The sequence below is a fragment of the Euprymna scolopes genome, chromosome 6 (genome assembly GCF_053919585.1).
Source record: "Euprymna scolopes isolate OS-2025 chromosome 6, ASM5391958v1, whole genome shotgun sequence".
NCBI lineage: Eukaryota > Metazoa > Mollusca > Cephalopoda > Sepiida > Sepiolidae > Euprymna > Euprymna scolopes.
In genome coordinates this window covers 141,207,127-141,495,484 of record NC_136487.1, presented here as the reverse complement: position 1 = coordinate 141,495,484, position 288,358 = coordinate 141,207,127, and the positions used below count along the sequence as shown (strand labels likewise).

General features: G+C 33.8%; 4 protein-coding genes across 12 annotated transcripts in view; 2 read left to right on the top strand and 2 right to left on the bottom strand.

The window, feature by feature from the left end:
- LOC145278009 (inositol 1,4,5-trisphosphate-gated calcium channel ITPR3-like) overlaps positions 1-63,025 on the top strand; it is a 704,464-nt gene extending 641,439 nt beyond the window's left edge. For all 3 annotated transcript variants that reach the window (XM_080130185.1, XM_080130184.1, XM_080130186.1), the window contains 10 exons: positions 5,093-5,242; positions 8,689-8,850; positions 15,432-15,537; positions 28,305-28,428; positions 29,309-29,484; positions 31,774-31,926; positions 41,767-41,844; positions 45,859-45,978; positions 51,019-51,156; positions 56,356-63,025. In XM_080130185.1, the coding sequence (XP_079986311.1) occupies positions 5,093-5,242; positions 8,689-8,850; positions 15,432-15,537; positions 28,305-28,428; positions 29,309-29,484; positions 31,774-31,926; positions 41,767-41,844; positions 45,859-45,978; positions 51,019-51,156; positions 56,356-56,958 (1,810 nt within the window). In that variant the 3' untranslated portion in view covers positions 56,959-63,025. The remainder of the gene's footprint in view (positions 1-5,092; positions 5,243-8,688; positions 8,851-15,431; positions 15,538-28,304; positions 28,429-29,308; positions 29,485-31,773; positions 31,927-41,766; positions 41,845-45,858; positions 45,979-51,018; positions 51,157-56,355) is intronic.
- Positions 63,026-71,649: 8,624 nt separating this feature from the next.
- On the bottom strand, positions 71,650-120,932 carry LOC145278010 (U3 small nucleolar RNA-interacting protein 2-like). 2 transcript variants are annotated; one of them, XM_080130189.1, is made up of 14 exons: positions 120,688-120,932; positions 110,500-110,543; positions 106,005-106,113; positions 103,008-103,076; positions 99,811-99,852; positions 98,616-98,742; positions 94,925-95,049; positions 93,506-93,598; positions 82,019-82,119; positions 79,972-80,106; positions 77,330-77,392; positions 76,723-76,871; positions 74,065-74,144; positions 71,650-71,848 (listed from the first exon to the last, which is right to left on the bottom strand). In XM_080130189.1, exons 1-14 carry the CDS (start codon positions 120,772-120,774, stop codon positions 71,705-71,707), a joined length of 1,368 nt encoding a protein of 455 aa, XP_079986315.1. In that variant the 5' UTR covers positions 120,775-120,932; the 3' UTR covers positions 71,650-71,704. The 2 variants fall into 2 exon arrangements, with proteins under 2 accessions (XP_079986315.1, XP_079986313.1); XM_080130187.1 differs by having other exon boundaries at positions 103,008-103,081; positions 106,004-106,113; positions 120,688-120,929.
- A 15,151-nt stretch (positions 120,933-136,083) lies between these two features.
- LOC145278005 (uncharacterized) lies at positions 136,084-226,074 on the bottom strand. Of its 3 annotated transcripts, none has more exons than XM_080130179.1 (7): positions 225,917-226,074; positions 164,663-164,776; positions 163,446-163,572; positions 150,038-150,219; positions 146,761-146,814; positions 141,816-141,873; positions 136,084-137,719 (listed from the first exon to the last, which is right to left on the bottom strand). In XM_080130179.1, exons 2-7 carry the CDS (start codon positions 164,744-164,746, stop codon positions 136,098-136,100), a joined length of 2,127 nt encoding a protein of 708 aa, XP_079986305.1. In that variant the 5' UTR covers positions 164,747-164,776; positions 225,917-226,074; the 3' UTR covers positions 136,084-136,097. The 3 variants fall into 3 exon arrangements, with proteins under 3 accessions (XP_079986305.1, XP_079986304.1, XP_079986306.1); XM_080130178.1 differs by lacking the exon at positions 225,917-226,074 and adding an exon at positions 172,033-172,431; XM_080130180.1 differs by lacking the exons at positions 150,038-150,219; positions 163,446-163,572; positions 164,663-164,776; positions 225,917-226,074 and adding an exon at positions 147,027-147,998.
- On the top strand, positions 194,880-256,404 carry LOC145278004 (uncharacterized). 4 transcript variants are annotated; one of them, XM_080130175.1, is made up of 3 exons: positions 194,880-195,322; positions 251,334-251,419; positions 251,888-256,404. In XM_080130175.1, the coding sequence occupies exon 3, from the start codon at positions 252,263-252,265 to the stop codon at positions 254,651-254,653; it is 2,391 nt and encodes a 796-aa protein (XP_079986301.1). In that variant the 5' UTR covers positions 194,880-195,322; positions 251,334-251,419; positions 251,888-252,262; the 3' UTR covers positions 254,654-256,404. The 4 variants fall into 4 exon arrangements, with proteins under 4 accessions (XP_079986301.1, XP_079986303.1, XP_079986300.1 ...); XM_080130174.1 differs by lacking the exon at positions 194,880-195,322 and adding an exon at positions 219,004-219,333; XM_080130177.1 differs by lacking the exon at positions 251,334-251,419.
- Positions 256,405-288,358: the final 31,954 nt, after the last annotated feature.

Sequence of the window (288,358 nt, the reverse complement as noted above, 5' to 3'; positions counted from 1 at the left end):
TTAATCGACTTAATTTTTAAAAATATGTTGTTGTTTTTTAATTAAAAAAAAGGAAAGACTTTTATTAAATATATCCAATCAATATGTGTGTTTAGTGATGTAAATATGTGGAACTGTCGGGTTAGGTTTACGGCTAGGGTTAGGATTAGGATTAAGATTCTAGTAGTAGTAGTAGTAGTTCCAATAACAACAACATTAGCAGCAGCAGACTCTGTATTGTCTCTGATTCGTTGCAGGAGGGTAATTGTTCCTTAGTTGGGTCCTAACAGAACCACTGGACCCCATCCGATATCCTTGCCTTTAACTCTGCCCTGATCCTATCAATCTTGAAGAAATGGAAAGCGATGCCAGATCTCCCGGTCATCTTTCTCTCATCACAACTATGACCCTAATTCCCAATCACTTTTTCTGTCTCGTTGCTCGACAGCAACTATAACATCATCAGTATCAGCAGCAGAGAAATTACTTCCCGAAATCAGACTCCAACCAGCTAGAAAGACTTGTTCTGGGAGTCCAGTACCTGCTAATATTACTACATAAGCAAGAACCCAAACGGTTACAAACTTGCAAAAATAACCCTTGTCAGTTACAACACTACTACGCAGATTTTTTGGCAGGCAAACTTAATCTAACTTTGGCCACTAGGCCACAAACATCTTAATGGAGGACGCACAACAATCATGGACTACTAAATATAACGACAGCTTATACACGTTTTACGACACTTTGAACGTTTTACTTTTGATTATTAAAAAAATATTGATGTAATTATGTATGAATATACTTTGTCATTCTTTTATCATAGTCTTTTGCTCTACAAACGCTATTCCAAACTGAAGCTGATAAAACAGTTGTTCGTCTCGCTGAAGTAGAGACGGTTTAAATTATAAACAAAAGATAAAACTGTCTTTTTGTATTCAGTTAAATAAAAAGATCGATGTAGCTAGATAATATAAATCTAACTTATAAAGTTGGCTTTTGGATTTCTCAAAATCAGACCCAAATAATATTTGTCAAATCGATATTTCATTCCCTCGAACCAGTGAATTACGAAATTTTATTAAGTTATCCAAATAATTAACAAGAAATCCCAATGTATTTCATTGAATACATATTCTATCCGGACTAATAATTATTTCATCAGCATAAATTGCATGATATGTAACGTTCATTTCCATTGGAAAAGTAATAGTTGATCATCATGGCGGTGTATATACGGTATAATCACGTTGACACACCGGTTTTCGTCAGATCACAGAAGTTAAGCAACGTTGAGCCTGGTTATTACTAAAATGGGTGACTAATTTGGGTATTCCAAGCGTTGTATGTAGGAGGACGTCGACACCTCCCTGCAAGAGTTGCAAAACCCTAACGTCGTCATCTCTTCTAACGGGGATATACATGCGACTGGGGACCGCTTGTGAATTTCATACTCCCATGAAACGTTCTCCTTTGGAGGAAGCCAGTTAAACCCGAATAGGGTTAGCGCCGACCGACACACATCGTGGTGGTGTATAAGTCATACAGGTGTTGATCTTTTCTTTTCTTTGGTGATTGCAATAATTGAAATACTTCAAAAAATTATTCCATTAATTGCTCAAATGTTGCACATTAATTGCACGTTAATGTGCAACCAGTATATCAAGATGAAATGCACCTCCTCTTTCCAACCCCAGTTGGATGGAAAACTCGAAACTCGCACCTGACCACTTCGACGTCAAAATATTCTTAACTATATACAATATTTATATTTATTTTTATATCTGAACAATCATTTTTAATAAATATATGTAATATTTATATGTATTATCCATTCAATAAATATCCTAATATCGATATTATATTATAACTCTTTCTTTATCTGTGCAGCGATTTTAATGATATCTTAATCTGCACACCTGGTTCTATTGTTAGGGAGAGGTGTCCGGGCGATCAAAGAACACAATAAGTTAATCCCAGGAAAGGTGACCTATAATAGTGTTACCGAGCTTTGTCCGGGCGATCAAAGAACACAATAAGTCAATCCCATCAAAGGTGATCTATAATAGTGTTACGAAGCTGTATCCGGGCAATGAAAAGAACACAATAGGAAATCCCGGGATTCAAAACGACCTATATCCATGACGTCAATCGACCAGGAAAGCTAACCGATATTAAATGGGTTAGACTAAAACCAGTAAAAAGTACAATAAACAAAAGAGAGTTGCAAAACAATAAACAAGCTGGTGAGAAAAGGTCAACAGGTCAAAGTGATATAAATAAAAGAGCAGAGAGAAAACAGGCGAGGAGACACAAAGCGAAAATACAGGTTGATACAGAGTTTTGCGGTCCACCCTCGTCCCTAACCTTCACCGCGCTATGATGATAGTTATCAGTTATTTTGAAGTGGAAAGTGGAAATAAACAATCTGTATTAAAAACATAAAAGTGTCTTGCATTCATTTTAACACGAAACAACTTTTCGTTTATACAAGCAAGACGATCATAGCCATTCATATATGTAACACTACCAGATCAGGCTGTCTGAATATATTGGCTTCCTGAGACGAAATGCACCTAACCTTGATGTTCTTTTTGTTGTTGTTGTTGTTGTTGTTGTTGTTTTACTTCCTTTTGCAAAACTTAATTATGTTCTGCAAAACCAAAAGCCAGAAACAACCCATATTTTTCCCTTTTCTTCTTCCCATTTGCTCTTCCTCTTTCTACCTCCCCCACTTCCTGACTGGTTTCCTAACTTAAAATATATCAAATATTAATACTGTAACTCTTTTTCCACTCTCATTGCAAAACTCATTCATGTTCTGCAGGACTGGGAACAAAAATGATAAAATCTACTATAAAACAACCAAACCAAACACTACAAACTAGCAATTAAAGATACAAAAAGCTTAAAGAATAAAAACAGTTTTCAAAATAACTGGATGCAACATGAATACTATTTCCAAATTAACTGAATTCGGCATTAAATAACCCGAAAAGAGTTGATATGCTAAAAAACAAAACAATCAAACCAAACTCTACAAATAAATATTTGAAGATATAAAGAACTTGAAGCATAAAAACTGTTTCCAAAATAACTGGATTCGGCATTAAATAACCCGAAAAGGGTTGATATGCCGTAAAACAACCAAACAAAACCAAACATCTGCGCACAATATAAAAGCTTTTCTTAATCTATACAATAAGCATAGGTCCTACCCCCGCCCCTGTAAAACATTTATAAGAACTCGTCTATGTGCATCCAAATAACTATCCTCTCTCTCTCTCTCTCTCTCTCTCTCTCTCTCTCTCTCTCTCTCTCTCTCTCTCTCTCTCTCTCTCTCTCTGCGTGTATGTTTATACCAACAATCAAATGAAACGTCCACAAATAACGTTCGTTTCCAACAACATCATTTGTGGAAAAGATAACACGAATCCACTTGCAAACCGACTACAAGATGATCGTCTTCAAGTCTAATGTAAACAAATACTTGTTGAGCCGTCCTCTTCGATAATCAGTTCTGTTGGTGTAATCTTTTATTCATATTCCACCTATCGCTTCCAATTCTCACGTGGTGGCGATCATCCTTCGACTAACCATCTCTTTAATCTTTATTCTCGAGTTGCCTCGGGTCGTTATCAGTAACAAAAGACAGCAATGATTCTCTAATTTGTTCGCAAGTAACACAGAATCAAAGATCTTTCATTTTAATGGACACACAATTTCTATATCTGCGCAATAAGCATTTTTGTGTCTTAGACATTCATAGTTATTTTATTTGTTCATAAATGACACGAAGCGGTTATCTTCTCTTGAAAGGCAATGCCATTACAATGCAATACTTGAATTACGTTCAAGAAAGCGTCGATTAAACTAAAAACACTGTATTTTCGTATTTAATACGATATAATAGCCTAATCAGTACTGGATGGTGATCATTTGGAAATAACAGATATTGTATGCGAAAATAACGGTGATATTTCATACAAAAACTACCATTATCAAAATTATCTCCCCCTGGTCACTATAGACATGCGATTAAGGCCGTTGGGACATAGAAGCATGAAATTGAAACGAATATTAGGATTCCCGTCTGCCTATCAAGCAACTCCTTAAAACCCTTTGTTATCTAATTTCTCTCTCGTTGACGGAATGGTAATTACACACCAGCTGTGGCACTTTTCACGAATCGTCTCCATTGAATCTAGTTCTGCGTCATTCTTAGCAACTCAATCATGCTAATGTCTGCGATGTCCTTTACGTTGTCTTACATTCTTGTTTTTGGTCTTTCACGTCCTCTTTTGCCAGGGGTTGTACCAAAGATCAGATGTTATCCAATGTTTGTTTTATTCTAGGACAATAATGGCTGAATGTTTCCAGTACAAAATCGAAAAAAATGTCATTAAAATTCAGTTGCACATTTTCATCGAATCTCTTTTATTCTGTTTCATTTAACACATCAATTTTTAAGCAACAACACATTTTCATCGATTTTTTGGTGTTGTTCCGTTTCGATAATCATTAAAACAACGTAAAATTGTATAACAACATATTTTCGTCAAATGTGTCCACAAAAATCATGATGATAATAATTGGAATACCTATGCACTTTTACATTCCTGACTCTCTGTAACATGGAAGGAACACACAAACATAAATAAACAAATCCGACTCGTTTTGTCTCTCTTTTTTTAACTCAAGTCAGTTATTACGGGTTTTTTTTCTCCTCGTTTCGACACCAGCTTAAAATTCTCTCTCTTCTGCTCCACTACACCTGGCACGCGTTTTTCTTTCTTCCGGCCGCATACTGGCCACAGCCAGCCCATTCTCGCCTTCACTACACACGTCCGTCTCTTTCGGCATCGATTACTCTCGACCACGTGGTCTTCCCTTTTTCTTTTTCTTGTCGTGTCAGCTCGCGCACAGTTCCTAATGTGCCTTTGTTCGGCTACTGCTGTTTTACAGCTGCTAATATTTTCCAACGCGCTCATACGCGCTCTGTTACATCTCTAAAAACCTTTGTTATTCAATGTTGATGTTCTGTTGTAGATGTTGAATACAATACTATTACAATAAATCATACTCGTTTCATTGCATGTTTTATCATCTGTAGGTTGCTTTGGAATCATGGGACGACGATTCTTAGTCTGGCTATTAACATCCTAATGCTGGTCACGTGGAATTCGAAAGCATCTATGGAAGATTACCAGAAGATCAGTGGGGATGCGGATGCGAAAAAACGTGTGCTGGACCTCATGCACGAGTGAGTAACAAAATGAAAGCTCTGAATTTTTTTAGATGAGGGTTGATTGATTATATTACTTGTGTTGATTGGACTATTGTTCTCATCTTGAGTGTTATTTGCGCAACGTTTCGGTCGGATTGACTTTCGATAGTCTTTCGACATGTTGAAGACGAAGACCAAACCGACCGAAACGTTGCACAAATAACACTCAATGTGAGAACAATAGTCCGATCCATACAAGTAATATAATGAAAGTTATTTTGTTTATTTATTTCATCGGTACTAAGTTTATTTTGTAATATAAAGTTTGATAAAAAAATATATATATATATATATCGACGTGAAATTATAAAGCAGATGTGAATTTTCATTAAATTTGTTGTCTCCTGCTTCTATTGTCACTTAATATTTTCTCCTATAAAACCTGGCGATAGGAATATTCCCAATTTTCCCCCGATTTCGATTCAAGTACCGATTCTGTCCTAAATTGCCGATTCCAATTCTGTTTCCGATTCCAATTTGAGTTATTTTAAAATCTCTAAATATTTAGCTATAAAAGTTTTTTTTTGTTTTTGTTTTTGTTCTTTTGTTTTGTTTTTGTTTTTGTTTTGTTTTTTGTTTTTGTTTGTTTTACTTATTGGATTACGGTTAAAGCCTATGTGATATGTGCATATATTTTCGCAAACGTAAAAGTGCACTTGGGTGGGGGGGGGCTGATCTATAGTTTTTAGTTTTACTAGTTTAAAATCAATCAATATTTATCATTTCATCATTAGTACTAGTAATCAAAAATTAAGTTTAAAAATTAAAAGAATCGTTTTTGGCATCAGAAAATATGCGCAATTATTTTTCCGATCCCAATACCGATTTTCATACCCCAAATAATTCCGATGCCTACGATTCAGGATTCCGATACCGATTAACCGTCCCAACACTAATAAAAACAACATAAAATTGTACAGCAACTCCATATTTTGAGTAAATTCGCTTTATTTTGCTTCTATCGATTTTCGCTAATAGGACCTGTAATTATTTACACCACAGAAGAGACGTTGCGAGTCTGTCCTGATCTTTTCTTTGTAAAAGAAAAAAAAGAAAAGAAAGAAAAAAGAAAAAAGAAAAAAGAAAATGTCATACAAGCAAAAATAAAACATTTATACATTGGAGGTTCGTCGGTTTCAAACACATACATGCATAAACACAATCCATATACACACGCACACACAAGTCATAATACACACAGATATTTCTTAACACTTCTTTTACATACATACGCACGGACGTAAGTTTAAAAACATTAATCTTGACAGTCAGTTTGTACTCTGCCATTGCAGATGTCAATTACAGCAATGCGAGGAATAGAGCGTTGGTGGTGAAAAAAGATAAGTTTAATTTTAGACGTATTAAACGTAACCAGATACTGTTTTCCCCCATTGAACAACGTGCTCCAGCTTGTAAGAGAGAGAGAATCGAAAAGTTCCTGAACATTAATGCTCTTCACAGTGTTGCCATAGGTGGTTGTGGTATCTGCATAAATATCAAGCTTTTTCAAATATCAAGCGTTTTTATAATTGATTTTGTATCATTTTTGTATGTGCGATCGAAAAGTATAATAAACTAGAATTTTGACGTTTCTGAATTTTTTTAGATGAGGATTGGTTATTCGTATTATTTGGAATATTCGGACTACTGTTCTCATCTTGAGTGTGATTTTCACAACGGTTTGATCTATGTAACCTCCGATTTTCTTCAGTTGTATCTTGTTAATCTCAGAAATATTTGCGAACTCTGGAATTTGGATATATGCGCTGCTTCTTTCAGCACATATTCTGGGGAATAACCAATTACTAAGTAGACCTAGTATAGAATTTAACACGATATGGGAAGCATTAAATATAAACAATAGATAAGATATACAAATAATAAGAAAAAACCTTAATCTATAGTAATAATTAGTAATAATTAGTAATAAATAGTAATATTTCCAAATGGAAATAAAATAGGTTTAAGGCTTCAAAAATTCGTACTAGAATTGTTCGTGGCGCAGTGGTTAGAGTACTTGGAAAAATCAATTGTAAAAAATGATATTCTCCTGAAGGTTGAAGGTTCAATCCCCAGTGTGGGCGACCGAGAAAATGATATTCTCCTGAAGGTTGAAGGTTCAAAACCCCAGTGTGGGCGACCGAGAAAATGATATTCTCCTGAAGGTTGAAGGTTCAATCCTCAGTGGGCGATCGAAAAATACAATTGCGAATTACTTAGGACCTCTATCATGGCTGACGAAACAAGGGCACGCTACCTCTCCCCGTGAAGTAAATAAAAGGTTCCGCTTGAAATTCAAATTCTCGAGTTCAACAGAAACATTCCCGAGTTTGGCAAGATACGCCTGAAGAAGGTCAGAGATTACATCGACCGAAACGTTGTGAAATTCACACGCAAGATAAGAACAGCAGTTCGATGAATGCAAATAATACAAACTAGAATTTTGTCCGTTTAAAACGGACAAAAGTTATAACCCGTTGGTTGGGTACTTTATGTTAAAATGATGATTGAATATTTGTGCTCATTTTTTGCATTAAATATTAATCCCTATTTACCCCTATTAATCTATAACTGACGGATACCATACTACTTGATTCGCTGCACGTTATCATAGTCAAGATAGATTTTTAAAAAAAATTCAGCCAGATCCACCAGTAGTTTCCGAGTAAAATTCTATAGTAAATGTGGTATTGTAGTGACTAATCCCTATTAATCCATAACTATGCAACGAACGGATACTATTATACTTAATTCGATGCACATTATAATATGAAAGGTCCATACAAATTTTAAGCCAAATCGGTCCCGTAGTTTTCGAAAAGAAAATTGCAAAGTAAATGTGGTATTATGGTTTATAATCTCTATTAATCTCTAACCGTGCAACGAATGGATAGCGTAATATTTAGTTCGCTGCATCTTATCAAAGTAAAGGCATATACAAAATTTCAGCCAGATCGATCCAATGGTTTCTATAAAACTTCTGGGGTAAAAGTGTTATTCTGGTGATTAATTCTTATGAATATCTATTAATCCCTAACCGTGCGTCGAACAGATACTATAGCATTTAGTTCGCTGTACCTTATTATAGAAAAGTTCCATAGAAAATTTCAATCAGATCGTCTCAGTAGTTTCCGCGAAAAGTGAAACGGGTAGACAGACAATCAGACTAGGAGAACGGTCATAGTTTCTATTATACTAGCTATCCCTATTCGTCATTACCCTTTCTCTTCATTTATTGTATGCTAATATTTACATTTACAAGACAATGAAAGAATATATGTTATTTAGTGAAGAGTTTTACGATAAAATTAATCGATTAAAGGAGTTTGTTACTTCTAACTAGAAAATATATACCACAAATTTTACACATCCTGGTTTCTCTTTAATAAACCTTTATTGTTTTGATTTTTATTTTACTTTAGTGCTGATCCTGTCATCAAAGAAATCAACAAGCCAGATTACGATCTGATTTTACTTGTACTGGGAATTGTACACAACGTATTTTCACTGTTTGTTTTCATCACCTACCTACTCTCAAACCATCCAAGGTTACCTCATTGGTCGGAGATTATGGAGCCTATCAGGTAAATTGCACGTTTTATTACTAATACCATTCATTTGATAGTAGGTCGCCTGGAAAATGATATACGATTTTACAAACAAACATTTATTCATTACGTTCTAGGTGACCTAGAAAGCATTTAAAATTACACATCCCATTCTTGGTAGTTATTTTTCATTATGTTTTTTATTTTTATTGCTGAACCATGACATTGTCATTATAACCTACTTTGTTATAGTTTCTTTTGAAAATTCATATGAAACCCATTCATCGGAATTTTTTTTTTCCAATGGTAAAGTAAATGATGGTTGAACACGGCTTATATTAATTTAAATACTAATACTGTCACTAAATCACATTCCAGCTATGGCAACATAATCGCATTAGCATTTAGAGGCGTGGCATAAGTAGGCGTGAATATAATTGGAAGGAGCCGGGGGGCAAAAATGAGGAGAAGAAAAAGAACAAAAAGGCGCGTGCCAGTTGGCTAGTAACGTTTGATGAACAGATCTCTCGATCTCGATCTCTCTCTCGCTCTCGCTCTCTCTCTCTCTCTCTCTCTCTCTCTCTCTCTCTCTCTCTCTCTCTCTTTTCCTCCCTTACAATATGTCTAACTTTGTCAAAATTGTTGCTGTGCCATTGTGATTTTTACGGCATGAGTTTTCTGGTGCGGTGTTCTGACAGACAGCCCATTGTTTGGACGCGTGCAAATGATCAAAATAAATAAGTTGTGCCCAAGTTCTCATTTTCTTTTGCTACTGTGTCTACGTACAGCATGTTAGGTCCGTTATAGAGAAATAGACAACTATATTATACTAGAATCAAAGTTTTGAACGAGCTGGGAAATTTTAAATAGGACTACCCCTTGAGTAAATGTGGTATTATGGTGATTGATGATTCTACACCAAAGTAAGATAAACATTTTCTAGCCATAGTGACAAAGAATAACCATCGATACTAATTTCCTAGACTTTTGGAATGACCTTGTGCCTAATTTGTTCAAATGTTAAAATATAAATTTTTATATTTTGTTCAAATAAATATTTCAAAGTGTAGTATCTGTCCTGTCCTCAATCAGTGAAATGAGAAATCAATCTGGACTGAGCCAATTTTTATTTTTGTCCCAACCCAAAATGCCTCTTTTGGAGTGGTCTGGATTTTCCGTACATTAAAAACAGACCTTGCGTCTATCTTCGCCCTCGCGGGGAGACAAATAACTAGAGACACTTCTGACGTGTATTTTGTTCAATAATTGCTTTCAAATGCTCATTATCGGCACTCCATAGCTGTCTTCAATCTTTTTCATTTTCAATACTATTATTACCATTACGAGATTTCTTAAAGTAGCTTCGTACTGTCCGATCACGCGTGTATTCTTCTCCCCCGTGACCTGTTATTAATGGTATCATTTCGAGTTTTAACCAATACAATCAAAATATACGCAATTCTTCTCCTTTCATGCTCGGTATTAACTCCGTATATGCTTCAAAATTGTATTCTGAAAGAAAGCATTATGGATCTATTAAAGCGTACACGTCAGTTATTAAGCAGGGATGAGAAAGGTATTAAAGACTCATTGTTATTTCCAGAGTAACATCAGTGAAGAGTTCTACTTTTAACATGATGACTTAAACTAGAATAGAAGAAAATATTCTTTTCATTATTTTGACTCTCGAGTTTATATCATATAAGATCTTATATGTTTTTATAAAGAGTGATATGGTCTTCGATTGATTAACTTTGTCTAACTGTGTCGTATATATAATTGAGAGTCAAAACAGTGATAAGAATATGTTGTTGTCATAGCCTTACTATAACTATTCATATTATTTTATGCTTACATGCTTCAAAGGTGTATTTTAAAATAAATTATCATAAATGTAATAAATCATACACATTAATTGTTAAGAAGGTATTTTTTTTCTAACCCTTATCCCCGAGTGTCTTCCGGGCATTGATAAGAGGTGACATCCACGTAAAAAAAAAAAAAAAAAAAAAAAAACACTGCGAAATTAACTTTTAAAAGTAGGCTGAAAAATCGTTGATTATTTTGAATGACCAAATAATAACGTATCTACTAATATATACAATTGTCTTGTTTAATTTTAAAAGTTGAACCTAGATAGCATTTAAGTTTATATACTAAATTCTTCTTAATTTGTCATCGTTGAATTGTGACATTGGCACTATGACCTACTTCTCTGCAACTTATTTATTCTCAGACAACTGGCAATATAAACAAAAAAAAATCAAAATCAGCAAGGGGAAATCATATTTTTTATATAAAAATATTAAAATTATCTCCCTTACATCTAACATTGTATTTTAGTTTCTGTAATAGTTAAAAAAATGTGTGAATGTATAAAAATTGAAAGCTAAACTGACTTCACTGAATCTCGGTCAACCGTGTGTCGCCATAATCATTACGGCTGCCTGGTCCTACCAGATCAAATTGTCTGGAAATACTAGCTTCCTGAGTTAAAATGCACCAAACATTGGTCATAGGTTTTTTTCCTTTCCCTTTGCAAAACTCAATCATGTTCTGCAAAGGAAAAACCAAAAAAAAACAGTTTTCCTCTACAAAAAAGAAAACAAGCACCGTGAATAAAAAGAGATGAATAACTTGAAGCATAAAAACATTTCCCGAATTATTGGATTCGGCATTAAATAACCCGAAAACACGTAAAACAAAAACAAAAACAAACACCATAAATAAAGATATAAAAAATTGAAGCATAAAAACTTTTTTTCCAAGCGTACTGGTTTCAGCATTAAATAACCGGAAATGGGCTGATATGCCGTAAAGCAAACAAAAAAAAACAATGTCATGACTATTTATTTGAAGATATAAAGATCTTTAAAAGCATAAAACATTTTTCCAAAATTACTGGATTCGGCATTAAATAACTCGAAAATGGTTGATATGCCGTAAAACAAGACAATTAAATCAAACTATTACTATTGCTACTCATAGGTGAGGATGGTGATCCTCTTCCGGTTTTGGTAGTACGTCTCCATTGGTTCGAAGGTGACTGATGAACCCAACCCTAGCTTTGCATATCCTTTTGGAATGAATGCTCCACTGCTCCAGTTAGTTCAGTTCTTCTAGTTGGAAGTTAAGCTCGAAGTCGTTCTTGTTCTCTGTTTTTCCTTCTGTTTTTTTTCTCTTCGAGCACCACACAGTGATTGCCTTCCAATGTTGAAAATGTTCCCTCGGCGAAGCGCTGCCTCCAAGATATCCCGTCCCAAACTTGAATCTCACACGTGTTCACAGTGATGTTGCATTTCTTCAGAAAATCTTTAAATTTATTCGTCTTGTCTTCTCAATTCTCTATTTCTTTTTTAAACTGACTATAGAAGATTTGCTTCGGCAATCGAAGAATCAATATCCTGCCGATATACATATATATATATATATATATATATATATATATATATATATATATATATATATATACATATATATATATATATATATATATTATATACATATATATATATATACATATATATATATATATATATATATATTATATACATATATATATATATATATATATATATATATATATATATTAGTCCTCGCGCGAAAGAGCAGGACACAAAATGTTTAAAATAATAATAATAGAATAACAATAACAAAGACTTTCGCTGGCGAGGACTACTATTGACCGTAACCAGTTATACAATCCTTTTGAAATTTTCATCTCTATTTTTCTCGTTATGTACTGAATATTTGTTAATGAAACCTATATGGAATATGTTCCTTATTAAATTTTAAAGATTTTCTATTCTGAAAGAAGTTTTAAAAATTTAATCTAAAAAAGTTATTTTAAAGGTTTTGTTAAAAAGAAATTCAGATTTTCTCATTACTCAGACATGTATTACAAAGAGAGGGTTGCAAAAAATTAGTTGTTGTGTGAGGAGAAATGCAAACTGAAACAGAGAGAATATGCAGACCTGTAATAATACAAAAAGAGATTTGCAAAAATTAGTTGTGGTGTGAGGAGAAATACGAATTGCAACAGAGAGAATATTCAGACCTGTAATAATACAAAGAGGGCGTTGCAAAAATGAGTTGTGGTGTGAGGAGAAATACAAACTGAAATAGAGAGAAGGAGAGTTTTAAAATATAATCTTAAAAAGATAAGATACAAGTTAGAAAAGCATTTCATCCAAAGCATGAAAATTGTTAAACAAAATGTTTTTACTATAGGCTTTAAAAATAAAGGTACAAGATTCAATTTGAAATTTATTTATCTTCAAAGTGCACTTTTATAAATTTTACAAAGTAAGGTATAAAAATGTAATTTAAATTGATTCAAAAAATTACCTTGGATTTATTTTATGTAATGTACATTCTGTTGCAATTTAAAAACATTATCTTTCATCTAACAATTAATGATATAGATATAAAATTTTCAATGATTTTTTAAAGTGCAACAGAATGTACATTACATAAAATAAATCCAAGGTAATTTTTTGATTGTGGTTGAATGAAATCAATACAACTTATCAGTAATTTTGGAAAAGCGAAACAACGCGAAAATAAACAGAGAAAAACACCGTGTCGTTGCTCGGAGTCCCTGTTGTAAAAATAGACCTTAGTAACCGACGCTAAGAGATTCTATTTACGGAAGGTAGGGGACACATGAAGGGTAATGTAGTGTGTGTGTGTGTGTGTGTGTGTGTGTGTGTGTGTGTGTGTGTAGCAGGGAATAGTTTGGAAAACGAACACAAAGTTTCACAATCGCTGATGAGTTGCATTGATTTCATTCAACCACAAATGGTTGATTCAATACAATGAAACTACTGGTCCGCCTTTAGAATATGTGTGTATATAGTTTTGAAATAAATATTTGCATTTTCAGCTCTCACATTCGCGATCAAGCATTTTATTTGATTTCTTTTTATCATCTCCTGACACGCTATATATATGTGTGTGTGCGCGCGCGCACGTGTGTGTGTGTGTGTGTGTCAAAATTTATGTATTTAAATTTGATAATTTGAAAACGTTAGTCTTCAAATATAGAATTCTTTATTGTTTGAAAATAAAGAATACAATTGAATAAATCTATTTCCTTAACCCATGAGTTTTCGATGCTTATTCATCTCCTCAGAGGAAAATATTAGCAAATGTTTTTATTGATTTGCACCTTATTTGCTAAAAGCAATAAACATAGAAATTAAAGTTTTTAAAACATTTTAGGTTCTTAGAATAAGGGAATTGGATATTGATTCAGAAAAAGGATATTGTACTTTAAATCCAAAATGAATGTTAAATCTTGAAATGGAAATTCCTGGTAGTAAGAAGGTAAAGAGATCCATTGTGTCTTGTAATCCTTCCAAGGTATCAGGTCACAATCACATGCAAACATATTAAATTACCTGTGGTGTTCTAAAAGATGCTGAAAGTGCTCCCCGTTGACATCTATGTATTTCTGCATGTTTAACAACGTTTGCAGATGCTGCCTGTAGATCTTCTCTAGTGATTCTCCTGATAAGGTCGGGTCCTGGATATGACCTAAAACTATATCCGATGGTGCGGCCCCACTTTGCGGGCCTTGGGGTGTGTAGAGCCACCCTTTTATTGCCATTGCTCCCAGGTCCACTCTGACCTGGAGTGGTAGTACCTGTTAGGGTCCCAACTATGAGTTAAATAGAATCTGACGTAAAAAAAAAAAATATACTCCATTAAAAATCGTTCCTAAAAATAACTAAATTCGGCATTAAATAACCTGAAAAAGGTTGATATGCCGTAAAACAAAAACAAACAACCAAATGTCGTTATTGTTATGAATAAAGTTTTTTGAAAACATGCTGTTTTAATTTCCATGATGACATTATATATGAGCAAAATCTTTTTCTTCAACCTGATATACTGAATTAATGACAATAAGAGTTATGTTTTAGCATTAAATAACACAAGAAGGTTGTTTTATATCCCTTTATTTTTTTTCTAGTGACGTCTCCGACTTTGGATGTTCATGGGTTCTGTGTGGTCACTTAGTGCCTACTCGCAATTTAACATAGCGCGGACGCGCGTGTGCAAATGCATGCGAAATGACGTCACCAGTAGGGAAAAATAGAGACTTTAAAAAGATCACATAAGAGATGTGGATAACGTTCGAGATCACGTTAGAGGCGTTAATAGCACTAAAGAAGATGATCACGAGAGACGCCACAGCGGTAACGAGAGAATGAGGAAATAAATGTCGTTTTACAACAAAAAAAAAGCGTGTTGAACTTCTTTTTATTCAGGTCTTCTTTGCGATAGAGGCTATAACGTTTTGGTACGCTTTTAACGCTACAGCAAAGAGGTTCCTGTTCCGATGACGCCTGGAGATTTCTAAGGGACCCATTCTGCCAGGTTACCATTTATTTAACTTTGTTAAAATCATGAGAGCAATTGTCCGGCTTTGTTCACCAGAATTGACCACAAAGGAGAAGAGGTCACTTTTAAGCACGAAAAAAATATATAACAATTCGACGGTTATTCTTTTTGTATTTAATTAATTATTCTAGGGAAACGTTACAATGTTGCGTTTGTGTATATAAAAAAAAAAAAGTCTGTGTATTTTAATTTTAACTTTTTTCTTGCAGACGTTTATTCGGAAAGGATAAATCGGAAGAGGAAGAGAAAGCCCAGTCGAAAGAGATTTCAAAGTTAGACGTGAAATTTTTCAGCTTTAGGACATTTTATTACATGGTAAGTAAAACGTAAATTAAGCTTGAAAAAAAAAAATAATTGTTTTACTAATGAAAATAAGAGAAAAATCCAAATTGTCCAAACACTTATTAAGTTCTGTAAAAATGTTATTAGTTTTGGGGTAGCTTGTTTTGATCTATGGCTTGTTGGCCCGTTTCACCGATCTCTGATAATGTTGATGTAACCTGTTTTATACATTAATTCGCCAGCAGTTGATTAGGCAACGATTGGTATGTAGTTTGTGTTGTATGATTTTAACAGCTGACTTAGCTATAAAGATCACATGATACTTGTGACGAGTTTGAGCAGCATCCTAACTAACTGGGGAAGAGCTGCTCAGAGGACTCTTTCCTGTCTTGACTAGGTTTCAAAACCGGCTTCGAAACCTAGTAGATAATTTCCTTTTCTCTTCTCTGCAATCTCTCGGAAGAGATGTTGCGAGGTGCCAGTCTAGCTTTGCTCTATCGTTATTTTTATGGCAAGTGGTTGACTGACCTTCGACTTATGCATCATCCCCCTACAAAACATTCACCACAAACCCTCGTCTAGCTACAACCACTGTCAACAATCTCTCTCTCTCTCTCTCTCTATCTCTCTATCTCTCTATCTATCTATCTATCTATCTATCCGTGCCAAAATCTAAACGCAAATTCCATGAACAAAGTTTCTTTCCTAGAACTGTCCGCCTGTGGAATTCTGTATTGCGGGTCTGCTTTTTAACTTACTACAATATGGTCGATTTCAAGTTCAATGTAAACAAATTTTAGTTAGGCCGTCCCCTTAAATAGTCAAATTCTACCTAATTTCCACCACTACTTATCATTACGCTGTTGTTTTACTAACCTCCTTACATGTATTAACCCTTATCCTCGAGTGGGCCCAGGCCTTAACAAATACTGAATCACTTGTAATAAAAAAACGTTTGACAGCCAAATCAATGGATCGACTCTGCTTTATAAACCTGTGAATCACGTGATCTGCTCAAAAACACATTTCTGCATATCTGCGATGTTGTTTTCTGATTGGTGCATAATTCAAATATTTGAATTTTAATTCTAATTGAACTATACCTAACCGTTTTAGTAGTTGTCTGTTATCTCCCTTTTGAGTCTTGCTTTTTTTATCGCAAGGAAAAGTACGTTAAGAAGAAAAGAAAGGAAATGATACAGTAAGAACAAAACAATTAAAGCAAGGCAGTAATCTTAACAAGGCAGTTGGTATCGAACCTCCGCGTATTCACTACATATTTAACTTTTGAATCCATATTGACATTTATTCAAATGGTCAATAAATTACAAAGTCTATTCTAGAATATTTTATCAACTTTATTTCGCTCGGCAAACAAAATAAAAGGACTAAGAAAAACTTTTTGTCAAATGTTAATAAAAGGTTCTATGTTACTGTGAGTTGGACGAAAGCACGCTTTAAATCCACCTTATATACGCTTGGGTTAACACCTGAAAATCCAATAGACTAAAAGCGAAAAAATGTATAAATAGTCCAACGGCGAAAGTGTATCTCATACAAAGAGTTTTCATTGGACAACGGACCAATCAGTCCGCCTAGAAAACATTAACTTATGTTACAATATTTTTTATTTATGGGGTAAATATTTATTTTCATTTAAAAAGTACAAATACAATTTAAAAGAAATATTTGGCACAAGGCCGGACATGGGGGGAGGAGGAGGGACGGTCTTTGCTGTCTAATGCTAACTAATCTAACCTAACTAGTTCCTACTTTCACTCTACTTTCACCACAATACCACATTTATACTATACATCCATCAGCGTATAAATCCTTCGTCAATCACCATAAGAACATCATACCATGGTGAACTAATTAAAACCCATAAGAAAGGGAGGGGTTGGAATATAAAAATTGTATTATACAAAATAAAGATGAAATATTTACAATGTTAGTAAGAAAAGACTCCCTGTTGCTAAACTGTGGCAGACGCGCTGATTCGCCAGTCGAAAGGGTGATGCGGGTCCGAACGCTTTATTTTAAACACCTCTTACGAAAATTTCGAAAGGGAACCCGCATCTCTGGCGAATCAAGCGATCTGTCACCTAATTGGGGAGGGGAATGGGGCTCACAAAAAAAATACGGGACAAGCTTAAAACGGGGCCTAATGATTACTATCACACACTAGCTAGATTATGAACACAAAAGCCTACAAAAACGTGTCCTACTCTCGTCTAAAGGCGTGACCTGCTCTTGACTTAAAACCGTGTCAAGGCTGACGTTCGTTTTTGGGTCCCAAAATTCTTTGCCTAAGGCAAATACCAGTCAATGCTTGCTCCTCTCACACTGCAGACACGTGCAACTAACACCCACCTTTCAACAAAGTCTAAAGAAGAGAGTCTAACTCTCTCGGCCTTGATACGACCCTTCAAATGATAACGGAATATTCGTATAAGGTCGGGGGGAGCGAAGTCCTCAGATCCGTAGACCACTCTCATGCGTGTGTTCTAGATAACACTGCTCATCACTACTAGCAAGATCAAACACAATTCTTTTCTAAGCCCATCCGTTGTCGGATCCCAATTGCTACATACATTGATAGGAATCAAAGTTAATGACGATGTGTTCAGTATGCGGATTATGAGATCTGTAACAGATTCAATCAGCGGCACCACGATGCGACAATAAACGAAGGCGTGACATAAAGTCTCGACCTCATCGCCACACCGTTTGCAAATAGGCGAAGTCGCCAAGCCAGCTGAGTGAAGTCTCTTACCGACCCAGATAGTATCCGAATTACCAGCCAGGTCAAGGATGCCTCATCGTTAGTGAGGCATCCCGGCCCAGGCGCCCAAGGCCAGATTGAGCGAAGCTGCTTCTTCGTCAAAGGGAGACCCTCGCCGATAAGGTCCCTTACGTATCCCCTCACTAAAACCCGATATAATGCCTTTCGGGACAACAGCAGAGCGTTAGAGAGGCTTTCCTTCACTCTTAAGAGGAACTTCAGCGCACGCCGGCAGTCGCGGTAGAAGGGGCATTCACCTCGGGGCAACCTGTGTGCCTCGCCCACGGACTTGTGCCCCCCTCTCTTAGACGGAAAGGCTTTCTTGGTGTCCTCCATCCAGAGGCCACCGTTTTCCCTATCTTGTGTGCACATTCGATCTAGGTAGTAGAGCCGTAGTGTGTGGAGCCGAATCTCCACGTTTTGCATACCTAGACCGCCTTCAGAAGGATGTAGATAGCAGACATCGCGACAGACCATATGGGCTTTTCCAAGCCATAAGAAGTTGAAAAGAGCCCTCTGCAAGTATAGCGGGATTGGAAGAACTGATAGGCGATAAATAAAGATTGGATAGATGTGGGTATTACACAACTCCGCTCTCCTCTTTAATGAAAGGTTTCTACTGATCCACAGCGCAGCTGCGGACCGAACCGCTTTCAGAACCTCCGACCAATTTTTCTCCAGCTGGAGGTCAGGACCAAACCAGACGCCGAGTATCTTGCAAGGCCCTTCGCTCCAACTAAAGTGTGCCTAAAGGGGCATACCCTTCCAAGCACCGATGCGCAAACCAAAAGAGTTGTCGTAGTTAATTTTTGCCCCTGTTACCGTTTCATGCAATCTGATTTCTACACAGACGACACTAATCTCAGCACTGCTCGTTACAAGCACAGTTACGACGTCGGCATAGGCGGAGTACTTTACCTGGCCATCCGTACCTGGCAAAGTGATTCCGCGTAGGACCGAATTGACCCTTAGCCTGCACAAAAATGGCTCAATCGCAAGCACATATAGCATGGGTGATAACGGGCACCCTTGACGAATTGATCGTGACAAACTGAAGGGTCTCGACCTCTTCCCATTCACTTCTACCATCACCGCAGGGTTAGCATAGAGAAGATGAACCCACGAGCGAAATTGCAGACTAAAACCGGCCGCCGACAAAACAGCCCCCAAGTGCCGATGGTCAACCCTACTGAAGGCTTTGGACTGATCTAAATTGATCAACGCGGCCTCAGTGTCGACTTTTTCTATCATCAGGCGTATCGTGTATCAGTTATCCTGGATTGGCCTGCCTTTCACGGCACACGTTTGCTCGGAGCTAATAAGCTGCAGACGATTTGCGACAATCTTAGCCAAAATCTTTAACTCGGCGTTAAGCATTGTTATGGGCCGGAAATTACCTAACCCATCCCTGCCATCTTTGCTTTTACGAACAAGCTATATCACACCCATGGTAAAGTACTAGGGAATTGAGCCGTTCCTAAACCATGAGTTAAACAAAACCGTCAGCAAGGGGACAAAGATGTGCGACAACCTCAAATACACATCGTAGGGCAGACCATCGACCCCGGTGACTTATTAAGGCCGACCCGCTTTAAGGCTTCAATGACTTCAATGACTTCATCCTCCGTTATGCCACCTTCGCACCTAGCCGCTTCGGTCGTCGAAAAACGAGAAAAGTCAGCACAATTGATGTCGAACTGTTCTAATGACAGACCGGGTTCCATGGAAAAAAGCTCCTGGAAATGAGATCTAAACGCCTCCAGCACACCTTGGTTTGTGGTCACGGTACGCCCGTCCGACAATGTGACACGAGCGATGTACCTATCGGCCGCTTGCCTAAACTCCTCTGCACGCAGTTCAGCGGCCATGTTTGTTGCTTCCTGAGGCATTCTTTTTAACCTATCCCTAATCACTAAAGCTTGGTGCTCCTTTTCAGTAAGGGAGGCAAGCTGAGCCTTAATTATATTAACGCTAGCACTATCCCCCACCTCTACTGCCCGATCTAATCTAGACTCTGGCGTCGCTTTGGCTTCCCTAGAATCTAGGTTGAGTCTTTTGCTAACGTTGGCAGCAAAGGACCTAATGGCTTCCTTAATTTTTACCCACTACATATTTCCAATGATTGCCCCCGTCAATTCCCGCTGTAGGGTTAGAAATAGCCCGTCACGGAAGCCCTCCACATCGAACAACGACGTGTTGAGCTTCCAGTAACCGGCTAATCTAGGCTTAGGTCTATCTAAGTTTACCCGTACATGGACAAGTCTATGATCTGAGTAAACTATATTGTGGAAACTTGAACAATTCGATACTCCTACATCGACTCGCCTAAGAACCGGTCGATATAGCTCGAGAGCTGTAACGGACTGGAGCCGCGTCTACCGGTTCAAGTCCACACTAAGTCACGAGGCTTTTCATTTCGGAATTTGTCGATAAGATCAAACTTATCCACAAATTCACGAAATAAAACAGCATCCCGATCTCTTTTAGTCCCCCTAGAAGGTAACCCAAATCGATCTAACTCGGGATCCAGGACCGTGTTCCAGTCTCCCGCTAAGATAACCGTTCGAGAAGTATCCATAAACTGCTCGAATCGCCGAAAAAAAGCAGCCAGCTCAACGTGGCTATTGGGTGCATAAACTCCAATAAGACGAAACGCCCTACCCTTTATGGTAACATCCAAAACCCATAGTCTATCCTCCGGATCCATGTAGCATGGGTCACACGACGCATCTAGGAACCTTTTAACTAGCCAGGAAACCCCTCTAGAGTAAGAATTAAAGTACGCTGAATAATCCCTAAAGGTCTTAGACAGCGCACGTAAATGGTCACCAAGAATAAAATGGGTTTCCTGCATACAACAAATATCCACTCCGAGGTGCTGCAGGTCCAAACTCAAGCGCCATTTTCGCGAGTCGGCCCTTAGCCCTCGGACATTCATACTAGCAAGCTTGAGATCCATGATTGTGCCTTAGGGTTGAGAGCCAGAAACGAACATCGTAGTCGTGAGCGTGCCGACGGCTCTCGTGAGGGAATAGGTACCCATCTGAGTATCGATGAGTCCGTCACGAGAGATACCGCCGATATGCAAAAGATGGATTAGTTTTGCTTTCCTATACAGGGAGGGGTGCATTTTTACCGGGACCCTCCCAACACAACATTTTTTTAGATTTTTGATGTCAGAATCTTTAAAAACAACTAGGGGGAGAAAGATTAAAGGCTTTGTTTTCCTCCTCTAGCATAGTCCATAAGTCCTTAGCTTCTTCCCTTTTGTGGATAACTGTGAGCACTCTTTTAGCGTTTGGGAAGTTAGTATGGATATCTATTAGCTTCCCCCCTACCTCCTTGAACTCAATTAATTTAGTAAAGTCAGCTCCCTTAAAATTTTTATGATTGTTTATAGCTGCCGTGTTAACGATACAAATTTTTTTGCTAGGGAGGTAGAGGGTTTTTTTGGGGGGGGGTTGTAAAGAGGGTTTTTCAATGCTCATATCAGTGTGTGAATCAGAAGGGGTCTTTGCGGGGGATGCAGGAGGAGTATTGTGAGGGGACGTAGAGGTGGATGGAACAGGAGAGGAGGGGTTTTGTTTTGTAAAAGGGCTTAGGGGTATTAATTTTGGCATTTTGTGGGGGCAGGACTTGTGACTGGAGGAGGCATTTTGAAAGGGAAGGGAGTTTTTGACTTTGTGGGGGACTGAGTGATAGGATTGGTGATGAGTTTGGGGTTTGGGGTTTGGTTTCGTAGAAGGTGACTTGCATGGGGATTTGGGTGTTGGCCGTTTTAAGTCCAATTTCTTTTTCAGGTTTACAATCTCGATGTACTTCTCTCTGCCGGGGTCGTTTTTAAGCATCGCTTCCTCTCTCATTTGGTCGAGTGTTAGGCGTCCAGGTTTTTTTTCCGGGGGCGATCTGCCAGATTCTCCTCTGAGGATCTCATCTGAGTTTGTGGTCGTTTCGTGGGTAGGATGGTTGGGAACACTTGGTGGTGTTTTGGTTCCCAGATGCTGACCAATTATTCTTTTAGAGTTTGGTGGAGGTTTTTTCAGGGGGCACTCAGACGTAAGGTGTCCAATCTCGCTGCAGTTCCAGCAGGTTGGTCGCTTGCCAGCTACTGTCATTGGTAGTTTTTCATCACTTACTTCCAGGAAAAAGGGATGTTCGTAAAGTTTTCCTTGTCTAAAAGAATGTCGAACGACCACACACCATGAAATTCGTCGACCTCTATATGAACCATTTCTCCAACTTTTAAGAAAAAAATGATGATGATGATGATGATGATGATGATGATGATGATGATGATGATGATGATGATGATATCCCAAAGAAATAGAAGGCAACCAGATTTTTTTGTGGTCGACAATATAAAAGATTATCAAATGGACTATTGCTATTCCATGGAAAATGCGCCAAAAAGCTTTAATGAAGCAATTAATACAGAACATTGTGATGAATGGAAAATTGTCGTGAAAAAAGAAATAGATGCTTTAACCGAAAATGATACCTATATGGTTGTGACTCTCCCAAAACATAAAAATGTTATTTCTACAAAATGGTTCTTTACAAAAAAAGACTACAGCATCAGGCGTAGAACAGTACAAAGCTTGATTTGTTGCTAAAGGATACTTTAAGATTTACGGTATAGAATATTTTTCTACGTTTTCACCGACCACAAATCTAACGACAATCAGAATTTTACTGCAAATCGCATTGCAATATGACCTAAACATCTATCAAATGGACGTAAAAAATGCTTATTTGAATGCCCCTAATAGACTGGCGCGCATAAATTGCAATTGACTTTTATTTTTTGTGCACATTAGTTTTCTTTCTTATTTATCAAAAATGTCCTATTTTTATGCATTGTTAAAAAAACATACATATTGCATGTATGTTTCTTTATATGTATATTTATTTATATGTATATATGTATGCATTTTTTAACAAAACTGCATAATCAAATTTAAAAAATGGTTTCTTTTTCACATACCCACCCCTTTTTAAAGTAAAAATATGTTCCATTACTTTTATTTTTCTTCTCTGTACACATATATCTGTTTTGACATTTGAGCACAATTAAAAATGACGTCTTTTTACATGCTAAAATTTAAAGATCCAAACGATTTCTAATTTTTGTTATATATAATTAAATATAAAAATATTTATTTTTTAGCAGAATGAACACAAGGGACTTCCTCATTATAAAAAAAATAGGGGGGATGTTACAATATTTTTTATTTATGGGGTATGATCTCGCACAGCCGAGAACTGTCTACAGCAAACCAATCACCTCTCAGGACTTGTGTACAATAACGAACCATCGGAAACTGTTCTGAAACTAAACATGGCTTAGACTTATATATATATATATATATATATATATATATATATATATATATATATATATATATATATATATATCACGGTTATCATATATGGGAAGGTTCTACTCTGTCATCTCTTGATAGATGACACAAAGCCGCTGTCGCTGAGTTAGCAAAAGCAGCCATATGCAAATGACCGAGCCAGCAGAGATAAAACTAAACATGGCTTAGACTTCTAGAAAATAGTCCATCGAAATGTAATTGCTACAAGCTTATAAAGCCTACACCGGTATTTAATGTCATCAACATTACCATCTGCCGTTTAACAGCGTTGGCGACCACGGCTTTCCAATACAGGGGGGGCTATCCATAGTCCGAAAAAACTCAACTTTTGACAATAATTCCGTCCAATCGATCAAGTCGTCCATCAATGTGCATCTTGGTCGACTTTGCTTTTTCGATCCTGGTATTCTACCAGTCAATATCAGATGTTCTATCCTATTAGTTTAATATATATATATATATATATATATATATATATATATATATATATATATATATATATATATATATATATATACTAGCATTTCAGCCCGAGTGTTTGGATGTGTATGTTGAGCAAAACAAAAAAGTGGCAGTAGGAAGGCAGGTTCGAACCCGTATCGCAAAGGAGGAAAAGAACGGGGTAAAACCTAACGTTTATGCTGTTACGACCACCTTCAAACCGGAAGCGGCATTTTTAAAATTAAGACTAGACAATCTAAAGGAGAGGATAACTTTAAAAAATATCGACGAAAAAAGTAACACCCACCTGTAGAAAAGTGCCTTGTTGAAGGGGAAGATATTAATGATTTTAGCCAATTTTTCGATATTTGTCGTATGAAAGGTCGAACTTTAAAACGATACTGATCTTGGTAAAATCCGTCGCCTCTATTGAAAGTTTAAGGTAGACATGCAAACAGACATACATACATACATACATACATTTATATATTGGAAACTAAAAATTTTCGAACCAAATTGATGAAAACACTTGCCCTATCTAATTGTCTGAGTAATCTGGAAGAAACCGCAGAGGTCAATTTTTTTTTTTTTAATTTGACCCCTATTATGACTCCTTAAAAGTTATTGTTTTGGGCTCAAATCAAGTTATAAAGTTAGATCCATGTCCAAGGAGCCTATATCTAAAATTTCAAGTGCGTAGACCCAAAATTGTCGGAGGAGTTTGGTAGAGTTCTCAAAGGTCAAATCGTTGAACTTTAACCCATTAATCGCCAAATTACTGGCCAAAACCCGATCACATCGATTTTCCCAAATCTCAGTACCATGTATATCAAATTTCGAGTCTGTAGACTAAAAATTGGAAGAGTTATTTCGTAGGGAAATGTACACAGAAACACACACACACACACAGACACGTTCGCTTTTATATATATATATATATATATATATATATATATATATATATATATATATGTGTGTGTGTGTGTGTGTGTGTGTGTGTGTGTATATATATATATATATATATATATATATATATATATATATATATATATAGAGAGAGAGAGAGAGAGAGAGATAATCTCCTTACATTTTCTTCCTTTGCTTCAACATCGCTTTTATACCCTATATATATTAAACAACGAGGTATAAAACATCTGCTTGATGAGCTTTTTTGTAATTTTTCGATTTTTCGTTCTTATTAATTGGTCGCATTTATGCAAGAAAGTTTCATCGTCTTCTCCGTCCATCTGTTTTTTCTTTTGGTTGTTTTTTGCAAGAACTTTCAACTGAGTTTCATCTGTCGTCTCTAGACAGTTTTGGATTACTGTTTCGTATAAAATCTGAATTTTTTATATGGTTCGGTTAAAATTATATTTAAATTTCTTGAACAAGTAAAGCGTCTCGTGTGTAAAAATGTAATTTTATTATTTTGCTAAAACATCGCTTTTACACCTCTCTCGCTCTCTCTCTCTCTCTCTCTCTCTCTCTCTCTCTCTCTCTCTCTCTTTCTATATATATATATATATATATATTAAGAGAGAGAGAGAGAGAGAGAGAGAGAGAGAGAGAGAGATTGCAACGTCCTCAGACACTGAGCCCAATATGACTTCAATCGCCGCAGAACCATTTTAATAGACAAATGCCTGAGGGAGTATCTATACACAAATGATGTTACAGAGTCTTAGCTTTGTACGGTTCAAAATGTTGAGATCCAGCAACAAGCAAGAGCAAGCCAACAACAAGTTAAACTGCAGACCAGCTTAATGCGGGTATTGGTCTCCCGCTTTATGTTTTTTTTTAATCAGAGATTTGCTTCTCCTAGGAAGGTTGCCTTAACCACAGCTTACGGGAGCCATCTCAACCCCCAACACACACACACACATACACACAAACACACGCGGTGCTAGTTAGCCGGTGACCCCGAAAAAGGGTTCATTCACCATTTGGAAGGTCTTGTTTTTAATCCTTCAGGGAGACTAGACACCCTCCTAACCAAACAAGCCTGGTGGGAGGGGGGAATCAGTTTAGTCGCCGGTGACCCGACTATGAGGCATATATATATATATATATATATATATATATATATATAAATCGTCAAACTTATATATATATATATATATATATATATATATATATATATAGAGAGAGAGAGAGAGGGATATATATATATATATATATATATATATATATACATATATATATATATATATATATATAAGTTCAACGATTTGAGAACTCTACCAAACTCCTCCGACAATTTTGGGTCTACGCACTTGAAATTTTAGATATAGGTTCCTTGGACATGGATCTAACTTAATAACTTGATTTGAGCCCAAAACAATAACTTTTAAGGGGTTATAATAGGGGTCAAAGTTTTTTAAAAAAATTGACCCCTGTGGTCTCTTCCAAATTACACAGACAATTTCTGGTCTAAATATTTGAAATTTTACATAAAGGGTATTCAGAGATAGGGCAAGTTTTTTCATCAGTTTGGGTCGAATATTTTATGACGTGACCCAGCGTCGTTTAACCCCTAAGAAAGATGAAGATCTACCAAAAATTTGTTCCAAAAACAATTTAATTAATTTTTTCGTCCTTTTGGTGTTTCTAATATAATACCCTCTCCCCCCTCCTAAAAATTTGAATTTGTCATATTTTGTGGTTTGTTTTATTTATGAAATTGCTAGGTGAAAGTACTGAAGGATCTCATAAAATTAATTAAATTTATCGTTATTTCATGTTTCAAATGTAATTCCTGCAACCCCCCCCCCCAAAAAAAAAACTCTCAAACTCAAAATATTTATCGATTACTTTATGGCTGTTTAAAAAATAATAAAAAGAAACAAATTAAATCTTTTCAATTTTTCGTGAGGGATTTTTTGTTTGTTCGAATATTTGAAAAAAAAACAAAAGCCAAACATTTTTTATCTACACAAAATTATTTTCCAGCTAGAAACTTATTGAGATTACCAAATTATTTTATTTTTCATGTTTATAAGTTTATAAGGGCAAATAACTCTAAAAAAAAAAGTTTTTAAAAAGGTCGATGTTGATAATAATAATTCCAAATAAATTAAATTAAATATATTATCAATATAATTATTGTTTAAAGTTTATTGAATAAAAATTTTAAATAAAATACTTTAAACAATTCTCTATCTAAAAAGATACCGCTATTTAGTAAAATCGATTTTTTAATGTAATATGCAAATAATGTTATCTCTTAATTGTATTTTTGCAGGAATCATATTATATATAGAAATAAATGAGAGATTAAAGTAAGGAACGTTTTGTATATATTTATCAAATTGTGAACAAACAAACAAACAGACAGGAATACAAATTTATATAGAGAGATATATATGGAGCATACATGCATAATAAAATGAAAATAAAATAAAACATTAAAATAATAGAAGGGGCACCAGGTAGTAAGTGCATATGCATATTAACAAATGAAAAATTGAAGAAATGCGAAATTTTATAACAAAACATTTTATACAAGATATAAGAATATAAAAGTTATTTTCAGTCATTAATATGAACACATGTTTGGTGAAGAAAGTTGTGCTATTAATCACAAGTCAAAATGTTCATATGTGTAAGTGCGTATTTCACAGCGTGGTATTGTGTATGTGTGTGCGTTTACCTTGTTCGTGTTCGTGCGTGTAAAGTTGTGTAGATACTGAAGCTGGATACGTAAGTTATTGAATGCTTTCGTCTTGGCACTCTAGACCCCAAAGGGCATACTGTGGTTGGCAACGAATGCGTTCTTGGAATCTTTCGTGCAGGTACGGCTGATAAAGTTTGTCTTTAAACTGATTTTCCAGATTAGGTCTTATAGAAATATCTAAGTTGGCACTGGCTTATTACTTTCACGTATACGTGTTACTTTCTGAAGCTTAGAAAAGATTTCCATTGCTTCAAAATTATTTGAGTTAACATCTTCATTTTAACACTTGGCAACTTTAGGAAGTGACAAAGGGAACGTTTCAAAACGATCCGAAGAAAGAAAGAGGGTTAGCAATTAGAACTAGTTACGTTTTAGCGTTCGTTCGAATCGCATACCACAAATGTTCCCATTTTTTTTTTATTCCTTAAAAGTATGGCTTCCAAAATTCGACTTATACTCGAATGCAAATTTTTTCTTTGTTTTAATATTATTAACAGTTCCGTGCCATCGTCTTTTACAGTTGTTCCTGGGAATGTCGATTGCTGGAACTTTTTCCAATGGCTACTTTTTTGCATTTCACCTTTTAAATGTTGTCAATAACAATCAACTTTTGGCTGGAGTCATCAAAGCAGTCACACAGAACGGTAAGTAATTTTTATAAGAAACGGATAAGCCGTATAAAACAGTAAAACGGATAAGCCGCATGCGGTACATGAAACAGTAACTATTTATATAATAATTACTTGTATATCCATCTGTCAAACCTAAACATAAATGCAGCTATAAGCACATATATACCCACAGACACACATACACACGTACATATACATATATACATACACATATACATATACATAGTATACACATACGCACAAACACTGATCCATATCATGCATACATAAATACAGACTTATATACACACGCATTCTTATACTAATGCACATGTATACTCAATTACATATATGCACATCATAACGCATACACGCAAGCACACATATTAGAAAAGGGAACTGCTTATACATCCGGGCGTGCATGCATGCAGTAATATCTATCAGGATTTTTCATCTGAATTCTATCAGTGTCTTATCTCGCTTATATATATATATATATATATATATATATATATATATATATATATATATATATATATATATGTGTGTGGGGGGGGTATAGATACATACATGGATGCATACATACGTCCATGCATTTAAACAGAAGGGTGAAATTAATATAATAGATGGAATCGCTCGATCGGCTCATGATGTGGATCAGAGGCTAAGTAATAAGGGAGGAGAGTTGTATGTTTTGGTTTCGATTCTAGATGATGGCACCGAAGTCATATATACGAGAGAATTGTCTCTATAATAATAAATACGTAATCTGCATGAATTAAAATATCATATTTAAGTGTATCTTGCGACCGGGTAACGCCAGACTGCCTGCTAGTGTATAAATAAATACATTTTTTATTTTATTGATGATATTCTGCAAGTTTACGCCTTTTGCTTTTCTTTTTGTTTCTAGGTTACTCTTTGTTGTGGGTCGGCATCCTTGGAATCATCGTTATCTACATTTACGCCCTTGTCGGATTTGCCTTATTTCGAACCTCTTTTAATCCCGACAACGATCTTTACTGCGCCTCTCTCTGGCAATGCACTGTCACTGTCATACGTTATGGATTGATTGGAGACATGTTCCAGGTAAGCATTTCATTTTTATCGAAATCTCTTGCTTTTCATTGTTGATTATCCTTCAAACCCGCAAAATTTATAAATCACTCTTTCAGGGGAGTATCTCTATGATAATATCGATGACCCCTAGGTGTTAGGAAGAAGAAGAAAAAAATGAGAAAGCTGTAACGACTGTATCAGCATGCATAAATTTAATGTAATGTGAACTAAAATCTCTCTGTACAATTCCCCACTTAGAATGCCCCAAACAATTTGATCCCTTATTCTTAGCAGCCTTTACGTCTCAGTGGCAATTTTCATTGTATGATGGCGAATGCAAGTCAAAAATTAAAACTACAAGGCTGGCGGAAAATAGAAATTTCGGCTGTTACATTACCACAACGTTCATTTTTACAACTAGCTGTCACTATCCAATGGGCCATCTACTCCGATAGAAACAGACAGTTGTTCAGGTCAATAAAGACGAATACATGGGAGCAGAAGAAATCACCACGTTGTGATCGAAGAAATCACCATACTATGATCTAAGAAATTGCAACACTATGATCGAAGAAATCGCTACACTATGGTTGAAGCAATTGCCACGTTATGATCCAAGGAATTGCCACACTATGATCGAAGAAATCGCCAGACTGTGATTGAAGCAATTGCAACACCATGATCGTAGAAATCGCTACCCTATGGTTGAAGCAATTGCCACGTTATGATCGAAGGAATCGCTACACTATGATAGAAGCAATTGCTATACTATGATTTGAGAATTTGTCACACTATGATTGAAGTAATTGCCACGTTATAAAGAAATCGCCACACTATGATCATAGAAATCGCCGCGTTATGATCATAGAAATCGCCGCGTTATGATCATAGAAATCGCCGCGTTATGATCATAGAAATCGCCACGTTATGATCATAGAAATCGCCACGTTATGATCATAGAAATCGCCGCGTTATGATCATAGAAATCGCCGCGTTATGATCATAGAAATCGCCACGTTATGATCATAGAAATCGCCACGTTATGATCATAGAAATCGCCACGTTATGATCATAGAAATCGCCACGCTATGATCATAGAAATCGCCACGCTATTATCATAGAAATCGCCACGTTATGATCATAGAAATCGCTATAGATTTTTCTTTTTACTCTGTTTAAGGGAGAGACTTTCAGTAAATGCACCAGCTAGTATGAGTAATTCTAGTATGGTAGAAAGAGAGACCACTTTCTTTGTAGCAGCCTTGGTAATGTCCTCAGTGTATTTGTTCCAATTCATGTTGCCTGCGCTTGTTAAGCCAGTAAGTTTGAATGGTGAGCTCCTATGTAGAATGTTGTTTGTCGTCACAATTGGTGGTTGATGATGAAGAGATGGATGTTATGAGCATACCGGTATGACTCCAATGGAAGGTTCGGTTTAAAATCTAATACTGGTTCTCGAGTTTCGTGTAAAGAATTTGGAAATATATTACCAGTCGAAAATATGTCATCAACGACAGAAGGTGGACAATTGTGGACAATTGGGGCATCTTTTGATCTTGTTCTGTTATGATGGGACATTTGTTCTGGCTTTATCTTCTCTCTTTTCGGAAGTGTTGGTTTATGGCAAATCGTCTGAGGCAGGCCTATCAGGTAATTCTGATTAATTTTGAAGAACTCGATAGAATTGTAGAACTCGGTACACCATGACTTTCCTTTAACCTGTTTTTATAAAAGTGAACTATTGCGGCATCTTCTGGCTTTGTTCTGTCGGGCTGTAATATTAGTTTTGGATAGTTCTAGGAGATCCACCCTGCCAGCCTTTATCGTCTCTCTTTTCGGAAATATTGGTTTATCGCCTGAGAGTACTATCAAAGAATTCTGAGGTCGCTACTCAGAGATTATATAAATATATATTAATTTTAAAGAATTCGATATAACTATGCATGATAACTTTCTTTTAATCTGTTTTTGACGAGACACAGACAACGTTTCCCTTCTAGCAATTTTCTTAGTCAGAATAAGCATTTCATTTAAAAAAACTGAAGCGAAATAAAAGATATTTTTATCATTAACATAGTAGAAGTAAAAAGCGAAAAAAATGGGCTAGTCCGAATAAAGTATCTATATTTCAGATTGATTGCTATTCGGGCCTGACTTTAAAAATCCGAAAAATCATTATATATGTTAAATTATATGAAATGATTTGATCGATTTCTTTTAAATTTTATCTTTTATTTACTATGCTTAATTCTAATATTTCTTACGTTTCTTTTGTTTTATTTTTTATGTTGTTTTTTTTTTTGTTTTTGTTTTTTTTAGGTTATAGTGCAGAGCTCGGACGAGAGCACTTTTTCCCATTTCTGGCCAATCGCATTGTATCACCTGTCATTCTTCATCTTCATCACCACAATTGGCCTTAACATCATCTTCGGTATCATCGTCGACACCTTTTCAGAACTGAGAGATCTTAAGGTAAGAATTGTTGTTATCAGGTCTGTGCAAATGTTTTTTTTTGTTTTTAGTTGTTGTTGTTGTTGTTGTTGTTTTTTTTTTTGTTTTTTGTTTTTTTCTTTATATTTAAAATTCCATCTTGAAAATAAAGAGCCTGTGTTGTTTTGAAAATATTTATTCATAGCAATAACGATCTTTACTCTTCATAACTTGATTCCCTCTGTGGTTGGTTGGTTGGTTGGTTGGTTGGTTGGTTGGTTTTGTTTTGTTTTACGGCATATCAACCCTTTTCAGGTTATTTAATGCCGAATCCAGTGATTTTGAAGAAAATGTTTTTAATAGAATATTTTTTTTTTCAAATCGGTTTCTATTTAACTCATAGTTGAGACCCTAACAGGTACTACTACTCCGGGTCAGAGTTGACCTGTGAGCAATGGCAATTAAAGGGTGGCTCCACACTCCCCAAAGCCCGCAAGCTGGGGCCTCACCATCGGATATAGTTTAAAGTCATATCCAGGACCGAGTCCATCTGTCAAAAAGCTTATAAATTCCTCGTTTGTAAAATTCTTTAAGTTTCCATGTGAAATATAAACCTAACCCATGTTCAATCTCCTCGCGTGATGTTAACTCAAGACCATATAAATGGTTTTGTAATCCTCGAAATAAGTGATAACCCGAAGGACTTAAGTCAGAAAAATATGCAGGATGGAGTAAGATTTCCTAATAAAATCTTCCTGTGATATTTTTAGTCAGTATTGCTATATGAGGACAAGCATTATCATGATGGAAGATCGCTTCCTTCTTGTTGTCGAAACAAAAGTTATTTTGGGTTTTCAGGTGGGAATATTGCAGAAACATTTAATAATCTGAAAGAAAAAATTATTAATTAATTAATCATGATATGTTAAAGTACAAGGGACGTTCCGAACGTAATGCCATCTATTTTATTCCGCCCGAATGGATCAGATAGGATTGCAAATTCCATTGTTATGATTATTAAACTTATGTATTCATAAGCTGAAAGTTCCATCTACCTCTTGCAGAGATTGACGATGTGAAACTCTAAGAAAGCAACTCCTGTCATGGATGTGCGTCAGAAGCAGAGTTGCGTCATTGTATTCCACTATGCAGAAAAATTTAATCAATCAACATTCACCGGCGCCTGTTGAACGTTTACGAAGCCAATGTAGTTGATGTCAGCACAGGAGATGGGTTTGTCGATTTCAGAGTGGCGACAGAGGTGTGAGTGAAAAAGCACGTTCCGGACTTTTATGGCTGAGGCATTAAAAAAAAGCTGGCACAATTGAGGATGATATGATGGTGACCATGTAGAAAAATAAATTCTGGATCACAAATGGTCGCTCATTTTAATGCTATCACTCCCGTCTTAACGTCTTCAACGTTTTAGTTCTTGAGTTAAAAATATATATTGTTTTGGATATGGAAGTGAATAACAATGCGATATTAGGCCGAAGGCCGTGTTTTGTTGGTAGAAAACATAAGACAATATTGACTAACGTACTGTATCGAATCAAGATAGTGCAGTGTCCAATGTTTATAATATTTCGAGGTGAAACCTTCTAAAAATATGACGTCGCCTGTTCTTGCGATCCCTCTGTTACTACTACTTTGCCAATACTAAAAAGACACCTTGCTCTTAAAGGTGAATATCTCTTGTGCTGATTGATATTGCGTCGCCCTGTTACATGATAAGGGCTGTCCCCTGTTCATGTAAGTATAAAAATAGAGAGATTAGTTAAAATGAAAATAAGAGAAAGCAGAAATCGAACCCTGGACATAAGTTTTAAAGAACAATAGGTTTAAATGGAATGTCCAGTAAATTGTTAATTCGGATGAAATAAATAATAAATAAACTATTCAATTGTTAAAAGAATGTGGATAATAAAATATGGGTTAAATAAATTAGATAAATTGAATTCCTTTGTGGAAACAACACAAGAAAAAAATAGGTTATTGGGAAATCAATGTCGGAAACGTGCAAAGTCGCGCATGTTGAAACACGTGGATTTTGTTCACGTGGCCGGGATGCATGGATTTCTCAATATAGGAAGTGAGAGTTAGTTGGTCGGGGAGACGGTCAGTGAGAAAACTCAGAGACAGGCAGACGTCTGAAGCGAGACGTCACTTCAGAAACTAAAATGTGAAACTTTGAATTCTTGATGAGGAAACCACGACCGGTCGTGAAGAAATAAATTCATGTGTTTTGTGATAAAGCTCATCTTTGTGTTTGTGATTTCTACAAAAAGGTAAATTGTATTGTTATTATATGTCTGTGTTATAAAATGTCATTACATATACGTCTCGACATCTCATATCCACAATGTGAATCTACATCATATCTACACTAAGACTGTCTGAACACTATCTCATCATTCTAAGAGCTTTCTCCTTCTTCCATCAGCAAGATCTAAGAAAGAACATTTATCTATCTAAGTCCCTTCTAAGCATCTCTCTCTAAGACTCATCTTTTAATAAAACTCTCAATGAAACCCCTATATAACAGCCCTTTTGGGCAGTGTTTTGGAGATGCTAGAGTTGGTGTAGCGTTGTCGTGGACTATGTTCGACTCTTTCCGCATTGTGTTGATTGATCTGAAGTCAGAGTCCAGTGTTGATCAGAGACATTGATTAAGGGATAAGGTGTACACATAGATTGACAAAATATTCTTCATATAAAAATAACAATATGTTTCAGTGAAACTCGTGTTTATAATGATAAAATTATTTCGTTAATTAAGGTTTACTCTTCATAACTAATGACAAATCATCACTAGGTGGTGATTTGTCATTTACTCTTCATAACTAATGACAAATCATCACTAGGTGGTGATTTGTCTCGTTAAGTTAAAAAAAATCTCAAAGCTCTCTGAAAAACTCGTTTTCAAACTGAATACGATCGAAATTGTCGCGTATTATACTTATTGCAATGTTATTTGACAATCTACGAACCAAGTTCAACATACTTTACTTAGAACCATTCCCATGTGTCCCTTTGGTTACCGAATATCCGCTCCCTGCTGGGGTTTTTTTCTGTCAACCATACCTCCTGTAAGCGTGGTCGTATCTTTATTAATGAGAGCCTAGGATGTAACTCTACAGTTTTCCAATAGCTTAAATACCTGCATTTTGTAAACGATTATATTTTTAGCTCACTTGATCTCGCCTGATCTCTCTTGATAACAGTTCGCAGCAGTTGACTTCTAATCCGAATGTCGTCTCTTGCGCTGAAGATTCAACACGGAAACAGGAAATAACCATTTTTGTTTTAAATTCTAAAACAATATTTTTCTATGCATTAAAAATTCCCGACTACAATTTTGTGTGTGTGTGTGTGTGTGTGTGTGTGTGTGTGTGTGTGTGTGTGTGTGTGTGTGTGTGTGATTCCTACAATATATACTGATGTCCCGATCTTCTTGTAATTTTTTCTCTTAATTTAGCTATTTTGTTGCATGTTTGTTGCGTGGAAATTACATGATAGTCACATTTTCCTACACACAGAGGTAACTCCAGTCGTTTGGTTTGATGGAACGTTATTAATTCTCTCCGAATAATTATGTGGACTTATATGGGACGTCACGCTGGAAAAAGAACAGTTTCTAATAAAGAGGCAAACAAGCATCTTAAATATATATGTGTGTGTGTGTGTGTGTGTGTGTAGGTATATATGTATATATATGTATATATATGTATATGTATAGATATGTATATATAAATATACATATACATATAAGTATATATATAATATAAATATGTATATATATGTATATATATAAATATGTATATATACATATGTATATATATGTATATATGTATGTATATATATATGTATGTGTGTATATATATATATATATAGAGAGAGAGAGAGAGAGAGAGAGGGAGGAGAGTTTATTCTGAAAAATATAAAACCTCGAAAAGTCAGTTAAGTTTGTTTGGCACGTAGATCCCTTATGAATAAGGAATTATCAGCTGTTGAATTCTGCCTTTCACTCTAGCAATTAACAGTAGAAAGAGGGGTAGTAAATATCTGCAAGAGAAGTATGAAACGTGAACACACATGTTGTAAAAGGGAGCTAAACATAAAAAACAGTTAATTTAACCAATACCTTCTCAAACGCACTCAACGACACTGTGTTATCAACTATCTGTCGATTCAATGCACAGATTTGATTGGCCACAGATTTGTTAATGGCTGTCGTATGGACATTTCAATGCGACAACATTCCTTTTGGCTAGGAACAAAGTGTAGTATCTGTTATGATACTACATTTCGTCCTTTCTGTCCTCGATGAGTGGGTGAGAAATCCTTCTAGATTGAGGAATTTTTTTTTCTTATCCAGAATGCCCCTTTAGGAGGAGCGGCATTTTTCCCACATTAAAAAATGACTATGTGTCTAACTCTGCCCTTGTGGAGAGGCAAGTTAATAGGAACACTATTGTCTTGATTTACTTGCCTCCCAACGAGAACAAGTCAGGTTCAAGGCTAGCCTTCAATGTGAAGAAATCCAGCTAAAAAAAAAAAAGGGTACTCATCCGCTTACCACATGTTTACATGTTCCTATTTACTATGCCTCCCCACGGGACAGAGTTAGACACAAGGGTCGTTTTTTTTACGTAGAGAAAAGGAACAAAAATAAAAAATTGTCTCAGTCGTGAAGGATTTCTCCTCCACTGATAGAGAACAAGAAATTGAAGTGCAGCATCTGAAGAACAGATGGTATTTATTTGCTCCCCCACCGAGCAAATTAGGCACAAGGCCGATTTTTAATGTGAGGAGTGAAGGGAGGGGGAAGGGGAAAAGGGGACCAGCTCCCGAGAGGTGGGAAATGGGAGCTGGTTAAAGGTCAGGCATGTGGGGTTGCCCCCACATCTGGTCTTTGCTAGTCATAGCTAGTCATAGCTAGTCATAGCTTGCAGTATCTGCCGGAACAGATGGTATTTATTTGCTCCCCCACCGAGCAAATTAGGCACAAGGCCAATTTTTAATGTGAGGAGTGAAGGGAGGGGGAAGGGAAAAAGGGGACCAGCTTCCGAGTGGTGGGAAATGGGAGCTGGTTAAAGGTCAGGCATGTGGGGTTGCCCCCACATCTGGTCTTTGCTAGTCATAGCTAGTCATAGCTTGCAGTATCTGCCGGAACAGATACTACACTTTGATCTTGTTTATATATTTTATTGAGAAAGAAAAAATTGAACATAAAAAACGTACAAAAAATTCAATTCAACAAAATTAGGCACAAGGCCCTACAAGAAATTGGGAGGGGGAGGGTACAGGGTCTTTTTGACTACGTAACAGATGAGACTTTGAAGTCTTACTCTTGACTGGCAACATTTACCAAAATACCTCAATCACTCTGTGGATCCTAATCTAACTAATAACCCCAGCGTTCAATGTAAAATTTAACTATGTACAATTTGTATATTCATTTCTGTATGTTGTGTGTGCATTTTTTTTTTTTTTTTTTTTTTTGTGTGTGTGTGTATGTGTGAGAAAATAAAGTTCGATTTCATTAGAAAGAGTTCTTGAATTAATTGGCATAAAATGTTCGTGGAGTGGGAAAAAACTAATGAAAATGTTCATTTCAAAAATAAGGAAAATCTACTAATGTGTTGTTAGTAAGACCCCCCCCCTGTACTATTCTATGTGGCTAGATCCCCCACTGTTTTCCGGGGAACCGAAAACAAGCAGAGCATCCCTAATGGGGTTTGGGGAAGTCGCCTTAATGGAGGTGGGAGAAAATAAAGCAACGGATGGAGGGGGTAGGAAGGTGACCTCTGAGTAGGGGGATGATCGGGGGCATCAGAAAATAAAGATGAGGAGCAGGGGGGGTTGGGCAGACTCAGAGGTTCTCTAATACCAAAAAATAAAATCAGGAACAGGATCTCATTTGTACCACCAGTCAAGAGTTACTTTACTGAACTTATAATGCTAACCTAGGCGGGATGGGTTCCGTAGGACCCAGCACCGCCCATGCCATGCCTAAGGAGGGAACACGTATTGAAACTTGGCTCCTCGACGGATGCACAAACTAGTGCTGTGCACCCACCTCTTGTCAAATTCCACTCTAGGCAACCTCTTCCAATCGCATCTGATCTTTACTTTAAGCAAATGTTTAAAGTAAACGATCAGATCCCGATCAGGAACAGATGTCCCTTCGTGGACCAACTTGAGGCGCGCGATCCAAATGGTCATGCGCGCTACTGCTAGGATCGCCAGGAAAACCAAACTTTCCTCCCTGGGGAACGGCGGCTCCATGTTGTACACAAAAGTTCCTACGTCGAGATCGAGCAGACACTCGGCATCGATGCGAGCTGTTACCCCCTCGACGTACCTTAATAGGGGCTGTATCCGGCTGCAACTAAAAAATGCGTGCTCGATTGTTTCGGGCTCGCGTTCGTCACAGCACGGACAGAAGCGGCTGGTATGTTCTTTATACCGGAAAAGTACGTCGAAGAGGGGCAGCGCATTTCGGACCAGTCGCCAAGTCAGGGAGAATTCCGAGTTATTCAGAATCTCCCGTCCCGGCGCCCAACGCCATTGAGAACGGACAACCTCCATCGACCATCCCATCCGCCTACAAAGTGGATCCTTCGCGGTCCCCTCCACTAAATCCCGATACAGTTTCTTCCTTGGCTGATCGAGGACATTGGTCCCCGGCAAAGCTCTAAGAGCGGTTCGGCATTCGGAGAAGAACTTGGACTCCCCCTTCGGTCTACGACGACCTTCTACCGAAGGGTTGGGTTTGAGGTTGGGAAACGAGTTCTCAACCACAGGGACCCAAGGAGCGTCTCCTTCAAGCGAACGACCCAGGAAAGCCAATCTCTCGGCGTTTCTATGACACAAGAGACTGGGCTGACCCAGGCCTCCCTCGCTCGGATTTTGAACACAGACCTCTCTGCAGACATAATGCTTACCCTCGTTCCACAAAAGTGAATCGAGGCGCCCTTGTAAGCGGGTTAGTCGTTCTGCAGGGAGAGGAAGTACAGACAAACGGTAAAGGATGAGCGGAAAGACGTATGTAGCACACGCCTCCGCCCGACCCTTCAAGGACAATTTCCTTCCAATCCAAGTCTTTACTGACGATTTGACCTTAGACTGTACTTCCGACCAATTCTTTTCCAGCTGAAGTCCCGGTCCAAACCAGACACCGAGAATGCGGACCGGTCCATCGGTCCAGCTGAAAATACCTGGAAGCGAGTTTACCCCGGTCCAGGCCCCCAACCGCAGGCCAACAGACTTGCTACGGTTGAAGATGGCCCCTGTTACTTCTTCGTATCGAGCGAGCGCCTCGACCACCGCTTGAACGTCCGTGAGGCAAGACACGAACACGGTGACGTCATCGGCGAACGCGGAAACCCTGGCTCGTGTGCCTCCAGGGAGAGCTATTCCGCGCAGGACTGGTGTAGCCGCCTCGTCCCTTAACTTGCGAAGGAGGGGTTCCAACGCCAGGACATACAACAGAGGCGACAGCGGACAACCCTGTCGCACCGACCGAGAGACAGCGAATGACTCCGACAGCTTACCGTTGATCTGCACCGCTACCGTCGGCCTGTCATACAGAACAAAGATCCACTTGCGGAAGTCCGGATTAAATCCGGCGGCCTCTAGCACAGATCCTAGGAACCGATGGTCGACCCTATCGAATGCCTTGGACTGATCCAAACTGATCAGCGCGGCTTCGGCGTCGTCTTCTGTCCCCTCTATGATCGAGCGTATCAAGTGCAAATTGTCTTGAATCGATCTCCCCTTCACAGCATAAGTCTGGTCCGGTTCGATCAAGTCAGTGATGACAACCTGCAAGCGATTCGCAAGAATCTTTGCCAAAATCTTTAACTCTGTGTTTAGCAGAGTCAAGGGCCTAAAATCATCAAAGTTTTCCCTCCCACCATGCCGTTGACCTTTCCTCAGCAATGTGATCACACCCTTGGTCACCTGTCCAGGGATGGAACCCTGGGCAAACCAATGGTTGAACATATCCTTCAGAATAGGGACCAACATGGGCGACAGCCTCAAGTAAAACTCGTAGGGTAGACCATCAAGCCCCGGGGATTTGTTATAGCCGACCTGCTTCAACGCAGTAATGACCTCATGTTCAGTAATAAGACCATCACAGCTAGCCGCCCGAGCCGCCGTGAGGCGGGGCGAGTCAGCCAAATAGCTGCCAAACTCATCAACCCTGAGTCCGGGTAGTTGGGTGAAGCGCACCGATAGATGCTCCCGAAACCCCTCGCAGATCTCCCGAGTCGATACTAAGGGGTGTCCTTCCAGGTTATGTACTTTACGAATGTACCCATCCGAACCGCGCCTTAAAGCAGCCTTACGCTCAACAGCGTCAACATTCACAGCCTCGTTAGAAACTTTGTTTAACCTAGCCCTAACTACTTGACCTTCATACCGCTCGCTAGCCAAGCGGTTGAGATCTTGTTTAGCTAGTGCTAACTCTAGGGGGTCCCCCCCTCCACCGCCCGGGTCAGCTTATCCTCTAAACGCTTCTTTGCCTTAGCCTTATCTATCGCGAGGCGTTGGCTATACTGGACAGAGAAGCGCCTAATTTTGGCCTTGAGACTAACCCACCACTTACTCCCTGTAACCGCCCCCACTAAAGCCCGCTGAATTAGCTCAGTGACCTTCAACCGGTAGTCCTCCAGCTCCAACAAGGTGCTGTTGAACTTCCAGTATCCGGCCAGTTTAGGCCTAGCGCTTAAGCTCAAACGGGCCATAACAAGTTTATGGTCCGAGTGTCCTAGCAAGTGGAACGTGGGGCAAGATAGGAAGTCTACATCGCCTCTTCTAACTAACATCCGATCCAAGTAAGTGCTTGGATGGGAAGGCACTACAGGATGCCACGTCCACATCTCCCGCCCCGGATGATCCAGACGAAATCTGTCGACGAGATCGCACGAGGCCATCAGGTCAGACAGACTGCTGTCACACCACGCCGACCCGCTAGTCCCCCCGACCTTATCTATTTTGGGATCAAGGATTGCATTCCAATCCCCCATTAAAACTAACCGTTCCGGATCCACTAAGAAGCCCTCCAACCGTCGAAAAAAGGTTGCCCTCTCTACAGCAGCATTGGGAGCATAAACAGCAACAATCCGAAAAACACTACAATTAACAGCAACATCAACAACAAGCGCCCGCCCGTCCTCGCCTGCGTGAACAACATTCACCGACGCTGACAGGGTGCGACTCACTAGCAAGGAGATTCCACGACTATAGGTATTGCCATATGCTGAGTAGACATCGTAATCGTTTACCAGCACCTGACAATCCGCGTCACAAACAAAGTGGGTCTCCTGGATAGCGGCAATATCTACCTTGAGGGACACCAAGTCTCTCACAACGCGCGAGGCCTTGCTTCGACACCTGATGCCCCTCACATTCAATGTAGCCAAGTTCAAAGACATGATCACTTACCTCAAGCACTGTCACAGACGGGAAACCCTCTATACTGGGACAATTATTATTTTTGGTAACCAGAGTGACCCCTTTTAGGGGAGCTGGTTTTTACCTCACATTAAAAACGGCCTTGTGCCTAATTTGCTCAGTGGGGGAGCAAATAAATACCATCTGTTCTTCAGATGCTGCACTTTCATTTCTTGTTCTCTATCGGTGGAGGAGAAGTCCTTCACGACTGAGACAATTTTTTATCTTTGTACCGTTTCCCCACGTTAAAAAACGACCCTGGAGTCTAACTCTGTCCCGTGGGGAGGCATAGTAAATAGGTACTACACCTTCTGGAGTTTGTAAATAAAATGTAAATAATTTAATTGTTGTTATTGTACAACGCTTGTATGTGAACGCTCGAAACTGAAATGAATCTGATTTCTTCTCTTTTACCAGTGGCGTGCTGAATCAGATATGAAAGACACGTGTTTCATCTGTTCCAGAAACAGCTACGATTTTGAGCACCATGGAAAGGTGAGTCTCGCTTGCCATATTATTTCTAATTTACTATCAGTCCGTGTATGGAGTACCATTATCATATTTGGGTTGGTGAATTTCTGTTCCATTTGAGGGATCTTGATAAGTTTCAGAAATGTTTCTGTAATTCGATTTGTCCCGTCTTTTCTTCTTCACTGCAGCCTTTCTCTCACAGACGTAATGTTGCTAATCTCAGTCATTTTTATAAATACTATTATGACATGTGTTCTCCACACTATTTGATTTTTCTCTGCTTCTTTTGTTCTAGCTCGTTTGAGTCGTTGGTCTACTTGTCTTCATCAATTCACTGTTTTAATACGTCATTGTAATACAGCTTCTTATTACAGTAGTTTCTTTCCAAAAACTATACTCTTGTGAAACTCTTCTCCTGTTGACTGTTTTCCTCCTGTCTACAACCTTGATCTTTTCAATTGGCATCTCTTGCATTTGTTATAGTCATATTTCGTTCTTGTTAGCTCCTTACATTAAGTGTCTTTACACCTTGTCTAGAGTGATTTACATTTTTTATTTTTTTAAAAAAATGGTAAAACGCTATCTGTAACGTTTATAAATTGAGCACAACTAAAAAAGAAAGGAATTAAATTATGCTATAGCAACATGCGCATGCGCAGTCGTGAAACAGTTGAAAAACAGATAAAAATCCGATAACCCCCACCCCAGTACCAATTTTTTTTAATTCTGACCTTTTAGCAGCCCTTTACTCCGAATGAAAACCGATTATAATGTTTCCACATGTGTGAATACCCTATATACTAAACTTTTAGCCTGTAGATCAAAAATTCGTAAAGTATATAGGTTGAAAATTGTCCTTACACACACACACACACATTCTCACTTGTATATATATATATATATATATATATATATATGTTTATTTTTATATAAATCTGTTTCTACAAGCAGCCACTTGTTTCAATCAAACAACAGATATCATCAGGGAGCGACTTGACTATTCAAATGTTCAATTGAACATTTGAATAGTCAAGTCGCTGCCTGATGATATCTGTTGTTTGATTGAAACAAGTGGCTGTTTGTAGCAGCGGGATGTAAACATGTTTATACAACAATAAACCAATATTATCAGCTCTTTTTATTGAGCACTATCTAACAACCTCGTTGAATTCGCTAGTCCATTACTTTTGAATAAAAAAACCCGAGTATATATATATATATATATATATATATATATATATATATATATATATATATATATATATATATAGAGAGAGAGAGAGAGAGAGAGAGAGAGAGAGAGAGAGAGATCAGTTCGACATAATCGTATTGAAACACTTATTCTCGTAAGGTCACTGAAGTTAAGTGATGTGGCGCCTGGCTAGAATCAGATGGGTGACCATTTAGGAATGCTAGGTGCTGTATGTTATCTTCCTGTATATGAGGCTGGGACCGTTTGTGAATTTCATATTGTCTAAACTTCTTCCTTCGGATGAAACCGACAAAACTCGCCCAGGTCCAAGATCAGATTAACTGTTACCTGTTTAGTTATTTATACAGCGTGAGGCAAAAGTAGGTGGATAGTAAAAGCATTTATTAAAAGACCACGTATACGTACAAGTATATGTAATATAGGTACGGGCAAAAATGGGCGGATAAAAATGGGGGACCTAGTTTTGAAAGCCGATTATTCATAATTTTTTGTAGGTTTCCGACTACTTTCTGATTGTATTTGAAAGATTAAAAACTAAACTTAATTTCCTAAAGGAAAAAATATTTGTACACATGAAAAAAAAAGCTATGAAAATGTTTTCACGGCGAGCTACCCAATTCAACTAAATTTTGAAGTTAAATGAATTCATTAAAAGATAAATATTAGTTTTCTGGGTCCATAATTAATAAAGTAAAGTCCTAAGATATTGAATTAAATTTTTAAAAAACGCCCTGTTTATACAAAACATAAATTAATTAGCCCAAAAAGCGAGTGATTCTGGCGTTCGCAAAACGCAACAAACTAAAATTTTGTAAACACGAAAAATACGGAGGCTCAAAATTTAAGGCAGTCGAAAGACTGTGAAAATGACGTCATGTGATTAAAAGGAAGTTCTTTTTTCCCAGTCGCGCATCCGTACATTCCTTTTATGAACATTTGTATTAATTTTTGCATTTTTTAATTTAATTATTTTTCTATGTTCCTATTTTTAAATTATTTTTTTCTTAATTATTGTTCTATATTATATAAAAAATATGTTACGCCGAAAGTTTCAATTCTTGCGAGCGAGGAAATTATTAAAATCTTGCATATAAAAATTATGCGAAACGTATTAATTTTTTTTAAAAAAAAAGTAGAACTATTTTTTGCAATTATAATATTTTTGTGTGAAAATATTAAATAAGCAATGGTAATGTCGGTAGTTCGAGAAATTCATTTTTCTTCGAGTTATATAGAATTCATTAATACGGATTAAGGGCTTTTTTCGTAATGCTCCTATAAAAATTATTTTATTTTATTTTTATTGTTACAAATTAAGATGCTTTATTTATATTATAAAAAAGCAAAAATAAAGTCTTGCATTTTTATTTACTACTGAAAATCATAACTTTAGTAAAGGTATTTTTTTGTTTAAACAAAATAATACATTTCCACTAAGATTTAAATAAAAATAATTCGTTCATTATATTCCGCGATCATTATTTGATAAATACTGAAAATTTCATTAAAAGTAGGTTGATTTTCTTATTTTTAGTGATTTTCTAAGTAAAGGGAGGGGTCAAAATGTTTATACATTTTCAGCATCAGCATTCATTTTGTCCATACCTAATGTAATAAGACAATTATATTAACTTGATATTGGCTAATGATAAATTATCTATTTGCAACAATTCTTCATTGGGTATTTTAGAATATTCCATTTTCATACTAAGGGAATTCAGTAAAATAACAGTTGGTGCGATTTAGAATATTCCATTTTTATTTTAAGGGATGTTCAGGATGATAACGGTCGAAGCGAATTAGCGAATTAGCTTATTAATATATAGATGAAAAATCTATTCAAAATATTGTCCACCTACTTTTGGTTCACCCTATATATCATTTCAACATTTAAAAAATTATTTCATTATTTTCTTTTCTGTGATATGTTTCTGCGTCATGTCAGCTTGGCCTTTTTTCTTCTTTTTTTTTTCAAAGAAAGATGTATCATCTGTTTTATGTTGCAGTCTTTTCTTTGTTTGGTCAGTGAAAGATAAGTCTTTAAAGACTGAGATAATTTTAATTTTTGTTTCAATCCAAAATGCCCTTTTTGAGGGGAGTTGGATACTCCCCACTTTACAAACCGATCTTGTGTCAAATTCTTCGTTTTTTCGCCTTCAAACAAGGCATATTGCCATTTGGAACGTAAGAGGCTACTATTTGAAATCATGTATAACACAGGACTGCGGGGAGTTGAGCAGCGAGATGTCTCACACTTAAACTTCTGCAATTTAGTACAGTCAGGAAAGTAAGAGACATGGGGGAAATTCCAAAGTTAGCAGTTCCAGGGAAGAAACTATTAAAATAGAGACTTCAATACTCAAGGAGTAAGATTTGGCTACTTGTCGGGTTAGTCAAGGGGGCAGACGCGCTATGAGTTCATCGGAGCACATTCCATTAAATTAATTGTAAAACAAGCACATAGATGTAACATTGCGGTGATGGGACAGAAGTTGGAGTTTGGCTGATAGTGTGGGACCTATTAGATTAGAGACGCTTTTGGGGCCCTGTCTAAGAGGGATAGACTAGTGGTAGATGCATTAGCACAGATGTAGCAACAATGATGAATTGTGTCTTTAAAGATATATAAGATACTCTGGTGTGAGTAATTTCCTAGCACAGTTAGGGGGGCCCACATTTTTGTAGTAGGCAATGTCTTCAATGTATTTGTTCACAATATCTCATCTGAGAGTTGCTCTCAAGAAAGGTCAAGTAAAAATATTGAACCCTTTTAACTTTTCTTATTTGTTTTTTTTGTTTTTGTTTTTGTTTGTTTGTTTTTGCAGGGTTTTGATGCCCACGTGAAATCCGAACATAACATGTGGGCGTACATTTTTTTCATCATTCATCTGGACACCGTGCAGAGCAGCGAATACACAGCATTAGAACTGTTCGTTCATAAACTGGTATGTCAAGAGATAGATGTTTTCTATCTGTTAAGAATAATAGATACGACCTATATTATTCTCTCTCTCTTCCTCTCTTCCTCTCTCTCTCTCTCTCTCTCTCTCTATATATATATATATATATATATATATATATATATATATATATATATATATATATATGCATTAGGTTGGCAACTATTCGTTCATAAACTGGTATGTCAAGAGATAGATGTTTTCCATCTGTTAAGAATAATAGATACGACCTATATTATTCTCTCTCTTCCTCTCCTCTCTCTCTCTCTCTCTCTCTCTCTCTCTCTCTCTCTATATATATATATATATATATATATATATATATATATATGCATGCATTAGGTTGGCAACTATGTTCTTGCCGTTTTTAAAATCTACATTTTTTCAAATAAAATAAGAACAAACAACTATTTAATCAATGATGTTCGTGTTCACAACTTTTTCCCAACGTTCAACAAGATTCTCAATAAATGTTTTAGTAGAAATCATTTGATTTTGACTCGAAAAATTCATCCAACCAAGACATCAATTCTGCATCGGCAAGAACTTAGTTGCCAACCCAATATATACCTATCTCTACCTTTCTCTATCTATCTATGTCTGTCCGTCTGTCTGTCTCTTTTTTTCTCTCTATCTATCTATATCTATCTATCTCGATAAATAAATACAAATAAAGAAAGAAAGGGATAGAGATAGATAGAGGTAGATAGACATAAATAGATAGATAAACAGAAAGAAAAAATATACATATGTGTATGAGTGTCTTTCTCTGTTTCTTTCCCTCTATCTACCCATCTCTATCTCTCTACCTATCTATCTATCTATCTATCTTTCTTCTCCTTTTTTACTAGGGTGTCACCACTTATCAAGACCCAAGAGTCAATCGATGATAAAGATTTATGAGTGTTTATTGATGTATAATTTTTTTTAATTTTTTTTTTTTTTTTGGCACTTCGTTGCAACTTCCTTCGTGTAAGAATATTCGTTTATGATATAAGACTTCATGCTTGCACAGCATCTTCAAGATGTGGTCGTACTAAACGTGGGTCCAATTAAAGTACAATTTTCTTGTCTTTATTTATTTTTATAAGGGTGTCAGCGCTTATCAAGAGTCATTCGAAGTTAAGGGTCCATGAGTGTCGGGTAGATTGTAAGACGACACTTTGTTGATCGATAATCGCGGAACTTGGGTAAGCTTTCATTATTTAAGAGGACAGCTCAACAAGAACTTATTTACATTAGATTTGAAAGCGACCATGTTATAGTCAGCTGGTAAGCAGCCCCGCGCTACTGTGTTGTACAGATGGACAGTTATAGGAAAAGGAGATTTGCTCCTGGATTTTTCTTTCATTTTTAGGCACTAAGAGAATAAACGAAATTAACAATTGTTGTAGCTAATTTTTTGCGATGGTTTGCAGAGAATGGGGTTCTCGCTCAGTTGCTCTAATTCTCACTTTCATTTTAACTCTCAACCAACCAACTCAACGTGCAACAAGCCATGTAAAAACATAAGATAGGTACATCTATAAGCAATTTGGATGTTTGTGCAAGGCGATTTTAAAACTGGATGTCGTAGGCATCATCTAGTGCAGAGGTTCTCAACCTTGCTTGGCCTATGCATCCCTTTCACCATTTGTAAGAATATTATCTCCCCCCCCCATTTCCCGTACTTTCCAAGAATCCTTGCCTCAAAAAGTGCACTCTTCTGCTATTTCAAGTGCTACGAACATAGGAAGTTTCGGTAATTTTTTGGTTTTCTTCTTTAAAATCTTCTGTTAAAAACAGCTTAATCTTTTTGAGAGCATCCTCATGGTGTTCAAAAAATGTTGTTCTTGTCTTTGTGATGAGAATGAACATTTTGCAAATGTTGCTTCATCTTTGCTGGTTTCATAGAATCATTTGTTAAAGCTTTACAGCCAATAACACACTGGGGTTATGTGAATTCCTATTCAATATATGAATGACCGTATTTTCCTTTTTTGATACTCATGATTGGCTCCGAATTCTGTAAATAAAACCAATAAAAAGTTAAAACTATAAATGGGTTTAAAATTTACCCCCCTGAAAACTCAAAATTCACCCTTGGGAGGGTGAATTTCACCCCTATTGAGAACCTATGATCTAGTGAATTGTTTCACAGAGAAGAGATGCGAACAAAAAATTCTTATCTTTCTTCAACTGAAACGAACGTGCCGATGATACATCTTTTTCGGAGTCTCGTGAAGACCGCAACTAAACACCGTTTATCGAAAGTTACATTTAAATCCTGGTTGATGATAAATCACATCTTCTACTGTTTGACTTTGTAATCAATGTAATAATCACCCCAAAATTAGCAGCCATGATGCATCTAGCAACGCCTTGAACTACTTGAACGTTTCCAGACTAACCACGGCTTGCGACAGCTTGGTCATTGTCGTCCTTGGAAGTGTTGCCATAAATGGCAGTGTCGCCTGCATAAAAGTCGACGAATTATCTAAGAATATCATTTGAGAGATCATTATTTCATTATTGGAATTCTTTGAGATGAATAATTTGTATATTTTATTTATTTATTCATTTGCGGATTGTTATTCTCATAGTTGTTATCTCACGACGTTTCAGCCAACTATTCCTCTGGCCTTCGTCAGGTGGTTTACCGCAACGAGATGGGAATGCTGAGTTTCTTTAACTGCATCCTAAGCAATTACTGCCTTCCATAGTTGTTGTCGTCTCACCACGTTTTTGGCCAGCTAATCCTCTTGCCGCCTCTATCCATTGATCTTTCGGGATCCGTGGCACAATGGATAGAGACGTTGAATCTCTTAATCACCTGACGAAAGCCAGATGGAATAGTTGACCGAAACGTCGTAAAATAACAACTATGAAGAGGAGAATAACAGCTAGACAACCGGTGGCGGAGAGAGAGAGAGAGAGAGAGAGAGAGGGGGGGGAAAGAGAGAGAAAGAAAGAATGAAAGAAAGAAAGAAATTTATAAAACACCGGGCCTGGATCAAAAGAGAAGCTTTCCAACGATTCTGCCGAAATCATTAGTTTCTCTGGATTTCAACAAAGTCCTCTCTGCAAAGCCTGTGTGAAGAATGGGTCACGAAGCACATTGTAGTGATCACACATTATGTTTAAGGCGATGATGGGGTTGCTACACAGCCTCCTACACTCTAGCGAAGAAATAATGAGTGACCTCTATGTAATACCAAACATTACCTTCCTTTCAGTGTTTGGGTACAGATAAAATTGGTTCAACCACTACCGATAAAAAAAAATCCGCATATAGTCTTCCTTTTTTGATTATTCATATTAAACATTATCTTCCTTCCAGTGTCTGTGTACATACGCAATTACTTAATCTCCCAATAAGAAATCCATCGTTTCTATGTAATATGTTTCTATGCATTGCTATGAGGCTGCTCTTTTGTAGTTATGAAATAATACAAATATTTGGGCGTTCATTATTAACAGAATACTTCAATTTGTATGAATACGAAGTAAAAACAGAATCTAATAAAAATATGTGCACAGAGTTCAAAAGCAGGAGCATAAGTTTCTTCGATTTACTGAGTCCGTTAGTTTTCAATGTAATAAAATTGAAACATATTTATCTTAATAAATCAATAGTGAATACATTAAATTGTAAAGTATTTATCCTGAGTTTGCGTATACTTCGACGATAATTGTTCACATTATTTCCGTTACATTATCTAATGTTAATAACTTATGTAACCTTCTTAATACTTACTCGTGCCGATTGAATTCATTACTGCACATAAAACAAGTGTTTCAAAGCTTTGACAAAATGGAATCTGTATTGAACCCAAGGACGTGATAAACAAAGCCAGCATCAATATATAACTTGTCGAGGTGTGTATAATATCTTATGAAATTTAAATGGTTTGTATAACATTCTGTGAGGAAGAAAGTGGAAGTGGTTCCGAATTTCTACGCGCACCTCTGTATGCGAAATCTCTGTATGCTCCCCGGAGGAAACTATAAGATCAGAAAACACCTTAAAACTTCAAATACGTGTATCTAATTTTATCTGTATGACATTAATTCAGAAAGTTTTCCCAAATTTTAAATAGAAACGGGGAGGAGGTAGTAAAAAAAGCAATATGACGTCATGACCACAGTGAAAAGGGGCATGGTCGTAATTGTGATTACACTTCGAGCAGCGTCGCGTTTTCTTGCCAATTCTTTATATATTTCCCATTACGCATTCTAATATTGAAAATTCGATTAATCGCAACCTAATCGTAATCGTAAACTGTGGTCGATGGAATTCATGACCACACATAAAGCAAGCGTTTTTGTTTGTTTGTTTGTTTTTTACAAAGGAATAACCACTTATCAAGGCCTAGAGGCCACTCGATGATAAGGGTTAAAGAGTGTACATTCGTCAAAAGGACGATATCATAGTAATTGTTAGACGTGTAATTTGGTAAATTAGTGTCAGAGTAGCAAGTGTTGTCAGCAGTGCGTCGTGTTCTAGAGTTGAGTTTTAATAGTAGAGCGTTAAGATTTGATGTTGAATTTTGATAGCAAAACGGCGAGATTTGGAGCAGCGAGTTTTTGGCAGCAGTGTGTCGAATTCAACATTTGACTGTTTTAATCACGGAATAAAAAGAAAATTACGCTTTTTTTCACAAAAGAGAACCAGTATTGAACCTAAGGTTTGTTTGTATGCTGAAGCCTAAATAATCTCTCTCTGTATTGATATCTCTCTCTCTCTCTCTCTCTCTCTCTCTCTCTCTCTCTCTCTCTCTCTCTCTCTCTCCCTTCTCACTAACGTTTTTCTCCCTTCCACTTTACTGCAAATCCCACTATAATAACACTTGTTAAAGTTAATTTTCATGAAAATAATTATTTAAACTGAATGACTTTTTGTTATTTGAATAAAAGTTCAATTTGATTCAGTTAATTCTCATAAAATTTAATTTTAATTAAAGAAGAACAAATATACAAATTAAAAACTAAATAAACGAATTATTTTCAATGAATGGTGTATCAATATATATTTTTCCATTGCAGAAAGAGAAAGAAAATTATGATTTCATTCCGCTGAACCGTGCCTTATGTCTTTCTACTTCCGACCTTGATTCAACCGAATCTAAAATCGATGAGCTTTTACACCACGTCACAGCCATCTCTCACAAACAGAGAGAAGACGTAAGTTCAGGCGCTCTTTACATCATATAAAATATATATATATATAATCAAGTTCAAGAATCGCGTTATGCTTTACAATATTTGATTATATATACTCTTTTTTTTTTTTTCATTTTTCTTAAACTTTTTCTTCTAGGGGATGGGACATCCAACCAGATGTCTGACATTTACCCCTATTTTAATGAGTCCAACCAAGAGATCTTTTCAGGATTCTAGCCGTCTCTTTCAGTGCAATCGTTTGTATTTCACTTACACTTGGTTCACCGGGTATGCTTGCTATGTACTTTTTAAAGTTCTTTTTCATAAGCCCAGTTGCTCCTATGATGACTGGTATAATTGAAACGTCTTTTAATTTCCAATTTCGTTTCATATCATACATAAGTCCTTGATACTTTGTTATCTTTTCCCTCTCAGCTCTGTTAAGCCCTGTATCATTGGGTACACTGACCTATACAATATGTGTGTTATGAAAGCGACTCCTTTATTCTAATAACGAAGAAGTACGGCTCGTACTAATTATTAAAGAAAACACAAATATAAAGTTTCGCATATATGAAGTTTATATATGAAGTTTCATGTCTAGACCAAAAACTCTAGGAGGAGTTTGGTAGACAAAATGTTTTAAACAAAAATATATGCGTATACGTAATATATATAGAAAGAGTTTTGTGTTTACTATAAACTTTTTACGCAGAAATTACCCTAGTATAAATCATGTAGAATATCTGCATTAATGTAATTACATATAATAGTTAACTAAAGATGATCATTCCATAAGAAATCCGAAAAAATTGATAGGGAATTAATTAAAATGAATGTTTAAACGAATATGCAAATTAGCTAGATCTTTTGCAGATGAATGCATTTCCACGACCCATACATAAGAAAGTTGTATTTTCTTTTTTAAATAAATAGGAAAAAGTTTTTTTAATATGAATATCAATACACAAAAAATTATAGGAGTATATTTTTTTTTCGGAGTATATATATTCTAAGTTTCAAGATGTTGACCATCTTACAATTTATTCCTTTAAGTACATTGACATGTACAATTCTTGACAGCACCTGTTTCGTAGCGCAAAATCATTCATTTATTTATTATATCAATCGTTGTAATTATGTCCATATGTATTTATATTTTTTTAATAAATTGGTAGATGCTTTTCTTCTGACAAGTTAAGGGCAGAATAAATTCATCGATTGATATAATAATTAAATAAATGATTTTGCGCTAGGAAACAAGTGCTCTCAAGAATTGTGCACGTACTTAAAGGAATAAATTGTAAGATGGTCAAGAGTTTGAAATTTGGAATATAGACTTTTGTCATTTATTTTTTATTTGCCCTGTAGTTACAACGAGCTTCATAAATTAAAGGATTGGTATAAATAAAAGATGAAATATAATTGAATAAACATATTTCCAGATAAATATATATCTTTTTCGATTTTCCGTATAATCTTTTTTATATCGAAATCCAAAATATTAATGAAAGTTCCATAGTTATCACGAGCGCTTTCGATTCGACCGCGAATCATCTTCAGTTGGAATTCATGGAGTTGATGAAGAGGTGAAGTTGAATATGATCGAAAATGGAAAGCAGAAAAATGAACATAAACAACACAATAAATTGTATCGATTGATGGGAAGTTAAAGTATATAAAAAGTCGGTTAAACACTAAGTCGATTAAAATTTTAAGTTTTAAAACCAACGCGCCCATGTTATTTACGCGCTGCAAACTCTAATACGTTGTTGCTTTTCTCGAATGCGATGTTATTAATCGTAAGGTGTTGGGTTCTAATGTAAGATGATTCGAGAATTTTTAACTTCTTTTAATTGTTTTCGTGTTGTACAATTTTTGTATTATCAACAAGGATTTGTCTAAGATTGGAGGAGGATAATTATATTTGTTTATAAAATGCTGGTATATAGCGCTGGTGCTGTTTAAATGTATAGTGAGTCGTCGTTGTATGTCCAATGCATGTATTATATTCTTATGTTTATTTTGGGAGTTGCATTCTCCTAGAAGGCATTTGAACTTATACAAAACATTGGTTTGCTCTAATTTTACTTTAATTTACATATATATATATATATATATATATATATATATATATATATATATATATATATATATATATATATAAATGTCAATGTTAAAAATACATACCAATTGTTGGTGACCTTTCTCATTTAAATATACATCTTTCTCTCGTTGGAATCTCTCAACCAATTATATATATATATATATATATATATATATATATATATATATATATATATATATATATATATGTATATATATATATATATGTATATATATATATATATATATATATATATATATATATATATATACACACAAGGTGGCCCATTTAAAAGTAGCCTAGAAAATGTAGTAGAGAGAAGGAACATTCTTTTATTGTTTAAATTACCTGTAGTGTAATAAAAGATGCTGGAAGTGACCCCGTTGACATCTATACATTTCTGGGCAAGTTTAACAACGTTTGCAGATAAATCTTCTCTGGTGATTCTCCTGACAGCGTTGTAATGTTCTCCTTAGAGAACATTACCAACATTGTTTAGATTGTGAGGATCATTTGCATAAAACTTTTTGTTTAAAAGTCCCCCCAAAGATAAAATGCACATGTTGACAAGTCCGGGGAACGTGGTGGTCATAACCCTTTGCTTATTGCTCTCTTCTCCATAAACATGCCATAAACTCGTATCAGTGATCTGTGAGACGTGTAGCATATTGCGTAATCTTGTTGAAAAAAGGAATTGCATTTTGTCTTCTGGTGTCAGTTGGTCGTTAAGAGAAAAAGAGAGATCGGACTACTTTTAGGTGGGACACTTAATCTGAAAATAATTGATTAGAGAAAAATTAGAGTTACCGGGTTACTTTTAAGTGGGTCACCATGTGTGTGTGTGTGTGTGTGTGTGTGTGTGTGTGTGTGTGTGTGTGTGTGTGTGTGTGTGTGTGTTATGAAAGCGGCTCCTTTATTCAAATAACGAAGAAGTACGGCTCGTAACAATTATTAAAGAATTAAATAAAAAAAAAGGTCCGTTGGGATTCGATATATAAGAAGAATACAAAGGTGAAAGATGAAAACTCTTCCGGGCCCATGAATTGTGAAGTAGACCGACGAAAGCACGGTGAAAAGGAAAACAGAAAAGCAAACACGAATTTGAAAATTTCGAAACAGACTTTATTTACAAACTAAGAGTAAAAGAAAAGAAAAAAATATCAGAGAAAAACAACTTATGGCAACGTGAAAAATTATCAGTATTTTAATATACAGAAAGAAGATGGTCAGTGGCCCCCAAAAACAAAAATAACAGTCCGTCGGTATATATATGTAAGACAGAGAAAGAGGAGAGAAAAAGGTAAGTAAGGGTAAACTCACAGTTCCTTTCATTTTATGTATTTTAACTGTTCGTTTTTTCTTCAGTTATATTTCATTCGTTCAATGTATTTCATATTTGTCATTCAACTTCACAGCAAAATTTGCGTTGATAAATTTCGCCTCTTCATTCGTATTCTTCTTGTTTGCCACAGTATTGGGACATACGAATTCGCTGTTCATCACTTAACATTGTCGCTGGCCAAAAATTACTTTTCGTTAATTTCTCCTTATTCTCTCTTCTTTCGTATCCTTCGTTCGTCTTGTTAGAGACATGGAAGAACCTTCGCGGCTTTTACCCCTATGTTGTCGTCTGTTAAACTCTTGCTCATTGCCTCTAGCAATCCTCGGTTCTTCTTCTTCTTCTTCTTCTTCTTCTGCTTCTGCTTCTCCTTCTTCTTGGCGCATAACTTCACGCGAGCGTGGTGCCTAACGTATTCCTCGTCTTCTTCTTGTGCCTCGGAGGAGGAACTAAATATATGGTAATATATCGAATTTTGGGATTATATGAGAGTATATATATATATATATATATATATATATATATATATATATATATATATATATATATATATTCTCACACAATCCCAAAATTCGATATATAAATGTGCATGTGTGTGCGTGCGTGTGTACATGTACACACACACACACCTATATATATATATATATATATATATATATATATATATATATATATATATATATATACTGTATGCAAATATATACACACATATATATATACACACATATCAACCAACTATGGGCTATTTAATTCCGAATCTAGTTGTCAAATAGTTGTCAACTATATTTCTATATACTTATAGAAATAGGATTTTTATAGAAATATATTTCCATAACTATATAAATATAATATACTAATTATAAGTAGGATTGTTATTTATATTCCTGAAATGCATTGCACTACTCTGTCAGAACATTGCTTTACTCTTTGAAAATGTTATTCGTTGAAAACATGACTCTTTAAAAAAATATCCTCTTAGAGAAGGAAATTTTACAGAGGATACCATCATTACTCATGAACGGGAAAATGAAGCATCCAAAAGAAGCAACCCCACCGGTGACGCTGTTCCCAGAGTGGCTCTTAGAAGACATCACTCTTTTATAGCATTCTTCTTTCTTTTTTAATGCTATTTGAAAAGATTATTTAAAAATATATTCTTTGGCATTTGTATCTTCTTTGTCCTCTACACGATTGATCCTCGGATACAGCAGTCTAGTATCTGTGACGTTGCCGTTACGCTTGAATCGTGATCGTTAGAGTGCAAACTTCTCTCAGGACCCCTCCCCTCCCATGCCATCCGGCACCGTCGAAAAGGAACAAACAAACGAACAAAAATAAATAAATTCGTGTCGGCATCTTTTCTTTTTTTAACAAAAGCATTTATTACGGTTACTCTCCAGTCTCTCGCCATCGTCTATCTCGTCCAGTATACATTTTTCTTTTTCCTCCGACCGCACGCCAGTCACAGCCGGCCCATTCTCATCCTCGACTTTACACGTCCATTTTCTTCGACGTTGACTTTCTTTATCTGCAACGAGATTTATGTTTTCATCTCTTTTACCTTTTCTTCCTAATTTGCATATGCGCGTTTTTCAGCTATTGCTGCTGCTGTTAATCTCTTCGCAAGCCAGCCATCCTTTGCTGATGTTGATATCTTCCCATGCGCTCATATGTACTATGTTAAATCTGTTTGGTACACTGTGCGTACACTTGCGAATGATATCTTCAACTTTCTTGTTACCGATTTCTAATTTTTCCCTTTTTCTGTTGACAGGAGTTTGAGAGGAAGCGCCAAGTTGAAAAGAAGCGTCAGCGGAAGTGGCAAGAAAAACACCGACGATTTTTCAGCGTTTTAGCTAGCAACGACAGCGACCGTGAGACCCTATTCGAATCGGCCAACCGAAAACTCTTAACCGACAACATCAGCAGCCAGCCATCGTTTGCGTCTAGAGAGGACGACCTCCCGCCGCAACCACCACCACTGCCTCCACCACCGCAACAGATATCGGACGACCTGTCATTTTCCATACCATTGCCGCAAACGTTCCAACAGGACCCACAAAGCACTATTTTGGCTGAACCGAATTTAGTTCCTCCTCCGAGACGCAACAAACTAACTCGAAGCAGCCATGACGTCTATGAATCCGACCACCTAGATGATTCCACGTCAGGTTCCGAGTCTGATGAGCCTGTAGAAGGAACGTATAGTATCCTCCGTGAAGAGGATTCTAGTTCACTGAAGGACATGAAGGACACGGAAACTACAAAAGTCGAACTTCCTTTAGACCTCATCGGTGTAACGGAAACACCGGAAGTTCAACGTGACGATTCGCCGGAAATCGATGATAAATCATTAACTGCTGCATCAAGACTATAATTCAATGATAATAAAATTGATATACATATATTTTGTTGGTATATAAAAGAAAAAGAAACGATTGTAACACGAAATAGTTCTTTTATACGACAAAGGCGCGTTTGAAAATCCATTTTTTTCCTTTCATCTAAAAAAAACACATGTGAATATAATACCGAGTGAACCGAAAAGAAATGCAACCCAGGGATTCGTTAATAAAATCCATGATCCTTCTTGGAATCCAACCATATTCAGTACGAATAAACTTCACTATTACTGACTTGTCCACCAAGATTCAAAAACATTAAAGTTTCTCTTTTTATTGCGCTAAATCTTAGACGTAGCCACATTTTTTGGCTCTTTGTTTTGGATGGCGGATTCTGTTGTTAAGGTTATTAGTAGGGTTAAGGGAATGTTTGTGGTGGGAGAGTATTATCGCCACTCGAACTTAGTGTTAGTAGAGGGATTAAGAGAACGCTTTTGGAGGGAGTGTTGCTACCCGAACCTAGGGTTAATGATAGGGGTAAGGGAAGGTTTTTGGAGGCGGATGTTGCCGATCGAACTTACATTTATTGGTAAGATGAAGGGAAGGTTTTTGGAAGAGGGTGTTGCTACTCAGACTTAGGGTTAGTGGTAGGATTATGATAAGGTTGGGGAGGATGGTGCCAGTAACATTTACGGTAAATGGTACGTTTAAAGAAATGTTGTTTTTTTTATTCTAGCTCCTCAAGAAATGCAAAATATTTATTCCTCTTAAAAGCACAGCTCAAAATTCTGGTTATATGCTCTTAAAACGCTGGGCCGGAAATGAATGAACATTTTACTTTAAATTTATATTTTAGATCCTTTTATTATTATTATTATTATTATTATTATTATTATTATTATTATTATTATTATTACAAAGGAGTCACCAATTGCCAAGGCCCGGAGGCCACTCGAGGATAAAGGTTAATAAGTGTACGGAAGTCAATGGGACAATATCATAGTAATCATTAGTAGCGGAAATTTGGTAAATTTGATTATTTAAAGGGACGGCTCATCAAGAAATTATTCACATTTGAAAACGGCCATATTGTAGTCAGCTGGAAAGCAGGCAAACGGAACAGAGTTCCACAGGCGTGCAGTTTGAAGAAAGAAGCTCTGTTCACGGAATCTACGTTTAGGTTTAGGCACAGCTAAAGAGTGGGGGAAATTATTGATAGTGGTTTTAGCTGGATGAGTGTTTTTCATGAAAGTTTGTCAAGTGGGAAGAGCCATAGCTTGGAGGTCAGACGAGCACTTGCCATAAAAATAACGATAGAGCAGAGACAGGCTCGCAACTCCCATTCTGAATTCTACAATAATCGTTTTTCACCCAGGTTTTTCGGATTGTTCACACGTGATTGTCTAAAAAGAGTAGGATATTGTCTGCTTTTAAATGTAATTTTCATAAATACCCAACGGTCTTTTTTTATTGCCATTCAATGATATAAGGGATCATTTTGATGATCGTCTCATCAGTCGGAAGCGTTAACCTAAACAGAGTTCAGACTGGATATTACCTCCCACCTCCAGTGTTCATCTGTTATGTCTATATATCTATAAAAGTGAGAATGTCTGTATGTGTGTGTGTGTGCGCGCGTGAGGACACCTTTCAACCCATATACTCAACGAATTTTTGATCTACAGACTTGAAGTTTGATATATAGGGTATTCAAACATGGGGAAAACTTTTAATCAGTTTCTATCTGGAAAAAAGGGGCTGCTAAGAGTTCAAAATTGAAAAATTGGTACGTGGGAGTCGTCGGATTTTTATTTGTTTTCTGTTTCATGGCTGCGTATGCGCGAATCGTTTACATCATGTTAAGAATAAGTAAATTTGAAAAAATTTTATAAAGATCGTATCAAGCTGGCCTAATGGTTATCTTACTTAACTCACTATCTTTAGGTTTCGGTTTCGATCTCAGCTCGAGTATTTTTTATTACTTATAAGAAGGAAAAAAAACATAATACTCGCATGATCATGTCTCTCTCTCTCTCTCTCTCTCTCTCTCTCTCTCTCTCTCTCTCTCTCTCTCTCTCTCTCATGGTTTTTAAGGAAGTTACGTTTAATACCGGGCAACGCCGGGTACATCTTCTAGTAATCTCAAAAGTAATGCCCATTAAAACAATCTTCGGACTATTCCTAGAACTAAGAGACTCATCACGGACAACTTTAGATTAGTGCCAAGAAAGTAGTACGTCAGGGTTATTTACAACTTTCCACGCCAGAGAAAACAAAGACTGTTGTATATTCATAACTGAGGGGGGAGGGCGCCCGGCGTCATCCGGTCGTTAAAAAAAAATGGGAAGGGGGTAGGTTGCCCGATCGTAAAATCCGCTTTTAATTTAAAAAAAAAAAAAAAAAAAAAAGTGATAACGGGGGCAGGACGTCATTTGAGTGCCATCAGTCAGAAGCGAAACCGAAAGCAAATTTTTGTAAGCAAAAAAAATTTTTTTTAATAAAAATAACATGGATATTGAGCAACCAAAGTTCCTATAAAAAATAAATACATGTGAGTAACCGTGCAAGAGTAAAAAAAAAATTAGTCGCAGTAGTCAGGCTCGAGCCGGTAACGCGAAGAGGGAAAGGTGGTGAAAAAAAGAATCTGCTTAGTCGTCTAGTCCACGCGATTTATGACGTCATAGGCGTTCGAAATTATTGATGTCGCGAGGTGTGAATGACTTTGCAAAAATGTCGACGAAAAAAAACGTCCCTTCTTATAGAAAAGGGCCCAGTTGACGATGTAAGAATGAATGTTTTCAGCTAATTTTTGGATCTTTGTCAGCTAAGATACTGGGCTTTCAAATTTAATTTCCTACAAAAATAAAATAAGCAAAAAAAAAATTTTTTTAAATAACATGGGTATTTAGCAACCAAAGTTTCTATAAAAAATAAATACCTGTGAGTAACCGTGCGAGCACAAAAAAAAAAAAATTAGCCACAGTAGTCAGGCTCGAACCGGTAACGCGAAGAGGGAAAGGAAGTGAAAAGAAAAAAACGTTTAGTCGTCTCGCCCACACGATTTGTGACGTCACGGACGTCCAAAATAACATGTTTTATGTGTACGTCGATGTCGCGAGGTGTGAATAACTTTGCAAAAGTGTCGACGAAAAAAAAAGAGTTCTCCTCTTGTAGAAAACGGTTCAGTTGACGGTGAAAGAATGAATATTTTTAACCAATTTTTGGATATTTGTCGGCCGAGATACTGAGCTTTCAAGCGATATCAAAATTGTCATTGTTGGTTGCGTGTGTCAACAGTTTTAGCGAGACATACAAACATACATACACACAAACCGATGACTGAGATTTATATTATAGATTGAAACTTGGTTAACAGTCACAAACTGAAATTTATTTGCAGCAAATATGGTTGGATTGTGGAAAGATTTTTTAAGGGGTAATTTTATACGTGACTTTTAACTTTACACTTTTATTCTCGCCAGAAATTATTTTCGGTGCTTGAGTAGATAAGTGATGTTTAATCCAACGCATTTCAGGTGTGCTATGTCGAAATCAGTATACATTCCAAAAATTATGAAAAATAATGACAAGTAAAAATAAAATTTATTGAGTTCATTGATTTTATAGAGTTTTATCGTATGTTTTAATGTTGAAGAGTTCTCAGGATCCAGGGGAGGTAACTGCACTCGATCATTTTGACTAAATAATTGCAATTTCGGCATTTTTAAAGCACAAAATGTCAGAATGTAATTATGGATGATTTTTTGTTAAAAAACACATCTAGCACATTTACTTCTGGATCGTTTTTCGTAATGTTTGGAATTTATACTAATTTCGACATGGCACGTAAGTACATAATAATATTTTCACCTGAAATGTGATAGTTTAAACATCGCTAATCTGCACACGTGCCTTATTTTTTTAATCAACAATTAAAAGGGTTTTAAAATCATTTTCAAATTTTGGACTTTCATGGTACAATAGACAAATCGGCTATTTTGATCCGTTTAGAACTCATTGGTGTGGCGGAAACATCGGAAGTTCAACATGACGTTTTTGTTGTAGAAAAGCTATCATTGAGTGATAATAAAATTTATATATATATATATATATATATATATATATATATATATATATATATATATATTTGTTTTTAGAAAGTTTAGATGAGACAAGTCATCGGTACCGTTGGTTTCAAACCCGATAATAAGGGACCGTTTTAGATATCCATATCAATCACTCTTCAGCCAACACTCATCTTTCATCAAAATTTCTGAAAACAAAATATAAATGATACGCTCTTATTTTCGGATTTTCCTTATAATTGAGCACTCTGCTGGATTTCTTCTTCCCCAAAAAAAGACACACACACACACACATATATATATATATATATATATATATATATATATATATATATATATATATATATATATATATATATAATTAGTGTTGGGACGATTAATTGGTATCGGGAATAAGTACTTTTTGCGGTATCGAAATCGGAAAATTTTGTGTCTTTTTCTCGATGCCAAAAACGATTCGTTTTTTGGGGGGTTTTTTTTAGTTTTTTTTTTTATTTACGTCTTTTTTTTTTAAGCAAAATCTAACACTGCTGGTAAGAATATTAAAATAATAAATATTTATTGATTTTAAACAGTCAGTAAAACTAAAATCTATAGATAACCCCCCCCATGTGTTTTTTTTTTTATTTGAGAAAATATGTACGCATTTAACATGTCTGTTTGCGGTAATTGGCAAAAAAATAGCAACTTTATAGTTAAATATTTAGAGATTTATAAAGAATCGGAATCGGTAATTTAATACGAAATCGGTAATTGTATCGGAATCGTCTCATCACTTATATATATATATATATATATATATATATATATATATATATATATATATATATATATATATATTATATATATATATTATATATATATATGTCGACATTAAAAAACATAATTGATAGATTTTTTTAATGACAAACATGTTCAACGCGCGAAAATAATCTCTGGCTTGAATTAATGTGGTGTAAATCCAGAATTCAACTTAATTACAAAAAAAAAGAATAAACATACAGTAAAATATTTATGATGTACGTACCCGTCACGGAATGAAAATGTCATATTCCAAAAATTACGTAAATTGATCCAGTATTATTTTTATATATAATAAATAATTTTTTACGATTTTTAGCGATTAATAGCAAATTCTAGCTATTATAAGGCTTATTTTGATCTCTATTTCTGGGGCGGTTGTTAAGGGGGAGGTACCCAGTGATGACTTTTAAATATGACGGAGTGAGACACAGCTCTTATGTCCTACGAAAACAAACTTCGACATCAATTTACATGATTTTTGAAATATGACATCTCTGTTTCGTGATGAGTACACACATCGTAAAAATTTTTGGAATTTTTTTTCTTAATAGTTTTCATTCTGTACTTGGCACCATTAATTTTATAGCAATGGTCCTGTATTACGTTTCATATATGTCTCTGAATTTAAAAAAAAAAAAAGAAAAAAAGTTGTTTTTTTGTTTTTTTCAAACGTGTCCCTATTTTATTAAATAATGAAATTGTTATTTTAATTTCTGGAGATTTCAATCTACTAACTGAATTAATTTGTGGAGTTGAATTCTCTTTTCTTTTTTTTTCTTTTCTTTTTTCTCTCAAACTAAGAAGAAAAGAAAATGGCTGCCGTATTGTGAAGCGAGAGACTTGTTTTTTTTTTCTGAAAAAAAAAATACTAATAATAATAATTTAAAACCTTTATTTTGCATTGGTATTCATTTGCAAACGATTTCAAGAATATGGAAGGGGAAAAGGCGAACTTTCATTTATTCTTTATGTTATGTCTGCTCAGAAGAAAAGGAAATTTTCCAAATGAATACACGAAGTGTGGAATCACCAAAACCTTTTCAAGACTTTCTGACCTTCGATGGAAAGTTTATTTGTAAAAAAAAAAATTAATTTAAAAAATGCTAACAAAAGATCAAAATCCTATTAACAAACTTATGTAGAAAACAAAATGGATCTTTTAAAAAAGCTGCTATTGGGTTCAATTGTAGAATAAATACTGTTGCAATATCAAGCCTATTTTATGTACATTTTGGATTAAACTGATTGTCGAACTTAAATTGTATTTTTACCCTAAAATAAAATTGTAATTTACTTTTTAAAGGCTACCAAAAAAATGTGAGTTATTGGGTCACCTTTTTAGTTGTTTGAATCAAGAAACCAGTCAGATATGAAAATATACCATATATCTATTTATATACCAATATATATATATATATATATATATATATATTAGTGTACCTCGCTCTTAACAAGATATATATATATATATATATATATATATATATATATATATATATATAGGCAAATCTTTTTCGCAAAATGTTTCTCATATATATTTTTTATATTTTCAAATTTATGTTAACCAGTGATGCAGTTTTTTTTTTTTTTTGGTAAATGTTTATCATCTGACGAAAAGATCATATTTCTAACATTAAGGATTTTCATGATTATAATTCCTTGTTTGAATTTGATGGATCAATAAATATTTTTATTTATTATATTTTTATTTTATCATCTATCTTTACTATTTCTTCAATCGCTCTATTACTAAATAGAGCAATTAAAGAAATAGTAAACATAGATGATGAAATAAAAATTTAATAAATTATAAGGCGGCAGCCATATTAAGCCTTTGCTATTTTGCTAGGTTCTAATTTTGAAGATTATATATATATATATATATATATATATATATATATATATATTATACACACACACACAGAAAAATCTTTAACCCCTAGATTTTCCAAGATAAACCCTTTTTATCAGAGGATAAAAAATACATCACTGATTAGCATAAATTTGAATATTATATATATATATATATATATATATATATATATATATATATATATACACACACACATCCTTTTCCTATCCAACTACGGGTTAGATAGTATTACTATCTGTATTGCCATTTCATTTTTTCGTTTAAAATGAACTATTCCAATCGTTCTATTTTTTCCTTTTTTATTGCCTTCAACTCTAAATAAAAAGATAGAGAAAGAGAGAGATATGGAAGCGAAAGTAATAGATGCCGTGTAAAGTAAGAAAAAGTAATAGATGCCGTGTAAAGTAAGAGTCACACGATATTCAGTGAGAGAAAGAGAGGGTGATAGAAAGGGAGTCAAGAGATGGGTACTTGATGAGTTATTTATAAATTACGGTTAAAGATTGATTGAGATTGTGAAACCCTTGCTTCGTAATTACACGTGCAAGCATTCTCGCAGTAGATATACATTGTCTGTCTAGACTGAATGGAAACCATGAAAGAATTTTTATTCAAAGTTTCTTCTTACGAAGGTTTTTTTTTTACAACTGCTCTTATTAAATTAACGACTAATATTTTAACCATTAAAGTTTGTTTATAAATTTGTTAAATTTCTTTTGAAATTGTTTTTTATTATTATTATTATTATTATTATTATTATTATTATTTTTATTTGACAAGAATATTACAATTTTTGTGTCAAACAATTTGTGTCTGTTTAGTGTAATCCAAGACAATGTCGTAAAATACTAGAAAACGATCTTTAGTCAATAGTGGACTAGGGCTATAAGTGAATGGTAACATTTAATGCTACTAAGACTAAGCTTCTTTCCTTTAACAACTATAAAAACAAAACAAAAAAAAACAACACAAAAAACAACAGATTGTCATGAGAAATAACACCGTACCTGAAAGCTCATCTTTCAAACTTCCCAGCTTGACATTCATAGGCCACATGATTTGGAATATCTATTGAGGGCATTACCAAATTTGCTGCAAAAAAGGTGGGCTCCCTCTACCATGCTAGAAAATTATTCACACTAGAGTCTATACAAAGCCAGAATTCGCACATGCATCTGGGCTGGTACATTCTCCGTTAGTCTTTCCTCCTGAGGCAGGATCCAAAAACGTCTCAAATCCAAATGGTTCTGCACTATCAACCAAGCTCCAACCTCTGTCGCATCACCGCAATGTTGCTTCCGTGTGTCCGTTATGCAACTATTTTAATGGAATGTGCTCTGATGAACTCATAGCACTTGTGTCCCTCCTTGTATAACCTAATAAGCAGCAAAATTCTACTCCTTCGCGGCACCAAATATGTTGAATCGGGGGTTCATATTAGAAGACAGAATATAGGAGAGGAGAGTTCATACCTTTCTTTATATAGGCCGGCGTCTTCTTCGGTATCGAAGCTGTTGAGTGTGAGATGAAATGTACATGCACGACAGTTTACAACATACAATGAAACATACTGAAACTGTGAAACCTGACATAGTTATATGGAATAAGTCAGAGAGAGTTGCAACCTTGATTGAAGTGTGTGTTCCTAATGATGGCGGTCTTAACAGAGCTAAAAGAGAGAAACAGACCAAATACCAAGGTCTCATGTATGATATGAAAAGAAACGGGAATCTTAAGGGGATATCGATCATACCAGTTATCATAGGTGCCACAGGACTTATGAAGAAGAACCTGAAATCCTACCTAACTAATATTCCTGGAGAACCAAGTGCAAAAGAGATTCAGGCAATTGCATTTAAGGGAACAGCGAGGATACTAAAAAGAGCTCTCGGTTGGTTTCAATAAAAAAGCGGGGCAATGTTGGCAGCTGGTTTGGCTGCCCCATACCCAGCATTACAATCTTCAAAGAAAGAAAGAAAAAAAAAAGAAAAAAAAAAAGAATCTTGAGTGTCTCTAAGGGATCACACGTACAACCGTTTATATTTTATATATATTTTTATTCCAGTTGTCTCATGTTTCCCCAAGAGCCTGCCTTATGTGTCTACATCTTCTGTCTTTCAGCCTCCGCTTCTAGGCTGAGTTGGAGCAGGCTCTTTCATGTCCCAATGGTTTGCTGAAAAATCCTAGACTATTCTAAAACTTCTTGTTTTCTCTTTTCCGGTGATGTAGCTGATTAAAGGACACATCTCCTTAACGTGACTTCCAGTCATCTATCTAAATGTGGTGTGATCAATGTTACTTATCAATTATTGTTTAGGATTTCTAAATGCTTATGTTTATAGCCAACTACAGCTAAATCTATAAACTTATTACTTAACTATTTATATAATTAACTTTCAGCTAAAGTTATCTTACCAAAACAATAGTTCTCTTCTTAGCCCAGCAAGTGCAACTGGTGTTGTCCGAAATCAATGTTTCCCAGGAAGCTCTATAAAACAGTCTCTAAATGCTAGAACGCCTTATTCTCTAATAGTTTCTTCCCCCAGTCTGCCAGACTTTGGAATTCTCTTCCCATAACCGTAACTGTACTAACATACTTTTAAATGTAATCAGATCAAACATCTCGCTGCTCAACTCCCCACAGTCCTGTTAGACATGATCCCAAATAGTGGCCCCTTACTTCCATCTTTTGCTGTAGACACAGAAAGAAATTGATAAATATACACGATGTTAAGTGGAGAGATAAGAAAATTGGCAACCTTCATGTGGTCCCTCTGGCAAATACCTGATGTCTTTCTAGAAATAATTGTGGCTAGAAAAATATCGGGGGAAACCAATGCCCATAATAGAATCTTTGGTTTCATAAGGTATGACGATGATAATGATTAGGGTAGTATCAGCAGTTCTGTTCACAAGGTACTTGGACATTCATGGAAGTTGATTTAGCTGAATCGTGGAAAGGGTATCAGTGTTCTCAAAGTATGGAAGTTATTCGTGTAATTTGTATCAGATTGTCACGAAAAACATCACCACACGCCAACTGAATCAACACCATATGTAGAATGTGCTACACTTCAGATTCACCAGTTAAGCATGAAAAAAAAGGAATGGGTTTTTTGAAAGAACGGCAAAGTTCATAGACATTCGCACGCTGTTGTTCAACTCAACTACTAATGGTGTCGCAAAAGATGATGTATGAGGTGCATTCAATAAATTTCCAGGCATTTTTAATGAACACTTTTGATGGTACACGCATGAAACTCTAGTCCCCATTTAAAGTAATCTTCTCCAGCTGCAATGCACTTATACTGTTCAAACAACGTCTGGAATGCCCCAGAAAAGTCCTCTTGTGTGAGTGTGTCAATGACCCTCGTCACAGCTGCTTTCATTTCTCATAATGGCAGCATCTAAGGCTTGAGCTTAAGAAATAAGCAAAAAACACAGCAGGGAAGCAAAGTTTGGACTACGGTGTGGGGGGGGGGAGTAACTGTCTTGATCTCCATGACAATTCCTTTCTTTCTGATCTTCTGAGTATCCTTCAGACAAACTTTGTGCAAATTTTTGTCATTTTCAGTTCCTCACAAATAATTGTGTGTACAGTTCCACCACTGACATCAAACTGTGCACTTATTGCCTCTATAGACACATGGTGGTCCTTATCCATGAAATTCTTTATTTGGCCAATCAACTCTGGTGTTCTGACTCCCTTACTCCTCCCACATCTCTTATCATCACTCACAAACTTCCTGCTTTTCTTGAATCTCTTATGTCACTCAAAAACAGATGCTCGATTCCTGCAAGATGGTCGAAAAGCAGTTTGAAGCATTCTAATCGTTTCTGTGGCATTTTTTCAAAGTTCAAGACAGAATTTTTTTGCATATCATTCTTCTAAAGTGTTCTCACGCCCAAATTGTATTTTTGAAATTCACCAGCTGTGACAATCAGGCTTTAGTAGGGTGTATTCCAATTCCTGCTATAGCTGCTCATTTGAACCTGAAATCATAAAAATTGGTCAGTCATCTCATAAGATGTACAGTAATAGTATGCTTCATTTTTGGCTTTAATTCTGGCTGATGATACCCAAGTTATACTTTTTTTTCAACTTTTGAAATCACTACTATATATTGGGTGCAATATGATGATGAATAGAGAATTGGTTCTATGATCTCTATTATTATATAAAAGTCACTGTGTGTGTGTGTGTGTGTGTGTGTGTGTGTGTGTGTGCGTTCCTTCCCCATAGGAGCCTATAAATTTCACACAAAGGTAATTTATATGTCTGGCAGTGTTCTTAGATATGTTTTTTTACAGAAATTCATCCAATAAGCATTAAAAAATTTGATCTTAAAAATCGGTTTTCTCTTATAGATAAAAAATAATTTTTACAGGAGAATATTTTATGTTATACTGGCCAAGGGAGATAATGAAATTCCAGCTAATCATTACTTCTTAAAAGGAGACAGATTTATTATAAGCTGGAGATATAGCTTAGTAGTAGAGCATTCAACTATAGATCGAGTGATCCCCTATCAACGCCTGGATGTACCTCACCATTTACATTTTTTCTTTTTAACGAGTTCAATTTACGATAAAAAAAATTTTTTTAAAAATAAAAATTTGCTGCAAATCATTTCTTCGTTTGTATATTTTAAAACTAAACATTTATCGGAAGTGACTTTTCCAGGGCATTCATCGCCAAGCCCAAAAATCAGCTGACGTGATATTGTAAACAAAACACAGATGCAATTTGATGAACGCTATTATCATTATCATTTTTTTTTTATTGTTTTTGTAAAGTAGTCCACCGGGGAAATTATTTCTCGTAAATAATCAATAGAGAATTGATTCTATAATAATCCAATCACAATTTGCATAAATTAACATATCATGTGCAAGCATATTGTATGACTGGGCAACGCCGGGCTGCCAGCTAGTAATTAATACAAAATCTGCAAAAATCAGTCTCATAATTAAGCATATTTTACGAACTGGCAACATCGGATCACCCTGCTAGTAGATAATAAAATAAAAAGAAATGAGATTGAACAAAAGCTCATAGAAGCATCTTTAAAAAATCTAATGAACAGCAATATGTCTGTCAGTCTCCATATTTTTCAAACTTTGTCTCCTTCGAACCTAAAAGTTGCAGAGCGGCACTAGGGGTCTCAAATGATTGAATTTTTTACGGACCGTTCTTTTATGGGTCTTTAGGAGGTTAAAATTGTTTTTAAGGGGTCAAAAATGAAAAATATAGTTGCACATTTTGTACATTTATGTTAGTTTATTTTTAATCGGTTTATATGTGTGTCATGTTGCTACAATGGTAACGTTACCAGCTTTGAATGCTGCAATTTCGGTTTCGATTCTAGCTCATGACACCTAAATACATTTTTTTTTTTTACTTATGAAATCACGATTCTATAATATATATATGAAATCTGGACAAATTAAAATATATTTAAACATATTTTACCCCCAGGCAAAGCCAGGCGCCACTTCCACCCCCGAAATAAACAAACTATTTGCCTTTGAATCCACATTTAAGATGCGGACATTTTATTAAAAATTATTACATTTTTTTTTTCTTTAAACTTCATTTTTTTTTTTCATAATTTTGGATAGCAAAATATCCATAAGAGAAAGCGTTTTTTTTCTTTTTTTTTTGTAATTAGAAATGTGCCGTTTCTAAAATCTGATTTTTAATAAAATATTAACATCTTAAAACATAGTTTCAAAGGGATTTTGTATGTTTATTCAAAATTCCATAATAAAAAAAAGCATTGCATTTCAGAAAATGTCAGTTCAAAATATTTAGGAAACCTCTACATGGAATACATGTTGCAAACTTACTTGATCGAGAGGACGTGATGCCATATTGCGACATATTGAATCACCAATGTGCACGTGTGTGGCTATGATCAGTCTTTTTTGTCAATTGAATCTTTTTATAGAAGCATTCCATTGTGTCTAATTTATTTTAGTTAAGTTAGAAATCTACAGGGTGGAATGATAAAATTGTCGCCCTAGAAAAGACATGATTCCATTTCCATTTGATGAAAACCAGTTTTTTTGTTTTTTTGTTGCAGACCAACAAGTTGGCCAATTGTGTACAAATCCCAAGAGCGATAGGAGCATTCTATCATGTTTGAAAGTGACACATTGTTCAATGATGCATCATTGGATTACCACGAATAACAGGGGTGATGAAAAAGTTTCCGGCCACAGTTATGGTCTTTGGTGTGGTTTCAAGTGAGGGCCACATCATGCCACCTCATATCTTCGAAGTCGGCTTGAAAGGCAACACCAAAGTGTACCTGGATGTGCTGAAGAGTGTGGTGACAGACCCTGGGTATGGCAGCAGGACTCGGCGCCGGCCCACAAGTCCAAAGAAACCCAGACTTGGTTTCAGGAGCGCTATGATTTTGTACCCTTCTGACTGCCCCCCTCCTCTCCCAACCTGAATCCGCTGGACTAATTACCTACATGAACTCCCAAAGCACCAAAGTCAGCTTGATCGCTATCATCTATCGAGTGGAAAATGCATACTCTTAGTTCCAAACCTGTATGGAGGCAGTGATTGAGGCTGAATGCGGCTACATTGAAAGGATGTCAGCTTTACTACACAATCAAGTTATCTGAATTAATTTTTTTCAATAAAAGTTTTAAAATAAAACTGTAGTGCCGTTTTCTTTAGAACGACAACTTTTATTGTTCTTAGTTTATCTGTTTCACTTACTCTCAGAAACTACTGGGCCAATCTGGTTGAAATTTTGTATGGACCTTTGTTATGATAAAATGCTGCAAACTAAGTATTATGGAATCGATTTGATGCACATTTAGGGATTAACAGGGATTAGTCAGCACAATACCATATTTATTCTAGAAGTTTGGCATAAAGCACTTCGAAATCAAGGGCAATAACTTTAGCCTGCTTTAACGGGCTAAAAAGTCTAGTATAGCTATTGTTAATATTTGAGTATTCAAATCAAATATACTCAAGTTTTGGAGGGGGGGTAGCAAAATGCACTGTTTATTCATCAAAAATTTTCGTATCAAACTATTTTGAGGGATTCTTAAGTATTAAAAGTGTTCCACAAAATTTTATATGCAAATTCATTTGGACTAATAAAAAGTTTTAGATTTCGTAGATATCATGATCAAAAAACAATTCCAGAATCTTAAAGGAGGCATAAATGAATTCAGTCTTAGTCGGCTGATAACTTTAAGACCAGGATAATCCACATAGCAAATTTACAGTGATTTGAAAAGCATATAAAAAGCTGGTTCTTTTTTGTTTTGTTTCAAGAAAATATTATAGTTTTGCATGTGGACCACAATGATTTAAGGGATATTTATTACTAAATGATTTTTTAGGCAAAATTTATGCAAAAATAAGCATGGGAGGGGTCAAATTGTAATAAAACTGTTTTTGAAATCCTTAAAACAGTATGAAAATTAATAAAATAGTTGTATCTAAGGTTGATACAATAAGACACAAAATCACAAACCACTTTAATACAATCTAAAAAGATTTTTATGGTCTTTTTGGAAAATATATGAATTTTTCCTGATTTTGAGAAAAGATTTTAGAAATTTTAGTCAATTTCTGTAATTTCAAATTGCCATAATTCTTCAATGCAAAAAAATATTTGATTAATTTTGAAAAATTCTGAGAATTTTATCTACTTTAGATTCATTCTTAATGAATTTTCCATTTGAATAACTTTATTTTTTGCCAAAATTATTCCGTCCATCCTAAATTAATTTATTCAGAAGATTAAATTCCATCATAATGCATTTTGATCTATTTATGCACCCGTAAATCATGTTTTTTTTAACTCACCTCTTTCTCTAAAACACACACACACACACACTGTGGCAAAGCAAACAAGTTAGATTCAATTCAATCTTCCTCTCCAATATAAGGACAGGTTAGGTTTTTTTTATAAAAACAAGACATTGCATTAATTTTCTAAAACAATGATTCCTTTTTTATTTACAATTTTATTTTAAATTGTTTCAAGATTTCCGCAACTTGATGATACAGACACTGTTTCGGGCTTCTTTTATTCTCCACCAACGTCCAAGTTTGTGTTCTTGACCAACGGCTGCCACAAGAAAGGAGCCATCTTTGGAAAATTTCAAACAATTCACAAAACCAACCTGAAAAGCAATTAAAAAATGTGACGAGTCAGCATTTAGTCAAAATAAAGTACACAATATTAGAATTACATTGCTATCACTTGGGATGATTCATCAGAATTGGAAAAATCATAAATTTTTTGGCTTATCCATTGGAAATCAGTATCCGAAAAATTTATATCTATTTTCTAATATCATATCTATTTTCTGATGCTAAAAACGATTGTTATTTTTTTGTTTGTTTAAAACAATATTTTCTTTGTTAGTACTAATAATAAAATAGGTATTTATTGATTTTAAACTACCAGTAAAACTTATGTCTATAGATCACCTCTGACAATTGTATTTTTGCATTTTCGAAAAAGATATGTACATATTAAGTGGGTGTTTAAGGTAATCTGAATATTTTTTTTTAAATAATAAAAAACACTATATATATATATAAAGGGCAAAATGTGTGTGGGTGTGTCTGTCTCGCAAAAACGTGACAAAACCGGTATAGTTTTAAACCTCGATCTTTGGACAACATATATCCAAAAAGTTGCCACAAACATTAACCCCTTCACCCTCAACTAGCCAGTTTTCTATGCTTTTTTCGCCAAGACTTTTGCAAGTCATCGTCTCCTTTCGATTGACTATAAGACATTACGTTTTTTTTTTCCCTTTTTTTTTCCCCCTTTGCGTTTCAGGTTCGAGCCTGCCTGCCTACTACCACTTTTTTTTTTGTAACACCTCTCTCCACCCAGGCTGCCTAGTGTTGTTTTGATTCCCCCCCCTCCACTACTACCACTGTTTTTTTTTTGGGGGGGGGTCCTTACTATACCACCTACACACACCCAGGCAACACTGGGGACCCCCCGCTAGTCTATTATATAAAAATATGCATGTTTGTATGTCTGCCAAAAACTTTCCACACAACACTGACAAAATTGGTATCGTTAGAAAGATAGATCTCGGATGACAAATATTCAAAAAAATTGGCCAAAAACATTCATTCTTTCACCGTCAACTAATTTTTTTTGCGTCAACATTTTTGCAAGTCATACACACCTAATGATCTCAACGTACGTTTCAAAGACGTTATTTCGAGGGCCCGTGATGTCAAAATTGCTGTAGGTGTTTTTTCACCTCCTTTTCCTCTTTTGAGTTACAGGTTCGAGTCTGACTACTACGACTGATTTTCTTTTCTTTTTTTTTTTTTTGGCATTCATACAAGTACTCACAAGTTTGTTTTTTTTTCTGGAGGTTGGGGTTGCTCAATAGCCTTACTATACCACCTCTCAACACCCGGGCAATGCCGGGTACCCCCTGCTAGTTATATTGGAATCTGAGAATCATCCCATCACTAATCTCTATATAAATTGAGGTATGTATATATGTTTAAATATATCTACAGGATTTACTTTTAAACTAATTAACCAATCATGGTTGAAGCAGTTTATGATTTCAATGCCTCCACCACCAGAAATATTTAAAGTAACAAAAAATTGTTGCCATCTAACAAAAAAAAATCATACTATACAATACTTTGTCCGTTTCCAGGACTGACGCCATATTCTCCATTAATACTTTTGACAGACTCCATAAGTACTGGAATCCTCTGGATACCCATTCAGCATTTCAAAAATATCCTCTGTTGTAAGTCTTTTCAGCCAAAATAAATGAATTAACCGAATCTATCCTTTACAGACCTCATATTTCAATCTTCAAACAAGTCAACCATTTTTTAGCCAGCTTTTCAACTGAAATATGCTTCCTTGTATTAGTAGATGGGGGTGGAGAGGAGGGAGTATTAATATCAGAATTTTCTACAGAAGGTTAGAGTAGGCAAATAGTAGAAATTTCAATTGGAAGTTAAAAAAATAAATGTTCAGGATGTTGCATAAGACAGGAAGTATCCAGTAGCAGATAAGCTGATAAAATTGTTTCTGAACTGTGATGAGCAGTTTTAAGATAATCCACGGTGATCAAAGAGGTGTGCTGTAGTGTGACATTTTTTTGTATTTATCACATATTTTCTTTTACACTTTGCATCATTTGCACAGCTCAGACATCAAAGATTTGGTAACAGAATTTGCTGCTATTAAAATAATTTTTGTTTTACTATAAGCAAATTTCTGTCCTTAATGAAATAATTTTGTGGAGGAAAATTGCAGACCAAGTCCAATCTCTTAATTGTTCAATTAAAAATAAAAAAAAAGGAAAAAAAAAAAACAATAAAAGAAAACAAAATTTACCATTCGAATTGAAAATAAAGGAGTTAGCGATTTAAAATTAGAACCGCACTTCCAGAGGCGAATACATCCATCTTTCGAACCTATTAAGAAAAGGAAAAAATATTACAATTATATCCAGGCGTAAGTAGTTCTCATGAACAAATTTTATACAAAGTTTGCATCAAAAATAATGTCACTTCAAAAACTAATTGCTACACATAGCACCATGGACATAGTTTGTGGCTACAAATTACATACATATATTTCTAATCAATGGAGATTTAGTATATGTTTGTTTGAAGCTGTAACTATACTATTACTATTTATTTTTAATGCTCAATTTTGTTTATTATACTATTTCAGACTCATGTGCTATTTGTATGTTCTGTTCTTATAAAACCATCCAAGTGCTTATGAAATCATGGCAAGTGCTTGACTGAACTCCAATCTATGGTTCTCCCTTGCCAAACTTTCAAGATAAACGATTTTTCTCAGTCTCTATTTATGCCTAAATCTAAACGCAGATTCTATGCCCACCAAGGAACGCTGTTCCGTTGTCCTGAATACAATATAGTCGCTGTCAAATCCAATGTAAACAAATTCTTGTTAAGCCATCCCCATAAATAATCAAATTCTACCCAATTTACACGATTAACAGTTACTACACTACCACCTTACATTCATTAACCCTTATCCTCGAGTGATCTTTGGACCTTGATAAGTAATAACTTCCAAGTAAAAAAAAAAATATATCCTCTCAGGCATTACCTCCTTCCTGGTGGAGTGTAAATATCATTCTTGCAGCTATTACTTTCTTCATTTGAATATGTTTATATTAATCATACAAGACACGTTCTGCCATGATGGATCCGAGGAGATTGCAAATTGCATTGTTATGCTGACTGAACTTATGCATTCACGACGTGAAAGTTTCATCTCTCCAGTGCAGATATTGATGGTGCGAGATTAAGAAAGCAACTTTGTCATGGACGTGTGTCAGAAGCAGAGATGTGTCATTGAATTTCTGGCAAAACTGTATTGAGAATGGTGGTGACTATGTAGAAAAATAAATTCTGGATCACAAAAGGTCACTCGTTTTAATGATACCACTCCTGTCTTTGTACCTATTTACAATGCCTCCCCACGGGACAGTTAGACACCAGGGTCGTTTTTTAACGTGGAGAAAAGGTACAAAAATAAAAAATTGTCTCAGTCGTGAAGGACTGTTCCTCCACCGAAAGAGAACAAAAAAATGGGCATACAGCATCTGAAGAACAGATATTACACTTTGATCTTGGCCAAAAGGTCAGTTTTGTAGCTTAGCTTTTTGAGGTGGAAAATTAAAACAAAAAAAATAGGAGGCTTCAATTTTGGAACGAAACTCACACAGACTATCAAAAATAAAAAGTAAAAGTAAAGCAGGTTTTTGCTAGCACAGAGAAGAGAGAATTTTATTTGCACAAGAATATCTTGTGAAAGAAAATTAAACTTCCGTTTTACTCTACATATTTTGGTACCAACTTGCATAAAAGTTTTACAATTAAATGCAATTTAAAAAAAGCCGTCTCGTTTAAATTATAACTATTATCGATACTTCAGTTGGCTGCATATTAGGGGTAATGAAGTGGGGTGGTAAACAAGCATAGTTTTTATTTTAAGAAATATTTACTTTTTTTCTCAATATTTATCTCTCACGCAGTCGGATAATGTGAGAAGAGTCAGAAAGTGAGATTTGAAAAGCCAGCATGATGAACTTTCTAGACTGCAAAGTCATACCTCAGCCAACAGAGAAAAAAAAAGGCCATTTCAACAATGGCCTAAACTCTTTGCTTTTTCTCTTTAAAATATTTATTACATAAAATATAAGTTTACATTTGAACAAAATAAAAGGAAATTCTTTCTTTCATATTATATCTGGATATTAAATTGACCTTTAAACTAGAATTTAAAAATAAGAAAAAAAAAAAAAACGTGTAGAAATTTTATCTGAAAAAATTTAAATTGGTCTTTTAAAATTTTTAGAAAATCGTTTTCATTTATTCTTTATGTTATGTTATGTTAACTGAAAGATAAGTCTTTAAAGTTTCGGTTTTGTTCTGTTATAATGGGATATTTGTTCTAGCTTTATCTTCTCCCTTTTCGAAAGTGTCGGTTTATGGCCAATCATCTTAGGCAGGCGTATCAGGTAATTCTGATTAATTTTGAAGAAATCGATAGAATTGTAGAACTCGGTACACTATGACTTTCCTTTAGCCTGTTTTGATGAGTAAGAGTGAACTATTGCGGAATCTTCTGGCTTTGTTTTTAAAAAATGGAAACAGAAATACAAAAATGAAATTACAACAAAACATTATATACTTCTTAATTTAGTTTTTCTATATCTATTAATACTAATGGAAGTTTTATATACGTTTGAAGCAAAATTTATATTTTAATCAATTTGGTTTAGTATTTTGGACTAACTCACTTTAAGGCAAGAGTAGTGTCTGTTCTGTTGTCTTGATAACATTTTTAAGGACATTAGTACCAATACTACACTACCTACCCCCATTAAAAGAAAGAGACATAGTGCAATATCATGAGGCCATCTAAATAGAGACCAGATAAAAGGTAAATAGTTTATTCAATATGAAACATTAAAGAAATTGAATTTTTAAATAAATGTCAACATGTGTTTACCTGAAGCAATTAAATCTGAATGTTGAAGGGAGGTAACTGAGGAAATCCAATTCTCTTCATGAGACAGATTACCGTTCATTTCTCCATTGTGTGCATTTTTGTAGGTTACTGATGGTTTCTTTTTCATAACACTCCACAAACATATCGAACTAAAAAAATAAAAATATTTCAAATTTTAATTAAGGCAATTTTACCTTATTTTTCATAGAAAGTATTTATATAAAAGGTTCATGACGGCAGCCAATAAATATTTGAAAAAGTCAACTTACCAATAACAATGAAACATTAAAAACTTATGAAATAAAGTTTAATATTAGGTTGTATAAATAAGAGATTCTCCAATTAGAAAAAAATCTCTGAAAAGTCTTCAGTACAATTTTTAGAGGGCAGAATTTTTTGTTAAAGTCAAAGAATTAAATTGAGGTTCATTTTCGGAAAAAAAAAAAAAAAAGAGGGAAAATGGGGCAGAAAAAGGGAAAAAGGAAAAAAAGAAAAAGCAAAAAACAAAGAGTACACACTTAGGATAGATATAGAATCATTCTAATCCAATTTAAAGTTTGTTAGCAGACAAACATACATCTTAATAATTAATATTAAATTTACTTACTTATCATCACCACCGGAAACAAAAGAGGATTCATTAATGAGAGATACACAATCAATGGAGCCACTGAAAGAGAAACAAATACAAAAACTAAAATACAAAAATTTCAATTTCTTTTAACACAAAAAGAAAAAATATTCACAAATCTTAGAATGCAAAGATTTTCAATTTCATATCACACTAACTGGCTTAGGTCACTAATCATTTTGTAAAGTTCATGATTTGAAATACTTGAAGATATTTCTCTTCCATAGTGAGAAATGAGACACAAGGGTCAGAAAGTGGGATTGAAAAATCATTGCTCCAGAGGAGCAATTACCATTAACAATATCTGCATGAATTAAAATATCATATTTTAGCATATTTTATGACCAGTACACATCGAAGGACCACCACTACTATATATTGGGTACAATATAATAATTAGCTCTGTAATAAAAATAAATATGAAATCTGCAGGAATAAAATATATTTAAGTGTATTTTACGATTGAGCAATGCCAGGTGACATGTTAATACGTGTATAAACAAACATAGATAAATATAGCACATAAGTAATAATAGTGATAATAACAATGAAAATGAGAAAATCATGTGAAAAGGAAATATAAATCGATAGATTAATTAAAATACACAGTGAAACGATAAAATGTCTCCCTAGAAAAAACATAAATCCATTTCTGTTTGATACAGACCATCTACTAATTGGCCAGTTGTGTACACCCCAAGAGCGATAGGAGCCTTACATCATGTCTGAAATTGACATAATGTTTAACGAGCGAGATCGGAGATGTGCCGCTGTACAACTCCTGCTCTCTACCGATTCAATTTATGCCAGAAGAATGCAATCCGGACGGTTCAACGCTTGAGGGCACAGTTTAAGTTTCCAGCCATGGTTATGGTCTTTGGTATGGTTTCAATTGAGAGCAACATCATGCCACCTAAAGTCAGCTTGAAAGTCAATACCAAAGTGTATCTGGATGTGCTGAAGGGTGTGATGATCTCATGGTGCAATCAGGTGGTGGCTGGCAGACCCTGGGTGTGGCAGCAGGATAGCGCCAGCCTACAAGTCCAAAGAGCTTTAGAAGGAATGCTACGAGTTTGTACCCTTCTCTCACTGCCCCACTCTTCCCCTGACCTGAACTCGTTTGTTCATACATTGAGAACATCACCAACATGACCTCCCACAACACCAAAGAAAGCCTGATCACCGCCATCTGCCGAGTATTTGCAAGCTCCCGCTGGCACTTGTGGAAAAAGCCTGCTCTCAGTTCCAAATCCATATCGAGGCAGTGATTGAGGCTGAAGGCAGCTATATTGAAAAGATGTCAGCTTTACTACATAATCAAGTTACTTAATTTTTTAAATACAAGTTTTAAAATAAAGGTGAATTATCCCGGAAAATCTGTTCTGGCAAAAATTTACTTTCACCATGACCAATGTTTGTGCAAAAATTTTTAAATCCAAGGTGTGGTTATTGAGATAAGTACGAACAAACAAACGGAAGTGAATTACTAGGTCCAATTCCTCCTTTGTCGGGGGACCAATAAAACAGTGGTTATTAAGACATTCGATTAGGATAGAAACAAGCTGGTTACTATTTTCCAAGGTCCACCATCAAGTGGAGGTGAGAATTATTGGATGTGAAAAGAACAGGGATTCATGGAAAAGGATGTACCTTTCAAAATAGTTGCCAGGACGAGGTGTGAAGAAAACAAATATATGGGTGGGAATCTCGAAGGTTCAATTTTTTTTTTAATGGACATTGAAATTTTACCAATACATATTCAAGATAAATTAAGTTTAAAAACTTAAATTTAGATATTTTCTACAATCAAAATCATGTAATAGATTTTTATTAAAACTGGAATAAGGATTCTAGACATTAGGTTCAGTGTTATTAAATATTGATTTTAATGTTTGTAAGGGGACATAAAAGTGTCACGAAATTGTCAAATATCACTGTTTGATGAACAAAAAAAGTCAAAATTTAAGAGAAAAACCAAGTGCTTATGTGTGGAGAAGCAGGCAGGAAGTCATTCTTTGATGAAACTAAAGTCTCACCTACTCCTCATCATTAATCTTAGTCTTAGCTTTTCTTCACTTTTCAGAGCTAATTGTCATGAGAGGACAAAGGCAAGAAAAGACTGAGAAGGAAGAAAAGAAAAAAAACAGGAAGAGAGAAAGACAGAAATTGGGAGACAAAAAGAAAGAGAAAAAAAATGAGAAAGAAAAAAGATAAAGTGAGGCAGAAGAAAAAAATAAAATCCAATAAAATAGTGACAAATGGTAAAACAGTAGCAGTTTGGCAGAAATTAGATTTTTTTTATTAAAATAAAAAAAAATAAATTTAATTAAGATTTTTACCAAAAAATTGGAGAACTCGGTTCTTTGCTATTTATAGAAATTCCGCTACATTAAAAAATTATATTTTAACTAAATTTATTAAAATATTTCATTTAATCTCTAAGATTATACTGTCAGATTTTTTAAGTCAGACTCCTCTAGCAGTTAAGCTGACAAATCAAACTTTATTTCTGACTAGCCATTTTATATTTGTTATTGTTATACCATGTTATTAGTAATATAATAATGTACTTGTAAAGAAATTAAAAAAAAAAAAAAAAAAAAAAAAGCACAACTCACGCATGTCCATGAAAGACCAACTGTGATTCCTCAACAATTTTCCAAATGCGTAACGATCCATCTCGGCCACCAGCTGTTAACGCCCGTTCTCGTGTCAAGCTGTCAATGGCAGTGATAGAATCTTGATGACCAAATCTGGGGATAAAGAGAAAGGAAGATGTTAAAAATTAATCAACAGAAAGAGAACAGTCATTTCTAATAAAGAAAAAGAAATTAATTTGCACAAAAAAAAAAAAAAAAAAAAATGATACTCAATTATTCTCAAGTCAAATTATTCTGAAAAAAGGATACAATTCATCTATATTCATTAACTTCTCTCCAAGAGTTGTTAGAACCATTTTGTGAAATTTGCTAAAATTCTATTTGTTCAATGAGGTACGAACTTAAAAATGAGTCTTGCAATACTAAGCCACTAACTTATTGCCTTAATTAACTCTTTATAACATCGTTGAATTAATTCGTTCAATCATAGATAAAATAATATAACGGCATAAATAAAGAGGGAATTGATTCAAGCATGCCTTGTACATATTAGTTCAGTATCTGGGTAGTTGCCAGATACCTTCAGATCACAACTATCCATTGCTTACATTCAGTATGCCACCATCTGTCTCAAAGAGTGGCGGATTTTGTTTGTCATAAACACTTTTTTCAAGCACTATGGATATTAATCCAAATAAGTTAATGAAATGCAAAAATTCTTTGTGGTAATTTAACAATTGAACTTCATAATTTTTTCAGTTTGAAGACAATCATAGTATCATTACCCTTTAAACTAACTAAAATTAATAAAATATTTTTTTAATCATCTACATCATAATTCTGATCATAAAGGGTTAAAATGTGACTGCGTTTGAATTGCTTGGCTATTTACCATCATGTGTAATTTTTACCTTAATTCTAAAATATACCACATGCACCCAATGTTCTAGTCATAAGGGAGTCAATATTTCGCTTTCTAAATAAAGTAAATAACTTTTCTTTTTCAATTTGTGTTTTCTAACCCATTTTTAGCCATTAGACAAAGTTTCAACTTAATTATAAAAACATGCAAGATATCCTGGTACTTAGTGGGTTAATAAAGTTCCATAACATTACCTATCCTTAATAATAAAGTTCCATAACATTACCTATCCTTAATAATAAAGTTCCATAACATTACCTATCCTTAATAATAAAGTTCCATAACATTACCTATCCTCATAAGTGTAACCAATTAATCTCTTGCAGGTTTACTCTTCTAGTAATGTTAAATGTTTCCATTACACATTTAAGGATTAGAAACTGCAGTAAAAAGTTAAGCTAAGTACAATTTAGTATCATTTATCATTGATAAAGTTCTGACTGATGAACTCCCATTTCGACATGGCTTTCACAACTTTGACCCAGTTCCCGTCAAAAACGTTCTCTATTCTAGTCGCAATCGAACAAACTTCCTTTCCCACGAAGGCATCAGTTTTTAATGTGGGGAAAATCTAGTTTCCAAAAAAAGGGGAGGGGGGGCTCTGGATTGTAAGAAAACTTAAATTCGCCGTAGTCTTAGGAAGGATTTAATGAAGACAAAAAGATGAAATGCAGTTTAGAAAGAACCCAAACACATGGTTGCTACAAAAACAGAAATAGGATACCATCAATCGGGATTACTTTAACATGGGGGGCTACCATGATAATTCTGTGCTATACTAGTATCTTTGTCAAAAATAAAACTTGAGATAAAATAGACTTTTCAACTTTATGCAGCAAGGGAGATACGTCAGCCTAAATTGGCTGCAATAGAAGTATAAGACTTATTTTTTCTCTTCTATCATTTTTCGCAAGTTTTAGGAGTTTTTTCTAATTTCGACATGACATGTAATTATGCAATAATGATTTTACTTGGACGGGAAGGGGTTCAGAGATCAAAGTCAATTTCTAAATCTACATGTTTGAAAAAAGCATTTGAGCAACATCAGGTATGATGTGCTAAATCCTTTCTTTTTAACTATTAGCATAATTAGACTGAAAAAAAAAAAAAAAAAAAAAAGCAATCCATTTTCAGAATACTTACAGTGTTTCAACATAACTCATTTGATCCAAATCCCAAACTTTGACTGATCTGTCATTTGAGCAGCTAAATAGTTGATGTGAATGTTTCCGGAATGCTAAACCCTAAAATAAAATAAGCAGTAAAGATTTTAAAAACATGTCTTCATTCAAATAGAATTTAGGCAGATGTGAAAATGTGTTCATCACAGTCAATGTTGATTATTGTTCGTAACAGAAATATTCAAAGTAAAAGCATTTGTAAAATCAGTTTATCAATATGCATTTAATCAAATTCATTCTTGCAAATTTAAATAAATTAGTCTACCCGTTGGCCCTTAAGGGGTAAGATGAAAAATGTTCAAAAAAAGTGATTTTGAGATTATATTGTCTTTTGTTGTCTTGAGAAAACATTTAAGTGAGGAGTGAAAAAAATAAAACCCAGAAAGCCTCCAGAGCACTACTGCAAGCACTAATTAAAACTAAGGAAGCACTACTAAAACCAAGTTTTTACCCCCCCCCTCTCCTTGAAGAGAAAATATTTTTTAAGTAAGACCCCCCCCTCAAAAAAAAAAAAAATGTCAGAATCCACAGGAGTGCTATATTTAAAATCAGATTTTTTTTTTTTTTTTTTTTTAACTCAACAAGGTTAAATTACATTTATTTGTAAGGTTAGGTTAGGTTAGGTTGGGTTTTACAGCATATTAACCTTTTTTTTTTTTTGGTTATTTAATGCCGAGGTCAGTCATATTTTTTTTTTTGTTAGATATTTTAACTTATTCAGTCAGCCTTTTTGGGTCATTAGGTGGTGGTGGTTTTTTTTTTTGTTGCTTTTTTTTTTTTTGATGGGGGTGAAGTTGGATCAGGTGAAATTATATTCTTTTGTATAAATTGGCTTTTTTTAGGAATGTTAGCATTTTGTAAGGATCGACTTTTTTAAATAGTTCTTTCAAATTGTTAACGTTGTAATAGTTCTGCCGGATAAGCTTGAAGTCATCACAATCCAAAAGAAAGTCTTACAGTAAAGGGTTCTTGGCATGCCACACATTCTGGAGGGTCTTCTTTTTTAGCAGAAAGGAGTGGGTTATGTGTGCATGTCCTATGCGAATGCGGGAAAAAACTACTTCCTCTCTACGCGATTTTCTGAAATTTGGTAAACATTTCTCCATTGTGGGTTTGATTTTGAAAAGTTTGTTGTTTTGACAATTATTCCATTTTTCTTGCCATTTCTTCATAATGAATCTATGTATTAGTTGTTTGTAGTCCGAGTGTGGAATTTTTAAATCGCTTACATCAAGATTTAGTGCCTTTTTTGCAGCTTTGTCGGCTTTTTCATTGCCTTGGATTCCAAAATGACTGAGTATCCAGCAGAACTTGATTTTTTTTTTTTTTTGAAAGAGTATGTATTTTTGTAATAGATTAATGAGTAGCGGGTTATTTAAATTTTGGTTCTTTAGAGATTCGAGTACTGATAGGTAGTCTGAAAAAATTATAAATTTGTTGTAACTGAGGTCAATAATGAGGTCTAGTGCCAGGTCTATAGCTGTGGCTTCAGTACTAAAAACTGAAGCATAGTCTGGTAGTCGCTTCTGCAAGGTAGTGCTATTGGATATTATTCCGCATCCAGTTCTGTTGCCGTCCTTAGAACCATCTGTATAGATATGTTGATGATTTGGGTATTTTTCCATAATGTTATATAGTTTTTCTTGATAGTTCAGTGGATGAGTTCAAACTTTTTGGGAGCTTGTTTAGTTCAAAGATAATTTCAGGTTGTTTTAGTAGCCAGGGTGGGAGGTTGTTTTAGTAGCCAGGGTGGGAGGTTGTTTTAGTAGCCAGGGTGGGAGGTTTAGTTGGTTGACCTCATGGATGTTCCTGATTGTGATACCTGCATCTTCCACTAATGGTTTCATACGAAGACCAAAAGGTTTTATAGCTTTTACCTTTTGGTCAAATAGGTTTTGGTAGTTGGGATTGAAGGCTGGATTTGATGGTTGTGATTTTTTCCTATCGTAGAGATTGTAATCTAGTGCGTTTGCAATACAATCGTAGGCAGGATTGTCTGGGCAAGAGAGAATTTTGGTCAAGTACTGTAAAGCTAATTTGTTGCGCCGAATTGATAATGGCAGTTCGTTGGCTCCTGTATAGAGACTACCGGTGGGAGAAGTTTGGAAAGCTCGCAGTACAAGCTTGAGGCCCTGATGTTGAACAGTGTCTAGTATCTTTATATATGATTTTCTGGTGGCGCCATAAATGAAGATGCCATAATCTAGTTTTCAGCGTACTAGTGATCTATATAGTTTCAGTAGGGTTTGTCTGTCCATTCCCCAGTCTGTGTGGGCAATGACTCGCATTAGCTGGAGAATTTTGTTGCATTTATTCTTTAAGTGTTTAATATGAGGGATGAATGCGAGTCTTTTGTCTAATATTAACCCTAAAAATTTATGTTCGTCGACAACAGGAATCTGGGTATCATCTAGTTTTAAGAGAGGATCTGGGTCCAGTTTTCTAAGCTGACAAAAGTGCATGCATTTAGTCTTATTAGTGGAAAACTTAAATCCATTTCTGGTTGTCCATTTTTTTAATTTGTCGATGCCTAGTTGGAGTTGATGCTCAATTATATGGATATGCCTTGAGCTATATGCAATTAAAAAATCATCTACATATAGTGAGCAATCCACACCTTGGTTTATGCATTTAACGATATTGTGAATCTTTAGATTAAACAATGTTACAGATAAAATGCTTCCCTGTGGTACTTCCGTTTCCTGTTCCTTAATATCAGAGAGGCATGTTCCTACACGGACATTAAATAATCTATTGTTGATAAAGTTGTTGATGAAGATGGGTAGTCTTCCTTTCAGTCCGGCTTCTTTGAGATCTTTCATGATACCATACCGCCATGTGGTATCGTAAGCTTTTTTCCAGATCAAAGAATATAGCAGTCATATGCTTTTTTTGTATAAATGCATTTCTGATAAAGGTTTCCAGTCTTATTAAGTGGTCTGTAGTGCTCCGTTGTTTTCGGAAACCGCATTGAAGGTTGGTTAATATTTGTTTCAAGAAACCACATTAGTCTGGTGTTTATCATTCTCTCCATCGTCTTGCACACACAGCTTGTTAGAGCTTTGGGGCGATAAAGGAAGGGTCAGATGCATCCTTCCCTGGTTTTGGTATGGGAATGACTGTGGCTTGTTTCCATATAGCTGGAAGGTTGCCATTGATCCAGATGTCATTAAGAATGGAAAGTAAGTACTTTAATGGTTGATCTGGTAGTTGGTTCAGAAATTCATATGTTATCTCATTTGGTCCTTCAGCTGTGTTATTGGCTTTTTTTAATGAATCCTTTAGTTCTTGAATGGTAAAAAGTTTATTATAAACTTTTTCATTATTACTTTTAAAGTGTAGGTTGTTTTTTTTGATTCATCTTTAATAGTCTGGAATTTTTTATTGTAATTTTTGGATGATGAATTATTTGCAAGTGTTTGCAAGCATGTTGGCTATGTCCTTTTTTTTCGGTTATTTTTTTATTGTTAATACAGAGGTGGTTGAGAGGGGAACTGGTGTTTTTTCCTGATATTTTCCATATGATTTTGTCTTTGGTGTTATTGTTGATTTTGGACACAAAGTGTTTCTATGATTCACATTTGGCTTCTTTTATTGTTCGCCGTGCTTTAGCTCTGCATATTTTGAAGTTGTTTAAATTCTGAGTAGTGGGTCGGTTGTTGAATGTTCTTAATGCAGCACGTCGTAACCTGATAGCCTTTTTACAATCACCATTAAACCGAGGCCGATTATACTTGGTTGATACCTTTGTTTTCGGTATGCATTCCTCAGCTATTGAGATGATCGTATCTGTAAAGTGAGTGATTGCGTCTTTCACATGTTTTCCAGGTAAGAGTTTATGTTCGCATAACGATTTGAATTTATTCCAGTTACCTTTTTTAAGGTTCCAACAAAGAATTTTTGAGTTTGTTTCAGGACCAAAGTGTTCTAATATTATTGGGAAGTGATCGTTCTCACAAGTGTCCAGTTGTAATCCATAAAGATACTAGGATCACTTATAGAGAGGTCAATTGCTGAGAATGAGTTTGTAGCAGAGTGAATAAAGGTTGGTTTTTTGTTATTATATATGCATAGGTTGTTGTTGATAATATTTTCTATAATGATTCCTTTTCTGTCTGAACATCCCTAACTAACATTATGACTGTTAAAGTCACCTAATAATATGAAGGAGCAAGGAAGTTGGTTGATACGTTTTTCAATCTCTGTTTCATCTATAGGGTCATTTAGGGGTAGATAGATGGAGCAGATTGTGACTGTTCTATGTAGGGTGGTTGTGGTGGCAATTGCCTGTAAATTAGTTTGTATATTTATTTGACTTTGTGCTGTTTTTGTTGATGAGAATGGATGTTCCTCCAGAAACTCTATTTGGATTATTTGTTGTGTGGTTATATTCAATAAAGTTATGGAGATTGATAGTTTCAGATGGTTTTAAAAAAGTTTCTTGTAGGCATATTATAGTAGGGCAGAGATTGGATATTAGTAGATTGTTGGCTTTTATACTTCTGCAATTCCATTGGATTATTTTGTTAGCCATAGTTTAGTTTTATGTTTTTGATTTCCTTTTATTTTATTAAGAATAACCGTGGTTGTTTTCTACTATTTGATTATGGGGGTTCGGAGGCTCTGTCGTTTGTTTCCATTATTTCCAAGGATTTAAATTTGTTCTGATCTGTAGTTCTGGTTTTTGACGTGGAGCAAGATCTGTCTTTTTGGGGTTTTTCAGTTATTTTCTGTTTGGTTGGTGTGAGATTTGATTTTTTTTCTTTGCGGAGGGTACTAGGCGATTGTTCTTTTGGCTTTGGGAGGTTTTCAGTTTGCGTGGGTTTTTTGTTAGGAGGATTGTGTTTGATTTTTGGGATCTGATAGGATTTTATTTTCAACTGTTTGGTAGTTATTTTCAAGTACAGCTTGAGTTGACAGCAGTTGCTGTAAGATGGCCCTCAATGCCTCAACTAATTCTTGAAGTGATTTTATGAGGGTAGAGATTTCCTTTAGTTCAATGTTTTCTATTGTTTTTAATTGATTTTTGGTTGCACCTGCATATGATCTAGTTGGTTCTGTTGTAGTGGCTGTTTCAATCATTTTTCTAGCTTCGGTAAAACTTATGTTTTTGGTATATTTTAGTTCGTTTATTTTTTTTTCTTTGATCCAGTTTTGGCAGAGCGATGAGTATGCTGGATGGTTCTCACCACAGTTTGAGCATTTTATATTTCCTTGGCATTCTGTTTCCTGGTGTTCATTACTGCTACATTTTGGGCTTACTGTTTTCCTGGTGCAGTATTCTTTGAAGTGGCCAAAATTTTGGCAGTTTAGGCAGCGAAGTGGTCTGGGGATATATGTTTCTACTTTAATGTTAATATATCCAATCTTGAGTTTAGTTGGTGGGGTGGGAGTACTGAAAGTTAATATGTATGTGTTGGTGTTAATTGTTTGTCCGTTTCTTTTTATTATAATTCTTTTAGTATCTATAACTTTTTGTTTTTTTAGGTTTGTTTTTATTTCTTCTAGAGAGCAGGTGTTTTGTTCTGGACATCTGATGACTCTCTTTGAGGTGTTGAGGGTTTTGTGAGGGTAGGCTTTGATGTTTATATCATGGAACTTTGTCCATGTTAAAATTTCTTTGGCACTACTTTTAGTAGATACTTGTATGAGTAAAATTCCATTTTTTAATTAGTTTTGTGTACAGATTTTTGTTGATAATTTTTTCGATTATGAATGGGGACATTTTAGTTATTTGTGTGTTATCTTGCAATTCCAAGATTATATACTCTTGAAAATTTGTGTTTTCATCTTCATCACTTTCTGGATGGGGTCTTTTAATTTTTTTGGAAGCCATAGAATTTTTTTTTTTTTTCTCCATCATCCTTGCTGTCCACCCTCCTCAGAGCCCTAAATTTGGAGATGGTTGGGAGATACTCATTCTCCCAAGCATCTCAGGGATACAATGATGATATACTCAAACAGTGAGTATAGCTGCTTATGACGATTTTTTTCATTTCCTCGGACCCAACAAGGTATAGAAAGGGTTAGTTGTCAATAGCATCACTTTTCACCATCTGATTGGCCCTTGCCATCGCCTTCTAATGATAGTATGTGTGTGTGTGTTTTTTTTTTAATAAGTATAATGTGTTTGTATTTCTCTTTTTGTGGGGGTTTACTATTATTAGGGACTGTCATGGCTAGCCGGTTGATCAGGTCGAGCCTGCCTGACTGCCCGTCTAGCCGAAGTAAGGGCCAAAGTGGAATGTTGCTAACTCATGGCCACTTGGTTCCGAGGTCATGAGGTGCTCAGCCACCAGGATCACGTTCTAAGGCATTATGGGCCGCTACCTATGGGCAACAGGTGGGCCCCATTGAGGGACTTTTACTCTCTGCAGGGGGGCAGTCGGTGTATTCTGATACTCTACCGACAGTCTAGGAGAGGGGGTGGAATAAAATGAGAGGGAGAGGGGCTGTTTTTGTTTTTGGTTTTGCAGAACAAAATTAAATTTTACAAAAGAGATCAGAAAACAAAAAACATTAATGTAGGTGCATTTCGTCTCAGGAAGCCAAAGGACAGCCTGATCTGGTAGCACAAGTATTTGTAAGGAAAATATGTTAAAATGAGTTAAAATAAAAAATATTGTTGATCTTGTGTATGCTTTGAATAGCAGCAGTGGATTTTAATATCAAACTTAAGACTAGGCGGCCATGAAATAGGTAAGCAGACAAATTTTTTTAAACCAGAAGTCAAATCGGAGAGACAGTTTAAACACTCGAGCAAGCAAACTGATCTGAGTTTTATAATTATATAAATTTAAATAAACTTCTCACGAGCACAGAAATGAGTCATTGCAGTCCTGTGATTGTTTTCCTCTATAAAAATCCTGGGTATATCAAGAATGTCATGAAAAAGAAATCAGTCTTAATATGTGAGAAACTATATTTTTTTTAAAGGGAAATAACTCCAGACAAAAAAACATGAAGCCACCTGATGTAAGAACATAAAAAAAAAAAAAAAGACATAGAAGGATAAGATCTCTAGCTATAGTATAGCTGGAAATGTCTTCTCAATTATTAAATCCTTTCTTTCTGATAGGTTCTTAAGAGTAGTTGAGGGGCAAAAATCAGAAGCTCACAGTATTAATGCTGGTGTCCCTCAGGGGTCTATCCTGGGCCCAACTCTTTTCCTGATCTACATTAATGATCTTCCAAATCACATCCTTACATCATTTGTAGACATTTATGCTGACGACACTACCATTTATGGTACCACATCTAAGACAGTAAACGACCAAGTTCTCTCCAATTCTCTCTCCTCTGATCTTGAGCACGTAGTACAATGGGGAAAGGAGTGGCTGGTTACTTTTAATGCATCTAAAACCAAGCTTCTCTCTTTACATCATCAACATTCTGATCCACATCTGGCATCAATTGAAATGAATGGCTCTCGTCTTCAGGAGGCCTCAAGTTTTGACAAGCTTCTGGGCTTGACCTTTACTCCTGATCTTAAATGGAACACGTACATCAAATCTGTTGCCAAGGCCGCTGGAAAAATGGTGGGATCTTTCTATCGATCCGGTAAATATCTCACTGCTGATGCTATTCTCTATCTATATAAGAGCCAGGTACGTCCAAGGATGGAATACCGTTGCCACATCTGGGCAGGAGCTGCTAGAAAGGACTTGTCCTGCCTTGATAGAGTTCAAAATAGACTTCGTAGCCTCGTAGGAGATATCCTTTTCTCTTCCTTGCAACCTCTATCTCACAGAAGAGATGTTGCGAGTTTGTCTCTGATGTATCGTTATTTTCATGGAAGGAGTTCAACTGAGCTTCAATCTATGGTCCCCCCTCGCCAAACTTTCGCAAGAAACACTCGTCTAGCTGTACACACTGTCAATAATTCCCCCCACTCTTTATCTGTGCCTAAACCTAAATGTAGATTCCATGAACAAAGCTTCTTTCTTAGAACTGCACGCCTGTGGAATTGTCTTCTGTTTTCCTGCTTTCTGGCTGACTACAATATGGTTGTGTTCAAGTCTAACGTAAATAAGTTCTTGATGAGCCGTTCCATATAAGTTATCAAATTTACCAAATTTTCATTACTAATGATTACTATATTGTCCAATGTCTACTGTACACTCTTTAACCCTTATCCTTGAGTGGCCTCTTGGCCTTGATAAGTGGTGATGCCTATGTAAAAAAAAAAAGGTAAAAAAGCTAGCATTAAATAAGTATTAAATAAATTCCGATCTGAAAACCAGCAATTCTCCTTTGTTAGAAACATCACTCATGTAATAAAACAAAGGACAAAATAAGGGAAGTGAGAGTTACGAGCTTGCTGAAAGTAAGGTCCACTTTCTATTCCCTCCAAAAATATTTCTCTTAAACTCAAACGTAAATAATATCAATCAACATAATATATTGGAAAGGATCGCATTGATCAAAATATCCATTATCTTTATATATATGTGTGCATCAGAGCATTCAACTTAGGTGAGTTGAACCAGCTTCCCCTGAAGGAGGAAGTTTCTAGAGAATATCAAATTCACAAGCAGTCTCCAGTCGCATGTATATCCCAATCAGAGGAGATGACAATGTCAGGATTTTTGCATAGAGGTGTCAACGTTCTACATACAGCACCTGGTGTTCACAAAGGGTCATCCGTCTGGTACTGACCAGACTCAATGTTGCTTAACTTTTGTGATCTAATGAGAACCAGTGTGTCAATGTAATTATGTGATGTATATATATGTCTGGGAAACATGGTAAAAATCACGCTGACATGCCAGTTTAATAAAAAAAAATTAAATTAATTTCCTATTTAGTGTTCACAAACTCTGAACACTAATCCAACATGTCATCTTTATATTAGAACAAGGGAGATAATTTTCTACAACTGCACTGGCTGGACACAGATGTCGCTTGGAGTTTGTTGACTTACAATAGTAAATTAATTTTATTTTTAATGAAAATTCTACTTGCTTATTTAAAAAAAAAAAAAATTTTAATGGAAATCGTTCTAAACAAGGCATGAAGCCACTTAATGTAAGGAGCTAAAAAAAATACTATTTCAAAGTCAAAAACTTGCCAACGATAAATGTTAGATGGAATAGATTCTGACCCAGAAAACAGCAATTCTTCCTTCTTTGTCAGAAAGATCGCTCCTGGAATGTGAGGACTAGAGGACAAAATGAGAAAAGCAAGAGTTACGTGGCTGCCAAAAGTAAACCAAAGATCAACTCTTCTTAAATTACAGCATGGTGTCAAGTTAGTAAGAAACCCTTGAGACTCAAACCAGAAATAAATATTTGCTGTAATATTTGCTGTAGCACAACTATTTTTCACTGATAAGTATATAAGTTTTCCTGTTATTTTATTTTGAATTACCATATTTTGCTTGTGTCTCGATAAAAATAAGCACCAACTATTTTTTTTTTTTTTTACAATCTACATAAAAACCACTTTCTGTGGTTAAAAATAAGTTTAAATTATTTTCCTCAGTTTGAAACTTACATATTTGTATTACAGGAATATTACGTATTTTAATATAACAAAACACATATGCAACTAAAGCAAAAATATATTTGCTAGTCAATATAAAAATGTAACTAGCAACAATACTTGAGCAAAAAAAAATAGGGATAGGCTGTAATGAGAGCTTATTTTCAAATTTAGGAGTGCAGTCTTTTTTTTATGCATTTTCGGATAAGAAACATGAATAAAAAATAATTTTTGAAAACTAACCATTTTTGCTGGTTAGTACACAAAATAACTGCTAAAATAGCCATTTTCAGTTAAAATCATAAAAAATTTTTACAAATTTGAGTCAAAATACCCTGAAAAACAAAACAATGCCCCCCCCCCATTTCATTTTTCAGCTAAATATCCCATGAATAATATTCATAAACACAATTCTAATATGAGAAATTCCAAGCACATAGAATATCATTTATCTACATAAATCAGTAATAGTTCCTCATTTTACCCCTTAAATCCCACATTTAGCTAGTTTTTTTTAGATGTTAACCGCAAACAATTGACTTTTTTCAAAAATTCCTTTTGAATCTTACTCAGGGTACTAATTGACACTAAAAAGGAGACTTGAATTTGAAGATAGACCCTATTTTTGACCTCATTCAGCCTATACCTAAAAAAAATAAAACAATGGAAAATGAAGATACCCAACTGACAAACATTTGTTTGCAAATTACACCGAAAGAAATATTCAAAGAAAACCATTATACATTTGCAACAAAGTGGCTTTGATAATGTGGTGATGCCTGTGTAAAACAAAAAAAAAAACTCTTTGCCTTCACTCACATATGCTGTTTTTTTTTGTTTTGTTTTTTTTAACTTAGTCAGCAATGAGATCTTCTTTCCAAAAGCCATGGAAGCTGTACAGTTTTCTGACTTTGTAGACATATTCACAAATATTAGATACATGAAGATCACAAAAGTACTCAGGAGTATTGTTGATGGAGATATAACATAATGCATATAAGCACATGGGAAAATAGTAGCAGCAAAGGATAGCTGGCTTGCAAGAAGATTAGCAGCAGCAATAGCCGAAAAATGCACATATGCAAATTAGGAAGTATGCACAAGAAGGAAAAAATGCACCATGAAGTTGAGACAAAGAAAGTCAATGTCAAAGGAAATGGACGTGTAAAGTTGAGGACGAGAATGGACCAGCTGCGGCCGGCATGCAGTCAGGAGGAGAAAAGTGTACGCTGGGCAAGATGAATGAAGACAAGAGACTTAAGTGGTGTTGAGACAGAGAAGTAGCTGTAATAAAAACTTCTGTTAGATAAAGAAAAAAAAAACGGCCCAGATTATTTTTTTTTTTTACTTTGTAATTGCATTACAGAGATGGTTAATAATTTGGGAGCATTTGCCAGATCAGTTGCCAGATGTCAGAACTTAAATGAATCCAAACTCGAAGGAGTAAGGTGTTTAGATATGGCAAATGTCTGATGAAGAGCATTCATTTGGTTGAACATCTCTTGAATGATTTCCAGATGGTCATTGTTCTAAGCAAGATAAAGATTCCAGATTGATAACATAAATTCTAAATACGGTCACACCATCTATTATAATAAAGCCATATTCTTGTCTGTCTGTTTGTTCTATTATTTGTTTGTTTACAGTATATGTCATACATGACATCATCTGCTATGACGTCATATGTGATGACTTCACATATGACATCATAGCAAAAGGAAACAGTTTCGGGGGGGGGGGTAAAAATGATAGTTAAGATTCCCAGGCAATGCCGAGTAGATTATCTTGGAGCTGTATAGTAGTTTTAAATTACACTGAAAGAAATATTCATAGGAAACTATTATACCAACCCACATACAATGTTGAGGGTCGCATAAAACTGACCTTGTGTCACATCCTTTCCCCTCTTCCTTCTAACTCACAGGAAAGGAAATCTATCCTGAAAGCAGAAAACCCTGGTACTTACCGTTACAGCATCTTTATGTCCTTTGAATGTGTGAACCAATTGAAAGGTGGCAGGGTCCCAGACATGGATCAGGCGTTTCTGTTCTCCAGACACCTTCAAAATAAAAAGTAAAAATATGTTGTCTTTAATAAAACTGACACAAGGTTTTTGAAATTTGAGAGATGAGTATTAATAATTTGTTTTATTCAGACAACTATTCTTATTCGTCTTAGTTGGATTCATCAAGGGGCCTTGCAAAAGCAATGCCTCCTGTTTTTGTTTTAATCCGTCTGAATGAATCAAAGGAGATTGCAAATTGTATTGTTATAATGACTGAACTTATGCATGCATGACCTAAAAGTTTCATCTCACTGTTGCAGATATCTAAGAAAGCAACCCCAGTCAATCAGGTCATCTATTCTTCAGTAAATATTTCACTTACACCATAAATAAAATCTGGGATAGTGGAAAATATTCAAGGAACAGCCATCTTGAGACGTTTCTTTTCTGAAAACAAAAAAACTGTTTTTGTTTTTAGAAGAGGAGAGTTCCTCTTTACTTTGCCTCCCTACGAGGGCAGAGTTAGACACCAAAGTCGTTTTTTAATGTGGAGAAAGGAACAAAAATTAAAATTGTCTCAGTCATGAAGGATTTCTTCACTAACTGAGAAGAAAAAAGTGAAGTATAGCTTCAGGACAGATACTACACTTTGATCTTGGCCTTTGGGCCAAGAAAGTTACTCTCAGATATTAAAATATTTCGCATTATCCTGGACTTTATTTATAGTTAGCAAAAAGATTTACTCAAAAATAAATGAATATAAATTTGAACAAAAAGTATCACATAATATCTTCAATTAATGGCTTTTAATCATTTCCTCTTTAACCATGCTGGTTTTCTCCGTATTGCTTACGGTTTTATTTAATATATAAGTGTTGGGATGATTAATATTATTATATATATATATATATATATATATATATATATATATATATAAAATAAAAATCTTGAAGTTGAAAAAATTTTTTCCAAATTTTTAAAAAACCTTTTAAACCTGTAAGGAAGGTATACAAAATTTTAATTGTTCGACAAAGAATACAAATAAAACTAGAAAAACCTTATTTCATGGAGTTTCGAAGGATGCACTTCTTTTCATCAGAAGGAAGAGGTTCGCAAAATATGCAATAAATTTTTGCAGGTTGCATTAGAAGAAACAAATCATATGAAGCTTATATTTGCATAAAAAGTCATTTAACAGTTTATATATATATATATATATACAAATAAATAAAATGAACAGTGATAAATATTTTTACAATATTATTTATTTTTACAGTTTCTAGAATTTAAGGTCACCATACACAAATATATCTCCATGTGAATCACAGTAAAACTACGGTAAAAATAAAATAAGAATATCATAAATGCATTAATACTTACAAGAAATTTGTTATCAGTTGATATGGCAAGTGCTAATATATGCGATGTGGGGCCAACTCGATCTGCCTTGTTTGATTTTTTCAAACCTGGAATCATACACACCTTTCGGCCTTCTTTAACATTCCCTATAAAATGTAAATACCATAAAAATTGAGAAAAACTTGAGCATTTTAGAATTGCATCTCACAATTTTCTAATTCCTAACAAAGATTTGTAACAATGGATTTAATTTTCAAAATAGGGAAAATTAAATCCAACACAAATTGCAAATGTTCCCATCTACTTGCCTCCCCACAAGGGGCAGAGTTAAATACAAAGTCAATTTTTAATGTGAGGAAACTCCAGATCCCTCAAAAAAGGGGTACTCTATATCGGTATGATACTATGTATTAGTGTCAAGTGCTCAGAAAATTCTAGGAAAATAAATGATCCGGAAGACAATAGAATGGCCTAGACAGGATGGCACTTAACAATTTGCTTTATAGTTTCTGAGTGGTCAGCAGAGAGAGCAAGTGAATGTCTTTTCTGGAGACCAGCATATAGTGACTGGAGGAAGAGTTTAAACATTTGGGGTTTTCAGCCAATGGTGAATATATTGAGAAGCCAAAGTTAAAGATTAGATCGGGAGTAAGCTCAAAGGTCAAGGAATTAGTCATAGTCGTTCAAGGCGGAGATCAGACTTGAGAAATCAGGAAGCGTTCAGCTTGGGGAAGATCACAGAGAGATCCTGAAATTCAATGTCTCCGCGTCAGACAAAGATTTTCACTGCGGCAGACAAGATCGGACTACTATCAACAGCATTTGGGGGTCCTTTTTCAAAATGGCAGTATCACACACACTGAGCAAAATGGTTTATACCAAAATGTCAGTTTGTATTTCTAACATTTTTTTTACAAGGGAGTTACCACTTATCCAAGCCCAAAGGCCACTCAAGGATAAGGATTAAGGAGTGTACGGTGGTCACCAAGATAACATCGTAACAATCGTTGGTAGAATTTGGGTAAGATTCCATTATTTAAGGCAGCAGCTCAGCAAGTACTTGCTTACATTAAACTTTGTATCTGCGTTCTTTTCGTATACAATTTGTAAATCAATGCATGTGTCCTAGGCGATCACCCATACGAGAGACGACATGTCCAAAACAAGAACAAGACAACAAAGAAAAAACTGCAACACAAACGTTGGTGGTCATCTAGGGGATAGCATATGGTCTTACATTGTAACAATAATAAAAATTGCCTCAATCTATAAAAAGTTCTCCTTCAAAATCGGAACAGATACAACACTTTTATCCTAATCAAAAGACAAAGTTCTTATAAAATAGCAATACCTACTGATCATTAAAAAGTTTTGGATAATTATATATTTCAAGGTAATTGTCATTTTAAAAATCATCAAAATAAAAATGCTTTGTTTGGAAATCAACATCTTTTCACATGCATTAATAAATAATAATTTACATGTTATATTTAAAGAGATTTTTTTTTTAGAAAATTAATGATAAAAAGTTAATGACATGAAATGCCTATTTTTCTTGAAATAAAAAAAAAATTTTTTTTTTAAAGTTTGTTATTATTTCTCTGTGAGAAATTTTATATTAAAATTTGGAAAGAGAAACATTACTGTCAATCTTTTTTGAGGGTCTGAAATAAACCGATTTTTTTTTTATATTATCTAAAAAATGGCATCAACATGATGAGCATTGTACATTTTTTGTAAAAATACTTTTCATACCCCAACTAGTAAATAAATCAATCTTTTTCTTCTCTTTTTATAAATTAAAATTATAATTGTACTAGCAGGCTGCCAGGCATTGCCCGGTCATAAAATATGCTTAAATATGATATTTTAATTGGCAGACCTGAACAAGAATCACCCCCACTTATTTTTTTAGTATGTTTTAGTATGTAGTATAAATATATTTTAATTCATGCAGATTACATATTTATTATTATATTGAACCTAATATATAGTAGTGAGATCAAAACTAAAAAATATATGACTTGGATGCCATCAGCTAAAATCGAAACTAAAACATACAACTCTCCACCCTCATTCCTTAGTCTCTGAGTCACGCCTATATATATATAAATTCACCTGTCATCACTTTTCTTAAAAGATGGAATCACCAATCATCGAAAACAAGATTTAAGCAAGCATACAAGGAAGGACAGTCCACAGAATTTTATAATTATATAGATGCTATTTTCTTTTTCTTTAATTACTCTATCCAAATATTATATTCAGTTTAGCAATAGTCAAGAAATTTGACTGTTTTGCAAAACTAAGAGCACTGCTATTTCTATTACCATCATCAGCAGCTGCTACTGCTGTTCATAAAACTAGTTATAAATACTTTGTTTACATGCTTAAAATAGAAAAAAAATTTAGAATTTGAAGTGGGGATTCAGTTTCACATAAATTTAACATAAAATGTTCCCTCATTTCTTGCCTTTTAGAGCAGTCAGTCCTCCAAATTCATGATATTTTTTTCAAGCTGAAAAGTTAGTATAAACAAGCCGAGTATGCAGGATCCCCTTCCAGGAGTGAAAAATTTACTTTCACTCTGACTAATGTTTGTGGCAAATGTTTTTTTTTTAAAAAAAGGCATGTTTCTTGAGAAAAGTGCGAACAAATGAACTGACGAACGATTTGGGGGTAATTTTACCCCCTGTAATGGCCCCTAGGAAAGCAACCAGAGTTATACCGGAAAATCTGTACTGACAAAATTTTACTTCCACCATGACTAATGTTTGTGCAAATTTTTTTTTAAAATTCCAAGGCGTGGTTATTAAGTGCAAATGGGGGACCAAAAATATATTCCACTATTAACCCTATGCTTGACTGACAAGCCCATCTATTAAAATTGCCTTTCCTTGTCATACCACCAACTCTTAATCAGAGTGAAGAGCACAAAAAGAAAAAGAACTCATTTAACTATACCTCTAATACAAAGTAGGAGTGGCAAGCCCCCCCTTCTTAAATTCTATGTTTAAGTTGCAAGCGCCATCCAACAAAAACACTTTAAAAACCACCCAGGCCCTTCTCCTTTAAAGAAAAATATACATGATTTATCTCCCCTAGAACAAACTGAGCATGCAAGGTCCCTCCCCACAAAGGAAAAATTTACTTTCACCACGACTAATAATTGTGCAACATTTTTTTTAAATCCAAGGCATGCTATTGAGAAAAGTGCAAACAAATGAACGGATGAACAATTTGAGGGCAATCTTACCCCTATAATGGCCCTAACACGAGTTATCGCGGAAAATCTGTTCTAGCAACAATTTACTTTCAAATGACTAACGTTTGTGAAAAATTTCAAAAAATCCAAAATGTGGTTATTGAGAAAAGTGCAAACAAACAGAAGTAAATTACGAGATCCAATCGTTCCTTTGTCAGAGGACCAATAAAACTGTTATTTTACATTAAATTTATCTGAAACTAATTCGCCACTATAATATACATGATGAACTGTGATATATCTATAAAGAAATTCTTTGATTTGGTGCCGACATCGAATTTCAAGTGAATACTCTTTAATATACTCAGGCATCATGCAGAAATCAGTATTTTCACTAAAAATTAAAACAAACAAATGACCAAAACTATTAAAAACCTTGGGATTAAAAAAAAAAAATAACCAAGTGAAAACAAAAAAAAAAAAATAAATAGAATAAAATAAAATTACATTTAATTATGGATGAATCTTTGGATGCACTGAAGATAAATTTTTCATCGGAAGAAATAACAACACAGGTCACGGGTAATTTATGACCTCTCAGGACAGTGATATCAGAAGTTTCGGGAGCAATATACTGGAAAAACAAGAAGAGGTAGAGAAAATAAAGATATTAATAAAAAAAAATAAATAAATAAAAATTTTAAAAAAAGGGCCAACTTTGCAAAGTTCACTACTTGAAATATTTCACAGCAAAATTTCAAATGTTTCATTCATAAATTTCTTGTAAACACAAAACAAAAACCTTCACATTTATTCATATGGATAAAAATATTAACATTGTGGTAATAATTATCTTGACACTTATACAGTATGGTGCACAGACGAGATTGCATTATAAGTCTTTGATATACTAGGTACCTTCAATAAGTTTCCAGACTTTTTTTGTACAGGAATTTGAAATTGTCATAGACTCTTGAAAATTCAATATGTTATTGCTATACATCTTATGACTGACCGATTTTTATGATTTCACGTTCAAATGAACAGCTAAAGCAATTGGAATACACCCTACTAAAGCCTGATTTTCACAGCTTGTGAATTACAAAAATGCAATCTAGACGTGATGACACTTTAGGAGAACTAAATGCCTGAAAAACGTATAGAATGCTTCAGACTGTTTTTAGACCATCTTGCATGATTCAAGCATCAGTTTTTGAGTGGCATAAGAGATTCAAGGAAGGCAGGGAATCTATGAGGTGTGAGAGGAGTAAGGAAATCAGAACACCAGAGTTGAGTAGCCAAATAAAGAATTTCATGGATAAGCACTGTCATGTGTCTATAGAGACAAGTGCGCAGTTTGATGTCAACGTGGGAACTGTATATACAATTATCCGAAGATGCAAAATATTTGTGCGAATGCACCAGTCCATAACTCCATCCTTGTCACAGACTATTTGACCAAGATGAGCATCAAGATATACTCCCTATAGTCCAGACCTTTGGTTATGGAAGCGAAAATTTTAATTAAGAAATGAAATAATTTATTTGAAAAAAAAAAAAAATCTTGCATAATGTTATCTAGTTTCTTAACAGATTTTCACATGTGATAATAATTTGAAAAGACATAACGAAAAATATTTAAATACTTGTAACCACTCTGATAGAAAATAATTTTGAAAACATTGTAAATAAATCAACATACCTGGTCTGCAACTTCATGGTGCAATTTACCTTTTTGCTCTAGCTAAAAAATATTTCAACAAAAAAAAAAAAAAATGTTAAAGACAATTCAAATTCAGAAAGAATTCAGGAATAGAAAAGACTTATAAAAATGTCAAATGGTTTAAATAACAGCAGAATTAATGAATATTCAAAAAGAAATATTTCTAAAATTAATAAAATTAGCTATTTGAAAATATTTCACAGCAAAAATAAATAAACCAGGAGTTGTCTTTCCTTGTGATCACCACTATAAACGATCAGAAATTTTATTGGATTTCAGGGGAAAACAATGTTATGTTGTGGCCATTTGGTTATGATCAATGCATAGTATCTGTGTTATGTTGTGGTAGGCAGTGCCAAAGGTGAGAACGATTATTATAAATTGTTAAATTATTTAGGTTTAAAAGATAGAAAAGGTTTTCAAAGAAAAGAATGTTATTTAAAATATTTATGTTAAATATTTAACTGGGGAATTTAGGTTCAAGAAAAATGCTATGAATAGAGGAAAAGCATAAATAAAACTAGTTTGGAATTTGGTTTAGTAAACAACGATGTGTCTTCCGTGACAAACAAGATTGTTCACTCTGGCTGACGTAAGAGACGTGCAAGAGAAATCAGAGTTAGGAGTGAGTAGCGGGAAGTCAAAGAGACAAGTTGGTTAATTAGCAGACAGAAGTTGTCTCTGTGGTCCAATGGAAGCATTTACGGACCAACTAAGAAAGATATAAGGGAGAAGATTAAGAGCTGCGAACTCTGAGACGTAGAACATTCGGAAGAATATGCCTTCGTTTTAGGTGCCTGTCTCCAGAGGAAAGGGAAACAATGAATCAGATATGTGACCTGTCAGGTGTCAAACAGACAAAGGTGTTATTCGTCATTGTTAAAGACTGTACGTTTATTGTCCCGTTTGTTATTGTCGTGAATATGTGAAAACACCCACATACACATAGAAAGACTATTAAATATACACGTAACAGATCAACATGTACAGACATCCCATATAGAAAGAAAAGTAACTGTCTTTATAATTCTAACCACTAGACGATACACGATTATCGATTACAGAAACGTATAACTTATATACACTAGACATACTTAGAACATTATATAAACCTGACTATATAAAATTAATGGTTCTACTTTTAGATATGTTTACATGTGGAGAAGAGCGAGTTGTTAATCTATAAGATTTTTGTCAGTTCTCTTAGTAGAGCAACATTGAGCCTATTTGGTACAAGATAGAGGACCATTTGGGAATACCAGGCTCGGTAATAGTTAGCTAACATATTTCCTAACTTCTGGTGTGTCTGCTACTAAAAGCAGTGACAAAGCAAATCAGTTCCTTCACTTTTTTTCTCTCATTCCTATATCTCCTCTGTGTATGTACTCTTTTTTTTTTTTTTGCTGTTTTTTCGATCATTCTTCTTTTATTTAATAATCATTAAAAAGTTTTTTGGTTTTATTTTAATTAAAAATTATTGAAAACACTTTTTGCACTCTTTAATAATAAAACACGTTGAAAAAGTTTTTATTAAAAATTATTGAAATTAGTTTTTTTCTTTAAAAGAATTATTAAAAACTCGTTTAAAAATCTTTTTAAGTAACGAACTATTTAATTTATGAAGCAATGCCAGCCATGGAATTGTGCATCACCAAAAATCTATTAGACGAAACCTCGAACACGTTTAGTACAATGCGATGTTTGGCAAAGCGTGGCTTAATAGCCAACAAATAAATCTGCGGAGAGTGTCCTGATCAAAGGAGAATGAATATTCAATGCAAAAAGGGCAAAAGATGTGTTGATAATTTCATAAACATATTTCTTATAGAATTTCAAATAAAATAAAAACTTATTTCTTAAATTTTATTAAGTGTAAATGAAGACTAATTGTGTTAATTTTATCTGCATAATTTTGTTAATTTTTTTATTTTTCAATAATGTCCTTTTCTTATATTTTATTTGAATAAATCACTTCACAATATAAGTCAATAGAAACTGATTCGCTCGTCACCGCTTCAAATAGCAGACACACCGGAAGTTAGGACGTACATTAGCTGACTATAATTTCAGGCCCTGTATTTCGGAATTTCAATTAAAAACAAAAAAAAAAAAAAAGTTGTCATCTTTCTTGTCCAGGATATACATGCAGCTGGAGACAACTTGTGAATTAAATATTCTCGAGCAACTTCCTCCTTAACAGGAAGCTGCTGCAACCTACTAAGGGTGAATCGGTGCAAAAGGAGGGGGGGGGGCAAAATTTTCCTAAGGTTACTAGTACTATTTTTTTATGCAAATCACTCCAGACTAGGCATGAATGAAGCAATTGATGCTAGAAGCTGAAAAAATAAAATTTAAATAAAAATACTACTTCAAGGTCAAAAACAGCCAATGATAAGTGTTAGATGGATAACTTCCAATCCAGAAAATAGCAATTCTTCCCCTTTTTCAGAAACATTGCTTATGGAATACGAGGACTAAGGGACAAAATAAGGGAAGCAACAGTTATGATATTGCCAAAAGTAAACCGAAGCTACACTTTCTATTTGCTTTATTTAATAAAACAATTTAAACTTTTGATGGATTTTGAATAATAACTAACAAAGAAATTTTTATTTGCAACAACTTAAAAAAAAAAAAAATCGTTAAATAGAAAAAATTTTTAATTTTAGCCGTAAAATTATGCAAAATTTGAATAAACTAATGAAACAATTTGGAGAAAATTAAAATAACAAAATCATGATTTTATTTATTTGCCATTGAATGCAATTACATACAAGGTCATATTTTAATATTGGGAAAATCCAACTCTCCAAAAAGGGGAACTGAATTGGGACAAAAACATGGCTTTCCCCAATGAACATCAGCAGCAGCTCCGACATTTAACAGCATTGACAACCATGACTTTCCAATATGGGCGGCTAGTCATAGCATGAAACAACTCAACTTTTGACAATAATCCCATCCAATCGATCAAGTTGTCCATGAAAGTGCATCCTGGTCAACCTTGCATTTTCGATCCTGGCATTCTACCAGATGTTCTATGCCTCTTTGACGGTAAATACGTCCTTACAAAATCATTTGTCTTTTTATGATAGTTTCCATCAGCATTCCTTTAACACATCCAGATCTAGTTCATATTTCCTCATTAGGATGAAAAGATAAAAATAAAAACTCACAAAATCTTGTTTTAAACGATCGGCAACAACATCCTTTTCTTCAGCCGCAGTTTCATCATCATCATCATCATCATCTAAAAGCAGAGAAGAAAATAAAGAATGTAAAACAATGCCCAAATATATATATATATATATATATATATATATATATATAAGGGTCAGTCATTCAAAAAGAAAAACCTTTTTAAAACTAAAAATGTGGAAGAGCTACAAAGACAGGTGTGGTACCATTAAAACAAGCAACCTTTTGTGCTCCAGAATTTATTTTTCTACATAGTCACTACCATTTTCAATGCACTTTTGCAAGGAATTTTCAATGACGAATCTGCTACTGAATCCTATCCATGTCTCACACTGTTAATATCTGCAACAAAGAGATGAAACTTTCAGGTTATGAATGCATAAGTTTAGTCATCATAACAATGCAATTTGCAATTCCTTTTGGTCCATTCAGATGGAATTTTTAAAAACAAGAGGTATTACTTTTTGAATGCCCTCTGTATATTTTGTTTCAAACATTGTATTTTTCTTTCTTGCTTCAAGATGAAGGAAATTATGATAAACTAGCACAGTTAGTCCATATCATGAACCGGAAAACAAACATGAAAAAGCGTATATAACTTGGATTTTCTTTTGAAAACTCCTTTCCCCTTCTCTACTTGCTCATCTTCAGTCATGTGACTTTTTGAACACATGTAACAGAGCGCGTATGAGCACATATGAAAATAGCAGCAGCCAACGGATGGATGGCAAGCGATTATATTATTATTATAAGGGCACAGCATTTTAAAGCATATGCAAATTAGGAAGTGTGTGTAAGATGATGTCTGAAAAAAAAAAAAAAAAAAAAAAAAAAAAAAAAAGGACACCACATGTTCGGCGAAGAAACAAAGTCGCCGCCAAAGGAGATGGACTTGTAAAGTGGAAGCAAGAATGGTCTGGCTGTAGCAAGCATGTGGTCAGAAGAAAGTGTGCAGTCGAAAAAGATGGACATATAAGAAATGACTCTACGACCAACGTGTAGTGGAGCAGAACCGAGAGACTTTTAAGCTGGCGTTAAGACGGGGAGAAAGAAAAACAATAATAAATGACTGGAGATAAAGAAAGAAAAGCCGAGCTGGATTTGTTTATTTTTATTTGTTGTTCCTTTCTGACAGTGCCGGGCAGCATGGACGTCAAAGAGAGGTTTGAACTGTAACGAACACTGTTTGAGCATAACGGCTACATTAGACACAACTGACTCATTATCATGGAAAAAAAGAATTAAAGAAAACTTGGCATTTATGTATTTTTGGTACCATGCTGAAAATTATTTATGAAAATTATAACATTTTGAAAGCCATTCTTAACATGGGGGAGGGTGTTTTGTAACTATTCTGTGCTTCCACCTAACAATTTAAAAAAAAAAAAAAGTTATTGTGTAATTTGAATTTAACCTGAAAAAACTATTTAAAAATAATGCAGTACAAAAAATACATAAGCACCAAATTCAAAATGTCCAGACAAGACACACTGGGATCAACATAGAAATATAAACCCAGATAAAACAGGAATTGTGGTAAGGCCAGGAAGATCACCCCACAGTACCTCATTCCTGCAAGCTTAGCCTCTCCAATCCAACATACAAAATGAGGTTGCTCAGTAATATGACGTTATGTAGCATGTCATATTTCAGGTTGAGGAAGTTTTTTGATAAAAGCAATAGAAGGTTACTAGTAAAACTGGGACGATGTTAAGAAATCCAAATCAATTGATTAAGCTGGCAAAACATGTATGACTCATCTTAAAAATGAATTTTTTAATATATTATTAACATCCGGCCAATGCTGGGTAAGTTAACTAGTAAAGTAAATGTCATGAGAATCATACAATGAATATGAAACAGTGGATGTGTGATGTAAGTCTAAAAGACAGATTTAGGTCGATAATCTGAAAGGAAGATTAAATTTGGAGAGTATAAGAAGCTGTGTGTAGAACAGGAGACTTTGTTGGTTTAGTCACACTGAAAGAATGGATGAGAGTTCTTGGGTTAGTAGATAGAAAACAGTTGAGGTACAGGAGAGGGCCAAAAAAAAAAAAAAAAAAAAAAAAAAAAAAAAAACTTGATCAGAAATAGGTTAATTTTGAAGTCAATTTCTAAGTCGTTCAACATATGCCAGTATGTAACACAGACGTTACATCAATCGTGATGATAATTATAAAGCCAGCAGCATTAACCCTAAACAGATTGAACCCAGGCTTCATACATATTTTTAATGTCCCTTTTCAAGGCTTTCTCCAGACAAAATTCAAGTTTTAAAAACAAAATTTGATATAATAAACCAAAAAACTATTAATATTTTAATAGTATTTACTTCGATTTTGAACTTCATTTCAGTTACATCTATAAAGTATATGGAAAACATCAGGTAGTTTTGTAATGAAGGGGCGTAACTCTTGTATGGCAATACCAGAAATAATGATGCAATTTCAGAATCTATTTCGATTTTATTTTTAATATTTAAAATATATTTTAATAGATTTTTAATTAATATTAAAAAAAAAAACATTTTAATAGTATTTGATTTTATTTTTAATATTCCGACAAATTTTTACTGAATATAAATATGATTTGCAAGACCTTTTCATGGTAATAATACAAATAAGGCTTTTCCAAAACAAAGCTCAAAATTCAAGGCCTTTTTAAGCCAAGCCAGTGTAAACCCTATGAACCGACTTCCCCTGAAGGAGGAAGTATCTAGAGAATATCAAGTTCACAAGCGATCCTCAGTTGTATGGTATACCCTATTTAGAGGAGATGACGTTTTGTCTTTTGCAGTTTTTGCAGGGAGGGGGTCAACATCCTCCTACATACAGCACCTGATATTCTCAAATGACCAGGCTCAACATTGCTTAGCTTCAATGATCTAACAAGAACTGGTGTGTCAATGTAATTATGCCATATATTATACTGATGAACCAAATATAAAAAAAAAGAAAAAAAAAAAAAAAAATACCTTCCTTGTCTTTTAATTCAGCCAAATATTTTTTGGCTAAACGAATTTTCTTTTCTTGTGCAGTCTCTTCATCAGAAGAATATTCAGGCAGATCTTTATCTTCAAGTTCACTGGGGAAAAAAAAAAAATTTTTTTAAATGACAGTTTCTTTCCAAAAATTTCCCAATTATGGAACAACATTACTGTGGAAATGTTTCCTTTTAGACTACAACAAATCCAAATTAATCAATCCACATTTAAAGAATTCAGCAACACAAAATCAAAAAAGATTTTCAAATGTTGATCATTTTGAAATCTCTTAACAAAAGCTTAAACTTTTTTTAATGTAACTTCAGATGTGTAAATTTTATTTTTACATTTTGAATTTTTTGGATGAGGATTGATAATGCATATTATTTGTCATCTTGAGCGTTATTTTCACAATATTTTAACGGATGTAATCTCAAACTTTCTTCAGGTGTATCTTTGAACTTTGAAATCTTTCTGATAAACTTTGGAATCTGAAACGACCCATGGCGTAACGGATACAGTACTTGGCAAAATTCAGTTGTAAGCAACACTTTTCTGGAGGTTGAAGATTCAATCCTCAGTGGGGGTGATACTCAGAATACAACTGCAAATTAGAACCTCTACCAGGTCATGACTAACAGAATAAGAACATGCTACCCCCATGGATTAAATAAAGAGTTCCATCTGAAATTCCATGTAGATCCCAAGTTCAACAAGATACACCTGAAAAAGGTCAGAGGTTACATGGCTAAAACATGAAAATAACACTTAATGAGAACAGTAGTCTGAATAATATGAATCACCAACAAATGCACATATTTATAACTAGCCAAGTGTTGCCCCAGGTGTTTGGAGGTGCGTTGAGCAAAAAGAAAAAAAAAGTGGGTAGGCAAGCTCGAACCGATACGGCGAAGGAGGAAAAGAATGTGAAAAAAAAAACAAAAAACAATGTGACATCTTTGCTGTTGCACCCACATCTCCAAACCGGAAGTGACATAGGTTTAAATTAAGCTTAGACAATTGAAAAGAGGAAACGAGGGGATGACTTTTGAAACTATTGGCAAAAAAAGCGACCCCTCCCTGTAGAAAAGTGCCCAGTGGAGGGTGAAGGAATTAATGTTTTTGGCCAATTTTTCGATATTTATCGTCCGAAGGGTTGAGCTTCAAACGATACTGATCTCGTGAAAATCCGTCGCTTTTATCAAAAGTTTTAGGCAGACATATAAACATACAGGTGAGATTTATATTATAGATAATTGAAAGTATTTTGAATCCTAATTTACACTTATCAAAAAGTCCAACAGTGTATCCATCCTTAATGGATCCACTTTGGAAGATATATGCCAATTCATAATAATAACATATTTCCTGACTCAAATGAAAGATAAAATATATTGAGCGCATGTAATTCAACCTCTACAAAAAGTTAAACTATTGAATTTAGTTGTCATTTCTCAGCTGTTTCACCAATTGAGGCAAAACTAGATAAACTGATATTAGAAGCCAGAAACTTACTCAGACATACACTCTATCATTTGTGCACTTAGTGATCTAGTGTAATTACTAGTTAAGAACGGCAGCAAATTATACCCTTTGCGATTAGAGTCACCTACCCCTCTATTATTTCCTTCTGTGACTGAAAACACTATACGACATACAAATATCTGTGCTTGATGTTGTCAGCTTATCAAAAAGATTCATTCCAATAAAGCAATCGGCCCTGATGGCATTCCAATTATAGTGCTTAAAAAACTCCAACCAGAACTAGCTCCTATACTTACAAAGCTGTTTAAGCATTGCTTTAAGTAGAAATGCTCTCCAACACCTTGGAAAACTTCATCAATGTCCCCATATTTAAAAGTTCTGGAGATTAGTCATCTGAGTACAGAGTACTGAGTGCCTCTCAGTACAGACCAATCAGTCTCCTGTGCATCATGAGTAAGTTGTTGGAATCTGTAATAGAGAAGTGGTCAACCACCCCAGTAAAAATAATCTACTCAGTGACATGCAATATGGTTTTCATTCTTTTAGATCTACAGCTGATGTGCTAACTGTAATATCACACAGGATTAGTGAATCTTTTCATGGAGGGTTTCGTTTCTAGAGCAATAGCTCTTAACAAATCAAAGGCTTTTGATAGGGAATGGTATAAAGGTCAACTTCACAAGATTGCCAGCTACAGACTTGCTGTAAATATCATCTCAATTATTAAATCTTCTCTCTAATAAGTTTATAAGAGTAGTTGTCAATGAACAGAAATCAGAAGCTTAACGCTGGCAACCCTCAGGATTCCATCCTGGGCCCAACTCTCTTCATGATCATGATTTCCCAAATCAGATTCTTAGATCATTTGTAGACATTTATGCAGATGACACTATCATCCATAGCAACACTTCAAAGGCTGGTAATGACCAAGATCTCTTTTCTGATCTTAAGCACATGGTGCAATGGGGAAAAAGGTGATTGGTTAATTTTAACACATCTAAAGCTAAGCTTCTCTCTTTCCATCATCAACGTTCTGAACCCCATCTAGCCTGAATTGAAATGAATGGCTCTCGTCTTGGGGAAGCACCATGTTTTGATAAGCTTCTAGAACTGACCTTCACTCCTGATCTGAAATGGAATGCATACATCAAATCAGTTGTCAAGATCGATGGAAAAATGCTTGGATCACCCTATCGTTCCAGTAAATATCTCATTGCTGATACAATCCTCAACTTATGCAAGAGCCAATTATGACCTAGGATGGAGTACTGTTGCCATATCTGGGTAGGAGTTGCTCAGAGCACCTATCCTGCCTTGACAGAGTTAAAAACCAGCTTCAAAATCTAGTAGATGATGCTCTTTTCTCTTCCCTGCAGTCTCTTTCTCACACAGGAAATATTGTGAGACTTTCTCTGCTCTATCATTATTTTCATGGTAGATGCTTATCTGAGCTACAATCTATGACCTCCCCCCCCCCGCCAAATTTTCACAAAAAAAAAACACTCAACTAGCTACAATCACTATCAACAATTTCACCCATTCTCTATCTGCGCCTTAATCTAAAAACAGATTTCATGCCCACCTGTGGAACTGTTCTGCTGGTCTGCTTTCCATCTGACTACAGCATAGTAACCAAGTCCACTGTAAACAAGTTCTTGTTGAGCCACCCCCTTAAATAATCAAATTATACCAAATTTTCACCACTAACTTTTATTACACTGTTGTCCCGGTGACCACTTTAACCCTTATCCTCAAGTGGCCTTCAGGCCTTGATAAGTGGTGACTCTCTTATCAAAAAAAAAAATTAAAAAATAAACAAGATCACTTAATCTGAAGACTGATGAAATTGTAAGTCAAAACATAAAAATATCAGGAAAGTTTTTTTTTTTTTTTAATCAGTTTGTTTATTTACATGTTTTTAATGACTGTTTACTCACAGAAAACTTTTTAGAGAAATAATTATTGCTGAAAGTATTGTTTTAAATAAAATAAATAAATGGAAAAGAAAATGAATGTAAAAAATATGAATTTTTAACATATAAGCAATTAAATAAAATAAACATAATGAAAAAACAATATGCATTTGTCCAAATATAATCTATATATCTATAAATCACTATATATCACTTTTATAAGTGAGAATGTATGTGTGTGTGTGTGTGTGTTTAAACCTATATACTCAACAAATTTTTGATCCACAGACTTGAAATTTGTTTATAGGATATTCAGACATGTGGAAATCTTTTTAATGGGTTTTTATATAGAATAACGAGCTGCTAAGAGATCAAAATTGAAAAATTGGTACGGGGGGGGGGGGTTACTGGATTTTATCTGTTAACTGTTTCACGAATGTGCATGTATGAATCATTCATATAACAGATTACTTATGTTAAAAATAAATAGGTTTGAAAACACTTTTTAAAGATCGTGTCATGCTGGCCTAATGGTTATCATGCTTGATTCACCATCTTTAGGTTTTGGTTTCGATCTCAGCTTGAGCATTATTTTTTTTACTTACAAGAAGTAAACCGTTTAGAAAAAACAAGACTCACATGCACGTCTCAGTTTCTATCCATTTTTTTATTATTATTTCATTTTTTTTTTTAAGGAATTTAACGTTATATTTAATACCTACAGTGTTTCTGTTTATAAACAATAAGAATTCTGCATTAATTAAAACGTAATATTTATGCATATTTTATAACCGAGCAACACCAGGTAGCCTGCTAGTTAAACTATATAATCAATATGGATCCAGTAGATGATATTGCCAAATAGATAAAGGAATGTAATATAGTGACGTCTTCAGATTAAATAACACCGTTTACTTCTGACGAGTTTCAAATCCGGATGTCGCTTGGATCAGTAAATATGCTAGAATTTTTTTTTTTTTTTATAAAAGGGTTACCACATATCAAGGCTCTGAGGTCACTCGAGGATAAGGGTTAATGTGTGTATTGTAATCATTAGGATCGCTGTGAAGTTTATAATATTTCACTTACCTGTCTGATTCTATTTCTTCATCTTTGACAGCAGGTTTTTTAATCTGAAATAAAAAAAAAAACAATTTAAAATTAACAAAGAATAAATTTTAAAATTGAGGCATTTTTAACAAGTGCCAACAAACAAACAAAAAAAAAAAGGTAAAAAAAAAAAAAGCATGCAAAAATGTAATGTCCTAACAGCAATTTGCTTTAATTTTGTTGTTTAATTTTTTAGCGATTATCAAGGTTTGTTATGTAATGTTATGACAAACATGATTGTTTTTCGTTCTAAATTATTCCAGTGGACACTAGGTTACTTTTTAACCAAAACACGCTTTTAAACGAACACAAAAAAGCCTATCCAGGTAGGCCAAAAATGTATCTTGTCTTTGATAACATTTATTTGTTGTATATCTATTTTTTTTCACCTCGTTTTTATTCTTTTAGTTGGTTAAAAATTCCCCAAAATTGTACAAAAAATCAAAATATCTCTTGTGGTTTGTCAATTTGACCACATTGGAAAATTCAAATTCAGAAAATATAGGGTGTTCAATAATAACCGTTACAAAAGGTTTTTACTTGTATTTAATAAATAAACAAAAAAAAAATATAATTACATTAATTGAAATGTATAAAATAATAATATGGTAAGGAAAATATAAACTTTTTACTCAATATAACCTCCATTAGCATCCACAACTTGCTGAAAACATTTGGAAAATACTCTGCACGAGTGACGAATGACTCATTTGGGTATTTTCTCCCATTCCTTGGTCAGTTTCTTTTTCAGAGCATCCAAACTGATGTGGTGTGTAGCTGAGACTTTGCTCTCCAAGATTGACCAAATTGCAAAGTCCAGTGGATTCAGGTCTGGAGATGATGGAGGCCATTCTTCCTTTGAGATGAAAGCAGGCACATTCTCTGTCAGCCATTCCTGCGTCTTTTTCGCTCCATGAGCAGGTGTAGAGTCTTGCTGGAATGACCAACGCCTGTTTTTGAAATGCTTTTGCACCCAGGGCAACAATGCAGACTCAAGAATGGATGTGCGATAATTTTCCTGGTTCAATTTGATGCCATCATCCACAAAAACGAGGGGACTTCTTCCCATCTCTGTTGCCGCTGCCCAGACCATCACTGAGGTGGCACCTTGCCTCCAAGTAACCACCCGAGACTCGACTTCACTTTTACGCGACCAAATCCGATCATTTTGGATGTTAACGTGCTGTTGGATGTCAAATTTCTTTTCGTCACTAAAAACCAAGTTAGGAAGCGTGCCAGAAATGATGCGAGATAAGATGAGCTCAGCTCTTTGCGCACGTTTCGATAGAACTTGCAAATAACAGTTGCTTCTTATGTTTGTACGCAGATGTTTGGAGATCAGTGTGGAGAATTGTAGACATCGTTCCGATTGACACTTTACCCTCTTTAGTGACATTTCTGAGGGATCTTCTTGGGTTCCTCCTAAACTTCTCTCTTGTGGATTTTACCAGTTTTGGGGTCCTGGCAGAACGAGGCCGACCTTGACCAAGTTGCTTAACAATGTCACCAGTCGATTTGAACCATTTAAGTGTCCGCCAGACCAACATTCTGTTGATATTTAAGGTCTTTGCTATGTCAGGTGCTGTTTTCCCAGATTTGAATAGCTCTACAATGGCGGTCCTTTTTTGTAAATCCTGTGGCATTCTGATCAAAACTAAAGTTTCAGTTATAGCTTAGATTTATACACCTGAAAAAACATAAAAAATAATTTGTTAAATATAGAAAATAAAAGAATCTCGTAACGGTAAATCTTGAACACCCTGTATATAAAACCAGTGGCGAGTTATCTCTTTGGTTCTCTACAGCACACTTCCCACAAAAAAAAAAATGTTGTTAATCTTGTTCTACTCTGTTGTAATTTTCATGGAAGGTACTTGACTGAACTCCAATGTTTAGATTCTTCTTGTAAATTATATTTAAAAAAAAAAAAAAATAAAAAAAAAAGGTGCTTGTTAAGATAGTTAACAGATCGATTTTTTTTTTTTAAATGTCGTTTTAACTAATATTATAATATTACATACTTAATTGTTATGTCGAACATAGTAATATACCAAAAAAATATGAAAATTCATTAAGTAGAAAGTTATTTATAGTTAAAAGAATTTATGGAAAATTGGGTAAAATTGCATTTTTCTTAGACATTATAAAGTAGATAGTAAGAGTCTACACACAGGGGGCATAACCAGAACGAATATTTTAAATTACTTGTTCATGGATGCAATATGTGCTGATAAATAGACTTTTTTAATAAAAACACAATAGCAGTTCTACTTGAATTTTCATAATTTTTGGATATATTACTATTTTCGACATAATTAAGAGCGTAATATTGTTTTTGCTTAAAACGACATATATAAATCAATTTGTCGACTATCTTAACAAGTACAAAAAAAAATTGTCTTACTAACACAACTGAAAAGAACAAATATCTTCCTCTGTATGCCTAACATCCAATTTAATTTCCATGAACAGAATTTCTTTTTAAGAACTTTACATTCGTGAAATACATTACCACAGGACTTCAAATCCAATATCAACAAAGTCATAAACCATCCTCATTTCATTCAAGTCATCATTTCCAATCCACTTATCAAATTCTTGAAGATTTGACTGGCAATCCATCCATTTCATTAATCCTTATGACTTTGGTGTTAATGAGTACTTTCAGCATCCTTTGGTGCAAACATTTCCTTGAAATATTCAGTTAATAACAATTACTAACATTAGTCAACAGAAAAAGACCAATTTTCCTCCACAACAATGCCCGACCACACATTGCTAAATCAACCATGCATAAGTTGAACGAATTAGGCTACAAAACTCTGCCTCATCTGCCATACTCTCCAAACTTCTCACCTACTGACTACCACTTTTTCAAGCATCTCGACAACTTTCTGCATAAGAAATGCTTCTTAAACCTGAACAATATCAAAATGTCTTCAGTAACTTCATCACCACAAGAATGCAAGACTTTTACATTACTGGCATAAATACACTTGTTTTGCGTTCGCAAAAGCATGTTGATTTTGATGCTGTTTATCTAGATCAATTTTTGTTTGAGCAGAGATCTGTCCATCTGAATTGAATTTGAAAACAAGGCTGATAGCCATTAGTTGCATGCTCTCGTGTAATGAATGAATGCGTGAATGTAGGATTGACATGAAATTCTTAAAGATAAACTAAAATGACCAAAAGTTGGGCTGAAATGACTTAAATAAAAAATGAATAACTTTAATGAACTTAAGGATGAATTGAATGACATTAAGAATGACTTGAATGCTTAAAAAATAACTGGAATCCTTCAAAAACAACTTGAATGATCTGGAGAATGACTTGAATGGCTTTAAGACTGACTGGTTGTAAAATAATACAGAAATACAGAAAAGTAATCCCCCACTTTATATCACAAAGTTACAAACATAAGTACAGCATGTAGTAAGAACAGATACTACACTTTGATCTTGGCCAAGAAAAGCTTGAAAAGCTAAGAACAGCATCTGTTAACAGACCTTTTATCTTAACCAAAAAAGCCAAGCACAAAAGTGTTACGGACAGACCGACAGATGGAGTGACTTATAGAGTCGCTTGCACGCATCTAAAAACCACAAGAACTTTGTCAATTTGATATTTTCTTGAAATAGTTAATTATTCACCTTTTCTTCCGTCAATTGAAAGGATGTTGCATCTGATTTGTAGCGATCTTGATTTTCGTATTATATTTCAATTAAACAGCAAAGTGTCAATTTTTAAGTTGTTTTGCGTTTGAGTCGTTCCATCTTGTGATTAAGTTGCACTTCTTTGTTTTCCTCAACTTTCTTAGCATTTCTTGATTTGTTGTATTGATTACTTTTCTGGGATTCCCCCCCCCCCGATACTGATTCTGAACTTCCTGAGGATTTGGATCTGTCACTTGAGCTTCTTTCTCACTTTCCTAAGATTGATTCTTCAGCTTTCTTGCATTTCATCAACATTATTTTCCACTTTCTTTTGTGGTGGAATTGTGTTTCGAACTATAATTTTTTTTGTTTTTGTATTCTTGTGTTGTTGCTTTTGTTTACTGAAATTGTTAACATTCAACCTTGAGATTTTATTTCAAAGTTTGTATCCATCCATGGTAAATAATAATCACTTTGTGGTTTGTATATTTAAAAAAAAAACCTATACAATCTAAAGTCAATAATCATGCATTTCACATTCGTCAAACTGATTATGTAAATCTATTTGATTTCTCCTAGCTGTTCAATCATGACTGATGGCATCAATGTGAAATTTTACCAATGTTCTTTGACAGAGTTTATATTGAAACTATGCGACTTTCACTGGTCACAGAGGTCAAGTAACGTTTCATCAAAAATTTTTTGTTGATTCTTTCCATACTGGCCTATGCAGTCATTGTTACTATGATCTAGAAGAGACTGTTGGAAGAGGCCAACACTCTTCAAATTGGGTCAGTGGCATTTCTACCAAGACAGTGCACCAGTCTACAACTCCATCCTTGTCACAGACAATTTGACCAAGATGAGTATCAAGACAGTTCCTCACCCTCCCTATAGTCCCGACCTTGCTCTCTTTGATTTTTATTTATTCCCTAAGCTCAAGGAAAACCTTAGAAGCTGTCATTATGAGACAATTGAGAAGATGAAAGAGGCTGCGACAAGGGTCATTGACACGTTCACACAAGAGGACTTCCAGAAGTTGTTGAAATGGTACAAGTGTGTTGCAACGAGAGAAGATTACTTCGCAGGAGACTAGTGTTTCATGTGTATATTATCAATAAAAGTGGCTATACAAAAAAAAAAAAAAGTCTGGAAACTTACTGAAGACACTTTGTACTTTGATATTAAAATCTCCAGTCATAGAAAGTAAATGTTTTTATATCTTGTCAACTGTAGCTTCAATTTGATTATACATTTTTCTCTCATATGCTTAGATTCTCTACCATTGGTGCATACACAGCAATAACATTGACTTTTTTTTTGTATTGTGGCAAGTGTAATATATTTGATTTCTTTGGGAGGTGATGGTAGTCAAGTGGTTAAGGATATGGACTGACAACCTGGGTGTCCAAAGTTTAAATCCACAAAAATCACTTTCACTTAGAATATTGACAACATTCTTGTAGTTCCTTCCATGAGTACCGGATGACTTTCTAGAAAGAATTCTGATTAGAATAGAATCTTCGGATTCATACAATATGATGACGGATTCATTTGAAATCTGGTTAGAGCTAACCAACACCATAATGGTGTTTTTTTATTTGCTCTAAACACTTTCTTACACCTGAGGCTATTCTCTATCTCTACAAATCTATTATCAGACCCTTGTGGAGTATTTGTTGTTATATTTGGGCTGGTGAATGTGTGTCTCATTTGAAGGTTCTCGATAAATTACAGAAACGTATCTGTAATTTGATTGACCTCACATTTCCTTCTTCACTCTAACCTCTCTCACAGACATGATATTGCTAGTCTCAGTCTTTTTTATAAATACTATTCTGGCATGTGTTCCTCAGAATAGTTTGAGCTATTCCCAGCTTCTTTTGTTCCAGCTCATTGTTGGTCTAGTGGTCTTCATCAATTCACTGTTTTAATACCTCATTGTAATACAACTTCCTATCCAAATAACTGCACTTCCTGCTGACTGTTTTCCTCCTACTTATAGCCTTGATCATTTCAACAATCATTTGTTTTTATTAGCTTCTACATGGTGTATGTATTCTTCAATATCTACTTTCTCCCTGTAAACCATTCACAGCAAAAACTCGTCTAGCTGCAATCACTGTAACAAATTTTCTTTTTATCATGTGTATTTAAAACTAAATGGAACTAGCATTAACAAAGTTTCTTTCCAAGAACTTCTGATCTATGGAATACAATATCACGGGACTGCTTCCCAGCCGACTACAAGTCATTGTAAAGTCAAATGTTAACCAATTCTTATAGAACTGAACACTTAATCAAATTTTGACCATTAAAGTCATAGTTTCCAGTCCTCTCAAAAAAAGTGTTCATCGTCAATTAACAATCTTATTAACTCGATCAACAGATTCATTAATATAAAAAAACATGAATTCTCTGCATTTTATTTTATAGAGAAAATCTTCATCTAAAATTTATGTTTCAGACAATGTTAGAATAGATGTCTGATGCTTTACAGTATCTTTGACGATGTCGAATTAATCTTTTGTTGCAGATTTCACCAAATTTCAAGGTAGCAATTTTCCCTATTTTTATCATTGCAACTACATAGTTACCAGAATGAGTAGAAAAGATCTTTATTTCTTTCCTAAAGACAGTGAAGAGTTTGGAAATCAATGATTCCATAAGCAACAAGCAGCAAAATCCCACCCCTACACTGTAGAGATCCTTAGATGCCATAAAGCCTTCAACTCTAACAGCTTTTTCCCTTGCTCTGCTGCACTTTGAAATTCCCTCTCGGGCCCCTGCTTTCCTGATTGTACTGACATGCAGAAATTCAAGTGTAATGTGAACTCCATAAATAGTATCTTTGCAAATCTGGTCCCAAATGACTAAGTGGTTCTGTTCCTTGTTTGGGGTGAAATGACAAAAAAAAAAAGAGAAAAAAAGAAAAAAAAAAAGAAAAAAAAAGTGTCATCATCTTAAGCCAAATGGTTTAGGCGACTCCAAATTCAAAAAAAGCTATCATAAAATTCTGCCAAAGTATTTACGTTAAGGGGGTACAAGGGCTTGTATTTCGTCAAAGCATCCACTATCAAAATACTTGTAAAAAGCAGAGGGATGCAACATTTTGTCGATCAAACAGAGGTTAAAGCTTAGATTACCGTTCAGGACCTGTCAGGTTGGCAACTCTTTTGAACCTTGTCCAGGAGTCCAGGACTAGTAGCAGATGCACCAGCACATATTGTGACAACAATACTCCATACTCACATTGACACACCAGTTCCCGTCAGATCACCGAAGTTAAGCAACATTGAGCCTGGTTATTACTAAAAATGGGTGACCAATTTGGGAATTCCAGATGCTGTATGTAGGAGGATGTCGACACCTCCTTCCAAGAATTACAAAAATCTAACGTCATCATCTACCCTAACGGGGATTTATGTGCAATTGGGTACTGCTTGTGAATTTCATACTCCCATCAAACTTCTTCCTTTGGAGGGAGCCAGTTAAACCCAAATAGGGTTAATGCCGACTGACACATACATGGGCAAATAGTGATCTTGTAGAGGTACAGGATACTTTCAGGCGTAAGTAACTTTCTAGCATAGTAGAGAGAGCCCATCTTCCTTGCAGCAGCCTTAGCAATCTTCAATGTAGCTGTTTCAACTCATGTTTCCTGTGAACGTTAAGCAGGGTTCTAAATTGTGAGTGAAACAGTCGCATTTGCGAGTAATTTTTCAAAGTGACGACTATAAAAAATGAAACGCTTATCTTTTGGTGATTGTATATCTTTCACTGATAATCTTCCAAACCTTACTACTGAGTGAAAAATATCTTTTCAACTTTTTGAATAAAACGAACAAAGTTAAATTATTTAAACAATAAAAGTTTAATAGAACAGTATACTCTTTTTTTAACGAAGGCTGTTTAAAAAAACATCTGAAGAAATTAGAATGTTTATACCTTCAAGTACCAACATAAAATTCGTTGTGTATTTAGAATTATACTTATTTAAAAAAATACAGAAAAAAAATTCATTATGTACATAATCGTCACAGAACGAAGATGCTATATTCAAAAAATCACCTTGGTTTGGCTAGTAACTTTTCTATTTGGCTAGAAAACGAATATATTTAGTTGTCAACAAAGGTCAACTAAAGATAAATTTGTCCATAGAGCCCTGTTAAGCCAAGGAGCTTGAACAAAATACTTTCAGGTAATGTATCTTTAGCCATAGCTATTGGTGGTTGAGAAGGTTTCTTTTAATTATTAAAGGAAACGAGCTTATTCTTGGCAGCATTGAACATTACAAATTAGTTCTCATTTTTGGGTGATGAACTGCATGGCCAAACCATTGAAGAAGCCATTGCAACAAGACAGACGGAAAGGACATTAGATTGTGTTGTTGGCAGAGAACAGCAGTTGGATCATGGTTTACTTACCAGCAATGCAAGATGTGGCGGAGTTAATCAATCATTGTCAAAACTTCTAATAATCCACTATTCTCATTGGGCGGATGACAGATTGGTTGATATAGACATTATTTCATGCAGCGTATCTTGGGCAAGAATAGCCTAGCAGCACCCATCCCATCCCTCTCCAGGCTCCAATCACATACAGCACCTGTCATGACTAAATGGTCATCCATTTTAGTATTGGTCAGGTTCAACGTCGCTTAACTTCGGTGATCTAACGGGACTGGTTTGTCAACATAATTATGCTGAATACGACGGTTTAGATAATTTGATATATATTATATACGGAATAATCACGTTGGTTGATATCCATCCATTCATCCAGCGTGGTTGCAGCCAAGATTGAAATCCCTACAGGAGTTTGTACTGCAATTCAAATCTTGTTAATAGCTGAATACTTGATGCTTCACCAGGACTATCAAAGGTATTTTTTATCGTGATGCCATCACTAGATGAGTGTGGCACAATCACGTTGACACACCGGTTATCGCCAGATCACCGAAGTTAAGTAAAGTTGAGTCTGGTCAGTGCCAGATGGGTGACCATTTTGGAAGGCTAGGCGCTGTATGTACCTTTTGGGAAGGTTGGGCGTGGGACCAGCAGCACCAGCACCCTCACCCTGTAAAAAGAACCCCTCACTACAAAAGCATCTACAAAAAAAAAGTTGTAGATGGCCTATGCCCCTCCAGGGGCTCAAGGGCTATGGATCATCACTAGATGGGTTGCCAAAACCACGGCTTAAGAGAGCACCAACCATCTACCCTCAAGAGAAGGATAGATCGCGCCAGTTTCTCAACCTGGTATTTTACATCGCGACGCGGCACATACAGCGCCTTGCCTTCCCAAATGGTCACCATCTGGTACAGTATTTTGTATAATTTTTTAGTTTGAACTCATTTTCCCAAACTTAACACATCCAACAGCGATCTAACCGCCATTTGTCTTTTTCAAGTTTACCGATAAACACGGCATGTTTTTCGAACCGATTAAACATTTTAAAACACTCAAAACTTATCCAGTTAGTTAAAAAAGAAATTACTTTTCTACCTAAGTTCAAAATTTACGGTTTTTATCAATTTTCATACTAAATGTATCCATTATACGTCTGATTTTGATTTCAATAGTTTGAATTGAGTTGTCGCTCTCATTTATTTAACATGACCGACTAAAATCCTGCGTTTCGCTTAGTCATAAAATTTGATTTAAGTTTTTTAAAAAAATATATCAATTTACATGATTTTTCGAATATGACATCTTCGTTCTGCGAGGAGGAGTGCGACAGAGAATATTTATGATGTACGCACTCTGTATTTTTGTTTTAAATAATTCTAAATAAACACCATATTTTTGTAATATTTCGTGAGTCAGTCATACTTTGGTAAGCCATGCATCACCAACGGCTTTCTTGAACTTTTCAGCTTTGAAGTGGTTGTTATTGAAAGAGCATTATGTTAAGCAAAATAATTTTAATTTTATAACAATTCAGCGTATTTTTACGACAATACCCTGCGTAGTATAAACACTCAGCCAACCTCCCCATGTTAAGAACGGCTTTCGAGGTTGGGAATGTTTATTCCGAAAGCCATTCTTGAGGTTAAGGAGGTATTATACTACGCTGGGTGATCTCGTAAAAAAAATAACCAATTTAGTTCTACAATGACGAAACAATATCGCAATAATCAAGTTATATTAGTCATTAAATTATTGGTGCTTGTGCACTTATTGAACCGCGCTATTTTTAAATAGTATTTACAAGTTAGGATATCTTTTTGTTAAATTGTTAGGTGAAAGTACAGAATAGTTACAAAACACCTTCCTCTCCCCATGTTAGGAATAGCTTTCTAAACAATAACGTTATTATTTCAACACGGTTCAATAAGTGTAACCAGTATGAAATTACTCTATTCTGAAAATAAAACAGTGAATTTCAAATTCAAGATGCAATCGTGTTAAAGTTAGTTCAGAACACGTGGGTACGCAGAAAAGATATTGGCTTAAAAACTACACATAAAAAATCAAAATTTAAGAATTCTCGTTTGTTAAACACTTACTTTTTTGGAAGGTTTTAATTTTCCACGTTGAGAACCATTAAATTTCCTTTTTTGTGGTTTATCGCTGCGAATGAAAAAAGACGACATTATTTACTCTAGAAATTCGCACGTTTGTTTTTTTAAGCGGAAGTGAAGGGCGTCGTGATTAAAGTGACTGCGCATGTGCAGGATTTTTACGACAGTTTTGTTCTACTTTTCGGCATTTGTTGTCATATCGTCTGCATTTCCTGTTGGGGTCGCTTATGAGATTATATTCTTGCTTGCGTCGTTACTCGTTAGCTAATTCACTTCAATATGAGATTCTATTTTTTTTTTTTTCAAGCAATTATATATAAACAGCCTGAAAAAATTATAGGTACTTATGCATTGTACGACATGCGAGTTCCACGAAATTACTCGGATTCGGCCAGCAACATAAAAGGTCTATCGCAATGTTAGGAACGCTTGTCGCTTAGCTAATAAAAGGAAAAATCGACAACAACACACACACACACACACACACACACACACACATTTTAATATATTAAAAAAAAAATTTTTTTAAATGCGCACACACACACACAGAAATTGTATATATATATCCTTTTTGTAAAAACGCTGGGGTTTTCATTAGTTAGCTTTAGATTCCACAGAGTGAATGAGGTATTGTGGTAAATGTTGCCAGTCAAGAGTAAAGTCGCCACAGACTCCATTTTTACTTTAGTTACAAAGACCCTGCAACGCAACACTCCCCTCCCCAGATCTTATAGGGCCTTGTGCCTGCATTTGTTTTGTCTTTTGGAGATTTTACTTTTTTAAATGTTTTAATTTCATATTGGAATTTTTTCTTTAAACGAAATAAATTAAATATAAACATCAAAGTGTAGTATTTGTTCTTCAGATGCTGCAGTTGCTGAATGCTGCACTTCTATTTCTTGTTCTCTTTCGGTGGAGGAGAAATCCTTCACGACTGAGACAATTTTTATTTTTGTACCCTTTTCTCCACGTTAAAAAACGACTCTGGTGTCTAACTCTGTCCCGTGGGGAGGCATAGTAAATAGGTACAAACGCGCTGTCAGGTTGAAAAAGAAAGTGTGAATTTATCGTCGCTGGAGAGAAGAATTCGGACGATGGTTGATATGTTAACGTTCGGCCAACAAATGAAGTTGATAGCAACTTATTTAGGGTTTGTATCCACAGAGGTATGAAAAAGTTGTCAAAAAATAAATTAATTAATTAATATATATATATATATATATATATATATATATATATATATATATATGACAAATAGGTATGCGCAAATATGGTGGAATAAAGATAGGGGGACATAGTTTTGAAAGCCGATTTATCATAATGTTTTTGCAAGTTTCATACTAATTTTTTATTGTATTTGAAAGATTAAAGACTAAAGTTAATTTCCAAATGGAAAAAAATATTTGTACACCTGTAGTGTGTCTGAATTTTATCTTGCTTCCAGATAAATTCGACGCTAAAGTAACTAACCTGAAAAAAAATGACAGCATGAAATAAAAGGGGGGGGGTAAAGTATAAAATATAAAGGTCTTGCTTTGAAACGAAGAAGAGATTTTATTCACAATAAAATTAGTTGCAAATTTTTCCCTTTGCAGGCATTAAATTTAAAAAACGCCAAGGTAACATGTAATGAAAAATATAACACTGCTTCTCATAATGAAGATGTCGTATCTATGAACGAATACAATAATAAGATTCAAAATAGTAGTTTCTAATCACACTCTCATATGTAGTAAATTTTAGGAGCGTACTCACAAATTGAAAGCCAGTCAGGCACGTGCCTTTTTCTTTTCTTTTTTTCTCGTTTAAAGTCCTTTTAGAATTTTCTCTCCTCCATTTGCGTGCAAACCGTAGACACGCAGACAGATTTCAGATGTATGGCCGTGTCACATATCCGGGGTATTCTTGCTGGGTTTTCTTCTTTGTAGGAGGTTCCAAAATTCCTTGTAACATAAAATAAGGTCTTTTTTTAAATAATTACACTCCTTCAAAAATATGTGCAAAACCGTAGTCACGTAGATAGTTTTCAAAAGTATGCCTCGTCGCATACCCGGGGTATTCTTGCCGGGTTTTCTTCTTTGAAGGAGGCTCGTCAAAATTCCATTTTCAGCGCCGGGCAATGAAACGAAGTCCAATCGCCACGTTGGCGGAATTTCAAAAGAGGCCAAAATCTGCGCTGAGCTCGTGACATCATCATGGAGCTAGCATTTCCCTTTTCTTCCAATTAAAGGGAGTTTCGTACAAACCCAAAATGTACGAAACTAAGAATCAAAAAAGATACAAAATACAAAAAATCAAATACAAGAACTAGATAAAAAATAATAAATGTAAACGGGGGGGGGGTGCACCATTATTGGTACAAAAAAAATTCCAACACTACTACTATGATGCTGTTATGGTATGCTTCCCTTATTTCTCTCTTTCTCCCTACTTTTCTACTTTTCCTTTCCTTTCTTCTCTCAACGTCACCAGAGGTTTCAGCCAATCGGAATAGAGGACTGTGTTGGAGGGAGATATAAAGAAGAAATCTCACTGAGACATGCAGAAACGATAGAAGCATCAACACGTGACGGACCAGTTTCCCTGGGTAAAGACTTTTATCAAAGAAATGTACCATCCTCTTTGTACCCTATATCTTGGAAACCTTTATAAAACATCATCAATCCTAAAGTCTCGTCACACTTAATTATAACCGATGTTTTCTTTTCCACAACCGTTCTTTTTCAGCACTCTTGTTCTCTCTCTAATGTCGGAGGTGCCCCAAAAAGGGGACCAACGGAAGAGTGAGATTTTTCAAACGTCGTTAAAATTTATGGTAACCACCATACATGTGAAAAAAAAAAAGTTATGAAAAATGTTTTCACGGCGAGCAAACAAATTCAGGTAAATTTTGAAGTTAGATAAATTCATTGTAAAAATCCTTTGAAAGATATTAGCTTTCTCACTTCTGTAGGTACCTCCAATACGTGCCACAGTTTTAACCCCCCCCCCATATGTAACACGATGTAACTGCAATTTAATATCTATCCTAACTTTTTTACCATTTAAAACAAGAAGCTATACACATAGATTTGAAAAAGTTGTCAAAAACAAATATATAACAAATAAATGTTATCAAAGGCAAGATAAGTTACTTTTCTTCCTAACTGGATAACTTTTTAGTGTTTTTATTTAATGTAACATGTTTATTCAGTTCGAAAAAAATACATTGTTTACCGATATGTATTGGAAAATTTAAAATGGCGCCGGACTCTTTGCTGAACACAGTATGTTTGGGAAAATGAGTTAAAAATAAAAAAAATTTCAGAATTTATTTTAAATAAAAAATAAACACTGGATTGTTGCATTTAGAATGCCCTCGAAGCATTAATTTGCAGTTTGCTTTTTTTATATATTGTAAGCGAACTTTGCTGGTTTTTTGGTAATACTTGAATATTTTGATATCTTCAGAATTTATTTGAAATAGATTATTTCATTTAAAAACAGAAGGGTTCAGCAAAAAAGAAAAGTTTGTAAAAGTTATTTTTAAACAGATTTAAGATTTTTTCAAGATGTGTGAATTTTGGGCGGTTTATTTGAATACTGCAGACGATTTTTTGGGCCTTCTCCTTGGTTGTTTTGGGTCATGTGATGTAAACAAAGAAAACTGAAGTTTTCTTGTTTAGTAAAATTAACAAATATAATCAGATTGGAAAATATTTCCAACCTGTTTAGTTCGGCCAAAAAAATGGTAAATTTGCGACGGGTTTGAATATCAGATTTCTTGTCAGTGACCCCAAAAACCTTTAGAAAATCAAGTTTTATTGGTCGGTATTCTGTTGTAGTTAAAGTAAACATTTTTACTGAACTCACTCAATATATGTTACCATGACATAGGTTGTCATATATTCGGTGGGTTTTTAACAGTATTTTGTATATTTTTTTATTTTTAACTCATTTTTCCAAACTTACCGTGTTCTATAGAGAGTCCGGCGCCATTTTAAATTTTCGGCTTTTGATAACATTTATTTGTTATATATTTGTTTTTTGACAACTTTTTCGAATCTATGTGTATAGTAAAACAAACCCAAACTGCTAATATGTTTTTTTTAATTTTTTTACAGCATACAAAAATACTGAAAATGCGAGACAAAAATCGTGTTTACATTATCAACAGTTTAAAACATCATTCCTATGTAGTGATGTTTTAAAAATCTAGCAAAAATCAAATAATATTCATATCTTCCTGAAATTTTCTATATTTATTCATTATTAAATAAATTTACTTAATAAAAGTAGGTTTCATTTAATATATTAGAGGAAATTTTTTTTAAGTGTTTTACTCCTCCTCCATATTCATGTTACGAAAACTAAACAAAATAAATGTAGGTCAATAAAAATGTCAACATTTTTTAAAGCTGAAAAGATCAAATAATTAAAAAGTAGTTATATATATATACAAATCCCGTTATTTATTTCACTTACCTTAAAGTTGTAAATAAAATTGAACATAAAATATAAAATCAATATTATGTTTAACAAAACAAACACTTTTTCTTGATAATTTTTTTTTCTCTGTAATATAATTATTTGAATTACAACAAACAAACATAATTCTAAAAAATAATTATTTTAAAAAACTTTAAATGATATTAAATTCAAATATTCTGCGATATGAAGTTCGAACAAAGATTTTTTTATAACAGGTTTCCAATATCAAAAAAATATATTCATATAATAGAATGACTCTTGAGATAATAAAAACTGCAAATACAAAATCGACCTTAAAAAGTTTGTTCTGATTTGATTATTTAAAGTGATAGAGGGTAATCTTTATTTTCTGACGCTTTTTTCCAAAAAAAGTATGGAGGCCTGTAAGCAACATTATCTTAAGATACATAAGTGTCAACAGAAGACGTTAAAATTAATGTTATTTTATTAACTCTTGTCTGTGTAGTTCGTTAAAAAAAATAGATTTGTTTTACAATGTAAATATGAAAATCCGATAGCAACAAAATGTTACTTCCATTAACACTTATAGTGGCAACGCCTATCTATAGAAATTGACTCAGAAAATAGTAAACACACAAAATGATGACGTTGCTTTTATTGTGTAAAACGTTGATGTTTTACACACAGTGTTGGTGGTGCCTACAGTTCTAGGTCTATTTCAAAGATAAGTAGTAAAATACAAAGATATTGAATTAAATTTAAAAAAAAACTTGTTTGTACAAAACAATATCTTAATTAGCCCCTCAAAGCAAGAGATTCTTGCTTTGTTCAACCACAACAAAACAAAGTCCTTGTTACATAGATTATATGGAAGCTCCAAATCTCAGACAGTCGAAAGGCTTTCTGAAAATGACGTCAGGTAGAAAAAGGGAGGTAGAGGGTGCTGGTTTTCTTTTTGTTCCTCAGCCGTGCATCCGTACGTTCCTATTGTGAACGTTTTTCATGTTTATTCGGTTCAAAAAACAAGTAATATTAAGCGCTACTAAAGAACAAGAAAAAATGTCCACAATGTCTTTGAAGTCTCGAAAAAAGACTTCAAAATAAGAAATAAAACAAAATGTTGGTAGAAACCCACCCAATAAATGTTATTGTGACACTTATTGGAAGGGTTCCTACCACCATTTTGTTTTATTTATTATTTTGAAGTGATTATCAAGACTTAAAAGATGTAAAGAGACACTGCAGCCATTTTTTTCTTGTTCTCCAGTTCGAGGGAAGAAACTATTAGAGTAGAAAGCCTTCTAGCATTTAGGGACCTCAACAGTGAAGGGGTATTATTTTGTTCCTAAGTGAGTTTGTTGGGGATATGTACATTGAGGGGGCATAAGTGCAAGGAGTTCATCAGAGCACATTCCATTAAAATATTTGTACAGGCCCAGATCCAACATTGCGATGATGGGACAGGGGTTGGAGCTTAGTTGACCAAATGGGACCTATTAGATCGAAGACTCTTTTTTAGGCCCTATACAAGTGAGACTAATGGTAGATGCACCAGCCCAGATGTGACAACAGTACTCCATGCATGAGCGAATGATGGCGTTGTAGAGGTGCAGGATACTCTCAGGTGTGAGTAGTCTTCTAGCATGATAGCGGGAACCCACCTTCTGTACAGTAGCCTTCGCAATGTTCTCAATGTATTTGTTCCAGTTCATATTGTCTGTAAATGTTAGGCCGAGAAGTTTGAAGGAAGAATTTTCAGATTGTTGATCCAGTGACGGGTGCCATGACAAATCATGTGGGGAAATATGTGGCAAAAAGTCAAGAGAAGAAACAAAACTGAGTTTGGGACTCACATGCAAATGGTGAAATTGTACTTAGCGGAGTTTATATGCGGCAGAAGTTCTTATCTAGAAAAACTGCTCAGTCTGATAAGAGAACAGTATCCTCTGTAAATAAAAACTCACACTGTTGATTACTTTAAATTTTATTTTGACAACTTAAATTCATTTATAGGAGCAAAGTGTAGTATCTGTTCCGGTACTGCACTTCACCTCGGTCAGTGAAGGAGAATTCCTTTATGACTGAGACAATTTTTATTTTTGTTCCTATCTGGAGTGCTCATTTTTGGGGAGCTGGATTTTTCCCCACAATAAAAACCAACTCTGCCCTTATGGGGAGGCAAGTGAATAGGAATAATAATCATATTAATAAAGGGTACTTCTGCAGTTTACAGACCGTGTTATTTTAAAAAAAATTTTTTTTTGATAGGATTTTTGAGTTAGATTCAATTTTTACAGTATCTTTTGTTTATTAAATTGTTAGGTGAAAGTACAAAATAGTTCATAACTCATCCCCCCTTTCTTTTATGTTAAGAATGAGTATCTAAATAATATTATTTCAACACGGTTCGTAAATTACATTCGTACCTAATAAAGACAATACAAAAGTGAAGTAACTCTTATTTTTTGTTCAGTTCAAATGAATCAGAGGGGATTGCAAATTGTTATGATGATTGAACTTATGCATTCATGAGCTGAAAGTTTCATCTCTCTGTTGCAGTGATTGACATTGTGAGAATCTAAGAAAGCAACCTCTTGTCATAGACGTGCGTGCGAAGCAGAAATGCATCATTGAATTCATGGCAAAATGCATTGAGAATGGTGGTGACTATGTAGAAAAAATAAATTTGTCTTTGAAGTTATTCAATATTTTGAGTTACGAAAATAGGAGGCTTTACTTTTAAAACAATCCTTGTATTATTTTTAGTTATTTAAGAATAATGTTTTAAAAGATATGTTGGTTTGTGATTCTTTTTAATAAAATCAGAATAAAACAAGTAATCGTAATCCTTGTGACCCAATGAGTCAGAGATACATCTAGTATTATTTTATTGAGGTCAAGTTAAAATTCTCTCTCTAGAAAAGACAACATGATTCCATTTCCATTCGATGAAAACCGTTTTTTTTTTTGTTGTTGCAGACTATCTACTAGTTGGCCAGTTACGTACAAATCCCAAGAGCAATAGGAACCTTCTATCATGCCTGAAAGTGTCACAATGATGTGCTGAAGAGTGTGGTAGACCCTGAGTGCGACAGCAGAACTCAGCGCCAGCCCACAAGTCCAAAGAGACCCAGGCTTGACTTAAGGAGTATTATGACATTGTACCCTTCTCTCACTGGCCCCCATTACTTTTTTTTTTTTACACAGTGATCACCACTTATCAAGGCCTGGAAGCCACTCAGGGAGAAGGGTTATTGCAAGTACATTACGTTAGTGTGGAGATTTGATGAAGTGTTTACTTAAGGGGGCGGTTCATTAGGAATTTGTTAACGTTGGACTTGAAGACATCCAAGTTGTAGACCTGGACCCACTGGACTACTTTTAGTCATATGTCAAGTACATCACCAACCTGACCTCCCACAACACTAAAGCCAGCCTGATCACCGCCATCTGACAAGTATTCGCTAACCTCCCGCTGGCGCTGGTTGAAAAGCTGAAGGCAGCTATATTGAATAGATGTTGGCTCTACTACATAATCGTTACCAGAATTTTTTTCAATAAAAGTTTCAAAATAAAGCTGGTGTTGTTTCACTCTGTAATTATCATAAATCGTTCTCATAAAATAATCAAATTTTGTTCGTTTTATTTATCATTTTCAATCCTCTTATCATGCATCTATCTCATTAACCCTTACTCTTGAGTGGCTTTTAGCCTTGATAAGAGTGGTGACTTATCTATATAAATAAAACAGTATATGTATGTGTGTGTGTAATTGTATGTTGTTAAATATTTTAACACAAACTCTTAAACTATTGGTGACATAACACTGAAATAACAGGAAATAGTAATCATACACCAACGATGGCTTATGACGAGTAAAATCTTTGTTTGGATGGATGAATAACGCATAGAAAAATATGTCAGCAAATTGAAATGCAAAATGTTCATTTCAACTTGTTGACATATTTCTATTACTTTTGTGCACGTGCAAATTAATTCGTAGCTTGAAGTGGTTTTATTTTTAAAATTTCTTATTTATCTGTGGATGGCTCAAATGGTAGGGAATGCCTCTGAAGCACTAATTGTTTTGGTTTCAATGCTAGCTGATGGCACTCAAGTCATTATTTTTAACTTTTGAAATCAGTACTATATATTAGGTACAATATAATATTCAGTGAAGAATTGGCTCAGTAATGATAAATACAAAATACCCCACTAGCTAGTGTTGAAATTTTTCATAAAGAAATAATTTTTATTTATTTTTTTATTTACATACATTCAACATCTCGGCATTTGGGGAAAGGAACGCACTCTTTTGACCGGCTGTTTGCAGGTCACCTTATCATCATCGTTATAATTGTCTTTCAGCAGTCCGCTACTCTCCTACTCTCTGGAGGGAGGAGGAGGAGGAAAGGGCTTTTGCCCATTTTCACCAGTTCGAATCTAGCCGGCCAAGAAGAAGGACGCTATTCGACTCCGTCAAAAACGGATTTATTAACGTTAAATTCTTACGGTTTTTTTTCTCTCCTCCTTTGGAGAAAGACGTTTGTTTAGAACTCCATTGGGAAATACTAAACTGTTAACGTTATTTTATTCTCAGTCATTATAAGACAACAAGGTCTTACAGCTGGAAAAGTAATACCAGTTATTAAAAGGCAAACAAGAGTCTTACAACTGGAAATTATTATTCTCAAAGGATTAACGAAGGAAACCACCGTGTGTTGAGGAGTTCTTTTCTGTAAAGAACAAAAATTAATTTCGCCAACGAGACGAGCAGAATATCGCCCCTAGAAAGAAAATCCCCTCTTTGTTCTAGAAACTTGAAAGATTATTCAACCGAAGTTTCCTTCAGAAAGCAAATCTTCCAGAATACAAGAATTTACCCCGTATTTGTACACATAAAGCCTACCAAAGCGGCTTTATGGTCTTCTCTCCCCTTTGAATTAAAAGGTACTTGAGCCTTCACAAAGGGAAAATTATTTTTAATTCTTTCTCCCATTTTAGGTCAAAGAAACTTTTTGTTTGTAATTCCTTTCGGAAAAGAAAAAAAACATTTTGTCAAAGAAAGACTGAATATTTTGTTAAAAGGACTGAGTTCAAAACAAGGACTGTTTTCCGGTTTTTATATGTTCTTTTCTTTCAGCATTTCTTGCAAGTAAGGATTGACATCTTTTTTGTATTTTTTTATATGTATTTTAAATGTTTCTTAAAGGGTTTTTTTTTAAACCCCAGCCTTAGGAAATAAAGGCAATTGATAACTTTTTGTTTTAATAAACTTGGATCATTTTAAACATATTCGGGTCTGTATTTCTTTTGCTCATTTCCATTAGTTACTCATTTCCGAGAAATTTGCTTTAAATGCTTCTTTTTTTTTTCCTTTTTTTCTTTCCTTTTTGTTACCATGAAAAACGGATTTTGGTGACGAACCCAAAATTCCGTCACTAGTTAAATAAACAAAGAAATGGAAGGGCTTTCTTGCAATAGCAGGCATACCTGGCGTTGCCCATGGCAAAAGTGAAACATATTTCTATTAAAACTTCTTTCTCTATATACTTCTCTCTCTCTCTCTCTCTCTTTCTGCTTCCTGTTTTCTCCTCCTTCACCCCACACCCATCTTTCTCCTCTGCCCAGCCCATTCCTCTCCAGCTGAACGTACTTATGCACATACAATTCTTGTTTATAATAAACTCCCCGTAGAATTAATTGTTATTTTCTTGCCAATATTTATTACATTTGTGCATGCGCAAATTCATTCATAGCTGGAATTGGTTTAATTTTAAATCTTTCTTATCTATCTGTCGCTAGCTCAAATCATAGGGAACGCAGCTGGAGCACTAAATGTTTTGGTTTCAATTCTAGCTGATAGCATCCAAGTTATTTTTTTAACCTTTAAAATCACTACTACATAGTAGGTACAATATAATATTCAATAGAGAATTGGCTCTGTAATAATAAATATGAAATCTGCATGAATTAAAATATATTTAATTGTATTTTACAACCCACCAGTATGTAATACAATAAAATTACAATCTATATCTATATATCTATAAAAGTCAAAAATGTATGTATGTGCGTGTGTCTGTACACTTCTCTACCAAATAACTCTGTCAATTTTTGGTCTAGAGACTCGAGATTTGACATAAGGGGTATTGAGATTTGGGAAAATCTTTTTAATTGGTTTTCAGCCAGAAATTTGGCTGTTAAGGAGCCAAAGTTCAACGATTTGACCTTTGAGAAATCTACCAAACTCCTCCGCCAATTTTGAGTCTAAACACTTGAAATTTTAGCTATAGGTTACTTGGACATGGATCTAACTTTATAATTTGATTTGAGCTAAAAGCAATAAATGTTAAGGAGTCATAATTGGGGTTAAAGTTTTTTTTTTAAATTGATCTCTGCGGTCTCTACCTAATTACTCAGCCAATTTTTGGTCTAAACATTTGAAATTTTACATGAAGTGTATTCAGACATAGGGCAGGGTTTTTAATCATATTTTTTGCTGAAAATTTGGCTTCCAAGGGGTTAAAGTTCAAAAGATTTTACCTTTGCTGTCTCTAGCAAACTATTAAGCCAATTTTGGGTTTAAGCATTTGAAATTTTACATAAAGGGATTCAGACATGCAGCAAGCTTGTTAATCGGTTTTTGGGCGAAAATTTGGCTGGCAAGAGGTCAAAGTTTACAGAGTTGACTTTTGCAGACTCCACCAAACTCCTCCACCAATTTTGGGTCTAAACACTTGAAATTTTGGATATAGATTATTTGGACATGGGTAAAACATTTCAAATTTAATTTGAGCCTAAAACAATAAATGTTATAAGGGATCAAAATTGGGGTCAAAGTTTAAAAAATTTGACGTCTGCGATCTCTACCAACTTTTCTCTATGCTAGTTAAGGAAGCCTATTACATAAAAAGGCATTTCCGTACATATTCAGACTTTTTAATATATACATATGTACATAAAGTTATAAACAGTACATAGCACCTGAGCAAAGCTGGGTGGAACTGCTAGTATCTATAAAAGTGAGAATGTGTGTATGTGTGTGAGGACAACTCTCAACCAATATACTGAACTAATTTTTTATCTACAGGTTTAAAATTTGGTATAGAGGGTATTCAGACATGTTGAAAACTTTATAATCAGTTTTCATCAGAAAAAAAGGGCTGCTAAGGGGTCAAAATTGAAAAATTAGTACTTGGGGTTCATAAGATTTTTATATGTTTGTCAACTGTTTCATAACTGTGCATGCGCAAATCGTTCACATGACAGCCTTCTTATGTTAAGAATAAGTAGGTTTGAAAACACTTTCTAAAGATTGTCGCAAGCTGGCCTAATGGTTATTATACTTGATTCACTGTCTTTAGGTTTTGGTTTCGATCTCAGCTCGAGTATTTTTTAATTTTACTTACAAGAAGTGAACTGTTTAAAAAACATAATACTTGTATGCACATGTCTCAGTTTCTTTCCATGTTTTTTTTTTTTTACTTCATTCCTTTTTTAAAAAGAGTTTAACGTTACGTTTAATACTGGGAAACACCAGGTACATCTGCCAGTATACTATAAAATTGATTTTTACTTGTTTTTCTATTATTTTTAAAAATTTTATTTTTATTTCTACTTAATCATTTTTTTTCTCATTTTTAGTGAGCATACTTATTTCCATATGAGATAGATATATATATATATACACACACACACACAGATTTGTTGTTGATTTTTTTTTTGTTTTTGTTTTTTTTAACGATAATACAATAAACTTAGTGTCTTCACATTGAAGCTCATGTTTCTTAGAAAATCACCCATATTTTTATTTGGATGTAAACAAATAATATTTTTTTATTATTTTTTTAAAAACAGTAATCTCCGGACATGCCTGTTTTGAAGCCCTACCCCTTTTTAGCATAGCTTGACTGCATCTAGGAATCAAAACCCGGACCTTATATATTACAGTCTGGTGTCTAATCCATTACTCTATGAAGCCATAGACAATTTTACTGTTTATTTTTATTGCTTATTAGATTTTTAGATTTGCTGTTGATTTTTTTTAATGATAATACAATTAACTTAATGTCTTAACATTGAAGCTCATGTTTCTGAGAAAATTGCCATATTTTTATTTGGACGTAAACAAATAATATTTTTTATTTTTTTTAATTAGTTTTTAAAAACAGTGTATATATATATATATTTTTTTTTTTAATTATTTTTTAAAAACAGTGTATACATATATATATCAAAATGTTTTTGTAGCAACTGAATCATGAAGTGATTCCTACAAACACTAAAAAAGCACGTAACTCTATTTGCTTACCCTCTTTCTTTCTCCGCTTCATTTGGATTCGATTTCTTCCTCACTTCCTAAAGCAAGTAAGTTTCATAGCAACATCTTGTCACTGTACACATGCAAGAAAGTCTAAAGCTAAAAGTACCGAGTGATGAGGTAAAGCTGTCAAAACTGATGTCGCCAGAAGTGAATAGATCAAGTAATAATTTTATATTTTTCTAACAAATGAATTTGTGTTGCGAGTTTGTTTTTCTCTGCTGACGAGAAACTGCTATTGTTCAACTGACTACATCACAGTGAGAACCCAAAATATTTTCCGACTAGTGAAAATCATTTCAAGCCTCAAAAAGTAATGAAAGTCTACGTGAAAATGGTAAGTGCAAAGTTAGAAACTCCTATAAAACAAACAGCCAAAAGCTAACAACACAGAAGACTGCACCAGCTGCACCTGCACAGAAGAACCCAAGAACGTCTGCTCACCTTCCATTGTGCCTTTAGCTGAGAGAGACAAAAAGAACAAATTCCTACACAATAACAAGAGTCAGGTGAACAAAAAAAAAATTACTACTCACTCACACACACTAACAAAAACAAGATAAACACATACACAATATCAAATAATCACATATGTATATTACTCACATATACATATTCAAACTATGAACATATTGACCTACACATTTTTAAGTTTTTTGACTAACTCATCTTTGTTACAATATTTTTGATGTATAATGAGGGTAGATATTCAAATGCCACCCACCAGATCATTATGTGACACAAAGTTGGAAGGTGGGATACAGGCAAGCTCCCCTAAAGGAGGGACACTCTTGCCTCGACAAAAATTTCCTGAGCGTCCCCATTGGCTGGATGGCAAGGCCTGGAAGGGTGGACCTCCTGGGTGGTACCGAGGTGGCATACCTCAGTCCAACAGATACTAGGCCGGTTCCCAGCCCCTGGCACCTGTCGGGCTGAGTGTCAAGAACGTATCCTTGATGAGTACTCTACCCAGTCTTCAAGCCGCCAAAGCCACAAGAAGAATTATCCCCATCATTAATAATGAGGGTATGATCACCGAAAGTTGGAAGGTTCTACTTATAGACATTGACGATAGGAAATGGCGAATCAAATGGAGCCAAACCAGAAACCAGAATTGCTCTATGAAAATATTGAATGTTTTTACATTCCAGCACACAATTTTTTCATGTCAACTCAAGAAAGATCTTTTGCTCTTTACCTGCAAAATTCTAAAGTCCAGGACCTATACAGAACAGCTCTCCATGCAAAATTCTCCATTTTCAGAACTTGTACAGAATAGTTACCCGTTGGAAACTCTTTTGAAATTAAATATGGCTTTCAATTCAAGAACTATAACACTAGCTTCACACGATGAACATTTTTCATTATTGAAAGTAACTTTTATATTCTTATCTCTAGTATAAAAATGTTTTGTCATAAAATTTCGTTTCTCTCCATTTTTCATTTACAAAACTGATTAAGTTTTAGGTAGCACTTGCAAACTGGTGACCCTTCTATTCTTTCAATGTTTCATTCATTTCCATTTTTATATGTATGCCTGTATATACATATATCTTTTAATTTCTTCCTTCACTAAAACAATAACTTTTATACTCAACTAGCGGGGGGGGGGGGGTAGATGGCTTTGCCTGGTCGTAAAATACGCTTAAATATATTTTAATTTGTCGAGATTTTGTATATATTATTATAGAGTCGTGATTTCAAAAGTAAAAAAGAAAGTATTTGGGTGCCATCAGTTAGAATCCAAACCAAAACTTTAGCATTCAAAGCTGGTGACGTTACCACTTTACCAATGTGACACGCATATGAACTGATTAAAAATTAAAGATTAAAAATAAACTAAGATGAATATACAAAATATATAACGATTATTTTCAATTTTGGCTAATTTTCGACCCCTTAAAAAAACTATTTTAACTTGCTAAAGACCCATAAAAGAATGGTCTGGAAAAAAATCCAAGCATTAAAGGCCCCTAGCACCGCTCTGCGACTTTTAGTTTTTGAAAATATGGAGACAGACAAACAGACATATATATATATATATACATATTTATATATTAGATTTCTTTCAAATGTTTGTGTGGATTTTTACTACAACCAAAAGATGTTATTTTCATCCAAAATGGCCTCTACTATGATCAAGAATTACACCATATTTTCAATTCAAATGCACTTTCCACTTGCGATCTATACTTTCTAAGAGGAGTAGGCCCGGAATCAGCTCAGCATCTTGTTTCACCATCTTGATTCAGGACTTCAGCTGTCTGCCATAACGCTTTTTCCAGTTTTGTGGTGGAGTCGGGTCAATGGTTTCATGGATAAAATCGTCTGGTTGTCAGTGAAGAGTGTGGCCAAACCACCATAGGCACTTTGTGAGGATAGATTGGTCTACATCACTGGAACCACAAATGGCTTATGTTCATGCCTACAACAATATTGCACCATTGGGCATGGTCAGCCTCAATTCGAGATACGGTCAACTCAGGGAATGAAGCTGGCTCAACCTATCCACAGTGATAACCGAACCAAATGCAAAGTAAGTAAACTTTCTAAGCACCTCTATTTTTAAATGACCAACGTGGAAATAACATCAAGAAACCATATAGAAATAAAAGGACAACACTGCGTTAAAATAAATAATTTAATTGCATTTTTCCTTAAGAATTTCTAGTAGCGTATTTTTTAATTCATCGTCTTTTTTTTCTTTCTCTTTCATCTCGTTCCGCTGTATGAAAATCAACGTGGCTAAGTGCTGGTTTGTCTCGCGTATAAGTCCAAGTACAGAATCGTGAAAATCTTTTGTCTGTTTTGCTTGCTTGGCAGCATGTTGTTTTTGCTCTTTCATAAACTCTTGAAACCACGTTGGAATATCTTCATTTTTATCTGTCAATCCTCCTAAATCGATCATATTTGATGAAATTGATATCGGACTCCGAGTGTTTCCTATATCGATAGTTTCAGCACGTTTCAATTTTTCTTCAACCATATTGGTTTTGCTGGTCTGTTGATGTATTAGGTTGGTGGTAGCTATAGAACAGTTATTCTTTGCACTATCATCTTTCGAAAAGGTTACTATATTATTATGGTCTTCCGAGAATGAGACAGAACTTATATCCGGTTCAGGGCTCAAATATGTTAGATCGACAGTGTTTAAATCCTGACTATTATTTTGTATATCTTCATTCAAAGAATTCCTTCCGGTGCAATTAGGTAACGCAATGTTTATACGATTATTATCCTGGTAATTCTCTGGTTCAGAAGCAACCAAATCTAAGCATAAAACATCCTCATCAGGAAATACGTCCGTTGTTCTGTTAGAATTAGATTTTGAATGAGACTGAATCTGCAAATGTTCATGATTTTCATCCGGTTCCGTTTTAAAAGTCATTACACCTTGCTGCTGCAGATGATTAGTATCAACGTAAAGGCTGTTTGCTTGCACCGATGTCGTCGGCACAGACGGGAATGAAATCGGCTCAACAAGACCGTCGCACTCTTGCTTGATCTCCTGTTGAAGCTCCGACGCCGTAATCACATCAACGGTGGCATTAAAATCAGCAGCAAGAGGCAAAATTAGACCAGACGTAGGATTATTTACATTCGTGTCCATCTCAAATGAGCCCTGAGTTACAGTCTGCAGCTGGTCAGCACCCCAATACTGTCGACTACTCGCCACTTTCAAAGTTGAATCGAAAAGATCAAAGTTATTTTTATGGTCTTTTCCAGACATTGGATTGCTTTCACAGATTTCTGTTAGTTCAAGATTTTGATCCATGTTAACTTGATCCACCTCAGTTTTAGGTACCAAAGTATTATTATAAAGATTCCGATACATACCTAGAGGGAAATTACTTTGATCAATCTGGCAATCGATTGCGAGGTTTGACTTACTTAAAACCTCCATGTCTACTTCATTTGACTCAAAGATAGAAGTAAATGGAAATTTCGGAGGCATATTCGTTTTATTTGTAAGCGTCTGGAAAGCATTGTGTACCATGTCTATGAGATTGTATAGTGACCAGGATTGAGACGGATTTTGGGAAAGTGTTCCAGTTTTGAAACGGAAGTACAATTTCTTCATCTCCTGCCACTTCAGCTTACATGTGATTGCCGAGACGCTGTTACCATGGAGATTAACATTGTTTGCAATTTCTGTCCACAGTTCGAGTTCGGTTTGGATATGGATGGATCTTCGACCAAAAATCTCAGCAACTGCTTGCAACAGGATTTTTGTACTTTCCTTGGACCAGGCACCATTGTTATCTGTATAAAAGAAAAAAAAAGAATTTGTTTAAATTAAAAATAAAAAAATTTATCATAAAAATATTATGTCACTGTCACATTATTGGAGCACAGGAAGGAGCTGGTATGTACACCGATTCCCACTGGATCACCGAAGTTAAGCAACATTGAGCCTGGTCAGTACTAAATGGGTGACCATTTACGACTTCCAGGTGCTGTATGTGCTCTCCACTTATCTCGGCATTGTTTCCAGTCGTGCTGGTCTTCTCCTTGCCAATGGACTCAAACAGTGCCGATTCAGGAGAGGTGTGGTTGGTGATTGCGCAACCTTTGCCTCACAATTACATGCGCAGATGCCCCTACAGGGGGTATCTTTTGTCTTTCAAGACTGAACAAAAGCATCTGAAGGAGCTGGTGCTAGTTTGATTGCAAGAGTTAGGAATGGATGAAGTACTTACTTGATTCTCTATGAGCACACAGTTAGATACAATATCATTTTTTTATATATATATATATATATATATGTATTGAGTAAAATTCAGCTTCTTAAAAAGAGGCACTCTGGATTGATACCAAAACAAAAACTGATCTCAGTTTTAAAGGATTTCTACTTCACTAACTGAGGACAAAAAAAAAAAAAAAGAAATGTAATATGAGGATAGATACTAGATTTTGTTCCTAGCCAAAGGGTTAAGTTCTCCCATTACTTAAATACCAGAGCATTATAAGTGAATAAAGTACTTGGTAAAATTCAGTTGTAGGTTACATTCTTCTGAAGGTCGAAGGTTCAATCCTCAGTGCAGGCGACCCAGTCATGGCTGACACAACAAGAGCAGGCCATTCCCATTGATTAAATAGAGTTCTATTGCAAAATTCTATACAGATTCCTGAATTTAACAAGATCCACCTGAATAAGGTCAAAGGTTACATCGACTGAAACGTGAAAATAACACTGAAGGTGAGAACAGTAGTCTGAAGAATAGAAATAATATGAGCATTACCACTGTCGACAAAGAGAAAAATGTATCGGGCATATATGTGCAGTGTGATAGTGATTAGAAGTGGAACCTGACCAAGAGTGAGAGTTGAAGACATGCGTTGCATGGATAAAAATGATATGAGAATGATACAAATGATATGTAATATGAGTCGTACAGACTGGTTTATATCTGATGAGTCCAGAGGAAGATTAAATCTGAACAGTATAGGGAGATGTGTGCAGAACAGGAAACTAATGAATCTTATATAATAGGTTGGGTGTTAAGACTCAACTCGTTTGACATATTTTGTAATTAATGAAAACTGTTGCCCGAAAGGAATGAAATGAAACCTTTTTTATAACAATGAATGGGTTTATTTAACTGCCTATACCATTTGGTGTAGATTGAAAGTTTGATAGTGTCTGAGAGAGGAAAGAAAAAAATGCTGACTGTCTGTAAGCAGTTATCTCCAGGCGATTATAGTTGGTGCTTGGCTGTCTAATGGATGATGACAGGAAAAAGAAAGGGACATCTTCCCTCATTGATTACAGTAATCTCTCTGTTGACCAAACAAGATTCACAAAGGGATTGAAATATTGCAAGCCGATTGGTCATTGTGTAACCAAATCACCTAGCAGGGACATTTCTAGGAGAGAGAAAATAAATTATTATTATTGCTGCATCGTTGTCTAAATACATTATCTAAAGCCATATGACAAGAGCATCAAGATGATGAAGGTCAATGGCGGTCATGCACTTTTCACAATGAACCTTAAACATTTGAAAGTGATGGCTGAAGGAAAAATGCCAAAGAAATGTGAAAGTAGGGTTTTAATGTTGTCCAACCATCGGAAGTTAATCTTGCTCATTCTAAAAAATCCTGAATGAGAACTTCACCTTTCTTTTTTCTTCATTTTATTAGTCCAGAGTAGAAGCTTCTTTCTTAGAACTGCACACCTGTGGAACTCTCTTCCGTTTTCCTGCTTTCCATCTGACTACAGTATGGTTGTCTTCAAGTACAACGTGAACAAATTCTTGATGAGTCGTTCCTCTTAAGTAATCCAATTTACCAAATTTCCACTACTAATGATTACAATGACATGTTCCCTTTGATCACTGTACACTCATTAACCCTTATCCTTGAGTGGCCTCCGGGTCTTGATAGGTGATAAAAACAAAAAAAGTTGTACATTGGTCATGACAGTATGAAGTTTTCTGCGAAATTCTATCATCTATGTTATCAGTGCTCGAGGTCATCTTTGATAGAGTCATTCAAAATCTTCAGCGTGTTTTTTCCTTGATTATGTTCCCTTGAGATGTTTTTTTTTGTTTTTGTTTTTTTTTTACATGGAGGTCACAACTTATCAAGGCCCGGAAGCCACTCGGGGATAAGGGTTATTGCGTGTGCAGTAATCAATGGGATAGTGCCATAGTAATCATTAGTATTGAAGATTTGATAAAGCGTCTTACATAAGGGGGCAGTTCATCAGGAATTTGTTTATGTTGGACTTGAAGACATCCAAGTTGTAGTCAGGAGGAAAACAGGCAAACAGAGGAGAGTTCCACAGGTATGCAGTTCTAAGAAAGAAGCTTTGTTCATGGAATCTACGTTTTGATTTAGGCACAGATAAATGTGTGTGCGCATCTGTTATTCAATTAAGGTTTTGTTCAATGTCGACATGAAACAGTTGATATTTTTCTGATTCCCAATTCTGATTAATCGTGCCAACACAAGTAAAAACACAGACCACAAATCCATCAAATTAAGGCCCTATCATTCTTCTGCATCCTCAGAACGACTGCATTAGTGGGAGACCAGCATTTACTCACAGACATAATTAATAATTGTTGAAAACTCGACCTCGAGTAACAAGCAAAATGAAAAGACAGATTAAAACTGGAAGATACACATGGAATTTCACCCATGCAATCCATACACGTGAGATCAAACTTAACTCATATCTCGCACCAGCACAGATGATACCTTCATGCAATAACTCTTGTGACATTTCTGAACTTTTGAGATGAGGGTGGTTATTTGTATTATTTGGATTCATCGAACTATTGTTCTCATCTTGAGTGTGATTTTCACAGCATTTTGGTCGATGTAACCTCTGACCTTCTCCAGGTATATTTTGTCGAACTCAGGAATGTTTCTGTCAAACTCGAGAATTTGGACGGAATTTCGAACAGAACCCTTTATTTACTTCATGGTGGTAGCATGCTCTTGTTCTGTCAGCTATGGCTAGATAAAGGTCCTAAGTAATTTGTAATTGTATTTTTTGGTCGCACACACTGAGAATTGAACTATCAATCGATGAGTTCCACAGAAACATTCCCAAGTTTGACAAGATACACCTGAAGAAAGTCGAAGGTTACCTCGACTGAAAGGTTGTAAAAAAAATCATACTAAAAATGAGAACAGTAGTTCAATGAATCCAAATAATACAAATAACTTTTGTATCATGATATCGTATGAGGAGTTGCATATTATACAGAACAATTTTGCACCACTTTTATGCCCTCTCTAACTGAGCTTAAAGTAAAGATATAATGATACTAAACCTTATGTCTAGAATCCTAATTTCAATTTGGATCCTGATCCATTTAAATGATTTTAATTCTAGAAAATGTCCAAAATTTAAGGATCAAACTTGTGAGGGTCTTCAAAAGAAACTGAAATTCAGGGAATTTTACTTTATTGGTGTCTAATGACTATGGATCCAATTTAATGCAAATCTGAAATATTGGAATTTCCGAACCGGAGGTTATGCCTATATTATATATCATCCTAAAACCTTTTAAAAAATTTTTAAAATACTCCAAAGAAATTGTAATTTGGCGAATATTTATTAATTGATGTCTAATACCTATTGTTCATATTCAAAAATACCTGAGTCATCCGAATTTCTACAAAGAGCTTCCACTCTCTTTTTTCTCCCTTTGCATGAAACTAAATTAAACCAAATATAGCTCACATTACAATCCCTTAAGTCTAGCAGCTATGTTGCAAACTTCATAATTAGTTTAGGAACAAATCCTGTAGACAGGAATAATAATAATAGGCATACCTAAACAGAGAATTACAAGAAAAGAAAGAAGCAGACTAATTTTAATAAATAAGAATTCAAACTAACCGTCCAAATTCGATGAAGTTGTGAATCCCCAGGATGAAGAGCTGTCTGGCTGGACCATCTTTAATAAATAAAAATAAGTATACATGTATGAATTAACAAACATATTATTAACTAGCCTGGGTGCCCGGCGTTGCCCAGGTGTTTGGAGGTGTGTGTTGAGCAAAAAAAAAAAAAAAAGTGGTAGGAGGAAAGAAGGCTCAAACCCGTACCATGAAGGAGGAAAAGAATGGGGAAAAAACGTGACGTCTTTGCTGTTACGACTACCGCCAAACCAGAAGGGACATAGGTTTAAATTATGGTTAGACAATCGAAAAGAAAGGATGACTTTCGAAAATATCGGTGAAAAAAGCGACCTCTCCCTGTAGAAAAGTGCCCAGTTGAGGGTGAAGAAATTAATGTTTTTAGCCAATTTTTCTGTATTTGTCATCTGAAGGGCCGAGCTTCAAAATGATACTGATCTTGTAAAAACCCGTCGCCTCTGTCGAAAGTTTTAGGCAGACATGCAAACATACATACATACATTTATATATTGGTAACTAAAAATGTTTGACCTAAACCGATTAAAAAGCTTGCCCTATCTCTGAATACCCTTTATGTGAAATTTCAAATGTTTAGACCAGAAATTGTCTGAGTAATTTGGTAGAGACCGTAGAGGTCAACTTTTTTTAAACTTTGACCCCTATTATGACCCCTTAACATTTATTGTTTTGGGCTCAAAGCAAGTTATTAAGTTAGATCAATGTCTAAGTAACCTATATCTAAAATTTCAAGTGTTTAGACCCAAAATTGGCGGAGGAGTTTGATCGAGTTCTCAAAGGTCAAATCGTTGAACTTTTACCCCTTAACAGCCAAATTTCTGGCTATAAACCAATTAAAAAGATTTTCCCAAATATCCATACCCTGTATACCAAATTTCGAGTCTGTAGACTGAAAATTGACAGAGTTATTGTATCGGGAAATGTAAACAGACAGACAGACACACACACACACACACACACTTTTATAGATATATAGATATTATTATTATTAGTAGTAGTAGTAGTAGTAGTAGTAGTAGTAACAATAAGTCATTAAAAATATTATTTAAATAAATGTAAAAAGGTCGGATCATTTTACTGTTCCAGAAAGTATTCGACTCTAGATGCAATTCTCATCTCTGCTATTATAAAAAAGAACTTCTGATTTTTTTTTAACCTGTCTAAGAGGGAGAGGTTAGTGCACCAGCCCAGATATGACAAGATATTTCCTATTATATAAAAGTCATTTTGTGTGTGTGTGAGAGAGAGAGAGAGAGAGAGAGAGAGTTCCTGATAGGTCCCAAAAACGACTGGAACTATCTTTTGTAACTTTCACACAAAGCCAATTTATATGTCTGGCAGTGTTCTTAGATATGTTTTATACAGAAATTCATCAGGCAAGTGTTGAAAATCAAAAATATCCAACCTTAAAAATAGCTTTTCTCTCTTATAGATAAAAATGAATAATTTTTACAGGAAAATATTTTACATTACATTGGCCAAGGGAAATAATAAAATCTCAGCAAGTCATTTCTTCTTAAAAAAACAAACAGATTTATTATAATCTGGAGATGTAGTTCAGTGTTAGAGCATTCAACTACAGATCGAATGATTTCTTGTTGAAGCTCAGGTGTACCTCACCATTTTATTTTAATTTTTTCTTATTAATGTGTTCAATTTATGATAAAAGAAGAGGTACCATTTAAAATCACCACAAATCATTTCTTCACTTGCATATTTTTAAACTAAACATTAATCAGAAGTGACTTTTCCAGGGCATTCATCATCAAGCCCAAATATCAGCTGACGTGATATTGTAAACAAACAGATGGAATTGTTTTATTTTTTTTGCGAATTAGTCTGTCAGGCAAATTATTCCTTGTAATATATAATCTATTATATAAATCTCACCTGTCTGTTTAAATGTATGTATGTATGTATGTATGTTGGTATGTCTGCCTAAAACTTTCGACAGAGGCGACAGAGGCGACAGATTTTCATGAGATTGCTATCGTTTTGAAGCTCAACCCTTCAGACGACAACTATCGAAAAATTGGCTAAAAACATTAATTCCTTCAACCCAACTGGGCACTTTTTTTACAAGGAGTGGTCTATTTTTTTGTTAACATTTTTGTAAGTCATTCAAACCTTGTGTCAACAACGTTGCATAAAAGATGTTATTTCGACCGCCCATCACAATCGCAGTGGGCGCATCGATAAGACTGTGTTTGTTTTTTCACCTCCTTTTCCTCTGGCATGTTACAAGTTCGAGCCTGCTTATCAAAGTGTAGTATCTGTTCTTCAGATGCTGCACTTCAATTCTTGTTCTGTCAGTGGAGGAGAGATCCTTCACGACTGACACAATTTTTATTTTTGTTCCTTTTCTCTACATTAAAAAACAACCCTGGTGTCTAACTCTGTCCCGTGGGGAGGCATTGTAAATAGGAACTCCTAATTTTTTTTTTTTTTTTTTTTTTTGCTCAAACAACACCCTTACACACACCTCCACTTTCTTTTCAGCCTTCGCGTCACGGGTTTGAACCTGTTTGCCTGCCTACTACAACTTTTTTATTTTTGCTCAACACACACCTCCAAACACCCGGGCAACGCCGAGTATGCAGGTAAGTAATCAATAAAGGATTGATTCTATAATAATACAGATGCAATCTGCATAAATTAAAATATGATGTTTAAGCATATTGTACAACTGGGCAATGCCCGGGCTGCCAGCTAGTAATTTTATAAGTAAGGAACTTGACCGAATGCAACTAAAACTGTATAACTTAACAAACTCTTACACACACAATGGACTTCAACGTATACTCCAACAAACTCTCGTATACATTCATGCACACATACACACAACGAATATTTATCTACATGCATGCTGGTTCATACACACACACACACACACACACACACACACACTCTAATGTTCATAACCTTTCTGTATAAATAAATATTCCTTGTATAAATGCTTCGATGTGCTTAATTCTGAATCTTCTTTCTTAATCATACTTGGTAAACTCGATCTTTATTCTTGCTCGTATTTCAATGTCTCCCCAACTGGGCTTGACCTATACTCCTGATCTTAAATGGAACACATACATCAAATCTGTTGCCAAGGCCGCTGGAAAAATGATGGGATCCTTCTATCAATCCAGTAGATATCTCACTGCTGATGCTATTCTCTATCTATATAAGAGCCAGGTACGTCCAAGGATGGAGTACTGTTGCCACATCTGAGCAGGAGCTGCTAGAAAAGACTTGTCCTGCCTTGATAGAGTTCAAAATAGACTTTGTAGCCTCGTAGGGGATGTCCTTTTCTCTTCTCTGCAACCTCTATCTCACAGAAGAGATGTTGTGAGTTTGTCTCTACTTTATCGTTATTTTCATGGCAAGTGCTCGACTGAGCTTCAATCTATGGTCCCCCTTCGCCAAACTTTCACAAGAAACACTCGTCTAGCTGAAACACTATCAATAATTCCCCCCACTCTTTATCTGTGCCTAAACCTAAACGTAGATTCTATGAACAAAGTTTCTTTCTTAGAACTGCAGGCCTGTGGCATTGTCTTCCGTTTTCCTGCTTTCCAGCTGACTACAATATGTTTGTCTTCAAGTCCAATGTAAACAAGTTCTTGATGAGCCGTTCCACTTAAGTTAACAAATTTACCGAATTTCCATTACTAACAATTACTATATTGTCCAATTGACTACTTAACCCTCATCCTCGAGTGGTTTCTGGGCCTTGATAAGTGGTTATGTCTATGTAAAAAAAAAAAAAAAACCCTTATGTCAGATCTCGAGTCGCTAGGCTGAAAATTGACAGAGTTATTTGATAGGGAAATGTACATGAACATTGACACACAATATAAACAGACTCACCTTCTCCCTCTCAATGGAACAGGAATATCTTAACGCTTTTATGATGAAAATGTCTTTCCATGACAATTTGCACAACATTTCAGCTGATGTAACCTCCAATCTTCTCCAAGTATATCTTGTCAAACTCTGAAATCTTTTGTCAAACTCAGGACTCTTGTAAAGACTTTCAAACAGAACTTTTTATTTTAATTCACACGAGTAGCATGCACTTGTTCCGTAGCTTTCTCTTCTGAACATATCCTATTACTCCAACTGTTCTAGATCTACTAACCTAAGAACTCTCATCCATTCTTTCAATGTGGCCATACCATCAATGTCTCCTTCCAACATATTTTTTTTTCCTTACAACATATTTTTTTTTTAACTATGACGTCGATAAGTCCTGCACTTCAGTACCGCTATGTACCTGTGGGGGAGATGTATATATTTTCGTATATATTCCACGTGTCTATATAATTTTAACATCACTGTGATCATTTGTGTATGTGGATGCCTCCTCGCGACAATTCATGCATGTTTCTAACACAACTTAATATTATTGTTCGGAGAAAGTCTTTATTTTGGATTTTCCCCCCATTTCCTGGGCAGCCTCTGCATCACCGAATTAACTCAGATTTCTTTTTTCTTTTTCCATTTCCTCATCTTGAATCACGATTTTCTCATTCTAAGTGTCTTCTGACTAACTGACTAGAAACGCATGTGCATCCCTGTTTATTTTAAGGTGTATGTGTAGGGTAGTAACACCCCATGAACTGGTTCACGCTCAAAATGCACTGACCTGCATCATGACCCCTACCATCATGAAGGTGCAACGCGTCTGTGAATCGAAGTCAACAAGTTTGAAACCTGTCAGTCTTAAACCTTTTGACCTCTCTGCTTTTAACTTGTTCAAGCTAGTACCATGTTAACCACATTATTGATACACAACAGTATCTACAGACGAGTGACTATCTTTTCAAATAAACCAGTATTATGGAAAATAAGTATAGCTATCAACATCCATTTAAGCAACAAAAAATAGTGAAAATAGTTTAAGCACTTACAATATTGTTTTTAATATGTGTTGACTGTTTTCCACAAACTTTACAATCAGAGACCTGTAATATAATAAGAAAATATTAATGTTAAAAATTCAATTTTCAATAAGTATAATTCTATGAGCATAGTTCTAAAAGTAAAGTCTCCTATTTTTTTAACTCTAAAAATTGAAGACCTACAAAGGCCTTTAAGTACCATTAAAACGAGTGACCTTTTGTTCTCCAGAATTTATTTTTCTACATAGTCACAACAATTCTCAATGCACTTTTACCAGGAATTCAATTACATATTTCTGCTTCTGATGCACATCCATGACAGGGATTGCTTTCTTAGAGTCTCACACTTTTGTCTTCCAATCTAATATCAATAAATAAAGCATCTTCATAAGTAAATTTTGTTCTTCCATTCATCATTTGCAATCTTTACACAATTCAAACAGACAATCCGCTCATCACATTAATTCACTTTCTCAGAAATACATAAGAGTACACTTATTTGTTTCACCAAGTTCAACAAAAGTCGTAATTAAGGCTTGCTTACATTATACAAGTAACAGTGATTGCAGGAGAAGGTAACCTATGCTTTACTTGTTTAAGTAGCAGTCACCTCAGGAGGAGATAACTCATGCTTTAGTTGTCCAAGCAGCAATGATTGCAGGAGAGATAGCTCGTGCTTTACTTGTTCGAGAAGCAGTAATCACAGGGGGAGATAACTCATGCTTTACTTATTCAACTAGTTGTGTAAAGAGAGAAAACTAATACTTTACTCATTGAAGCAATTTTAGTAAAATAAAAAAGAAAAGGTCTAACCAGACGCAAAGCACATTTCACGACACAGGCTCTATCAAAAAAGGTCTGATGAGACGCAGAGCACTGTTCATGGTACGCAGGTCTGAATGCTCTTCCAACTCCTCCCAGTGACCTGCTTTTATAGTGTCCGACCATGCCTCATTAGCAGGTGTGTCATGTAACCATGCAAGAACTGTGCAAGATCGAGGGCTTTAAAAGACCACAGATGCCATCTTGGATCACTCGATTTTTCTTTCTTCTCAGCCCGCAGGGGCGCAGGACAGAAGAACGTCTCCGATGTGAGTGTTGATTATTTATTTATCGTTTTACAGCCGCACAAAACACAAACGCGTGGCCGCTTGCTTGTTTGATGAACATCACAGTTCAAGTAGAAGTCACTGCAGGAGGAGATAACTCATGCTTTACATATTCAAATAGCAGTAATTGTAGGAGAGATAGTGCTTTACTTGTGCAAGAAGCAGTAATCACAGGGGGAGACAACTCATGCTTTACTTATTCAACTAGTTAGTAAGTAGCTAGTAATGCTTTACTCGTTCAAGCAATTGTGGTTACAAGGGGAGATAACTTGTGCTTTACTTGTTCAAGTAGTAGGAATCACAGGGGGGATAACTCAAGCTTTACTTTTTATTATTCTTATGCTTCACTACAAAATCTCCAAACTTTTAATAAAAAATTTTTTTTATGGAAATCGCTTCATACAAGGCATGAAGCCACTTTATGTAAGGAGCTAACAAGAATAAAAGATGACTATCGCATAGGAGATGCCTATTGACATTAATCTTTAAAAGACCAAGACTATAGGTAGGAGGAAAACGACTAACAGGAAGAGAGTTCCATAAGCCTGCAGTTCTTGGAAAGAAGCTACTGGAATAGGTAGCTGTATTACAATTAGGCATCAAAACAGCAAATTGGTGGAGACCACTAGACCAACGAGTCAAATGAGCTGGAACAAAGGAAGAAGGGAACAGATCAGACAATTCTGAAGACTACATGCCATAATAATATTTATGGAAAAGACTGAGCCTAGTGACATCCGGTCTGTGAGAGAGAGAGGTTGCAGAGAAGAGGAAAGGGTGGGGTGAATTAAATTACAGATATGTTATTTTTTTTTTTTGTTAAATTTTTGCTATGAATCTCAAGATTTGTTATGAATCTCAAGATTTTACCTTTTGCAATTTGCATAGTATATTTAAAATATATTGAAAATATAGAAAAATATATTCAAAATATAGAGAAATATAGAGAATATATTCAAAATATAGAAAAATATAGAGAAATATAGAAAAATATAGAAAAATATAGAGAAATATACCTAAAATATATTAAAAATATATTCAAAATATATTCAAAATATATCCAAAATATATTCAAAATATAGAAAAATATAGAAAATTATATTCAAAATATATCCAAAATATATTAAAAATATATCCAAAATATAGAAAAATATAGAAAAATATAGAGAAATATATTCAAAATATAGAAAAATATATTAAAAATATAGAAAAATATATTCAAAATATAGAAAAATATATTAAATATATAGAAAAATATATTCAAAATATAGAAAAATATATTCAAAATATAGAAAAATATATTCAAAATATAGAAAAATATACAGAAATATAGAAAAATATATTCAAAATATAGAAAAATATACAGAAATATAGAGAAATATATTCAAAATATAGAGAAATATATTCAAAATATAGAAAAATATAGAGAAATATATTCAAAATATAGAAAAATATAGAGAAATATAGAAAAATATATTCAAAATATAGAAAAATATAGAGAAATATAGAGAAATATAGAAAAATATAGAAAAATATAGAGAAATATAGAAAAATATATTCAAAATATAGAAAAATATAGATAAATATATTCAAAATATAGAAAAATATATTCAAAATATAGAAAAATATAGAAAAATATATTCAAAATATAGAAAAACAGAGAAATATAGAGAAATATAGAAAAATATAGAGAAATATAAAAAATATTAAAAAATATAGAGAAATATATTCAAAATATATTCAAAATATAGAAAAATATAGAGAAATATAGAAAAATATATTCAAAATATAGAAAAATATAGAGAAATATAGAAAAATATATTCAAAATATAGAAAAACAGAAATATAGAGAAATATAGAAAAATATAGAGAAATATAAAAAATATAAAAAAATATAGAGAAATATATTCAAAATATAGAGAAATATAGAGAAATATAGAAAAATATATTCAAAATATAGAAAAACAGAGAAATATAGAGAAATATAGAAAAATATAGAGAAATATAAAAAATATTTAAAAAAATAGAGAAATATATTCAAAATATAGAAAAACATTAAAAAAATATAGAAAAATATAAAATAATATAGAGAATATATTAAAAATATAGAAAAATATAAAAATATAGAGAAACAAGTGAAGGAAAAAAAAAAAAAAAGAAGCATATGAATTACGTACCCAGTTAGTCACATCTTCTCTCATTGTCGGCCACAAATATTGGAGAGATATTTTGCCTAACGTCTGCGCTGCTTCCAGATGGACACCACTAGGCAATATATGCGACATCTTGAAAACACTTATCCGTTGTGACAATTTGTCCAGAACAATTTTGTGCTTGCCTGTTTTTTCAGATGTACCACCTGAATAAAAAAGTGAATAAATCTATATCTCTATGAAAGACAAAAATCTAATTATTTGAACTATTCAGTCACAAAAAAAAAGAAAGCAGTGCAATTTACAGTCTATTTAAGGGACCATCAAAGTCAATTTCACTAAATAACTGTAAAGAGTAAGCCAGTTATTTGAATAAGAGAGCAAGAAGTATATTATAGTTGTCTACTGTTTTCCTCTTTCTGACACAATGGACGACTAATTAATATGCAAATAGTATCATGTTTCTGAATTTTTTAGATCAGGAGGAATAATTTGTATTATTTGGATTATTCAGACTACTGTTCTCATCTTGAATCATATGCTCACAACGTTTCGGCCAATGTAATCTCTGACTTTCTCCAGGTGTATCTTGCCAGATTCACAAATCTTTCTAGAATACAGGAATCCACACATGTAATAAAAGAGAGTAGGGGCAGTTACACATGATACTGCAACACGGGACCATAATTGTAATCCATCTGTGGTGAGTAGGTCATGCACAAAGACAAGAAGATGTGCACCAACCCTAAGTCCTAGTGGTTACACTTTTACTTTGTTTAACAATGGACTCCTCAAAATGTAACCAGACACTCACTGGTTATTTGTTTCCTACAAAACAAAATGTGACACAAGGTCAGTTTAATGTGGGAGATAAGCAGCTTCTCTCAAAAGGGGATTCTGCAAAAATAAAATTGCCTTGCTATAGAAGGGTTTTCCCTTACATTGACCGAGGACAATTAATTTGAGTGCAGCATCTGTGCAGACACTACACTTCAGTGACTAGCCCAGTAAAAGTACCGGGTGTCAACTGATTCACTGGTCACTGAAAATTACTGCTTTGATGCCCAAAGCGCACAAAACATGCACAACCCTAAGCTTGGGTAACAATAGTTTTTAACACATTGGCTGACCGCTTGTCAGGCATTGTGGTTGAATTCTTCCTTCGTAACATGTTTGGTTTTTGTTTGATATGCTGCCTCTCTCCACTGCAGGCATTGGTTGTCAGTGTCAGTGTTGACAGGCAATCAATAATGAACAAACATCGGGAATCATTTTCTTAATGAAAATTATTATTTGCATAAAATAATTTCAGATGCAGTTTGTGCAAAGAAAACTTAAACAATTCAGATTTTCGTTGTACTTAAGTAACAATGATAAAGTGCTCGTCTGAGCTCCAATCTATGGTCCCCCTTTGCCAAACTTTCATGAAAAACACTTGTCTAACTGAAACTAATATTAATAATTTACCCCACTCTTTATCTATGCCTAAACCTAAATGTAGATTCCATGGACAAAGCCTCTTTTTTAGAACTGCACATCTGTGAAACTCTGTTCCATTTGCCTGCTTTCCATCTGACTACAATATGTTCGTCTTAAAGTTCAACATGAACAAGTTCTTGATGAACCGTCCCCTTAAGTAATCCAATTTACCAAATTTCCACTACTAACGATTACTACGATATTATCCCATAGACTACCATACACTCATTAACCCTTATACTTGAGTGGCCTCCAGGTCTTGATAAGTGGTGAGTCCTTTGTAAAAAAAAAAAAAAAAAAACATTTTTTGGGTACAGGGTTTTCAATTAAAATCAAGTTCTTCAGATAGTTTTTCCACACTTTCAAAATTAACTCTCCATGTTCCTGTGTTCACAGAGAGGGGATGGGATTGCTTGCAACTCTCAAACGGCTAGAGAGACAAGGCTGCTGCATCCCTTAGCCGGCGAATGGGGAAAAGTTCCTCATTTTCCAGCCTCTAACTTTTATCAAAATCCCTAATCCCATTTTTCATCTCTTTGAGGTCCTGGATATATCCGATGGTGAGGCCCCAGTTTGCAGGCTTTGGGGGAGTGTGGAGCCACCCTTTAATTGCCATTGCTCCCAGGTCCACTCTGACCCGGAGTGGTAGTACTTGTTGGGGTCCCAACTATGGGTTAAATAGAAACCGATTTGAAAAAAAAAAAACAAATATATTCTATTAAAAAGATTTTCTTCAAAATAACTGGATTTGGCATTAAATAACCTGAAACTATGCTGTAAAACAAAAACATCCAACCATCTCTTTGAGATCATTCTTTTCTCCTCTCTTATCTCTTTTGCTTTCTTTTTTCATCTTTATTTCTTCAGAAATCCTTCTCTCTCTCTTTCTCTCTCTCCCCTCTTCTTCTGAAAGCTCTACTTGTTTTCTTTCTTTTCTTAACAAAGAAAATCGGTTATTAGCTAAACCATTTCTCTGAGCCTCAAAACTAATAGTTTTCTGCTTTCTTAAACCCCATTATCAAAACTAAACCAACAAAGAAAAACAAAGTCCATTCATAATTCTTTTCCGCCACAATACATGACTGATTGTCAAAATTTCCACGAATCTCAATCAGACTTTTTGCTGCCAACTGTCAGTTGTACTTTAATGAGAGATTTTTTTTTTCTGATATGCAGAATTTTGGAATTCTTAACTGTGTTTGCTAGCAAGGTAACTTGATGTCACCCAGGATTAGAAACAGTATTATACAGAATTTTGAACCAAATCCTTTATTTAATCGATATGGACACATGGCACAACAGATAAAGACGCTAAATAAGAATCAGTTCTAAGTGACTGTCAGCTTGGGGTTGAAGGTTCAATCCTCACTAGAGGTAATAGTAAGAATAAAATAACAATTAACTACTTAAAACTTCTATCTGATTATGGCTGACAGAAAGAGAACAATCTACCCAGTGGATTAAATAATGGTTTACTTTGAAATGTTGTATACATTCTCGAGGTTGTCATTCAGATTCTAGAGTTTGAAAAATGCACTCAGGTCAGAGGTTACATCAGTAGCATGCTCTGATTTCCGTCAGTCATGTAGAACTCTTACGTAATTCTAAATCATATTCTTAGTATTCTGCATTGAGGATTGAACCTTCAACCTTCAGAAGAGTGTCTCTTAGGAGAAAATGATATGATGTATGCGTAATGCGAGTCTGAAAGGCAAGCTTAGATCTGATGACTTAATTAAATCTGGATCAGAACAGGAAACGTCGTTGGTTTGGTCACGTTAAAAGAATGAGCGTGGTTAAGTTAGTAGATGTAGAACAGTTGAGGTAGCAGGATCAGTTTGCAGAAAAAGACCAAAGAAAACATGTGAGACAGTGATAAGGATGGATTTGAGGGATATAGAAATGTGTAAACATGTAAACAGATCTTAAACTAAATATTATGATGGCTATGATTATGATTTTTATGATTATGATTGTTATGATTATGATGATTATGATTATTATGGTGATAGTGATGGGATAATTTAATCTATATGATTATAAAATTCTGCAGATCTTGTCTTCAACGATTTGGCGATTCCATATTTAAAAAAGGGATGACGGGGATATATATATAATAAAAATTACAGTTAAATTTACCAAAATGATCCAAGATGGTAAAATTAAAGTATTTTATAAATATTAAAGAATTAATATTTATAAAGTTATCTCAACCAGATGTAAAAGCTCAATAAAACCAAATAGGAAATAGAGCTTATAATACGAGCAAACAGTTTCCTTTTCAGATTAAATATATTTTTAACTCATTTCAAAGTGTTTTTTAACATGTTTTATTAACTGTTTGCTCGTATATATATATATATATATATATATATATATATATATATATATATACACACACACACACACATATATTATATAGAAAAATGCGAGCATGAAAAGTAATATGGTTAAGATTTAAACATGGAAAAGTAAAAGGACTAGTTGTTAAAATAGAAAAGAAAAAGATAAGATATTCTTGTAAAAAATATAATAAATTTATAACTTAAAATATTGCAATATTAATTAAGAATTGATTATATAATGTTAAATTGAATTTCAAAAAAAATTTCTTTATGCTGCAATATTTTAAGTTATAAATTTATTATATTTTTTACTAGAATATCTTGTCTTTTTCTTTTCCAGTTTCAACAACTAGTCCTTTTACTTTTCCATGTTTAAGCTTAAACATATTACTTTTCATCCTCGCATTTTTCTATGTAATCCATGATTTTTCCAGGTTTTGCTTTGAAATAAAATTTTCTCTCTCTGTTTCACTTGTTACCTGCGAATTATTAGCGACAGTACATCTGAGCGACAGATCAAGACAGCGGTTGATTATCAGGGACAGTTTTTTTTTATATCCTGTTACATCATCTCCGCCATTCCCAGCTGATTTGAGGTAATGTAACAGATTTGGTTGCTATGGTAATCAACAGCCAGTAAAAAAAAAAAACGTCTCTCCGTTGTTTATAGATTCTGAGAATTTTTGAACACAGTAATTTTATTATAACTTTTGTCTTACTGAACGAAAATTGAAATATAACTAAGAAAGTGACCTATGAACTATAAAAATTGTTTGAAATTTGGTCGAAAATGAGTGAGCGGTAAAGCTTTAAAGCAGTTCTAAATGAGTAAAACTAAGATTTAAACACTACCGATATACGATATATATGAGAATACAAATTTAAGACTGTAAAAATATATTTTACATACATTTATTCTTCGACAGGATACTCAAATAAGATATATTGAAATTTCCTTAATCCACAAAGTTTCAAAGAAATGCGTTCTCATCAGAGGAAAGATATTAGCAAATGAATATTATAGTGAAGTTATGAATTTGCTGGTATTGGCATTAATTGAAAGCTTGTCATAAATGCAAAAAAAAAAACATAAAAAAAAACGTAAAGAGTTCATAAAATGAGGGAAAAAATTTTTTGAAATGAAAAGATCAATTAAGAAATATGGCGAAGTTAAGTATTATCAAGACGAAAAGATAATAGGAGACAATGTTCCCATAAGAATCCGGAATTATGCTGTTGACACGTAAACTCAAAATAAAATCCAAAATGTGTGCAGTAATCCAAAATGTTTGTAATAATACAAATATGTGTAATCCAGGTTTTTAGAAAAATCCGTTTGCAAGCAATCGAGAAAAAAAGATTATTTAAATTAATTTAATTTTTTTCTTATAAATATATATATATATATATATATATATATATATATAAAATAAGGAAAATAGAAGAAACAAAATGGAAAAAGTAGAGGAGATAGAAACAGTAAACAAGGAATACGGAAATATATATATTTCCGTAAACATCACCAACAATCACATCACCATATCTCCATTTTCCGAGCATGCATATGTGCGCACACAAATTCACAGGTGTATATATGGGTGCACTCAGTGGCGTAGCATCAGTTTTTGCCACCTGGGGCAGTCTTAAAATTTGTTCCCCCCCTCCGCTGGAATATAATTACCTGTTTTGCCCCCCCCGGCATATAATTACCTTTTTGCCCTCCCTCTGGCATATAATTACATGTTTTACCCCTCCCACGCCTCCCGCTGGCATATGATTACCTGTTTTGCTCCCCCCACTGGCATATGATTACCTGTTTTGCCACCCACCCCCCACTGCTGGTGCGATGTAGTTTTCTTTTCTTTTTCTTCATAATGTTATTATTAAGAGGTCGAGCCTCTCAAAGAGAAAAAAAATGTCTTGTATCTACGCTTTTTGAAATCCTTGTGTGTAATCGCTCAGTTTAAGCACAAAATTTAAGAAATGGAAAGTCACACATTTTAGAAAACATTTTTTTTATAAATTTAAATGAGAATATTTGAAAACATAAAAAGATTAAGAAATGATAAAATCATTTTTATTTACATTTTTTATTGTTGTTATTTCCGAATTTTCACTAAAACAAATATATAGCTGTATCAAGGAGAGAATAGTGCAATGTAGTTTTCTTTTCTTTTGCTTCATAATGTTATTATTAAGAGGTTGAGCCTCCCGAAGAGAAAAAATGTCTTGTATCTGCGCTTTTTGAAATCCTTGTGTGTAATCGCTCAGTTTAAGCACAAAATTTAAGAAATTTATTGTTGTTAATAACGTTTCAATTTATTAAAAAATACTTTTAACTTTTTTTTAAATAAATGTATTTATGAATTGAAAATAAGGCTAAAAATTTAGTTTTTGTGAGAGAACTCTCGCAAGGCACCAAGTCGATTGAAAATTTATAAACATACTTTTCGCGCTTTTTTTTCGGTAAAGTTATCAATAACTATCAAAATTCACTCTATCGACAATTTCTTTCTCTATGGAGAAGATTGCCAAGTTTGTAAGCCTTGTCTGGCTCATTTTTGATCGAAGGTAGTTTTTTATGAGTTTCAGTTTCGAGAAAGAGTGGTTACAGCCGACAACGCTAATAGCTCAGATAAGGAAAATGCACAGCAAGATCACAATATTAGGGACAAAATCCCCAAAGTGGTATCTCTGTATAAAGTTCAAAAGTTCAAGAGGTCCATTGATTCTGGCTTTTCCTGAAGCTTTCACAAAATACTGTAATCTCTTACTTTCGACAAAGAATTTATCTTTTTCTATATCTTCGTCAACTTCACCAAGTTGATAATCATAATTATCATCAAGCAGATTTGACAGTGTAAGAAAAGCATATTTACTTGCAAGATTGTGAACTTGTTGAAATCTGCAAGATATTTCTTCAGTCAATGTGTCTATGACAGACAGCATTTCCCGTCTCAACTCAGTATCAAACCCCAGTGCTGCATCAGTCAATCGTTCACCACCCATTTGTTTCTTTTTGCGGATACGATGCTCCATGCTTATACCCATTTCAGAGCAGAGTTTTTTTTGACTCGTCTATTGCAGTGTCCACCATCTTTTCTCCACTTTGAAGAAGGCAATCTCTCAACTCCATCAGCCTGACAGAACTTTGTTGCAGATCCATCCCCTTTTCTTGAAGATACTTCTGAGCATCATTGATTTCTAGGAGAATAGTTTTCCAAAGGCTCAGAAATAAAAGAATAAAAGAAACGGAACCAACAATACCGAGTTGACAATTAAAGATGCATCTGATCTTGTGGTTGCATTTTCTTCTTCTTCTGTGAGCTGTCCCAGGGCAATGATGACTTCCAATAATTTTTTTACCACAACATTTACAGCATCTGCTCGACTACTTCATCTAGTTTCCACAGTCCACTTGATACTTAGACCAGTCAACTGAATCAAGACATTCCAGCGATGTGTAGATGCAGAAAAGAACAAGAATAAACGCTTCAATATTAATTGGGCGCGAAATGATTTTTCATTTCAGAGATATTGTAGCATTTTAGAACACTAACCAAAAATTATTATTTTCCTCACGCTTTTTTTTCGGGGGGGGGGGGGGTCTAAGCAATTACGCATAGTTTTGCAACTTTGCCAGTCACATTTCAGGTTACTCTAACATTTCTACAACGTTAGAGTAGCCTAGAAATGATGATTATTCATCATTTTAGGTTAAATTAATGTACGAAAGTTTAAATGTAAAAGTAATTGTTTATGCTTTTTTTCCGGCAAGATTTCCAAGGTGTCCATATGCAATCGCATAAAACAAAATGAAAATCGAATAAAACAAAAGGAAAATATCATTTTCAGCCAAAGGTTTTAGTCTAAAATACGCATAATATTAGTAAAAAGTATTTCTATTATAATTATCTGTATCTTGTTTTTTGTTTTTTTGTTATTTTTTTTTTGCTGTTGTTTTTTTGTTTTTTGTTGTTATTTTTTTACATGAAAACAAATCAATCTACTACAGATCTATGACATCATCAGTTCTTTTGATTTATGTCCTTCCCACGTGCATTTTATGTTTGCGAAAATATATGCAGACATGAGAAGGTTTTAGAGTAATTCGGGGAAAAAAAAAGACAATATAAATTTAAAAGGAATCGAAATCGGGAATCAGATCAGATCGGGAATTTAAGACAGAATCGGTAATTGAATCAGAATCAGGAAAAAAATTTGGAATCGTCCCATCAATAGTATATACACATATATACATACATACATGTATACACATATGTATACATATATATATACATATACATGTATGCATATATACATATATACACCTAGAGGATCGGACAAAAGGACACCGAACAAAACCCACCAGCTAATTAAAGCAAAAACAGATAAAATCCCAAATGAATCAAAACCATTAAAAATCATTTTTTATATTTTTATTTTAATTTAATTAAATTTAGAAAAATTAGACACCGGGGAACTAATTTTGGCAAGGTATGAAAATAAAGCATCTACAGAATAAATGTCAATTGAAGATAGAGTTTAAGACCATTCTTAAAGACGATATAGTTTTAAACAGGATTCAAGTGCTTCTCACAGAAAAACACATATTTTTAAATATTTACTTTTGTTTAAAAGCAAGTAAGTCGATTTTTTAAGTTAGGTATGCCTTCTAAAAGATTTTCTTGTATTATCTTTTTCAGTTATTATATTAATAAAAAAAACAGTAAAAAATTAAAATCCTATTACCAGAATTAACTCATCATAATAAATTTTGGTTTAATCATAAAATTTTGTTAATAGTTTGAAAAAAATCAATTACACTCTCAAAATGCTGCCCCTGGCATGTGCCGCTCAGGGCGGACCGCCCCCACCCTTGCTATGCTGGGTGCGCGACCCATTGCCCCTCACAAACCCTATATATTATAGTACTCCTCTCTGAAAATATACAGGATTAAGTTTATTGTCATCATTATTGTTGTTGTTACTATTATTTAACTCCTTGTTTAAGCATTGTAATATATCTAACTTTCAGTTTTATTTCCAACATTAAATGTTATTAATCTCTCATTTCTCTAACCGGCATATTGAGCTTCCAATTTTTGTGATGACTTCTAATTAAAAAACAATGCTTTTCCCTTATATTTGTCATTTTATGTATGCATGGATGTATGCATGAGTATATATGTGTATATACGAGTGTGCATGTGTGTGGGAGAAGACAGGGAGAGACATATGGACACACAGACAGTCAATGATTCTCCCACTATCAAACAATCATGAGGTTGCTTGCACGGCAGCCAACAAGGCTAACCTGCTTGCCAGTCAGTTTGCCTCAAACTCCAGACTGGACCTGGCACACCACTCCCTCTCCGACTTTCCTTTGCGGACAGACGCAACACTAGACGATTTGAAAATCACCCCTCCTCAGTTACATGGTATCATAAAAAACCTAGACACCTCAAAAGCAAGTGGAGCTGATCTCATCCCAGCTGTGCTATTAAAAAAAATGCTCCGCTGAGGTTGCTCCAGTTCTCTCCAAACTTTACAATAAATGCCTTAACGAATCTTGCTTTCCCGACTGCTGGAAAACCGTTTCTGTGGTACCAGTCTTCAAGAATTCTGGTGAAAGAACTGACCGATTAAATTATCGCCCCATTAGCCTTCTCCCACTTTTCGCCAAAATATTTGAGTCCTTAATTAATCAAGTCCTAATCCAACACCTTACAGCTGCTAAACTCCTGACCGACAAACAATATGGATTTAGGCAAGCCCATTCAACAGCAGATATCTTAACTGTAATCTCTGAACGCATATACCGTTCACTAGACAAAACAGGGGAGGGTAGAGTGGTAGCTCTCGATATATCTAAGGCTTTTGACAGAGTATGGCACAATGGTCTTCTAAGGAAAATTAGATCATATGGTATCACTGAAAGAATACATAATGTAATTAAACCCTTCTTAAGTAAGAGAAAAATCCAAGTTGTCTTCGATGGTCGTACATCTAAACAATATGATATAAATGCGGGAATACCTCAGGGTTCTTTCCTAATATTCATAAATGACCTCCCTGATAAAATTGTTTCGAAGATGGGTATATTTGCTGATGACCCCACTCTCTCTAACAGGTATTAGGGGAAACAAATGAACACATATCTAAAGAAATGGCAGAAACACTAGAGGATGACCAATCTTTAGTGGAATGGGGACAAAAATATATGGTCACATTCAATGCTGCCAAGACTAAGCTTGTTTCCTTCAATAATTACAAGAAACCTTCCCTACCACCAATAGCAATGACCAAGAACATATTACCTGAAAGCACTTCCTTTAAACTCCTCGGCCTAAAATTTACAGGGAACATGCCTAACGTTTACAGGGCGCATTGCAAGGCTGTTACAAAGGAGGTGGGCTCTCTCTACCGTGCTAGAAAACTACTTACGCCTGAAAGTATCCTATACCTCTATAAGGCCACCATTCGCCCATGTATGGAGTACTGTTGTCACATTTGGGTTGGTGTATCTGTTGCTTGTCTCTCACTCCTGAACAGGGTTCAGAAGAGAGTCACCAACCTGATAGGTCCTGAACTGTCATCTAGGCTTCAGCCTCTGTCCCACTGATGAAATGTTGCATCCCTCTGCCTGTTCTACAAGTACTTTAATGGTAAATGCTCTGACGAACTACAAGCAATAGTACCCCCCCGATGTGACTACCCCCAACAAACCTGTCAAGCAGCTAAATCCCACCCCTTCACAGTAGAGATCTCGTAGGTGTAAGAAAGCCTTTTACTCCAATAGTTTCTTCCCTAGAACTGCTGGACTTTGGAACTCCCTTCCGGGATTCTGCTTTCCCAACTGTACTGACATGCAGAAGTTCAAACGTAATGTGAACAAACAACTTGCTACTCATCTCCATTCATAATGCCCTTGCAACTTATGTCCCTAATAGTAGCCCCCTACTACTTCAAAGTGGCACTGTGCCTTGTTTGGGGTGAAAATTGATTTTAAAAAATTAAAAAAAATAAATAAAATAAAAAAATTTTTAAAAAAATAGCCCGAAATCCAAGAGGTTTACACTGATATTTTAATATGTTTGAACAAAAATAGAAAGAAATTAAGTAAATAAAAATTAACATGAAGAATATTCTTCATTTATTTTTTTTAAACATTATATGTGTGTATATATATAAATTAATGAAAGAACCTAGAATCTACAGTAAGCGGTTAAAAAATAAATAAATGTGCATATGTGTGTATGTGTCTGTAGACAATACAGACAAGCAACTTTTCCTTTCACCTCATCTCATACCTAGAACCATAATAAATTTGATTCCAACCTTTCGCTGAGAAGTTTCCACTTATTTTATTGGCCTACATTAGTTTATCAGTCTTCAAGTGTGTGTGCGTATTCTCTGTGTGTACAGGTATAGTGTGCGGGTGTACATGCACATATGTTTACATATGCAAGTGTGTACATGGGGTGTGTGTATGCCAATTCAATGGTTTTGAATAGAGGCCACACAAGTTGCTGATCATTCCAAGTCAAAAATATTAGAAGGGTCATATTCAGATAGATCTTAAACTCATTGGGTATACCCATGCCCTCCTCCTGCTAACCCTGCCCACCCTGCTAATGTTTCCATCATTCATACTGAAGAAGACCAAAGGATCGGTCGAAAATTATGTGCTTTTGAAAGAAACATTTTCTGTTTTTTTTTTCAAAAGACTTTTTGTATTCCTACACATCAACACATAGGAAATAAATACAGAAAAGATATAAACATTTTTATATTTTTCGTATTGATTTTTTATACATACATACATATATATATATACATATATATATATATATATATATATATATATATCTGAAAGAATAAAAAAATGGGATTAGAAAATGTTAAAACAAATGTTCAAAATTTTCTCTTCTGGAAGAGGGTGTAAAAAATTTGCTTTCTTAGTACTCTGGAGATCTCCTTACTTTTATTTAATGCTTTCAGTAGTTTTCTGAAATCCTCCTGAGTTTTACTTTATTTCACTGCTCACTTAAAAAATATTTTCTCTTTTTGGGTAGGGAAGGCTTAGTAAATTGCTTTTAGTAGTGATCTTGAAGCCTCCTAAGTGTTTTTGTTTATTTTTTCACTGCTCACTTATGAAATTGTTTTGTTTTATTCATTATATTTTGCTTGGTTTAAAAAAAAGAAAAAAGAAATTTCAGGATAATGAGAGATAAATAAGTTTTTAAAGAAATATGTTCAGCACAGTTTTTTTTTTTTTTGATATGGCTTTATTATTTATGGCCCTGGTTAATAATCTGAAACAGATTCCGGAGCAATAAATTATTATTAATGGTGACCCTGACATGATCCATAATGAAGACAATGAAAAGGAAGTCTCATTTTAACATTTAATAAACAACTTTATTTGTATTAATTTATTTATTGCGGACTATTATTCTCATCTTTATTAGTTGTAATAAAGATGAGAATAATAGTCCGCAATAAATAAATTAATATAAATAATACTCATCTCAATAATGAATTCCAATTAAAATAATATATAACTTTATTTGTTATCTTCATTAGTTGAGTGTACATGCATACAAGAGAGAGAGAGAGAGAGAGAAAAGGGTTAGTAAGTTGAAGTGTTCTGTTCTTGTGTGAAAATAGAATTAATATCATGCCGGCTGGTTGAAGAAGAGAACAGTTCAGTTCCATTTACACATGTTTATAGCTAGTAGCCGCCGGAACAAAGGAAGCCGGTTAAAAGAGAAAGAAAGGGCTAAGACTTCAGCGTGTTTACGTGTTGTCATGGGTGAGTGTGAGTTGTATCAATATTCTTTAGCGTGATAATGTCGGCTGCCCGGAAGGGTCAGTTTGAAAAAGGGTAAATGGTTTCAGATTTCACCTTTTATATACTCTGTCACATGATAGAGAGCTGGCTTGTGATTGGACAAGTCAAGAGGAAATGAATTTCAAATCTCGAAGTTGTGAGATGTAGCTCTACTTGTTAGTAGCGGCTGTCGGCTGCTACAAGTTTTTACGATCGCGAAAATTGTATGTGTGTAAACCACGGATGTACGCAGAACCAAAATGTTGCTTGTACAATCACTTAATATTTGTAGCGAGTCACTACATATATATTAAATCAAATTGTGAACAAACAAACAAGCAAACAAACAGACAGGAATACGAATTTATATATAAATCTTGAGTCATGAGAAGTAGTTCCTGCCTGTATGTAGCGAGTGTCGGCTGTTACAATATTGTTGTTCTAAAGTGTTCTCATGTCCAAATTGCATTTTTGAAATTAACCAGCTGTGGCAATCAGGCTTTAGTAGGGTGTATTTCAATTCCTACTGTAGCTGTTTATTTGAACCCGAAATCATAAAAATTGGTTAGTCGGCTCAAAAGATGTATAGCAATATCATACTGAATTTTCAAGAGTCTACGACAATTTTAAATGCCTGTACAAAAAGGTCCGGAAACTTATTGAAGGCACCTCGTAAGTAATGACCAAAACATTCTATTAGTTTTGTTTAATAAAAGAAATGTAAAAATTACAAACAATATTGTATTCCCACTCATCAGAGTGGCTGACTTACCATCATTTGGAAGATTAGCCAGTCGGGTTTCTCTTGATTGAGAAGAATTTTTATCTAACAAGAACCTTTTTTGCCGATCAGTTTTCATGGCTTTCATCGGTGAATTTTTTACCATGCTGATAGCCAACTAAGAAAAAAGAAAAAGAAAAATCAATATTTAAAATTTAATGCTTTTGTAGAAAATATTGTTGGTTATGATGTATGTAATTATGCGTGTGCGTATTTATTTGCCTCCCCATGATGGAAAAGTTAGACACAATGTCAATGTTTAGACAAAGTCTCAAAGAGGACACTCTAGATCAGAACAAAAAATAAAAATGGCCTCAATCCAGAAGAATTTCTCCTTCACTGACCAAAGACATTGAATGTAGCATCTAAACAGATATTACAATTTTAATTTTTTTATTAGCAAAATATATATAAACTAGTGTTGGGACGATTAATTGGAATCGGAATCGGGAATCGGAAAAATTGGAAGATTTGGGGGTATCGGAATCTGTATTGGAATTGAAAAAATTGATGCCTATTTTCCAATGCCCAAACGATTCTTTTAATTGTCTTTTTATTTGATTTTGTTTAAAGCAAGATCTTCCATTGCTGGTGATGATATAAAATAATATATATTTATTCATTTTTAAACAACCAGTGAAGCTAAAATTGATGGATCATCCTGTATTTTTGGCGTTTAGGAAGATATCTGCATGTGTTTTTACGAAAATCAGGGAAAATAATAATCTTATATTAAATAAGATAGGTATTATATACGTTTAAAGCCATAACAACGCATTGTTACAAAATGAATAGATATTTATTTTGTTTGAAATTTATGTTAAAGTTCATAAATATATTTCGAAGGAAACCTTCATCTTCAGTATGTCTTTTTTTTTGGGGGGGGGGGCTTCAAACGTATATAATACATATCTTATTTAATTCAAATTCAACCAGCGCTTCTAAGGAACAAAATCTTAATGTAATAATCTTATAGTTAAATAATGAGAGATTTATTAAGAATCAGAATCAGTAATTTTATCGGAATCAGAAATTTAGCACGGAATCTGTAATTGTATCGGAATCGGGAAAAATATTAGAATCGTCCTATCACTAATAAAAATGCAATTAAAACTTAAAAAGCCATGGAATTGCAATTCTGAAGTTGGGGAACAAACAAACAGTAATTTAATAAGCAAAACAATAAATAATTTAAAATCATTTTTTACCTTCAGTCGCTGGCGAGCAACTTGTGATCTCACTCTTTGTTGCTCTAAGTAGCGTCGATACTTCTCTGGGTTTTTTTCTTTCATTTGGCGCCGCCATATTGTGCTTCGGTTTACCTGATAATTACAGAAAATATATAATAAAAAGAATATATACGTTATTTATACTGTTTGTATGAGATTTTAAAAGTAAACGAGTTTGCAAAAGGGTAGTACCTGTCCGATTTGATATCCATGGATCCCAGCACTATGTGAGGTGGAAAATATAGACTCTCCATATTTTTTTTCTTAATTAACTTCAGTAAATTTTCAGAAATCCAAGGGCCCCTTTCTGGGCTAATACTTTATTTCTATATCATATACATAGATATCCAGGTGTTCTGTTGATTCTTCTCTACTTCTCAAACGTAAACTGTATTTTGTTGGCTCTTATTTTAACAGTAGTAGTCACTCTTGCTCTCTCTCTCTCTCTCTCTCTCTCTCTCTCATATGTCTGTGGTTTTAAAATATAAAGGTATTAATTTGCAAACTTGCATATGAGAGGAGTGGCTGCTTTAAGAAGGACGAATTGTGGAGGACAAGAGGTTGAGTATTTGGCAGCTAGGAGAAGGCATCAAAGTTAAGAGATGGTGCAAATTACAAGTCAATGAAAAAGAGTGATGTCGATTTTTATTTTGATTGCAAGTTATTTCGGCAAGAAAATAAAGTTGATGAACCAGTTGGGAGAGTCAAAGTTTTTGAGAATTTGAATCATCATGTTATGGATGAACGTTAAATACAATTCGAGAGTCAAACTTTTTTTTCTGTGTTTCCAGGCCTAGTTATATCTGACCATATGTTGAAGGCCAGTTATATCTGATCGCATATGGAGTACTAGTTGTATTAGGCTGTATTTAAAGGACTAGTTGTGTCAGACTATATTGGAAGAGCTTGTTGTGCCTAACGATATTTAAAGGGCTAGTTGTGATACTACTTTCAATCTGCAGTGTGGCTTTCGGGCTCTGCATGGGTAAATGACTGTATTAGACGTTTCTAATATTCTTTTTATTTTCATTTTACTTCAGTATGTTCTCAGAAATATAGGGAACCCTTCTTGGGGCTAAGATTTGATTTCTATATGAAATATGCGTTCTATCAAAATTCTTCTCAAACGTGGACTATATGTTGTTGGCTCTTATTTTAATGGTATCTACCACTTTTGTTCTCTCTCTTTGTACTTTCTACCTGTCTTTCCCCCTTTATGTATCTATATACCTGTGGTTTTAAAATATAAAGTTATTAATTTGCATATGAGAAGGGTGGCTGCTTTAAGAAGAAGGATGAATTGTGGCGGACAAGAGGTTGAGTATTTGAAAGCTAAGAAAACACAAAAAAGGACTAAAAAAAAGAGAAAGATAATGTCCGAGATCTCAGGATATACAATATTATATTCAAGATTTGGGAAAGATGTGGATAGCGTTCAAAATCACGTGCAAGGCATGAAAGACACTTGAGAAGATGATCACATGACGGACATCACAGCGGTAAAAAGAAAATGAGGAAATAAATGTTGTTGCTACAATGAACAAGTGAGTTGGAGTTATTTCCTATTTTTTTGTCTTGGTCTCTTTGAAAACTGAAACTGAACAATGTGTGTTGGTAACCAGACAATGTTACAACTCAAGGATGGTATCTGGTAGGTAATTCAAAGTCTCCATAGTGAATGATTCATCTACATGTAATGAAGGTTACCTAGTTAACATCACTAGGAGATGAGGAGTTACCTAGATAACATCACTAGGAGAAAGTGCACCATTTCGCATTTGATCCAGCCGTGTCAAAGGGAACTTATTTGGGTCTTGAACACTATGTTATTTTGAATATTTGGTCAAGGTTTACTTGTAGGGTAAAGTATTATCATGTTATCATATTATTGTCTTGTTAAACCCTTGTACAGGGATGTGCATATCTAAATGCATGCGAGGTGAGGTGACCGGTGGGGAAAAAAGGGAAAGAGACCATTCGAGATCTCAGGAGATACGATATTACATTCAAGATTTGGGAAAGACATGGATAGCATTCATGATCATGTGCAAGGCATGAAGGGCGCTTGAAAAGATGATCGCGTGAGGGATGTCACAGCAGTAAAGAGAGAATGAGGAAATAAATGTTGTTGTTGTTATAAAAAACAAGCGAGTTGGGATCATTTCCTATTTCTTGTTTTGGTCTCATTCATGATTGAAATTGAACACAACATGTGTTGGTTCCTGGACAATGGTACACTTAGAGAGAGTAAAGCAGAGAAAGTAAGGAGGTTGGTTTTGAAGAGAGAAAGAGGTAAGTTGTGATCATGCTGTTCACTGTTTATATGCATGAAATTTTAATGTCACTTTAAGTAAAGTCATCTGTTATGTAACTCGACTATTAATCAAGTGATTGTGGTTTTAAACTCGCCCATGCATGGAGTTTTGTTGCCGTATTTGAGCTGGTACATCTACCACTAGTCTCTCACTCTTAGACAAGGTTAAAAAATGAGTCTAAAATCTAATACGTCTATTGGCCAACCTCCAACCTTTGTCCCGTAGCTGCAACGTATGTTGGTAAGCAGATAACGTTGCATGATCACGATCATAAATTTTGCTATTCCATGGGTAGCGGTAGTTCCAGTTGCACTTATCGACAAACTGATGATCTAGTTCTTAGAATAGCATGGCTAGTTAGCATAAAAAATGTCATGCTATCAATTCTACAGCAATTCTATACTTTTATTTTGGTAAAGTAAAAAATGTCTAATTTATTTAAACTCAGTGGAATAAGGAAAACCTTTCATTATATTCCTTGTTTTTTTAGCTTTTTGATGAATTAATAAATAATGTACATTTTTATTTTTCAGCATTTTATTTCTCAAAATCAGAACCGAACCAGACAGCAGTATTGTTATTATACTCCAGGGCAGTGTTACACTAATTGCAATCATATAACATTGGGTAATGATGTGTCGGATCAGCTAGTACATTTATTAAATAGTGCAAATAAAATTTTTAAAAATAAAATAAAAATAACTCATCAAGTTCCATCTTTACAATATCATGTCAGCTGATATTTGGGCTTGATGATGAATTCCCTGGAAAAGTCATTTCTGATTAATGTTTAGTTTTAAAATATGCAAACAAAGAAATGATTTGTGACGATTTTAAATGGTACCTCTTCTTTTATCATAAATTGAACACATTAATAAAAAAAAAATTAAAATAAAATGGTGATGTACACCTGGGCTTAAACAGAGGATCATTCAATCTGTAGTCGAATGCTCTACCACTGATGACAGCTATCTTCAGCTGACAATAAATCTGTTTTTTTTTTTTTTAAGAAGAAATGATTTGCTGAAATTTTATTATCTCCCTTGGCTGGTGTAACATAAAATATTCCCCTGTAATTTTTTTTATCTATAAGAGAGAAATACTGCCAGACATATAAATTACCTTTATGTGAAATTTGCAAAAGATAGGCTCAGCCATTTTGGAACCTTTTTTTTTTTTTTTGTTTTTTTTTTTTTTGTTACAATGACATTTATTTTCTCTATCTCCTGCCATGCGTGACTTCTAGGTACAGATGTGAGGTCTCTCATGCGATCATCTTCTCGAACGTACTCTCTGTTTTATAGTCTTCTTTTTCCTGACTATGACGTCATTTTTCTGATGGTTCAGTATTGGCATATAGTTGTCCATGCTATGTTACACACTTTTCTTTTACCAGAACATTTTTGGACTTAGGAACACTTAAGTCGGCAAAAAAAAAAAAATAATAAATAAAATCATCTTTTGTCTGGATTGACTTTGTAATACTTGTTTTGGATATTGCCTTTACCTCTACAGTATCCTCAAATAAATTTCTAATTCATTTTTTTAAGTGTTGCAAAACTAACTTTAATTGGCCATGTTATTTTCTTATCGTTTTTTTTTATACAGAAATCATTTATAGTTTTTTAAAATCTTATTTTACAAACCATCAAATCTTTATGCTTTACTTTAACACTGTCAACAGAAAAGTAAAAATCAAATTTTATATTTTGGTGGTATAATGGAGCAGTTAGCCTAGTTGAGAGATATAAATTTTACCTAATATGAGGTGCCTTCAACAAGTTTCCAAACTTCTTTTGTACAGGCATTTAAAATAGTTGTAGATACTTGAAAATTCAGTATGTTATTGCTATACATCTTATGAGATGACTGACCAATTTTTATGATTTCAGGTTCAAATGAACAGCTACAGCAGGAATTGAAATACACCTTACTAAAGTCTGATTGTCACAGCTGATTAATTTAAAAAATGCAATCTGGACATAAGAACGATATGTAGTAAAATTTTGTTTTAAACTAATAAAATATGCCACAAATTTATGGAATGCTTCAGACTGCTTTTTGACCATCTTGCATCAATTAAGCATCAGTTTTTGAGTGGCATAAGAGATTCAAGGAAGGCAGGGAATCTATGAAGGAATATGAGAGGTGTGGGAGGAGTAAAAAGTCAGAACACTAGAGTTGATTGGCCAAATAAAGAATTACACAGATAAGGATCATAGTGTGTCTATAGAGACAGCTTGGTGTCAGTGTGGGAACTGTACACACAATTATTCGCGAGGAACTGAAGATGTGGAAGATTTGCGTGAAGTTTGCCCCAAGGGTGCTCAGAGAATATTAGAAAGGAAGACGTTGTCATGACAGCAGATGGATGGTCGAGCTGATCAATTCAGATCCCGCAGTTCTTGATGCTCTGGTGACCTATCATGAAAGCTGGATCTACTACTACGACCCAGAGACCAAGAGACAGAATTTCTAGTGGAAGAATGCTGGCTCTTCCAGACCCAAGAAGACCAGACAGAGCAAATCCACCCAGAAGCTTCTTTTGGCAGCACGGACATCATCTACATGCAACGGATTCCTACCGGACAATCAACAAGGAATATTATGTTGAGGTTTTAAGGGAGTTTAGGGAGAGATTCCCTTGGAAGAAGTCAGCACTCCTCAAATTGGGTCAGTGGTATTTCCACCAGGACAATACACCAGTCCACAACTCCATCATTGTCACAGACTATTTGATTAAGATCAGCATTAAGACAGTTCTCACCCTCCCTATAGTCCAGACCTTGCTCCCTGTGACATTTGGTTATTCTCTAAGCTCAAGGAAAACGTTAGAGCTCATCATTACGAGACAATTGAGGAGATGGAAGAGGCTGTGATGAAGGTCATTAACATGCTCACACAAGAAGACTTCGATGGGGCCTTCCAGAAGTTGTTGGAGTCGTACAAGTTCATTGCAGCCAAAGGAGATTACTTTGAAGGGGACGACAGGTTCATGTGTTTACTATCAATAAAAATGCCCATATGAAAAAAGTCTGAAAACTTATTAAAGACACCTCATAGATTTGTTTGATTTTTACAGTAGTGCAAGAGCATATTACAGAGTGGAACAATAAAATTGTTATCCTAGAAAAGACGACATGATTCCATTTCCATTTGATAAAAACCGGTTTTCTTTTTTTATTGCAGACTATCTACTAGTTGGCCAGTTGTGTATAAATCCCAAGAGCAATAAAAGCCTTCTATCATGTTTGAAAGTGATACATCTGTTCAACAAGCGAGATGAGAGATGCACCACTGTACAACTCATGCTCTATTAAATTTATTTACTGCTCTGTTCACTCATTGAGCACTCTTTGGTAGACATATGTTGTTTCATTGGATGTACTTCTAGGAAACTAAACTACTGGCTATATACAATTCATGCTCTATACTATACTGATCTAAGTTATGAAAACAGGACCATTGCCAGCACCTTCAAAATGTATCACTGGATTGTCACAAATAACAGGGATGTGCTCAGGGTGAGGAAAACAAAGTTTCTGGCCACAGTTATGGTCTTTGGTTTGGTTTCAAATAAGGGCCACATCATGCCACCTTAAATCTTTGAAATTTGCTTGAAAGTCAACACCAAAGTGTGCCTGGATGTGCTGAAGAGTGTGATGATCCCCTGGCCACTGGCAGACCTTGGATGTGGCAGCAAGACTTTGTGTTGACCAACAAGTCCAAAGAGACCCAGGCTTGGCTTTAGAAGGAGTGCTACGACTATGTACCCTTCTCTCACTTCCCCTCCTCCTTTCCCGACCTACACTCACTGGACTACTTCATTTGGTCATACATTGAGAACATCACCAACATGACTTCCCACAACACTAAAGCTAGTCTGATCGCCGCCATCCACAGAGTATTTGCTGAGCTCCCATCGGCGCTTGTGGAAAAGGCATGCTCCCAATTCTGGACCCATGTTGAAGTGGTGATTAAGATTGAAAGCAGTTACATTAAATAAATGTCAACTCTACTGCATAATCATTGATTTTTTCAGTAAAAGTTTTAAAATAAAACTGTAGTGTTGTTTTCTTTAAGGCGACACTTTTATCATTCTACCCTGTATTAATAATAATTTTTGTTTTTGTTTTCCAGATTTCTTTTTCTTATAATTTGTTTTCTGATTTTTTTTTTTTTTTTTCAGATTAGTCTACCGTACAAAGTAGCAGTTCAAACTTCCAATAATAATAATGATTCTACCAAATGGTTGGCAAGACATGACCTAACTACTAATAAACAGTATTAGACTTGATGTTTAGTTTCTTACAAAACAAAACATACCCTCTCCTAACCCTTCCACTAACCCTAAACTGCAAAATAAAAATAAAAGAAATCCGCAAAAATGAAAAAACATATATTTTAAAAAGTAAAAAGGAAAGAAAAAAGAAATCAGTAATAATCTTTTTTTTTTCTTTTTTTTTTTTTTTTCATATTTTGCACGGTTAACTAATTTGATATGTCCCAGCTGCGAAAAACAAACAACACTAGTCAATAAAATGTGGCAGTGTCTTAGGGGGCTAACCGCTTCAAAATAGCCAAATTAGTATTTCTTAATCATAGAATTCATAAAACAGAACAATGTAAGTGATAATATTATGAAATTGAACTTAGCTATTCATATCATTCGACGCGCATGCGCAGAAAGAATTCGCGCAGGAAAAAATCGTGTTATTATCAATATTCGATTATTTCCAAATATATAAATAATTAATGATCAGAGAAAAGGTAACATGTGCCAATATTAAAAATAAATAAATAAACGGCCATTTTTACATTTAATTTCCGATTATCTTTTTTTTTAATAGCAACATTGCTTCGTTTGTTTATTATAATGTTGTTAATGTTGCCATTTTTCTGTTCGTATCCGTTGCGCTTTTAGTAAGCATAATTTTTTTTTTTAAAATGGGGGTGGTAGAAAATAATTATTTCATCAATTCGTTATATTTAGGAAAAAAAAAAAAAAAGAAAACACACACACACATGACTTACCCGTAACTTTTGACGCCGATTCGGCAAGTGTTGATAACGTTCGGCCATGTTTGTTGTTGCGATTTGCTATTCGCTTTCTTATTTTACTAACGCCCTCCACCCCGCTCTCTCTTCCTGTTTCTCAGCAATTCTTACTGCTGCTAACGCGCTGACAAAAAAAAACTGTGCGATGCGATAAACTGGAAGCTAATGCTATTTCCCAACAGTCTACAGCATAATTACGTTGACACACCAGTTCTCGTTAGACTGGTTAAAAGTTAAGCGACGTTGAGCCGAGTTAGTACAAAATGAGTGATAATTTAATATGAAACGGCGTTTAAACGCTACATGTAGACGTATAAAAGTTTGAACTTCCGATGTCACCAGCGGGGTTGCCAGATTGTTTTTTTTTCTTTCTTTTTAAAGTAGTTCGGCCTTCAAAAATTGTATTTATCCTTTAAAAAAATGGCTTCAAATTTGCCTTTTTTTTTTTTTTTCTTTTTTTTTTAATGATTATTTTGTAAAAATATTTATTTGATAGTAATGTTTAAAGAAAGAGTAATAATTTTATGTAAACCTTTGAATTTGGCCTTTTTTGAAATAGTTTGGCTTTCAAAATTGTATTTGGCCATTTTAAAAATTTGGTTTCAATTTTGTTTTGTTTTTTTCTGGTTATTTTACAAACATTTATTTGATAGTAATTATTAAAAAAAAAAAAACTTATAATTAATTTGTTAAAGTGATTTGGTCTTCAAATATTGTGTAGAACTTTTTCAATGTTGGTCTTTTCTTCATCATTTTAATTTAAAAATATATCTATTTAAAAGTAAATTATTAGTAAAAATGTTACTAATAAGTATTTTCATGGCCACTTTTTTAAGCTTTAGCTATTTTTTCAATGATTTTTACTAAAAAATATATTTGGTAATAACTATTTAAAAAATGTTATAATGAAATATTTTTAATCTGTTGAGAGTAACAGCACAGTAAATGTGATATTTGCATAAAAACCTTTCATTAAACAAAATCTCTATTTAGCAATTTCTTTCAGCTTTGGAGCTCGAAAGTTTCTCAGGAATATTCAAATTGTTAATCAACCTCGCTTTGTTTCATTATCTTTCATCCTTACCTAACGGATGGGCATATGACCTTGGACTTATGCTAATTCTGGTCCCTGGTGAAAAAAAAAGGCCTAGACAGCCAAATAAGTGACTTTTATAGACTTCTAGATACAGTGTTCAGTGGGGTATATATACGTTGCTCAGCAAACACCCAAGTCAACTTCATAGAGGCGTACATTGAAAACTATCTCTCATGTTCAAATTTCCGTTTGTAAAAACGTTTTAAAAGATAAAAGTATAAATGGTTGATACCTGTATTCGAACCTGCAAAGCTGAAACCACTATCAATAATTTTCCCCACTCCTTATCTGTGCCTAAATCTAAACGTAGATTCCATGAACAAAGCTTCTTTCTTAGAACTGCACGCCTGTGGAACTCTGTTCCGTTTTCCTGCTTTCCTACTGACTACAATATAGTTTTCAAGTCCAACGTAAACAAATTCTAGATGAGCTGACCACTTAAGTAATCCAATCTACCAAATTTCCACTACTAACAATTACAGTAGAACGCCAGAATATGGGATTAAAGATTAGTAACAAAATAGAGTACAATATATAATACACATGTATATAATCAAATAACATTATAAATAGCACCGTAAGGTAGGGCAAATACCATAACCAGGGGCCGAAAAAGCATCGTATTCCACATTGTAACCTGAAAAATCTGTATCCTAGGGCCACCATATCCAAGAGTTCTACTGTGCTACGACATGTTCCCACTGACTACTGTACACTCATTGAAGCTTATCCTCGAGTGGCCTCTGGGCCTTGATAAGCGGTGACTCCTCTAAGAAGAAAAATAAAACATTTCTCTCCGTTGCCCAATAACATTGTGGAAGATAGGACCTTATCAAAAGAAAGGAAGGATGACAGTCTATGTATACAAAATAATTAATTTTTATTAACATAAAGTGTTCACAAAGAATGGGAATTCAAAGAATCTGAGAACGTTCTAGTGAAAGAATTGAGTACTCATGTTTGTGGCGGCTGTATGTTGTTTGAAACAAACCGGTAAAAAAGAAAGAAAAACGCTGTTTAGGTTTTTATAGTATGCACACAGTTTGGGGGCTGAGTATTACTTGTGCTGTAACACATAACGAAATAAGTTTCGGGCTTCATATATCGATGGGGCCACTAATAAAAAAATCTATATAACTTTTACAAAGTACTAACCTTTAAATAGCTTGTGTCAAAATGTGAGCCTAATCAAGTTATTAATTTACAAATTATTGTTATTTAAGAGAATCTACTGTGCAAGTTTTTAAAGAAATGAAAAAATTTTAATTTTGTGTATTGATAAAGTATTGCTATATCATCTTCATTATCATCATATTTGGGTTGAGGTTCATTTTACATGCTGGCATGTGTTGGACGGCTTTTAGAAATTGACTTCAAAACTATCTTAACCTAATTTTCTTACCTAATTGTGATATTAACTTGTAAAGATATGATGTAGAAGACATTATTGTCAGGTTGAATTTTTTGTTTCAAAATAAAAAAAAATAATTAGGAATTAATTATAAATCACACCTGTAAAGAGTAATTAATTCCAAATTTTTAATAAAATGCTTTATACTGCTACCCAGTTTTGATACTCAAGTGCTGTGAATGTTCTGACGTCATTACTCAACCAGACTTGTGTGTAGTGATGTTGGGCAAGGCCTAAAATAAAAATGCTGAGTTTTACTTTTCACTGAAGGTGAAGAAAATCGGTCATGATAGTTTGGGAGATAAACGTGTTCCTGACATAAGATTCCAATCATAACGCATCCAATAGATTCTACATAACCATTTAATCTGTAATTTGTTAAATAAATTCCTAAATAAATCCATGTTTTTTTTTTAATGTAAAAAAAAAAAAAAAAAACATTTAGGGGGCAGTGTATTGCATGCATAGATTATTTTAAATATTTTTTTCTAAAGTGTTTTTTTTCTCTTAATTTATTGAAAATTGTGAGACAAGTCGATTTGTACTAATTTGTTGTTAGTGTACAAAATGCTATTTGAATTTTTTACATAAACAGTTGAAAATAGTCAACGATTGGTATGCAAAATAAGAAAAGAGTGTAGGAAAAGAATAGTCAACAACGCCCCCTCCCATGTTAAGAATGAGTTTTTAAATAATATTACTATTCAGAAAACCATTCTTAGCATGGGAAGAAGAGGCTTTTTTTTTAAACTATTTTATGCCTTCCCTCTGTCAAAGAATGTTCATAATTTTATTCTAATTTTGATTTGATCGGTTATTAGATTGATTTGGAAAGAAAATCAATATACATATAATAACAACAACAACAACAACAACAACAATAATAATAATAAACAAAAAAAAACAACAAAAAATTTACAACTCTCTTCATAATTGCATACTATTCCCTGAGGAACAGAAAGGATGCTAAAAAGAGAAGAGAGGAACATATGCCAAGTTAGATACAAGTTCACTAATACAGATTAAAGAATGAACCACTTGATGTACATGGACGATCTAAAACTTTTTGCAAAAATCAAGAAGGAACTAGAGACGTTAATAAACACAACCAGCATCTTCAGCCAGGATATCTGAATGGAATTCGGCATAGAAAAGTGTGCAATGCTAGTTATAAGAACCAAGCAGAGATGAGGCCTACAAATATTTGGGAGTTCTGGAAGTAGACACTATCAAGGCAATAGAAATGAAAAAGAAAATTGGAAAGTGTCATGGGATAATACATTTTCCTCTTATGATATGAAGAAATTATGATTTATTACACAAATAATAACATATAATAAAAATAATTATGAATATTATTATTAATTATAACAAAATAAAAATACTTAAAATATTATATAATAATAATAATAAAAATAAATTACTTAATTAAAAGGAAATAACAATAAAAGATTATATAAAATAATATAAAAAATATTACTTAAGAATTTGAATATAAAACTTTTTTTAGCATCTCTGGAGATTTTCAAAACATGGAACAAAAAACATTCTAAACCATTTGCTCCCGAACCTTCTCTAGAGATAACTATAAATAGCAAACGATCGTTATTTTTAACTCAATTATAACACAACGTTGGGACGCAATGAGAGGCAACCACCTATTATAACTCCGACCTAAGGAAAACACAAGAAAACTCGAGTCGTTAAAATAACAAATGAACCAAACAAGATACAGAGAAAAATCTCTTTCATCAACAAACTGGTAATAAAATATAGATTTTTCTTAATTATATTTGACCAAAAAGCATTTATGTCTAAAAGATAAAAACAAACATTACTATAAAAATATTTATTCCTAATAAAAGGGAAATAACTAGAAAACAGAATTATCTCCCTTACACTATCGATTATAAACAACTTATTAGACATTCGTTTTTTTTTTTTTACTATTTTTGATTTTGTTTCCCTTTTTCTTTGTTCATAAAAATTTGTTTTTCTTTTCAAATTATCTTTTTCTTTTTTTACTCTTTTATTTTTCATTGATATGTTTGCGGTGTTTCGTTACCCCTAGACTAGGAACAAACCCGTAACAGAAAAGAATACTTCAGAAGAATAAGAAAACTCCTAGAAACTAAACTATATCGTTGAAATCTAATAAAAGGTACAAATACGTGAGCAGTGTCATTGGTAAGATACTCCAGACTGTTTATAGGTTGGACCAAAGAAGAACTAAGGCATCTTGACCAGAACACCAGGAAACTTATGGCCATGCACGATGCACTACACCCAAAAGATGATGCCAACAAACTGTATGTAAAATGAAAGACGGAGGAAGAGGACTGGTTTGTATGGAAGACTGTATGAATGACACAAAAAAAGAATCAGAAAAATCCATAATGTAAATCACTGAAAGGAAAACTGAAAAAAATGGACAAGACAGAAAATGGAGAGCTAAAGAATAAAACAAGAAAAGAAAAACAGGAAGAGAAACAGCTACATGGATGATTCGTAAGGATGACAAAAGATGAGGCTAATGAAAACACTTGGAAGTGGCTACAAAAAGGAAACTGAATCCCTTATAACAGCCATACAAGATAACACAATAAGAACCAAAGATTAAAGATCAACAAAACACAAGAAAACGGCAAATGGACAAAGAAAAGTAATAATAAGCGAATGCAGCAAACTAGTCTAAAAAGAATACAAGAACAGACAAAATTAAGTGGGGAAGGTAGTACACTGGGAATTATGCAAACAACTGCATTTTGAACGCTCAGACAAATGGTACAAGCACAAATCGGCAACAGTACTTGAAAACAAAAATCATAAAATCCTATGGGACATGGGCATACAAACAGATAAACTTATCCAAGCAAGAAGACTGAATATTGTAATAACTAACAAAAAGGAAAAGTCCTGTTGAATCATAGATTTTGCTGTTCCAGGATTTCAAGGAGACCAAGAAGTGAAACAAATACACAGAGCTAGCCAGAGAGATGAAAGGGATATAGAAGATGAAGAAAGTTAAGATGACAACAATAATAGTTGGAGCACTAGAAACAATTAAAAAAAACTTTGAAAAAGAATTGGAGAAATTGGAATCAGAAGAATGCCTAAAAAGATACAACAGATAACAATAATGAAAATGGCTGAAATATTGAGGTGAACCCTTGACCGCGGAGAATAATACATATGAGCCACATATGCTAGCCTGACATATAGAAAAGTAAAACACAAAGAAAAACGACATGGAATCAAGAAAATTGAAATTGTATAATTGTAAGTTAACCCCCCCCCCGGCAAAAAAAAAGTAATGGTATCAACTGATACCACACCAAATACTTGAGTATGATCAAGGAGGATAGAAAGACTGAGGAGACAAAGCATTAATCGGCCCTCTACTGGATGATTGCGAAGAGGAATTGGACCTTGGAGAGGCTTATAGCCACCCAAATTCTAGTAGAGACCAACGGTTGCTACCAACGAGGAATCAATAGTAAGCGGCTGTTGTGATAACTCAAATTAATTTGCAAATGTTATTAAAAAAGGTGGAGAGTACTGGAAATCTGGGGAGACTTGTTTTCACTCAGACTCCAGGGAACAACACAGAGAATTCTTTGATGATGACCTATGTGTAAACTCTCTTAGTGAATAATAATAATGATAATAATAATAATAATAAACATTTAAAACCAACTTGTATAATATTATGTGTAACAATGCAAACAGCCGTTGCACAAAAAGAAAAAAAAAACAACACTTTTTAATAACAATAAGGAGCAAAAGTGAGCATTTTTAACTAGAACCAACAAAACAAAAATGAGTCAAATAAACAAATATACAACAAATAAATGTTACTAAAGGCAAGATAAGTTACTCTTCTACCTACTTGAATAATTTGGAACTGTTTTTAATTGTTTGTTTGTTTGTTTTTTTTCTGATTTTTTTATGGCTATCTACAAGGCCTTCTATTCTAACAGTTTCTTCCTTCAAATTGCTAAACTTTAGAATTCCTTCCTAGCCTCTTGCTTTCCTGACATGCAGAAATTTAAATTTAATGTCAACAAACATCTCGCTGCTTAACTATTTACATAGCGTCCCTGTAAATATGGTCCTAAATAGTAGCCCCTTACATTCAGGTGTCAATACGCCTTGTTTGGGATGAATAAGAGTGAAAAAAAAATTTATCTTTTGAAGTATGATTGATCTATCAGGGTTACCTGCCTCTACGTTTGACTAGACTACATACTCCAATAGTATCATTAATTGTTGCCCAGTTTGATGCCCCCTATTCATTATAGCCAATAGTTGAAAATACCTCTGTAAAAAGTCGTCTAGTTCACATATTTCTTCTGTCATTACATTGGTTATATTAACTACCTCGTCCCTAAACATTTGAACCTGGGAAAGCAGTTGTCTTAGGCTAGCCCTGTTCTTGGTCAACTCCAACCTGGTAACATTTGATATTGATACTTTCCCTTGCTGTGTTGTATTACCAAATTGAACAAATGTTGTATTTCAGGTGTATATAACTGTGTCTAAGCATGTCTCGTGTATATAAGTTATGCATGTTTCTGTAATCGCTGATTGTGTAGCGTCTCGTGATTAGAATTATAAGGACAGTTACTTTTCTTTGTGTATGGGATGTTTGTACATGTTGGTCTGTTACGTGTATATTTAATAGTCCTTCTATGTGTATGTGGGTGTTTTCACATATACACTACAATAACGATCAGGACAATAAATGGACAGTCTTTAACAATGACAAATAACACTCGTCTGCTGGACACGTACCTTCTTTATCGTCTCTCTCTCCTCTGGCGGCAGGAATATGAAATGAAGGCATCTTCTTCCAAATGGAACAACCAAAACGCCGAGTTTCATTTCCTGATCTTTATTTCCAAATGTTCCACATCTTGGAGTTTTGCAGCTATTAACATTCCCTCTTACATTTTCTTTGGTTGGTCTTCCATTAAACCACAAAGATAACTCCTATCCACTAACTACCCCAGTGGCTAGCTAACTCGCAACTCTTCGACTTCCCATTACAGATTCTCCTAATTCTGATTTCTCCTGGTTTAAGTTTCTTTTACATCAGCCAGAGTGGACAATCTTGTTTGTCACGTAAGCCACATCATTGTTTACTAAACCAAATTCCAAACTAGTTTTGTTTATGCGTTTCCTCTATTCATAACATTTTTTACCTTGAGCCAAAATTTCCCAGTTAAATATTTAACATAAATATTTTAACTAACATTACTTTCTTTTAAAACATTTTTCTAAATATCTTTTTAACCTAACATAATTTAACAATTAAACATAATAATCGTTCTGATCCTTGGCACTACCAGCTACAACGTAACACAGATACTATGCTGTGATTATAGCTAAAGGGCCACTATATAACAGTCACATGATTTGATTCTTCTCTATATGTCGCAATATTTTTTATAAGTGTAAGGGTATGATTAAAGAAAGTTAGAAAGTTCCACTCATGGACACTGGCGATAGGAAATGACCAATCAAATGGATCCATGTTTTGCTAGCAACCAATCAGAAACCAGAATTGCTCCATAGAAATATTGAATCTTTTAGAATTAATTCTTTCATGCCCACACAAGAAAGATCTTTTGCTCTTTGCCTGGAAAATTTTGAAGTCTGAGACTTATACAGAACAGCTACCCACAGAAAACTCTTCAGCTCCAGGACTTGTACAGAATAGCTGCTCATTGGAAACTCTTTTGAAATCAAACATGGCTTTCAATTCAAAACTATATCTTCTAATTTTCTCCTAACAACTCTTACATTTTCTTCTGACACCATTCCAAACAACACTTTTCCTACTATTGGCAATACTTTTCTTTTCTCTCTCATCTGAAGTAATCCTATCCCTTTCAAATACAGTTTCATATCTCTCCATTGAGTGTCCATCACTTTAGTCTCTCTTGACAAGAAGACCAACAACTGGGCATATTTGTTATGATGAACATATTTCTGCATCATTTGGTCATTGATCCTCCCCAACCTCACTATTTCTTTGCTCAATCATTCCAGCAACATCCCATATGGTTATAGATCTATCATCAATTTATGCAATTTTCCAAGTCCGTCCTAGGATGAGATACTGTTGCCACATCTGGGCAAAATGTGCTAGAAGCACCTTATCCTACCTAATAGAGTTATCCTACCTAATAGAGTTCAAAATAGACTCCATAGCTTATTAGGGGATGTCTTTTTCTCTTCCCTACAACCTCTTTCCCGCAGAGGAGACGTTGGGAGCCTGTCTCTGCTCTATCATTATTTTCATGGCAAGTGCTTGTCTGAGATCCAATCTATGCCCCCCCCCCTTGCCAAACTTTCACAAAAAACACTGGTCTAGCTGAAAACACTATCAATAATCCCCCCCCCACTCAATCTGTGCCTAAACCTAAACGTAGACTCCATGAACAAAGCTTCTTTCTTAGATCTGCACGCCTGTGGAATTCTCTTCCATTTCTCTGCTTTCCAGCTCACTACAATATAGTTATCTTCAAGTTCAACATAAACAAGTTTTTGATGAGCCATTCCCGTTAAGTAATACAATTTACCAAATTTCCATCACTAACAATTACTAAGAAATTATCCCATTGACTACTGTACACTCATTAACCCTTATCCTCGAGTGAGCCATTATTTACCCGTCTCTGGTGCTGCAATTAGCATATCTACCCTACAACTTCTATTTCATCTTCCTTTTTCCTTCTCCTAATAATATCCTATTTTTTCTTTGTTTTCCCTCTTTCACTGTGAGAATACCTGTCAATTTGTCAGTAACTCCCTAGTTGATCTTTGTGACCCTCTTTTTTACCAGCTGGTCCATTCAAGCCAGCACTGGGAAAATTTGTGAGTATCCGCTAGAAAGGTCAGTCAAATTTGCTCGGGATCCATAATATCGTCTTAAATAAGTTCTGTGTCTGACACATGAATGACGCAACAAATAAAAAATCCTTGACTTTTATAATATACTAATCTTCAAATAGCAAAAATTTGAGCCCAACTGGATTACCAGTTTATAAATTATATTTATTCAACTGAAGCTATTGTCAAAAAGCAATGGCTTGATAAGTACTATTTGGACTCTGCTCTGATAGAAACAATATAAATTGAGATGATATGCTGACTTTAAACGCAGTCATACAGATAAAATGATGAACATTTGTCAATCAAAAACCTGTGTTCAAAGTGAGAGCTGCATTTGCTTACAGTCAATAAAAACACATCGCTTCTCAGCCTAAAAAAAAAAAAAAAATGCATACACAAACATACAGACACGTTTTTACAAATTGTAAATATGTTTTGATTCTTAACGCTGGGGATTTATTAGTTAGATTAAGATCCATAGAGTGAATGAGGTATTGTGGTAAATGTTGCCAGTCAAGAGTAAGACTCCAAAGTCTACATTTATTACTTTTAGTTACTTTAGACACAAAGACCCTGCACCCTTTCCCTCTCAAATTTCTTATAAGGCCTTGTGCCTAATTTTGTTGTCGAAGAATTTTTGTTTTTGCTTTATTGTAACATCAAATTTTTTGAAACAATAAAATATATAAATAAGATCAAAGTGTAGTATCTGTTCTTATCATCTTATAGAGCATTGTTTGCAACTGTTTCAGCATAACAATGTCTTCAGGTTGTAGCAGCATAAAGAAGGACAGACACCACCATTGCTCCGAAGAACCACCTTTTCAGTTTTTCAAGGTTAACTGATAAACTGAAAAGGCAGTTCTCCAGAGCAAATGACTGGAAAGAAAGCTAGATGGCATGTACACCCGCATGCTATGAACAGTGTTAAATATATCTTGGCAAGGCACTGTATGTAGGAGGGCAAACAGACTACAAGAAATATAACCTCCCTGCAAGAACTGCAAAAACTTGTCATCATCATCTCCCTTGACAGAGCTAGACATGCGATTGGGGACTACTTGTGAACTTAATATTCCTATGAAACTTCCTCTTATAGGGGATGCTGCTGGCATATATGTAACATAGCACAAACGGCTATATGCAAATACCCAACTGTGAGCGAAATTATGTCCCGATAAGGAAAAAGAAGACTGTAAAAAGCAGAGAGCACATTTGAGAAGGCAATCACGTTAGAGACGTGGATAACGTTCGAGAGCATGTTTGAGAAGACGATCATGTGAGACATGTTACACTCGGTGGGAGAATAAGGAAATAAATGTTGTTGTACAACAAAAAAATAGTGAGTTGAATTTCTTTCCTATTTTTTGTCTACTTTACGACTTAGTCTACAACGTGCTGGGTAATGTTACATATATTACCATGCAAGCATGATTATCAACAAAAACCACATGATACAGAATATAATTCATTCTGGACAGAGCAACAATATTATGGCATACATTGAAATGTGATGCGATTCAAAGCAGCTTTTTTTATAATATCACATAAAAAATGAAACACAATTAAATATTATATAAATTTATCGCATATTGTACATAAATAAATATTCTTCAATGTGTCAGTTTTGGATGGATCCATCGATGTATTAAGATTATAGCTCCTGGTAAACAAAGAATTAGGAGGCGGGAGTTCACTCCTGGGAAGAAGTAATTAGAGATGATCTGAAAACTTTGAACTCGGATCACCTATTTGCTTGGATGACCACTTTGGAGAGATATTTAAAAAAAAAAAGGCTTCTAAATGTCCGATGCTTGTGACAAGTAAAAATGTTAAACCAGGTGATGATGGTGATTGTGATGATAATAGTGGTTACGATGATGATGATGATGATGAGGAGGATGTAGGGATTTAGACCAACTGATATTTATGCGTACCTAAAAAATCAGCGTGCAGTCTAAATATCTTGAAAAGACAAAGCAAATATAATTTGCATATAAAGGAAATCTAAATTTATAGAAGGCAATACAAAGTAGAGATGTAACTGAAGCAAAATAGCTCCAGCATGCACGTACGACAGGCAAACACGTCTGACGAAGGGATATTTCCCAAAATATAACAACACAGATACTCCACTTGACACAAGAGCACACACACACACACACACACACACACACACACACATACACACACACATAAATTACCATTAGCATATTAAGCGCTGCTCTTTGTGTAAACAAATTGAGCTTAGGTATTTGGACAATATCAAAACATTGTTAATTCACTACCCGCATAGCAGCAACAGTATAGCGAAATGGTTAGAAGCTTGGATTGTCGTTTGGGTGGTCGGGTTTCATCCTGGCTTGAGGTAGTTGCTTGTCTAGCTGCACTGATGAGCTGTGAAACAGCGAAACAGTTCTGTATGTAGATGACTATATATATATATATATATATATATATATATATATATATATATATATATATATATATATATTCAAGCAAATATTATTAAATGCAATGGAGACACTTTGCTTTATGATCCTTTTTTTTAATTTTTCGATTTTCCGTATAATCTTTTTTGTATCAAAATCAAAAATATTAATAAAAGTTCCATAGTTGTTGCTGTCACGAGCGCTTTTGATTCATCTACGCATCATCATCAGGTGTTGATGTAAAAGTGAAAAGGAGCAAAAATGAGAATTAAAAGTGAAAACTAAAATATACAGTAAACGACGTTAGGTGATGATAAGTTAAAATATATAGAGTCGATGAAAAGTCGATTAAAAATATAGGTCAATAAAAAATTTGATTAGCAAGGACCGTATTCATTCGGTTACCATTAACCGCATAAAATAACACTAAAATTAAACATTTTTATTTTTAAATGTTTTTTATGTCAGTCAGAGTGATCTAATCATATGATGATCTATGCATAGGAGCTATATTGACCCACTTAATTCAACTGAAAGTGCTCAACGATAAGAAACACGTTTCTTAAAGGGCTGACATAATTATTTACTATATTAATTAAATACCTAACGACACTAGTGTTTCATCCTTTCAGGAATATTCAGCGCAGAGTGCCACGATTAACATCAGTCGATAGATTTGAACCCGGCGACACAATTAATTGATTAGCAAGGACCGTATCCACTCAGCTACCGTTAACAGCATGAAATAACGTTGAAATTAGCAAATTAAAAAAAGACATTTTTTAAAAGAATCATAAAGCAAAGTATCTCCATTACATTTAATATTTGCTTGAATGAAAAAATGCTGCCTAAATATACCAATTTCAAATATATATATATATATATATATATATATATATATATATATATATATATGAACACTGAGATGAGTTAAATCACAGACTAATTAATCTTGTGGTTAATCTTATAAAATATGGAACTAATGATAATCACAATTCCAGGGACACCATTCGAATCGTGCATCTCAGAATACATATCCTTTTCTTGATTAATTCAATACTCATGTTGGATCACCTTAAATGAATGTCCTTACCTATGTTATTTTAAAAAATATTTTAACTCTAATTCTCAATATATGAGCTAAATAGCAAGATGTATGGTTATTCATAATGATTATTTTGCTGAATACATTTCCTCTGAAGATGTGAGCTATGCATTGAAAATCCATGGATTAAGAAAATAACTTTAAATTTCTTGTATTCCTTGTTTCAAACAATAAACTTTTTGTTTAAAAATTCTATACTTTTACTTCACAGAATTTAACTATAAATCCTACAATTATATATATATATATATATATATATATATATATATATATATAGAATAAATGACAAAAATTTACATTTCAAAATTCATGATGTTGACAATCTTATAGTTTATTCCTTTAAATAAGTTGATTTATACAATTCTTGACAGTATCTGTTTGATAACACAAAATCAATCACTTAATTATTATATCAATTAGTGAATCTAAGGGCATAATAGATTCACTAATTGATATAATAATCAAGTGACTGATTTTGCGCTACAAAACAGATACTGTCAAGAATTGTATAAATCAACTTATTTAAAGGAATAAACTATAAGATTGTCAACATCATGAATTTTGAAATATAAATTTTTGCCATTTATTCTATATATTGCTCTGTAATTACATTGAGCTTCTTATATAAGGATTGATATATAATAAGAAAAATATATTTCTACAGAAATATATATATATATATATATATATATATATATATATATATAGATAGATAGATAGATAGATAGATAGATAGATAAATTGGCTGCACAGCTTATTTCCACGATCATATCTTAATTTTCCTCAGTTTGTGTGTTTGTGTCTAACCATTACACATCTGCATTGTATTGCATCCTATAAACTTAAATTTCCTCTGTATACACATTAAACAATGTTTCAAGCAAACTACACCAACCTCTTATCAAATATAATTTATCTAACTTCTTCTCTCATTATAGAATAGTAACATGGTCATTTGAAGAATATGTCATTTGATGTCGATTTTGAAGCACTTTCGAATGTATCTCAGTCTCAAGAAGGTGGAATGCATTATAATGTTCTGTTCCATGCGTCTGTAGCCAAAGGCGCAGAATCTCACAAGCCGCAACTACTTGCTGAGATGATGGGGACGGTGTCTTGGCTGAAGATGCTACGGTCGATTGTACTTCTGGCTCGGGAGCAACAATCGTCCCATCATTATAAACTGTGCTACCGTCGTGCTCCTCAAGAACAGACTGGCAGATATCCTCGTCACTTGGAATGCCTGTGCATGGTAGATTATCGTCGACAGAGATAAAAGATTGAAAGTCAATGTGCGACATGCCAACAGATGGTGCCACAGTTAAGTCAACATCTTTAACCGATTGTGTTGATAGTAAACCCGCTTTGTTGAAGCAAAATTCAATAATGCCGCTGGAGACATAATCCCATGAGGCCTTAATCAGATAAAGAGCATCGAGCACTGAAACCATTCCGGTGTGAGTTGTTTCCTCGAAACAGTCATAATTACCGACAAGTGAAACGACCCGCTGCATCATATGCCGACGATACATTGCCTTGAAATAACGGGTAATCCCCAGAGAAAACGGTTGCTTCGGATGAGATACCTTGGATGAAAGGAAAATCAAACGGATATTCTGTAGTTGTAAATTCCTGGAATGAGCAGGACTCTCATCTAAGAAAAGAAGGATTTTTCTGGAACTTTTCTGCAGCTCTATATCCCATTGCGTAAGCCAATGTCCAAAAGTTTCAGATGTCATCCAACAACTCTGATTATAATAATAAGGCAACGGAACTGTAGTATTGGCAAAACCGAAAGGTTTATCTTGCTGTCCAATCACAACTGGAACCTGTTTGTCTGACCCTGTGGCATTAGCAGTGAAAAGTAATGTAAGTCTCTCTGTGGAAGGCGATCTTTGAGAGAGGACCTCTGACTTGATGTAACCTTGGGCTTTAGGTAGATACTTAAAATATAATCCCGTCTCCTGACAAGCATATACGTCGCAAGATCTATATAACGTCAAGATAGTGTGAATGAGACTTTCCATTTGTTCGTCAACAACAACGCCTGGCATTGTATTCGCTTGGACAAATTCCTCTGATGCCAACTGAATGCCATTTTTCTCTTTCCAACGTCGAAGCCAACCGATTGAAGGAAGAAAGTTCAAGATACCAAATCTTTCAGCAAAATGGACTGACTTTCCCTTCAGAGCATCATCGGAGATGGGCAACTTGTGGGTGACAGCAAAATGATACCAACGCAATAAAGCTTTCTCTATGTCAGTGTCTCTGTTGAAAAAACGTCGCCGTTTCTGCGTCGGATTGTTGTTAGATTCCCATTCTTTACGAATCTCGGCTCGGTTACTGCCAATTCGTGAAATCTGGGACTGCGAAACCATAAAGTGCTTGCCAATTATTGACTGTGAAATTCTTGGCACCGCTTCCAGCATTTTTATGACTTTCATTTGCTGGGCTAAAGTAAGATCATTGCGTTTCCGTGACATCATCTGAAGAATTTTTTGATTCCAATGGAAGTCAAAGCAATAGTTGACGTACTTTTCTGAAGGAGAAGAAAAAAAAAAGCGAATCAATTTTCTAAATAATTCATGTCACAAAGTTAGGAAGCACATTTAAAAATTTACTTTAAATAAAATTCAGAAATCATTTTCCAAATTAAAAAGTGAGTATGGAAATTACATATCACTTCAAATCGATATTAGATATGATTGATAAAGGTTTCAATTCCAACCCAGCCATCATTCTCCAATATGAGAGTAAATATAAGTGCATTAAATAGTGATGGGATACGGCATAATCGCGTTGACACACTGGTTCTCGTCAGATCATCGAAGTCAAGCAACATTGAGCCTGATTAGTACCAGATGAGTGACCATTTGGGAATTCTAGGCGCTGTATGTACTCTCCGCTTATCTTGACATTGTTTCCAGTCGTCTTGAACATACACTTCACTTGCCACTGGTATTTAACAATGTAAACTCAGGAGAGGTGTGGTTGGAAATTGTGCACCTCCTGCTACAAAAATTTCACGCGCAGGCACCTCTCCGGTGGGTATCCATAGTCTTTGAATTGCCGGGATTAAAATCAGCCTTATGTTCAATACAGTTTAGTAGTAAAATCACTAAAAATTGTAAATTTGTATTAATTTAAAAAAAACTACTTGAACAATTTACATAATTTTTGGAATATGACCTCTTCGTTCCATGATGATTATATACATCATATAGATTTTTCTGTATTGTAATTCTGAATAAGCACCACACACACCGATTTTATCAAGTCAATATTGGTCACCATGGGGGTTGATCTATATAAGCACCAAAGACAAATTCAGTTTAAGTAAGCCTAATCCTTTTCTTGCAATAGTATTTTTAGTTAAAAAAAAATAAATAAATAAAGACTTAAATAAAATTATAGGGTAAATTTGGTGCTAATGTACTTGGTCTGCGCTATTTTTTAAATCGTATTTCCAAGTTTGATTAAAGTTTTATGATATGTTTTTTTATTCAATTATAAGGTTAGGTACAAAACACTCTCCCCTCCCCATGTTAAGAATGGCTTTTTAAATAATAACGTTATTATTTCAGCACGGATCAATAAGTGCATCGACATGAGTACCGTAAATTTTTACCTACTTTCCACCTTAACAATGACGACTTTTAACGGTTTTCAGGTATGCTAAAAACGGATATCGCATTTAAATTTGCCACAAACAGGTAGTTTTCTGGATATTAAGCAATATAATTCCTTATCTTAATACTGGTGGCCATTGTTGTACGCGCAAGCGCGCACATATTTTGACCAAAAGTTGAAGAAAATTAATAAAAATAAAACTTTAACCGGTCATAAACTGTTCATAAGATATTTCAAAAACAAAACACAAGATTAAAGTTTTTAATTCATGTTTTTGTTTGTTTGTTGTGAAAGTTCTTGCTTGATTTTTCTGTTTTCGAGTTCAACCACAACAGTCTAAAAAACAAGTCTTTAAAAACAAACAATATTTTTTGTTTATTTAAGAAACACATTTTTGTTTGTTTGTTAGTTTGTTTTTTAAAATAACCAACATCAAAACATGTCGACTAACAAAACAAAATAAGCTGATGAAAACATTTTTATGTTAAAAAAAAAAAAGGTTGAAAAAAAAAAAAAAAGATTCTCACCTTGTTTTTCGGTGAAATCACCCGATTAAACTATAAATCACCAAACCATGTTTATTTAAATAAATAAAAAAAAATAAAAAAAAGAGAACGAAGTTTCTAGAGATTTTTGAAAACTAACTCTGCAATCAAACACAAAGTAAACACCGTAGACGGTGTCGAGCGTAATTATTTCCTTGTTAAATAATCTACCAAATCGTTGATCTTTATGTTAAGCTGTTGTTTTTTAGAGGAGGCGAACTTTAAATTTTAATAAATCACACACAAAAAAAATATTTTTATTATACAAAATATTTTTAGGGCTTGTTTTACAATAGACAGAGGTACGAAAAAGTGTATATATATATATATATATATATATATATATATATATATATATATATATATATATATATATATATATATAATATGTTTTTAACTCTTTTTTAACTCTTTTTCAAGATGTCTTTTAACATGTTTTATTAATCATTTGTTCATATTATAAGCTCTATTTCCTTTTTCGGTTTTATTGAGCTTTTACATCTGGCTGAGTTTATTTTACTTGTAAATATTAACTCTTTAATATTTATAATATATTTTAAGTTTACCATTTTGATTACCTTGGTAAATTTATTGTAATTTTTATTCTATATATATATATATATATATATATATATATATATATATATATATATATATATATATATATTGTTGGAATTTTTTTGTACCAATAATGGTGCATTCCTCCCTGTTTACATTTATTATTTTTTATCTGATTCTTATATATGATTTTTTGTATTTTGTATCCTTTATGATTTTTAGTTTTGTATATTTTGGATTTGTACGAAACTCCCTTTAATTTGAGAAAAGGAAAATGCTAGCTCTGTATCACGTCACAGCCCAGCGCGAGATTCTTTCTCTTTTGAAATTCTGCTGATGTGGAGATTGTTGTTCATTGCCCGACGCTGAGAATGGAATTTTGACGAGCATTCTTCAAAGAAGAAAACCCCGGCAAGAATACCCGTATATGTGACGAGACATACTTATGAAAACTATCTACGTGACTACGGTTTTGCACGTATTTTAGGAGGGAAATTATTTTAAAGAAGATACCTTTTTTTACGTGACAAGGAATTTTGGAATCTCCTATCCGGACAAGCGACGCGGTCTTGCTCCTGAAATCCATCTGTGTGTGTCTACAGTTTGCACGCAAACATGGAGGGATAGAAAATTCTAAAAGGACTTTAAACAAAAAAAAGAAAAAGGCACGTGCCTGACTGGCTTTCAATTGTGAGTACGCTCCTAAAATTAATTTCATATGCGAGTGTGATTAGGAGATACTATTTCGAATACTATTATTGTATTCGTTAATGGATACACACAACTTCTTTATAAGAACCAGTGTTATTTTTTTTCATTACATGTTACCTTGGCGTTTCATAAGTTTAATGCTCACAAAGGGAAAAATTTGCAACTTATTATTGTAAATAAAATCTCTTCTTCGTTTCAAATCAAGACCTTTATATTTTCTTTACCCCCTCACCCTCTTTTGTTTTATGCTGTTTTTTTTTGTTTTTTTCAGTTTAGTTACTTTAGTGTCGAATGTATCTGGAAGCAAGATAAAATTCCGACAATATATATATATATATATATATATATATATATATATATATATATATACCAAATGTTATTAAAAGTAAGATCAATTACTCTTCTACCTAGCTGAATAAGTATTTAGTGTTTTACTTACGTTAAAACATTTATTCGCTTCGAAAAACAAGTAGTGTCGAGCGCTACGCGAGAACAAGAAAAAAATAACCGCGATGTAACTCTTACATCTTTAAGCTCTCGATAATGGCTCAAAAATAGAAAATTAAACGAAATAGTGGTAGAAACCTAGCCAATAAATATTACTGTGGCATCTATTATTATTGCCATACAAATATGTGGTTTATTCCAAAGATTAATTTTTGACACTTACAACCGATAGTGTTGCATATAGGAGACCATATTAGAGAGAGAAACGGATGGTGACATTCATATTGATGAGGGGAAGATACATTTATACAGATATTACAGAGGGGGAGAAAAGAGAGAAGGCATACCTTTTACAGTTCTGTGGATGTTCCTTCTTTTAACATATATTAGAGTGGAGAGAGAATGATCAGTTCTTTAACACTGGAGGGGACAGTCATTACTTAGAGGGGGACACATTTCTTAGATGGAGAGGGGGGACACATTACTTAGATGAGTTATACACAAAGTTCATTATAAAGATGAGTAGGAACAATGTTCATATAAATGATTTCACATTACCTTCAATTTGGTAGAAAGACGACACGAAGATGGCAGTTACAAAAATATGAGATGTTCTTTAATTCCATTTGACCAGTCGAAATGATGATCACATCCAGGAATTCAAAGTTCTTTCTACATTACACTAAGCTACGAAGTCTATTTTGAACTCTATCAAGGCAGGATAAGTCCTTTCTAGCAGCTCCTGCCCAGATGTGGCAACAGTACTCCATCCTTGGATATACCTGGCTCTTATATAGATAGAGAATTTTAAATTTAAATTAAAATGCTTGATTTTGAAGAGTCAATTGAATATTTAAGATGGTTATAGTCAAGATTGTGTGCTCTTTTTGACTTCATATCTCTACGGATGGGAGAACGGTGACAAGCAAGATATGACCCCTTCTTACTAATGATTATCTTACTCTCAGATAATATGAAAGTCTTCCCCTTCCTCATGCTAAGAGTAGCTTTCTAGTCTGCTTGAAACAGCAGAAAGCATATTTGATATACTTATGTATCAGGAAAAACTATTTGTACACATCAAAAATTATGGAAAATTAACAAGCAGAATTTTTATAAAAGATAAAATTATTTTACTATTTGTAATCAAAAGACTCTGAAAGACAAGACCGAAAGGCATCTTCTTATTAGAAGGGGGATAATCTTCTACGATCCGCTGGCTTAAAGATGCATAATAGAAATACAAGCAAGAAATTAATTTCATTTATTACTAAAATTATACTCAATAACTTTCATTGAAGTCAAGATGGCAAGAGGATGAGGAAGAGGAAAAAAAAGGAAAAGGAAAAAAAACGGTTAAGTGAGTGAGAGAAAGAAAGCGAAATAGAAATAAAATCCAGCCAAATAGCAATGAAAACAATAAGGATATAAAGCCTTAGCTATTTGACAGAATTTTTTTTTTTTAAAGAAAGTGAGAGATTGACAAAAAAGAAAAAACAATCACATCCATTTAAGGTTATAACAATTTAAGTGGAAATCCGCTTTTTATGGATTTAGAAAAAGTAAAATTTTACTTAAAAGTGGATAACTCACATCCCTGCGGAATAAAAATAATTTCTCTTCAGGATCTGCAGTGGTTGGTATGAGTGGACGTTAAATCTGCTGAACTGAAAATACCCCAGCATGCATTGTTCCAATTTCGAATCTATTAGGTGAACAGGTCGTTCCAAAAGTAAAGTCTCCGATTTTTTTTACTTAAAAAATTTGAAGAGCTACAAAGACAGTAGTGGTACCATTAAAACAAGCAACCGTTTGTGCTTCAGAATTTATTTTTCTACATAGCCACCACCACTTTCAATGCACTTTTGCCAGAAATTCAATGACACATCTCTGCTTCTGATGCACGTCCATGATAGGGGTTGCTTTCTTAGAGTCTCACAAGTTCAAAATCTCAGCAACTATTTATCAGAATTTAACAAATGAAGGCTCGTTGGAAAGCTAATGACCTAACTTGTATTGTGGGCTATGTGATATTTGCCCTTAAGGTCGCACATTAAGGGGATCCTCCATTATCCAGAGCCTATTTTGGGCACTTTTTTACAGCCATAAAATGTTTAAATCATAGTCATTTGTTTTCTTAGTTTTGCATATGAATTACAAAATATCTGATAATTCATCCAAACCTCTGGCCTTGATGGAGGGGAGACTAAAACTTGCTGCTGTGGTTTCAAATGATCTGAAATTACAGTAAGGGGAGACTTGATTCCAAATATTTCTTATATGTTATATCTCCCTTCTTTGGTTTTCATACATAAAATAAATTTCACAGTGTATAAAGATTATTTGATACTGGAGATATTCATAATCAAACCCTATTTTCAAAAGAGGGGAGATATAACATATGAGAAATATTTGGAATTAAGTCTCCTTTTGCTATTATTTCAGATCATTTGAAACCATAGCAGCAAGTTTTAGTCTCCCCTCCATCAAAGTCACAGTTTTCGGGTATATATATATATACACATATATACATATCTATATATCTATCTATCTATCTATATATATTTATATATATATATATATATATATAATTCTTTTCACAGCCAGACAATGTCGCAGCTCACTAAAGCCAAGAAAGCCAACAAACCGGAAGTCCAAGACTTGAGTTTCGCCCTCATTTAGGCTCATCAGTTAGACACATCCGAGCAGATGAACCCAAATGAGGGTGAAACTCAAGTCTTGGACCTCCGGTTAGTTGGCTTTCTTAGCTCTAGTGAGCTGCGACACTGTCTGGCTGTGGAAAAAATTATATATTCTCTCACATTCTGAATATATATATATATATATATATATATAAGTGAACGTGTGTGTTTGTGTGTGTACGTTTCCCTACGCAATAACTTTGTCAATTTTTAGTCTACAGACTCGAAATTTGATATATAGAGTACTGAGATTTGGGAAAATCGATGTGATCAGTTTTGGGCCAGAAATTTGGCGATTAAGGAGTCGAAGTTCAACGATTTGACCTTTGAGAACTCTACCAAACTCCTCCGACAATTTTGAGTCTACGCACTTGAAATTTTAGATATAGGTTCCTTGGACATGGATCTAACTTAATAACTTGATTTGAGCCCAAAACAATGAATTTTAAGGGGTCATAATAGGGATCAAAGTTTTAAAAAATTGACCTCTGCGGTCTTTTTCAAATTACTCAGACAATTTCTGGTCTAAATATTTGAAATTTTCCATAAAATGTATTCAGAGATAGGGCAAGCTTTTTCATCAGTTTGGGTCAAAAATTTTTAGTTACCAATATATAAATGTATGTATGTATGTATGTATGTCTGCCTTAAACTTTCAATAGAGGCGATGGATTTTACCAAGATCAGTATCGTTTTAAAGTTCGACCTTTCATACGACAAATATCGAAAAATTGGCTAAAACATTAATATCTTCCCCTTCAACTAGGCACTTTTGTACGGGGGTGGGTCACTTTTTTCGTCGATATTTTTGGAAGTTATCCTCTCCTTTAGATTGTCTAGCCTTGATTTTTAAAAATGTCGCTTCCGGTTTGGCGGTGTCGTAACAGCATAAACGTGGGGTTTTACCCCGTTCTTTTCCTCCTTTGCGGTACGGGTTCGAGCCTGCCTTCCTACTATCACTTTTTTTTTTTTTTTTGCTCAACATACACATCCAAACACCCGGGTAACGCCGGCCTGAAATGCTAGTATATATATATATATATATATATATATATATATATATATATATATATATATATATATATATATATATATATATAGTTTTGCTGTCTATTCTGCTAATTGTCCAAATATTTATATATTTTCCGTACTAATTTTTTATACGCACACGTAAACACACACAATCAAGAATCAATATTGTAATATTGAATCTCTGTACTTATAAAATTGTGTCAGTTTGTTTATATGCAACGTTTTTATCCACTGAGCCGTTTTCAAAGTAACGTAGACAACCACGTGTCTATGTTATTGTTGAGAATGAAAGTGATCTGTTTCCGTTTTATATTGAGCATGCGCACTTCAACAATTGTAGACATACTGTTTCATACACGAAAAATGTATGGTTTTTAATTTCTACTTTTAGATATTTATTTTAAAAATGGAATTTTACTTTTAAAATCGTTTATCACTAATCACCTGTTACCTCTGTTTATTGTTTATTTTCATTGTTTATAGAACATTTTTATTATTTAAAGTTTTAAATCTATAAAGGAAACGAGTTATTAATTTTTTTAATTACCTATTAATCTCTTTTTCATTCGTATGAATTGATCAAAGATGATTTTATTAAATTTTTCGTCGTCAATTCAAATGGTCACACAACCTTCCCTGACAAGCTTAAATTATTTTCAATTACCACTGGATATGATGACCTTATTGATGATCTTGGGTAAGAAAATGTTTCTCTTTTTTTTTCTGTTAAAGACAAATAAAATAATTCTAAAAAAATTGCTAATTAGAAAAATCGGTATGTTTTTACGACCTAACCCAGCGTAATATAAAAAAAAAACAAAAAAACTCCTATGTTAAGAACGGCTTTCGAAATAAACACCCCCGACCTCGAAAGCCGTTCTTAACATGGGGAGCTTGGGGATATTTATATAAAAACAGGTTAGGTCGTAAAAACATACCCAATTAAATATGTAATATTGTTGTTGCTTAAAACGAATTTTTTTTTTTTTAAATCGATTTGTCAACTATCTCTTAACAAGCAGCAATGATTTTGTTGTGAAAAATGCACAGCAGTACTACAGCACATCTGCTGAATCGCTTTTCGTAATTTTTTAAATTTATACTAATTTCGACATGGCACGTAGGTACATAACGTTTTCACCTGAAGTGCGTTAGTAACGCACTGTGTTACTGCGTTAGTTTCAAAGATCATGAGCATCAAATATTTAGGGTTTTAATTGAATTTTCGGTAAATTTTCAGAGATCCACCTCCACAATTTTCTTTTAAATGACAACTTATAAAGGTTTTCGACTATGCTGAATACGAAAATTGCATTGAAATTTTTGCAGAAATAATTAGTTATCAAGATATAAAAAGTTGTATTATGCATTGTATTCCTTGGCGGCCATCTTTTTTATGCGCGTGCAGTACTGCAGTACTGCACTGCAGTGTCAGTCAAAGATGAGTAGATTTGTTTATGGCACGTACGTAAAAAAGATGGCCGCCAAAGAATACGATGCAAAATACAACGTTTTATATCTCGATAACTACTTATTTCTGCAAAATTTCAATGCGATTTTCGTATTCAGCATTGAATAAAACCATATTAGAGTTGGCATTTAAAAGAAAATTGTGGAGGTGAACCTAATCTAAAAAAATACCGAATTTTCCCAGTCAGTATCTCTTGTTTATAGAATTGTAAAGTGAAAGTACAGATTAGTTAACAAAGCACTTCCTCCCTTGTTAAGAATGACTTTCTAAATAATGTTATTTCAGCACCGTTCACTAATAAAATGTTTATAATGAATGATAAATTTTTACTTTCCACCCCAGCAGCAATCATCTTAAGATGACGACTTTACATGTTTTCGGGTATGCTGAAAACGAATATCGCATTTAAATTTGTCACAAACAAGTAGTTTTCCGGATATTAAGCAATGCAATTTCTTATGTTATAAGTAGTGGCCATTCCTGTACGCGCAAATTTTTTACTTGAGTGTACAAAAATGGACACTACTTAAAACTACTTGTTTGTGGCAAATTTGATACTAGTGCACTTATTGATCCGTGCTGAAATAAACACGATATTATTTGGAAAAACAGTCTTAACATGCACTTACTGATCCGCGCTATATTTTTAAATTGTATTTCCAAGTTTCATAAAGTTTTATGGTATGTTTTTTTTTTTATTATTCAATTGTAAGGTTAAAGTACAGAGTAGGTACAAAACACCCTCCCCTCCCCATGTTAAAAATGGCTTTTTCAATAATAACGTTACTATTCCAGCATGGATCAATAAGTGCATAAGTACCGTGTTTTGTACTTATTTTGTACTTTAACTTTACAATTTAATAAAGACAGATATCATAAAACTTTAATTAAACTTGAAAATATTATTTAAAAAATAGCGCGGATCAATAAGTGCACTAGCACCGCAAATTTAAATGCGATATTCGTTTTTAGCATACCCGAAAAAACTGAGTTTCGTCATTTTAAAGGTGATTAAGGTAGAAAGCAAGTAAAAAAATTTACCTAATGAATTATATTCAAAATGGTTCACAACTTTCGCTATTAACGTTGGTGTTAATGAAAGACTTTTTAGAGGATTCAGCAAAGAAGTGAATAAAGGGAGGAAAAACATTTAAATATACAAATAAATGTTATCAAAGTTGCTTGGATGAGATCTGCTGTCTACTCGCCAGAATGTAACAGTTGCTTCTATTGCCTACAGATTATTTCATGGTTTTTGCCCCATTGCAATACTTGGTACTCATGCAGAGAGTGATCCATGCTGAAATAATGACATTATTTAAAAAGCCATTCTTAACATGGGGAGGGGAGGGTGTTTTGTACTTATTCTGTACTTTAACCTTACAATTGTCTAAAAAAAACATATAATAAAACTTTAATTAAACGTGGAAATACGATTTAAAAAATAGTGCGGATCAGTAAGTGCATTAGCACCCAATACTTAAATATTGCCCTGTGCTGTGACGGAACAGATCAAACTTGCAACGATATACATTCATATTAGACCCTCTGCATAATCACACTGGTGTTTGCTCAGAGATGTCACCTTTTATATTGTGTTCTGCAGTCCTGAACGTACTGCCTCAGAATTGTGTGAATGAACATGTATCACTGTCACATTTTCAAAGTTCTATATTGTCTAACTATCATGATAGTATTAAGTTTTATGTATGCCCTGATTATCTTAGTCTCTGTCTATTGTTAACGGTTTTATGACCCCATGGCTTAATAAAAGAAAGAGAGGAGGGGGCAAGATACGTTACTCTTCTACCTACCTGAATAACTTTTATGGGATTGAACATATTTTAAAGCATCTATTTAATTCAAAGCAAGTAGTGTCGAGTTTGTAAGTTAGAATGACAAGATGGTTGACATCGGACACTCAACTGGGAAATCTCAATTATCGTTTAAATCATAAAACAAAATACTGATAGAAATTCACCCAATAAATTTCATGGTGACACTTATTGGGTGGATTTCTCTTAGTATTTTGTTTATTTTTCGAGTTTTAAGCTATTACTGACTCTGAAGATGGCATGTTCTTGTTTGCCATGTGGTCGGTTTAACTTACCAATTCTGCACTACAGCAGAACCCCGGGATACAGCATTAAAAATTAGTAAAAAAATACAGTACAGTATATAATACACATGTATGTAAACAAATAACATTATAAATAACACCGTAAGGTGGGGCAAATACCATAACTGGTGGCCAGAAAACATTGTATTCCACATTGTAACCTGAAAAAAAACGTATCCTAGGGTCATCATATTCTGTTACTGTACTTGTTTTTCGAACCTAATAAAAAGCTTTAAAATACATTAAAACACAAAATTTATCCAGGTAGGTAAAAGAGTAACTTATCTTGCCTTTGGTAACATTTATTTATTATATATTTGAATTTTTTACTTGTTTTTTCGTTTGGCTTCTCTGCCTTTTTTTTTTTTTCTTCTTGCATAAATCGGTAATCATTACTCTTGGGGAATGTTCGTATGTAAACACTCAGATGAAATCTCTATATAAATAAAATGAACTCATTTTTTCCCGCCTGATTTTGACATTAATAGGATTAAAAATCAAGATATTTCATGCAAATATAATATGCACAAACGGCAGAACAATATCTGAGGTGTGTTATAGGCTTATTATTTCTCAAATTCCTCGATAATCTTAGATTTCTATACTTTTTCTGCTGAGACGTCACGGCCAAAATCGGTTAAGATCAATGGAAGTGGTAAAATATTTTCTCTCTAATAAATTCCTCCTCCCCCTGCCACCACTTAACACCGTTTGGGGATCGTTCACAAGGAACAGTTGAGAAGAGAACACCGGTTTGGCTTCGTAGTTCTTTCATGTGAAGTTATTTAAAATCACTAAACTAAGCTGCAGTGCTCTGTGGCGTAGTGGTTAGCGTGCTGGACAATTCACATTATATTTTCACGTTCGCGCCGACCTACCGTAGTCGTTTTTTTTTGTTTTTTTTCCTAAACAACTGGAATGGACTTTTCTTGGTGGCCGAACTGTTAACGTTGCAGATGTTTTTTTTGTTTTTTTTTTCACACTTTATTTTCCTACTTTTACTCATGACTCCGGGTTTGATCCTTCCTACTTACCTACCATAACATTTTTTAAAACTCCCCCCCCCCCGTCCCGGAAACAAACACTCGGGCAATGCCGGGTACCCCCGCTAGTTATTAATAAAATAACAGGAAAGCTATAAAAATCATTTGATTGTGGTTGAAAAATATTAACACACACTGAAATTGTGAGAAAAATAAGTTAAACAACTCCCTTGACTTGAGAATGTTGGAGGTTAGAGGAGGGTCGGATTCTCTTTTGATTTTGCAAGACTTGGTGATGTTTTGGCTCTAGCTTATACCTGCTGCTGGCTGGAAGTGATTTGCATATGTGGCTGTCAGTTGTTATTTAAGAGCATTGCTTACTTCCTATGGGAGGCTTCCAGCGGCAGTCTTTGAGTGGGTCCATTTGAGACGTTTTGTCCACTTGAAAATACCTTGGTGTATTTCCGTTACCTACACACCAAACTATTTGGGTGAGTGAGGTGCTCCTTCTGTGGCAGGATGCTCCTTCTGCGGCTTACATCTTTGAGAAGTTCTGATCATGGTTACTTCTGGAGAATCTTTTAATTTGTTACCTTCATTAGAGTTCTGATGCACAGGTTTATGAGTTATAGTCCTGACTCTTGACAGAGCTGGGGGGGGGGGTGATTTAGGAATATTTCGCAATTTTAACACCAGACCCAACTCTGATTTATCCACTACTTTGGTGTTGGAGAAATTTTCCACAAAATTTATGAAAAAATGAATCCAGTATTTTATATTTAATAAATGTAAATTTTATCCGGCATCCTAAAATAACACGATTGTTACTGATTCAGCAGAGCTAAATCTTACGTCTTTACTTGGAGTCAAGAAATGGAATCATTCAAAAGTAAAATTGCTATTTTTTATTTTTTTTATTAAAATTTTAATGGATTAATTTCCATAAATTTTAATGGATGAATTTCCATAAATTTTAATGGATGAATTTCCATAAATTTTAATGGATGAATTTCCATAAATTTTAATGGATGAATTTCCATAAATTTTAATGGATGAATTTCCATAAATTTTAATGGATTAATTTCCATAAATTTTAATGGATGAATTTCCATAAATTTTAATGGATGAATTTCCATAAATTTTGGAGTATGTTAATACTTTTCCATCACAAGCAAGTAATTCCTAAAGTTTTCCTGCTATTTTATTTATAACTACATATAAACGTAGATTCCATGAACAAAGTTTCTTTCTTAGAACTGCGCGCCTGTGGAACTCTGTTCCATTTTCCTGCTTTCCAACTGACTGCAACATGGTCACCTTCAAGTCCAACGTAAACAAGTTCTTGATGAACCGTCCCCTTAAGTAATCCAATTCACCAAATTTCCACTACTAACGATTACTATGACATTTTCCCATTGACTACTGTCCACTCATTAACCCTTATCTTTGAGAGGTCTCTGGGCCTTGATAAGTAGTGACTCCTTTGTAAAAAAACAAATTAAAAAAAAAATTTTTTACAAACTGCCATATTTCATGTGAATGCTTGTATATAGAAGTACCTAATTTTTAATATGACTGACAGGGGAAACTATGACAAACTGGATACACTTTGTTAAAATATAATCTAGCCATTTAAATGTTAGACCTACTGTTTTTAATGAAAACAAATTAAAAAGTACAAATTATCAGTTTGTCGTGGCCTCCTTTTCGTAACACTTTTTTTTTTATTCTTTATTTTACTTGTTACTCATTCATACGACCAGTTCTGCTACAAATTAGTGACCGCAACAAGTTATGACCCTCAATGTGATATATACATGCAGGAATTGGTAAAGACAGTTGCAGACCACCCAGAAGTGACAATCAATGTATATTTTCTGCTATACGACACGATTCATACCAGGAGCTGATTCATTTAACTTGAAGTGATATTCGACATTGAAGAGTGATCAACCAGCACACTAAGGTGATCTGCCACAGGGGTTCCCAACCTGGAATGCTCGTACCCCTTGGGGGTGCGAGACGATATTCTAAGAGGTGCGAGAAAAGTTTAGACAGAATATAGATTATTGTAACTCTTGTGTTTTTTTTTTTTTCTTTTGCAATGTACTGAATTCTTGCTTTCATTTTGGGGTCAATAATTATTAAGTGACTATTAAATACATGGCTGAATAGATTTAATCCAATTATGTATTTAAACATGAATTCAGAAACTTGGGGGAGGGGTGAATCAAAAAGAAAAGGTTAGGAACCATTGTTCTACCACCTTCTATCGTCAAGGAGGTTGATAGCATCCTCCTGAACATCTCAGTTTCCCTGTAGTACATCTGTCTCAAGGAGGCCCTACTCAAACAGACTGTCTGTTTGAATTAAGATTTTATACAAAATCTTTTGAACAGCATATCTAAGAACACGATTACATCCTAATTCTTATGATGCCCCCCCCTCCCACATTATGAAGAGCCATAAGAACCCACTCTTCGAAATATGTTGATCAATCACTAACGCATCACAGTGACATAGATTCCTGCCCCAATTCCAAACGACACACCTTTGGATTGATTGGTTGATTTGACAAACCGAATTTGCCGAAAATTGACCAAAACATCTACCAGGTCAATAAGAACTTTGGCCAAACTCCAATCTCAGTTCCATCACCGAAAGGTGGCATCCCTGTGCCTGTTTTACAAGTAAGTACTTTAATGGTAAGTGCTTCGATAAACTCAAAGCATTAGTACCCCCTCGACGTAAATATCCCTGACAAACCCAACTAGCAGCAAAATCCCACCCTTACACTATAGCGTTCCCTAGATGCCGTAAAACCTTCTATTCAAATAGCTTCTTCCTTCAAACTGCTAAACTTTGGAATTCTCTCCCAGGCCCCTGCTTCCCTGACTGTACTGATATGCAGAAGTTCAAGTGTAAGGTGAACAGACATTTTGCTGCTCAACTCCCTACATAGTATCCCTGCAAATCTGATTCCAAATAGTAGTCCTTTACGACTTGGTGGCACTGTGCCTTGTTCGAGATGAAAATAACAGTAAAAAAAAAATTATATGCATCATTTGGAGTGCCAGATTGCAAAGTTGCGGGGGCAAATGCAAGATCATCAGTTCTCCCTGTGACAAAAAAAAAAAAGCCATCAACTTTCAGAAGGAACAAAAGTTGTACCTGCACTTACCTTCCACTGTTGGTAGTAATAATAAAATAATAAATATTTATTGATTTTAAACAACCAGTAAAGTTAAAATCTATAGATCATCTCTCACAAGTGTATTTTTATGTTTGAGAAAAAAATCTACACATTTAACATGTAATTTACGGTAATCGAGGAAAAAATAGCAACTGTTTAACTACTTAGAGATTTATAAAGAATCGGAACTGGAATCAGAATCTGTAATTGTGCGGAACCGGGGAAAATATTGGAATCGTCCCATCACTAATATCCTGGGACGCTAATTATTTAACAGGCAACGACGATGACCTCGGCTGGTACACGTTCATATAGTTCTTATGTGTAAGATCAAAATTACCACTGACACATAGAGGGGCTACTATGAATTAGGGACTGTGTCTACAGAGATATTCTTAGTAGGGAGTTGAGCAACAAGATGTCTATTCACATTGCACTTAAATATCTGTATCTTAATCAGGGTTCTGATTTATGTTTAACCTTTGACAACTAAATATTTACGTTTATGAGCCAAATAGAAAAGTTACTAGCTAAACTTGCATGATTATGGGAATATGACATCTTCGTTCCATGATGAGTACGTACATCATAAAAAAAATTTCTGCATTTTTTTAAATAAGTGTAATTCTAAATATGCACTTAATTATATGTTGAGATCTGAAGGTATAAACATTTTAATTTCTTCAGACTTTTATTTTTTTTAGACAGCCTTCATTAAAAAAAAAAAAAGAGTATATTGTTCTATTAAATTTTTATTGTTTAAATAATTTAACTTTGCTCGTTTTATTAAAAAACAAATGTTGAAAAGGCACTTTTCATTCAGTAATTAATTTTGGAAGATTGTCGGAAAAAAAAACCACAATCGCCAGTAGATAAGTGTTTTATTATTTCTAGTTGTGACTTCAAAAAATCACTCAAAACATAAAGCCCTGATCTTTTTTTTTTTTTTTTTTTACATAGGCATCACCACATTATCAAGGCCAAGAGGCCACTCAAGGATAAGGGTTAAAGAGTGTACAGTAGAAATTGGACAATATAGTAATCATTAGTAATGAAAATTTGGTAAATTTGATAACTTATATGGAACGGCTCATCAAGAACTTATTTACGTTAGACTTGAACACAACCATATTGTAGTCAGCCGGAAAGCAGGAAAACGGAAGACAATTCCACAGGCGTGCAGTTCTAAGAAGCTTTGTTCATGGAATCTACGTTTAGGTTTAGGCACAGATAAAGAGTGGGGGGAATTATTGATAGTGTTTACAGCTAGACGAGTTTTTCTTGTGAAAGTTTGGCAAGGGGGGATCATAGATTGAAGCTCAGTCGAACACTTTCCATGAAAATAACGATACATCAGAGACAAACTCGCAACATCTCTTCTGTGAGATAGAGGTTGCAGCGAAGAGAAAAGGACATCTACGAGGCTACAAAGTCTATTTTGAACTCTATCAAGGCAGGACAAGTCCTTTCTAGCAGCTCCTGCCCAGATGTGGCAACAGTATTCCATCCTTGGACGTACCTGGCTCTTATATAGATAGAGAATAGCATCAGCAGTGAGATATCTACCGGATCGATAGAAAGATCCCACCATTTTTTCAGCAGCCTTGGCAACAGATTTTATGTACGTGTTCCATTTAAGATCAGGAGTAATGGTCAAGCCCAGAAGCTTGTCAAAACTTGAGGCCTCCTGAAGACGAGAGCCATTCATTTCAATTGATGCCAGATGTGAATTAGAATGTTGATGATGTAAAGAGAGAAGCTTGGTTTTAGATGCATTAAAAGTAACCAGCCACTCCTTTCCCCATTGTACTACGTGCTCAAGATCAGAGGAGAGAGAATTGGAGAGAACTTGGTCGTTTACTGTCTTAGATGTGCTACCATAAATGGTAGTGTCATCAGCATAAATGTCTACAAATGATGTAAGGATGTGATTTGGAAGATCATTAATGTAGATCAGGAAAAGAGTCGGGCCCAGGATGGACCCCTGAGGGACACCGGCATTAATACTGTGAGCTTCTGATTTTTGCCCCTCAACTACTACTCTTATGAATCTATCAGAAAGAAATGATTTAATAATTGAGAAGACTTTTCCAGCTATACCATAGCTAGCGATCTTATGAAGTAAACCATTATGCCATACCCTATCAAAGGCTTTAGATATGTCAAGAGCAATTGCCCTAGAAAGGTTGCCTCCGTCAAGAGATTTGCTAATCCTATGGGATATAAGTCTAACGTAAACAAGTTCTTGATGAGCAGTTCCATATAAGTTAACAAATTTACCGAATTGATTACTATGTTATCCAATTTCTACTGTACACTCTTTAACCCTTATCCTCGAGTGGCCTCTTGGCCTTGATAATGTGGTGATGCCTGTGTAAAAAAAAAAAAAAAAAAATCCAGTCATACCGAGAAATCTCATTAGTTGCTTTTATTTGTCGGGACAGAATATTTTATGATAGCATCAACTTTTGCCGAGATAGGTTTCACTCGTCCCTGACAGACAGTATGGCCCAAATAATCAACTTTTGCTTGACCGAATTCACTCTTGTTGAGGTTTACACATAGGTTGGTATATTGTAGTTTTAGAAAGAATTGTTTTATAATTTTTAAATGCCCCCCCTCCCTCAGGTTTTACTGTATACAATCACATCATCGATGTAAACTTCATATCCATGAATATTATGTAGTATGGAATGCACCATTCTCTGAAATGTTTCTGGTGCTTTTTCATTTTCTATCATATATTTAATTTCCTTACTTTATTGAAATTTCACTAGATTAATGTGTAATACCTATTCTAAAATTTGACAAAAATCAGAAGTATTTGAATGTTCACTAATGCTTCCGCTCCCTTTTTATTCACTTTGCGTAAAACTAAATTAAATATTACAATAAAAAAATGTGAGCATGAAAAGTAATATGGTTAAGCTTAAACATGGAAAACTAAAGGACTAGTTGTTAAAACTGGAAAAGAAAAGGACAAGATATTCTAGTAAAAAATATAATAAATTTATAACTTAAAATATTGCAGCATTAAGAATTGATTATAATATTATAAATTTAATTTTTTTTTTAAATACTTAATGCTGCAATATTTTAAATTATAAATTTATTATATTTTCTACTAGAATATATTGCCCTTTTCTTTTCCGGTTTTAACAACTAGTCTTTTACTTTTCCATGTTTAAGCTTAACCATATTACTTTTCATGCTCGCATTTTTCTGTTATAATTCATGATTTTTTCCAGGCTTCCAATAAATTCACTTGTTCTTTGTTTAATTTCTGTTTTATTTTTTTGCCCCCATAAACACATATGTAATAACAATGTAGGACACTCGTCTGCTTTCAATAAAATTATCTCCCTTTCATGCTTTCATTGGTGAATTAGTAGCAACACTATTCACTGAAGCGACGTGGTTGCTATGGAAACCAGTCATAAAAAAACACGCTCACCTCCTTATATTTTTTTACGATTTTGAGCACCATAAAATTCATCATAACTTTTGTTTTACTGAACGAAAATTGGAAAAAAAACTTTGTTCACAATATAGCTGAGAAGGTGATCTATAAACTGTAATTATTGTTTGAAATTTGGTCGAAAAATGAGTGAGTGGTGAAAGTTTAAAGCAGTTCTAGATGACTAAAACTGTCACTTAACCATATATTCAAGCACTGCCGTGTTTGAATGATGGCCTATATTATTAACTCTTACGTTTAGGAGCTGGGTTCTATGTTTTAAAATTTACAATGATCCTTTATCGCCCGAATTTTTTTATGCAATAAATAAATTTATTAACAATGAAACCCACATGTGATGGAAGTTAGCATGCAACTGACGCACAAACATAAACAAAGCCGTCATTCACTTGCTGAACCATGCATAGACCTGTACTTTGAAAACCAGTTGGGCTGACAAGCCATAAGAGTAAGAAATATTTCCTATACAGGTGTTTTTGTGAAAGGCGACTTGAAAGTACAGTTTGGCGGTAATGGGTTCATTGGTTTAGAAGTGGATCCTACACATACAAATATATACACATATGCACATGCCTAGCTTGATAGTGATAGTAACCTATTAAACGTTTCCTACCATGACATGTATCTTTGTTAGGAATGTGGTTAAAGTTTTACTGGCTGCTTTCGAACATTTATTCTTTTAATTTTGTTGCATTGGCTGGCTGTGTTTTTATGTATAACTCTGAAGCGAATAATAACAGCCAATAAGGAAATTATCTTTGCATAAGTCAGAATTGAATGACTTTCCTTACACTTTCTTATATATATATATGTGTGTGTGTATATATATATATATATATATATATATATATATATATATATATTTCTCTTTTTAATGATAGAATTTATTCTCCTATTGTTCATTTATTAAGTGCTAAACCATTAAATATTCCCATCTTCAACATTTTCCCCATTTTGTTTTGTCTTCAATTCTCAACAATTGTGACTAGGTTTTCTTCATAATGACTAATGTCTTTAGTCACGCAAAAAAAAAAAAAAAAAAAAAAAAACGATCTGGTTGAGGAAAAAATAGGATCAAATAGACTTGAGGCACCCTAAAATAGACAATGATCAAAAAGGACAAATTTTGTCTTAATACCGATATTTTTTTTTGGGGGGGGGGTCAAAGAGGAGACTAAGACCATACAACAGCAATGATAAAAACTGATCAAATATTAAGGAAAATCTTTAACTCCCAGAAACGCCTGTCTGAATTTCAATCTATGCCCTCTTTGTAAAACATTAACAACAAAAAACTTGTCTAACTACAACCATTTCCAATAAATCCCCTTTCTCTCTCTGTGTAAGTAAAACAAAATTTCCATGAGTAAAGTTTTTTGGAAGCGCTGTCATGGAACACAATACCATAGGATTACTTCCCAGCTGACTATAGCATTGCTGCTTTCAAGTCACCTCGAATTAAAAAAATTCTCATGGAGCCATACTCTTGAATAGTCACTTTCTGACCAGTTACAACCATCATTACTAAAACCCCTCTGTTTTTTACATTTTACCTTATCCTTGAGTAACTTATGGGCCTTGATAAGCGGTAACCTGCTTGTACTGTAAGGAAAAAATACAAGACCAACAAACACTTACCAACAACAGATAAAGGAATATGAATAAAACAAAAAAAACAAAAAAAGTAATTTCACCTGCTTTGACTGATATGACACAAAATTGTTGTGAAGGGTCAGAAGAAGGAGAGCACAAACCCAACCACCATTGGAAGATTGTGAGAGTATTGGAACTTTTAGTAAGATTATTGTCACTCAAATTCCAAAGACAGCAGTTCTTTCTCGTGAGAAATAGATGGTAAACGGCTGTTGCAATAATGTAAAATAATGTGCAAAGGTTACCAGAAGAGATAGAGGTAGACACAACAAAAATATGGTAGAAAACCAAGTTGTTTCTTTTTTTTTTTTTTTTTTTTTTTTTTTCAGAAAGATAAAAGCCTGAACTTTATCATATGAAAAGCAGAATAACAAACTTTTTCTACTATTTTTAATAGAATTTTAAATTTAAAATTTTTCTAAAACCACACCATTCACCGCAATTTTTTTTCGATCGATAAAACGTTTAAACATTTTTTTAAAAGGTTTTTGAACCAATTATTATTTTTTTTCGACTAAATAAGATTTAGGATGATTTGATATAAAAATATGCAAAAATATAACATAAGTATCTGAATTCCAAATAATTCCATCTTTTATCTCCGTCTATAGATTTCGCGTGGCGAAATTAAAAAATCCAAAATTTAATGATAGTTTCAGAGAAACTATGGTAGCCTTAAAAAATAGTAAATTAAGTCATTTAGTCCTGTAAATTTCCATTACATTTGTTTTGACGATTAAATAAAGAATCAACTTTATAAGGGTTTAATTCCTTTTTCATAAACGATACATATTTGTTGCCTACATAACCCCCAAAGTTAAACAACGATGAGGCTGGCTAGTACCAGATGGGTCACCATTTTGGGAATGTTAGGCACTGTATGTGTTGGAAACAACACCTGCATCTAGTATCACGCTTGGTCATCTTGACCCTGTCTTGCCATCAGGACCAAGTGTTTCTGGAAGAAAGTGTAGTAGATGCAAGTCCCCCCACACTTTAAGTCAAGCGCAAGTCACAGCAAAAAGGAAAAGGGATAGATAACAACTGTTTGTAAATATGAACAACTGTTTGTAGGCCTTTATAGTCTTAGGTGAGGAAATATCATGTAATGACAAATTGCCGAAAGAAATTACCATATTTTTAGCAAAATGCAGTTATTTATTGATTTTGTTTCTTTTTTGGTATCAATTCTTCAAAGCATTTCCTATTTAATGGTATATTAGAAATATTGGGCTCACTAAAAGAAAATTATTAATTTATTTTTCAAAGATTTAAAAGTAGTGTTTTTTTTGTAAAAATAATGAAAACATATATATATATATATATATATATATAAATATTTTGCTAATCTGAAATTTTTATATTATTAATATATTCAACGAATTTCACACTTCAAAAGATGAAAAATAAAACTCATTCAAAATTCAGATTTTCAACCTTAAAATCTGATACGTACGCAGTTTGTTTTATCTACAATCCTCACCCTTCCCACAATATATTTTGTTCAGTTTCGGCTGATCCTGATCATTTTAAGCATATTTGTAACCATAGAGAGGAAGGTTTGTAGGCAAAATATATATATCAATTGTGAAAAAAACAAAAAAGTACACCATTATAAAGTTCATCCTTCACTTAATAATCGGTGAAAATTTCATATTGATTCACTTGACTTTTGGTAGATTTTTAAAGAGACTCCATCAAAAAAATACTCCCTTCTTCCATTTTGGCCATGCCTAGATAGAGGGTATTAGAAATCTGAGGAGACTTATTACCGCTCAAATTCCAGAGAAACACCACTTTTTATTTTCATTGAGCGATCAAACTCAGAGTAATTAAAGCAATAATAGGTTTTATTCAATTAATATACATTTAGCAGATCATAAATTGAAGTTTTGTGAGACAACCTAGGAGTTGAAGATACCAGAAGTGTATTCATAATTTTGAATCATCAGCATTTGTCGATGAGAAAACTGTGTTCAAAGTGGGTGCTACATTTGCTCACAGTCTATCAAAAACAGCAATACATCGACAATTCAGTGTTGTTTGAAATCGTTTCAACACACCGAAAGGTTTTTACATAAATATGAGCGAATGAAACTTGGATACAACATTTCACTCCAGAGTAAAATTGGCTGTCAGTAAAGTGGATATCAGCAGGTGGAAGCTGTGCAATGCGACTAATAGTGCAAACATCAGCAGACAAGGTTTTGACCTCTGTATTTTTCAAGACAAATCATTCTACCAAAAAAAAAAAAAATGTAATGAATTGTTGGAAAATCATTGGTATTAATGTATCAATCTCTCTAGGAGACTATGTTGATGAACAGAGTCGAATTTTTCATATGAGTTTTTGTTTTGTTAGTTAGTTCCGAGGCTTACTAAGTAATGCGTTAGACTCCTAAAAAGCATACTGTGTGCAACATCTTCTAAAATATCAGTCCACCCAACTGCTCCTGTTTCTCTCTCTCTCTCTCTCTCTCCCTCTCAACTGGTGCGAAAAACTTTTTTTTAAGTGAAGAAGATAGTCATCAGTAGCCAACTGACTTCAGTATTATTTTTTTAACGTTTGTTAGTAAGAACAAAAGAAGTGAGATTTGAACTTAACATATTTGGTGTTTTCTTGATTTCTTTCTATATCTAGATTATATATATTTTTTCCTAATTAGTTTTTAGTCCTCATTGTTAATTGGAAAGAGTTTTTCCTATTTACTTGCCTCCCCACGAGGGCAGAGTTAGACACAAGGTCGGTTTTTAATGTGGGGAAAATCCAGCTCCCCAAAAAGGGGCACTCTGGATAGGAACAAAAGTTAAAATTGTCTTAGTCATAAAGGATTTCTCCTCCACTGACAGAGGTTAGAAAAGATAAAGTGTAGTATCAAAACAGATACTATACTGTGATCTTGGCCCGCTGTTAATCCATTATTTCATTAATCTTGGATGCTATCAGATCAGACTGTCTTGATACTGGCTTCCAGATCTAAAATGCACTAAACATTGATTTTTTTTTTTTTTTTTCGCAAAACTCAAAGCCCGCACCAATTTTCCTCTACAAAACAACTAAACCGAACACCATGAATAAATATTTGAAGATATGAAAAAAAACTCTAAGCATAACATCTTTTTCCAAAATTTGGCATTAAATAACCCAAAAAGGGTTGATATGCCACAAAACAAAACCAAAACCGTTACTCTTCCATGAGTCTGATTTTCTAAAGATTTTTTTCTCATTAGTTTTTCACAAAATTTTACACGAAAAAATATATGACCCTAAATACTGAAAACTGACTGAGCCAGATTTTGCTGAAAATCTCAAAATTGATGAGAAGTTAGAATTAATGATTATTTACATAGAACAATTGGCAGGAAAATCTGAGTTCAATCCTTGCTCAAGTCACACTAAAAAATGCCAAAAATGATACTTTATGCTTCCCTGCTAAAACACTTGGGGTAAGTGCAACAATCCAAGGAAAAAAGTGTTGCCCTCCCTTACATCTTGCATCTTAGTGTATTAGCAAAGAAAAAGGAAATTTTGAGTCCTTATCACCTAAAGTTGATCCATTTATTTTATTTTTCCATGAAATGTGTACTGCTCTTTTTCACAAATATCTATCGGGTCAATGCAAAATTTTTTGCCGATTTAAAATTTTATTTTTGAAATAAAAAACTGTTTTTGAAAACCTTTTATTCATAACAATAACAATGTTTGCTCTCTTTAACTTAGTTTTATCTGTCAACAAGCTTATTAATGTTTCTTGCTTGTAAAGTTCTTGTGGTTTTGATGTGCAATATGAATCTAACTCGTGTTCAATCTCTTCTCATGAAGTTAATCTAAGGTCATCTCAATGGTTTTGTAATCAGAGAGAGTTAGGTCAGAAGAATATGCAGGATGATGTAAGATTTCACAACCAAATTCTCCTAGATCTTTGGTCAGTAGTGCTGTGTGAGGAGGAGCATTATCATGATGGAAGATGACTCCCTTCCTGTTGACTAAAGGCTGTTTTCAGGTCAACATCATCAACGCTCTGATTCTCATCTGGCATCAATTGAAATGAATGACTCTCACCTTGAGTAGGCTCCATGTTTTGACAAACTTCTGGGCTTGACCTTACGTCAAATCCGTTGCCAAGGTCGCTGGGAAAATGGTCTGATCCTTCTATCGATTCAATAGATATCTGACTGCTGATGCGATTCTCTACCTAAAGAAGAGCCAGGTATGTCCAAGGATGGAATACTGATACCACATTTGGGCAGGAGCTGCTAAAGAGTTTATTCTGCCTTGACAGAGTTCAAAATAGACTTCCTAGTCTAGTAGGGAATGCGCTTTTCTCTTCCCTGCAACCTCTTTCTCACAGAAGAGACATTGCAAGCCTATCTCTGCTTTACCGTTATTTTCATAGCAACTGCTCGTCTGAGCTCCAATCTATGGTCCCTCCCCTTACAAAACTTTCACGAGAAACACTTGTCTAGCTGAAAACACTATCAATAATTTCCCCCACTCTTTATCTGTGCCTCTAAACGTAGATTCCATGAACAAAGCTTTTTAGAACTGCACGCCTGTGGAACTCTTCTGTTTGCCTGCTTTCTGGCTGACTGCAATATGATTGTTTTCAAGTCCAACATAAACAAGTTCTTGATGAGTCGTTCTCCTTAAGTAATCCAATTTACTAAATTTCCACTACTAATGATTACGATATTTTCCCATTGACTACTGTACACTCTTGAACCCTTATCCTCGAGTGGCCTCTAGGCCTTAATAAGTGGTGACTCCTATGTAAAAAAAAACACATGCGTAAGAATTGTTACAGGGAAAGGCTGTCCCCTTTCCATGTAAATAAGAAGAATATTAAATAAGTGGAAATGAGATCAGGATAAGCCTAGAATCGAACCCTGTAGGCAAAGTTAAGAAATGGAATGTTAGAAATTAAGGCTATTGTTAATTCTATTAGAAATCTGAATATTAAATATGTCAATAAAAGAATGAACAATAAAAATTAAAAATATATTGTTAAAATAATAGGTTAGGTTAAAAAATAGGTTAGGAGAGGATTCTTTTGTTTTCAAAAGTGTTTTGGAAAACGCATGCATAACCATGTGAAATTAGTCACGTTTGAAAAACACACTTCTGGCGTCATAGACAAAGGACAATTCTCCATATAGTTCTATGGGTTCGTCAGTTAGTCAGAGGAGTCAGTCTGCTAGTCAGTCAGAGGGAGAGTTGAGTCAGTCATTTGGCAGTCAGTGGTCAGCTGACCCTTTGGAAGCGAAGGGGTAGAAGATTAACCATGTAGATACAAGTGAATTCCTGACGTCATTCGACTGGTCGATCCGATAAATAAAGAAGTCATCATCATGTTTTGTACGTGTTGTCTCGTGTCATCATTCAGTTACAACAGAAAAGGTAATTGTTATTATCGTTATCTATAATGAACGTTGTGTAACCCTTCGAGGATTATGCATTTTCTCTCCTCTATGTTAAGAACTTGTATACATCTCCAGAAAGTATATATATATATATATATATATATATATATATATATATATATATATATATATATATATATATATATATGAAGTCCCAAGCATCCCTCCCAGAACTGTAATATATATAAATGTGTCTCTCTCATCATCACTATCGTTATATCCGTTATAGGTATTGTCCCAATATGAACTACCCCGTCATCTCCTTAAAAATGTCCCCCGCTATTCAACAGAATATTGCAAAAAAATACGAATGATGCTTTAATAATCTGAAAGAAAAAAAGTTATAAATTAATCATAATGACGTGTTCAAGTAATAATAACAATTATTAAATTAAGTAAATTTTAATGGTCTCTGGTACGAACCGGCAAAAACTTTTGCACCAACCTCATATCTCATTGGTCCCTTCCCACTGAACTCCTACAAAACTTGTGATTAATGACTTTACATTATTCAAGGAGTAGTGATCGCAGGGGGAGACAACTCGTGCATAACTTATTTTGTTCATTAGTATTTGCTCTAGATCCACTTGATTGTTCCCAAAGTAATCATGCAGTAACTGAGACATGTGCATGCCAGTATCATGTTTTTTCTAAACGGTTCATTTGCAAGTAAAAAAAAAAAAAAAAAGATCAAAACAAAAACCTAAAGACAGTGAATCAAGTATGGTAACCATTAGGCCAGCTTGACACAATCTTTAAAAAGTGTTTTCAAACCTTATTCTTAACATGTGAATGATTCACCCATGCACATTCGTGGAACAGTTGACAAACAGATAATTCAATGATCCCCAAGTACCAATTTTTCAATTTTTACCCCTTAGCAGTCCTTTATTTTCAAAATGAAAACCAATTAAAAAGTTTTCCACATGTCTGAATACTCTATATACCAAATTTCAACCCTGTAGATCAAAAATTCGTTGAGTATATAGGTTCAGAAGTGTCCTCTCACACATTTTCACTTTTATAGATATACTAGCAGGCCGCCCGGCATTGCCCTGTCGTAAAATACTATTACTATTATATTTTGATTTATACAGAAACTGAGTATTATGTTTTTATTTTATTTTATCTATTTTTTTTTGTAGTTTTGTTTTTTTCCCCCTAAACAGTTCACGGTAATTTAGCAGAGAAGCCAACAACTATACAAAAAGAATATATACAAGAAAAAAATGTTATTGTAGGCAATAAAAGTTAATCTTCTGCCTACTTGGCTCTTTTTTTTTTCCAAGTAGTCTTTATTGCTCTTTATTTAATCTCAAAGTTAAGTTTTTTCGAGTGGACTTGAAAAAAAAAAATGGCTGCATCCTCTTTAGAAGAAGCAAGTCTCGTTTTGAATGTTTTTGGTATTTTTTACGAGAGTACCCAGTGTACGTTAAACATCCCAACCTCCCCATGTTAAGAACAGCTTTCGAGGTTAGGAGTGTTTATTCCGAAAGCCGTTTTTAACATGGGGAAGTTGGGGATGTTTATTCTGAAAGCCGTTTTTAACATGGGGAGTTTGGGGTGTTTATACTACACTGGGTATTCCCTTAAAAAAAATACAAAAAAAATTCAAAGCACCTGTAAACCTTGAATTCAAAACGAGGCATGCTTCTTCCAAAAAAGATGCCACCATTTTTTTTTTTTCAGCTCCACTCGGAAAAACTGAATTTTCTAGATTAAATAGCAATAAAAACTATTTGAAAACCAAAACAAATGAGCAGGTAGGTATAAAATTAACTTTTATTGGCTACAATAACATTTATTTATTGGGATTTGTATTACTATACACATAGATTCGAAAAAGTTGTCAAAAAACAAATATATAACAAATGTTATCAAAGGCAAGATAAGTTACTTTTCTACCTAACTGGATAATTTTCTAGTGTTTTTATTTAATGTAACATGTTTATTCAGCTCAAAAAACAGTGTTTACCGATGTATTGGAAAATTTAAAATGGCGCCGGATTCTCTTTGATACAATAAGTTTGGGAAAAGGAGTTAAAAATAAAAAAAAACTAGACAAAATACTGCTAAAAACTCACTCAATATATGTTACTGTGACAGGCTGACATATATTCAGTGGGTTTTTAACAGCATTTTGCATATTTTTTTATTTTTAACTCCTTTTCCCAAACTTACCATGTCGAAGAGAGAGTCGTGCGCCATTGTAAATTTTCCAATACATCGGTAAACACTATGTTTTTCGAACTGAATAAACATGTTACATTAAATAAAAACACTAAAAACATATCCAATTTGGTAGAAAAGTAACTTGTCCTGCTTTTAATAACATTTATTTGCTATATTTTTGTTTTTGGACAACTTTTTCGAATCTATGTGTACAGTAATATAAACCCATTTCTTGTATATATATTTTTTTCGTATAGTTGTTTGTTGGCTTCTCTGCTAAATACCCCAGTTCACTTCTTGTAAGTAAAAAAAAAAAAAAATACTCTAGCTGAGATCAAAGCAAAAACCTAAAGACGGTGAGTCAAGTACAGGGTGTTCCAAAAGTCTTGGGCACATTTTGACATTGAATATCTCTAGAACTAAAAAACACATCTGGTATATCTGGTATAGTTTGGTATAGCCTTACAAAAAACTTAATGCATTTAGCTTTAAAATGGCACCGCTTTCATCTTACTACCATTCACAATTAAGCAGATATGCGGACTTGGAATGTGCCCAAGACTTTTGGAACACCCTGTACTATAACCATTAGACCAACTTGACACGATCTTTACAAAGCTACCCAACCAAGTTATTCTTAGCATAAAGAAGCTGTTATGTTTCACGACCGCGCATGTGCATTAGTGAAACAGTTGACAAACAGAAAAATCCGATCACCCACCCACCCCCACCCACATGCCAATGTTTCAATTTTTACCCCTCCTTGTTTCCGGATGAAAACCGGTTTAAGTTTTCCACACGTCTGAAAGCTCTGTATACAAAATTTCAAGCCTGTATATCAAAAATTCGTTGAGTATATAGGTTGAGAAGTGTCCTCGCACACATTCTCACTTTTTAAACATTTCGTAAAAGAAAATCTCACTTAAAGTTAACTAAACGAATCATTTTCAATTAGGAATAAGGGGGCAAACGGCACGCTCGATATTATTTACTCTAAGAGTAAGAATTGTAGGGGAAAAGTAATTTAAGTGAAATTAAATCTCTTTTCCTCAAACAAAATAATAATTAAAAAAAAAGGAATAAAACAAAATAACACCTCCGTCTGGTTTAAAATGCACCGCATTTATTTTTTTACAAAAACAACAAGATGAATAAGCAAAGGTCCGATCGGTGAAAGTTCTTGCGAAGTCATTATGATTAGAATGTAAGATGAAAGTTCTTTGTCGAATTAATAAAATTAGAAGGTAAAAAAAAGTCTTCTGTGAAAATAATGTCCTTATTTTAAGGTTGGTGTTTTAACTGACGAAGATCGCTTTATTTAAAAGTCTCACGAGGAAAGTAATTCGTGAGGAAAATAATTCGTTTTTATTAATTAGAAAATGTACGGAATGGGTGCATAAGTGTGATTTTTGAGTGCCCGCGTGGCGTGTGTAATCATGGTTTTGACGGCTTGACAGTGATGATGTTATGAAGAAAACGAGAGGCATTTTCTCGTGTGACGTCGAAGCGAGAAGGGTAAAAGAAGGAAAGAAAGAAAGAATGTTTGATGCGTTTTTATACATTTTGGACCGGCTCCAAAACAAGATTGCTACTGCTGATATTTTGGTTTTTGGAAAAGCGTTAAAAAGGCAATCTCCTAAATTTTCTCATTGATCACTGGTGTCACGTGACTGTCGTTAACTGCGTCCGCCAGAAATATGTTCATTTTACTTTTGTTGTTGTGAGAAAAAGTGTTTGAGCATGTTTGAAATCATGCCTTTGCTTTTGTGCAAAATGCGCGGGGAAATTGAAATGAATAAACGTTCGTTTATTTGCGCACAGGTGTGTGTGTGTGTGTGTGTGTGTGTGTGTGTGTGTGTGTGTGTGTGTGTGTGTGTGTGTGAAAAAAAAAAATAATATTTAAACCAGATTTCAAAAGTAAAAGATCTTGGCAAAACATGATTATAAGTACGTTGCGAGAGACGTTTTATTAAATGTGTACAATGCACGAAACCGAAATGAACACGTGTATTCGATTTCCTCATACAACAGAACTTTTACGAACTCCGATTTTGTTGTCTTGAGTTCTCAGTAAAACGGAATTATCTTATCTTTGCTTAGATTTCGCATCATGTCGCCAATAATCTCCATTTTCGTCTCGTTTCCTATTGCCTGAAATGCATTCTTCCACAATCAAACTGGCCGTATCTCTCAACTACCACCCCAATAACATACAAACCAGAATTTCCAAAGCGTAAATATATTTTTTAAATCTTACTTATCTCCCTTGTTTCACTTAACTTTAACATCAGGTAATTGAAATAGGACCCCCCTGCAAAACTTTGACTGCAAACACTCGTCTAGCTATAACCACTATCAAGTTTCACTCACTCTCTATCTGTGCCGAAGTCGAAACGCAAATTCCACGAACAAAGTTTATTTTCTAGAACTGCTCGCCTGTGGAACTCTTTTCTACGTGGCTGTTTCTCAGATGACTACAACAAAACATGTTTATCTTCAAGTTCAATGTAAACAAGTTCTCGTTGAGTGTTAGATAATCAAATTCTACCAAATTAACACCACTAGCGATCACTAAACTGTAGTCTCAATGACCACCGTACACTAATTAACCCCCTTTTGCTCGATTAACTTTCGAAGCTTTAAAAGTGATGACCCCCCCCCATCCAAAAAATTGATTAATAGATTTTGATTAATTTCTAAATTATTTAGAATGGAATGGATGTAAGCTTTTCTATCAAATAACTTATTTTTTACTTAAACTATATTTTCATGAACACGGTCGATAACTCGTGTTCATAGTTTTCAAGTTAAAAGAATATTTATAAACTTATAAACTTGAGTTATCGTTCTTTCTTGGCTAGCCTCGTTTTCAGCTTACGTATAGGTATAGTGACCTTATTGCTGCAGGCGAGTTTTGATTTCGTGAAGTGATGTGCGTTTATTATGAAACTCACCATGACTTAGTGTTTTTAATGTTTATTTTACTAAAACACGGTTTAAGTAAAAAAAAAATAAATAAATAAAAGTGACCCATAAGTAATGCTGAAACGGTAAATCCATTTCATTGTAAATAATTGACGTGACTAAAATAAGGACTAACTTTTATTTTGTGATGCATAAAAAATTTCAATAAAATTAATTGCTTTTAAAATTAATATTTTATATACAGTTTCTTTTCTTTTTTTTAGGAACAATAAAAATGAAATGAATGGCATGCGTCGTAGTCGTCGTACACTGTTTAATATTTTTAAACAAATTGAAAGATGAAATAATTTAATTTTAATTCTTTGTTTTATTTTTTATGTATATTTTTTTAAGTTTTCGTAATTTAACAAAAAAGGCCTTTTTTACATATCGTATATCTAAACCCCATTTAAATTCAAAAGATGATAAAAATATTTTACACGAAACAAATAAGAGTGTTCTATTAATAAATAATAATAAAGAGAATATGATTTTCAATTTTTTTTAATTATGACAAAATGAATAGAAATAATAGTCAAATCCACTTTTTGCACGCCGCCATTCTTCAAGATGTAATTTGTTAAATAATTGAAAATAAGGCAGAGAGGGTGGGGGTTAATTATGAACATTAACATTTTTTATTCCCCTCTTCCTTAAATCATCATCATCAACAACATGATAATAATAATAATAATAATAATAATAACCATCATTATTATTAACAGGATGACAATTATTGTTAGCATTATGATGTAATAATAATCACGATCACTCATCATAATCATTATACAAATACTATCATCATCATATTAATGATGATGATCATCATCATACTAATGATGATGATCATCATCATTATGAAGCTCAGTTTTGCGACGACAACCCAGTGAGTGCGCTTCCCCACCTCTGTGTGTGTGTGTGTGTGTGTGTGTGTGTGTGTGTGTGTGTGTGTGTGTGTGTGTGTGTGTGTGTGCCAATGGCAACCGAATACGGCGACGACGCGAGCGACAGACGAAACTAATCGCAAAAACGAACAACGGGCGTTCCTTTCCTCCTCCTCGCCCTCCTCCTTCGTCCGTACGATCACCTTCTCTCCCCACCCCACTAACACGACGATGACGGACACCAATGGACGTCGTCGTCTCCAGCACAACAATTATCTCAGAATCAGAGTTCTTTCTATTGCCAGCCTCTTCCGTCTTCCCAAAAAAAAGTCTCCCTGAAAATTCTAGCAACGTCTGCTTGCCTACATGGGTAAGTAAATAATGATATACCGGTTCCGGCCTCGCCTTAACCAACCTCCCCTGCCCCTTAGAGGCCTGAATAACCACTTATCTTGGGAGAGTAGTGGTCATCGTCCGTCGTATGAAACTATCTATCTATCTATCTATCTAATATATATATATATATATATATATATATATATATATATATATATATATATATATATATATATATATATATATATATACCTTTTTTTTAAGTACTTTAACGTTTCCTCTTTTTCGTTCCCCATTTTCAAGTATTCGAATTGCCTTTTTTCTCTCCTCACTTTTTAATTTCCTTCTCTCTCTTTTAAGTACCTTTAATATCTTTCCCTCTTCATCTTTTTTAATTCCTCCTCTCTCTCTCTCTCTCTCTCTCTCTCTCTCTCTCTCTCTCTCTCTCTCTCTCTCTCTCTCTCTCTCTCTCTCTCTCTCTCTCTCTCTCAACAATAATACGTTTTGTTTGAAGTTGCAGTTTTCAATCCACGACCGTAAATACATAAGCATGTTCAAATAAATAACAAACAAAAATAAAAACAGCAATGTTTTTATTTGTTATTAATCATTTTTGTTGACAATTCCAGCAACCACTTTTTGTCCACTGTGCGTAGGTCATGCTGATATTTGACAAAATTACCTCCTTTTTTCTTTTTCTTTTTTGCGACCTGTCCTCCTGACCCCCCTCCCTATACCAAAGATTATTCTTCCTGCTACCAGGAACCATGGAATAATGAAGTTTCAGTCCCATATCGCATATACCATCATCAGAGGACAAGCTAATACCTGCAAGATGTCTCAATTCAGTTTTGTGTATGTGTGTGCTTTTAAATCAACCAAGTCGACTTGATTAATTTCCGACTGCTATCAATTTCTTTCTATTTTGACTGCGGCAGGAAAAAAATGTGCGTTTTTAATTTTTAAAAGGATCATTTTTACGTTATTAATTTAAAATAAATTAATGTGCACAGTCAATTTTTATGTATAAGATTGCAAAACGTTTATTATTATTATTATTATTATTATTATTATTATTATTATTATTATTGTCGGAATAAATTGATTATTATTGCGATGATGATTATAAATCATCATCATTATCATCGCAATAACAATCTATTTATTCTGACAATGTTATTATAACTGCTACTGCTGTGAAGCCAGCCTTGTTTTTTTTTATTGTTTTATGTCCGTCTTTATAAATAAAATTGGTTGTTTTAGCTATTTCAACTAACGTATTACTCGTTAATAATAATAAACATTTTTTAAAAAATGTTTTCCTTTTTCTTAACTTTTACTTATAAATAAAATAAATGTGTTACGGGGTTTGTATTACTGTACACATAGATTCGAAAAAGTTGTCAAAAAAAAACAAATATATAACAAATAAATGTTATCAAAGGCAAGATAAGTTACATTTCTTCCTAACTGGATAATTTTTTTATTTTTATTTAATGTAACATGTTTTTTCACCTCGAAAAACATACAGTATTTACCGATGTATTGGAAAATTCAAATGGCGCCCGACTCTCTCTTTAACACGGTAAGTTTTGGAAAAGGTGCTATAAATATAAAACTAGACAAAATACTGTTAGAAACTCACTCAATATATGTTACCGGTTGGCATATATTCGGTGGGTTTTTAATAGTATTTTGTCTAGTTTATTATTTATAACACCTTTTCCCAAACTTACTGTGTTAAAGAGAGAGTCGGGCGCCATCTTGAATTTTCCAATACATCGGTTAACACTGTATGTTTTTCGGGCTGAATAAACATGTTACATTGAATAAAAACACGAAAAATATATCCAATTTGGTAGAAAAGTAACTTATCTTGCCTTTGATAACATTTATTTGTTATATATTTGTTTTTTGACAACTTTTTCGAATCTATGTGTACAATACAAACCCAAAACATATTCTTGGAACTTTTTGTCGAAATTTGTCGATTATTTGTGCCCCCGACTTGCGGTACATTGTATCGCATTCCCTTTTCTTACTCTTTATCAGAATGAAATAGAGCTTGGTTCTGTCCTAGGAGGTGACTTTCCGGGCATTATCTCCTGATCCGAGAGTGAGATTCGGTTTATTACTAATCGCCCAAAACGACCGCTCTGTTTCCGGCTGTTTTTATACACGATGGGCATGGGGTGCCCGCCCTCCTCGGAGGCAGATGGTTTTCCCCACCTTTCGGCATTGATGTACCACACTGTAGAGGATAATCGAACAAAAACTGCTGCTCCTTCGCTTGCTTTAGAATTTTGTATCTAAAAATTGCCCAGGAAGCTGTTCTTTTTTTTTTTTTTTTTTAATTTTTTTTACACAGTGATCACCACTTATCAAGGCCCGGAAGCCACTCAGGGATAAGGGTTATTGCAAGTACATCACGTTAGTGAGGAGATTTTATGAAGTGTTTAATTAGGGGGCGGTTCATTAGGAATTTGTTAACATTAGACTTGAAGAAATCCAAGTTGTAGTCCGGAGGGAAGCAGGCAGACGGAACAGAGTTCCACAGGCGTGCAGTTCTAAGAAAGAAGCTTTGCTCATGAAATCCGCGTTTTGATTTAGGCACAGATATAGAGTGGGGGAAATTTTTCACAGTGGATTCAGCTAGACGGGTGATTTTCGTGAAAGTTTGGCGAGGGGGGACCAGGGATTGGAGTTCAGACGAGCACCTGCCATGAAAATAACGATAAAACAAGGATAGGCTCGCAACGTCTCTTCTGTGGGAGAGGGGTTGCAGGGTAGAGAAAAGGGCATCCCCCACTAAACCACGAAGTCTATTTTGTACTCTGTCAAGGCATGATAGGCTGTTTTTGGCAGCTCCTGCCCAGATATGGCAACAGTATTCCATCCTTGGCCGTACTTGGCTTTTATATAGATAGAGAATTGAATCAGTAGTGAGATATCTTCTGGAGCGGTAGAAGGATCCCACCATCTTTCCTGCGACCTTGGCAACAGACTTGATGTACGTGTTCCATTTCAGATCAGGAGTAAAGGTCAAACCCAGAAGCTTGTCAAAACACGAGGCCTCACCCAGACGAGAGCCATCCATCACAATTGATGCCAGCTGGGGATCAGAGCGTTGATGATGTAAGGATAGGAGTTTGGTTTTAGATGCATTAAAGGTAACTAGCCACATCTTCCCCCACTGAACCACGCGCTCGAGATCAGAGGAGAGAGAATCCGAGAGAACTTCGTCATTTACAGCCTTTGATGTGTTGCCGTAGATGGTCGTGTCATCAGCATAGATGTCAACGAATGATTTAAGTATGTGTTTAGGGAGGTCATTGATGTAGATCAGGAAGAGAGTTGGGCCGAGGATTGACCCCTGAGGGACTCCAGCATTTATATTGCAGGCCTCCGATTTTTGTCCATCTACCACTACTCTTATGAGCCTATCGGAGAGAAATGATTTAATGATTGAGAAAACATTTCCAGTTATACCGTAGCTGGAAATCTTGTGAAGTAGACCCTTATGCCATACTTTGTCAAAGGCCTTTGATATGTCAAGAGCAATTGCCCTAGAAAGGAAGCCTTTGTCAAGAGATTCACTAATCCTGTGGGATATAACCGTCAGCACATCTGCGGTAGATCTTGCAGAGCGGAAACCATATTGTGTGTCACTAAGAAGGTTGTTTCTGCTGAGGTGGTTGACTATTTCTCTATTTAATATTGATTCCAGTAACTTACTCATAACACAGAGAAGACTTATTGGTCTGTATTGAGAGGGAGATGACTTATCACCTGAATTCTTAAATACAGGGCAAACTGATGAGGTCTTCCAGGGGGTCGGAAAGCACTTCTCCTTAAGGCAGCGCTTAAATAGTTTTGTAAGTATGGGAGCAAGTTCTGGTTGAAGCTTTTTTAACACTATAATTGGGATGCCATCAGGGCCAGTTGCTTTACTGGAATCTAGGTTTTTTATTAGCTTGGCGACCTCATGCACGGATATTTGTATATTACCTAGCTTGTTCTGTGTTATAGGAGGAAATATGGGGAGTTGATGGCCTTCGTCGCATAGGGTAGAATTAGCTGCAAAGTTCTTTGCAAATAGTTTGGCCTTGTCTGACGCTGACGAGATAACCTCTGGTCCATTGATAATGGTTGGGATAGAACGCACACTTCTGTTCAGGATCCTATTTGTTATTTGCCAAAACTGGTGGGAACCAAGCCGCTGATCAGCTACCTTGGATTTAACAGACTGGGCATATAGCTCTCTTGCATTTTTTATTACTCTTTTACAGTGGTTGCTGGCAGTCCTGAAAGCAGCTTTAGTCTCAGTGCATCTATTACGTTGGTAGTTATGGAAAAAGTGATTTCTGTGCGCGATAGCAGCAGCACATTCTGGGGAGAACCATGGCTGGCTGTTAGGTTTTTGTTGGAATTTTTTTGATGGTATGAATTGGTCTATGCCTACAATTAACCATTCGGTCAGATCTGATACTATAGAGGACACTTCCTTTTTAAACATGGAGTGCAGAGGTAAATCAGTTATGAATGTACGGAAGCTATCCCAGTCAGCCATAGAGTATCGGTATACAGTATGGTGGAGGGGTACGTCTGATGGCTTCTTACATTTTGTTTTTATGTTAACTGATACGACGGAGTGGTCGGAGGATCCTAAAGGAGAATGAACGGTACATGAACATAGCTCAGGGGAAGTTGAAAGAAAAAGGTCTAAGAGGCTTGCATATTGATTGGGTGTATCGGGCACACGGGTGGGTTCACGAACAATCTGAGTGAGGTCATAAGCAATGGCAAAATCATGACAAAACCTCCCCTCATCATCCGTCTTATTTGAATGGGTCAGCCATTCCACGTTATGGACGTTGAAGTCACCACAGATGTGGATGTTAGCCGAGGGATGTGAAGACAGTATGTGGTCTATTTTCTCAGATATGCTCTTAAAGATAGTAACTCCGCTGTTGTGGGGCCTATAGAGGGCAAATATAAATGCAGTGGTGTTAGCAAGTGCAACCCTGAAGCACATATAGGGTAAATTAGGATCTTCTCTAGAGATATCCCTGCCACATGGGAAGCCATCCTTAATGTAGGCACATATTCTATGCCCATGGCGATCTTGGGAGTCAGATTTAGCTGTTAAATTGGAGTATCCATTAATTATGAACTCATCTAGGGAAGTGGTCGGCCCTATTCCAGTTTCACATAGAAATAATATGTCCGGTTTCGTCTCCTGTAATTGGGTTTCAACCTCTGGAAGGTTGGAACGTAGACCCCTGATATTGGAGAAGGAGACCTGGTAGTAGGGGTCTACGCTGGAAGATGGGGTTCTAGGTTTAATCGAGTTTTTATTCTGGAGATATTTCATGTTGAGGTTTGGGGATTTGTGGAATAGGTCGGCATACTTGGTTAGAGCAGTACAGAGAGGGAAAGTAAGAGAGAAAAAGACAGGAAATTTTTTTTTTTTATTTGTAGCACACGAAAAGGTAAAGCCGTAACAATTACCCACTAGTATGGCATCGAGAGGCCCCACCAGAGACTACTGCATGGTCCAGATCCACTCACCAAATGGCAATACAGCAGTCCCAGTACTTTGCGCCTGCTGATAGGACAGCCTCCTTAGTGGTTAATCCAAGGTTCGGGTCCCTGACTATCAGGCGGATAACGTCAGCCCAGACAAAACGTTTACCTCCAGCACCCTTACTAGTGACATGGCAACAAGGACAGACAAAGACAGAAAAATATCCGACATCTCAGACTACTGGTCACCAAGTAGTACCGACCTTTAAGCAGCTTTTTCTTCACCCTTTGTCAGAAACATCACTCATTGAATGAGGACTGAATGACAAAATAGGAGAAGCGAGAGTTACTGGAGCTGCCGATAACACATCCACTGTATTATCTACTCTCCATTTTAAAAAAAAAAAAAAAAAAAAAAAAAAGGGGGGGGGAGAAAGGGGAATGGGTACAAGTGACTTATATCTAAGTAGTAAGTCCGGTGCGAACTTAATAATTCATGGCATTTTGGTGATAATCTCCCCTCCCATATTAATGGGTGGAAGTTTGTCGTTATCTATCTAGTTTGAATCATAAAAGTTTCATCTTATAATTAATTAAAATCCAATAATTAACTATTATCAATTTGTAAAAACTGCTTAATATTAATTTACATTAGAGTTTAAATAATTTTTCAAGGTTTTAATTTAGGAGGTCCGTTTTCATGAGTGACTTTCTTTGCGCTGTATTATATTTCGAATGTACTTGAACATAAGGCTAACTATATAAGGTAGGATTCGAAAAGAAAATATTTTCAATACAGGCAAGCTTGCAGTAATAGTATATATTAAGTATACTACTTAAATAAAGTCCTAAGTTTATCTACTCTAGAGAATAATTTCCGGCATTTTTTTTTTATCGTTAGTTGCCGGCATTTTGTTTGTTTTAAAACGTTCAGCTTTGTAGCAGAAGTGCTGGACGGATAATACGGAATACAGACAAAAAGACAGGAGAAATACAGACAAAATACATAAAACACGAAAAGCAAATTTAAAACAATGTAACAAAACATTTAGGATTAGTTTAGAAAAAAAAAATAAATAAAAATACTTAACGTTTTTGCACTAGAGATTCCGCCAGCAGTTTTTTTATCAACTGTTAGCTAGCATATTGCTTACTAGAGTGACAGGAGATTTCTATTTCCGGATGACTTGATCGAGTGCCTATCTATAGAATAAAAGTCGTAACGTTTCTAAGTGTAAACAATATCTAATTTACATTTTTTTTTTTTTGTTAAAAAAAAAAAAGAAAAAAAAAAAAAAATTCTAGCTTTTTTTTTTATAAAGTCCTAAGTTTATCTACTCTAGAGAATAATTTCCGGCATTTTTTTTTATCGTTAGTTGCCGGCATTTTGTTTGTTTTAAAACGTTCAGCTTTGTAGCAGAAGGGCTGGACGGATAATACGGAATACAGACAAAAAGACAGGAGAAATACAGACAAAATACATAAAACACGAAAAGCAAATTTAAAACAATGTAACAAAACATTTAGGATTGTTCTTCCGCGTTTTGCCGCCTCTCTATTCTGAAGCGTTCTTGTCGGGGAATATTTTCAAACGGATTATTTTTATACCCGCCCTCGCTTCTTGAAAACGTGTTAGGGTTGGATTCCCTACTTTTAAGCTCAACTTTGCGTTATTTGTGAATATGCGCATAAAACAATACAAAAAAGTTGTGGTGCTACCTGCATCAGCACCAGTGCACACACAACCACACACCATTGGTGTACAATTGTTTTCGTACATGCACATACACACGATTGTTTTCGTACATGCACATACACACGAAGTGCTACTACTCTCTTTTAGTCGACAGGATCGACTTTTTTAAATATGTCTCTTTAAGAAAAAACAATATTACGTACTTAATTGTCATGCCGAAAATAGTAATACATCCAAAAATTACGAAGAATCATCGAATAGAAAGTATTTTATAGTTAAAAGTAATTTTTACGGAAAATTAGGTAAAATTGCATTTTTCTTAGACGTTATAATGTATACTGTTAGAATCTGAGTCTACACGCAGGGGACATAACTCCAAAGCGAATATTTTAGATTACTTCTTTATGGCTGCAATATTTGTTGTCTATAAGCAATATTTGTTGTCTATATAATGCTAACAATAATTGTCATGTTAATGATAATCATTATTATTTTACTAAAAACACTAAAGCAGTTTTACTCGATTTTTCGTAGTTTTTGGATATATTACTATTTTCGACATGACAATTAAGTACGTAATATTGTTTTTTGCTGAAAGCGATATATTTAGAAATCGATTTGTCGACTACATCTTAACAAGCACCCTCATTTTTTCCACTAATAATAAATGATATTCCCCTTTCACACAATTGGAGTCAATTATTTCATGACTCATCCAATGTGACCCAACGATGATATATTTTGGTGTGGATGATGCTTCTTGGCAGATAACATCATAATAACTATGTTGTTGTTTTAATATGACGACAATGTCTTATATTGAAATTTTTATTTATTTTATTTTTTACTTTCTCCATATTTCCATCTAGTTGTTTGTTTTGAACACTGAAACAACAAAAAAATTTGTTTCGAACCCCAAAACCGATTTACCTAAATCGATCTATTATTATTCACCTAAGTCAGGTATTTTAATTTAATGACGTCATCCAAATATAGGAGTCAAACGACAAGGTAAAAAAAAAAATAATAAGTTTTAAAAAAAAATTCAATAGTACAGTTAAACCATAATAACTGTGTATTGTTGGAGCTTTACAATCCTATGTAACCCTCCATCCCCCGCCTCCCAAAAAAGAAGATTCGAAAAAAAAAAAAAAATAACTTTAAAGTGAGCGATTTAACGTAAAATGATTACACACTTCCAGACTAGATAGCGTTTTAATACTTGTGCATTTTATGAACCGGATATGATATCCGGTTCATAAAATGCACAAGCATTAAAACGGCGTATATCTGTATTCGTACACTCAGGTTTGTCCGGCAACTGACGTAAACCGCCGGATTATGCTGACCGTCATCGAGCGAATCTTAAAAACGCTAGGAAACAGTAGCAACATTAATCGGATATGAATTACAATTTAAAAAAAAAAAAAAAAAAATAGAAAAGCGATAAAATAAAATATAACAACAAACTACCCTAAGTTTTATAACTAAACATGGTTTTATTTTATTTTATTTATTTGTTTTAAATAAGTAGAAACATTTTGTTTTTCTCCTGCGTGCTTAAAAACTAGTTTTTGGGGGCGGCGTTAGGGTTTACGCTTGGGATTTAAAGTTAGTTTTTCTAAATCGGGGGTTCCCAACCTGGGGTGCTGTGCGAGAAAAGTTTAAGTTGAAAATAGGCTATATTATTATAGAGGTACAGGATACTTTCAGGTGGCAGTAGTTTTCTAGCACAGTAGAGAGAGCCTACCTTTTTTGCAGCGGCCCTGGCAGGCAGAATTAATAATATCCCTTCTTAAATTATGAAATTTTTTTCAGAAAAGGACGCAACCCATTAAGAATAATGGGCAAACATGCTAAGTTTTTGTCATAAGTCAGCCATATTTTCAGGAATTAGTAATTCTATTAAAAATTTCAGTCACTCTGAATCTGGTCTCATAACACCATTTCTGGCTATGTATCCTGGTAGCTTTGTTTCTCAAATTATAGGAACACTTTTCCTCATTCAGGGTCAGGCCATATTTCTTTACAGTGGCCATGAATCATTTCAGATTATGGTCATACAATCTTCCACGTTATAGCTACAAGTAGTGATATCATCTATGTATACCACAGTACCCTTCAATTTCTTGTTAGAAATGATTTTGTCTTTTACCCTCTGAAAACTTGTGACTCCATTTGTAACCTTGAAAAGGATCCTACAAAATTGCTATAAAACGACCGCAGGCTTTGAATGCTGTGTAAGGTTTCTCCTCCAACTTGATGGGTAGCTGATCGTACGCACTCTTAAGATCCAGTGTGTTAAAAATACGATACTTAGTGAGATATTTTGTCAATATCAGGAAGGGATACATATTGAGCTGTGTGTATCTCTTGATGGGTTGGGAATAAGCAACAACCGTCCTTTTTTATGGTTTTCCATATTAGTCAAATAATTTCCATATTAGTCAAATAATTTCCATTAGTCATTATTCGGACTTGGGCTCTCCATAGCAATTTGCTGAGCTCTATAATCTTTTAAGAAGTCTCTTCACGTCCACTGCAATAAATTCTTTGTTTATTGGACGAATAGCATCTACATTGTACTGCTATGGATTTGCAGTAAGTTCATATTCAAGAAGAGAGGTGGATATCAGATTTTTGTAGGTGTTAGTCTACATATGTGCAGTACTGGTTTGGTACCGCTGAACGGAATTGGAAGGTGAGAATATTGGTTAAGAAAATTATGTCCTAAAATTACTTCACTTCTGATTTTAGAATAGAAATTTCCTTTTAGCTTGAGGTCAGCCAAGCAGTATCTGATTGTGCAGTAGGATAAGGATGAATTGCTCATCGATATTTTTCTTGAACAGAAAAAAAGAATTTTATTTGTTTCCACGATATTTGCCTTAAAAAAATTTTCGGAACTTCCGTTATCAATAAGAGTGTGGAGATTTCGTCCATTCACCTATGCCATCACAATTGTTTTAGAAAAGCATTTATGAGAGGCAGTTGAGACCATAAATGAAGATATGGGTTTCTGGAAAGGAGCTGACCAATAAACCTTTAAAAAGTCTCTGTTGTATAAGTGTTGCTTTGGTTTTACGGTGGATAATATAGAAAATGAACTGCACAAAGCTATCAGAAAAATTTTAAACGTATATGTTTTTGTTATCATTACTTGATCCAAAAAACAGCAACGTCTACCAAGTTGCCAAGCAGATGAGGAGAGATGATCGATATATTGTAGCAGATGTATGTGTGAATGATTGGTAATGTTGATCAGCTTTCTTTCTATAATATAAATTTCACCTGTCTGTTTAAATGTATGTATGTATGTATGCCTAAAACTTTCAACAGAAGCAATGAATTTTCACAAGATCGGTATCGTTTTGAAGCTCGACCCTTCGGACGACAAATACTGAAAAATTGGCCTAAAACATTAATTCCGTCACCCTCAACTGGGCACTTTCCTATAGGGAGGGGTCGCTTTTTTCGCCGATATTTTCAAAAGTCATCCCCTTTTTTCGATTGACTAGCCTTAATTTAAACCTTCACCATTTCCGGTTTTGTGATGGACGTAACAGCAAGGATGTCATGTTGTTTTTTTTCCATGTTATTTTCCCCCTTCGCGGTATGGGTTCAAGTTTGCCACTTGTTTGCTTTTTGGGATTTTTTTGCTCAAGACACACCTCCAAACACCCAGGTTAGTAAATAATAAAGCTTAGCAGAAAGTTTAACAGCAGCATTATCAAACACTACTCAGAATCCAATTTCCCTGGAACCCTGACCTCCTTAACAGCAACCTAATGGAAAGATATGCTGAAAGCATCGGCAAACCTTGGTTGCTAAATCATTTTGAACGTGATAAACGCCATCATACATGAAAAGAACATGGCAGTAAACTGGTAGGAGTGTTTGGTTGCTTTGTTTTACAGTATTTTAATAATTTAGTAATTTTTGAAAAAAAAAAGTTTTATGCTTCAAGATCTTTTTTTTTTTTTTTTTTTTTTTACATAGGCATCACCACATTATCAAGGCCTAGAGGCCACTCAAGGATAAGGGTTAAAGAGTGTATAGTAGAAATTGGACAATATAGTAAGTAAAGAGTTGGGCCCAGGATGGACCCCTGAGGGACACCGGCATTAATACTGTGAGCTTCTGATTTTTGCCCCTCAACTACTACTCTTATGAACCTATCAGAAAGAAATGATTTAATAATTGAGAAGACATTTCCAGCTATACCATAGCTAGCGATCTTATGAAGTAAACCTTTATGCCACACCCTATCAAAGGCCTTAGATATGTCAAGAGCAATTGCCCTAGACATCTTCACATCTTCATGGTGTTTGGTTTGGTTGGTCTATAGATGAAAATTGTTTTATTTTTGCAAAACATGATTGAGTTTTACAAAGGGAAAGGAGAAAAAAATGACAATGTTTGGTGCATTTTAGGTCAGCAAACCTTTAGATACCCTATAATGGCAATTGCGACGCCTAGTTAGGAGACGACTACAGAATCCTAAAGCTCTTTGATGAAGTGATGGCAGATGATATTATCAAAGAACAAATTTGTAAGGAAATGCAATTTGGCTTAATGCCTGGAAATGGCACGACTGATGTTGTATACATCATGTGTATAAGACTACAACAATCCCAAGGTGGTGGTCGTTGGTATATGAGTTTGGTTTAAGGCAATTTCAATCACAGAATCCCTAAGAAAGTTCAACAGCTATTCTGGTCACCCAAAACAACTCTCAAAGCACGATAGCTTGGCCTTGATCGTCTACATGGGGACAGGGTTAGTTGGCCGTTTTTGGTTTCTTCACTCTCTCTCTCTCTCTCGGAGAGTCCACAAGTGACATAATCAATTTTTTTGAGTCCAAGAAAATGGCACATGCTCCACGTTGTGATTAGATTAATTTGTGGCACAATGGCTAGCCCCTTTTTAAGGGAGCTAGCGGCTTCTACATTAATGAACCTTATGCCTAACTTTACCTGCACTTGCGTGGTGCAAAAGTGTAAAACAGGCGTTTGTGATTTTGAAAATGATCTGCGATGAGTGAACCTAAGAATGACAGTTTGTTTATAATATTGAATCAAGGCAAAACGATATAAAACCTTAGAGATTGAAAGGTCAAACTAGGAGAACTCGTCAAGAGGCATTCGAAAACAAAACAATGTTTAACCTGTATGAATATACCTTCTCTCTTTGTATGTCCCTCTCTCGTTCTCTCTCTATTTCTCTCTTTCACTCCCTTTCTCTCTCTTTCTTCATTGAAAGAGAGAAATTAAATATTATTGTCATTTGTTTTAAACAGTTGAGATTTGCTCGCTATACGCGATGGTTCGACAAAATATGGTTCCAACTTGTTAACTGTTAAATAAATTATATATATTTTTATAAAAATGCATTTGTCGCTATTTTATACAAGTATTCAATTTCAGCATAGCATTAATGCCGACGATGGGAAGATGCCTGCAACGACCACACATAATGCAACCCATACCAAACAGTTATAGCCAACAACGTATCGACCCGTTTTCGTTGATGTTTCTAGTATGTGTCTATCGTTTAGATATCGTTGGATATCGTCTATTCCCCGTGGAGCTGGTTGCGTTCCCAAGACGTTCCTCAACCAAGTAACCTTCCCGGGCGATAGTATCACAAATTATGAGTACTGCCACTCGGACTCTGTGTTAGCTCCTGCAACTGAAAGCACATTACTTTGTGCAGCAATTAAGAAAAACACCAATGAAAACGTTGATAGTTTTCTACAACTATGGGATATATTAACAGGTATCTAATTACAAAATCGATTATAATACAATCATACTAAAGGTGTGAATATATGTACATGTTTGAAATTGTCAGAACAACAGTCCGTTTGAAGAAATACCGTTTTCATGTATCATAAATCTCTAATAGTGGTTGCACAATCAACAGTCATAAATAGTTTGTCATTTCTTTTTTAATGTTGTTGCCATCGGCTCACTTATACCATGGTAAGGGGGGACTTCTGTCAGTGATAAGCGTCTGTTTTTTTTTTTTGTTTTTTTTGTAGCTGGAGATTTTCTTGAGCAACAAATCTATTTTTGTTTAAGGACCATAACATGACAGGTGTACTCAATCTATAGTTTTGCGGCTCAATAGAGGGTGAAAGATGATTGGGCAATACTCAACATTGGGTATATGGCTCAGTGGTCAAGAGCTCGTTCGAGGCTCTCTTCTGTCGAGACTAGTCGTTTTTTACTTCAAAATCGCTCATGCACAAGCTTATATAATGGGGTGATGTGTTGGGGTCTTGCACTCTCAGGTCCATTCCAGCCAATTGGTGATCGCTGTGTCATATCCCCTTCTCTTCTAGTTGGTTCAGTATTCAGTATACATAGTCACTCCTCGTACATTTCCATCAAGGTTGTTCTCATGCTGACAGACCTTGGGAGAATGACCTCAGGATCATGTACTTCCCTTGGCATAGCATAAACGATGTTCACTACGATTCTCTCGAATTACATGGTTTTATTAGCAAAACAATATTAGAATTAAAATGCTACTATCAATCTCAAATCCACTCAGCTGAAGTTATTTTTCCTTGTTGTGGTTTGTGTCATAAACAAAAAAAATGGAGTCAGCAAGACAATCAAGAATTGTCCGGGATTATTCAGATAAAAAAGCTCCACTCAGCTCTATTATAACCATTATTTATGTAAAATTCGACCACCATAGGTGGTTGGATCACATGTGTCAAATACAGGGGAAATATATTGGTGTGGACAAAAGTCGTATGGCATTTATTGATCTTGGAAAAGCTTACAGCAGTCTTTAAGGATGAACTATTGTGTACTTGTATGTGGAACGGCATCCACCTGGAATGGGTTGAATCAACTCTATCCATCATTACCATTGCGTCCCCCACGAAGGCCAATCAAGTCTGACGATTTCAAGTCAAAGTTACGTGATCTCTAGCCACTGGTTGTTCCAACGGTGAACTCCATAGATTCTGGCACCCATATTGGATTCCAAGTCAGTTTTAATCATCATCAGCCTTTTCTGTTTCCATCACATTTTCCTGACTTTGGGACAATTGCCTCATAGATGAATTTTCCTGGTTGATGGCGAAGGGCATGACCCAACCAGCACAGATGTCATGTGAGGAGTATTTGTTGAAGGGAGTTACTTTTGTAAGAGAAACAGTGTGTTGTTTTACAAGAAGTTTTACCTTCAGGCACTAAGGATAAGATGCAGGCAATGAAATTTCTGATTGTCTAACATCTTCTTCTCTCGTTGGCCAAGACTTTCTACCATAAACAAGGATCATTCACATCAGCGTTTGATCCTTACTTTGATGCTTCACCTTTTCTCAGATCTTGACCAGAGCTGGGAATTGAGTTGGCAGAAGGCATAATCAATTTGTGCTTTGATGTCAGCGCCAACTTGACCTTTCGTTGTGATGATGATATCAAGATATTTTGAATTCTCAACCTTTTCTAGAACATCACCATTGAGGATGATGGGTACTGTCTATTGGAGCAAAGCCAGCAGCGAGTATTTTTGTCTTTGAGACATTTATTTTCATCCCAATCTGCAAGGCAATATTAATCACTGTGGATATTAAAAACGTGCTGGATAGGATTATTTGGTTTGTTGTAGCAAAGTTGACAGGTTTTTCAGCATTGGTTTCCAATCGTAAATAATCCGAGAATATGATTGTTGCTGATGTTGTTTGTGCTCGCTTTCCAATCACCTGCAATAATTAGATCAGTTGAGGATACACAATCAACAGTAATCTGATCAGTGATCCTGATTTACAACAACTGAAAGATTCCGGTCAATATCCACGTGCAAGAAAGGAGTCTAATTCATTGCCATGCGATGCGTATTATGGGTCCACTAAAGGTATAGAGGCTTACCTGAAAAACTGGCACCAGATCCCAACTATAAGGTGTTTAGGCCAGGTATGCCTACTTGACTGCCGACCTTGCACTGAAGTGACATTGAACGATGACCTTCTCAAAAGTGGTGGACTCTTTTTGTTATTTTGGGAATACATTGAGTGCTGAAGGTGGTTGCAAATTTAGCTCTACCATCCGGGTAAAAGTGATATGGAGGTTGCCAATTGTGACATCATAAGCTATCCTTCTACCAGGAAGAGCATATGCATATATGGCCACTGTTTTAGGAACATGATGCTGTATGGAGGTACGTGCTGGATCCCACTCACTCTTCACTCGTTCATATTGACCATAATGACAAAGCAATGATTAAATGGATATGTGATGTTGAATCGGATCCGACTTGACATATTAGTTCTGATATCTGTTGGCAAATATACCAAAGCTTGATAAAACCTTGACAATTAACTACATTAGTTCAATCATGTTGACAGGAGTGACTGTTGGATAAGAAATGCAGAGATATTGAGGTAAAAGATTGGAGAAAAGTTGAATGAGCCAAGAAAGATTAGATTCAAACAATCAACAAGGATTATAGACAACAGAATTTGAATACTGAGATTGCAGTTTGTCAGCAAACATCACTCTTTTGACCTGCGAAAAATGAGACGATGACATTTGATGATGAATGAATCTATAATACAAGACTTTGTAATGACAGAATTGGACAACAGAAGAAAGTGGGAAACTTCAAGTTATAATGCATGTAAAGAAGAATAAATATTTGCCTTTGAGGTGTGTAAAAACAAATCTGTTTTTAATATAAAACATTCATGTCTAACAATAGAATCAAGATAGAACTTACTAGCGTAAAAACTCCAAGTGTCATTCATTTACCAGAAAAACTGTTATTATATAAAGACTTTATGATAGCAAATGCCACCTCCTGTTGCTGAGGAATACAAGCATGATATGAAAGTGCCATATTGTTGAAAGTCATAACAAATGGCCAAGATCATCTATTCAATTTTATCTCAGATCTGTAGGGGACACCGGTGACAAACGCCCTACAGTGGAATGATACACAAAAAATCGCCAGTACGAGGACCATAAAATATGTACATTTATTTACATGAAGGAATACATGTTTGATAAACGTAGTCCATACCTTGAATAGAGTTTAGTAATGCATGTGTGCTGGTAGATGATGCGTATATGTGTTCTTGGTACACGTGTCTAACTTGAGATGCAGCCGTGTGGAGCTGGGGATTGTGCATCTGTCTTGTTCAGAGTCCAGCAACGAAGAGAGAGAAAGGAAGTGACATATTGGATTTCACCAGATGTATATGCAATACATAGCGGTTGCTTGCATAACAGAACAAGAAAAGATAATTCATTTTACCTTAGCGATTCAGTCTTGTGTCTGTTGTCTGGGAATTTTAATTCTCGCAGATCTCATTGTAGCAAATACTGCGATTGTATTGTTGGTTAGCCGAGTGGGTCCTTAATGTCAATCGGCAGTCACTTCACCACTGTTCATGTCCATTCATTAGACAAAGTTACCAGCCCATTTCTTTAATTTACCGGAAAAATCAATTTTATATCCACCGTCCTCTACTCTACCTATAGCTGCTTATTGCTGGTCCAGTCAGTCTATTGAATGCTCGTCACATTTAGATAGAGGTTCAATTGACAGGAAAACATGGAAGTGGGTGATAAGAATGGACTGTAAACAAAGATGAATAAATAAAGACCTGACCACAGATATGTTAGTTTGAAAGTCAATTTCTAAAAATTAATGCATGTCAGCATGTAAAATTTATGTTGAACTAAATTTGAGGCTGCTGCTGATGATGATGATGATGCTGATATCTGCAAGAGTTCAAATTGTCAAACATTTATTGTTATTCAGTTTGTTGTTTTGTTTGTTTGTTTTTTATGGTTGAAAACAAAACTTAAAACTTCAACCATCATACAGTAAAGAAGAGGTTTTGAGGGATGCCACAGACTCTGGTTGGTCAAGCTAGATCACATATTAGACTTGAGTAGCAGCAGGCGTTTTGGCAATGACCAATGACCAACTGAGAAAGGAAAAGTTCCTGGAGGTCAAATGTGTGACTAATCATTCTACTGCTAAATGAAGTGAATTATATGACCTTGTGAATCTTTGGTGTATCTGTTTTGCTTTTTTTATTTTTGTTTTTTGTTTTTTTTATAAATAAAAATGCAATGACGCTTCGATCCTGGTAAAAATTGGTAGATGTTTTCCATGGAGTATCTAGCACAACTAATATTGGTCTGTTCTTGAAACTGAGCCACATTTATCTTTTACAAAAATTTTTATGAACAGTTCTTCCTAAGAACTTTCCATCTGCAGAACATGTTACCATGGGATTGCTTCCCTGCAGACTGCAACATGGTCATCTTCAAATCCAATGTCAACAAATAATTGTCAAAAACTCGCTTAATAAATAATCAGATTTTGTCCATTTTCAATCCTCTCATAATATTCTTCATCAGCCATCTCGTTAACCTTTATCTTTCACAGATTTTGGCCTTGATAGTCTTGGAGTAATTTACTTATTCAAAAGTTTATTTCTAGCATTGGTTTTCATTGGACTGCTTTTTTTCTCCTTGATTTCAACGTTGAATTTTGTTTTCATGATTCATAATATCTATTTAATACGGCATAATTTTCTGCTAATGTAACGGAGCACGGACACATTCAAATGCTGAGCTGTGCGTGAAGTGACATCATGGGGAGGAAGAAAAAGAACGTGTGCGCAAACTGACTATCATGTTTGAGAGAATCACGCTCACGTTAAAGATGTGGGTGACATCACAGCCGTAACAAGAAGTCATGCATGGTGGGAGAGTGGGGAATAAAGGTCTTTACTTAAAATCTGAAACGGTGAATTGAATTTCTTTCCTTTTTTTTGTCTTTGTCTCCTTTGCGATAGAGTCTACAACGTGTTGGGTCTACATGTTAACACACATGTAAATGTGTATTACCATTACACTAATTTCACTCTTAAGCGTTTTCAATACATCTTTATTATGAAACTATGACCAAAAGAACGCCTTATTTTTGAAATAGTCTAATTGTTGGCCTGGGTACTCCAATCATAATCCATCTTATTTGAAGCTTGCTTAGACTTGAACCTTATCGACGTTTTTTCCACTATTCACGTCTATTCACTGTTCCTAAATTCCTCGGTGATCAATCCTGTGTCATCTCTCAACTGCATAAGTCACTGTGATTTACGTTTTTATTTCTCAAAGTTGGTTCTCCAATGAAGATTTCCTGTACAAGTTCTTCACGTGTGACCAATGAACTCTGACTTTCTTACCTTCTTCTATACTTTTTTTTATTTTATTTTATTTTTTTTACATTTTCACCCCAAACAAGGCACATTGCCACTTTGGTGTAGAGGGCTACTATCAGGAACACTACAGGGGTACTATGTGGAGAGTTAGGCAGTAAGATGTTGGTTCACATTACACTTGAACTTCTGCATGTCAGTACAGTTGGGGGAAGCAGGAACCCGGAAGGAAATTCCAAAGTCTAGCAGTTCTGGGGAAGAAACTACTGGAGTAGAAAGCTCTTCTACATCTACGGATCTCCACTGTGTAGAGGTGGGATTTAGCTGCTTGTCGGGTTTGTCGAGGGTATTTACGTTGTGGGGGCACAAGTGCTTGCAGTTAATCAGAGCATTCACCATTAAAATACTTATAGAACAAGCAGATGGACGCAACATTTTATCGGTGGGACAGAGGCTGCAGCTTAGATGACAGTTCAGGACCTATCAGGTTGGTGACTCTCTTTTGAACCTTGTCTAGGAGTGAGAGACTAGTAGCAGATGCACCAGTCCAAATATGACAACAATACTCCATACATGGGCGAATGGTGGCCTTATAGAGGTACAAGATACTTTCGGGCATTAGTATCTTTCTAGCACGGTAGAGAGAACCTACTTTCTTCATAGTGGTCCTAATGCTCTCAATGTAATTGTTCCAACTCCTGTTTCCTGTGAACGTTAGGCTGAGGAGTTTAAAAGAAGTACTTTCAGATAACGAATCTTTAGCCATTACTATTGGTGGTAGAGAAGGTTTCTTGTAATTATTGAAGGAAACAAGTTTAGTCCATCTTTGTCCCCATTCTACTACAGATTGGAGGTCATCCTCTAGTGTTTCTGCCATTTCCTTAGATATGTGTTCATTTGTTTTCCTGTGGTGCTTGTTATATAGCGCGGTGTCATCAGCATATATACTCATCTCGGAGGCAATTTTGTTGGGGAGGTCATTTATGAATATCAGGAATAATAAAGGTCCAAGGATAGACCCCTGAGGCACTCCCGCATTTATCTCATACTAGCATTTCAGCCCTGCGTTGCCCGGAGGTATGGATTGAGCAAAAAAAAAAAGTGGTAGTAGGAAGGCAGGCTCAAACCCATACCATGAAGGAGGAAAAGAACTGGAAAAACCTGACGTCTTTGCTGTTACGACCACCGCCAAACCAGAAGTGACGTAGGTTTAATTAAGGCTAGACAATCGAAAGGAGAGGATGACTTTCAAAAATATCGGTGAAGAAAGCGACCCCCCTCATGTAGAAAACTGCCCAGTTTAAGGTGAAGATATTAATGTTTTTAGCCAATTTTTCGATATTTGTCGTCTGAAAGGTTGAACTTATAAACAATACTGATCTTGTAAAAATCTGTCGCCTATGTCAAAAGTTTTAGGTAGACATGCATACATACATACATACATTTATATATTGGTAACTAAAAATTTTCGACCCAAACCGATTAAAAAGATTGCCCTATCTCTGAATACCCTTTATGCCAAATTTCAAATGTTTAGACCAGAAATTGTCCAAGTAATTTGATAGAGATCACAGAGGTCAAATTTTTGTTAACTTTGACCCCTATTATGACCCCTTAATATTTATTGTTTTGGGCTCAAATCAAGTTATTAAGTTAGATCCATGTCCAAGGAACCTATATCTAAAATTTCAATTGTTTATACCCAAAATTGGCAGAGGAGTTTGGTAAAGTTCTCAAAGGTCAAATCGTTGAACTTTGACCCCTTAACAGCCAAATTTCTGGCCGAAAATGGATTACAAAGATTTCCCAAATCTCAGTACGCTGTATATCAAATTTCGAGTCTGTAGACTGAAAATTGACAGAGTTATTGCATAGGGAAATGTACACATACAGACACATATACTTTTATATATATATATATGTATAGAGAGAGAGAGAGATTGTTTAAATGTACAACCATCAAAGACAACCTGGATTTTTCTCTTATCTAAGATAAGATGTTATGTTTCTTAGTTTACCATATACAAACTGCCTTCAATAAGTTTCCAGCCTTTTTTGTATGGGCATTTTTATTGATAGTACACACATGAAACTCTAGTCCCTTCAAAATAATTTCCTCCGGCTGCAATACACTTGTACCATTCCAACAATTTCTGGAAGGCTCCATGAAAGTCTTCTTGTGCAAAGCATGCCAATGACCCTCATCACAGTCGCTTTCATCTCCTCAATTGTCTCATAACAACAGCCTCTAAGATTTTCCTTGAGCTTAGGGAATAACCAAAATTCACAAGAAGCAAAGTCTGAACTATACGGAGGGTGAGGAACTGTCTTGATGCTCATCTTGGTCAAATAGTCTGTGACAAGGATGGAGTTGTGGACTGATGCATTGTTTTGATGGAAATGCCACTGACCCGATTTGAAGAGTGTTGGACTCTTCTGACGGACGCTCTTCCTGAATGTCCTTAAAACCTCAACATAATATTCCTTGAGTGTCTGTCCAGTGGGAACCGAGTGCATATATATCATGCCCGTGCTTTCAAAACAAATCATAAATTTCTGGGTAGATTTGCTCTATTTTTTTTTGGGGGGGGGGGGGGTAGCATGCTTCCACTGGAACTCTGTCTCTTGGTCTCTGGTCATAGCAGTAGATCCAGCTTTAGTAGGGTGCATTCCAATTCCTGCTGTAGCTGTTCATTTGAGCTTGAAATCATAAAAATTGGTCAGTCATCTCATAACATATACAGCAATAACATACTAAATTTTCAAGAGTCTACAACAATTTTAAATGCCTGTACAAAAAGCCTGGAAATTTATTGAAGACACCTCGTATGTGATTTATATTTCGATTTTTCATAATATCTATATTGGGTTGAGGCGTGGGAGCAGGAGTTTCTTAGGTTCTTGATTGTCTCATTAGTTATTATATCACATGTTTTAACTTAAAATTGACTGTACCAATTGTAGCAATTTTGTTATTTTATTTATCTGCTTTCCAGGAGGTTAGACACAAAGTCAAGTGTGACTTTGGTAAAAATGTTTCTGCGGAATGAACTGGATTTGAACTTGGTACACAACATTAGCATTATAGCAATCTTTTTATCAAAATGAAACTTATTCCGAAAGGTTATCGATTTAAGAAGTAAAGATGTTTGAGATCCATATCATCAGATTGTTTTAAATTCTTCCAATTTAATTATTGTAAAAATGATAACCCATCATTTTGAGTTGATATTTGGATTATCGATGCGACAAGAAACATTTAAAAAAATAAATCATAGTGTGACCCTAAAACAATGCCACCCATAGAATTGTTAGTAAAATTCATATTCCTTTCTGCAAACCGACTACATTGGATACAAACACACTTCAGTCTATGTCTCATTTGTCTACCATGTTGAAGTTGTGAATGTCCAACAGTCTTTGTTTTGTGGCAGGGATATTTTAGTGATCGTTTCATCAGTAGATGTGATTCTGTATAGACTTCAGCCAGATCATAACATCCTAGGTTTTTATTTGTGGGTTCATCTCAAAGACAATGTTTATCAAAATAATCCCCAAATTATTTCTGTACTGAGGAGGTTATTAAATCCTAAGTCAGAGCGCTGTTAAAAGAAGAGTGAGTCAGTTATTGACAATTTTTGCACATCATATCTAAGTATTCTTGCAACACAGAAGTGTATATTTGGGACATATTATATGCTGGTAAAACAAAGACTGCTGAACATTCACAACTGAAACTTGGTGGGCAAGTCAGGTATAAACTGAAGTTTATTAGTACTAAATATAGTTTGATTGGAGAAAGGATTGTGAATTTTATTAAATATTTCATGTAATGGTTGAATTAAATTTTGGTTGCCTTATGTTGAGATTGGGCAAAAAGTTACCTGTAGAACCACTCTACAAAGGTGTCGAAATATGCACGATTTTTTTTTTTTTTTTACATTTATGAAGCTATTAATTTTCAATAGAAACTGAATAAAATTGCATTCATTTTCATTGAAGTATAGCAAATTTTATTGATCTGTACAAGGACATTACAGTTATGAGGGTATGAGTCAAAATGAAAAATAACAATAAGAAATGCAAACGATGGTGAACCTATCATATATTTTTTTCACCGACTTTTGTAATAATCTTTTTCTTTACTTTATTAATTTCTTTTTCTTTTCTTTATTCGTTTCTTTATTTTTTTCCTTTCTTCCATTTTTTCTTCCCTCCCTTTTTTCCCTCCCCTTTATTATTCTTCCCTTTCTTTGATTTTTCTTCCCTCCCTTTATTTTTCTTCCCTCCCCTTTATTTTTCTTCCCTCCCTTTATTTTTCTTCCCTCCCTTTATTTTTCTTCCCTCCCTTTATTTTTCTTCCCTCCCTTTATTTTTCTTCCCTTTCTTTGATTTTTCTTCCCTCCCCTTTATTTTTCTTTCCTCCCCTTTATTTTTCTTCCCTCCCCTTTATTTTTCTTCCCTCCCTGTATTTTTCTTCCCTCCCTGTATTTTTCTTCCCTCCCTGTATTTTTCGTCCCTCCCTGTATTTTTCTTCCCTCCCTTTATTTTTCTTCCCTCCCTTTATTTTTCTTCCCTCGCCTTTATTTTTCTTCCCTTTCTTTGATTTTTCTTCCCTCCCTTTATTTTTCTTCCCTCGCCTTTATTTTTCTTCCCTTTCTTTGATTTTTCTTCCCTCCCTTTATTTTTCTTCCCTCCCTTTATTTTTTTCCCTCCCTTTATTTTTCTTCCCTCCCTTTATTTTTCTTCCCTTTCTTTGATTTTTCTTCCCTTTCTTTGATTTTTCTTCCCTTTCTTTGATTTTTCTTCCCTTTCTTTGATTTTTCTTCCCTCCCTTTATTTTTCTTCCCTTTCTCTGATTTTTCTTCCCTTTCTTTGATTTTTCTTCCCTCCCTTTATTTTTCTTCCCTCCCTTTATTTTTCTTCCCTCCTTTTAATTTTTCTTCCCTCCCTTTAATTTTTCTTCCCTCCCTTTATTTTCCTTCTCTCCCTTTATTTTTCTTCCCTCCCTTTATTTTTCTTTCCTCCCTTTATTTTTCTTTCCTCCCTTTATTTTCCTTCCCTCCACTTTATTTTTCTTTCTTCCTTTTGCTTTGTTTTTATTCTTTTCTTTATTCCTTTTTCTTTCTTTTTTTTTTTTAAATTCTTATTCTGTTCTTTTTCTTTATTCTTATTTTCTCCATTTATTATTATTTAATCTATAATCTTGTTTGATGGATTTTAAAAGTTAGATCTAAATAGTATTTAAGCTGACGAACCAAACTTTGATTGATAACCAAAGGGTGGCTCCACACTCCTCAGAGCTCTTAAATAGAGGCAGTTTTATGTCATACCTAGAACGGTTGAGCGAAGGCTTAAGTAGTTGATTAGGTTGAAGAATAGCCAATTTTCATTTGTTATTGTTGTACCATGTTATTTAAAATAGACTAATGAACCTTGCTACAGTTTACTTGTTTTTTATATTTAATCCAGTGTGGCAAGTTGGTATTATGTAGTCATTATTGAATAATCACCTTAAAAGAAAAAAAAAAAAAAAACAGCTAAGGGTATAACACGAAAATATTTACAAAACAAATTTGAACATAATTAACCCGGGCAACGCTAGATCAGTACAGGTAGTGAAAAATAAGCCTTAAAATAAGGATATTATCAAAAAAAAAATTGTTTTTTTATTCAAATATATACACGATGAAATAAATTTTGATACAAGAAATGAATGGTGCTAGCATTCATCACCTGGTAACCACACTAACTGATTTCACAAGGAAAAATGGGTCTTGCTATTTAGTTCTTTTAGTCCTCATATTTCTGACAAAGGTGGATGGAGGGAGATATTATATAATGGGTCGTCCATTGTTTTGAATAGGTGATATTTTCAAATTTTCAATCCTCTCATAATATTTATCATTATTCAACGGTCAACCTATCCATCTCATTAACCCATATTGAGTATTTTTTTAGCCTTGATAAGTTGTGACTCGTTAATGAGAAAGAAAAAGGTCTATGAAATCAGTTGATGCGGTATTCAAACAGCTTGAAAAAGGAGTTACAAATGTTGACACTGATATTGAATGTTAAACATAGCCTCATGCTATACGCCTTATATTTTTTATAAGAATTATATTCTAGTATTAATGTGACAAACCTTTTTTTTTTCTTTTTTAAATCTCTCCAGACAGCGATGAAGCCACTTGATCTAAGGAGCTAAAAAAGTGTTACTTCAAAGTTAAAAACTTGCCAACAATAAGTGTTAGATGGAATAAATTCTGGCCCAGAAAGCAGCAATTCTTCCCTCTTTGTCAGAAACATTACTCATGGAATGTGAGAACTAAAGGACAAAATAAGGGAAGCAAGAGAAACAAGGTTGCCAGAAGTAAACCCAAGATCCGTTTTATACTCTCCTTTAATCATAATGTAAGATTGAATTTGTCAAAACCTTTGAGACTCTAATCAGAAATAAATTTCCGATCATATTTTCTCAGTTTGTCTCCCTATATCTTCATAATTTTCCATCCCTTTTTTTTTTTTGTTTTTTTTTTTTTTTGTTTTGTTTTTACAACTGAAAAACGGATGCATTCCTCTAGTCAATCCATTTTGAAAATATAATGTTGTTGTTGTTTCTTTATTTTATTTTTGTTCAGTTATCCGCAACATTTCCAAAAAATGAAAAACACGTCTTAGACGTATATAACTTTCCCAACTACGTGCACTTAATGATAAGGAGTTATTTTTCCAAGGAATTATTAAATTTCTTAAAAGAAATTTTTTACATTTTTTCAGCATAGTAGATTTTACATAGTATAGACGTTTTGGATCATCTTTAGTTAATACCATCTCTAACCGCCTTTTACTATATACATCCTACGATATGACTACGGCATACCCTATTCCTTTTAATTAATTTTGTTTATTTTACTTTTTCATTTAGAACATTAAAAAAAAAAACTACTTTCACTCCCAAACTGTTTTGGTTTGGTACTTTTCAAAAGTATATTTACCCACAATTTTCAATAATTAATTTAAAAAAAAAAAAATACTGGATGATCCATGACTCGTTAGATTAATATTGATACACTGTACATTCTTTCTTTTCTTTTTTCCCCTCTTTCTCTCCTTCTCTTCTTTATTTATGTTATTTATTTATTTACATCATCTTCTTGCATTCCTTTTCTTAAGCTGCTGCTATTACTACTCCTATTCCCTTCCTCCCACTGTCTAAAGCATTCAATGTTCAAACAAGCAAGATTATCAGTTTTAGTATTATACTAGACTCTCAATGCACGTTTTAGTTCATATAGTTGACCCTTTCGGTTATGGATCATCTAGATATTATAAAGGATCGATCGATCTTTCCCTCTCTCTCTCTCTCTCTCTCTCTCTCTCTCTCTCTCTCTCTCTGTAAAAACTAGCCGATGATAAGTGTTAGAAAGATTCTAACTCAGAAAACAAGTCTTTGTCAGAAACATCATTCATGGAATGTGAGGACTAAAGGACAAAATAAAGGAAGCGAGTGTTACGAGGCTGCTGAAAGTAAATGCAAGATTCACTTTCTACTGTCCTATTCTTGGCATTTGTTTTCCCAATATTTTTGTAGTTAAGATTTCTTTCTAGAAAGACATTGGGTTTGTACAGAAGAGATCATGTGAAGGTTGCCAACATCCCAAAGCGAAAGTGTTTCTGTGGAACAAACTGGACTCAAACTTGGCACATTCAGTTTTCCTGTTTGCATTGTTAACCACTTAGCTACTGTCACCTACCTGCTGCTGCTGCTGAGCAAATTGGACCTGGATGCAGCGTTAAACCTGGAGATGTTGACTTTTTATTTTTTATGGTTTTGAGTGTTTGTTATTAATTTATGTTACATGTCTACCCATCAATCATGCGACAATAGCCTTATTTTAGGAGGAATCGAGAATCTTCTACTTTTGTAGAGGATACAATTATTATATTAAACTTCAGTTAACTCAACAAAAGTTAATAATTTTGACAGGATTTTTTGATCAACATATAACAATCATTTATACTCGTTAAGAAAACTCACTGAGGATCTAATCTTGTGGCTGTTTCATCATAGTCATTAACAATTCACTCAAAATATCAGCACTTTTACAATAGAAAACTCAACTATTTCAGAGAAATCACAAAAGCTAAAATAATTTCTTTTTAATTTTCATGAATATTTAAGAATTCTAAGAAAAGAAACAATAACTCAGACCAGAGTTTTTAAAAATCCTTAATAAAAATAGATTATTTATGCCAAAATCCTGCATATGTTTCGTATATGATTTGGTTTGTAGATTCACTTATTTTGTAAACAAATAGTCGGTTAACAATAGTGTATATTTAACACATACCTGAGATCCTGTTAGGTACTGCCACTTCAGTTAAAGTGGACCTGAGAGTAGTGGTAACCAATGGGTGATTCCATATTCCTCAAAGGAGTTTGCTATCATACCCACGGGGATTATTATTTTATTGCGGACTATTATCCTCATCTTTTTTTTTTCTTTAGTTGTTGTTTCATGACATTTCGGTCAACTATTCCTCTGGCCTTCGTCAGGTGGTAACCGTAACGGGATAAGAACTCTGAATCTCTTAACTGCATTCTCAGCAATTACTGCCTTCCATAGTTGTTGTCATCTCACCACATTTTGGCCAAGTAAGCCTCTGGCCGGCTTTGGGTAGGATTGAAACCGCTATCTTCAGACAATGCTCACCTAAAACCGTAGAGATTAAACGTCTCTATCCACTGTGCAGTGGATAGAGATTTATCTAAATAAATTAATAAATAATACTCACACTGGGATTAGTTTGGTTGTTTCATTTTATGGTATAATAACTTTTTATTGGGGGGGGGTTATTAGTGTTGAATTCATTTTGGTAAAAGTTTTTATACTTCAAGTTCTTTATGTTTTCAAATATTTATTCATTGTGTTTGATAAAGGAAAATTGTTTTTGCTATTGGCTTTAGAATATAATTGAGTTTTCGGAAAGATAAAAAACAATAACATCAAGGTTTGGTGCATTTTAGGTCCGGAAGATGACATCTTCAGGCAGCCTGAGCTGGTAGCACCAGAGAAGGAGAAGGATTAAGTAGTTGATACGGTTGGTGTAGAATTAAATTGACACTGGCATAAATTGCTCCAATAGTTGATATTTAAGTCAAGCAAGAATTTTCCTATGAGATTATCCACTTATGGACAAGCAGTCGATCAGAACTTAATAGAATTAACTTGCCCATCTGAGCATCATGGGACATTGCAAACCTTTTATAAAGTGGCTTTTTTTTCTTTATTAAATCATTTTTCCATCCAGTTTATGCTTATAGCTCAGTTGGTCAAACAGTTGTGCATTGGCTACTAAATTCAATACTTAAAATATAGAGTAAACAGAAAAAAAAGTAGAAATAGCTAAATGTGGATTTCAAAATGGTGGGCTGGTATGGGTTAGGGTAGAGATAAACACCTTTCTCAAGGGTTTCTGAAGCAGTTTCATGCTTGGAACAAATTTTATTTAACTAGGCTCCTGACAGGTACTCCCACTTCAGGTCAGAGTGGACTTGGGAATAATGGTAACTTGACAGGAGGGGGTATCATCCACCCTTCAAAAAAGCTTCTAAATTGGAGTCTCACTAGATGTACTTCAAGGGTCATATTCAAGACCTAAAAAAGATGGATATAATTTTACATTTTTAGTAAAAGAGACTTTTCATATTTAAATTCTGTCAAGCATTACCAAAAGCAGAAACTTGTAGTAACTGCACTTGTGCAGTATATTGAACTCCTTTGTTTATCTTCTAGCATAAACTTATCTCATGGATTTTTCTAAGTTAGGTCTAATTAGCAATCTGTCTGATTCATCGATATTTGATTCGAACTAGCCTATTTTTTTTTTTTTGCCACTTCCACATTATTATTGGAAGGGGTATACGTATATATATATATATATATTTTTTTTTTTACTTTCTTTATAGAAATACTTAATAATGAATAAGGAAACAGTTAGAGTGGATATTTTATCCTTGCTTCATTAGAATGAAGGGAAGTAACGAAGATTTTTTTCCCAAAGAGTAGTTTCCAGTATTTAAAATTATTACCAAATCTCCTTATATTTTAAAAGATTGAAAAGTTTTGCATTTAATAACTTCGTAAATAAATTAAAACACTATTACTGTTACAACATTAATCGTAGTTTATAATAATTTCATGGTCAATTTATATTGTGGTTTTTAACTTTAACTATCCTGTTAATAAATTAAAACCTAATACTTTAGAAGAAGAAGAAAGAAAAAACTGTAGTTAAAAAATATATTCCAAGTAGTGCCAGAGTGATATTAGTTAAAAATATTAATATTATTATTAACTAATAATGATATTAATAACTAATACAGTGTTCAAGCGCATCAAAGGTACACCTAAATGTATGCATATAATTATGTAGAGAAAGGCATTAGATGTAGTTTTGGTACATTTTGAATACCATAAGTTTTAAAAAACACTGTCTTCACAGCCAACGTGTGAATGTGAGCAGTTCCATGTTTCAACAATGTTGAGTGTTTAAAATATATTTTTCTAAAAGTCATCTGAACGGTGCTGTTTTCTGACTTTGTGTTAGCTACATGTAAACTAAAAGGCTGTTTTGGGGTGTTATTTGTGAGATGATTAATAATTTTGTGGGTGTTTACCAAGTCCGATGTTGGAGCTTCAATAAATCTAAGCTCAAAGAAAGAAGGTGTTCAGAATATGTTGGATGTTTGATAGAAGGTATTCACTTGGTTGCATATCTCTGAATGGTTTACAGGCAGTCAGTGTTCTATGCAAGATGGGGAATTTAGACAGTTAAAGTGTAATCACATCATAACTTATAGCATAGTTCTACATTCCACTGAAATATTCCTGCAGAATTATGCTTTTGTAGCAGAGAACGGGACAACTTCTGTTGTGTTTTTAACTTATTCGGATTGATCTCTTATTTTCCTTCCAGCGTCTTTTGCACAGAAGAGATGCTGCTAGTCTCTCTCTCTGCTCTATCGTTATTTCCATGAAAGATGTTCAATTGGGCTCCATTTTCTGGTTCTGCCTTGTAAGATATTCACAAAAAGAATTCTTGTTACCACAATGGAAAAAGACTTTTATTTCTCCATGTTCCTAATACAAAATCTTCATGGATAGTTTCTTTGCAAAGATGACATATCTGTGAAATATTACTGAGGGACTGCTATCTTACAGATACACGGATATCTTACACAGTCATCTTCAACGAGTACTTATAAACTTTCACATAAGTAATCAAATATAGTTTATTCCATTGATCAATGTTGGTACTCCCATAGCATTCTTCATCCCTTACCCTTATCTTCAAATGACTCTCGGCATTGATAAGTGTTGATTCAATATTTTTTTTAAAAATCCCTGTGTAGTCATCATCGTCATTGTCACCATCATCATCATCATCATCATCATCATAGTCATCATCATTATCATCATCATCATTGTCATCATCATTGGTTTAACATTTGTTTTATATGCTGTCATATGTTGGACAGCTTTCAGAAATCGACTTCTAAACTAACCTTATCTCTGGCACGGTCTTTATTTATCCCTCTTTCTTTCCAAGTTAATCCTTATCACTTTCCCTATGAACTGCTATCCTAAGAATTATCACCCATTCCTTCAACGTTACCATACCATCAAAATCTGTTCTACACACAACTTTTCCATACTCTCCAGATTTGATCTTCCTCTGAGATCACCAGAACTAAACCTGTCTGACTTGCATTAAACATTCAACATATAATTTTCATATAATTTCTCTTTGTGCAATTTATGGCCTTCATCCTTGCTGGCCACGTTTCACTTTCACACATCATCACACTGCGTACACGTCTGATAAACTCTTCCTTTGGTCAGCAATCATAAAGCTTAGCTGGTTAGTTATGGCAGAAGTTCCCTGAACTCTTGCAATCACACTTAGCAAATGCTCCATGCTGTACTCAAATGATATCACAAAGGTAACAAAACTTCTTAACAGCTTTGCCATCCAAATATACTTTCATCAAATTTGAGTTCTTATCCATCTCTTATCTTCTTGCATATAAACTGATTATTTTTTCTCAACCTTTCAATTATTCCACTGCGCTTATATGCATTCAATGCTTATAAGTACCACAAATAATTGACTTGTCTTCAACTCCCCTTCCACAAACTACACTACTTTAGTCTTGCTAACATTTACTCTCAGACTTGTACTTTCCAGAGCATTTCTCAAAGAGTCTGCAAAGATTTCATATTCTTTTCCAAAATGTCGCTACATAAACTTTCTACAGTTTCAGTTCAGTCATTTTGCCTAAATTCTTTCATCTTATTTCAACATTTAAAATTAACTTTTTCGTAAAATTTTTGTACCTTAAAAGAATAGCAAATTTGCATCTATATTTTTTTGAAGTTTAAATTTTAGTTTTAATTGAGAATAGTGAGTTTGCTTCCCATGCAAACATGGAAACTGCTAAAAAAACTGCTAAAAAAACTGCTTAAAATTGGATAAATTACTTGATATTCCCTTTGCAATATAAGTTTTTAAATTAAATTTCTTTAAAAAGAATGATAGGTAATTCATTAAAACAAAGCTTGGAATTGTTGAACCAGATCATAGTTCTCTAACTTAAAAATACAACACCTCTCTATAACAGATTGGATTAAAACCATGTTATTCTACTGTGAATATCTTAAGTCATTTCTAAACATATATACCACACACTGGATGAGGCAGGTGAAGCTATGGCAGTAGAACTAGATATCTCCTAAACCTTTAACAAGGTTTGATCGGAAGAATCAATTTGTACAATATTACTGGAGGAAGATTTAATATAATCAGATTTTTTTTTTAACTGAAAGAAAGGGCCAGGTCATGATGGCTGTACATCTAATGTGTCACTACACATTGTTGAATGGCAGAAGAACAAAGACTGTTGGGCATTCACAACTTGGTGGACAAGTTGGGTATAGACTGAAGTTTATTTGTACAAAATAAGGTTGGACTGCAGAAAGGAGTATGAATTTTATTAGCGATTCAATGGTTGGCATGTTTTGGGGTCGCTCTGTAATTTATTTTTCAAAATGGATCTTGTCTCGTGGATGACCAAAATATCAACTCAAAACAATAGGTTATTGCATGTATCTTTTAAATAATTATATTGGAAGAATTTAAAACAATACTTAAATCGATTATGTTTCAGTAGTAGTCCCTTACAATGACAATATAATTCTTTTAAACGATTTTGAAAGTTAAATTTAATTATTACAGTATTGTTTGATCATTAAATTATTACTTGAAACAAATTGTTATAAAACTATGAATAATTTTGTTACAACCATGTCATTTTAATCCATATAAAATTATAAAATGTAAAAACCTTTTATTCTTTCAATATACGAGAATTTGCTATAAAATTTAAATTAAGTTTAAATGACTTTCTTGTTGATAGTTTAAATAATTCCAAATTTCTTTTTACATTTAAAAGTGTGACAAAGTAATTTATCTTTTTTTTTTTTTTTAAATTCTTTATTACCTGAATTATGATGTAAATGATTAAAAAAGTATTTATTGTTAATTGTAGATGGCAGCATACTGAATGTAAGCAATGGACAGTTGCAATCTGGAAGCATCTGGCATCTACCCAGATACTGAACTAATACGTACAAGGTGTGTTTGCATCAATTCTCACTTAATTTATGCCATTATATTCATTTATTTATGACTGAACGAATTAGTTCAACCAGGTCATAAAGGGTTAATTAAATTGTTTTATTTTATGAGAGTGATTCTGTATAGAAGAACCCATATTTCTAAACAAAGTCCCAATCTCATTTCTGTAGGACTGCTTCCCTGCAGACTACAACATAGTCATCTTCAAATCCAATGTCAACCAAATATTTATTACAAGCCATCCTCATAATCAAATTTTGTTCATTCCATTCATTATTTTCAACACTCATAATATTCATCATCGTTTAATTGACAATTTATCTAACTCATCCCCAAGTTCCTTTTAGCCTTGATAAATGGGGATACATTAATAAAAGAAAAATTACCTGTGATGTCTTGCATGACTGTTTTTTTATTTTTTTAATGTCAACAGGAAAATTAATGCCAAACTGTTTTATTTTTCAGATGAATTTTCAACACGTGACTTTGGATTGGTTGAGAAGAGCTTTTTTATTGTAGGAAATATGAATTTTGAAAACCAATTATTTAAAAGCAGAGGATTTTTTTTGAAAGACTGACAATAAAGTGGGTTTCACTCTATTATTTTTTTTACTCTTGGAGCAAAACAACCAATTTTGAACCAAGCCAATCATGGAAGAATATTTCCACAATGAAGAAATCGTTAGTAGATAATAAAAAATAAATTAACATTAGAAAGAATCAGAAATGAAATGTGTTTTTGTTATAGCTTTTATGCAAACTTTCATCTCGATGTAGAAGACAATATCTAAGCTCGGAAGCAAGTTCAATCTTTTGCATTGCTTCCATATCATCTTGATCATGGAGATCCCACGAGAAGATGATTTTCTTAAGTCCAAGTCTGTGATGTCTCTTGGAGACGAGTTGTTGAAGACACGGTTCCTCATTTCTCAACAAGGCCTTCTTAAATCTCGCTGTGGCATTTTGTCTCCAGATGAGGAAATGTTGCGATCCAAGAATTCAATGATGCCAGACAATGAGATCCTCCACACGCAAAACAATATTATGACACCAGAAAGTGACATGGTTCGATCACGTGGTTGTATGATGAATCCAGATAATGATATGTTCCGCGCTCGGGGTAACATGATGAGTTCGGACAATGACTTTTTCCGATCCCGATCAAACATGATGGTCTCTCCAGATAATGACTTGCTCAGAGCTCGGAATTTAATGGCCAGCCAGGAAAATGAAATGCTAAGAACCAAAAATCTCATGACCCCGACAGGTGACCTCGGCCGGCATAAGGCCATGATGCCGCATGAGAACAATATGCTTAGGGTCAAAGGTCAAATGTATTCTGAAGAGACTAATGAGATGTTGCAAACAAAGGAATCGGAAACGGAAAACTGCAACAACCAGATCATGCGTATGAAAGGACTGCTGCCGCATGATCCCAATGAATTTATGCGGTCAAAAACTCTGATGCATCTTGATTCCTCGGAACTTTTACGGACAAAAAATTTGTCTGGATCTGAAAGCACAATGTTATGCACTGCTAAGAATACTGTACAGCAACAACAACAAACTCAGCATCAGCAACCTCCTCATCCTCATTCACAAGATAATGAACTGCAAAGATTTAAAAGCCTCTTACAACCCCACGAAGCTGATACAATAAGAACTTCTAAAGCAGTTATGTCATCAGAAAATGAATTATTAGGTTCCAATGATAATAATCTGCTTGGGTCCAAAGATTTAGTGGGTCCGCCCTCTGAAAACCTTCAGGATATGATGAGGTCAACATCATTATCAACTCCAGTTGCCCCATCAAACATCGCAACAATGTCGACTACAAAATGCCGCTTTTCAATGTCTGACAGTAATTCACTTGGTTCAAAAATTGAACAGGATGAACTTACGAAATCCCGGTTTATATTTGCAAACACAACTAACCAGCACGTCGATAATAATAATATTAAAACGAGTAATGATACTAGTAGCAACAACGGTGTTGGCAACAATTCTCTTGGGGGTAGATGTATGAGTCACATTTACATGGGTTCCAGGGTGGAAGGTGGTTATTCTATGCACATGGAATCAGGCAATACAAATTCAGAGACTCCAACCATTAATTCCGTTCTCCCTGCAGGCAGAGAGTCGAACAACGGATTGGGATTAAACAACGGCAACTTTACTGCACCTGTAAGCAAAAAGACCTCATCAAAAGGTCCGTACCAATGCGATTCGTGTCATAAACAATTTACAACATCGAGTAACTTGTCCGTACATAAGAGGGTTCATTCCGGAGAGCAGCCGTACAAGTGTGGGATCTGTTTCAAGGCGTTTTCAACCTCTAGCAACCTCACCGAACATCTCACTACTCATTCTGGGGAGAAGCCATTTGAATGCGACGTCTGCCAGAAAAGGTTCTCCCGCTCGAGCAACCGCAAGGTACATATGCGAATTCATTCCGGCGAGCATCCGTTCAAATGTTCAATGTGTCCGAAAGCTTTCACAACGTCGAGCAATCGAACTGTCCACATGAGAACGCACGCCGGACAGCACCGTGAATTTCAGTGTGACGTATGCCCGAAAGCGTTCTCTCAAGCGCGCTACCTGTCCGAACATCTGAAGATCCACTCGATTGAGCGTACATTTGAGTGTGATTACTGCAGCGAGACATTTCCGAAATATTTTGAGCTTACCCGTCATCTGCGAAAGCACACGGGTGACAAACCTTTTCAGTGCGACGTCTGCCACAAGCCGTTCTCACGTTCAAGCCACTTGACGGTCCACATGCGCTCGCATACAGACGAGCGTCCGTACCGCTGCGATGTTTGCGCAAAGACATTTTCAACATCGAGCAACCTTTCAGTACATAAGCGTGTGCACTCTGGCGAACAGCCATACAAGTGCGAAGTGTGTGCGAAGGCGTTTTCCACATCGGGCAACCTCACCGAACACATGACGATACACTCTGGTGAGAAGCCTTATGAATGTGACATATGCGAGAAGGCGTTTTCAACGTCAAGCAACCGGACTGTACACATGAGAACTCACTCTGGGGAGCAGCCTTTTGAGTGCGAGATTTGCTTCAAGGCGTTCACAACGTCGAGCAATTTGCGGGTGCACAAGAGGACGCACTCTGGCGAGAGGCCCTACAAGTGTGACCAATGCCCAAAAGCATTCTCGCAGTCGGGACCGCTTAATGCCCATAAGAGAACTCATTTACAGATATCATTGGTATGAATAACGAACCTCGGTTCTGATTTACAATTTGACTTAATTAAAAAAAAAAAAATTTTTTTAATTAAAAGAAAACAAAAAAAATACAGAAAATTTTTATGATGTACATGCTCATCACCGAACTAAAATGTCATATTCCAAAAATTACATAAATTGATCAAGTAGTAGTAAACTCATTTTTAAGTGATTAATATGAATTCGTAGACATTACAACATGAATCTTGCAAATTTTAATTATTGTTTAGTTATCTCTAAGAAAATCAAAATTTACGATTTTTATGTGCAAAACATTATAAAATACAAACAAAATGTCTGTAGTTAAATTGAGTTGTCGCCCTTGAATTTTAATGCATTCTAAAAGGACATGGCAGCTCCTTCATCATAAAATTTGAATCTCTTAGTTTAAAAAAAAATTTAATAAAAAAAACTGCTTGGTCGATTTACATAATTTTTGGAATATGACATCTTTGCTCTGTGACAGGGCATACATCATAAACATTTGTATTTTTGCTTTTTTAAGTTGAATTCTAAATAAGAACCGAAATCTCATACTATCTTTACACACAACAAAATCTTTGGTTCTTGTCCAGAATTCATCTCATATAGTAAAAATCAAAAATTAAGAAAAATCTGTATGATGAGTGATGAAACAAAAATATCATATTCTAATAATAACGTAAATTGATCAGCTACTTTTATTTTAAAATAAAAAAAATCAAATTTTATGAGTAATCGAAGAACGGCTATCTTGTTTGCCATTTTGAAAATAATCTTAAAAAAACAAAAGGGAGATAACTCCACAATAATTCAAATTTGCAAGATTTGTTGTAATGCCTACAAATTCCTATTAATCACTTAAAAATGATTATAAAAACAAAAAGAAAAATCTGTATGATGTACAGACTCAGGAGGAAATGAAAATATAATCCAAAAATCACATAAATTTATCAAGTAGTTTTATTTTTATATACGAAAATCAAATTTTATGAGTAACCTAAAAGCAGCTATTTTGTTTGCCATTTTGAAAACAATCTATAAAAAAAATAAAGGAAGATAACTCAAACAATAATTCGAACTTGTGAGATTTATGTTGTAATGCCTATAAATTTCCATTAATCGCTTAAAATGATTTCCTCTTACATTACAAAGCTAAAATAAAAGAAAAATCTGTATGGTGTACGTACTTGTGATGAACAAAACGGATTATATTCCAAAAATCATGTAAATTGATAAGTACTTTTATTTTTATAAAGAAAATCATTTTTAAAGGATTAATGGAAATTTTCAGGCATTACAACATAAATCTCACAAGTTTTAATTGTTGTTGAGCTATCACATTTTGTTTTTTATTTTAATTTTTTGGGGGCTGTTTTCAAAAGACCGGAGAAGGCAGGCATTCTTCGGTTACACATAGAATTTTATTTTCTTATTTAAAAATGAAACTAATGGATCAATTTGTGTGATTTTTGGAATATGATATTTTAATTTCAGTACATACATTGTACAGATTTTTCTTTACTTTGTTTTTTAAAATAGGGAAAATTCTGGACAAGGACCAAATCTTTTTAAAAAACATTTTATGCGAAAGCAGGAAGATTAGCAGATCAGGTATTAATATTCAAACATGTTTTCACTGGAACTTTTTATTTCATTCAATAAAAATACAATCAGTCCATAAGACGTGTGTACAATAGTTAAACAGTAGAATAATTTAATTAACATATAGTTTTATGAAATAAAACCCTTTTTATTTATTTGATGTGATTGTTCCAAATATGACGGGCTCAAACAGATGCTTGTCTTCATATTTATTATTCAAATAAATGAAATTTTCAAACCGCACATCATATTGACATAATCTAGTCCAATAAAAATATTAATTTCATTATATAAAGCAGTGTCTCTAAATTACTAAGTTATTTTTGTATGTGATAAATGAATATATATATGTATATATATATATATATATATATATATATATATATATATATATATATATAGATCTTACCGTTTTTAACTCTTAATCACGTAATGGCTTAAAATTCTCATCATTTCCTCCCTCCAAATTTCGACAATTTAAAATTATTTTTTTATCATGAGTCATTGTTGATTTTCCCCACTTTTTATTTGATCAAAAAAAGTAATTCAGAAGAGGAAGAAAAGAAAAACAATGAATTTTCTTAGGGTGTGTTCATTCAGTCTGCAAATTTTTAACAATGGAAATACAATTTCAAACATAAATTTGACACGACTACAAAAATACTTACTCATCACTCAAAAAATCCTGATTTAAACTAATTAGACATTAACTTTCAAGTAAAATATGACTTTGTTCATCGACATAGTTTCATTCTAGGTTGATACTGATTTCAATGCTTCTTTAACAATTTAATGTCAGTTTTTGGTAACATTTATCTTTAATCTTATAATACACCTAAATTTCCGATATCATTTCTTTATTGGAGCTGAATCTCTTTCTGTAGAGCTTGTGAAGTTTGCAAACTGTTGGTAGTCACTAGATGCGAGATCTGAAGAATAGGACGAGTGCAAAAGCAGTCCAAAGTGCAATTCATGTAGTTTTGTCAGAGACTTTGTGACATGGTGCATGGTCTTGGCGAAAGAGCACTTTTTTCCTTTATTTGTGCTCGCCTTTTTGTTAATTTCTTCCTTCAAATGCACTAATAATGCTATATAATATTCTTTATTAATGGTTCTTGCTTTCTCAAGGTAATCGATGAACAAAATACCTCACGCATCCCCAAACTTGCCTGCTGATGTTTGAGTCTTTGGTTGCTTGTCACATATTGATGCAAAAACTTCTTTTTGTTGAAATAATTGTAAACAAAGTTCTGAATCCTTAATGCGTTGTTGTTTTGGGTTAATTTTGAGCAAATATAACATCCAATTTGATCACAGCTTATTGACAAATATTCATGTCAAATATTCATGACAAATATGACAAATATTCATGTCAAATGGTGAATGCATTGCTTTCTCATATCTTCAACTCCTCTGCTATCTTGCACAACTTCAATTTACGATTAGCCAAAACGAGTTTGTGGATTTTTTTTATGTTTTCTAGGACAATTGCTGTATTTGGATGGCTTAGGCATTCAACATCATATGTGTTCGTATGACCATGTTTAAAGTCTGTCTCTTAACATTGTTTCTGGTGGAGCATATATCACTTATCAAGCCATTGCTTTGTTTGAATAGTACTTTTTCTCATCAGAAAGCAATGTTTTATCAACTTATGAAATTCAGAATTTTCCATTATTTTAAAAATTAGCAAAAGTTGGCTTCACTTAAATAACCACAACTTGTTATCTAATAATCCAATTGGGATTAAATTTCCACACATGCTATTCGAAGGTTAGTACTTTATAAATATCTATGCTTATCCAGTTTTACCTCGGTAGTAAAAAACATAACTGCACAAAACTTTATTATGTACATACCTGCTAGGTTAAAAAAAAAAAAAGAGGGGTACACCAAAATTTACACAAGTTCATCCAGTTTTTTTGTCTTTAAAAAATCAAATCAAATGATCCTATGTAAATTTTGGAATCCATTCTTAACAAAGGAGGGAGAAGCTTTGTTGACTCTTGCAGTTACCTCCCTTTACCATTGATGGCGAAAAATGACCAATGAGAGAATTTGACAAATTTTTTTTTTTTTTCTTTTTACAAAATTTCTGGATGAATTTGTGTAATTTTTGCTGTACAGTGATTTTTTTTAACGCAGCTTTTCATGCTATTTTGTTTTTCTTTTTACAAATTTAAAAAATTGAGGTGAAACTGGATAAGCATCTAAAAATCATATTGATATTTTATTAGTAATGCCATCTGTATATCAGGCCTAAGATTTATTTAGTGGTGTGCTATTTCAAACGTAAACGTGACAGGACTACAAAAATGTTGTTTCAAATGTAGGCATGACAGATAAATGAATAGTCTTACAGGCTAGCTTTCACCCGATTCAAATTTTTGGAAGATTCTTAAAAAGTTTTTGTTTTAAATGGATTTGGTAATAAAAATATTTTTTTAATGATTAAAAATTATTTTGGTGCTTGTTAAAATATAGTCGACCAATCGCTTTTTAAAATATATCGTTTTAAGCAAAAACAATATTACATACTATTTTCGACATGACGATTAAGTAATATATCCAAAAATGACAAATTTGAGTAGAACAAGTGCTATTGTATTTTTATTTAAAAAAAAAATATCACTATAAACAAATATTGCAGCCATGACACAAATAATCTGAAATATTCGTTTTGGAGTTATGTCCCCTGCATATAGCCTCTTACTGCCTACTTTATAACATCTAAGAAAAATGTGATTTTCCCCAATTTTCTGTAAAAATTACTTTCAACTAGAAATAAATTTCTACTCATTTTTTGTAATTTTGGGATATATTACTATTTTCGGCATAACAATTACGTATGTAATATTGTTTTTCCTTAAAATTATATATCTTTTTTAAAAAATCAATCTGCCGACCATATCTTAAAAAGCACCATTTGCTGCATTAAGAATTGGGAAATTCTGACATTCATTGCAAATTAGCTGTTTTTAACGTGCATGGCAAGAGCTCGTTGGATGAAAGGTGTAGTAGGAGAGTAGAACATGAACCTTGGATTTACTTTCAGCAGCTTTGTAACTACCACTTCCCATATTTTGTCCTTTAGTCCTCACATTTCATGAGTGATGTTTCTGACAAAGAGGGAAGAATTGCTGTTTTCTGAGTTGAAATCTATTTAACACTTATCATTGAATAGGAATAGGCTTTGAATTAATATTTTTGCTTTTTTTTTTCTTTTTTTTTTTTACATCAAGTGGCTTCATGTCTTGTCTGGAGCGATTTTCATTAAAAAGAGTAAAAAAAATTTAATTACTATTTGATGGTCTGTTTTCACAAAATAAAATTTTTTGAACTGAACATTAAGAAGGGGCTATTCTAACTTTGAAATAACTCATGCAGTAAACGGATATAATTTGCGATGAACGTTAATAAATAATCCCAAGAATATTTTTGTTTTTTGACATCATGATTAGGTTTATAACTTGTTGAAAAATATTTTATTTTAGCATTAAAATTAAGTTTTCAAACCGTTTTCATGAAAATTGACTTGCATATATATTAACAATATTGGTATTCTGGCATATTTTTCGACATATTTCATTCGTGCATTACTTCCCCTGTTTTATAGAAAATGATTTGGCGTCTCCGACAAAGCATCTTCCAACAGATATTTTAACCAAAGAAATTTATCACATTCCTAGACGAATTATTATTAGTAGTAGTAGTAGTATTATAAATAGTTTGGCATAAGAAAGATATTTTTCTGTAAAAAACGTATGTTTATTTACTTTTAGGAATGTTTCACATAAAAAGAAAGTTAACAATTACAAGAAATAAATATTACACATTTATTAAATAAAAGTAAGAATTGTTCACATTGTTCCACTTATTTTCATATAAAATGTTAATAATATATAATATTATATAATACATAATATCTCGTCGTTAACGCCAAATCATTAATCCATGTCTAGAAAACAGGGGAGGTAATACAACAATGAAACATCTCAAGAAATATGCCGGAATGCCACAATATTGATACAAAGATGGAAGACACTAATATAGTGATCAAAATTTAATGCCACCCACCCATAAAATCATTCAACAAATAAACTTCAACCTGTGCTTGACTTGCCCACTAGGTTTCAATTATGAACGTCAGTCTTCCTTGCATCACCATTCAGTATGTTCCAAATGTGCACATCTGCATTGCAAATACATCTGGATATGCCTGATTTGGTCTGTAGTTGCCTCGTTAGTTCAAGAATGGTCTAGGGATTGTTTCCATAGACATCATCTCTGAAATCACCAGACAGATGAAATCAGGTGGATTATAGTCGTATGAGTATGAAACCAATACAGGATCACTCCTGTTGAATGCATATTGAAAAACTGTTGGACGTTTATAACTGAGTTGGTGGAAAAGTTGGACATAGGTAAAAGATTAATGGTATGATACCTAGCTGGATTTCGAATAGAATTGTGAATTTTACTAACAATTACATAGATGGCATTATTTGAAAGGTGACTATATTTCTCAGAACAAGTGATTAAAAATAGTAAAGGTGTTACTGCTATTTAATCAATATGGATGGCTTGATTTGTCATAATATTTGCCTTAAAAGATGTTTGTTTGGTTTCTCTCCATAAATATATTCTGTAAATATAAGAAATTTTATAAGAACTGATGTACGATATGATCTATCATTTGTATTATTCAAACTACTGTTCTTGAATGTTGTTTGCACAACATTTTGGCCGATGTAACCAACTTTGTTCAAGTGTATCTGGTTGGACTCAGGAATTTTCATAGAATTTTGAACAGAACTTTTAATTTAATTTAGTAGTATGTTCTCCTTCAGTCAGGCTATGAACATGTCATTTAAAATTTGAATGTGATCAACAGACGCAACCGACAGATTGACAGAGCCTCTTATAGAAATACTTGGACACATTTTTGATAATACAATTTTCCCCCCATTTTCTTTACAATTAATAATTCATTAACTATATCTTTTTTTTTTTTTTTTTTTTTAAATATATCAAGATTTGCTTATGTTATTTTTATTTAACATGCATCATATAAAATATGTGGCAGCAATCAATATTCCTGATAACATATTTGTAGTGATCTTGTTCTACATTTAATTTCTCATCTTTTTTATCAGTAATAGAATGGTTAAATTATCTTGACAGAGAAAGTTGGTATTGAAAGTCATCGAGTCAAGACAAAGAAAATAGTTTAAGTCCATAAATCAGACAAGGAAAATATTTCATAAAACAGTCCATAGGACGAGAATGTTATTAAAAATCTGTACATATATAGATTGGAATAACTTTATAAGGTTGGTAGAATTTTATTATTTGGAAGTAAATCTGTGCTGAAATCTTGGGAAAATAAATCCACATGCAGATGTTTTACCATCTTGATGACTGAAGTGAATGTATCAAATGCTGATAGCCTGAGGCTAATAATGGTGCTTTGTTTGTGTGCTAAGCAAGAGGTTTAGTGGTTGATCTGAGTGATATGGAATAGTTAATACTTTTCGCAGTTAACTGATTGAAAAATGCAAACATATTTCTTCATATAATATTTGAGAACAGGCGCACGACTCTAAGAGAGATTGTTTCTGATTCGTTAAATCTTTACATAGATAAACAATGGAAATTGAATATTTGTTCCAATCAGTATCAAGCATTCACATCAAACATTTAATGATTTCAAAGATTATACTAGTCGTCGTAAAGATTACTTCTACTCCCTATTCACTTACAACTGCACATTTAACAACGAAGATGCTATGTGACAGATTAGAACATGCTAATGACAGACTGACCAAAATGTTATTACAAATTTGTCACAGATAAAAAAAATTTGTGATAGGCAGCCGAAAATCCTATTTAAAATGCGTGACAGACAGACAGACCATGCAATCTCTACATTTAGTGATAAAATTGCTATTTCAAGCCGAAGTGTGACAGGCCAACTTGCTAACCGACAATGTCTCTAATTGCGACACGAGAACATTTAAACTTGGTAATTTTTTTATTCTTAGGAACATTTTTCTTTTCACTTCGTCTCGTTTTTTAAATATTTTTAAAGACTAAAAATTGGCTCCTTCTAAAACACAGATTTTGTTTCATTTCTGCTGAAAAACCATTTCATTTGTGCACTTATAAAATTAACTCAAAATGAGTAGAATAAATGTTGCAACTCAAAAATGAAAAAAAAAGTTTAAAATGTTACTTTTTTCAGAAGTTTATTCCCAAATTGAGGACTGGTTCCTTTTTTTTTTTTTATTTATTTATAACCCAACTTAATTTTTTTTTATCACTTGATCATTTTTAATAAACATTGCGAACAAATTTATTCACGAATGACTGGAGCAAAACACATTTACTATAAGGTTTACAAGGATTTGTTTGTTTTTTAATTAACTCCAGAATTTTTTTTTTTTTTTTTTGTGGATTTTTTGTCAAAATATTTTCATATATAAGAAAACTTTCATTATTTTTAAACCAAGTACAATGGTTTTATAATATAAATCAAACTGAACGTTTGCTGCTGATATAAAAATATATATATATGAATACAACTGAATGTTTTCATGGTCAATGAAATAGTAAAACTGAGGACATGTGACAACAAGACCATTGTTTCTCAGTGATTAGGAGAATTGCGCAAAATATCGTCATCGATGGATGAATTAAGTAGGCTAGTCCTCATATATTTTTGATTATTTTTTCTAATACCATTAAAACGAAATGAAATTGAGAATGTATTGTACTATACTTTCCTGAGAAAAAATTATAAAAGATATTTCATGAAAATCTTCTTGTAAAATAAATTTAATAATAAAAACAAATTTTTTCATATTTCATGTGATGAATAAATTAGTTTTTTGTTTTTTGTGCTATTTTGATTTTGATAAATTAAAATGTTAAAGGGGAGACCACTCGTGTAAAGGGAGAAAACTTGTAGGATACGGTCAAAGTTTGGTTAGAAAGTTAATTCCTTCCTAAATATGGTAACTGTAAGAATGGTTGGATCATTCTACTGCTCCAGAAAGTACATGAATCCAGATGTAATCCTCTACCTTTATAAGAGTCAAATACTAACTGTTACCACATTTGGAGAGATGAAACACTTGTTCCTGCTTTGACTAACTACAAAATCGATTATGAAATCTAGTGTGTGTAGGTGATTTCTTCTATCCATTACAATCTTATTCTCATTTGTCTACGTTATTATTTCTTTGTAAGGTGCTCGACTGAGCTCCAGTCTTTGACGCCTCCTTGTAAAATATTCACAGCAATATTTTATCTTTCTACAACAATGAAAAATACTTTCCTCCTCTCGTCATGTGCTTAGCATCAGGCAGAATTTGCATTGACAGCTTCTGAAAGGGCTTTCTACCTATGGAATACATTACTAAGGGACAGCTTCCCTGCTGATTAAATTGAAAAATTAGTAAGTTGTAATGTCAAACTTTTGTCATGGGCTGCCTAAAAATAATCAAATGCAGTTCGTCTAGCAAGCATTCCCATTTCATTAACCCTTATCCTTGTGTAGCGTTGGCCTTTGTAAGTTGTTACCCCAATATAAAATTTTAAAAATTCATAAAACGATTTGTTCATAAACTGAAATTAATTTTTCGGTTATATTGAAATTTTTAGTGTTAAGATGACTTCCATTGCAATAGCATTATCTTAACCAAATTAGTTCTACTTTTTATAACAATTTGGTTCAATTAATTTTACAACCAAACACTATGTAATAATTAGGTTATATTATTATAGTATAATTTCGTTATTCAATTATTAATTCAACCAAATTCTTATAAAATTATAACAAATTTGGTTAAGATAATGTTTCAAGAACAGCCATTTTATAGCTGATTTTTTTTCATAAAAACAGTAAAAAAAAATAGTTTCTTTCTGATAACAAAATGAGAAGAGTTTTAACAATATTCTCCTGCACAAAATAACTTTAAAAAATATGAATAATAATGTATTTCATATAGTTACATTAATTAAAATTTAGACAGATCCAAAATTGACAACTCATGACCCATTGTGAAGGTACTTTACAAGGATGTTTATTTATTAAAATATTATTTATTAATATTATTTATTAAAGCAATGTTTGAATTTGTATACCTACATAGCTGAAAGTAACTTTTATAAGAAATGAACAAGATGTCTTTTTATTTCTATCTTTACTTTAAACAGTGTCGTTCTCTTTAGTCTCTAAAATGACTGGTCCAATATTTTTCACACAAATGTACCAAAGTTGCCTTACTGAGCAAATTCGATGAATCAGACAGTCCTGTGTGGTTGACTGTTAAAAATTTCCAGATGTCGAGAAAGATGATAGGATGTTTTCTTTTTTTGAAAATACCAGAAAAGCAGATTTTTCAGTGATAATTAGAACAAACAATTGTCAACAAAAAAACTAACCAGTATCAGTGGAATTTGTGTACTAATGCGCTACCTATCCTATGTCGGAAAAGAATTTAAAGCAAGATTTTCTTTTCGGGTTTTTTTTGTTTTTTGTTGATAAAGTTTAAGAAAGCAAAAATCACAATTGACATGTTTGTTTTCTCTGGGTTGAAGCCGGGGGGGGGGGCTATGAATGCGTCAGTGACGCCCTAATACCCCCACCCTCTTCCTTCAGATAGTCAATAGGCAGTGCTTTTGTTAGGGAAGGATTTTTGGAGAAAGAAAAGAGGTAAAAAGAAAATAGAAAAATCGCTATTTCTCTCACTGGCTATCTGAGGTTACCTGAAAGGGTAACCTCAGATAGCCAGTGAGAGAAATAGTGATTTTGAGTCTATAGTTGCAACCAGTAAAGGGAGTTTCATGATGACGATAAGGTGCAAGATGTCTGAAATGGAATGGTGTTAGATACGAAAACCATGTCAAGATTGATAGTCAAACAGCATCAGATTGGCTTAAAACCCAGCCAGGAAAGAGATATCTGATTTGTAAATTCACACATTGGTGAAATTTAAATATTTTTAGTTTTCAGAAGTAGAAAATTGAATTTTCTTGTTTGCTAGTAAAAATGATCACTTGGATCTGATCCAAGATGGATAGTTGCATAATAATTTTGAACCAATAATGGTTCAAACTTCCACCAGTGCATTTTTATCTGTAGTGTGGAGATTATTCCACACAACTAAAAGAATCTGGAAAGTTCAAATTCGCAAGCTAGAATACTCACCTTGGAAGTTGTACAGTTCAAATTCTGTATTTGCAAAAACATTTGTGAGTTTAGGCAAGTTTCCAGATTTAGTAGGAGTCACTGATAGTTCATCCTTCAACTGTGGCAAGTTGTAGGTTTTGTAGTTTAGTGATTTCTATTATCACAGGAAGCTGAACAGTTCAGTCACGTGATTGGTAGATGATATGCCATCCATTGTTTAAGGTTCTCTCAAATGAAAGGAAATATCAAGGTCCTTCTAGACTAAGAAAGTTTGAATCTTGAATAATCACAATTTAATTATTGCCACAAGTTGAACATACAATAAGGTCTAGATATGTTTTCCAAACAGAATTATAAATACAGATACCATTTTAGGGTTAACAGCAAAAGTTTTGCGTTTCTAAAAGCTTACTGCTATTATGGGTGGAAAACTTCCCTTCGGACAAATTAATTTAACACATGGTTTCAACATGACGTCTTTACTGGAAAAAGATTCTCATCAAGACAAGACCAATATATCTGACCAGAGTGAGATGTAACTGGAACTGCAAAAAATAAATAAAATAATGACAATTCAAATTTGTGCCTTTATCGTTGAGTTTCATTTTAAATAATGTCACATGTTATTTCGTTTGAACATAAGGGAAAAATTGTAATACAACTCGCATGCAACAGTGATGCATTCCAGAAATGAATTTTCAACAGTAGATTCACTACAAAGATTTATAACACTTTAAATAGTAGACCAAACGCAGTATTTATTTTAATTTTGTTTTACTGAAAACTTGTGCAGTCATTTAAAACTCAACATTAAAAATTTCCATGACAAAATCATTGAAATTAAGTTAAATTTTTCCCCCTAGTAAAAACTGAAATATTTCATGAACATGAAAACAAAATTTGGTTACCTATTCTTTTATCTGTTTGGCATATGTTAAATCAAAATATAAGCTTTTCTGCAGAGATAGATTTGAATCACAAGTAGAAATCATGAGGTTCAAGCGATTAAAACAAAAAACAAATTTTTTTAAAAGAAATTTTCAAATTGTTTTTCTGCAGAGCTGATTATCTAAATATGGAAGACAAAGACTGATAAGGGTATGATCCATCATTTGAAAAATGCTTTCACATTTACATGGAAGTGGATAATATGCTTGACTTAAAGAATTTGAACAACCGGTTTTAGTTTCATATTGTTAGTGAAGATAAATAATTGGTTTTGAAATGATGCAACCGGAAAATGCTCTACTTGCAAAGATAAATCAAAAACCGCAACGTAATAAAACAAGCCAAAAAATATTTGGGGTTATGTTAAAAAAAAAAAGGGGGGGGGTATGTTAAAAACAAAAAAGAGGGGGTATACAAAAAACAAAAAATATTTCCTTTGAGCTTGATTGTATGAAATTAATTTTCCTTGAAAAGTTTTTAAATTTTGGTTTTACAATTCTGAATCATGAGGATTGATTATTCATATTATTTGGACTTTTCAAGCTACTTTTCATCTTTAATGTTATTTGCACATTTTGGTCAATGTAACCTCTGACTTTCAGGTGTATCTTGAACTCTTGAATCTGCACAGAATTTTGAATGGATCTTTCTTCCAACCCACAAGGGCAGCACACTATCATACCATCAGCCAAGACTGGGTAGAAGTCTAGTGCATTTTCAGAAGCCTTAAACTTATTTTCGTTTCTAGATACAAACATCTAAATTACATCTTTGAAATAAAAAAGGATTTGAAAAAACGTGGAAACATGAAGTTTTTACCCACTTGCTTTGACTTTCCATTAGTTTCTAGTTAAATTTTCCATTGTATTTTCTTAGAAAAAAAAAAAATTATAGAATATTAGAAACACAAAAAATTTTTAACAAGGGAACATTTAAGTAGCGTTTCATTTCCTTAGCTACGGATGCATACCTCATTCCATCTCTAAACTGTCATTTTCAGATGAGTTTGAGGCCGTTTTCTAAAATTTGCATTTAGACATTCATAAAATAAACGCAATAAATAAAATAAACGCAAGTTTGTATATTTTTGGTTTGTGCATGCAATTTTTTTTTCATTTATAATCATTTTCTTTTAAATTTGAATTCTGATTAATAATGATTTTAACTTTTTCAATGAATAAATTGTCAGCATAAAAAAACAAAAACGTTATCAAGAATTTTATTCGATAATAAAAAAATTATTATTATATAAAAGGAACTGTATGTATTCATTCCTTATGGACTCGAAAACAGCTGGGCTGATTTATATGAAATTTCACACAAAGGTATTTCAGGTGTTTGGCAGTGTTTTTAGGTTTTGTATTGGAATGTCTCCAATAATAATTGATGATGAAAATAATCAGATGAAAGAAGGGACAGGCGATTTTGATCAAAGTTAACATTGTGCACAGCCTAACATCACAAGTGCATTTTGAGAAGTATGGACCAAAGTATCGTAGGTTTGCAATAAGAGATGCCACATACTAATTCATTATTACATCTAGGCTATTAGCCTGTATCTTATGTAATTTTTTAACACAATTAGACACATTAAATCATTATAATGAAATGCTACATTGCATCCACAGAGCAACACTCATAATTGCAACATATATAGAGGAAGGAGTCCCTACTTTTCTCTAAAAATATTTAGTTCTTCCACTGTTACCAGTTAACACTGGGACCAATTCCATTTTCTTACGATACTTTCATTGCACCCATCATAACTTAGCTACATACATAGCATGTTTTTATTTCCCTATTCAAAAATGATAATTTCTCCCTTCTCAAAATTCGCCCATTCTGATTGGCTGAGACCTGACAATTCTATTAATCCAGAACCTACTTCTTCATACATAAACAAATGCTCCAGAACTTTTCCAATATGAGGCATTTGTGCTAAAAAATATTTTTTAAATAAAAAAAAAAAACAAATACAAAAACCACTCATAAACAGAAAATTAAATACTGGTAACCTTACACTTATCTATACACAAAGTGCCTACATGCCACTACCCCCCCCCCATCAAAGCACTGGAAAGAAAAAAACATTTATGGGTACCATTTTTTATTTTTCGATTTTGGAGTTGATTTTCAATTCTTACACAATGCTATTTTTTTTTTTTGTTTTGATTTAGCTTATTGCAGGGAGGTGTTTTATATTATTATTTTTTTTCATTTACTATTACTGTTGCGATTTTAATTACTTATATATTTTCCCACGATTACCCAGGCTTCAATCATGTTACTTACAAATAAGTTAATGCTCCATTATTTTATGCAGATAAGTTTTAAACTAAATTACATTGCCTATGGAAACACTTATTTGTTATATATTTGTTTTCTTACCAATTATACTTTCTTGTTTAATTCTCTTTTCCAGACTCATTATCAACACTGCACAGACATTAACTTTGTTTTTGTTTTGTTTAGGTAAATTTTTACCTTAGCTCCACCTCCATAAACTTTTTTAAAATGACTAAGTTTTTGACTACACTGGATAAGACAATCCAATTTAAATTTGGCAGGGACAAGTAGTTGCCGCAATATAAAGACCTGTATTAGGCAATGTAATTCAGTGGCCACCAGATTTGTACGCATGCACGATAAACAAATTTACTTCTTTCCAACTGACACTGCCACCCCTCCCAATTTTGGGGGGTATTTATAGTATTTGCAGGTGGGTATGCTGACAACGAATATCAAGATTAAATTTAGGGCAAATATTTTGATCCCCTATCCTCCCTAAAAAAATAGTGTCTATTCCGGAAGTCGTTCTTAACATGGCGAGGTTGGGGTTGTCTATTCCGAAAGCCATTCTTAACATGAGCAGGTTGGGGGTTGGCTACCAACCATAGTTAAAATTTTTATGAGGAGGAAGCAAACACTAGTTAACAGGCCCTACTCGTAATTACATAATCTATTTTCATGATATGTATTTGTTTTTACAAATTGAATTATTAAACCACTCAAAAATAAATTTAACCAGGTATGTAGAAATGTAATTTAGTTTGCCCTTGGTTATATTTGTTGTATATTTATTTATTTTTTTATTTCCTTTTGTTTTGTCAGCTATTCCATTAAGTGCCTCAATAAATTGTTTATTTTTTTAAAATAAATTTTAAGTGTTGAAAGGTCAGTTAAATCGTGACCATCGTTATAGATGGCCTGTCAGCTGAAAAATGACGTCATCGCCATAGGTCCTAGCAAGCAAGATAAGTGGAACACAGACTGTCGATAATGAGCAGACATTTTTTAAAGCGTTAGAAAACTTCAAAATTGGATTTAAAAAGATAAACATGATACTTTCTACTGAAACTCATCCAATATTAATAAAAATATTAATAATAAAAAACGAATTGAAAGGGAGAAAAGTTGTTAAAAAGAAAAGGAATACAATTTGATTTGTATGTAACTGAAGTTTATTCAATAGAAATGAATAAAAATGAACAATATTTTTTTAAATCAAAACAATATTTTATAAATCAAAACTGAAATACGAACAGTAAATTGGTTTAACTGAATAACGAACAGTAAATTGGTTTAACTGAATAACGAACAGTAAATTGGTTTAACTGAATAACAAACAATAAGTTGGTTTAACTGAATAACAAACAATAAGTTAAAAATTAAATTCAAACAAATGTTAGTATAAACAACTTACTAAGGCAGAAATATTTCAAACATTGAATATTAAAACTTTTCAAAAATCTGTTGTAGAATTTAATTAAAAGTTTGAATTTTTCTTTTTCTGATATTTTTTTTTTTTTACTAATATTGTCATTCTCTTTGCGACAAAAATTGTTTATAAGGGAATTCGATGAACTCCATATCAACATTTTTTCAAATTGCTGAATAGTGTGACCCTCATCACAAGAGTCAACATGAAATAATACATTTTGATCAGCCAAAATATTTAAAGTTATGTACATGGCTAATTTTCTCTGATGAATCAAATGTAAAAAAAAATCGCATTTTGTAAGTTTGTTTATAACTATATAATTATATAAGACAAAATTATTAGTTATATCATTTGGGTATAGCAGAGAATCTCTGTTAATAACCTGAAAGTAGCTGTTTAATTCAGCTATTTCTTCAACAGCCTCTCTCCCGGATATTAAATTTTTGCAGCTATTGCATTTCAGTTTTTTGAAAACTGCATGACAGCAATGACCTGCTAAGTATAATATAACAGGAAATACTTCCTGGCATTGATTAACATCATCCTCTGTTACATCTATGTTAAATTTATAAACATGTAACTCTTTCTCCCTTGTCATTTCATCCCAGTTAGTTTCTTTTAAATTTTTCAATTCAATAGTTTGATTATTAATTGGTAAGCTCAATTTTAAAATTGATATCATTCTGAGTCTTTTTTCACATTCATACACCTGATGTATCGATATATTATACTGATCTCCACTAAGTTGTCGATACTGGCCAGACCTTGCCTCAAGGTTATCTGTCTGAAACTTTCCTGGTAATATATACACCATGTTCAGTACATTTATACAATATTTAGTCAATTCTAAAATTGCGTAAGTAGTATGGTGCAAAGCAGTATATGTTTCCTTTGTTAACTTACCAGTTCTTCCAGGAATGATATTCCAAGTTTCTAACCCGTCACAGAACACATTTAGGAAACTATAATTATCACTATTTAATGTAAGTGAATTAGCATATTTATTACAAAGTCCACAACCTTTATATGGTGTCTTCACATTCAGTATTGTCCACCAAATATAAAATATTTGAATGTATTCTGCGATTTCTGCATAATTTGGCAAGAATTCTTGTTTTCCTAAGGTTAGCAAACCTTGAATAGTATATTCGTTGAAAATTTGCAAAACCAAATTAACATTTTGCCTTTCAAAAGTAGTTGGAGAAAGAGTTTTTGAAGTCAACTTATAGCAATATTTCACAAGTGATTGAGATTCTAGGGCATAAAGCTTATGTAAACTAGAAAATGGAGCACTTTGGATGTTATCTAATTCATGATTTCCATTATAACAAAACTTTGGGAACATCATGCATTTACGTTCATCTTTTTGGCCAAGCCAATTGTTTCTAATGCATTTTAATATATGCACTGAGTCGAATAAGAAAAGAGGGCTAGACGTTCTAACTGGATGGGGATATACAATTGAAAGCTTTGATGGGCTAAAAAAGAAAGACATAGCTTTTTTATTTATTGCATTATTATCTGCTATAACAGATAATACCTTAAACCCTATATCTTCTAAGCCAATTATTACACATTTAATTATGTTAAATAAGTTCTCAGCTAGAAGACATTTAGTTGGCATAACATGCACAACAGCCTTATATTGTGAGAATACACTGCTAAACATAAAAGCAAATGCACTTGTGGCAGGTTCATTGCTGTTGTTAGCTAAGCCAACAATATTACAACCTTTATAATCAAGATAAGGTTTGAGATGTATTTCATCAACAAGTAAAGATATTGTGATGTCATTCTGCATTAGTAATTTGAACTTACTTTTACTATACATGAGAAAATTGTTATTGTGAACCTGCCACAAGTGCATTTGCTTTTATGCTTAGCAATGACAGGATTCATAGAAGTTGATAAGGTTAATCTTCGGATGGTTGAATAGCATGGTAAAATTACATTTTTAGTGTCTCTTAACAGTCTGTACCCTCTAGGGGAGCAGTTATATAATAAGGAAGAAAATACCATCATTTCACTCGAATAATTAACCTTATTCATTGTCATTATGTTAATTTGTTCATATATGAACTTAATGGCATTAAAATATTTAAATGATTCATCTTGCACTAATAGCAAAAATGATAAGATTAATTTTAATAAAGAACTTATATTAGAAGTTTTCATTTCCTGTTCTTCGCTGTCCATTTTTTTCATGTTTTCCATCAAAATCTGCAAAGTATTTTCCTCCATTACATGCTTAGGAATTCTATACTCCCCTATAGCACTCATTTCCACATCACTACAGAATACTCTAATGGCTAAGTCCGGTTCAATCACCATAGACATTTTTATTTTTGGGCATGGGCATCTCTTTATATGGTGTATAATGATTGTATTGTCTTGCCTAATAGAAGTCCAATAATTTTTATCTATAAACGTTAATTTTTTTTCTAAATCATCAATATTATGGAAAGTTTTACATTTCCGTAACTAACTCGTCAGTAACACTTTGACATAATGCATGTTTAAGAGCAAAATTTTCTAAACGCATTTTCTTTGCGTTAGGAGACTCTCTAAAAGTGGTTTATGACGATAAATAGGAGGGACAGTTTGGTAATATTCGATGAATAGCACCATCCTTAAAATAGGGATTTTTTAATTTTACATTAATTGTCTTTCCAATCCTTTCATCAAATGCTGATGCCTCTCGCTGTATGTCTTCTGGTCGAAAATGAAGTTTACATGCCTAAAGAAATAATTTAAAAGAAAATCGTATCATGTTTGACTTAATACAAAAAAAAAAAAAAAAAAAAGAAAATTACATGACAAAAAACGATAAAATAAAAAAAAGGTAAATGTGCAGAATTAGTCCACCCTCGAAAAATCCTTTTAAATTACCACTTTTAAAATTAACGTTTAAAATTACGGCAAACTAGTAGTTTACAAGATATAAAGAGATGTTAGTTAAAAAAAGGGGGGGGGGGCAATTTAACCTAAAACGACCACCCACTTTATGGCTAATTTTTTTTTTTATATGGGCAACGAGCAATTTCTTTAAATTATATTTTCGCCTCAAACAAGGCGAAGTGCCTCTTTGATGTAGGAATGAACACAACTAAACGTAAAGTGAGCACCTACAGTTGACCCCCTTTCCCCAACAAAAATTGTTTACACTTTTTGAAAGGGGGTGCTCATTTTATGTTAAACTGTGTTCATTGTATGTTGACTTCCAACCCCCAACATAAGGTGGCCATACTCATTTTTCTTCACTTTTATTTGTTAAAGAAAGCGCCCCTAAATAAAAAAAAAATTAAAAAAACGATGGCCATAAAATGGGTGCTCATTTTACAAGAAATTTTTATAGAAAAGTGATCCCTCATTGTTTAAAACTAACATTTATTCAAGTCTTGGTAACTACTCATTTGCCGTAATTTTAAACGTTATTTTCGTTTACAGCGCCACTAGCAGTATCAGAATTTTGGGGGAATTTTTGACAATCCTAACACAAAACTGAATAACATATACAAAACTCGTAATTTCTGTTTAAAGTGGGTTGTTTATTTACTTTATGGAATATAACTTCCAAAATAAACTATTAAAATTGTTTAGAAAATAATAGAAGTATTTTTTTTTATTTATTGGCGGCATTTTGTAAACACTTTTTTAAATAAAAAATACTTTTTTTTTAAACAATTTTAATAGTTTATTTTGGAAGTATATTCTCCAAAATTCTGACATCTACAGGGCCACGACATTTACCACAAATTATTAATAAGCTTTTGGGATAACAAAAACAGTCATAAACTTTAAAAAAAGTTTAATCCATTTCACGCTGATATAAATATTGCGCAGTAAAATAGTTGATCTAAAAAGATAAATGATTTTTCTTATTTAGAATTATTTAAACAAGGAATTCCGTTTTTACGATATCGCTTTTATTAAATTGTTAGGTAAAAGTACATAATATTTTCATCATACTCCCCATTTTAAATAAGCTTCTAAATAATAATTTATTATTTCAGCACATAACTTAAATTACATGTAAAATTCATTTTTTATATACATACTTTCATTTTTATTTCAAAATACATTCTAAAAATAAATAAATAAATAAAAAAAGGCGTTTTTTTTTTTTTTTTTTTTTTTAAATATCTCAAACATTTTAACACTTACTCTGCTATATTTAGATGGAGTAAAATCCTTTCTTTTTATTGCATTAATCCACTGGTAAATTATTTCCCTTTTTTTGGGAAATGAAAACACAGTAACTTTTGGTCCATTTTCGTAGTTACCTCGGCATTTTGGAACTATACATCTCGACGGCATGTTTAAATTTATTTAACCCTCCAAAACTTTAAACCAACTTCCGGTTTAGTCATGAGACACATGACCAAATTTCAACAGACCGATGTTCATGACGTCACCAGACTAAATTATAGTCGTCGTTAGGCAATCATATTACGGAGGCCACAGTTAAATTCACTGATTAATTACACTGAAAATTTAATTATTGAAAAAGCAAAAAACTATTAATAATTAAATTAAAAATTAATTTAAACTTGATAGACAGTGATTTGTTCATAAGTGTATGTTAATTCATTGATTAGTTACAATGACAATTTATTCATTAAAAATGTTAAAACTATTATTTATTAAATTAAATAAAATTTAAACTTGAAAGACATTACTGCATAAAAGTTAATTAAGTTCATTATTATACAGACAATTTATTCATTGGAAAAAAGTTAACACCATTCTCATTGCGGACATTTAGGAATTGTGAAAAACTATTCTTTAAGAAATTGGTAAAAAATTGAAATGGCTACTCTAAGAATGGACTTTTTGCAAAATTTTATGGAAAATGTGTTACAGTATGCAGACAAAAACTTATCAAGGTAAGCAATGTGGACATGCCATGTTTATGTTCAGCTTTCAAAAACGACAAGTTCTGTTGGAGATGCTGAAATGCAAAAAGCGGACTATTCAAAATTTTCATATATTTTTATCTTATATACAGGAGAAATATCCCATATAAGCATGTTTTTATCTTATATACAGGAGAAATATCCCATGTAAACATGTTTTTATCTTATATACAAGAGAAATATCCCATATAAACATGTTTTTATCTTATATAAAGGAGTAATATCCCATGTAAACATGTTTTTATCTTATATACAGGAGAAATATCCCATATAAACATGTTTTTATCTTATATACAGGAGAAATATCCCATATAAACATGTTTTTATCTTATATACAGGAGAAATATCCCATATAAACATGTTTTTATCTTATATACAGGAGAAATATCCCATATAAACATGTTTTTATCTTATATACAGGAGAAATATCCCATATAAACATGTTTTTATCTTATATACAGGAGAAATATCCCATATAAACATGTTTTTATCTTATATACAGGAGAAATATCCCATATAAACATGTTTTTATCTTATATAAAGGAGTAATATCCCATGTAAACATGTTTTTATCTTATATACAGGAGAAATATCCCATATAAACATGTTTTTATCTTATATACAGGAGAAATATCCCATATAAACATGTTTTTATCTTATATACAGGAGAAATATCCCATATAAACATGTTTTTATCTTATATACAGGAGAAATATCCCATGTAAACATGTTTTTATCTTATATACAGGAGAAATATCCCATATAAACATGTTTTTATCTTATATACAGGAGAAATATCCCATATAAACATGTTTTTATCTTATATACAGGAGAAATATCCCATATAAACATGTTTTTATCTTATATACAGGAGAAATATCCCATATAAACATGTTTTTATCTTATATACAGGAGAAATATCCCATATAAACATGTTTTTATCTTATATACAAGAGAAATATCCCATATAAACATGTTTTTATCTTATATACAGGAGAAATATCCCATATAAACATGTTTTTATCTTATATACAGGAGAAATATCCCATGTAAACATGTTTTTATCTTATATACAGGAGAAATATCCCATATAAAAATGTTTTTATCTTGTATACAGGAGAAATATCCCATATAAACATGTTTTTATCTTATATACAGGAGAAATATCCCATGTAAACATGTTTTTATCTTATATACAGGAGAAATATCCCATATAAACATGTTTTTATCTCATATACAGGAGAAATATCCCATATAAACATGTTTTTATCTTATATACAGGAGAAATATCACATATAAACATGTTTTTATCTTATATACAGGAGAAATATCCCATATAAACATGTTTTTATCTTATATACAGGAGAAATATCCCATATAAACATGTTTTTATCTTATATACAGGAGAAATATCCCATATAAACATGTTTTTATCTTATATACAGGAGAAATATCCCATGTAAACATGTTTTTATCTTATATACAGGAGAAATATCCCATATAAACATGTTTTTATCTTATATACAGGAGAAATATCCCATATAAACATGTTTTTATCTTATATACAGGAGAAATATCCCATGTAAGCATGTTTTTATCTTATATACAGGAGAAATATCCCATATAAACATGTTTTTATCTTATATACAGGAGAAATATCCCATATAAACATGTTTTTATCTTATATACAGGAGAAATATCCCATGTAAGCATGTTTTTATCTTATATACAGGAGAAATATCCCATATAAACATGTTTTTATCTTGTATACAGGAGAAATATCCCATGTAAGCATGTTTTTATCTTATATACAGGAGAAATATCCCATGTAAGCATGTTTTTATCTTATATACAGGAGAAATATCCCATATAAGCATGTTTTTATCTTATATACAGGAGAAATATCCTATATAAACATGTTTTTATCTTATATACATGAGAAATATCCCATGTAAGCATGTTTTTATCTTATATACAGGAGAAATATCCCATATAAGCATGTTTTTATCTTATATACAGGAGAAATATCCCATATAAACATGTTTTTATCTTATATACAGGAGAAATATCCCATGTAAGCATGTTTTTATCTTATATACAGGAGAAATATCCCATATAAGCATGTTTTTATCTTATATACAGGAGAAATACCCCATATAAACATGTTTTTATCTTATATACAGGAGAAATATCCCATATAAACATGTTTTTATCTTATATACAGGAGAAATATCCCATATAAACATGTTTTTATCTTATATACAGGAGAAATATCCCATATAAACATGTTTTTATCTTATATACAGGAGAAATATCCCATATAAACATGTTTTTATCTTATATACAGGAGAAATATCCCATATAAACATGTTTTTATCTTATATACAGGAGAAATATCCCATGTAAACATGTTTTTATCTTATATACAGGAGAAATATCCCATATAAACATGTTTTTATCTTGTATACAGGAGAAATATCCCATATAAACATGTTTTTATCTTATATACAGGAGAAATATCCCATGTAAACATGTTTTTATCTTATATACAGGAGAAATATCCCATATAAACATGTTTTTATCTCATATACAGGAGAAATATCCCATATAAACATGTTTTTATCTTATATACAGGAGAAATATCCCATATAAACATGTTTTTATCTTATATACAGGAGAAATATCCCATGTAAACATGTTTTTATCTTATATACAGGAGAAATATCCCATATAAACATGTTTTTATCTTATATACAGGAGAAATATCCCATATAAACATGTTTTTATCTTGTATACAGGAGAAATATCCCATATAAACATGTTTTTATCTTGTATACAGGAGAAATATCCCATATAAACATGTTTTTATCTTATATACAGGAGAAATATCCCATATAAACATGTTTTTATCTTATATACAGGAGAAATATCCCATATAAACATGTTTTTATCTTATATACAGGAGAAATATCCCATATAAACATGTTTTTATCTTATATACAGGAGAAATATCCCATATAAACATGTTTTTATCTTGTATACAGGAGAAATATCCCATATAAACATGTTTTTATCTTGTATACAGGAGAAATATCCCATATAAACATGTTTTTATCTTATATACAGGAGAAATATCCCATATAAGCATGTTTTTATCTTATATACAGGAGAAATATCCCATATAAACATGTTTTTATCTTATATACAGGAGAAATATCCCATATAAACATGTTTTTATCTTATATACAGGAGAAATATCCCATATAAGCATGTTTTTATCTTATATACAGGAGAAATATCCCATATAAACATGTTTTTATCTTATATACAGGAGAAATATCGTATATAAACATGTTTTTATCTTATATACAGGAGAAATATCCCATGTAAGCATGTTTTTATCTTATATACAGGAGAAATATCCCATATAAACATGTTTTTATCTTATATACAGGAGAAATATCCCATGTAAGCATGTTTTTATCTTATATACAGGAGAAATATCCCATGTAAGCATGTTTTTATCTTATATACAGGAGAAATATCCCATATAAGCATGTTTTTATCTTATATACAGGAGAAATATCCTATATAAACATGTTTTTATCTTATATACAGGAGAAATATCCTATATAAACATGTTTTTATCTTATATACAGGAGAAATATCCCATATAAACATGTTTTTATCTTATATACAGGAGAAATATCCTATATAAACATGTTTTTATCTTATATACAGGAGAAATATCCCATATAAACATGTTTTTATCTTATATACAGGAGAAATATCCTATATAAACATGTTTTTATCTTATATACAGGAGAAATATCCCATATAAGCATGTTTTTATCTTATATACAGGAGAAATATCCTATATAAACATGTTTTTATCTTATATACAGGAGAAATATCCTATATAAACATGTTTTTATCTTATATACAGGAGAAATATCCTATATAAACATGTTTTTATCTTATATACAGGAGAAATATCCCATATAAACATGTTTTTATCTTATATACAGGAGAAATATCCTATATAAACATGTTTTTATCTTATATACAGGAGAAATATCCTATATAAACATGTTTTTATCTTATATACAGGAGAAATATCCCATATAAGCATGTTTTTATCTTATATACAGGAGAAATATCCTATATAAACATGTTTTTATCTTATATACAGGAGAAATATCCTATATAAACATGTTTTTATCTTATATACAGGAGAAATATCCCATATAAGCATGTTTTTATCTTATATACAGGAGAAATATCCTATATAAACATGTTTTTATCTTATATACAGGAGAAATATCCTATATAAACATGTTTTTATCTTATATACAGGAGAAATATCCCATATAAACATGTTTTTATCTTATATACAGGAGAAATATCCTATATAAACATGTTTTTATCTTATATACAGGAGAAATATCCCATATAAACATGTTTTTATCTTATATACAGGAGAAATATCCTATATAAACATGTTTTTATCTTATATACAGGAGAAATATCCCATATAAGCATGTTTTTATCTTATATACAGGAGAAATATCCTATATAAACATGTTTTTATCTTATATACAGGAGAAATATCCTATATAAACATGTTTTTATCTTATATACAGGAGAAATATCCTATATAAACATGTTTTTATCTTATATACAGGAGAAATATCCTATATAAACATGTTTTTATCTTATATACAGGAGAAATATCCTATATAAACATGTTTTTATCTTATATACAGGAGAAATATCCCATATAAACATGTTTTTATCTTATATACAGGAGAAATATCCTATATAAACATGTTTTTATCTTATATACAGGAGAAATATCCTATATAAACATGTTTTTATCTTATATACAGGAGAAATATCCTATATAAACATGTTTTTATCTTATATACAGGAGAAATATCCCATATAAACATGTTTTTATCTTATATACAGGAGAAATATCCTATATAAACATGTTTTTATCTTATATACAGGAGAAATATCCTATATAAACATGTTTTTATCTTATATACAGGAGAAATATCCCATATAAGCATGTTTTTATCTTATATACAGGAGAAATATCCTATATAAACATGTTTTTATCTTATATACAGGAGAAATATCCTATATAAACATGTTTTTATCTTATATACAGGAGAAATATCCCATATAAGCATGTTTTTATCTTATATACAGGAGAAATATCCTATATAAACATGTTTTTATCTTATATACAGGAGAAATATCCTATATAAACATGTTTTTATCTTATATACAGGAGAAATATCCCATATAAACATGTTTTTATCTTATATACAGGAGAAATATCCTATATAAACATGTTTTTATCTTATATACAGGAGAAATATCCTATATAAACATGTTTTTATCTTATATACAGGAGAAATATCCTATATAAACATGTTTTTATCTTATATACAGGAGAAATATCCCATGTAAGCATGTTTTTATCTTATATACAGGAGAAATATCCCATATAAGCATGTTTTTATCTTATATACAGGAGAAATATCCTATATAAACATGTTTTTATCTTATATACAGGAGAAATATCCTATATAAACATGTTTTTATCTTATATACAGGAGAAATATCCTATATAAACATGTTTTTATCTTATATACAGGAGAAATATCCCATGTAAGCATGTTTTTATCTTATATACAGGAGAAATATCCTATATAAACATGTTTTTATCTTATATACAGGAGAAATATCCTATATAAACATGTTTTTATCTTATATACATGAGAAATATCCCATATAAACATGTTTTTATCTTATATACAGGAGAAATATCCCATGTAAACATGTTTTTATCTTATATACAGGAGAAATATCCCATATAAGCATGTTTTTATCTTATATACAGGAGAAATATCCTATATAAACATGTTTTTATCTTATATACAGGAGAAATATCCTATATAAACATGTTTTTATCTTATATACAGGAGAAATATCCTATATAAACATGTTTTTATCTTATATACATGAGAAATATCCCATATAAACATGTTTTTATCTTATATACAGGAGAAATATCCCATATAAACATGTTTTTATCTTATATACAGGAGAAATATCCCATATAAGCATGTTTTTATCTTATATACAGGAGAAATATCCCATATAAACATGTTTTTATCTTATATACAGGAGAAATATCCCATATAAGCATGTTTTTATCTTATATACAGGAGAAATATCCCATGTAAACATGTTTTTATCTTATATACAGGAGAAATATCCCATATAAACATGTTTTTATCTTATATACAGGAGAAATATCCCATATAAACATGTTTTTATCTTATATACAGGAGAAATATCCCATATAAGCATGTTTTTATCTTATATACAGGAGAAATATCCCATATAAACATGTTTTTATCTTATATACAGGAGAAATATCCCATATAAGCATGTTTTTATCTTATATACAGGAGAAATATCCCATATAAGCATGTTTTTATCTTATATACAGGAGAAATATCCCATATAAACATGTTTTTATCTTATATACAGGAGAAATATCCCATATAAGCATGTTTTTATCTTATATACAGGAGAAATATCCCATGTAAACATGTTTTTATCTTATATACAGGAGAAATATCCCATGTAAACATGTTTTTATCTTATATACAGGAGAAATACCCCATATAAACATGTTTTTATCTTATATACAGGAGAAATATCCCATATAAGCATGTTTTTATCTTATATACAGGAGAAATATCCCATATAAACATGTTTTTATCTTATATACAGGAGAAATATCCCATATAAGCATGTTTTTATCTTATATACAGGAGAAATATCCCATGTAAGCATGCTTTTTTTACTTTTGTTGAATTTGTTGCGCATGGGAACCAAATCAACAAAGTGTCATCACGGTTATTCTAATTAGCATTTAAGTTGGTAATTATTGCTGACATTACAATGTTAATGTTACGTTTTTCTAGTTCCCTGACGCAATCAAAATATCAAAAAAGGTGTCAAAATCAGTTATCACAACAAAGATCGAATATGAAAATTAATATGATTTTTATTTAACATAGCAAGAAAGAAAAATGACGTTATGGTGTTGATGTATTTTTATGTGTTAGGAGAGTCAAGAAAGTGATAAAGTTAACATGTTCAGGAAAGGAATATTTTGGTTAATGTTTATAACTTCTGGTATGGTCACTGGGACCATATATATTTGTATTTAGTCTGATAGATTTTGAATTGAATGCATAAGGAAAAATAAAGAGAGAAGAAATCTTGCTCTGACTGAGGCAGATGTCAATTTTTAGAAAAATATTTCTTTTTTTTATATGCAAAAGGCCAACAAAATTGTTTGTTTTCAATGGTTCCAGGCATATAATTTAAACAATGCAAACTTATATAAATATATCCTTTTGGTAATCAATCCACGGAAATTTACAACTTCAAGGGTAATGCGCGCAACAATCATATTCATGGTTTAACGTCAGGAGACGAAGCAAGTGTTCGAAGAACTGGTCTACCCGATAGGAAAGATCAAACTCAACTGATTGATTTTGGCGCGTGTACCTTTTTATAGTTTTTCAACTGGCTCCACCAAAAGCTGTTGGAAAAAAATATTTTCAAATTCGTAATCTGATTGGACAAAAAAAAAAAAAAAAAAAATTCGTGACGTAAGGTGCTTTGAAATACCGCCGCGTGAAGAGGCAGATTTTTTAGTTTTTATGATTGCGAAAATTGCATGGGTGTATACAGACGTTATGTTTCTTGCGTGTTGCTACAAATTCTTTAAATTATTTGGTTTTCTTTACTAAATTATTTCTTGCCTTTGGTGACAATTATTTGTTATAAATTTTAAAAAAACTACTTGTCTGCCCCAAATATAAATGTCACGTTAGTAATGTTCTATTTTAGCGTGGGAAAAACTGTATGACTAATTATTTAAAACTAGCAGATACCCGCACTTTGTATGGAATTTTGCTGTACGCTTGAGTACCCATGAAGCGTACAGCAAAGTCCCAACATTAACATTTGACCTTAATCTAGAAAAATAGTGTGCACCATCCTGGGCTGTAGGAGAGTATAGGCTGACCTTGACTTTTTCCTTGAAAAATGGTGTGCACCGTTCCTAGATAGGGGATCATTATTATGCCAGGTTTGTTCATGATCGGTCCGGTGGTTTGGGCTGTAGGAGAGTTGTACACACAGACACACAAATGCTATTACTTATATGAAGTTGTAGTTAAACCAAGTTAATTTAAACTAAACAAATATTTATATCAAATGCTAAAAGTTAGACCCGTTGAATTGTCGCAGGTTTTACTCATTACCAAAAAAGTTTTTTTTTTTTTTAACTCATGTTCATTTCTAACAAGGCATATCGCCACTTGGACATAAGGGGTTACTATTTGGGACCATGCCTAAGAAAGTTAAGATATTGATTTAAATTACATTTAAACTTCTGCATATCAGGACAGCCAGAGAAGCAGGTAGCAGGAAGGGAATTCTAAAGTGTAGCTGTTCGAGGGAAGAAACTATTAGAGTAGAAAGCTTTTTGGCATTTACGGATCTCAACAGTGAAGGGGTGAGATTTTGTTGCTAAGCGGGTTTGTAGGGGATATGGATGTTAAAGGGGCACAAGTGCAACATCAGAGCACATTCCATTAAAATATTTATAAAACGGGCACAGGGATGCAACATTGCGGTGATGGGCCAGTGGTTAGATTTTAGTTGACAAAGCAGGATCTATTAGATCCTAGACTCTTTTTTGAACCCTATCCCAAGAGGGAGAGGCTAGTGGTAGATGCACTAGCCCAGATGTGGCAACAATAATCCATGCATGAGCGAAGAGTGGCCTTGTAGAAGTACAGGATAGTCTCAGGTGGGAGTAGTCCTTTAGCTTGATAGAGAGAACCCACCTTTGTAGCAGCCTTCACAATGTCTTCAATGTATTTGTTCCAGTTCATATTACCCGCAAATGTTAGGCTGAGGAGTTTGAAAGAATAATTCTCAGGTAGGGTGTTATTTGTCATGGATATCGGTGGTTGGAGAGGCGTCTTATAATTGTTAAAGGAGAGCAGTTTAGTTTTACTAGTATTAAATACTACCATCCATTTGTGGCCCCATTCCACTATAGTCTGAAGGTCATTTTCTAACAATTCTGCCATGGTCTTGAATTTATGTACATATGTTCTTCCTACATGCATGTTATAGAGCATTGTATCAAATATACTCATCTCTGACACAATATTATCAGGAAGGTCGTTTATGAATATCAGGAATAATAGTGGTCCAAGGATCGACCCTGAGGTACTCCTGCATTAAACTTTGTATTCAATTTTTTGTTTGAATTAAATATTTTTGCAAATTTTTTTCTGACACTAAAATAGGACCTTATTTTGAGTCATTTTCAGCATACTCGAAAACCTGTAAAAGTCATCAAATTGAAAAGAAAGCAAAAATTTTACCTCAACCCTCTTTTTTAGACGGTTATGTGAGAAATGGCCACAAAGTTCAATTTAGTAGAACATCATAATTGAAAATTGTTCCAACAATAAAAGTCAAGTTTTTTTTTTATAAATTTTTAATCTGAAAGTTTGTAATCGATGAGATTAATGTGAAAGAAAAAGTGTAAATTGTGAAATTTAGAGAGGGGGAATTTTCTAAATGTCCACTATAAATAAATACAAACTTATGTTTTGATTTTTAGAAGGTCTATAAGTGAAATTTAAAGTTGACTGAAACAAGCTATCTGAAAATGACGCCAGGTAGTTGGAAGGAAAGAGAGGATGCAAAACCGACTTTTTAACCAGCCGTGCATTCCTATTGTGAAAATTTGTATAATTTTTACCAATTTTTAATTTAATCATTTTTGTGTTCCTTTTTTTAAATTTAATTTTTCAAGATTATAAAATTACGTTACACTGATTACATGTTCATAATGCAAGGAGAATATTAGAATCTTACATATAATTACGTTAAAATGTACAAAAATATTTTTGCAATCAAAATTTTTTTGTGTGGAAACATTAAACAATGCTTAATTCAATGATAATATTAGTTCAAGAAATAAATTTTTTTTGAGTTATACTGATTTCATTAAGACGGATTTTAGGGGCTTTTTTAATGTTCCTGAAAATTTTTAATTGTCACAATTTACAATGCTTTATTTTCATAAAACAAAACTAAATTCATATTTTTATTTTTTTTTTTTTTCTACTGAAAACCATAACTTTAATAAAAGTTGGTTTTTGTTTAAACAAAATAATAAATTTCCACTAAAATTCAAATAAAAATAATTCCGTGATCATTATTTGATAAATACTGAAAATTTCATAAAAATATGCATCAGGTGCACTTAAAAGCCAAATTACAACATAATATTATGAAAATAAACAATATTTTACTCGTTTGAAATTTATAATGTAAATATATTTCAGATTCAAACTCCATCCTCAGTACTTTGGGTTTTTTTCTTCTTTCTTGCCATGTTTGTTGTAAAGTTGGAAAAAGAAAAGTCAGTAGTAAAGATCTGCACGATCCAACTTTACAACATGGCAAGAAAAAAGAAAAAAAAAAAAACACAATACCTTTTTTTTTTTTAAGAGATCAACTAAGATCTGTTTATCTTTCAAACAAAAATTAGACGTTAACTAAAATTATGATAAGCCTCTTTCAAGTATAGGGAGATCCGTTTTCTTCAATTACTTTACTATTTAATGACTTTCTTTAGTTGCTATTTATTTTTTTTAGTAAAAAAAAAAAAAAAAAAAAAAAAACTGTCTATAGCCGCTAGTTTTATGATATTCGTTTTCAAACCCGAAAACTTATAAAAGTCAATTAAAAATGTGAGTGTTGAGTTGGAAATGAATTCACATTAAATTTAAAAGTGAGTTCCTACTTTTCCCAAATTTTTATTTACACACAGAAACGTAAAATTTGAAATTTTACTATTTAAAGAAAAAGAATTCAATCTGAATGGAATTTGTGTTTATCGTACAGTCCCTGCTGGAAAATGGTTTAAAATAGTTTAAATTAAAACAATGATTTAAACAGTAAAAAGTTTGTCTTTTAAGATATTTAAAACTTCCATTTTTTTGTATTGTAATCTAAATACTATTTAGATTAAGCAAAACGAGTAAAAAAAAAAAAAAAAAAAAAAAAAGTGATGGTGACCAAGAGTGTTCAAAGTTCCGCAAGAAAATCACTTTCACTTAGGATGTTGGCAACCTTCACATGGTCCCTGCCTTAAATTATCCAGAGCACTTGGCAACAAAAACTGATCTAGGGGAGATAATCAGCAGAAACATAGCAAAATAAGCATATTTTGCAAGGTATAATAATCAGTGGAACAATGAAAGAATGTTAAACGGAAAAAAAAAAAAAAAATGATTACACGAATAGTAAAGTCTTGGAAATTGCCGAAACATTTTATGAAAAGGAAACAAGTTTGCAATCAAAGCATATCTGAATGAGGTTAGTCCCGGAAATTGCAGAAGCAGTACAAAAAAAAACAAAAAACACACACACACACACACACACACACAAACATGCCAGTACTGGGTGAATGAAGGAATGAAGTTAGTCCAGGAAATTTACAAAGTAGTTTTCAAAAAGAAAACAAGTAAATTAACGAACTTAAAATTTAACAATGTTAACAAAATAAACTTATTAATTAATGCACACAAAAAAGTAGACAACCTGTTACAATGAAACGATGTTAATTAATAATAATAAAAAAAATTTTTTAAATTAAATAAACTTGTTAATTAATGAAAATAAAAAATCATCACATATTGCTCCCTGATGGTAATAATTATACAGAGGAATACTTCTCCCTTTTCCATCAAAGAAACTCCATGAGATGAAGGTGGAATGTCTCGGTTCTTGTTCCCAACAATTTTCGGATGTGTTTCTGGCACGAGACAAAAAAAAACCTTAATTTAAAAATAAATGCTTTTCTTTATTTTAGTTAATTGTAAAAACTAATGAAAAGCATATAAATTTCAATGCTAATTATTCTTGACGTATCTTTAATAATTAAAACAAATTTAAATGTCGATAAATATTTAAATGTATTTTTATCTTACCTTCAATTGTCTGTGTATGGATTGATAAAGTCAGTATCATGGATGATTGTGGCATGTTCATATATGCTAGGTACGGGCAAAAATGGCCGAATAAAGATGGGGGGGGGACAGTTTTGAAAGCCGATTTATCATAATTTTTTACAGGTTTCTGATTACTTTTTGATTGTATTCGAAAGATTAAAGATTAAAGTTAATTCCTGAAAGGAAAAAAAATATTTGTACCCGTGCAAAAAAATTATGAAAAATGTTTTCACAGTGAGCTAACCAATTCAGCTAAATTTTTTAAGTTAAATAAATTCATTATAAAAATCCTTTGGAAGATAAATATTAGTTTTTTTTGTGTCTATTTCAACAACAAAAATACTGAATTAAATTAAAAAAAAGAAAAAAGCTTAATTAACCCTCCAGATCGAGGGATTCTGCTCTTCGCAAAATTGCAACAAACAGAAGTTTTATAAACATTGATAATACGGAAACCCCAAATCCGAGACAGTCGAAAGGCTGTCTGAAAATGACGTCATATAATTAAGAGGTAGGGGATGCTGGCTTTTTTTTTTTTTGCCCCAGACGTGCATCCGTACATTCCTATCCTGAACGTTTATATAATTTTTACCATTTTTTAATTTAATTATTTCACTATGTTCCCGTTTTTAAATTAAAATTTTTTATTTTTATTTTTCAAGATTATGTAAAAATTATGTTATGCCGAAAGTGTCACATTCATGCAAGGAAGGAAAATATTAGAATCTTACATATAAAAATTATGCGAAACCTGTAATTTAAAAAGAAAAAAAAAATTTTTGCAATTATAATTGTTTTGTGTGAAAATATTGAATAAACAATGGTTAATTCAATGATAATATTGCTAGTCCGAGAAATTAATTTTTCTTCAAGTTATATCAAATTCATTAAAACAGACTTCAGTGGCTTTTTTCATAATGTTCCTGTAAAAATTAAATCATCTTTTTTTTTTAATTGTTATAATTTACGATATTTTATTTTCATAAAAAAGCAAAAATAAATTCATGCATATTTTCTTTTACTACTGGAGACCATAACTTTAATAAAGGCATTTTTTGTTTAACCGAAATATATTTCTACTAAAATTTAAATAAAAATAATGGATTCATTATATTCCGTACTTATTATTTGATAAACACTGAAAATTTCATTAAAATTGGTTAATTTCCTGATTTTTAGTGAATT

Bases quoted from the DNA above. Each gene is read 5' to 3' on its own strand.
- LOC145278010 (XM_080130187.1), bottom strand. From the start codon at position 120,774: ATGTCGTCTTTTTTCATTCGCAGCGATAAACCACAAAAAAGGAAATTT. The intron at 99,853-103,007 runs GTGAGTTTTTAT...AATATTTTTTAG, and splicing joins ATCGTTTAAAACAAGATTTT to CTAGAGCAAAAAGGTAAATT. The intron at 77,393-79,971 runs GTGAGTTGTGCT...TTTCTCTTTCAG, and splicing joins TTGGTCTTTCATGGACATGC to TGGCTCCATTGATTGTGTAT.
- LOC145278005 (XM_080130178.1), bottom strand. From the start codon at position 172,080: ATGGCCGAACGTTATCAACACTTGCCGAATCGGCGTCAAAAGTTACGG. The intron at 141,874-146,760 runs GTAAGTGCTTAA...TATTTATTAAAG, and splicing joins CACATATTAAAAACAATATT to ATGGTCCAGCCAGACAGCTC. The intron at 137,720-141,815 runs GTTAGTTTGAAT...TCTTTTATACAG, and splicing joins AACTTCATCGAATTTGGACG to ATAACAATGGTGCCTGGTCC.
- LOC145278004 (XM_080130177.1), top strand. From the start codon at position 252,263: ATGGAGATCCCACGAGAAGATGATTTTCTTAAGTCCAAGTCTGTGATG.